Source organism: Panthera tigris, chromosome A2 (genome assembly GCF_018350195.1).
Source record: "Panthera tigris isolate Pti1 chromosome A2, P.tigris_Pti1_mat1.1, whole genome shotgun sequence".
NCBI lineage: Eukaryota > Metazoa > Chordata > Mammalia > Carnivora > Felidae > Panthera > Panthera tigris.
The window spans coordinates 120,952,318-121,238,290 of record NC_056661.1 but is presented as its reverse complement, the minus strand read 5'-3'; the positions used below and the strand labels follow the sequence as shown (position 1 = coordinate 121,238,290).

The 285,973-nt window shown below is 52.0% G+C and overlaps 3 protein-coding genes and 1 pseudogene across 3 annotated transcripts; all 4 read right to left on the bottom strand.

Annotated features, from left to right (window-relative positions):
* Nucleotides 1-72,994: 72,994 nt before the first annotated feature.
* Nucleotides 72,995-84,843, bottom strand: GHRHR (growth hormone releasing hormone receptor). Its single transcript, XM_007090538.3, has 13 exons — nucleotides 84,703-84,843; nucleotides 82,477-82,579; nucleotides 82,252-82,359; nucleotides 81,590-81,687; nucleotides 80,440-80,537; nucleotides 79,606-79,738; nucleotides 78,216-78,369; nucleotides 77,878-77,938; nucleotides 77,275-77,344; nucleotides 76,483-76,574; nucleotides 75,787-75,916; nucleotides 75,050-75,091; nucleotides 72,995-73,277 (listed from the first exon to the last, which is right to left on the bottom strand). Exons 1-13 carry the CDS (start codon nucleotides 84,757-84,759, stop codon nucleotides 73,152-73,154), a joined length of 1,272 nt encoding a protein of 423 aa, XP_007090600.2. The 5' UTR covers nucleotides 84,760-84,843; the 3' UTR covers nucleotides 72,995-73,151.
* Nucleotides 84,844-107,422: 22,579 nt separating this feature from the next.
* On the bottom strand, nucleotides 107,423-120,605 carry AQP1 (aquaporin 1 (Colton blood group)). The gene is made up of 4 exons (XM_015541265.2): nucleotides 120,053-120,605; nucleotides 110,634-110,798; nucleotides 110,247-110,327; nucleotides 107,423-109,516 (listed from the first exon to the last, which is right to left on the bottom strand). The coding sequence occupies exons 1-4, from the start codon at nucleotides 120,440-120,442 to the stop codon at nucleotides 109,337-109,339; spliced, it is 816 nt and encodes a 271-aa protein (XP_015396751.2). The 5' UTR covers nucleotides 120,443-120,605; the 3' UTR covers nucleotides 107,423-109,336.
* Nucleotides 120,606-139,261: 18,656 nt separating this feature from the next.
* Nucleotides 139,262-248,467, bottom strand: MINDY4 (MINDY lysine 48 deubiquitinase 4). Its single transcript, XM_042969335.1, has 18 exons — nucleotides 248,092-248,467; nucleotides 240,344-240,463; nucleotides 236,191-236,426; nucleotides 233,006-233,252; nucleotides 227,086-227,516; nucleotides 198,520-198,578; nucleotides 193,401-193,507; nucleotides 190,796-190,912; nucleotides 189,486-189,574; nucleotides 180,274-180,375; nucleotides 178,392-178,455; nucleotides 177,257-177,322; nucleotides 171,718-171,785; nucleotides 159,204-159,267; nucleotides 155,956-156,117; nucleotides 149,706-149,886; nucleotides 149,101-149,173; nucleotides 139,262-139,694 (listed from the first exon to the last, which is right to left on the bottom strand). The coding sequence occupies exons 1-18, from the start codon at nucleotides 248,152-248,154 to the stop codon at nucleotides 139,646-139,648; spliced, it is 2,298 nt and encodes a 765-aa protein (XP_042825269.1). The 5' UTR covers nucleotides 248,155-248,467; the 3' UTR covers nucleotides 139,262-139,645.
* Nucleotides 140,942-141,888, bottom strand: LOC122234125 (annotated as a pseudogene).
* Nucleotides 248,468-285,973: the final 37,506 nt, after the last annotated feature.

Here is a 285,973-nt window from a genome sequence, read left to right as displayed (position 1 = left end):
CTCAGGTGCAGGCATGCGGTCAAGCTCCCACCTACGGAATACAGCTGGCAGGGCCACGTGTCACCTCTGTACCACCTGTCCATAATGCAGCACGAGCTCTCCGCTTCTGCGCCTTCGCCCTTTCCCAGTGCTGGACCCTACAAGCCTGGAAGGCCTACCTAGCGCCGGACTGCTACGTGAGAAAGAACCTCTCGCCACAGAGGGTCACTGTGTTCCAGCTGCCGAGCCTGGCCTGCTAGCAAACAGAACCTCCTTTCACCCTGCCTCAGCCCACCTGACCTCCAGGATAAAGCCTCTGCCACCGCGACATACAAAACCAAGTGAGTGCTGAAAAGCATGCTCCAAGGGGGTAGGCTCTAGAGGACTGGGGCTGCTGGTGGGCACCAGACAGGGTACAGGGAGTCGAGTACGGAGGGCATGGGAGCCCTGGCACATTCCCAGGGGAAGAGCCTGGTCTGCTTCTCAAATCAATCGTAAACGCATATTCCTTTCAACCTTGCAATTCCGCATCTGGGTATCTGTTGAGAAATATTTACACTTGCCCAAAAAAAAAAAAAAAAAAAAAAAAAAAAAAAAAAAAAAAAGCATATGCAACAGTATTCACTGCAGCATGACTTAAAATAGCATCAACAGCAAAAAACGAAGCAACAAAGCATTCATCAAGCAGGCACTGTTAATAGGTCCCAGTAGCCATGCAATGGAATACTACACAGTAATTTAAACATTGTTATTTTTATTACTATTAAATTATTAATAAAACAATTCCATAGGCCTGTGTCAGGGCCACCACTAACCCATAGGTGCCTGGTTCAGAGACCCGTGGGGGCTGCGTCCTTAGTCACTGCATACACCCCCCACCCCCACAGTGGCCAGAGCTGCCGTTACCCCGGTTCCTTTGTGCCCCTGGCCCTCTGCGCACCCACGCATCCTCCTTCTCTGCTGGCCTCTCCAAGCACAATCTGGTGACAAGCAAGTACCCAAAAAGGAGAAAGAAAATGAGCCACAGGAATGTGCAACAAAAGGCGGCCCTGTCTTGCCCGCCTCTTGCTCGACCTACTCAGGGCCCACTCAGAGATGTTGAGGGAGGCCTTGGGTATCCCCAAGATATGCTCTGAGAGGCCCCGGGGGCCCTGAAGGTGCTGGCACAGGCTCTCCCTCGCGGGCCAGGAAGGACTGGGCAGGCTGGGGAAGCGCTGATCCCATCATCCCCAGGCGTCCCGGGGCACCAGCTGTGCTGGACTCGCAGGCTTTAATTTCTGCACCCACTCCCAGGGCCCTCCACACCTCTGGTGATCACAGGCTGCTTCTGGCAATGACCTGGCACTGGTGGTCCCCAGAGGGCTCAGGCACCTGCACCATCCGTGGGAGCCTACAGCCTTGTCCGCTGAAACAGGAGCCGACACTCCTGCCTGCCTGGCTGGAACAGAGGGATGTCTGGCCCCCTGCCCCTCAGCACATGCTGCAGGCTGTCCCTCTCTCGGCCAGCGGAGGGCTCAGAGAAGCCACCGTAAGGCAGAAAGCCTCTGAGATCTGAGCTGCCTCTTCCGCACCGACAACAGTGTCAGACAGGCTGGAAGGCTGGTGAGATGTGAAGGCAGGTGGGCCTCCACCCCAGGCAATGCCAGGTAGCCCCAGCACCTGCATCAGCCCTTCTGGCGGGGGGCCAGCAGCCTCAGCCTCCAGCAGCCAGCCATCATCTAGACCACGTGCTTCTGTGGGTCTCAACTTTCTTAGCCAAGAGGAAGGTGACTCCTCACCTCAGCTCCCTCGTGGCCAGCAGGGCCCACACAAGAGCCAGAGAAGGGAAGTGAATATACAGCCCGTGTCGCCAAGTGGATGTAGTGCTCCTTCCTCAGGGGCCACCTCTCCTATACTCCCAGCAAGGCGCCACCACAAACATGAGCTAGCTGCTGCTTCAGCCCTCTTGGGGGAGGCCTCTGCCCTGGAGCACAGAGCGACGTTCCTGGAGGAAGACAGCGGGCAAGAGCACTCAGAAGTGAAAGCAGAGAGCTCCCTGCTGTCAGTGACACCCTGAGACGGCAAAGGCACCACCAGCTTCCTTCAGGATGGGGCTCCCACAGGCGGACACTTGCTTCCTGCTCCCCGATCCCCGACCCTGGTCCGCAGGTATGCTCACACTCAACTGGGATGCCCACAGAACCACTGAGGAGCATTTAAAACTACCCCTGGCCTGGGGCACCTAGGTGGCTCAGTCGGTTGAGCATCTGAGTTTTGGTTTTGGCTCAGGTCATGATCTCACAGTTCATGGGATCGAGCCCTGCGTCAGGCTCTGTGCTGGCAGTGCGGAGCCTGCTTGGGGTCCTCTCCCTCTCTCTCTGCCCCTCCCCTGCCCGTGCTGTCTCTGTCTCCTTCAAAATAAATAAACAAACTTAAAAAAAAAAATACCCCCGGCCCAGCTGAGTCAGTCTCTCCGGGGCCGGGGCTCCGACATCAATGTTGTTTACAGCTGTCCAGGTAACTCTCACGTAGAGTAGGATTTTAAAGGCCCTGTTTTGACCTTTATTAGAACGAAGAGAGCTGGTCCGGAAGAGCAGGCAGCTTTCACGGCTCTGCTTGCTCTAGGGGCAAGTGGGTGGTAGCAGGCAAGCAGAGAATGAGTTCATGTTTGAGAGCAGGCTGATTTCTGATTATCTCTGCTCTCTCTCTCTCTCCCTCTCTCTCTCATACACACACACACACACACACACACACAGACACAGGTTCACGGAGAAGAGCATAAACACCTGTCAACCCCACAGAGACAAAGAGAGATGTTTGTCCCCAGGGTACCCACTGGAGGCATCAGTACACCGCCACGTGTGGAATACACAAAGGTGGAAGCTCCTTCAGGGACTGCCAGACAACTCCACGCGCATTCACACACTCCTTCACAGAAATGCAGAGGCACATTCAGAATGCAGAACAAAGGTACGCACAGATGCGACCACACAGCATCGCAGAGATTCACGCGTGTTTATCAGATTCTTGATCTGTGCCCCAATACACACACTGATTCTGCAAAGGCATCCGGATGTACAGAGGCAGTCAGAAATGTCTGGATTCAGGCACGGGCACACACGCACAAACATGCGCACGCTCACGCGCTCGCCCGGAGACGCCAGACTTGCAGGATGCTCACGCCTGCTCTCCGCAGGCCAGCTCCTTCCTCGGCCACAGCTGCGCTGAATTAAAAACAAGCTGGAGCAGAGGCCCCAGCCCAACCATCCCCCAGCTCTGCTTTGTCACCAGGCTGCTTAGGCGATGATGTGAAGCAGCCCAGTGATGCAGGGTGGAGGGGCTGGGGTCTTCTCAAACATAAGGCCTCATCTGGGACTCGACCAGTCTTCCCAATTCCCACTGTTGCCCTCTTTTTTTATTGAGATACATAACTGGCATATAACATTATAGTAATTCCAGGTGCACAACGTAACAATTCGAGATTTGCACGTATTATGAAATGATCACCACAATAAGTCTAGTTATCATCGTCACCACACAGTTACAACATTTATTTTTCTTGTGACGAGAACTCCTAAGATCCACTCTCTTATTCACTCTCCCTCCCCCTCCGACCCACTACAGTCCGCCCCCTGCCCAACTGGACTCACCAGTGAGAGAGAGGGTGGGAGCTCCCAGGCCTTGATCTTCCCATTCCCTCACCTCAGCTGGAGACCTCAGGGATCACCTCCTCCAGCCTTTGCAAGACGAAGGTCTCCTCAGCCCCTCCTGGCACTCCTGCCCTCCCCCCATCCATACCCTGACACCCACCTGCACCACCCTCGCTGGACGGCGCTCAGAGTCTCCAGCTGTTGGCCACCTGCCCCAAACCTGCTCCTCTTGTGGGCCACATGCACGGTTCCCCTGCCCTCTGACATGCGTCCCTTGGGTCTGCCACCTGCAGCCCTGTCAGCTGCTCCTCTTCCCCCCCCGTCCCGGCTGCCTCCCTCCTCTGCACTCCTCCAACCTGCCAGTGACCTTCACACAGGACAAGGTCAGGCCTGGCCACTGTGGTCTGGGGTTGGACTCTCCCCTCCCTGAGCACGGACACTGGGCTCTTTTGGCCCAGCCACATGGCAGACTCAGGATGACCTGGTCACTGATATTCCCAGGTTCGCTTTCCTGGGTCCGGGCTCTGCTGGGGCCACTGGCTTTTACAACTGATCTGAGAACAATTCAACTCTGCTCCCTGGCATTTATTGAGGTGGACTTGGGGACCGTTTTGCTAGAGGTTTTAGCCTTAGGACTTCAAGCGAGCCAGTTTTGCTGTGCCTCAGTTTGACTGTAAAATAGAAATAATCATAATACCTACCTCAGAGCTATTACTCTGTGATACCACCAGATTCATGTAAGTAAACTACAGAGTGTATAGCATAGCCTGGTTCCAGTGAGGGCTATACCTGCGTTAACCATTATTAAATTTCTTACTACCTGTGTCCAAGTTTTTGCACCTCTTGGTATCACCTCTATCCCCATAGCCCTGTGTGACATTCCAAACGGGAATGGCCAGACTGCTGTACCTTTATTTGCTGATGATTAACATTTATTAAACACTCAGTATGTGCCAGGCACTCTTCCAAGTGATACATTTGCATTAACTCCTTTCACCTGCTCAAACCTCTGAGGTAGTCACTAGCATTATCCTCATTCTATAGCTGAGATGACTAAGGCACAGAGAGGCTAAGTAACTTCTCCAAGGTCACACAGCAAATAGGTGGTAGAGCTGGGAAGGGAACCCAAGCAACCTGGCCCCATAGCTTGTGCACGCCTTCCCTACACTCCTGCTATTTTTTGCCTTTGGCAAGAGAAAGATCAGCTCAGAACTCATCTGTATGTTACTAGTGATCCCTCTCACACCTTTGGGGACTTATCAGAACTTCTGCTACCCCTTGCCCATATTTCTATATCTGAAACACCTTGCTTAGGAAGAGTGAATTATAGACACAGCATTTCACACCTGATATGGGCTTTAAAGGCCACCTTCCATTATTACTACTGAGTTACCTATGGGGAGACTGAGGCCAGAGAGGGGGAGATACTTCCCAAGTTCGCACAGCAGAGACTACTGGAGTCCTGTCTGACAAGAATGGGTGTGTGACAGATACCTGGTCTAGTGGGGAGTCCGCTCCCCCTTCCATACTGGGGAGGCCCTCCTCAGGCCCCATCAGCCCAGTGACTGATGGCAGTGGGAACAGACAAGAGCAGCCGTGTCCTCCGGTGAGCCACTGCGCCAAGCACACAGGAAGACAGCGTCATCAGTCAGCACACCGGAGCCAGCGGTGACTCACCAGGCTCCCAACTTTCTGCATGGAATGGGAGGGGACTCAGAGACCCTCTAGCCATCCCTCCCTGCCCCACACCTACAGGATGCTTTCTGCTGCCCTCCGGCTGAGGACGGCCCAGCCCCCGGGATGGGGTGCTCACCTCTCTCCAGCGGCTGGTCCAGGGCCTTCAGGGGAAAGCCCTGATGCCTTTCCACCCTGTTCTTCTGGGCCAGCTTTGCCTTACGGATGCTCCCACAGTGGGAGGGCAGCACCTCACCTTCCATTAGGCCACACAGATCTAGGTCCTCCTGCCCTCATGGGGCTGGGGCCATCTGGGCTATCCCCGATTGAACTCCTCTGGCCACTCAGCATCCCTCCCTGTCACCCTGCAGTGCCAAGCCTGACCTAAGACAGATGATCCACGAGAGCCTTGCTCGCCACATACTCCCTTTATTAATGAACCTGCCCCCCCCCCCCAGTTCCTTCTCTCCCTCCCAGTGCAGGAAACCAGGGAGGGAAGACTGAAAGATAAACATTACCCCCCCAACCCCTGCCAAGCTCATCCCTCAAAGGGAGGGAACTACACTTGCTTCTGGGAAGGAACAGGGAAACTCTAGAACCTCTTCCTCCTCGGTAGGGGCAGAGCCGATGAAGAACAGAACCCAATGCCTGGGTAAGGGGCAGCCTGGCAATCGCAGGATAAATCGTTAATGCTGATGCTCCTCTGGGTATTCAAACCTTCCCCTTTCAGAACCTGGCCACTGGGGTCCTGTGCACAGGTGACAGAACGCAGGTCCCTAGAAGGGCCCCCATGGTGCCACCCACACCCTTCATTTTACATGTGAGAAACCTGGGCTCAGGGCAGGGAAGGGCTAGGCTGGAACACATGTGCACCTTGGTAATGTTATCGCATTTCACTTGTGAGGGTTTGAGGCCCTAAGAAACCAGGAGACTCTCCCAAGGTCATGTTGCAAAGCCTTTCCACACTGACTAGTCCAGGCACATCTCGTGTCCTGGAGGGGGGTCCTGGGAGTTCTCTGCCAGGGAGAGCCCCGCCCCCCTCCACCAAACAACAGCAAGACAGGAAGAGAGGGGGAGGAGGAAGCAGAAGATAGAAGAAGGGGAAAGAGTGTGTACAGCAGGAAGGGCATCCTGGAAGGCGGTAGGAGGTATGGCGGGAGAGGCTGGAAAGGGAGGGGAAGGGAAGCCAGGAGTAGAGTCCTGTTTGTTGACAGTCTAGTGAGCCCCTCCCAGGCACAGAGGGACTGAGAGCGTCTCACCATCTGTCTGACGCTTGTCAACCAGCAGTCCCTTCTGAGTGGGTATGAGCCCCTGGAAGGGAGGGCCGGCTCTGATCGGCACGTGCCCCCATACAGGGTGGGGACCCAGAGAACTCTGACTAGTGCCTGGTGAGTGGGCTTGGGAAGGGGACCTGGGGGTGCCGAGGGGCTCAGCAAGGTGTCAGGAGGCGGGGGTGGACAAGAGGGTGGGAGGTTGGTGCCAGTCTGCAGGTGCTGGAGACCCTGCCGCCTTGGTCCCTGGGATAGGGTGGGAGCACAAAAGAACCGTAAGCAGGGGAGTGCAGTGAGAAGCTTCCTGGTGAAGCAATACTCCCCAGAAAGCTGGCAAGCTGAGCAGAAGGGGAAAAACCCACACTGAGGCCATTTTCTGGATTTAGGGTAGAGGTGATGGGGGCCTGGGCAGGATCCAGAGACACGGGAAAAACAGGAGATGAAAGCCTCCCTGGCCCACTTCAGGGGAAAATGGCAGGCAGGAAATGTCAGAAGGGAACAAGAGGGAGGAGAAGAAACCAAAGGCAAGACCTGGGTCACTACACAGCCTTAAATCAGAAGCTGGGAAATCTGAAGGAGCCTACAAAGGAGCGATTTATTTTTTTTTCTCGGTCAAGCCTCAGCAGTGCCCATTTGTCAGGGGGGGAATGTTGAGGACAGGTAAGGCACCACAGCACTGAAATGAGAGCACCCAGCTACTCCTCAAGGTCAAACCCACCTCCCACCACCACCCTGGTTGTATCTGCCTGGGCTGATCTCACCCTTGTCTGAGAACCACCGGCCCTCGATAAGGAGACCCTCCCTCCCGCCTGGGCCGTTTCAAGTCTCATTCTGCTCCCTGTGAGTTTCAAGTCCCGTTGGAAACATGAGGCATGTCCAGGCGCTCTCACATCTCCCTCCTGGTGGAGGTGGCATGGACCTGGACATGCAGGGTGAATGGGTAAGGGGGTTCAGGACCTGTCTGGTGAGCTGAAGTGACATGATGTCATTTCATTTTCATGAATGTTGTCTCCAGGTGTCCTCAGCATAGGAGATTTATCACATGGACACAGTGGAGGCCTGTCTGGAGCAGGGGTGCTGAGGTTAGGCAGGGAGCCTCTCCTGGCACTCACCCATTAAGCAGATGGGCACTCAGAGCTCCAGCCAGAGTGGAGGGAAGCATCCAAGGCCACCTAGGGCAGCTTGGGCTCCCAGGACTAAGCCTTTCCTTCTTCAATCTTTTAAACCACTTTTCTCCTCTAACCTTACAGCCAAGAGGTTGGCAAACACTTCCAGGAGGTCAGAGCCAGCCTGTCACCTATTTTTGTACAGCCAGTGAGCCAAGAATGGTTTTTCCATTTTTTTAAATGGTCAGAAAAAAATTACAAGACTCATATTTCATGACACATAAAAATTGTATGAAATTCAAAAATTTCAGCATTTGTAAACGGAGTTTATAAGAACACAGCCATGCCCGTTTGTTTTGTTTACACATCATCTCTAGTTGCCTTTATGCTACAACAGACGAATTAAGCAGCTACAACAGGGTGTATGGCCAGCGAAGCCTAAAATATTTACTATCTAGCCCTTCACATAAAAAGCTTGCCAACCCTCAATGTAGTCTCATTCAACACACGCACTTTTCTCCACTCCATTCCACATGCATCTGGACTTTCATTAAGGAAGGTTTTTGTGATCTCCCTCGAGCAAATGTCTGAGTCCCCAGGTATCTGTGTGCCCAGATCTGTGTGAGACGGTGTGTCCCAATGTCCATATGTCTTTCTGCTGTTGCATGTTCTGCCCCACCTCTCTGGCAGGTGTCTTTGGAAACCTACATGCCTCCCAGGCAGTGTGTCACTCCCTCTATGTGTGTCACTGTGGGGGTGGCTGTCACCATGTGCCTCTTGACGGCATCCAGGGCTCAGTACAAATGTCGCAGCTGAGGAGTTTCCAAGCCTGTATGTTGCCAGGCAGCTGGACCACTAGACAGGCACGTTCGGTCTCTGCACTCAGATTGCTCTGTTCAGGAGTGGCCAAGGTTTCCAGGGCCTCTAGCCCTATCAGTGTGGAGAGCCCCCCAGGCGGCCCTGTTTGGGGCATCAGACCTCTGCTCACATACCTCCCCAGACAGGAAACCCACTGTCACCCCAGGTGTTGGCTCCATGCTGGGTGGCTCTCAGGGAAGCGAGGCCTTCCTGGCACTGAGCTGAGCCCCCGCTCTGTGCCTGGCACACCTTGGTTCTGCCCTCTGGCAGCCAGCACAAAGTGTCTTCCACTTAATCGGGGCCAGCCAGCCCTTGGTCAATGAAGTCTTCGTCCCTGCGAGGCTAGAGACCTGGGACATTAAATCTGAGGCCACATCCCCAGGAAGAAAGCCACCTTGTGGCCTTAGCTCTTATCTTTCTTAGCCTCTTAGTTGCATATACTGATCTGTAAATACCTATTTTATGTGTTTGTTTATTTTACACAAATTGAGGGAGCGTCCCAAAGTAGGAGCCTGGCAGGGAGGGGTGGTCACATGAAAAAAAAAAAAAAAAGTGTCCCAAAGTATTTCTCCAATCAATCCCCTGACGGCCTGAACTTTACACAAAAGAGAACTTTAATGGACGCTCTAGCCTGATTAGTCCTCAGAATGTAGGGAAGGGTCCCTTGAGAGGCTCCCCACAGATTCCTGTCCTCATTGCACACAGGGACAAACAGACTAGAGGTAGCTTGGCCCAGATACAGACCCACCAATGAACCATCTGGAGAAGAAGGGGCCAGGTCTGCATCCTCTGTCAGCCCGCACACCTGTTGATGGATTGGTTAGAAGCTTTGACCAAGGGCCCACCCCCATGTGTTCTGTCTCTAATCATATGTTCCAATTCCAGCTTGTGTCCAGACTGGCACCTCTCATTGCCCTCCCCAAGGTCAGTCAGTGGGGAGCAGGAGCCCCAGATTCAGCTGGGAACTGGGGGCTCTGCCAACCCCGCCTGCAGCCAGCACCAAACTGAGACTGGGACCTCCTGAGAAAAATCTGGGTGCTGCTGTTGCCCAGCCCCCAAACTCACAATTTTTCATCCCCTCCATTAGCTCACATCCATTCCAAAGCCTCTAGCCTGACCTGATGCTTGTCTGCCTCCACCCAACAGCAGTCCCAAGGCAAGTGACCCTCCATAGACTAGTGTAGCCCCATCCCATTCCCTAGCCACCATCTGCCCCCCGCCCCCAGGGCTGTTCACTAGAAAAGCTAAATGCTGTGTCTTTTTTTTTTTTTTTTTTTTTTTTTGGAGGGGGGTGTTTTGTGGGACTCCGTATGGCCTGGGTAAAGTCAGGGAGACTAACTGTGCTAAAAGTATAGAAATGGTCTGGAGAATTCCAAGGGGTCCACCACCCCTCTCCTCCCCCTGCAGTTTCCGGAAGGGGGCCTGAACTCCTTCCAGTGGTGAGGCTCCACTCCCCAGCTCCGTGTGAAATGCAATCAGCTTCTGGCCCGGGTTCCCTCCAGAGTGGCTAGCTTCATCCACTGCCCGTTCTGGCCCCCTCAAACCGCCAATGTCCCACCCAGGATGTGGCCCCCCGCCTCCTGCAGCTGCAGCGGGAGCCTGTGCCTTTAAGGCAGTCGGCAGGGGTCTTGGACTGGCCCGCGGCAGCCCGGGAAGGCCGGTGCTTTTCTCCCAACAGCCCCCTTAGGACGTTTTCTGCGAGACCAATGAAGCCCAAGCATCAAGACCCCAGCCCCTCTGCGCCGCGGGAAACCGAGAGAGGATGCTCTTATGAGCAATCCCAAATGTGTCACTATAGGGGGACATTCCAGGCGGGCCCTGTCCCCCACGCATTCAGCACATCGCCAGCCCACCCCTAAAGCCCCGTGAGGACTGCGGTAGCCAGCTCCCAGAGACCCTCCAGCGTCACCTTCCCGATCCGCGTAGGCGCGTCCGTCTGCCTTGGAAGTAGGGAGACAGGTCCCCTCTGGGTCCCTCCGGCCGCAGTGCCTTCCCAGCCCCTGGTCCTCCCTCTGGCACGGGGAGGGGAGGGAGGTGGCCCCCTGGGGGATGCAGGGATCGCTCGCCCCGAGTACTATCCCAGATATTGGGGGGAGGGGGAGTGGGGAGAGGCTGTCAGATTGTCGCGCACGAAAGGAGCAGCAGTAGGAGGGGGCTTCGTTTTGGAATCGGGAGGCTGGCCGGCGTTGGCCCTGGCCCGCTCTCCGTCGGTGGAGGACGCGGCTTGGGGGGGAATCACGGAGCTGGAAGAAGGAGTCCGCGGTCCCCGGGGGGCAAAGGTTCCCGATCAGGGGAGGGCGAGCGCGCTGTGGAGGGGCAGGGGCGCCTGGGCGGCCCTTACCTGCTCACAGCCTGGCCTCGCTGCGGGGCTGCGGGCGGCGGGCCGGCCCGGGGCAGACTCCACGGGGAAGGCGCACAGCGGCGAGTCCGCGCCCCGCGCCGCCTGGGGATGGGGAGCGTGTGCGCCGAGAAGCGCGCGCCGAGCCCAGGTCTCCGCGTCCGTGTGTCGGCCGGCGGCGGGTGTCCGTGGTCCCTGCGCGGCGGCGTGTGCGTACGCGCACGCGGGGACCGCGCTCGCCTAGAGCCGCCGCCGCCGCCGCCGCCGTCAGTCACCGCCCGGGACCGGAGCGCGGCGCCCCCCGTCTGCACCCGCTCGGCTAGAGCCGCGCGCCGCCCAGCCGGCTGTGCCTGCGGGAGAGGCGCCGCCTCCGCCGCGAAGCCAGGCCCCGGGCCGGAGGGAGGCGACCGACCACCCCCTCCGCCGCGCACTTCGCAGGCTTGGGGAGGGGCGTGCAGACCAATGGGCGACCGGGGGAGGGGTTAGGCCGGGGTTGTGCTGGAGAGCGGGACCCCGCCCGCCGGGTTTGCGGGGCCTCGCGACAGACACCAGCAAGAGCTGCGGCTGGAGACCCCGGAGCGAGCGAATGTGCGGAGGCGATGACCTCCCCTCCCCCTCTGTCACCGGCCTTCCACAGCTCAGGGTTGGGCTTCGCTGGGGCTCACTGCCCTCCCTTCTACCTTCCTTCCCCAAGATACCTAGAGGGAGAAAGCCCTTTTCAAACTTCTCCCTTCCAGGTCCTCACGAGTCCCTGTCCATCTGGCTGAGCCTGTACTTCCTCCTCCTCCGGGAAGCCTTCCTTACCAGGCAAATCCCAGACTCTGTTCTGGTTACTCTTTGCCCCCCACAGCCTGGGCCTAGTAAGGTCAGCTAGCTTTGGCCAGCCTGGATGTCCTCAAATGTGACCCCCTGGAGAGCAGCTCTAAGGCTAGAGACAGGTTGGGGGAGGGGGGGCGGGGGGATTACAGCAACTTAAAATGACACTGCTCTGGGGTCAGGCTGCTTGCTCCAGTCCTCACTGTGCCAGGGCTAGCTCTGTGAGCTTGGGCTGCTGACTTGATGTCTCTGAGCCTCAGCTTCTTCACCTGTACATGGGAATCATAATACCTATTCCTGCCCCTGCCCCAGGCCCATCTTGACAACAGCATTAAGTAAGAATGGTACATGTACCCCATAGTAGGTTCTCACTGGTTTTATTTACTCACTAGTGAATAAATTACTATTGCTACTGTTATTGTAGTCCTGCACAACCTCCTGCTAGTACAGTTTAAGGTTTAATGAAGGGAACCAAACTGGTCAAGGTCATATAGCCAGTCAGGAGTGGAGCTGCAGCCTAACTGAAAAGAGTTGCCCACCCCACTCCCACCCCCTTGCTCCTGCCTGTCCCTGCTCTTGGGTTTCTGGTCACACCCCAGGCTTGAGCATCCCAAGACCTCCCTCCATACCCCCATCCACAGTTCCGCAACCAGCCTGTCCTTCCCCAGTCAAGTAAGTTATTGTCCAGCCTCCCTTGGGCCAAACTTTGGGTGTGGCCACCTCATTAAGGAAGCCTCAAGAAGGAGGAGGGAGGAGAAGGACATGAGGCTTTCCTTGGGGGTTTGGTTCCAAATGAGAAGAGGAATCCATGACGGAGACTTAAAGGAGGTATGTGAGGCCCCAGAAAGATGCAAGGAGTTCCTAGGTTCACACAGCGACTTGGTGGTTTCTCTTCACTGCACACTGAACACTAGCCCCTGCTGGTACTCCACACTGTGGGTCTGCATGAAACACATTCCTCTCAGTCCAGGAAAACTTCCTGGAGGAAAAGAAGGTCAGTCCTTCTCTGTGTCAATAAAGAGTGACATCTCTCTGGAGAGAAGAGAGCCAGGTGCTGCACTATAGTCAGACACAGAGAGGACCTCCCTCTGGACCTGGCTACACCCCTTCCTAGCTTGTTGCCCTAACCCCTGGGAGCCTGCTTCCTTCCTCTGCTATGAATATCAAATGAGATGCTGTGTATGAAGGTGCTCTGTAAACTATGAAGTGTCTTGAAAGAGAAGAAAGCCTGCCAGGAGTCTCAGAGTCTGGAGGAAAACAGGGAATTCGGGATAGCAGGGGGCGTGGGAGTGTGAGAAAGGGTGGAAATCAAGAGTCACCTATGGCAGGCCAGCTCAAGCTGGAAATGCCAATAACCAGGGCCCCAGAAGAGGTCCCCTTGGTTCTGCATTCTGTTCCAGGTTTATTCCCTCTTTTTATACTTAGTGTTCCAGTTCCCACTCAGGGTTCTGGATCCCCTGCTGTCTGTTCTGTGTCCCCACATGTATGTCTTGGTGTGGGCAGTGAGCGCTTTTTTTAATTGGTCCTGGAGGGGGCACCTCTCTAATTCTCTCCAAAGTGCTGTCTGGGCCAGCCGACCTTGTAGATGGACTGCCTGGTAACATCAGCCTGGGGGAGGCATGGAGGTGAACATCAGAGCTGGGGTCCAGGAGGCTTGTCTACCCGCCTTTCCTATGAATGAAGTGCCTGAGCCCAGAGGGACCATAGGACTAGACCTGAGGACACACAGGCAACTTAGTCATCAGAATGGGGGCTAAAGCCTGTGTCCTCGTGCTCAACTTTGTGGCGTTCTACCTGCGGGCTGCCCCCATTATGCCGGAGGCCCAGGCTGGGCTTTTTACACCCTGCACTCTTCTCTGCTCATCCAGGCAGAGGCTCTGGTCTCTCCAAATAAGCTTGGTTCTCCTTGAGCAGCAGCTACACCAATTCTGTTTCCCAGGCTGGGCTTCCCCAAGGACAGGGCCAGAGTCTCCCGCTTCTTCTGAGCCAGCCAGCCCATTCTCACCCTACCTGCCTGGCTTTGGGAAGACTGGAGGCTGAGGGCCCCACCCTTGGGAATGGTGCCCTCCCAGAGGGCCCCTTGAGTCGCCTTCTCTCTCCTAGGGAGGGAGGCTGGGGGTCTTTTCAACAGCTATTCCCTACCCTGAGGTGCTCCCTGCCTCAGCTCCTTTCCACAAGCCAGCCAGCCAGGCGGGCAGCAGCTGAAAAATATGGGTTTTAATTCAATTTACTGAGACATGGCTGAGGGAGATGGATGTCGGGCTGCCCTACCCAGCATTCATCTCTCCTGCGCAGCAGTGCCCTCCATGACTCCTGGCCCCCTATCCCAGCCCTTACACTGCTCAGTCAAGGAGACCACACATTGGGAGGACACGGAGGCATTTTCACTGTAGATAGCTGACATTTGCTGAACAGTCACCTTGCCTTGGGGCCAGTGCTTCTCAACAATCGTGGTGCTACAAAGTCCCTGGGGAGTTTTGAAACTATACCTATGCCCGGGCCTCATCCAAAATCATTAGACAGTTGGTCTGTGGTGAGGCCTGGGCAAAAGTATTTAAAGCTCATTCCAATGTGCAGCTGAGGTTCAGAACCACTGTCATAGGCCCTCTGCTAAATGCTTCACATGTGGGCATCCCAAGGTGGCATCCTTGCATGTCCAGAACTGGTTATATGTGTGCTGGGATACTGTCCCTCAGCCTGCTAGGCAGGGAAAGTTTGATTCCGAAGGCCTTCTGATCACCTCCTGCATCCGTGCTGGACTCAGACTGCACAGGGAGGCTCTGAGAAGCCCCAGGTACACCAGGGAATGCCTACTGGAAGGCCTGGAAGCACAATAGGACAAGTAGCAGGGAGGCTTTGGAATGCTCAGCCCCCCTGCACGTGGGTAAATGATGCCCATTGCCACCATCAAGGTCCCCTCCCCCACAGAGACACAGGCCACAGGGACATTGCAGGTGTCAGGGCCTGGGCTCCCCTGGGATGGTTTCCATTCCAGAAACAAGCCCACCAGGTCAGGTACTGTCTTATCCCCTGCCCTCTCATCTGAGGTCAGCATCCTTATCCCATGAACCAATGCCATCATCAAGCACCTTTTCAGTTCCCCTGTGGACACTGGTCCTCAGACCCTCGGGATTCTCTGAGAAACCAAGGCAGAGAACATTAGGCTGCCTATATCCATGGTTTTTAAACAGTGCTCCAGGAGCCCTGGAAATCCTTGAAGCTGCCTCACCGGAAGGCCTCGAGTACAGGAGGAAAGGAGACTCATCTTCACAGCTGAGGAGTCCTGAGTCTCACTGTCCTGCCCCCCCCCGCAGGGCATGGCAGGGGATAAGGATGAACCTGTCTGGTGTCGAGAGAGGTAGGACCAGGGGACCAGGGACTTGGAACCCTAAATTCCAAGTGCAGATGTGACTGGTTAGCACCCCATTTCACAGACGAAGCAAATGAGGCTCAGAGAACAGAAACGACTGGCTCAAAGTTACAAGGCTAACTGGTGACAGAGCTGGGCCACATACCACATCTCTGGACTTTTCCCTGTTCCATGATAACTCAGAGAGTTGGGAAACGTGGGTGTATTGGGAGTCTGGTGGCCAAAGAAGTAATCCCTTAAAGCCCAGAGTAAAAGCGAGAGATGCGGTCTTCCTCCCCATGTTCACAAGTACTCAAATGCAGCCTCAGGCTCAAATATGCATACTCCTGAATATACATACTTGTGGCACATGAATGTACTCCACACACATACACGTGTGTATTTCCATCCAATATCTATGCCCAGGGGCACATTCACAGAGGGTCCAAGCATGCGCACACGCACACGCACCCACAAGGGCACCATCCACAGATCTGCGGTATGAAAGTACATATTGTCTACCAAGATGGAGAGATGTTCTCTCTCCTGCAGAATTGCATGCAGGCTGTGGGTCTGTCTGCGGAGGCCTAGCTTCTTCACTGTCAGCCAGTGACATTTCTCGCTCATCTTCCTTAGTCCCCTCCCGGGGAACTCAGCTGTCTACCCGTGGGAGCTGACTACCCTGCAGGGGACCCTGGTTGAAGGAGCAGGCGCTGTCTATTCTCCTCTCCAACTCCTCTCTATCCACAGGACTTCCTTTGCTCATCCCTGCCCCCGTCCCCTCCTCCATCTTTGGCACACTGGAGTTGGTATAGAGTATTCGTCTTCTGCAGAAAGAACCCCTCCTGGGCATCCTACAAATGGGCCATATTGTGTGTGCTTGAGAGCCATATTGCGCACGCCCTGCCCTCTGATTGCTAGGGGCTTGGTCGCTGCCCTGGGTCTGGCTCCAACTCCTACTGGGATGCATACCCGCTCCCCTCTGCCTGCCCTCCCCGCCCCCTTGCAGATCCCACACTCAAAGCCAAGTCCCACTTGCTCTCGCTCCAGTTTCTTCAGAGCCTGACTTGGCTGCCTTGAAAATAACAGTGCACCCAGCCCACCACCAGTCCTGGCTTTAACACAGGGCCTCGGCAAGCACGGAGGTGTGGAAATTACAGATAATTTGTGTGGGAGGCAGCAGCAAGCATGAGGCACGGATACAGCCGTTCCCAGAAAAGCAGCTCAGGATAATAGGGGCCTGAAACAGGCTGAGCCCTGACTCGGTGTCGTGCAAACGATGCTGATAATTATATTAAAAGTAGGGCAAATAGAACGTTCTTTGACGACCAACTTTGGGAGCAGGTTGGCAGCTGATGAAACAACTCTTTGCCATGGCAGATGGGAGCACTGTCTGCAAGGAATTCACTGGGGCACTGGGGGCTCTAGCCCTGAGCAGGGGCCGGGAAACTAGTTGCAGCCGGCAGGATGGGGTTGACCCAAGGCCTTGCATACATTCAAGGGCAGGGTTTGTATATCAGGTTTCCGTTGCTGTGTAACAAGTTACCACAAACTTAGGGGCTTAAAACAAATCACACTGATCATCTCGGTTTCTTTGGGGCAGGACTGCAGCCGGGACCCCTGCTTAGGGCATCACAAGACTGCAATCAATCAGAGTGTCGGCCAGGCCTGGGGTCTCAAAGGAAGCTGGGCTCTTCTCTCAAGGTTGTTGGCTGTCTGTTGCTCATGGTTGTGGGGCTACAGCCCTCGCCTTCTAGAGGGCCCCTGCCATCCCTGCCATCTGGTCCTCTCTACAACATGGCAGTTTGCTTCTTCAAGGCCAACAGGAAAGAGCCTACTGCCTCTCTGCCCTTGATTTCTAGACCCTCTTTTAAAAGGTTAGTTCAGACCCTCTCAGAGTAATCTCCCTTTTGGCAAATTTAAAGTCCACTTATTAGGGACTTTAACAACATCAACAAAATCCCTTCCCCTTTGCCACATTACTAGCCTAAGCAAGAAAGTAAAATCCCATTATATTTATAGTTCCTATTCATATTCAAGAGGAAGGGCTTGTATGGGCTTGTACACTGGCAGCAGCAATCTTGAGGACCTCACAACTCTTGTCTACCACAGTCCCCATCACCTGGAGCCTGGTGGGATGGGGGCAACCCATTGACCAAAGATCCCTGAGGCCAGAGTCTGTGTCAGTTCTGTTCCATCTCCAGTGCTTGGCATGGAGTCAATGCTCAGGAAATATTTTCTTGGTTGAATAAGTGAGTCACCAACTCCTAACTCCATTGTACAGGTGTGACAGCCAAGGCCCAGAGAAAACAAAGAACTGTTTCAAGTCACCCAAGGCAACAGATGACAATGGTGAACCAATGATGAGCACAACCATGTGTTGAGTATTTACTATATGCCAAGCACCATGTTCAGCTTTTTTATTAGCTCCTTGAGTCATCATGAAGCTGTAGGATTTGGGATTATGATTACCCCAGGATTACAGACAAAGAGAACAAGCCTCAGGGAAGTAAGATAACTCGTCCAAAGATACTATTAGCACAATCATAAAGCCAGAACTCAAGCTCACTTGGCTTGATCCGAGTGTCCCTGATGTCCCCCCTTTTCTACGCTGCACTGCCTGTGTCTACGGGCAGGATGGACAGACAGCATCATCAAAAGGCCAGGTGTACGGGATGGTCAAGGATGCTCAGCCACCTCCCCCCCACTCCCTGCTTCTCACCACCATCACCACCCTCCTTCTTCCCAGGGGGATTTAGTCCTCACGTTATCACTCCATTTCACACTGGGCCACAGTGTGTGGGGGGGGTTCTAATTATTCATAATTAGCCAGCCTGATTAGTCCTGTCATGACAGGATTGTCTCTTTCAGTTCTTTCTTTTGTGTTCTGAAGGCACTTCTCTGGAAAGGAGGGGACTCATCTGCGTGAGCAGGGAGAACACAAGGGAATCTGACTGGGTTAGCAAAGGGACCTTTTATGGCCACAGAGACAAGCACCTCTTGGAGCCTGCCCCTCCCACCAGATCCCCATGGGAAGTTTTTTTTCCAGCCCCAGAATGCAGAGAACAAGGGTCCTCCACATTGGAGGACTGGACCTGGCTTACTCCCCATACATGCACCTACATCACCCCCTCACCTTCTGGGAAGTCTCTGGTCAGATGTCCCTGCCCTCCCTGTGTGACAGCACCCTCTCTCCATCACACTCTACCCTCTTACCCTGCATTATAACACCGTGGGTAAGCATAGATTTTGGAGCCAGACTCCTGGGTTCAAATCATGGTTCTGCTAGTTGGACAAATTATGTAACTTTCTGTACCTTGATTCTCTCATCTCTAAAGTGGGACTAAACAATAGCATCTATTTTTTCACATTATTATAAAACTTAAATAAGTTATGTAAGGCATTAGAACAGTGCCTAGCACAGCGCAAGTGCAATAAAATATTAATTATTCCTTTGTTTGCTCTTTTTATTTACAGCACTTAGTGCTACCTGCACTTAGTTGCATATTATTTATCTATTTGTTCAATATTTGTCTCCCCTAAGAGAGTGGAAGCCCCTCAACGGCAGGGTCTCTCTTTGCTCATTGCTCTATTTCAGCACCTAGAGGGCTTGGACAGTGTTTGTTGAATCAGTGAGTGAGTCCCGCCTTCCATCTTCCCAGGCAACAGTTTTATTATTCTCTGAAAGTTGCTCCTTAAAGAGAATAAAAATGCAGCTCTCTTGCCCTCATCACCTTCTGACCTCTGTCACCCTGGTTCATGACTTCACTCTGGAACCACAGACCCCTCTGTAATACGAAAGCCAAATTCTAGAATACACTCAAATGCGCTGAGACCCGTGTCATATAATTTGGGGATCGTAGAATTCATGGATTCCTAGAATGGGCTCCAGGATTTGGAGAATTCCAGGACAGAACTCTGGAATCTCAGCTTGTCATCTGAGAATTACTGATAGGACCTAGGAATCTTGGAAAGGAGGCCCAGAGTTTCAGAAGAGATTGTTGGAATCGGGTCATTGGGAGAATCTGGTGCGACCAGCTGGCTCCGCTTTGCTGGCTTCTTTGCAGTGGTGAAAACACAAGTGATGCCGGTGCTCAAAGCAGAGGGGCAGGGACAGGGGCCAGGACGGCGGTGGGAAAGGGCTCCCCTGTGAGGGTTGCTAGGCGCTGGCACTGGCCGAGACAATGCGGCTGGCGGGGAAGGTAGAGCCCAGGGCTGCATCCTAATCAGGATGCAGGGGGAGGATGGGAGGGAAAGGTTTGGGGCGGCATACAGTGGGGCGGGCATGGCCAACCCTAATCCCATTACAACTGGTCATCCAGCTGTCAGGGCTGGCTAGGCACCAGGCCCGGCTGTGCCCTTTTCTCCAATTGCAGTCTCAGGCTGCTGAGGACTTTGGATTCAGAATGTTCTCTGTCTTACTTTGAAGTCCATACCCCAGAACAGGAGTATGGCTGCATCCTGAGCCCCAGGGGACTAAGAGCTAAAAGGGAGGTGGTGGCAAGGGGACTAGAGAGTGGAGGAATCCCTCAAGGAAATGGACTGACCCGGAGTAAAATGGTAGTACTTTGTAAGAAATTTTGGATATAAAACAGAGGTTCATAATGGACCCGACGTGTCCAATAAATGGACACCTGACATTACTTCTACCCTGAGAACTATCTCAGCCCCAGGCAACGCTTTAACCCATCTAGACACTGAACCCTGACCTTGTCTCAAATTGGCCTCTAATCCTAGTCTCAGAGGAAGTCCCTGCCCTGGCCACAGACTGACTTATAACCCTTTGCCCTCACCCAGGACCAATCCCTGATCCCAGCTATGGATTCCTCCTTAGTGAGCATACAGATCTCTGAAAATAGACTTCACTTCAAAGAACCCCAAAGACCAGCAGCGTTCTTTAAAACAGTGAAATAAAGCCCCCTGGCTTTTGGAAACTCACAACTACAAAGACCACTCGAGCTGAACTCCCACTCAGAGCCCAGAGCGAGCTGACTCACCCTCACTGTGTGGAGGGGTCTTCTGCCCAGAGGTAGCTCTGCTCCACCCCGGGCATCTTCCAACGTGAGTGAGAGAGTCTGGAAGGAGGTTGATGGACCAGGGGTTAACCTGACTCAGAGGTTGGAGGCAGAGACGCTGACCGTGGTGAGAAGGTTGGGTGAAGTGACCAAAGAGGTGGCCCTGGGGGTGGTGGAGGTGGAGTGGCCCTGGGGACGCTGATCTTGATGATTTCTGACAGTAGAGATGACAATACACGTGAGTATCTGTAAGCTTGGCAGTAGCCACCTACGCACACGGGTCTCCTAACTTCCCTTCCTCAGTCGCACTGTCCTCCTTTCTGCCACCTCGGCTTCAGCGTGGCTGGTTTCAGCATCTTGCAGTAGGTCACTGTTTTGCTCAGTGAGCCTGGCGCTTTTCGAGGAGGAACTCTGTACCAATTCAAGCAACAAATACACTTGAGTCTCTGTATGCTTCCTGCTCTGCTTTCTGCATCTCCAAGGTGGGGGGACAAACTGGCCTCTTCCATCAATATGGCTGCTTCCCCCCTTGGGCCCTTAACACGGCCGACCCACACGCCACTCGCTCCCAGGAAGATCAAAGGAGTCCTGGCGGGAAGAGATGGATGGACCCGCAGCTGCAGTCATCGGGACAGAGGAGTGAGAAACCGTAGACCCCAGAGCCGGGGCTGTGCCAGCCACACAACACAGGCACAGCGTGGCCAGGATGTGAAGGCTGCAGGGCAAGGCCCTCTACCCCCTCGACAACTTTCCTCCTTTAGTGCCTTGCCCGAATCTCCCCACTGGGACTCATTCTTCTTCAGTGACGAGTGGGAATGTGCAGTGCAGAGCGCCGTTGTCTGGTGGTAAGAGGCCTGCCTGCTAATCCGGGTCACAGCGCTGCTTCTGACCGATGCTTCTGCCACCCACCCCTGCGTTCAGTTCGCAAGTACTGCATTCAGTACGGGGGGGGGGGGGCGTCTGGGTTAGGACACGTCTTTATTGCCAGGCTGTTTTTTGCAATGCACACCCTTCGGCGTCCTGAATCCTGTTCCAAGTGCTAGTGGCGTTGCCTGGCCACTGTGGCATTGAAAACGCGCCTCTGCATTTTCAGCGCTGCCCACTCTCTGCTCCCTTGAGAACCATTTGGGCAGGTTGTCTCTGCAGGGCTTGCAAGGGGAACAGCCTCGAAACTGTTTCACCAACATCAGCCCACCACCCACCTCCAGGTTTTATGAGAGAAGGCGAGAAGTTTAAACGAAAACCCCTGGGGATACACGGAGGGTAGAGTGAATTAGTGCTGATCACACGTGTTATATTCACGAGGTCCCTTTATGGACCTATCCGTCCAGTGGGAGCGACAATAGCCATCCTCGCCACCACGAGGAGATAATCCCGCACCCCTAAGCTTGTTTAAGCAAGGGGGTCTTTCTCCTTTTTGCCAATCAGTGGCCGTGGTCGTATTTCTAATTTTGTGTTACCTCAGTTTTCCCAGAGGTAAAATGTGAAGGATAATGGCATGTCGTTATGCTACGGGGTTGTCGTGAAGATTAAATATGTTTAAACAGACGGCGCCTAGATGGTGTCTGGTATCACTGAGTCCTCTGTAAACAGTAGCTATTACTACCTCTACTTTCCTGCCCCTCCCACTGCTGTCATCACTGCTCTCCCCCCCCCACCTCCCCCCCGACCCAGGACCTGGCATTCCATAGACACTCCATCTGTGTTTGCTGAGCTAGAGTGCCCGCAGCCGTGGCGTGTGGTGGCGGGGGGGGGGGGGGGGGGCGGTGGTGTGCACTGTCACCAGGTGGGCGAATGCACACCCCAGCCCTTCCCATGCTCACTGTGCATGCCACTCAGCGCCTCAACCTCCCTGACAGGCTCAAGGGAGCCGAGCAAGCCCTTCTGAGACTAGAACTCAGAAGAAAGTAGAACTCGGAAGTAAGGAGAACTGGAGCAGGGAGTTCTTCTCGTGCTTTCTTCCCATTTCTTCCCCTCTAAGGTTGAACACGTTGCCAGGATTCCCTCCCACCCCCACCCCAAATGGCTGCCTTTCTGGTCGCTTGACTTATGATAACCTTGGTTGGGTAGAGAGTCCCAGGTCAACTGACTCAAGTAGGACATCTCCCCAGAGGTCCGTATCCGTATGTCCAACGGCCCAGCTGACATCCCAGCCCAGTGCTTCCAACACTAAATGCAAGATCCTGCTCCAGTCTGTACCCCTTCCCACTGCCCCATCTCCACAGATGGCACCACATTCAACTCCTTGATGAGCCCAAAACCAGAGAATCACTCTTGGTACTTCTCCATCCTTCACGATTCACCTAGGGAGCCACCATTTAGTAAAGGATGCTCTGTGGGCGAGGCCCCATGCCAGGCACCGAGGGTGCAGTGGCCCTGCCCTCCTGGAGCCTACACTCAAATGAGTACCCAGAACTTAAGCAATGATCATACAAATAATATAATACAACTTGTTATGCTGAAATTAAAGAATAGGAGGCCATAAGCCTAGGGGTTAAGGGAATTTTCTAGAGTAACTGTCAGTTTATCTCAGATCTGAAGGACAAGTGCAGGGAGGTGGGAGGGGGTAGAAGAAGGTGGGAAGGGGAGAATGCTGCAGCAGCAAAGGCATCAAGAGCAAAGGCCACGAATAGAGGTGGCCTCACTCAACACATGGGACTCAGACCAGTGTGGCTGGAGGACAGACAGCAAGGAAGAGAGGCTTGACTTGAGGCCAGAGGCCCGATCAGATTGTGAGGGTCTTGGGGGCTGATCAAAGGGCAACAAAAGCCCTCAGACTTTACCCTAAGAGCAGTGGAGAGAAGCTGCTGAGGAGATGATCAGGTCTCCTTTGCATTTAAATGATATCACCCAGGGGCGCCTGGGTGGCTCAGTCGGTTGAGCTGCTGACCTCGGCTCAGGTCATGATCTCGCGGTCCGTGAGTTCGAGCCCCGCGTCGGGCTCTGTGCTGACAGCTCAGAGCCTGGAGCCTGTTTCAGATTCTGTGTCTCCCTCTCTCTGACCCTCCCCCGTTCATGCTCTGTCTCTCTGTGTCTCAAATATAAATAAACATTAAAAAAATTTTAAATGATATCACCCAGGATGCAAAGGAAAAACCAGGCTGGAGGATGTGGGGAGACCAATGAGGAAGCTGTTGCAGTGGATGAGGAAGGAGATTATGGTTTGGGCTCAGGGAATGGTGGGAGAGGTAGAGAGAAGTGGGGTGCTGGAGACCATCTGAGGAGATGAAATCAGCAGGACTACATTTCTCAGCTTCTCTTGCAGCTGAGTGTGAGCCTGTGACAAAATCCTTCTCAATGGGACATGAGCAGAAATAATGTGAACAACGTCCAATTTGTGCCCCCAAAAAGGGGCATGACCTCTTTGTCGTCCTTTCCCACTGGCTGCCATGGGGATGTGATGGTTGGAACGAGAGCACCATCTTGGACAAGGAGAAGAAGGCTGCTTATGAAGAGGAGCAAAAGCACCCATTTGAGGAGGAGCCTGGGTGCCCAGTGGTTATGGAGCAGCCACAGCAGCCCAAATTGTCCACCCAGACTTTTATGTGAAAAAGAGGGAAACTTCGATTCTGTCTGGGCACCGCATATTTAGGTCTCTCTGTCCTAGGTGCTGAATCGGACCTCCATCAAGTGGCAATTAGACACTAAGAACATGGACAAGAAAGGCAGGGCTTCCCTCAGGTCTTGGACTTATGCCACTGGATGCAGGTGATTGAGGTTCCTAACACAGAGAGCCCTGAGGGAGAAACAGGCTGCACGGTGCAGTGAGATGGGGTGTACAGATTATGAACTTGATGGGCAAGCTGAGCTGGAGGCATCCTAACAGGAGACAGGAACAGACGTGAAGGGAGCAGGTAGGGAGCTTCAAGGACAGGAGGCAGTTGGAAGAAAGTGCAACCAGGCAGTTCCTGGAGGACTCAGCAGTTCCCAACCCTGACTGTGCAAGAGTAGACAACAAATTCTGATTCTTGGGCCCATTCCCGAGATTTTGATTTATTAGGTCTGGGACAGGGCCTGGCATCCATGTTTATTAAAACGGGTGGGGTGCCTGGGTGGCTCAGGCGGTTAAGTGTCAGACTCTTGGTTTCAGCTCAGATAATGGTCTTGTGGTTTGTGAGTTCAAGCCCTGCATCAGGCTCTGCACGTATATGTGGAGCCTGCTTGGGATTCTCTCTCTCTCTCTCTCTCTCTCTCTCTCTCTCAAAATAAATAAACTTAACAAAAAAAAAAGCTCCCCACGGTGCAGGGGGTGGGCAGAGGAAGCAGGGGTGTGGCCACAACCAAAACCACAGGAATGGATGAGATGCCTCAGGAAGGATGGTGGAGTGAGAAGGGAATCCACCTGCCCTCCCTCCCATGCCTCCCAGGACAGCGGAGGGGAGAGAATGAATGATCCCGAGCAGCCACCCAGCTATCCCCATCCTAGTCCTCGCATGGACTGCAGTAAGGAGAACCAAATAGGAAGCACAATGGTCCTCTCAGGAGTGACAAGGCTTTAAAGCAACAAAAACTGGTACTTTCCCCCCCTCTCTCCTTCCTTTCCTCCTTCCTGGGGCTCCCTGCATGTCACTTGTCACTTATTACTCACTCAGGAAGCTGCTCTAGCCTTCACTGGACCTGGAAGCTGACCTGGCCAGAGCCTCCTAGCAAGGGGCTCCGCCTTCCCTCCAGGGAAGGACCCCCTGCCCAGGGCAATTCCATGAGGCTGTCACTGCAGCCACGTGCTCTGTCTGCAATGTCAGGGCGGCCTGCGCAGTGAGCACGCGCACACACACACACACATACACACACACACACACACACACACACACACACGAGTGAGTCATCGGGACATCTACCGCCTCCGCTCTTTCTAGCCATCTTGTTTTCCTGGACCTCAAATTGCTCATCTGTAAATATCCCTCCACTGGGTCCCCACAGCACATGGCCAATGTATGTTCTGGGAGGTGAAAGTGGAAGGTGGCAAGGGTCAGCCAGATCTGGTGTGAACATCCGTGCTGCCGTGCCCATTGTGTGACACTGGGTGAGTTATGCAGCATTTATCCCCTCTGAGCCTGTGTCTTCATCTACAAATTACTTAGCTTAAAACCTAGAACATAGCAGTAGTCAATAATATATATTAGCTACTTTTGCTCTTAACAGGATTTTACCAAATTCAGAGAGGGTTGTGAGCTAATATGTCAGGAAAATGCCTGACCTGGAGTATGTATTCAGTGCTTACTGGTTCCCTTTCTTCCTTCAAGTTTAATCAAGTAAACCTTCAGCGCGGTGCAAGCGTAAAGTCTGCAGACTGCCAGTTCTCTGTAAGGGTGAGGTTTCTGCCAGTGTCATGGGCTGGTGGGGGAAAGGGCGTTGAGAACCAGCGCCTGTCATGACCATCTACAAAGCGGGAAGTCAATCACTCTGCTTGGGGTTACTCCTGCAGGAGCAGATGTGAAAGGTCAGACACAGGGCCAGGGAATAAAATGCGCAGCCTGCGGGGTGAGGAGGAGCTCTGGGGCAAGAGGTCAGTGGTGGCATGGGGTCGGGGAGGGGGCAAAGGAAGGCCTACCAGACAATGTCTCTTGGATGGGTGGGTACATGAAAGGATGGAATCCTAGAGCCCCCGCTGGGACCAGAGGACCTGGCAGACTTTGAATAATCAGATTCTGAGCACCTGCCCTGAGGCTAACAGATCCTCCTGCCCCTATCTCTGGCTGCTGTTGCTCCCCTGGGCCAGGATGGTGCAGTGGGCCGTGGTGGGAGTTGCTCTCCCAATGCCCGGCCCGGAGTCACCCCTCAGAGCCCTGAGTTGGAGGGTTTTCCCAGGGCTGGCTGCGACCTCAGCCCACAGTCCCCCCACTGGGACATGTCAGCAGGGCCTGAATAACTTGAAGGCGTTTTTCATGTATCCGGCCCCAAAGTCCTGCTCTTCCCACCTTCCCCTTTTATTCCTTCTCTTTCTGCTCCCCCAAATGAGAAGTTAGGGTCTAAACTGAGGCCACGTCTCCTTGCACTCTGCTGCTTCCCTCCGGGGCACTCCCTGCCTTCCTTCCCCCAGCACCTGGCCTACCTTTTCAGGCAGGCCACCAGTCACTACCTCTGTCTGCAGAGCCCAGCCACGGTATTAGAGTGCCCTTGGTGGAGTCTTGAGGTTCTCAGAGAGGGAGAACGTGCCTGCTGGAGTCCAGCATTCCTGAGGCCCTCAGTGGCAGAATGGCTTCCAAAGATCCAGGCCAGTGATCTCACATGCTGGGCTGCAGGCTGAGCCTGGTCTCAGCGGTGGCCAGTCAAGGGACGTAAGGGGAGTAGCTGCTGCCTGGAGTTGGGGCTCTGGGAGCTCTTAGTGGAGGCTCCTGAAAGTTCTGGCACATGGATGGAGTTCTACTAACGTTTGTTGCATACATTATTCCCATAAGGGAGTTTAAACACCGTCCCTCCAACTCCCCTCATTTTGAGACTGAGCGATGTAGTCATGGAGAGTAGATGGCGGTTCCCCCCTGTCCCTGCAGAGGGCCACTCTCTTCCTACTTTACACCCAGAGTCAGAGAGCTCAGCTGGCCTTGCCAGCTTCTCCTCTGGCAGGATACGCTCTTCTCAGCTGGCCGTCAACAAATCCACTCCAGGTGTTAGCCTCCGACAATGCCCTGAAAGCTCCCTCCTGCCAGGGACACCCCAGCAACTGAGTGGTCAGCCCCGCGGCCCCAAAGGTATGAACAGAATTGGCAGGAGTTCAGACAGAGGCCCTCCCTATTAACGTCACGCGCCCCCAGCCAGCCCCTGTGGGTGTGAGCAACACCAGAATATCCCAGGCACTCGGCAGAAGCTAACACAATCGGGCTGCAGAAATCCATGAAAAAGAATGGGTTTTCTTACTGCGCTCCGAGGCTTTAATTTCCTGTGTTTGCCCCCAAAGGGCTTTTTCATCGACAAAGCACTTGGTCCTGTGGGCAGTGCGGTTGAAGAGAAGTTGCTGATGGAGAGATTAGCGATGGGGGACATACAGGGGCTGGTGCGCTGAGATGCCGGCCCTGAGGTAGTGGGAAGAGAGCCAAGACCAGGCCTGGACTAGGGACGGCGGTGCCCCAAATGGCCAAGAGTGAACAGACCCAGGACAGAAGCCAGGTTGGGCTGCAGTCAGGAGCCAGGTGGCAGAGAGCAAGTTGCCAAACCAGAAACAAGTGCTCTTGAGAACAGATTCCTGGAGACAGAGACCTTTTTAATCGGCTGAAAGAGATGGTGAAGTTAGGGATGCGGGCCAGCTGGAAGCGTCTGAGAGGCAGGACACAAGAAGCTCAGATCAGAGTTTCTACCTATTGCTCCTCATGGGTCCTGAGCTGCAAACTGTCCGAGCCCAGAGCTGAATTTGTGAGCTGTTGCAAGGAAGAGAAACTTCTCTAGGTGAAGAAAGGAGAATCCTGGGGAAGACAGGGCTGGCAGGTTTGTGGTGGGGAGGGAGGGAGAAGCATTTTCTGTCTTCAACCCTGGAAGGATGCGTATGGGTGGTCTGCTCGGCTTAGCTACAAAGAACTGTAGACTCACTTGGAAGCAGTTAGGATTACAGTCAGACATAAGGAAGGACTTCCTGACAAATGAAACAAGCTGCCTGGGTGGCTCTTCCCACATCCCTGGGCCTTCCTTTTACCTTAGCTGGGGCCACTTGACATGGCCCTTCCCTGATGTTTCAGAAACCAGGGATGCCTCGTTCTAGGGACTCGGCATGAATCTGGCCAGCCTGCAAGGCTCCAGCCCAGACATCCTACCTTGGGCCAGTGAGTTCTCCTCCCCACTTGCTCTAACCAGCCAGAGGCTCACAGGCTGTCCATTGAGCCTGAAAACTGACCCCACCCTCCTTGCCCAGACATCTTCCTTTCCTGCCTAGTTTTCCTCTTAAGCCACTGGCTTCTCTCTCAGTCTCCCATTCAGCTTCTTTCTCTGTGGCTCACCCTCCAAATGTTGGTGTGCTCCCAGGCTCCATCCAGAGCAACCTTCTCTTCAACATCTATACTCCCTCTGGGTGATAAAATCATCCCCCGTGTCCTTAAATTTGACCTGCTGATGACTCCCAAATGTCCGTGTCCGTCCCAAATGCCTCCCTCCCTGCAAACCCCACTGCCTTCTTGACGTCTCTAGTTGGATGTCTATAGTCATCTTGAACTTAGCAGGACCAGCACGGAACACTCGGGCTTCCTTCTCCAGATACCTCATTTCCGTGAATGGCATCACCCCCTGTCTTCTGTTCAAAGCAAACCTAGTGGGCATTCCTGATTCCTTCCCTTCCCTGCCCCCTTCCCTACATCCACCCATCAGTGAGTCCTGTGGAGCCCAAGTAGATCTTGAATTATCCCACTTCTGTCTGACTCCATCTTTTCCATGATAAGCTAGCCATCATCTTCACGGGACCTGGTTAAGCACAGAGTCTGGAGCCAGCTCTACCCTCACTCCCCGTGTGGCCTTGGGCAACTTACTTAACCTCTCTGGGCCACAGCTTCCTCACTTCAAAGTGGGGATAATAACAATATCTCCCTTACAAAGTTGTCAGATTAAGTTTAAAATTAAGTCAAGTGATGTATGTAAAAAAAGAACAGTGCTCAGCACATAGGAAGCCATTTCATCAACATTATCACTGTCTAACTCAGCACCATCCAACAGAAACATAATATGAGCTACAAACGGAAGCCATATGTGTAGTTTAAATTTTTCTAGTAGCCACATTTGAAGAAATAAAAAGAAGCAAGCGGAGTTAATTTTAATAAAACACTTTATCTAACCCAATATATCTAAAATAGTATGATTTTCGGGCACCTGGGTGGCTCGGTCGGTTAAGCTTCCAACTTTGGCTTAGGTCATGATCTCACGGTCTGTGAGTTCGAGCCCCACGTTGGGCTCTGTGCTGACAGCTCAGAGCCTGGAGCCTGTTCCAGATTCTGTATTTCCCTCTCTCTCTGTCCCTCCCATGCTCATGCTCTGTCTCTCTCTGTCTCAAAAATAAATAAACATTAAAATTTTTTTAAAATAGTATGATTTTCACATGCAATCAACATAAAATGTGAATATTTTATGCCATTTGTATTGTATCAAGTCTGAGATGCAGTGCATGGTTTATACCCACAGCCCATCTCAGCTGAGGCTAATCACATGTGAATGTGCAAAAGCCTCCTGTGGCCAGTGGCCACCGCATTGGGCAATGCAGGTCTAAGCAGTGTCCGTGTTTCCATTCTTCTTCTGCAGTGGAGTTTCTTAACCTGTGCACCACTGACATTTTGCACAAGTGGTGGAAACAGAATTTGAACCCAGAGTATATATAGAAAGAGCTAGATGTGAGTACAGTGTGACCCTGGGTTATTTAAAAAGAAGAGCAGCCCTGGGAACACCAGCATTTAGATGATTTCACAACCCCACCACTGCTGACATTTTGGACCAGATGATTCTTCACTGTGGGGCTGTCCTGCATGTTAGATGTTTAACAGTATCCCTGGCCTCTACCCACTGAGTGCCAAGAGCACCTACTCCTACCCCGAGTCAGAACTGCCAAATATCCTGGGGTGGAGGGTCACTCCTGGGTGAGAATCACTGCTCTTGGGTCTCCTCTGTTTAGACTCCTCTACTGGCTTCTCACCACACTGAGGACAAAGTCCAAACTCCTCACCACGGTTGGCAGAGTCCCCAGATCTGGCCTCTGTCTGCTAAGTGCTTCTCCTCCTCTCTCCTCAGCGCCCACCACACTCCAGTCTTCCCAGCCTCCTTGCAGCATCTGAATAGGCCAAATTTCTTCTCTCTGTGGGGCCTTTGCCAAGCTGTTCCCTTGATTTGGCCATGCTTTTCTCCTTGACCTTTACTCTGCTGATTCCTTATCACTCAATTCTCAGCTTAGGCTCAGTGGGGCCTGCCAGACTTACCCACCCATCCCCAATCCATCATGGCACTTTGCTCACCATCCATCTGCATGGTGTATGCCTCTGCATGCCACCTGATTGATATTTTTAGATTATTATTGACTGTTTCTCCTCTACAAGCTCCAGGACCACAGGAACCTTGTCTATCTTGAGCATCACCAGGCTCCCAACATCCAGAACAGAGCCAGGCAAAGAGTAGGTGCTCTCAATTAGTACTTGTTGAAGGAATCAATTCCCTCTCTGCTCTGGCATCTGTCCTCAGCTTAGAGACGCCAAAACCTCCCCCACCCACCATGCCAGCAATGTCCCTTGATTCTCCAGTGGGTTGATTAGAGCTGCTGCCTCTCCAATTTCTCCTTGGCAGGCCCCTATGGATGGCAATTCAGGTCTGCCTCCTGCAGCAGCAGTCTGCGGAGGTGTTGAGGGACTGAAAGCCATGCACTGCACAGCCATGTCTGCCCAGAGAGCGTGCCTTTTTCCAGTTCACAGGAAGGGGCCATGGGAGCTGACAGCATCCTTGCTTACGTGGCTACCCGATGCTTCCTGCAGCCCAGTCTCAGTGGAACACCCCATCATAGCAGGGGTCCCTTCTGGTGCCCCAGGCCAGGTGAGCATCCAAGGACCCAGCCTGGATGTGGAATGCCTGGATCTTTCCTCCAGACCTGGGAAAACCGTGGAGGTGGGACACTAGCCCTTTCCCCAGTCCTTGTCTTGGGAGCCCTCCCTACACCTCAGCTGTTTACATGCAGAAGCCACAGTGCCCAGGACCCTCTCCTCTCTGCACGCCCCCTCAGCCTCCCCTCCCAGAGCCAGCTCTGCCTTCCACATCTCTCAAGACAAGGGTGGAATGGTGCCTTCATGCACGAGTGACTATAATTTAGGAAAGAACTGCCCAGCCACCAGAGCCTGCAAATCCTGGGAGTGGCAGATGGAGAGGCTAACAGAGCAAAGTTCCCCCTGGAAAAGGGTTCTCAGCAGGGGCATGGAATTAAGAGTAGAGGGTGGTTTCAGGATCTTGGAGCAAATGGTCCCGGAGACTTTGCCTAATAAATGCCCTTGAGAGACACACCCTCCTAAAGACTGTTCAGGGCCCATTCCACTGGCCCCTGACATCTTGGCTGGGCTCTTGTCTCAGGCCATTAGAGTCTGGAGGGCTGGAGATCACCCCCCCCCCCCCGTTCCTTTGATATATGGGGAAACTGAGGTCCAGGGCTGTGAGATTCCAATGGAATGTTCTGGAAAGCAGGGGTCACTGAGAAGGCAGTGTTAAGAGGATGAGGCTAGGGGAGGGCAGCCAGGGCCTCTGAGCTTCTTTGCCACGCCCCCCCTGGCTCCAGCACTCCCTCCTCCCAATCCTACTCAGCTCTCGTCTGATTTGCTCCCTGTGACAGCTGGGGAGGCTGGGCCTTGCCCTGGCCCCTGCCATCAGCCATCTCCGTGTGGCACTAAAGATGTGCGCAGGAGCCAGGCCTCGGCAGCGAGCTTGGCAGGCACTCGGCGTTGCCTGGGAGACCACGAAGGAGGAAAGCTGCTCCACATGGCTACTGAGGGCCAGATGGCTGGTGGTCCCCGAGGTGCCTCTCCCGGGGGCCACCGCCTCTTCTGCATCTAGCTGGGGTCTTCTAGACACCCACAAGGCAGATGGGAACACTGAGGTCCCGAGGAGGGGGGAGAGCCTGACTCATTGACACACTGAGGGTCAGTCGCAAGGAACCAAGGACAGGGCCAGGGCCCAGGAGCTGCAGCCCAGGAACACAGAGCCAGGGGCACATAGTCTGCATGGCCAAGTCTCCCACCATGCCCCTCTGCAAAGAGTCGCTGTTAAAGGGCACTGGTATACCTTGCTCTCCAGAGCAACTGGAATGAGCAGCCTCGGAGTTGGGGGAAGCCTCCCTGCCCTGGATGCACCGGAAGTGAAACACGGAAGGACCAGAGCTGGGCTCTCTGCTGGGCCGTCGCTGAGCCAGAAAAGGGGTGCCGAGGTGGGGGCAGTGGGGCTTTGGAGCTGCGGAGGTGTCCACCCTGCTGAGGCAGTCCACCCCTTCCTTCCACACAGGAGGAAATCAGAGTGTGTTGGGTGGGGAAAGAGTTCAAGTCATCCAGAAAGGCTGTCCAGCTGGTTCCCCTCCTTGAAACTGGGTGAAGCAGGTCTGTGGCCTCCCTCAGACCTCCAGGGACCCATGGCGTGGGGGCCCGTCATCCTCAAGGTGGATGTGGCTGTTTCGCTGAAGGCGATTCTAAAACAGCCATTCATCAGCCCTGCTGTGCTCAGGTCACAAGCCACCCAGCCAAGCGCTTGGAGATGCTGGGCTGGGCAAGGCCCTGGGTACTGACCCTGGAGAAGAAGAACTCATCCATGGCCTGCCCACGGAGACCCCAAGACTTGCGGGTACCTCTCCCCGACCCCCCAGCTCATGAGTGGGTGAAGCACACATGCCTGGCTCGGGCTGGAGTCCGAGGCTGGGCCTGTTCAGGGCTTTGGGATAGGGAAGCCGTGGCCGTCTTCCCAGGGAAGGGGAGGGAGCTCCCAGCGCAGATCCTGACTGGTCTCCTCTCATGGAGCAAGGGGATGGCTGGCTGCTTTTCAGCACTGACATCAGGCATGAATTAAGTAGGGAGACAGCCAGGTGGGCTCTCGGGGTTCATGTAACCGAGCTATTTGCCCCACAGCCCTCTCCTCCGAAGCACAAACGGAAATCCCCACCTGCCCGGGGCTGTCGCCCAGGCAGCCAGGCAGCCTCTGCTCCCCCCCACACACCCCCCCCCCCACCGGGCCTCCCACCCCCAGCCCCCGCCTGCTGCCTGAGCTGTCAGCCCGACTACCAAACAGGCTGATTATCCCCATCTGGGGAAAACAAAACATGTCAGCAGTCGTGCCTGAGAAGAGGCCTGTCTTATTAGTGAGAAGTAATCTTAGGAAAACTCCCAGCTCTGATTGCAATAGGAAGTGAATGAACGCATGCAGCTTTCTCAGCCTGGCTTTCTCCTGACGCCCGAACAGACTTCCGCCAACATCACGTCCTCAGAGAAGCCTTCCGGGCCTAGGCTGACCCTGCCCAGGCTGCCTTCAGGCTTCACTGGACCCTCCCAGGGCCTGCGGTGAGTTTTCAGTCAATATTCCCCTGCATAATCCTAGAGCTTTGGTCTGTATTTCAAAAGTGGGCCATCAGTTGTACTGCTGGTCACTTTGTAGGAATTCTGGAGATAATTCTGGGCTAGAAGACTTGCTGACTCCTCCAGGAGGAGTTCTGTTCCTCCTTGAATGGGGTGACCCAGGTAGGAGGTAGGGATGCAGCAGGGTTTCAGATCAGCTTGCCTATGATTTCCTGTCCCAGCACTTGCCTATGGGTCCCCTCCTCCTGGGATGCTCTTCAACCTCACTGGCACGCCTGAATTTCTTCTGTCATAGCTGCCCTTCAAACCCCAGCCAAACAAAACCAAACCACATCCAGTCCTCCCCAGCTTAAAGGATCCTCAGCCTGCAGGCCAACCTTTGTACTTCCACCTGGCCTAGTGTTCATCTGAGCGCACATCTTCACCCCACTGCCCCTCGCTTGGGAGCTCCTGTGAGCAGGGGTTATGTCAGCCACGTCTGTCTGCCCAGGACCCAGCCCAGGGCCCAGACACAGTTAATGTCTGAGAAATGTGCTCAGTGGATGAAAATGCACGTTTCCTCTGTCCCAGCCTGGTTCCTCTCCCTGCTTCCATCTACCTTAGCTGCCAGCTGCTGCTCCCACCTTCTTCCCAAATTCTAGGGAATTTGGTGGGATACGTTCCCATCTTCTTCCCAAATTCCCTAGACCCTGGGGAACGTATCCCTTATGTGATACATTACCCAGGGCCTCCTGCGATCCTCTTGGGGGGGTGGGGGGGGGAGGTAACTTTCTCTGAATGCCTCCAGTCTGGCAGGTCAAGTGGTAACTATTTCACACATTCATCTGATCTAACACTGAGCACCACGGTGTGTTTGGTAGAATGTTCCCCACTTTACAGATGCAAAAACTGAGGCTCAGAGAAGACACAGCCTTGCCACAGGTCCTTGGCAGCAGAGTAAGGATCTGGGTTCCAAGCCTCTTGCTCCCAGGCCAGGGGCTATGTCCTCTGCAACAGGCTGCTCCATTCAGTGTAGTCTGATGACCAAGCCTCAGGCGAGAAGTCCTGCCCCTGGGAGAGCTCAGACCACTGCTCCCCTCCCAGGGTGAACACTCCACCTGAGACCATTTCAACCCAATCATACATCATCATTATCATCAGCTAACTGCACAGGGGCATTTACCATACGCCGGGTGCAGCGCTAAGTGTTTTGCAAATTGATAACACGCTAAAATTTCCCAACAACTCTTTGAGGCCTGTAATTCATAATTTCCACCTTGCGGATGAGGAAACTTGAGGCACAGAGAAGCGAGCAAAGTTGCCTACAGTCACAGCTATTAAGTGATAGAGTCCATGTTCTTAATGACATTCAGGCTAGAGACAGGAAATATGGGTCACGTGCCTCTGCCATGCAGCTCCCAGAATGATGCCCGGGGAGGGAGGAGGGGTCTACCATGCTGCTTAGCCCACCCCCCCCCCCCATGTGGCACACTATACGGTTCCAGCTCTGATCCCCCACCTGCCTGCTGTTCCTGAGAGCGGGCCACCCTCTCCCCCATCCCCCATCCCCCATCCTGACTGTGAGCTCATCAAGGGCAGGGGGGCCAGATTCACCCTCTTTGATTTCCCCCCACAGGGGAGCAGAGACCGGAGTTGAACAAAAGGAAGCATAATGGTTTTACATATGCATCTATGATGCTTACTCTGCCTGCTTCCAAAGCAGATGTGGCTTAGAATATCGGGATGCATAATTAGGACAATACAATTATTCTTCAAAACAGAGCTGTTGGAATCCAATCAGTAGGCAAGATGGAGTTCTATCAGGCAGCTGGGAGGCCCCAGGCTGGGATGCAGGAAACTAGGTTCCTGTCCCCATGTCTGTCTCTGCCACAAACAACCTATAGAAGTTGCTCCTCCTGCTGAAGCCTCAGTGTACCTATCTACAAAACAGGTAGACCAAGTATATCACTCAGAGATTGAAGTTGGTCACTAGTTTTTCAAACTGTGCTACCCAGAGCCCCAGGGGTTAATCAAGGACATGCCAGAGGCTGCTGGGGTGGGCTTCAAGGATAGGAGTCTATAGGTAGGCCCCAGCCCACCATCCCCACTGCAATCAGAGTGACTACCATCATGTATTTTAGTCATTGGGCTTCTGCTAAAAATGTCTGAAACCCCACACCAGACAAGACATTCTGTAAAAATCCTTCCATGTTTCAAGTCCTCCCTCCCTGCCCCTGCCCCATGTTGCTGGCCCACCTACCAAAACCAAGCTTCCATTTTGGGCATAGCTGGGCATTCCTGATCTCAGGGGACATTTGAGCCCAGTAGGTGAGATCCAGGTGCCCCTTATCAGGGACTACAATTCAGGGGCTCACACCTGGCAGGGGCTAGGGTCCCTTCTCTCTCTAGACAGGAGCTTATCTTGTGCTTCTGAGTCCAAGACTTATGTGTTGGTGCAGGGACCACGGACTTCAGGGCCCTCCTTGACCCCCCATCAGCCCAGCTCTGCAGGGCTCTGTGCTGTCGGCAAGTGCTGAGAACACTATCTCCTAGCAGAGATCACATCAGACGGGCGGGCGAGTGGCCCAGATAAGCTCCTGTCCACCAGCAGGGACTGGATGTTCCAGCCACAGCAGCTTTGAGGATGACTCAGCCGCTCCTAGACTGGTTGGTGCCCCCTGTGTGGACCTCAGAGCCCGTGCTATCAGCTCCCTAATACCCGGGCACTGACTGCCTCCTCAGTTATGGGCATGGCTGTGGGCACTGATCTTTAATCACTGCAGCAGGGTGAGAGGCACAGAGACATCCACGTTCCCTGCAGTGTCCCTACGGCCACTTTGGTATACTGGTATACTTTGTCACCTCAAAGTCTGGTCCTAGTCTGAGCCTCCCCCAAGTCCTGCCATGGGGTATTCACGTAATAGGAGATCTGAGTGGTAACATACGATTCAGGTTTAGTCTGCATGGTACTCCTGCACCCCTGGAAAGGGAGTCCTGGGTCCCAAGACCGGGGTGCAGAAATTGGTAACAGAGTCAGGCCTGTAATGGTCTAGGCCTCTGGCTCTGAAGTGAGGGGAAGACATAAAGGGGGTAGGAGGGCCAAGAGGACAGATGGCCAAGACATAGGACACATGGGCTGGGAAAGGGAGGAGAGGCCAAATGGTTAGCAACTCCAACCCATGAGCACAAGATGGGGGGCCTCCCTGGGGCCTTGGGGGCCCAGGGCAGTCTGCCCCCACATCGCTTCCAAGACAGTTTGCAGACCCCAGCCTACCCAAGGGGCACTAGCAACAGCAGGTGGCATGCGGGCTCTGGGCTCTTCCACCAGCTAACCCCATGCTGTGACTCTGGAGGCCTCGTGACCTCCGCTAGCCCCTGGCCTCGCCACATTCCCTTCTTCAACACCAGACACCCATGACCTTGCCCCTTGGCTTCCTCGAATCCACCCATTGCCATTCCTCCTCTGCCTCCCCTTGAATGACGGTGGTCTCCAGACTTGGGCTCTGACTTTCTTCTCACTCGTAGCAGAAATTCTCAGGCAGCACTTAGACTGGGGTCACAGCACAGTGTCTGTGGGAGGGGGTAGAGATGTTCCCCATAGCCTCTGCTATGCACGGCCACCCAACTGAGCACCACGTGCTACTCCACATCTATTTGCCAGTGGGCCCACATCCCTCATTTGTGCCCCGCCCCATCTGTCCCACCATCCAGTGGACTGTCTCCACACTGATGCTTCACAGATGCTTGGTAGTCAGCCAGTCCAAAGCCAAGCTCATCGTTATCGTGTTCTCAGTCTTTGCAAATGGCATCCATCCCCCTAACTGTCAAAACCAGAACCATAGGTAGAAATTCACCTTTTCTGCATCGATGACTCCCATCCTCATCTAATCCACCCCAGCCTATCCCTCGTCTACATCACAAAGGTATCTGGTCTCTCCTTTCCAACCACCAGGAATTGCCCAAACCAGGGCACCATTGCCCTTCACCGGTTACGTTGTTCTCCCAACTGGTCACCAAGCCTCTACTCTCACCCACTATCCAGCCAGAGGTAGAGTAAGTTTTGCCACCTGCTAATTTGACCAAGCCATTCCCTTGCTCTAGAATCCTCAACGGCTCTCTATTTCCCATTGTATCATGTCTAACACCCCCGGCCCAACTATCTCTGCAACTAGTTTCCAAGTCTATGTTTTTTTTTTCTTTCCTGATTTACTGGCCACTCCACCCTTCCCTGATCTAACTAGGTGGAGTTTTCCTTCATCTCCCCCATTGTATCATCTTTCATTGCTAACTCTGCCCCAGCTAGGGCAAGACAATGCCTCCACCTGAGGGCTCTTCCTCAATCCCCATGTCCAAGTCCTGAAGAACCGGCTCTATCCACCCCCTTACAGGAGCCTCCCCAATTGCCTCAACCCCCACTGACCTCCCTTTTCAGCACTTCCCTGCCCCAGTCAACTGAGCCTACCCTCCCACCAGAGCTCTCATCTGAGCCTGGGCTCTTCTCTGGCTGACCTGGGCTGAGGCTGGTCCCTCCACCAGCCAGGGGCTTCCTGGGGGTAGGACCCAGGTCTCCTACCCCAGTCTTTCCAGCAGGTCAAGCAAATGAAGGCCAGGATGCGGGGGAGGGAGTGTGAAGCAGGGCCTCCTTCAGTATCTGAAAGGACCACTCATGCCCTCCAGACTTTTTTTTAAAATGTTTTATTTATTTTTGAGAAAGGGAGACAGAGTGCAAGATGGGAAGGGTTGGGGAGAGAGGGAGACACAGAATCTGAAGCAGGCTCCAGGCTCTGAGCTGTCAGCACAGCATAGGATGTAGGGCTTAAACTCATGAACTGTGAGATCATGACCTGAACCAAAGTCCAATGCTTAACCGAATGAGCCACCCAGGTGGCCCATGCCCTCCACTCTTTTATTTTTATTTTGCTCAGAGAAAAACTTTGGGACCCAGTGGTCCTGCATGAGTTCTGCACCATGTCTTTTTGAGGGAGGAGGGGTTTAAGAGCCTACATCTCACAGCAGGGAGGCCAGGGTCTAGGACCCTGACACCTGACATCTACCCCCTCCCTGGGCACCCACCAGGCCTGGGGTGGCCACTTCCGGAGGCACTGTCAGTGAGAACACTCTCACATTCAGGAGCCACTCTCTTCCTCCCTGCCCATTGTGCAGCCCAGTGCCCTCCCTTCTCCTGAACTGGAGGCTGAAAGCTTCAGGCCATTTTAGTCCAATTTTCTTCTTAAATAGCTAGGTGATTGAGGCATTAAGATTTGGAGTATGCTGTTCAGAATCAGCAAGGAGCAGTACGTGGGACAAACAGTGACTGAGACAAGGCAGGAGCACTTCCTCCTCCTGTCCCTCACTTCAACACCCCCAACCCCCTCCCCAGAACCCAAATCAGGGGGAGCCCTTCCTGACACAGGGGGTCCCAGCTTCCTTTGCTGGGCACGTGACCCTGGGCAAAACACCTATCCTTCCCCATTTCCATCCTTTCACCTGTACAATGGGCTTTAATGTTCTCTTCGAAGAATTAAACAGAGATTAGAAATGTTTTTAAAAGTCAAGGAGGAGACCAGTGATTATGAACTGTTGATGTTCTTGTCTAATATCAGCTTGGATCCTCTCTCCATCCTTGGCAGGTTGTCTAAACCAGGATCATTCTCCCCCTTTCAGTGGAAAAAAACACAAGTGTGCAGAAGTTCGATGTTCGCCTGTTACCCCACCCATTCACAGAACCCCAAGGAATAATAGCACATATTTATGGAGACCTGATGATGTCCCAGGCTAGGGCCTCTTCTTGGATTATCTCATTCAAAGCTCATAACACCTCCATGAAATGGTCCCATTATGATCCCCAGTTTACAGATGGGCAAACTGAGGCAGACAGCATTTAAGCAACAGGTCCATAGAGACACTTAGCGAGCAGCTGACACAGTGCCACATTCCTTCACTACCAAGTCTCCCTGACTCTAAGGGCTGAAGGGAAGAGCCTGGTTGGCTCTGGTCAGCCATGCCCCAAGTGCTTGGATTGGAGCCCCCTGGGAGAGACACCCACTTTCACAGGAGGTGGGCCAGATTCAGAAACCTGGACACAAACTGGTAGATTCCTCTTTGTCAGGCCAAGCACCCTCTGGGATTCTCCATCCTTGCTTCTATCCTTTGATCTCTCCCCTTCTGCTTGTCTCCACCCCCACTTCCCCCCCCCCCGCCCTCTTCCACCTGCTCCTACCTCTGACTCCAAATCTCTGCAGCCACCTGTCCCTACCATCCCCAAAGCAGCTCCCCTTCCCCAAGATAGGAGGGGTGTAGGGTTAGGCTGCTCACTGCTTGCCCTGGCTGCAGAGCTGGTGGGCTAGGGGCGTGCGACCTCCCACCCCACGTAAGTAAGCAGACAGAAGGTCTGGAGGGCCCTCCAGCGTGCCCCCGTGCTTCCTGCTGAGAGGCAGAAATGAACCAGCAGGCCAGAACTGGCACCCACACCTAGACTTTCCTCTAACACTCCCACCCCTTCAATCTCATCTCCCCTCTTCCCATCCCTGCTTCTTCCTGGATGCAATTCGGTCATTCACTAAGCAAACACTGGTCACATGCCTATTCCATGCCAGGTATGGGGCTCGGTGCTGAGGTTCAGAGGCGAACAGGACACAAGCCAGGCCCTGGGCCTCAAAGAAGGGGATGGGCACAGTGGTCATTTCCCTACAGCGTGTGAAGGGTTATACCAGGGGAATTAGCAGGGAGGCCTGTGGGAGTCCGGGTAATGGGGCTATTCCCTGGGAGTTAGGACAAAGATGTTAGGCGCCAATTCCTAGATATTTCTTGGTTAACCTGACCTGCCCCATCTCATCTGAAAATAAAAGTTAACTCCCAACCTGCAGGACATAGGTGCTGAGGCCTGAAGGAGGTGCAAGGACTCCTGGTAATGAACCCATCCCCCTACCCAGTCTCTGCCCTGCCCCCACAGCCCTGTCCCAGCCCACAAGAGGTCAGGGCATGCCTCCCCAGCATTTTGATTAGAGAGGAAAGGAAGCACTGGATCCCCAGAACTTGAGCCCCTTACCAGGTGGGAAACCTACACCCACTCCCCTTGCCTCATAGCAAATTCTCCCTCTACCCAAGACCAGCATCATGCTCCAGCTGGGCACCCACCCTCCTCCTCTGCACCCCACATCCAAGCACTGACTTGGCCCTCTGGGGTCCTCACCCTCCTCCATGGCCAATTCCCCACCAGCAGGGCCTTGTGCTGGCTAAGAGTGAGGTTAGGACAAGGAGGAGGAGAAAGCCTGGAAACAAACCAGGTGTCAAATGCTCCCCCTTCCTCACCCTCACACGGTGCTCAGGAAGAAGGAGGATAAGGGCAGGGGCAGGGACATCCTGACCTCTCTCCCGCTGCACAGAGGGGCAGGGGAGACTTCAGAGACCGGAGGGTGTCCCCAGCAAGCAGCAGGAGCTCGGAAGGCTCTGATGGAGACATGAACTCAGAATCCTCGAGCAGCTGGGGAGTGGCTTTGCTTTACTGCTTGGGGCCCAGGTGGGAGCCAGGAGAACAGAGAACCTGCCTGCTCCCGGTCAGCAGAAAGATGGCCTTACGCAAAGTATGTAACCTCTTTATTCTATAGAGGAGGACAACTAAGACCAAGAGAGCCTTTAACAAGGTCTTTAACAAGGTCACACAGCAGGCAAGTGACCCAAGTATAAGGCATCCTACATAGATCAAGTTCCTTTGGGATGGTTGATCCAGTTGATGAAAGGCCCCTGTGGCTGGGTGGTGGGCTGTGGGATAGGCACTGCTACCTGTGATGAGGGCCATCTCCTTCCCTGGACTACCAGAAGAAAGATGGCCCCCACCCAGATGCTGCAGAGGAAGAGCCACTTACCCACCTGCCAGGCTCAGGATACGAAGCCAGCTCATGATGCTGCCAGCTCGCCCTTCCCACCTCCCTCCTGCCTCTCCCGTACCCGGGAAGGGTCAGAAACTGGCTGGCAAGCTGGACACGGGCTGGAAGAGGGAAGAAGCACAAAGAAGCCAGCTACATGCCCCCTTCCCACTGTAGACCTGAGCCAGGCAAGGGAAAAGGGCTGTTAAATCTATTTCAGATCTATAATTAACGTCTTCTCTGCAGCCTAAGAGTGAGCAGAAAAGACAGGGGATGTGCCCAAGTTCTCATCTTATAAAACAGGAGACAAGTTCCCCAATAATGCATTTTTAAGGGGCTCTAGGACACAAAAATAAAATTGTTTCCAAAAGACACAAGCTCTGCTTGTTGGACACATACAGGTAAAGCACCAAGACTGGTAACCATCCGAGTAAATGTTAGCTAAAATGATTATAATTCCTGGGTCCTCTTGGTCCCATATAACCTTTTTTATTTTTAAGTGTATTTACTTATCTTGGGGTGGGGGGTGGAGAGGGGCAGAGAGAGAGGGAGAGAGAGAATCCCAAGCAGGCTCCGCACTGTAAGGGCACAGCCCGACACAGGGCTCGAACCTACTAACCATGAGATCAAGACCTGAGCCAAAGTCAGATGCTTAACCGACTGAGCTACCCAGGCGCCCCTCTAGTCGGACCTTGATGGGGCAAGGTGTTCGCCATGGGTCCCAGCAGCACATGCAGTCTGGGTTGTCTTTCTGTTGATCTGCACCAGGCACCTACAGCTGCAGCCCTACCACCAAGGTATTCCGTGCCCTTGGCCAGGCAGGTCCCAGCCCTATCTGGGTCCCAGTACCCTTATCTGGCACAGGATGAGGCAAATGAGATTGTTTCTAAAGGCTTAGTCCCTTTTAACTGTTTAGGTGCTAGCAAGGGGCCCCTTGTCTTGATCTTGAGAAGTCCTACGTCTAGGTGGGCATAGGACTCTGGTGAGGAAAAAGGTAAAATTCAGGAAATTTCGCAGAATCAGGACTCCTGGCTTCTCCTGAACAACTGAGCCGGCACGTCCACATGGCAACAGTCAACTGGAGTGAGTAGGCACAGTGCCCGTCACCCAGAAAAAAAAAAAAAAAAAGCTCTCCATCTGGCTATGGTCCCTACCACTCCCCATCGCCCCCATTCTTAACACCAGCTGCCAGTTAGCACTGGCCGTGTGCTGTTGTTTTAGTGGAAAACTATTTCTTTGTCACTGTCAAAAGTGGAAAATTGAATTGGAGGGACATATGTTATAAGAAACAAATAGCAAGGGGAGACTGTTGCCTTGGAAGAGTGTTTAACCATCAGATGCTGGATACTGTGCCCTTATGTGATGACCCAGCCCAAGGCTTACGGTAGTTAAGTTTGTGTCTCAGGCCACCCAGAGGACCCCTTGGCCCTGCATCACCCCTGGCTGCTGCCCCCATAGGACCAGGGGGTCAGCACTGGCCCCAGCCACCAGAGATTTCTCCGGGGGGGGGGGTTCTCCCTCACCTGTCTTCACTCCCACTAACACATCCTTCTCCAGACCCAGAACTTCACGTGGTAGCAGCGGCGAGGCCCATGTTTCCCTCAAAAGAAGGAAAGCTTACATGGTACAGAAGCCAGATGAGACACGGTCGAGCGGGGAGACATGAGGGCCCACAGGACCTCCTTAGGCCAGCGCCTTTGTCTGGGTCGTCAGCCTTCGTGCTCTGCAGATCCCCACTAAGAGAACCAGCTGACAGTGGGATAAATTCACCCCACTCAGGCCCTCTCCCTCCTTCCCTCTGCTGGAGTTGCCATGACAACCAGAGTTCACCTTCTATGCCAAAACACCGCAAAAGCACAAACAACAACAGAATATCCACCTTCCACTAGAAGGAGAGGAGGCAATGGCCAGGTGTAGGCAAAATGGGAAGGAAGGCACATGGTGCGATGTCCTGCCCTTTTCCCACAGCCCCCCAGAGGAAGTGCGTGGCTGGGAACTGGGGAATCTTCAGCTGGCAGAGTCAGAGTGGGGTGGGGTAAGGGTCTGAAGGGAGGTTTCATTTTCCTCCATTTTCCACATACTCACTCACTGCTTACATCTGGCCCAGCAGCTCCTCCACAGTAGCTACCTGGTCTGCCTCCATTCTGAGGCGGCAGGCAGAGGACAGAGGGGACGGTGCAGGTGCCCAGAGGACCAGCTATGGCCCTGGGATGTATGTTTATAAATATTTTTTTCAGGTTTATTTTTGAGAGGGAGAGACACAGGAGGTGAGCAGGAGAGGGTCAGAGAGAGAGAGGGAGACGCAGAATGCGAAGTAGGCTCCAGGCTCTGAGCTGTCAGCACAGGGCCCGACGCGGGCTTGAATCCGAACGGTGAGATCAGACCTGAGCCAAAGTCAGACACTTAACCGACTGAGCCACCCAGGCACCCCTGTCCTGAAATGTATGTTTAGGACAAGCCCAGGCTCCCGATCTCTACCTGGCCCACGCTATGTGACCTCAGCCAAAGGCATTTCCCTGTCTGGTGCCCTGAATCCATCCTTAAATCCCATTATTAAAAGCCAGCCTGAGAAGGAGTTAGGATCTCATTCACCCTGAGGTATAAGGCTGATAAGGCTATAATCCCAGGCTGGGCATTGGGGAACATTTTCTAGAAGCCATGTTAACCCAACAGCGCTCTCCCACAGCATATAGGGCCACAGGAATGGTCACCATTGGAGCTTAAGGACATCTTGCCCCTTGGTGCCATCCCTTTAAGATGGACCAGATTAGGAAGCAGTGTTTGGCTATAGAAGGGGCCCTGAAGACCTGTGGGAGGGAGGAAGGGCAGGAACGATGAGGAACAGGAGGAGGGCAGAAGCCAGCCTTACAGACTTGGTATTTGTATATAAGAGCACAAGAGAGGCACAGTCTGCTTTGAGCCCCACCCTCAGCAAGCAATGTGTCCTTTAGCAAACTGTTCCCCTCCCTCGGCCTTGGCCTCCTGGTTCTGAGGGGGGTTGGACGGGACTGTTGTGGAGACAACAGTGTTGTGATGTTCCACAAGGCTGGGGGCTTGAGGGGGCAGGGACATCCCCCCTTCACCTCTCTGACCTCTAGGTGCTCAGTCTGGGGGTGTGGAAGGAAGAAAGGGCTAGGACAACAGTGGGTATGGAGGTGGTGAGCAGAGGCAGGCATGGTCCTGACCCCTGTCCCCAAAGATGGCCAGGACCCCAGCCCACCTGGGGCAGGCTAAAGAGCTGCTTCTGCCTGTAGGATCCTGCAGCCCCCGCTGCCTGTGCCGGAACAGGGAAGAAGTCACCGTACCCTGGGGGTTCACACCCACCCCTAATGCCAGAGGAGACCCGCAGGCAAGTAATTGCAATTCCCTGCAGCATCTGCGAGGATGGAGTCTGCCTTAGGAAGCTTCTGGCAGGAGGAACAAGGCAGGCGAGTGTAAGGTGGGCACATTTATACCTGAACTTGAGGTAGCTAAGCGGAAAAGGCTTCCCAGAGAAGGGGATTAACAGCCCATGGCCACGTGAGGATGTCATGTGGGGGGGGGGAGGGGCAGCAGGATCAGCGGCCTGCAGGCAGAGAGAGCCTTATGAGCCAAAGCCTAGAGAGTGGGACCAGCCAGGTGCATAGGGAACCCCAAGGACGGGTGTGTGTGTGAGCGTGCACATGTGTGTAGCTGGCAGAGAAGAGGGCAGAGCCCAGCCCTGGCTATCCCACAGTGCAAGGACAGAGGGGAAGGGGTCAGCCGGGAGGCAGGGAGATCAGCGAGGAGACTATGGTTGTCCAGAGAGGAGAAGACAGCCCTCTCTCCAGCACCCCTGGCACAGTTCTACACCACAAACTTCCCTGAGCACCTACTTAGCTATAATGAGCCACACTTTTGTAAGGCTTATGTGCACCAGGCCCTGTTCCAAGAACTTTACACATATCTCCTGGTTTAATCTTACAACAATGAATGGGGAAGAGGCAGGGAGAAGAGAGAAGACAGAAGAGACAGGGAAGGAACAAGGTGAACAGATAGGCCTACCTCCAAGGCTAGGAGGAAGAAAACACATCATGCAGTGTTTGGAGTCTAGAGTATTCAGGGTTAGAAGCAGGGGATGGGGCTGCAGAGGTTGGCTGGAGCCAGACAGCAAGACTCATAGGCCACGTGACAGGGTCAGGTTATCTCAAGGGCAATGGGCAACCACTGGGCATGATCAGATTGAGAGAGGTCTCTCTGAGCCCCACCAGTGAAAAGGAGAGCAGTCGGGCTGTTGCCGTCCAGGTGAGACATGATGCGTGGCCTACACTGGTCAGGGTGGTGGTAGAGACATGTGGGTGGGCTCACAAGGTGCTGAGGAAGTAGAACTGACAGTGCATGATGGTTGACTATCTCGTTGGCAAGTGGAAGGACCCGGGCCCCGGACCACAGGTGAACGGTAGGGGCATACATTACTGTAGGACTCAGCAGGGAGGGCAGGTGTGGAGGGCGCCATGATGAATTCAGCTGGAGGTATGCTGAGTTTGAGGGGGCTGGGGACCCACATGAGGACAGCTCCAGGACACTGCTGGGTGCACGGGTCTGGGCTCAGGGGGGAAGGCTGGGCAGGAGAGTAGAAGCAGGGATCACCAGCATGGAGATATGCCAAGAGGTCCATGCAGCTGTGTCACGACACCTGTACAAGTAAGCCCTGCGGGTTGCCCCCACTCCCACAAAGTCCGACTAAAATGACAGAAGAGGACAGACAACCAGGGAAGAGACAATAAGAGACAAGGAAATTTTGGAAAAGCGGAAGTGCCTTGGCAGAATTGAGAAAGCAGACACCTAAGTGCCCGTGGAGGGGAGGCAGCAAGGAGCAAGCCAGATCTGCCTTGATGCCTGGAAAGCCTCTAGAAGGAGAACTGCCAGATTCCTCTGAGAGCAGGAGTGAGGCTGGAAACAGAAGAGGCAGCATGAAAGCAGTCAGAGCCGCCCTCCCCATCCCCCCTGCAAGTTCCCTCCCACGTAGCTGAGGAGAGAAAGCCTCCTCTCCAGAGAGACTAAACAAACCTTGGTGACACAGGGACTGTGAAGTGGAGGGTGGGAACAAGGCACCATACTGAAGCGGGGACTGAATACAGAATTGTGGACCTCCGGCCCCCATCTGCTACTCCACCTGCAGAAGGCTAAAAACCCCCAACAGAAATTAGAGATCTCCTCTTGGAGTGGGCAAGAGGGGGGTACTACTCAGCTCAAGAGCAAAGACCTAGAGATAGTGGCATTTAGGCTCAACACCCAGTCACCTCTTGGGAAGCCTATCCGAGGACAAGCCCTGTCTATGCACACAGAGCTTCCTGTCAGATTGTTGGTGCCTCTGTCTTAAGTAAGAAGGGTCTTATCTGTCTGCCCAGGGTCTCCAGACATTTCAGAAAGGCCTCCAACATGAAAGACATGAGAGAGGGAAGGGGAAGCAAGAAAGGGATGTGGCAGGTAGGAAAAGAAACTTAGAGGAAACAGAGACAAGTAGAGAGGGAAAAACTAAAAATAGCTAATATTCTCAGAAAATCAAAAAAATGTATTACATACCTGGCAGGGGGGAGAGATGAACAGAATGCTACTTTTTAAAGAAATATTCAAAGAATGTCATGAATGGATGTTGTACTTTGTCAAATGCTTTTTCTGCATCTATTGAGAGGATCATATGGTTCTTATCCTTTCTTTTATTAATGTGGTCTATCACATTGATTGATTTATGAATATTAAACCACCCTTGCAACCCAGGAATAAATCCCACTTGATCAGGGTGAATGATTGTTTTAAGATACTACTGGATTGGATTTACTAGTTTTTTGTTGAAAATTTTTGCATCCATGTTCATTAGGGATATTGGCCTGTAACTGTCTTTTTCAATGGAGTCTGTCTGGTTTTGGAATCCGGGTAACGCTGGTCTCATAGAATGAGTTTGGAAGTTTTCCTTCCATTTCTTTTTCTTTTTCTTTTTTGGAATAGTTTGAGAAGAATAGGTATTAACTCTTCTTTAAATGTTTGTTAGAATTCCCTGGTGAAGCCATCTGGCGCTAGACTTTTGTTTGCTGGGACTCTTTTTGCTTTATCATGAATATCCATTCATGACGAAAACCCTCAACAAAGTAGGTTTTAGAGGGAACATACCTCAACATATAAAGGCCACATATGAAAAATGCACAGCTAATATCACCCTCAATGGGGAAACACTGAGACCTTTCCCTCTACGGTCAGGAAAAAGACAGGAATGTCTACTCTTACCACTGTTATTTAACACAGTACTGGAAGTCCTAGCCTCAGCAATCAGATAACAAAAAAGAAATAACAGGCTTCCAAATCAGCAAGGAAGAAGTCAAACTTTCACTATTTTCATATGACATGATACTCTAGACAGAAAACCTAAAAGCTCCACCAAAAAATTGCTAGAACTGATACGCAAATTCAGTAAAGTGTATACCAAACCAATGTACAGAAATCTGTTGTATTTCTATACACCAATAATGTAGCAGCAAAAAGAGAAATCAAGGAATTGATCCCATTTAAAAGTGCACCAAAACCCGTAAGATACCTAGGAATAAATGTAACCAAAGAGGTAAAATATCTGTACTCTGAAAACTACAGAACACTTACGAAAGAAATTGAAGAAGACACAAAGAAATGGACAAGCAGTCCATGCTCATGGATGGGAAGTATAAATATCATCAAAATATCTATACTACCCAAAGCAATCTACACATTTAATTCAATCCCTATCAAAATACCACCAGCATTTTTCACAGAGCTAGAACAAACAATCGTCAAGTTTGTATGGAACCAAATAGCCAAAGCAATCTTGAAAGAGAAAAGCAAAGTTGGAGGTGTCACAATTCCAGATTTCAAGTTATATTACAAAGCCATAGTGATCAAGATAGTATGGTAGTGGCACAAAAATAGACACATAGATCAGTGGAACAGGATAGAAAATCCAGAAATAGACCCACAACTATATGGTCAACTAATTTTTGACAAAGCAGGAAAAATTATCCAATGGAAAAAAGTCTCTTCAACAAATGGCGTTGGGAAAACTGGACATCGACATGCAAAAGAATGAAACTGGATCATTTTTTTATACCATATATGAAAATGCATTCAAAATGGATGAAAGACCAAAATGTAAAACAGGAAACCATCAAAATCCTAGAAGAGAACACAGGCAGTAACCTCTTTGACACTGGCCATAGCAACTTCTTACTAGATAGATCTTCTGAGGCACAGGAAACAAAAACAAAAATCAACCATTGGGACTTCATCAAAATAAAAACTTCTGCACAGCAAAGGAAACAATCAACAAAGCTAAAAGACAACCTTCAGGATGGAAGAAGATATTTGCAAATGACATATCTGATAAAGGGTTAGTATCCAAAATCTATAAAGAACTTCTAAAATCCAACACCCCAAAATCAAATAATCCAGTTAAAAAATGGACAGAAGACATGAAGAGACATTTTTCCAAAGAGAACATACAGATGGCTAACCGACACATGAAGAGATGCTCAACATCACTCATCCTCAGGAAAACACAAATCAAAACTACAATGTGATATCATCTCACACCTGTCAAAATGGCTAAAATTAACAACACAGGAAACAACAGGTGTTGGCAAGGATGCAGAGAAAGGGGGAATCTTCTTACACTGTTGAAGGGAATGCAAACTGGTGTGGCTACCATGGAAAGCAGTATAGAGGTTCCTTAAAAAGCTAAAAATAGAATTACCCTATGATCTAACAATTGAACTATAAGGTATTTACCCAAAAGATACACAAATACTGATTCAATGGGATATATGCACCCCGATGTTTATAGCAACATTGTCTATAATAGCCAGATTATAATAACCAAATTATATATATTATAATTAAATTAATATAATTAAATTATAATATAATTAATATAATATAATATAATCATATTAATATAATCAAATATATACAAATAATATATATATAATGGAATATTATAAAGAAGATGTGAGATAGATAAATATAGACAGCTAGATAGATAGATGATGGAATATTACTCAGTCATAAAAAAGAATGAAATCTTTTGGGCATTTGCAATGAAGTGGATGGAGCCAGAGAATATTATGCTAATACTATGCTCAGTGGAATAAGTCAGCCAGAGAAAGACAAATACCATATGATTTCACTCATATGTGGAATTTAAGAAACAAAATGGGTGAAGATGGGGGGGAAAAGAGAGAAGCAAACCAGAAAACAGACTCTTAACTATAGAGAACAAACTGAGGATTCCTGGAGGGAGATTGACGGAAGTGCAGGTTGAATGAGTGATGGGTATTAAGGAGGGCACTTATTGTGATGAGCACTGGGTGTTGTATGTAAGTGAAAACAAATATTCAAAGAATGGGCAAAAGAACGTGGAAAATAAAAAGAAAACTATACAGCTGAAATTAAAAAAATCAATTGAAGGCCAAAAGATTAAGCTGAAAACATCTTTTGGAAAATAGAACAAAATGGCAAGTTAGGAAATAAGAGAGAAAAGATAAGAAATTGGAGGTTCGAATCATAAGGTCTCATGTCTCGCTAATAGGACTTCTGGATAAGCGCAAACAGAGAGAACAGAGGGGAGAATGAAACAAGATTTTCTAGAACTGAAGGATGTCTCTACTTGGAAAGCACCCATTCAGCAGCAATGAATCATTGACGATCCATACCAAGGCATAGTATCATGAAATTCAGAGGGTCAGAGACAAAGAAAAAAACCTGAAAAGGAGAAAATGGGAGGACAGATCATATAAGGGGTAAAAACTTAGACTAGCATCAGACTCCTCAACAACAAAACTGGAAAATAGAAAACAACTGAACAATCAAAAATCTTTTGAGATTTCAAAATCTTTGAAATTTATTTGCAAGCTACAATTCCATGCTTTGCCAAACTATCACGTAAGTAAAATAGGGGTTTTGTGTGTGTGTGTATGTGTGTGTGTGCGTGTGTGTGTGTTTTAAGATAGAATAAACACATATTTATTCTGTATGGACATGCAAGGATTCACAAAATTTATGTCTTTTGTGTATTTCTTAAGAAATTGCTGGAGAATATGCTACACCAAAGGCAGTTAGCCAAGAAATAGGAAGGCACTGGGTCCAGGACACCATGGGGTCAACTAACGAGGAAGAGAGGGAACTCTTCAGGCAGATGGGGAAGGACAGTTCTAGAATGACAGCCAGAGAAGAGACATGGTTTGTATGTGTAGATTATCTGAGGAGGCGGGTAGAATTGAGAGCAGTTTTAGGTTTTGCTGGAGAGTTTGGGAAGAACCATGGTAGGTATAGGAAAACTAAGTAAGCAACAAACAAGAAATAACTTCAGGGAAAAAATTAGTCCTATGGATTCCACTTCTGAAACATCTCTCAGCTGTTTCCCCTCCACTTCTCCTGGATTCCAAAATATTTTAAAATATTAAAAGTAATTTCAACTAAGCTTGTTGTAATCGTTTCACAATGTCTCCTTATATCAAACCATTATGTTGCACATCTGAAACGTATACAATGTCATGTGTCATGGCCCAATAAATTTTTAACTTTAAAAAAAAAAGGCTTGATGATGAACAAAACATGACACTTTTCAATTCCACGGGATCTGCCCCTGGCCCTGCAGGACACTGAGAGTGACACAAGAGAGCCTTACTTACCTCACCCTAGTCCCCGCTCAGCACTGAAGCCAGGCTCCCTGCCCAACACAGGAGGGGAGGGTCAGACTCTCCGGGAGGCAGAGGTCCTATCTGGGGAAATTCTGCATGTATTTCTGCTGTGCAGAGGTTGAGTATTCCTGCTGTGGAAGAAGTGACAAATGTAGGTCTGAGAGTTGCAGAGGGGAAGGGAGGGACTGCCATGTGCTCCTTGAAACGGGACTGCAGCTGTTTAAGAGATATATGCCCTATCTACCAGGGGCGCTGACACTCTTCCTTTCCTCCTCCATTCCTTTGGGGCTTTCTCCATGGGCTTGTCTTTAAAATGCAGACACTCTCAGGGGCACCTGGGTGGTTCAATCCGTTGAGGGTCTGACTTTTCTGTTCAGGTCATGATCTCATGGTTTGTGAGGTCGAGCCCTGCATTGGGCTCTGTGCTGACATTGCAGAGCTTGCTTGGGATTCTCTCCCTCTCTCTCTCTTTCTCTCTCTGCCTCTCCCCTGCTTGCTTGCTCTCTCTCTCTCTCTCAAAATAAATAAAAATAAGCTTTAAAAAATAAAATAAAATTCAGAAACTCTTAGAATGATTAACCAATAAATTAATTAGCTGAGTCTTTGAGGACCCTGTGCCCCACCTGTCCACTCCAGGTGATAAGGGTCCTTCTCTCTCTGCTTATCCAAATCCTCTGTGGACTCCAGTCCCAGTTCACCCCTTCTTCCCCTTCCAGGAAGCCCCTGAAACCCCTTCCTGGACAGCAACATGCAAAAGAACGAAACTGGACCAGTTTCTTACACCATACACAAAAATACATTCAAAATGGATGAAAGACCTAAATGTTAAGACAGCAAACCATCAAAATCCTCAAGGAGAACACAGGCAGCAACCTCTCTGACATTGGCTGTAGCAACTGGGATCTCTCCTTCTATGTATTCCATAAGCACACACTTGAGAACCACCTACTATATGACAGGCTGGGTTGCAGAGACACAAGGATTGATTTTTTTTTTTTTATTCTACTTGAGGAACTCAGAAATAATACCAGCACATAATTAAAGTAAAACTGTACTTGAAGGTTAGAAAGAAGTCAGCAAGCTCTGCTCCACCTTCTCCAAGCTCAGCATCACCTCTGGGTTTCAATCACTCTTAATCCTTTTGGGTAGTTCATCCAGTATTTAGCTCCATTTAAAAAAAAATACAGGCATACGTGGTATTTTTTGATATTTCAGTTTGGGGCATTAGCTCCTGACTTCCTGCCATGGTAAATAAAGACGTAAATCTCCTATCTCTCCCCTGTTTCCTTTCCTTCCATCCTCCCAATAATGTCATTTTCCAATTTTTCATTGAATTAAAGTACCACTGAGCCCAGGTGTGCATTATAACTGCATTCTTTTTGATTGACCCTTTTTTTTTCTGGAGTTCACAACTGCCTTCTTTTATTTGCCTGATGTCTAGTATCTATTGTTAATTGTTAATTCTAAGTGTTCAATACCTCTGCCACTCACCTGTCAATAGTAGTTTCCGGTCAAACACCTCAGGTCCATTTTCCCTCCATTTTCTTTGTAGAACCTGGATGTGTTGTTTGCAGGGCCTGATACTCAACTGTCCTGGAGGGCATTCCTCATTTTCTTGCTGACACATGCCTTCACTGGACTTCCTATGTTCAAGGCCTCATTTCTGGAATCTTCTTTCTTTCTCTTCCCGGGCTTGCTCCCTTGTTTCGGTGGTGTGCATCCTCCAATAATTTCCTGACAGTGGGGGCATAGGAGGTAAGAAATTAAATCACTAATCTTGATTTACTGAGTTTGGGGCACCTCTTAGATCGTGCACCCCAGGCGAGCACTTCACTCTCCTTGCCCTAGTTCTGGCCCTGGTGAGCATCAGCATTGTTTCTTCCACCCTGCCAGGGCCTGAACTGTGGGGCATAATCACTGCACAAAGGCATAGCATGAGAAACACTGCTCAGATGAAGGTGGGCTATATCCCAGGGCAGTCCTGCACACCCAGAGTGCTTCCAGAAAAGACCGGGCAGGATCCTGACTTTGCTGGCTCCCTCTGCTTCCCGGGAGCAGCCTCAGGAAGAGTGGAATGGCTCTGTTGCCCTTGCCGTGCGCCGGGAAACTTCCACGAAGGGCAAAATGTCATCTGTGAAACCTTCTCTTTCGGAAAACCGATCCAAACAGTCCCTTGACACAGAACCCTTCAATTTTCTGAGGGAGTAAATCGAATGCCTGTTCATTGCTTGAATAGCTAATGCTCGTTATGGTTCACACTAGTTTTAAGGATGTTTGCGATGCAGTAGGGCTGAATGTTGCATAATAGCTGATAATCACTTATCATGTGCCAGATGTGATGCTGGGGCTTTGGAAGCACTTTCACGCCACCTCATGAGATAGATGTCCTTGTCACCCGCATTGTGCAGATAAGGAAACTGATACCCAAAGAGGTCAGGTGACTGGCTGGAGTTCCCACAGCTGGAAGAGGAGGGAGCTGGAACTGGCGCCCCGTCACCCTGCCCCCCATGCTTGGAAACACCCTGTAATTCTGACTCTACCAGCAGAAATGTCCAGAGGCCAGTCCGGAGCCAGGAAGCCAGGGTCTCAGGATGGAGTCACTACATGAGTCTGGGCAAACACACCCACCCACCTGCTGTCTCTGGGCCTCCATTTCCTCCTCTGAGCAGAGGGGTTCAGCAGCTGTGCTGGCTCTTCTGGCCCTGATACGCAGGGATCCTGTGACTGGACTACCATGTTCCCAGAAGACACATGTCCTATCGGTATTTGCTCTGAGAATGCCATGGAGGAGAGTGACCTGCAGGCCAGTAGGTCAGGGGTTCGGCTCCAAATTCTGAAGGGAAAGACTATGACAGGGTTCGGGGCTGGGGTCTTGTTAGCCACCCTGTCATCTTCTTCAGGACCTCCTGGTCAAGGAGCTATCCTAAGTCCCAGGCATTGCTTTCCCCTTGTCCATGGATCGCCTAGCTCAGTAAGGGTAGAGGCAGTGGGTGTGAGGGCGAGCAGATCTTGGGTGGGTGGGGGGGGGGGTGGCTGAGGTGGGCTCAGACAGAGCAGGCTCAACCAGTGGCCCCTGGGGTGGCCGGACCAGGAGAGGATGGCGCTCCAAGAGTCTCCCAGGTGTTCAGGAGAAAGGAGCCCTTGGGAAATGCTAGAGGTGTGCCTTGATCTAAGGCAGGAAGGAAAGGAGAGGAGAAGAGAGACCACCGAGGTCCCCACCAGCCAGTGGTAAGGGGTGATGGAGAGGAGTGGTTCAGGGAGCTATAAGGCCCAGCAAAGCCTCTTACAGGGAAGCAGGGCCCATCTGCAGAGCTCAGACCCACCAATGGTCAGGCACAGCAGCTCTGAGGTGCTAGGAGCCAAGCAGGTAACCGAGAGGAAGAATTAGCCCTCCCTGCCCACCCCCCACCCCAGGAAATGGAGTGGGGACCATGTCTTCCGGAGCCCAAGGGAACCTCGGAAGCTGTGGGAAGCCACAGTTGGGGCTGAGCTGCCAGAGACATCAGGGTCTGGTGACTGGTGCTTCTTCCTAGGATGCTTCCTACCTCCCTGTGGCCAGGTGCAAGGTCAGTAACAGGCTGGAGGGAGCCCTGCCCTTGACCCACTGTCTGGGCCATGTGGTTTCTACATCCATCCTGCTTTCCTGGGTGCGTTGGGGGTGAGGGCACGATGCAGATGGGCAGCGCTGACTCTAAGTGGCCTCTGCTGGGTGGATGGAAGAGAACGTTGAGCCTAACTGTTCTAATGAGCCATTAGAACATCTCACTCTCCACATCTCACTGTGATGCCACTACCCTTTCCCACCATGGAAACACACAGTGGCCACCAGGTCCCACACTACACTGGAAATCAAGAGGCCTGCACTCTATCACCAGCTCTTCATTGCCTGGCTGGGAGACCAGGCGTGGACAGCAAATAGGGGGCTGCAGACAATCATCTCAGTGGGTCTTGGTGCATCAAAAGCCATGACTCTGTGGGGCTCCTTGGTGAGTCTGTATAGAGACTGGAGTAGCCCTCTGCCATGAGCAAGGTCAAGGGGGCTTATCAGGATCACTTCTCCATGCCCCCAGCTCTGGGGGATCCTGTGACCTCCCATACTCGTTACAGTGGGACAGCACCCTTCCCCCTCGGTTGCCCTTGGTTCAGAAACACTTGCTCCTCACACAACATCTCAGGACACCAGTCACCAGGCAATGTGACAGATCCAGAGAAGTGACTGGCCCTGTAGAAATGGACCAGGTCAGGAACACACCTTATACTAGCTCCCTTAGATCTATAAACTCCTGAGCACGGCAAGGTCCCAGCTCCTCCGCCTGTCTCCCTTTTCCCTCCTTCCTGGCCCCCTCCTTCCAGAACGTCTTGGTCCCCAATTACTCAGAGCTGCGGGAGGCCTGCCAGGGAAGAAATGAAGAGCTACACATCAGCTATTCTATATTTACCACCTGACGGCTGAGGAGGATCTATCTTCTGCACAATTAAATGAAAAGAGTTTTAATATCGGCAGGCAAAGGACTCAAGCATCAATGGAGAATTAGGTTAGAGCCAGCAATTGGATTAGCGCCCAGCTGCAAGTGAAATGAGGTCTCGGACACGGGAGGGTTATCCTTCTCCTGGTGACAAGCCCTTCCTTGGGGGGGCGGGGAAAGAAGGCTGGGTTCCTGGGACTGGTCCCGACCCCCAACCCACAGGACCAAAGATCAGGAGGGGCAGCCTTTCCCAGAATGCTCTGTGAAGAGGAAGCCCCCAGCCAGGTGTGGTAGATGAGGGGCAGCTAGGGTCCCCACAGCCAGTCAGCCACCACGCCCCCTCCTGAGGATTAGCCCTAGTTCATCCACTCCCTCTCCTGCCATCAGGCACTCCTTGCCTAGTTCAAGTCCACATTTCCCTTCCCTGGAGCTGCTGCAGCCACCGAACTATCTCTTCTCTCTCCTTCCAGTCCAGCCAGTAAACACACACAAATCACTCTGCCCTGAGCCAGCTTCCTTCCCTCATGTCCCCAGGTGGTGGTTGTTAAGGGCACAGCAAAGACGCCAGTCAAATCATTGTCCCCTCCCCTTTTTACTTTCCCAGCTTCACACTGAGTCACTTTCCTTATACTTATCAAATGTGAAATGCATGACTGCACCCTAGTTTTGCCAGGTGTTTATTTGGGGGCAAATTCCAGCACAGCCTAGGGATATCACGTTGTTTCTGGCCACTGCCTACCTTGGCGTGTCCACCACTGCAACCCTGACAAAGCAGCCCAAGTCTTGGCTGGAAATTAAGGCCAGCCCTTCCCATTGGCTCCCTGGAGGTGGGCATCATGGCTCCAGCTCCAAACAGGACCCCAGAGACATGCCGTCCAGCCCAGTCCCGTTTGTGCAGGTCTCCAGAAGGAAAGACTCCGCGGCCAGCTGGGTCTCTTCCGGCCGCCTTGCCCCTTTCTCACTAACAGCAAGTTCTTCCTTCCTCTTTCCTAAAGTCTCTCTGGGAAGAGTCCAAGTGTGTGCTGGCATTATTTCAAGGGAAGACAGAAATCGGCCGGTGATTACCAGAGAATACCAGTCATTCTCCCCCAAGCTCCTCAGTCTCAACAGCCCTGAGCATGAACAGGGGGCGGGGGGGAGGGGTCTCAGCTTGTTATCCCCACCACAGGATATAAAACTGAGTCCTCAGGAAGTAAAGTGGCCAGGGGAGAATTAGATATGGCATAAGACTGTCCCGAGAGTCCCTGACCTCCAAGTGCGTGAAAAGTACGCAAGCTTGCTGCCCACCGGGCGGCTCCACGCCCAGGTCTGTGCAGAACTGGGGGCTAGGGGGTCAAGAACAGCACCTGGTTTTCTCCTACATTCTTAAGGCAATTACAACTCACCGCTGTGAACTGGTTTCCTGTCTAGTCCCTACGAACAACACCAGCTTCTCCAGCTGCCCCAGCTTTGACCCCGATCCGTGGGGACATAATCCAGGAGTATGACCCGAAGGTGTATGTGCCTCTTACGTGGCACATGGGAACAGAAAGTACCCTTGCTTAAGACAAAGGTAGCGCCATATTCAAATAGCTTCCCACCCGCATTGGGTTGCTGGGGCTGTCGTGACAAGTACCACAGACCAGGTAGCTTAAGTAGCAGAAATAATTTCCCCACAGCTCTGGAAGCTGGAAGTCGAAGATCCAGGTGTGACCAGGGCTGGTTTCCTCTCAGGCCTCTCACCTCGGCCTGCAGCGGGCCGCCTCCCTTCTGTGTCTTCACGTGCTCTGCCCTCAACTGGATCCAGTCACCTGGATTAGGGTCACCCTAATGACCTCATTCTAACATAACCACCTCTCTAAAGGCCCTGTCTCCAGATACAGTCACATTCTGAGACACTGGGGCTAGGACTTCAACGTGTGGATTTGGGAGGGGACACAAGTCAGCCCATAACACATCCTCCAGTTTCAGCCCCAAGAGCAGGGCTGGGGGATGTCTCGATCCATCTCAGTCTGTGGTTGGAGTTGCCCGTTGTGTTTTCACCACCTCAGCCCTCAGCCGTCAGGACTCCCTGAGTGCTCTCCTAGGAGGCCTCCTCCCAGCTGCATCCACCCTCACCTTCTGGGCTCTGATCTCCCACAACCCTTTCCCCGACTGCCCAGAGAGACTGAGCTCCCCTGGGCCCAGCCGGCAGCCCTTCCCCTCTGCCGGGGGCTCCCGCAGGAGAGTGGGCATCCCCCCAGACCCTGCACAGGCCGTGTGCTGGGAAGAACTTGGCCCACTCTGAGAGGCCGGAGGCGGCAGGCGGGATGAGAAGGGTCTCATGATGAGGCTGGGGAAGCGCCAGGCCGCCCCGGCTCTGACGTGCTGTTTGGGATCTGGAAGCAGAAAGAGGCCTTCGGGGCCTCTCGCTGGACCTACTTGTGCTCCCCAACCCCTCCCCTGGCCCGGGCTCCCTCAGTGGGAGAGGACAGCTAACAGATGTTCCAGATGTTCCAGATGTTCCCAAGGGCTCTCCAGCCTCCAAGTCCAGAAGAAGGCCAAAGGGCAGCCTTGCAATTTCCTGGCAGAGGAGCCAGAGCTAACCACGGGGGCCGGCGGTTCTGTCCCGTTTCCGTGTGCCTCATCACACTTCCATTCTGAGCACTTTTTCTGTCCATCTGTCTCTTTATTGCCCTACTGGTCTGCCCCTCTGTCCACTGGTCTCACAGCTGCACAAGGCTCTGTAATGGGGAGGAAGTATCTAAGTCAGGGACTGTTCAGGTATTTGTGCTTTTTTGACTGACATTTTTGTTTGTTTTCATTAGTATATCCTCAGTGCCTGGAACAGTACTTGGTACGTATTAGAACATACGTTCAACAGAGATTTTTGAATAAAGGAGTGACAAGGATGAGCAAACCTGGTCTCAGACACCTGGTTTGCTGTGTGGAGCAGACAAGTGGTGGCCAGAGGAAGTCCCTTCTATAAACACGGTTACACAAGAAGCATGTGTGGGGCCTTAGGAGCACTGGCCACGAAGACAGGGAGGGTCAGAAGCAGGAAACTTGACATCTAAAGCCTGGGTCCAGAGGTCAGAAAAACAGAAATGGAGAAAGACCAAGGGAAAGCACACAGTGGTAGTGAGTCCCCCGTCATTTGAAGCATGCTGCCCAGAAGTAACCAGAAGTCCAGGATGCTGCCCGGATGAACACATCTAAGGCCCTAAGAGAGCAGGTATTCTCAGACCGGGACCCAGGCAGGCCTCTTGCCTTCTCTGGACCTCAGCGTCCTTCTCTACAGTATGGCAAGAAGAGGTGCAATCTTGAACGTCATGACAGCTCTTCCAGCCTTGAAGATCAGTATTCTTGAGCCTTGGGAGAGTCTGCCCCAAAAGAGTGCTCACCAGAGGGAGGAGGGGAGGAGAGAGGGCAGTGCAGAGCCCTGGTGGAGGCATGCAAAGGCCTCAGTGAGAAATGGCTTTGCCCTGACTCCCGCACCTCTAGCCAGCCCTAACAGGCCCTCAACCCTGAGTGTGGTGGCCCCAGGAGCGCTGGAGGAATCAATAAAGGCCCATCAGGGTCAGGGGTCATGGCATCCTCCGGGGAAACCCAGACTAGAGGCAGCACGTCCAAAAAACACATGTCTGCCAGTGGGAGGGCCTTGGACTGGGCCCCAGTCCCTGCCCAGACTCTGATTCTCTGTGTAACCACGAGCAAGTCACTCTCCCTGAGTCCCAATGTCCTAACATGCAAAGGACAAGTCTGGGCTTTGCCCAGATGGGGGCAGGAAGGAGGGAAGATGAAGCAGACAGGGTCCCAGCCTGCAGGAGCTCCCCGTGTGACTGAAAAGCAGGACGTGACGCACAGATAAACATGGCAAAATCTGTCAAATGGGCCTACTAATCTCTGCCCTGCCTTTCTGCCTCTATGTGAAGAGCAAAAAATAAAAACCTGTATCTGCAGGTCACTTTTCAGTCCTGGAGTGCCCCCTAGTTTGTCATGTCATTTAATCTCCAAGTTGACCCACCCACCTTGAGAAAGCAGGCTGTAAGGACTTAAGTGATCCCCCCCCCCGCACCCCCCTTCCCACCAGCCCTCACTCTGGGAGCAGTTCTCTGCAGGCTCTTCTCTCCCTCCGCACCACTCTCCTTTCCTGTGGGTGCCCGCAGCCTCTGGTGCTTCCCTCTCACACTCCTGTCATCGGTGCCTATTCCCTTGTCACCCTCTCCCACCCCTCCCCTCAACAGGCTGCAAGCTCCAGCAGGGCAGGGGGGCATCTCTGTTCACATCTGTATGTACCGTGCCTAGCACAAGGCCTGGCACCCAGGAGGCCGTGCTGGAGCCAGGCCCCAAATCAGATCTGGATCCTGCCTCAGGAGAGGCCTAGAGCAAAGTGGGAACATCACAGAATGAGTTCTTTAATGACTTTGGCTTCAAAGAATCAGATATGGGAGCTTGAGGGAAGTCATGGGAGAAATCAGAATTCTGGACCTCTTTACGCCTATTTTAATTCTATTTCAGTTCATTTCTACAAACATTTTTCTAAGGCCTACTCTGTGTTAGGCACTGTTGAACAAACTAAACAAAACACCCCACCCTCGTGGAGCTTACATTCTAATGGAGAGAGAATAGTGATACACAAGAGAGATAAATCAGACTGTATTTTGGTAGTAGGTGCCATAGAGAAGACAGTAAAGTGAGGAAGTGGCAGAAGACATGCTGGGCATGTTGGCTGGAATTGCAGAGTGCCATTTGGGCTGAGGGAAAGGAGTGGCCCTGAGGGTATCTGAGGAGAAACTGCTCCAGGCAGAGGGAATGAGAAGTGCAAAGGCCCTGGGGCAGGAACAGCAAGGAGGCCGGCATAGTAAGAGCCAAGTGAATGAAGGAAAGAAAAAAAGGAGAGGAGTCCAAAGAGGCAGAACACGGAAGGAAGGCTTCGTAGCCCTGTGTGGGCCGTCATAAGGGTGTTGGCATTTGACTTTGAAGAAATGGAGAGCTACTGGAGGGGTTGGCAAATAATAGGGCTTATTTTGAACCACAGGGTTTTGGGGGTGTGGAGGTATGAATAGCCATCCTATTCTCTGAATCCAGCCCTAGCTAGGTCTGACTAACTCCAGACTCATGCTCATTCTGGAACCCTAGAGGGACCTGTTAGCTCTGACAGCAGAGGCCTGGGGCCAGAGCTTGGGTCAGGGCAGAAGAAGGGAAGCCAGAAGCCCAAGGGACAGCCTCAGTGGGGCTCCAAGCAGCTCTGCGAAGGAGTGTGGCTCCCACAGGAGAATTCACCCTCCAGGGCATGAAGAATGTGGCATCTGCCTGCTGTGGACTGTGTGAGCAAAGGAGAAAGGAGAAATGAAAGCTTGGGCTGGGCTGTGGTGCAAGACCCAGGATTGCTCCACTGGCTCAGTAGAAGTCATGTCCAGCCTCTCCTCAGTCTGTCTCCTCCCCAAGCCCCCAGCAAGCCTCCCAGGAGCGACCCTGTCACAGGAGTGATAAACTGCTTCCAGTTAAACGCACAGAATCCCTTAGGCCCTAGGGGAAGCAGCCTCAGAGGAACTCGGCTGGAGCCACCACTTGGGATACAGGAGGGAGGAGGAGGTGACCACCACGGAGGTGGAGTGCAAGGCTCAGGGTGCATTCTGATCACTGCCTACCCGAGTCCCAGAGGAAGTGCTGCAATCCTGAGTGGAGAGGGTCATTCAGACGTGGATTTGAACCTGCTTAGCATGAACTGCATGACTTTGAGCAGCAGATGAAGCTATCTGAGCCTCAGTTTTCTTATCTGTGGAATGGAGAAGATATGCTACTTACTTCACAAGGCTTAAAAGATACTGCACGAAAAGTGCCTTCCAGAGAGCCTGGCACATTGTGAGCCTGTATTACCCAGCGGTCTGTTTTATCTCTGACCAATCAGAAAATAAGGTGGCTTCTCTCCCTGCAAGCCCCACCCCCAGCCAGGCTGGCTCAGCGGTAGGGGGAGCAGGGGGACTCTGGGCTCAGCCAGAGGGGAGATCCGGGGCTGGCTGCAGCTGATGCAGAAACCTGAATAGGACACAAAACCTACAGGACTGTTTCTCAAACTTGTTTTTACCTCACCCCCAGTGAGAAATGCATTTTTCATTGTGATTCAGCATAAACATGCCTATATATGGAAAATAAGTTTCACGAAACGTATTTACCCCCACTAGGTGTGATGTACTGTATTTTTTATTCTCTTGCATTTCATTAAAAATATTAAACGGTGGGGGGGGGGGTGCCCGAGTGGCTCAGTCAGTTAAGCGTCTGACTCTTGATTTCAGCTCGGGTAACGATCTCATGGTTCATGAGTTTGAGCCCCACAGCAGCCCCTCCTGTCAAGGAGGGCTCTTGCGCCCAGCAGAGCTGCCTGCAAGGGACCGGGGCGGGGAGGGGGGGGGGGGGGGGAGGCGGGTCAGAGGGCTTCTTCCGGGTGTTCCTTACACCAAATACAAATGCTAAACACCAGACGATCAAACCTCCTACGGGCCCTGTTCCTACTTGGCCCACAGGGCGCCCCTCTCCCTGCCTCGTAGTCCCGGCCCTGGAGTCCAACATCTCTGCTAGTTAGGACCTTCAAGGCCCGAAGCTCCTTACCCCACCTTTGGGAGGCCAGGCGGGTCTAGCGCCAGTTCGACCCGGACGGTACCTACCTGGCGGGCTGCTGTGGGGATGAAGCAAACTGAAGCACAGAATGAACGGCACCGTGCCCGACACTTCGTAGGTGCATGACGAATACCAAATACGCAAGGCTGCCTTCCTCTCTCTGCGGCCTCTCTGCCCAGCCTCCGCCCCGCGCCCCGCCACCCTCCCCCGAAGTCCCAGCTCCTTGCAGAGCCTCCTCCAGAGGCGCTTCCGGGCGCTTGGCTTTGTGAACAGGTCTTGCGGCAGCGGCAGCAGCCTTAATTTTAGCTCTGGGCTGGGTAATTTCCCGTGATTACGGGCCCTGTCAGCGAGGCAAACTCTGCAGCTGCTGAAAAGCCAGCAGGCCTCGCCGGGGCAGGGCTGGAGCACATGCCCGCACGCGCGCCTACGCACCAGGGGGCCTGGTGCTCGCGTGCGCGCGCACGCACGCACGCGCGCGCACACCCACTGTTCTTCCAGGACCGGGACCCAGGGGACCTCAGCCAGGCCACACGCGAACTGTGTGCCCACCCCCCACCTCCGTGGATTCCTACAGGAGGCGGTTTACATAGCACACGTGCACACACGCCACCTCTCCTGCAATGGATGACAGGCGTGGCATTAAGGACAGGAAGACAGCGATAGGGAAAGTTGTAGGGCACGGACTCTCACCTACCCCATTCTTCCAGAATCTTACTTGTGTTCCTTGCCTGTGGTGCCCAAGGGAGGAGCACCTGAAAAGATGTCCCATCTTTTCTACTTTGTGACCTCCTATGGACTCTGTGTGTATGTTCTTGTGTGTGTGAGTGTAAATGAGTGTGTGAGTGTAAGTGTGTGGGTGGGTGTGTATGAGGCGGGCCAGTCATCTTTATTGGATGTCTGCTATGAATCTCGACCTTGACTCTGGTGCTGGGAATGCAGCAGTGAATGAGACAAAATGCAAATAACATACAATCGATCTCGATTACTTGCAGATTCAGTATGTGTGAGTTTGCCTGCCAGGTAACCTTATTTGTAGCCCAAAGTCAATACCCACCTGTTGTCAGTCATTCTCGGATGTACACAGAACAGTGAAGAACTTGAGTGGCCCGGTGCACCTGTTCCCAGGTGAGGTCCAACAGGGTGACACTCTGCCTTCTCTTTTCAGCTCACACAAGATAAACAAGTGTCTTTTTCATGTTCTGTCTAGTGGCATGTTTTTCACATGTTTGCACTTTTGGTTGGTGACCTTGCTATTTGAAATGACCCTCAAGCGTCGTGCAAAAGTGCTGTCTAGTGTCCCTCGGTGCAAGAGGGCAGTGGCATGCCTTACGGAGAAAATATGTGTGCTAAACAAGCTTCTTCCAGTCCTGGGTTCTAGTGCTGCTGGCCATGAGTTCAATGTTAATGAGTCAATGATGTATGTTAAATAAGGTGCCTACAAACAGAAACACACAGAAAGCAAGGCTACATAGTGATCAGTTGACAAAAATGTTATGAACAGAGGCTTGCAGGAGCCCCACCCTGCATATCTCCTGGGAGCAGTGTTCTGTATTTGCTAATTCGGTGTTCCCGGTGACTTTACAGAACATAACTACTGCAAATAATGAGAACCAATTGCAATTACTGCTAAGTGCCATGAAGAAAATAAAACAAGGACATGCAATATGACAGTGAATGATGTCACTAGATGGTCAGGACAGGCCTCTCTGAGGAAGTGACATTGACGCTGAATAGGGACCAAGTGGAGGGCAGCAACCATGGGAGACGCAGGGGCAAGTGTCCCAAATGACAGTTGTGCGGAGAGAAGCACAGTCCCAGGGGTTCTGGGGACCGTGAGAAGGCGGGCGTGGCCAGAACGAGGGGGGAGCACAGCTGGGGAGCAGTGCTGGTCCAGGCCAGGCTGTGGAAAGGAACTTCCTTATCACTTTGGGAAGCAGGGGGATGCCAGGATGCGCTTCATCCCTACCATGGGAGCCCTGTCCTGTAAGGACCGACAGAGTAACAGCGAGGGGCCGTGGCAAGGAAAGTGGTTCTGAGGCTTCAGAAGCTTCCAGTGGAGATTCGGGCATTACTCCTGGGATCCGGGTGAGAATGGGCAGAGGCAGACGCGGTTGACACTCACAGGACTGGGAGAGCAGCAGCGGGAGCCGTCTGCCACCCTGCCGGGTGGGGGATGCCTGCACACCCTCGTGGGGCTGTCGGGGAGGCAGCCGGGCCAGGGGTCTGCGCTTGGGTGGGAGCCCAGGCATGTGCAGCTCCTGTGTGCCCTGTAGGAAGTTCTTCCCACAGAGGCTGTGCCAGGGCCTCGGCGAGGCTCCCTTTAAAGGGATTGCACTGGACCCTGCTAACCATCCCTCACCCCTTCCTCCGGGACACTTCCCGTGCTCCAGCAACGCAGAACTAAACCCAGAGAGACCTCTACATACGCAGCACTATTGTCCTTTTGAAAGATCTTATTTTGATCAAGCAAGTCGCGTGCCCTGGGTCTCCCCACCTTCATGTCAGCGGCTCCTCCTCCCAGGATCTTCCCCCTCCTCAAGTCCTTCTCATCCTGTGGGGGTCCAACATCCCACCGCTTCTCCCAGGAGGACTTCTCTGATTGCTCTGACCCCCAACCGACCTCTGACATTTGAACCCCCACAGCCCTGCTGGCCTGAGTCCCACAGGCCTGTTCGCAGCACACACTCACGCCCCTGAAAGCAGAGCTTAGGTCTCCAGACCCTCCCCTCCGTTCCGCTCTATCCCCAGGGCACAGCCCTGGTGGGAGAGTGTGCAGAAGATCAGAATACTAAGGCTGGGGTCAGGATCAAGATCAAGACTTCTGCAGGGCCCAGGTGGAAGGCTGAGGCTGTGTTTGGTTAGGACTCCAGGTGGGCCCAGTTTGGAGTGAGGAAGGGGCTGCAGAAAGGATCTGGGCTGTGGACAGTCAGGGCTTGGCCTGGGGGACGAGGCCAGGACTCCCAGTCAGGTCTGCTTGTTCTAAGCCAGATGGTGAGCCAGACCTGTGCTCCCATGGCCATCCACCCCCCACCCCCACCCCCCAGAGTCTTGGCCTCTGAGTTGAGAGGCTGAGCAGGCCTTCCGCCTTCCCAGAGGCTGCCCAGGGGCTGTTTGCTTCCACCTGACTCCCCAGGCCACGGGAGGCCCGAGGGGCCCTGCCTGGAGGAGATCTGCCGGGTGGGAGCCCAGAGCTGCTCCGTGTCAGCACCACGCCCAGCCACAGCGATGCCACCGCAGCCAGCCTTTCCCAGCCCCGTCACCATGGGAATGTGCACAGGCCTGCACTGCTTATGCAATCCTTATAAGGCGGGGAAACGGCTGCCCGTCAGTCCCACCAGCCTGACCTGCTCCAGGGGACGCCCGCAGGGAAGGTTCGTGATCTTGGGGTGCATCATCACACCTGTCACCCCCCCCCCCCAGTCTGCCACACGCGCACACACACACAGCACGCTGACTCTAGAAGGGAGGGAGGACAGGGAGGAAAGAGAAAAGCGGCCGTGGGGGCTGGGCAGAGGGGACTAGAGAAGAATTCTGACAGATGCAGGCAGCTGGCCATCCGGACACAAGTGAAAGTTCCACCACCTCGGCTCCGGGACCCAGATGTCCAGTGTCATAGAGACAGGCCAGCTACCCGATGCATCATCCCACCACTTCCCACAGCTGGAGCCCCGAAGAGAGAAGGAAAGGCAGAGAGAGATGGAAACAGAGAGAAACAGACCGATAAGGACAGAGAGAGAGATATAGGGAGAGGGAGAGCCAGAGAGATAGAGAGAGAGAGGAGGTGGGAAGAGGGGAGAAGGCACAGAGACACAGAGCGGGAGAGCTCAGGAAGAGAAGTAGCCACACAAGAGATTCACACAGAAGGCAGAGACAGAGCAGACTCTCAAAAAAAAAAAAAAAAAAAAAAAGGTCCAAACATGACCTGCAGTTTGTGATTTCTTGGTTTCCAGAGTCTGACTCTACCTCTGCAGGCAGTTTTGTTCCTAATGGTTCCAGGACCTGGGCACCCTGCTGTCCCAGAGTTGGGAGGGTGAGATCCACCACAGGACCACCCGGCTGGACACACTAGGCTTCCAGAGGGTGGGAGCAAGTGCCTGGATCTTTCGGTGTCCCCCTGCCACCTGCCCGGGGGCCTCTGCACCTGCAACCTCGTCTTGGATCTCTGTCCAATTGGTCCCCTGCTCCCCACTCAGCGTCACCCTACCCCTACCTGGGCCCCCTCTGTAATTACAGGAGCAGTGACGCCATGGAGGGGTGGGGGCCGGGGGTGGCTCTGGGCTTAGCTGGGGGACCCCAATGCCAGAGCTACAGAGCCCTTCCTGTCGTTCCCTCCAGGGTCCTTCTCCGGACTCCCAGCAGCGTGGCCCTTCCGTTCCCGTGGGACCCATTCCACGGTGAGAAACCACACCAGCAGCCACACTCATCCCCTCCAGTGCACCCACCTGGCCTGCCAGATCTCTTCTTCAACACCCCCTGCACACTGCCGCCTCTCCCGCTGGCCCCCTGGTCACCAGCACAGGCCCTTGTCTGCAAATACGGTGACGTCTGAGCAAAGCCCCACCTGAATAAGCTCAACTTTGCCTTCTCTCTGCCTGGTAGTGCCCCCCAGGGAAGGTGGTGTCACTCCAAACTCTCAATCTCGGGCTGGAGCTGGGCCATCAACACCGCCTGACAAGTTCATGTATTTCTTACCAAACGGCTGTCCCCACTCCTGCCACTGCTATTTCCAACCTTCTTTGTTCTCCTCAAGACCCCCACCCCCTTCCTCTCCCATCCCCCAGCAGACCTGGTGAATGTCACAGCCAGCAGACACCCCTTCCCCTGGCCAAGCCGCCCCTGCCCGGGTTCTGGACCCAGAACCTTCTCATTCCTTCTCAGTGACGAGGCTCCGTGACCTGCTGACATTCCCCACCTCACTCCTCCCTGACTGCCGAGCCATCCAGGACCTGCTTTCAACAAAACAAAACACATGACTTGAACCCCACACTATGCTCCCACTCCCAGACCAGCCTCAGGAAAGGATATGTCTACACAGCCTGCCCCTACTTTCTCAGGCCTCAATTGCTTTCTGGCAGTGGAGAGTCCCTCTCCTGCCACATCTGCTCTGGGAGCCGCACTGCAGATCCAGACCTGCTTCTCCTCATACCGCCTGCCACCCTCTCTTCCTCGCACCCCTCTCTGTCTGGCCTCAGGACCCCCCACTCAGCCACTTTGCTTTCCACCCACCTCTCCACCACTCCTCCACCCCTTGGGGCTCCATCTGTTCCGAGCCCCTGCCTGTCCCACCCCCGGCCCCCACCCCTCCATGGCGTCACTGCTCCTCCAACAGTCTCGAACCCAACGTCCAGCCCAGCTCCCTTCTCAGCCCCAGCCTGCTCCTTGGCACCCAAGCGCATGTCTCATAGGCACCCCAAACCTAGCCCATACTGAGCCCCTACTCTTCCCGCTGAAATGTGCTCCTCTCCGCCACTGCCCATTCCAGAGTCTTCCCAGAAACCTCCCTTCTCCTCATGGCACACGTTCATCCATCACTCAGTGAAACAGCTTTTGAATCTGCCCTAATTTTTCCTACCGTCGCCCCATCCCGCCTCCATTTTCACTCTCCCCGCTTCCAGCTGAAGAATCTACCTGAAATTCAGTCTTCACAGACAAGCCAGAGGGATCATTTTTAAAAAGTCTTGCCCTATATCACATACTTCCAACAGCTCTTGGGATAAAACCTCCTTAACATGGCTTTCCTGACTCTGAGTGATCTGGGCACTGCCCACCTCCTCCTCATCTCAAGCCCTTTCATCACTATAATCCTGCCGCAGTATACTTTCTGCTTCACCCCCTAAATGTGACACTCCTTCCTACCTCAGGGCCTTTGCACAGGCTGTTTCATTTACCTTGGATTGTTATCCACTTCTTCTTCTGGCCAACTCCTACCCATGGTTTTAATCTCAGCTTAAGTGTCACTTCCCCAGGAAGGCCCCCCCTTTTTTTTTAACATCCCCAGACTAGATTTGGTCCTCCAGGTATTTGTTCTTCTGGTCCTCTCTTTCTCCCGGTATACCTGCCACCATTATTATGCAATTGTTTGAGTGACATGATTGCCTCCCAGCACTGGACATCTGTGATGTTTGTGGCCAGCCGGCATATTCTGAATGCCCTTCCTATGTCTGAGGAGCCGGCCACGATCTGCGGGCCCTCCCCAAAGGCAGAAGTCAGAACTGGCTCTCCCAGCCTCCCCACCATGCAGGTAGTGGGCAGGGTCAGGACCAAGGCTGCGGCCTCAGGTTCAGAAGAGAGCAACCAGAGGAAACCAGTGCCGGGTTGAATGGAGTTTTTAGCAAGCGTGGTCCTGGAGGCGTTTGGCTTTTCAGGACAGCCACATAGCGTGTCTGGCATTCCGTCCCCAGTAGCACTGGTATGAGCATCTGTGTCTGCTACCAAAAGAGGTGCAGTGGGGAACTCGTCACAGTGATCCCCCGGTGTGGGCTGGGCACCGCCACTAGCTGCCGTCCGGGGCACAGGTGGCTCCCCAATGTCCCTGACTACATTGTGTTTCTGTTTCACTCAGCCTGAGGGGTCCTGCTGTTTGCGGTAGGGAGTCCTGAGTCGTATCCTCTCTAACCAGCCCCGAAACCTCCTGAGGAGGAACATTCTGGAGTTATTTGCCCCTGTTTTCTAGGCTCTAGCAAGGTGCCTGCTGCCTAAGCGAGTACTTCAGAAACACCTACCAAGTGAATGAATGGGCAGCCAAGAGCCCCAACAGAAACGCGCAGGAACATTCCTGGGGAAAACATACCCTGAATCTGATGCCCACCCTCCTGTCCTGTCAGACCCTTCCTTCAAGCATTGCTCCCCAAGCTGAAATCAGCCACATTCTTGCTTCCTGCTCAGCAGATAGTGGTACTTAGTCTAAGGTCTATACAACCAACCCGAGTCCCCTCCCCCAAGAAGCCTTCCCTGACTGCCCCTGCCCTCATCCACACTCTGTCCTCTGAGCTCATACATCCCCGAGAGTCTGAGTCTCACATGCCTGTTCTTACATCCAGGTTAGAGTTCACCCCTGGAGATCACCCCCAACATTCATGAGGGCTTTCTGGTGACAAGGAACGGGTCCCTCATTTTTGTCCTTGCCTCTGCCTCACAGTGTAAGCAAACACAGGCTGACCACAACAGGAGAAAAGTCAAAGTTCCCCCTTCCCTTTAGGAAATTCCTTTCAGGGCCTCAGGAGCAGCTCACTGGAATGAAGACCAGTGTGGGTGAGGGCAGTGTTTGATGGCAATCCCTGCCTTCCCACCCTGCACAAAACCAGGGCCCCGGGGCAACCTCCTTCTGGTCTGAACCCTGCAGAGAGACTCCGATGAGCACCGTCTCTCCTGTCTGTCTAGCACTCCCTCTTCTTATCAGCTTCGTCCTCCTCAAAACTGGAGCCCTCCCTATGCTGGCCAGACCAGAAGCACCTTCTTCCACCAGCCCCATAGGCTCACTGTGCCCCAGACCAGGCCCTGGCAGTCCTGCGCCCTGTTCCAGAGTGAGGTCCTCAGACAGGCAGCCGGGTCAGCCCAGCCAGGGTTCTCGGCTGCAGTTTTTCTGCCACCTGGTGGCCAAGTTAAGCATTGTTCTTCTCAGCTCCCCTCATTCAATGTCCCTTCTGAGCCCTCAAAAATCACCTAATGACCCTCTCCTTCCTGCTGCAGATGCGGATCCTGAGCCCTGAGAAGGGAAGGGTGTGCCAGTCAAGGAACCAGACCCAGGAACCATCACCGTAGTCCCAGTCCAGGGATCCCCTTGGTGGCAGAGACGAGAAAAGTGGCAGGAATTTGAGGTTCCGGTTTCAACTGGAGGGAACAAGGACTAGATTTCCAGCCACGCATGAAGCCTCTAGAAAAGGGATGGAAATTCAGAGAACCGGCTTCTGCTTCCGCCACTGCTACCACCATGAAGTCACTTCTAACACCAACTGCTAACTAGCCACTAACACTACTAGCCCATAATTAACTGCTAACACTACTAAACTAATGACCAACACCACTAACTAACCACAAACTAACTACTACCACTGCTGACACCAGTGAAACTCCGAGAGACCACCATTTGACTATCAGGCCGACAAAGCTGTTGACGATAATAACGGGGCAGAGAAACTGTATTCACACTGCTTGTGCAAGAATGCACGGGGCCAGCCGTTCCAGGAGACAATCTGCCAATAGGAATTAAAAGACTTGGGGCACCTGGGTGGCTCAGCTGGTTGAGCATCTGACTCTGGATTTCGGCTCAGGTCATGATCTCGCGGTTCGTGGGTTCGAGCCCTGCGTCAGGCTGCTCGCGGACAGTCTGGAGCCTGGTTGGGATTCTCTCTCTCCTTCTCTCTCTGCCCCTCCCACCCTGTCTCTCTCTTTCTCTCTCTCTCTATCTCAAAATAAATAATAAAACAAACTTAAAAAAAATAAAAAAGGACTTATCACGTGCATTGCGCCGGATCAAACATTCTAGGTCTAGTTTACTCTGAAGCTTTTCTCTTTTTGAGATGCAAGGAAGTTTGTCATCACAACTATTTATTTTTAAAACTTGGGAGCCACTTGCACCAACAGAAGGTTTGCCAAATAATTATTGGTTAAACAAAGAATAATCAGATAGGCTTTACAAATTGTGTGGCCGAAACGTGTGACAAATACTCTGTAGCAACTATCCATCGGCTCATTTGTAAGTAACCTTATTAAGAGGTATTCATTCACATGTCATAAATTTCACCCTTTTCAAGTGTCCAGTTCAGTGGCTTCAGTCACAGAGGGTGAGACTGTCACCACTAGCGAATTCTACACATGTCATCACCCGTGAAAAAACCCCTGGGCCACCAGCAAGCAGTCAGTATCCACATTCCCCTCCCCCAGCCCCCGGAAACCTCTAACCTCCTCTCTGTCTCTACAGATTAGTCTATTCTGGGCATCTCGCATAAATGAATCCTACAACATGGGGCCTTTTATGATTGGCTTCTTTCACTTAGTACAATGTTTTAGGGTTCATCCATGTAGCGTGTGTCGGTTCTTCATTCCTTTTTATCATAGAATACGCCATTTCGTTTACACATTCAACCAAGCGATGGCCATTTGGGATTCCATCTCTTGGCGATTAGGCATAATGGGGTTCTGAGTATTTGCATACAAGTTTTTGTATAAATGTAGGCTTTCAATTTTCTTGCCTACGTACCTTGGAGTGAATTCGCTGGGTCGTATGGCAACTGGACATTGGACTTCTTTTTAAGCTTCTTTATTTTGAGAGAGAAAGGGAGAGCGTGAGGGGCAGAGAGAGAGAGAATCCCAAGCCGGCACCCACTGTCAATGCAGAGCCCGACACAGGGCTCAGTCTCACAAACCAAGAGATCACAACCTCAGCCGAGATCAAGTCTGACACTTAACTGACTGAACCACCCAGGCGCTCCTCAACATTGGACTCTTTGAGGCACTATCAGACTTTCCACCAAAGCAATTACTCCCACCGGCAATGTATAAGAATTCCAATCCCTCCATGTCCTGTGGGAAATAGTATCTCAGTGTGGTCTTGATTTACAGTTTCCCCGTGAGTAGTGACATTCGGCATCTTTTTATGTGCTCACTGGCCATTTTTATATAGTATATGTTCATTTTAAGCATACAAAATACAAATTGATAAATATGGCATGATCTCAAGATGGTTCAGAAGTGCAGAGGGGGAAAAAAATCTTTCGGGAAACATACCAAAACGTCAATGGTGACTATCTTTGAGTAATGAGATTATGGCTGATTTTTATTTTCTTTTTTAATCCCGTCTACATCTCTCAATGTCCTGCAATGAGTATGAACCACTTTTATGATCTGAGACTAAAGGAAGGAAGGCATGACAGGGCTCTTAGATTGGGATTCCATCTTGACATTCGTCTGACCACAAAGGCACTGGGTAGTTGTGTATCATGGCCAACAGCGTGACCTTGGATGTCACCTGGCTGAGTCTCCTTTCAGCGGAACCCTCGTGACTTGAGGGAAGAAGGCATGCATCAGAGGAAGAATGGCAGGGGATATTGATGTAGCTAGGGAATGCTTCTTGCTGGAGGCCAGGGAATAGGGCTGCTGCATTTCGCATGATAGATCTGCTGTGGGCCAACCAGGAATGGGAGAGATTTCATCCTGACCTGCAGATCCATTTCTGCCTACTCTCTGTACTCAAATCTCCCATCAGTCAACAAACATTTCCCAAGACAGCACCGGGTTCTCATTCTCCTCCCTCCCGCCAAGGAAGAGGGTGGGGGAAGGACTGACCACGAGGATGTGTTACATCAGGAGCCCTCACTTGAGTGGGGTGCAGCAGGCTATGGGCTCAGGAAGGCACTCAACAGAGAACATATGGGAAACGCCTAGAATAGAGAACTCTCCACCCCAGGGAAAAATAAAGAAAGGGACCCAAACAATTTCCAGAAGAACAATCCCAAAAGGCTAACAGGCACTAGAAGAGATGCTCACACTCATTAGTTATCAGAGAAATGCAAATTAAAACAACAATGCAATGTCACTTTACACCCATTTGACTTGCAAACATTAAAAAGCTGGGTAACGCCAAGTGTTGGCGGAGCTGCTGGTGGGGGTGCAGATTTTGCAAGCATTCTGGAACGCAATCTGGCTCTGCTTCGTCACATAAGCAAAGGCATAAGTGATGACCCCACACTTTTGCTCCTGGGTGTGTATCCCGGAGACAGGCTCACTTGTGCAAGTGTATGAGCGGACATGCATGTGAATAGTCACCTGCAGGGTGGGAGCAGGGGAAACAGGACAGGTCACATGTGGGCGATGACACCGTGTGGCACCATATGGCAGTCAGAACAAGAGACCAGATGAACACACAACAACACGAGTGGATGTCTTAAAGCATAGTGCTGAGGGGAAAATGTTAGAAGCAGGATGAAGCATATAACTGACAAAATTTATGTAAATTAAAAGTATAGACACACACACAAAATACTACATATTTTGCAAGAACACACAGAAACACAAATATTCACATTAAACACATTGGAATGTGTGCCTGTGGGAGGAGAGGGGTGGGAGTGGAGATAGAGACAAGGGAGAATAAATTTTAAGAATAAATTACACAAGAAGATGCTTGCACAGGCGAATAATGGAGACGTAACAGGAAAGAGGAATGATGAAGGTCCTTCTGCACCAGAGGCCAAACAAAGGCTGTAGACCCCTGCCCTGTGGAGGCGCATATATTCACTCCAACGAAGTCTTGTATCTGTCCATTTACAAGTTTATTGGCTCCTCTGGCCTTGGGTTATGGCCCAGACTCTAGCAGAAGGAATTGGAGGAGAATGGAGACGGAGGAACCAAGGAGGTCAGAGGTATAAACACAGGGACCTAGGGTCCAGTGTAGGACAAGGTAAGAGGGTTACCCCTGCCCACGGCTGGGTAGCAGCTGGGGTGGGGACATGGCCCAAGGGCTCTCGGGGGCACTGGTCTCTCTTGCTTCTACAGGGGGGGGGGGGCTATTGTAGCTGCCTGAGTTCAGGTGTGGACTCCAGTCACGTGATGTGGCCAGCCTAGCATACAGATGTCAACACCTTCACCCCAGAGCGGGAAGGCATCGTCCACTTGGTGAAGGCCCTCCGGGCTGGCAGCAGCTCAGGATCATGGCCATGCCACCTCCGTGAGATCTCAGTCCTCACCTCCAGGGACAAGGGAGAGGATGTTAGGAAGGCCCCACTGCTACTTCTGTGCTCCACCCCAATGGGACTGAGGGTACAGGGAGAGACCATGCAGGAGAAACAGACTTGGATTCCTGGGAGAGGAGAAGCCATGGTTGACTCAGTAGCCACTGCTAAGTATTGTCTCTGAAAGACACTACTTCCTCCTTCCTGTGGATATTTCTGGCCATTCCCTTTAGCTCCTTACTCTAACTTTTAGCACTGCCTTTGGGTGGGTCCATTTAAATACATTTTCTATGGATGCTTTCTTCAGTTTCTGGTCAAATAACCACACTGTCCTCCAAGAGTGGCTTAGACCATCCCCTGCTCTGGGATTCACTCCTGCCCTTGCCCACTGAACTGAACTATGGCCCCTGGGAACCTGTCCAGAGGATATAACCTTAAAGGAGAAAAGACTCAGAGCCCCGTCTAAGGAGCTACAGGTGAGGGGACTGAGATTCCTGAAAGAAAAGCAACTGGGTGGGGGTGGGGGGCGTGGGAATCCGTATTGTCACATCTCCAAGGGGCTTTTGGAAGGCAGAGGGGGCTGAGAGGCTGTGACCCTCCTGACAGAGCTAAACTTAGGCTGTAGTGAAAGACAAAAGGGAGACAGGTTTCTGTTCAACATAAAGGTGGGTTTCCCCACAGGTGCCTAACAACAGAAGAGCTATTGTTAAGTAGTAAGCTCCCCATCACTAGAGGCATGTAACTATCTGGTCTCCAACATGACTTCTTGGGACGGATCCCTTCACAGCTCTCCATGGAAGCTGCTTTCCCAGGTCCCACCAGCCTCAGCTAGGGCTGTGCCTCACCCTTTCAATGTCTGCGGGATCCATGAGCCACCACACAAAGATACTGCAGTCCTGTGTCCGCACCCAGACACCAGATAAGACTGTGTGAGACTCAGAGAGGCTGGGGTAGAAGTAAAGAGTCACAGGGGAGGGAGCCAGTCTGGGACAGAGGTGGCAGGTGGGGGGCGAGCGCTGTTCCACAGCTGCACCCAGGTCTCTGGCAGAACAGAGCCCACAGCAAATCCATGCCACCAGAGGGAGCCCATGACTCTGCCTGAGCACATAGCGGGGCCTGGCTATCCAGGGCACTCAGCTAAATTCTCCCACCTCTCCCACAAAGCAAGTCTGTCCTAAGGGACAGATGCAAGGTGCCTTCTGGGTGGGATGTTTTAATTCTCCTCTCTCTGCCATCTTTCCATATTTCTACATGTGTATCAGCACCATCTATCTATTCATGGGTATGTCTATCTCTGCTTGGTCTGTTCTTTCCATCCGTCTGTCTCTTCCAGGTGTTTCTCTCAGTATCCCCAGCTCTGCTCTCGATCATCCTCCCTGTTGCTACACCTGACTCTCTTTTCCTTGTTCCCTTTATGTCTGCCTCTGACTTTCTCTGTTTCTCGATCTCTGCTTTCTCTGTCCCTCCCAGAGCTGACTTATTCCCTCCTCCACTCTCCTTTTTGTTGTTTTAGAAACACAGAATTGGGGGATCCTTTTAGACTATCCCTGGTCCAAATGGACAGTATACTTGGTCCAGCCCAGAGAAGGGATGGATAAAGGATGTTTATAGGAAGCAATCAGGTTCAGCTTGATCTAGAAGCTCAGGACAGACTAAGCTTCACAGAGGATCACAGGAGTCAGAGTTTGGCTTGAGCTGGGATTTATAGGGCCTGGGAAGAAGAGAGTGGCCTCAGGTCTGCTGGAAGGGAAAACTCAGTGACTAATGATAGCTGGAGAGTTATATACCTCTTGGTTGAGGAAGCAATACAGGATGGCAACGATGAAGCCCTGTGGAGCCAAAGAGAAAGGGCCACATCAGAACTTGGTCTGACCACAAGGTGCCCAGAGTCTTTCTACTACCTTTTCCTGTGTCCACCCCCAGACTGTGGCCTGGGCCAGGGCTTTAGAAAAAGGGAAGGCATATGCATTCATCTCTATGTGCCGGGCACATTGTCTCATGTAATCATCAAGCAAGCCTGCCAAGACTATATTATTGATCCTGTTTCTCTGATTTCCTTCATTTATCTATCACCCAGTATTGAGCACAGATCCTGGCACATAATAGGTGCTCAATAAGTGTTAGATGCATGGATAGATGGACAGATAAGAGGATAACAGATGCATAGGTGGAGGATGGATGGATGGATGGGTGGATGGGTGGATGGATGGATGGATGGGTGGATGGATGGATAAGTGGATGGATGGATGAGTAGATGGGTAGGTGAATGGATAGATGGATGGACAATAGGTAGTTAGATGGATAAGTGGGTGAGTATAGATGGGTTCAGGGGTAGTTGAATGAATAGAGATGGATGGATGAAAGATGGACAGACAGATAGTTAAATAGATAGAGGAGTGGCTGGAAGAAAGAATAACCAGCCTAGTAGCCTTCAACCTACCATGAAGTCAATCAAACCTGTGGGCAGCACCACCTCCCTCCTGCCCAAGGACTTAGGGGGAAGAGTGCCTGTGGGGGCCCTCACCTGGAAAGAGCCCAGTCCTAATTCCAGGGGGAGGCGGATGCCCAGGCCGGCACTGTCGGGCAGAAAGTTGAAGATGACATAGTGAATTCCAAACAGCGGGATGAGGAGAAGCGTTGACTTAGAGAGACGCCTGCAGGAGAAGACGAGCCCTAGGCACCCAAGGCTGGAATAAGAAACTCCCATGTGCCCCCTGCTCACTCCCACTTCCCATCAGTTCCCCATATGGACTCTATGCACCAGGCACCCCGGATGCCTCGTCCCCAAATACACAGTGCGGTACAATGCAGGGCTTCCTTACTTCAGGACCATGGATCTTGCTGTCCTTGCTGCCAAATGCTCTCGTTTCGATTGACTCCAGTCAACATCTATGCATCTTTCAAAGTCTAGTTCAATGACCACTTCCTCCAGGAAGTCTTCCCTAACCATACCTTACCCCCATCCCCTCATCTAGAAAGGTTCTCCTTCTGCAGACTCCCATAGAAATGGATCCCAGGACTCATCAGCCCATTTGGCCTGATAACTGGACGTTTGCTTCTCTCCTCCCTACATTGTGATCTCCTAGAAGACGGGGGCCAGATCTGATCTTTTTCTGGAAGCATGGCGAGGAGCACGGACCAGGCCAGTGAATGAAACAGAACCACACCAGCTCTCACTCCGGTTATGTCCCCGGCATCCCCTCATGCACACACACGTTACCGGTACTGAGACTGGGGGTGGAGGCTGCCCTGAGCTGGCTCCAGTTTCCTCAGCAGGATGCGGATAATATTGAGGAAAAGCCCAAAGTTCACCTAGAAATAGAGGGGCAAGAAGGCAAAAGGCAAGAGTCAGGGGTGCCCCTGCTGGGATGGGGCCTCTTTGGGAATCGGAAACCCCAAATCCTTGAGACACAGGGATGTGCAGGTGGGTGGGTGTACGGGTCACTGCTCTAGAGCTTGTATCCTGGAGCCTGGGAGGTCCCACGTGGAGCTCAGGGGCTGAGGAGCTCTGGGTCCCCCTCGCTCTCCAGCCCAGGGATAAAGGGTGGGAGGTTTGGCCCGGTCATTCTGCCTCCAGCATTTCCCAGGGTCTACTCTGGCACAAAGCAGGTGTCCCTCACTTTTGATAAAATTGGGGGAAATGCGCACATTCACCAAGGCCACGCAAACCGGCCCCCGATGCCCTGTTTTCAGCACAGGAGCAGGCGGTGGGTTCAGCTACAGCCCTCTTTCCACACCCCACACCAACCTCACTGCAATAGTAGATATCTACAATAGGGCCCCAAATTCACCACAACTCTGAGCTGGAAGGAGCCCAAGCACTGGTGGGGACCACCCCCCTAGTTTTACCAATGGGATATGAGGGCCCGAGAGGGCCTCACAGAGAATCTGGCAGAGCCAGGCCGAAGAACCCAGGTATCCAGATTCCCAGCCTGGAGTCATGTTTTCTGCTGTACAGCAACCCCTCGGTGGACCCAGGGAGAATGAAGCAGAGGACGCTGGCTGAACTGACCCCAACAGAGAGGACGATGGGCCCCTTGATGATCCACCAGTAAGGGGAGCTGTCATCCAGGTCCCAGCACCTAGGAAGAGGACAGGCTAAGATTGATTGCGGGGGGGTGGGGGTGGGGGGTGTGTGCCAAAAATGCAGTCGCTGAAAAGCCCTTTTCTGTAGTAATCTGGCACCTTCCTCCTCTCCATGCCCTTCCAGTCTTATCTCCTCCCTCAGCCAGTTAGGCCTCCTTCCAAAGGGGTGCACCAATCCGTGCTGGGCTTACCCTATCTCTCTCCACCTAGCTGCTTCTTGCTGGCCCCAAAACTTCTCCTGTTCTAGGAGGCCCCTATTTACTGTGCTTCCCAACCCCCCCACCCCCGCCCCACTGCCTGAGCCCAACACCCTGAGAATCTGAGGCCCCCTTCCACCCCAGGACATGTCCCTTCCACGCTATCTACAACAGCCTACCCATCTCACACCCAAGCCTGGGAGTTCCCTGAAGGCAGGGCTGGGGTCTCCTCCTCCTCTCCCCGGCTTGGAGAACAGCCACACTGCCTGACTGTCCAGCCCACACCCCAGGGGGACCTGGTGCCGTGTGCTGAGGTCGCCACCCACACTCACGCAACATCCTCAAAGGCCACCTTGCAACACACCCACATGCCAGTGAAGAGCAGGGGGAGCCCTGTTGGGGGGCACAGGGGAGACACAAGTAAGGAGTCTGCATCCTCGGCTTAGAGACCTGCTCCCACCTGCCACCACCACCACCAGCGACCCAGGGCACCGGGAAAGTGGGACCAGAGGAGAGCCCAGGGGCTGGGGAGCTGGCCCCTACTTGCTGGAGGATTACAGGCTGTCCCTTCCCCTCTCTGGGCCTTGGGTCATCATCAGTAAGCTGAAGGGACCTTTGGATGAACTTCCTGGACATTCCCAGCCCTCCACTAGCCAGCCCTGGTGCTCACCCCAGCCAGCAAGAACCAGCCACCAGAAGGCCTTCCTTGTGCCGGGCGACTTGGAGGCTAGGAGGCAGGTCAGGTACACAGCTTCCACCAACAGCCAGCTGAAGTTGGTCATGGTGGCAAAATGGGCGGTGGCCACGGAGACCTTGCACAGAACCTGTGGGCGGGGGGCCTGGGTTCTTCAGAGCTGGGTGCCCATTGGAGCCCCTACCCCACTCAGGTCCCTCAACCGTAGGCTGCCCCAGAGGAGACGTGGTAGTATAATGTGGTGATTAAGAGCACAGATTTGGGATCTGGGTTCAAATTTACCACGTATTAGCTGGGAAACCTCCCCATAGCTCAGCTCTTCATCTGCAAGCGAGGTCAACTTCTAGAGCTGCGGCTATGGAGCACCATTCATTCCTGCAAACATACAGGCACTCACCCATGCGTGCATTCATTCATTCAGTGCATGATTCGCTCTCTCAGCGCTGAGGAACACCGCCTCTGAGCTCAGATGGCCCCAGTTTGGCCCCAGTCCCGCTTGCGTACAAATGGGACTAAAATGAAAATGTAAGTAGGAAATAAAAGGTGGTAATATATGTAAAGCGTTTAGTGCAATGCCTCTACCTCAGTGCTCCATACGCATCTATTACGTCTGTTCTAAGTTCATTAAGGTCATTGTTGGTTTGTCCGTTTGTGCATCTGTTCATTTCTGGCAGTTTTAGTGCGCCTGGTGTGTGCTGGGCCTCCACACTGGCCCCCAGCTTCCTTTTATTTTCATTCTCCACTGCTTCTTCCACCTCCCCGCCCCCATCTGACTTCCCTGGTTCTTGGACATGCTCCTGTCTGTGAGAGTCTGTTCACCCTGGTCCCTCCATTTAACATGTCTTCCCCCTTCCCCCCAGCAGCTCCAAAGCCTTCTTCTTCCTGAAGCCCAGCTTTCAACCTCCCCTCCCCCCACTGGGTGGTCCCATAATCTGGTGCATTCTGCCCCCCCAGGCACCATGGGTGCTTCTTGAGGGAGGGACCCAGTTCCATCCAGCCCCGGGGCAGAGACACACCCAGCCACAGACAGGCACCCTAGGGGGAGGTACAAAATGAAAGGACTGGTGGGGTGACAGATGGGCTAGGTTGGAGTACAGAATAAGGCATGAAAGGGGAACCTGAAATATGGGAAATGACACGGATTGGCCCCAGGGTCCAAGAAATGGGATGGGGGTTTAGAACCTGACTCTGGGGAGGGGCAGGAAGGGAGAGGGTGTTTCCTGTTCTGTGATTGGCCACGGCAGAGCCCCAGAGTCAGCCCACAGGACCAGGTGGGCTGGAGGGGCCCTCCACCCCTGCATCTAGGTCTCTAACACAGCCTTCCCTCCCCCCACCCACCCCAGCACCCTCCAGCCCCAGCTACTACAGTGGAGAAGCTGCAGTGATCCGTGTTCTCGCTGTGGAACAGGGTGGCGTCCTTCAGGAACACGGCTCCCGCCTTGAGGATAAAAGTAGCAAACAGCTGGGTGTGAATGTAGTTCCGGGGACAGTGGAGCCTCCTGGAGGGGCAAGGAGGGAGGAGGGTGAGCATGGTGGCAGGCAAATTGAACTGACTTGGGTCAGATCGGGCTGGACTTGAGACTTCAGGGTTAGCCATGCAGGACAGCTGGCCAACCACGGCCCTAGGCTCAGCGTAGGTGAGAGGACAGAGTACCGGTCTCTGCCTTCAGGGAGCTCATAGTCTGGGGGACAGAGGCAGAAATGGCAGGAGACTGCCCAGGGGAGTCCCCTGGGTGCTCAGAGAGATGAGGTACATCCCCATGAGACGGAGAACAGCACAAGCCATGCTATGGGGCTCAGGCTCTGAAGTTGGGGCTTGGGAGGGGGGCTTAAGAGGGGCAATGGTCAAAGGGTTGGAATAGTCAAGAAGGGCTCCACAGGGGAGGCCACGAGGATTCTTAAAGCAGATGGGACCTGGGCTTTGAATTTTGACGGATATAAATACATCAAGAAGAAAGCAGGTGGGCATGCCAAGCAAACAGAACAAGTTCCACAAGAGCAAAGTTGTAGCCACTGCAGTGAGCCCTCAAGTGTGAGGAGTGGATAAGAAACACTCTGGCAAAAGAAAAGGAAAAGCGGGGAATGGCCATGGTGCCTAGATCTGGGAACCTCTTGAACATGAAGGCAAGGAATGCGGTTTGGCAATGTGGACAATAGGGAGGCAGCAAAGGCTCTTGAGCAGGTGAAGACGACCGCGAACCTGAGAGCCAGCAGGATGGCGATGGCCACGAAGAGGGTCACGGCCGAGATGCTATGGCCCAGGGTATAGATGATCTTCACTGCGGAGAAGTAGGATTTCTGGGAGAGTCAAGACAGAGAAAGTCTCAGCAGCTGCACTTTCTGGGAAAGGGAGGCTTGGCAACCAAGCAGGTGAAGGCTGTCCATTCTACCCCGGAACTCCCCATCGGGGGGCAGGGGTGCCCATGAGAACCCTGGCAAGCTCTCTCCTGAAGGGAAGTGTTGGTTAAGCCCGTCTTGCACCTGACCTTCTGGTGAGACGGGGTGGGGACAGGGGTGAGATGACCAACTCTCAGTATTTCTGGGGGTGGGGAGTGGTGGGAGGGGGACAGGCAGCAGAGAAACTACATTTTCCCAAGGAATGACAAAAGCCCAAGGGGAAATGGGGCTTGTTTATCCTGCTGCCTCACCATCTTGGGCATACAACATTCCCCAAAGAAAACCACAGGGACAGCCACAGGGAAAAGTTATTTCTATGACCAAGTATTTAGATTGACCAAAGTCCAGCCTGGACACCACCACCCCCACCCCAACATGGAGATGGAGGGTGCGGGCCAAGGGAGGGGATTAGTGACCCCTGAGGGATGCAAGCAATCAACATCCACATCTATCTTTTCATCTGAAAAATGGTCAGACTCATGCCTTCCCTTGGCTGAGGGGAAAGATATAGCGGATTGTGGGTGTGGAAGCACCTTGCAAAGGCCCCACTCAATTCAGGCACGTGGGACGTGCACAGTACTCCACAGACTGGGCACTAGAGAAGGGAAGGAGCTTTTGCAGGACTACTAGGAGCCTTTGTTTCCCTGGAACCACTCAGAGCTCCTGTCCCGGAGGACTGGGCATGGAGAGGGCATGCCAAAGAGAAGGCAGCCAGCCTATCTCCCACTCTGCCCTCTGCCTCCCTCTCCCCTAGCACAGGTGTCACCCTTGAGCAGATTAGCAACAGACCAGGGCTCTCTCTCTTCCAGACACTGCCATCTTCTGGAAACTGCTGTAATTAATATGCCAACCTGCTGGCTACCATGGAAATGGCGGCTTCTACAGTTGTGCAGTCCACCATCCATACAGACCTCCATGGTGACCCTTCCTCTAAGATGCCGGGAGCCTCTTACCTCCTCAGTCAGCAGCTCTAGGGGCACAGGGCAGGCCACAGGGTAAGGTGGGAAGGGCTCAGACCAGCCAGTGATAGTGCAATCCCGCTTCACAGCCCCTGCAAGGCATGCCGAGGTGAAAACAGAAATTGGGTTAAAACTCCTACTCTCTCTCCAGGACAGGTGGAGGAGTCATGGATCATCCGGTGACCCTGGCGCGGTCTGCAAACAGCTCCTCCGGATGGCAGAGAGAGGGTAGCCTTCCCTCCAGGGGCCTGGATTCCAGGTCCAGCCCTTCCAGACTCCCCCCACTGGGCAGCTGGTAGCATCTTAGCAGTCAGACAGGCTCCGCTGCTCCCCTCCACCCCCATGGCCAGCCCTCCTGCTAACATCCAGAGAACGTTTACTCGGGGTCCGGCTCTGGGTCCAGCACTTCCATGCCGTGCTCACCAATCCTTACCCCTCATGAGGTTAATGTTCTTGTTTTCCGCAGGTTACAGGTCAGAAGCTGAGGGTCAGGAGGTTGAATGACTTGCCCAAGGTCACACGGGAAGAAGGGAAATGGTGTTCAAATCCAGATTTATTACCCCCAAAGCCAGGGATGAGCCTGCCATATTCTGGCACCACCAGATGAAACCACCTCGAATCCCCCCCCGCCTCACCACCATGCCCAGAGCCCTCACCTGGCTCTGAGCTGAAGTGAGAGAAGAAATCTGGGCAGGGGAGAGTCACCCACTCGCCAGAGCCTACCATTGGCCAGCACAGCAGTCCATCCCAGGTCCTAGGGCAGCCTAGATAGATGGGAGCAGAGCAGACTCAGGGGACAGACCCATCCAGCATTCAGAATGATGAGGCTGGAGGAGATAAAGGAGTCTAAGAAGCCACCCCCTCCCTCCCAAGCACCCTACCCAGAGTGGTGTTGGGCACCCCTTCTGCTGCTTGTAGACACAACCTCTCATCCTTTCTCAACTGGGTGATGAAGTCACACTCTGGGTGCACGTGGCCCAATACCTGTAGGAAGGAGTTAATGGGGTAGGCCAAGCCAATTAGGCGTTCCTTTTGGTTCTCTGGCGCAAATGACCTTAGGACGGAGACAAAGCCTGATTCATTTCTGTGCCCCTGCTCCTAAGCCAGGGCCTGGCTCATGGCACTTATAAGCGTACTTGGTGGAGGAGGGACAGGAAGAAGAAAGGAGGGAAGTGGGGAAGGTAGTAGGGGGGACAGGGATGAGAGGAGGGAGAGAGGAAGAAAGAAAGATGGAGGTTTAGACAGATGCTTCCCAATGTCATGTCATGGAAGTAAGTTCTGAGACACACTAAACACAAGTCTTCCGAGGATCTCACGGAGCTGGCTGAGTCAGTGCATGTATTAAGGCCTTTCCTCTTTCCCTGCACTCCTTCTCCCTGACACAGTCCTGCATAAAGTACCTTGGTAGGCTGAACGATGCCTTCCATACACACAAAAATGTCTATATCTAATCCCTGAAACCTGTGAATATGCCACCTTGCACGGCCAAAGAGATTTTGCAGCTGTGATTTAGTTAAAGATCTCAAGATGGGGAGATTATGCTGGATTATCTGGGTGGACATGAGGTCCTCATAAGAGGAGGCAGGAATGTCAGAGCCAGATAAAGAGATGTGATAATGGAAGCAGAGGGGCAGGGGTAGGGAGATGAGAGAGAGTGTGTACTTTTACCATGGGGTGCACACAGATGAGAGGAAGGAGGCTCCCTCACTGCAGAAGGGAGGGCAGTAGAAGTTACCTGCATGACAAAAAAAAAAGGAGGGGGATGGGCAAAATAGGTAAAGGTTAGTGGGAAATTCAGGCTTCCAGTTATGGAATGAATATCACACAGGAAGGAAAGGTATAGCACAGGGAATAAAGTCAATGGGTTATAATAGTGTTATGTGGTGACAGATGGTGAGTGCAGCATAACATAAACTTGTGAAATCACTATGTGGTGCCCCTGAAACTAAGCTAAAAACTAAGGTATCATGTGTCAACTATACTTCAATTAAAAAAAAAAGTTACCTATATTGCACCCTATACTCAGCCCTCGACAGATCAGATCCCAGTCAATGCGCAACAGCCCTAGAGGGAAGATATCGTCTTCTTTGTCACAGAAGAGACAAGTGAGGCTCAGGAAGGGTGAAGAACTTGCTTGGACCACACAGTTCCTTTCACCATGCCAGGATTCAAGCCCAAAGGCTGTGCACTTGGGAGCAGGTGCCACACTGTGCTTGGAAGGTGTGGGAGCCCCTGCACACACATGCTGTCACACGTGCACACATGTGCACACACACACACACACACACACACACAAGCCAGTGGAGGAAAAAGGAGACCTCAGCCCACGTGGGCTGAGCTTCCCACCCAGTACCTTGTATGTCCTGTCCTGGTCCCTGTGTCGCTTGCAGTAACTCCTAGAAAACATGCTGGGAAATCCCGGCACATTCAGGGAGGGCCCCTGTCCCCCACCCAATTCTGTAGCATATCAGTCTGCCAAACGCTTCTCCAGCCCCAGGGCGTATCAAGAGAAGAATAGTCCCCCAGAATGTAGGAGGGGAGCAGCTGTTCTCCACATACTGTTCAGGCCCACACCCTCTTAAGAGGCAGCAGCCAAACGGGAGCATGGCCCCTGGGATGCTGGGGAGAGGGAGAGGTCTGGAGATTCTGTGGAGGACTTCAGGATGGGTAGCTCAGAGAAGAGAGAACGTGGGGGAGAAGGAGAGGCCCTAACTGCCTCCCTGATTGGGAGTCATGTCTTGGGCAGACAGAGTCTCTGTGGCCCCCAGAGAGCACAGACGGGCCTGGGGGGAACCAACAGGAAGCTAATTCAGCTCAGCCAGGTTTTCATAGTCAGAGCTCCCCAGAGACAAGCAGCTGCCTGGGGAGGGAAAAGCAGGGGACGGGAGGGAGGAGCACCCATCTCAGGAGTTCTCCCAGCCACGGCCTCCGCAGCCTGCTTAGTAGGAAGAAACTTGTGTGGTGGGGAAGCCAGTGGGGAGCCCCACCAGGCTCCAGCTGGACCCCCGGCCCCACCACCCCCCTCCCCCCGTATGGCCCTGTGGCTCTCAGGTCTGGAGCCCAGCAGGAGAGGTGGGGGGGGGGGGGGGGGGGGACTCGCTACTCACAATTGGTAATGGACTCAGCAAGCAGAGGATGTAGGCAGTCCACACCCTGCTGCCCATGGCGGGGCTAACAGGTGGCTCCCTCAGTCAGGTCGTCCTCGCTGTAAGCCTCAGGCCTCTTCCCTCCCCCCTGTCCCCTGCTGCTGCTGCTGCCACAGCTTCTGCCTCCCCTACCCTGGTGGCTGTTTACACAAGCAGAAGCCAGCAAAGGGGACAGAACCAGCTAAATATTCACAGGATTGTAGGACACCGTGCATAACTCAGCCCCGGCCCTGGAGGGGGCCCCCATGTCCCCAACAGGGAGGGGCTGGGCACCCCACTCCCTTCTGCTCCATCTTTAAGTCTGCCTGTGTGCCTGTCCTAATAGCAAAGGTCCAGAGAGGTGACGGCCACAGGCACTTCTTGCCCCGGCAGGTCAATATTCTTTACCTTTTCCTCCTCTGAGCCCACAGTGGAGCGAGCACCCTTAAATGAAAGAGGCTCAGAGGAGAAGAAGACCCGGGGCCCGACGTCAGGGAGCCCTTGGTTTAGTCGGTGAGCCCAGCTTCATCCACAGGGCTGAAGGGTGGGCTCGGGGCTGTGGCGATGCAGCAGGGGTTGAGGGTAGGAATGAGCTTAGAAAAGGAAATGTGGTCATGAAGCCCCTGCACGGGCTGGCCAAGAAGGTGTCCCATCAGCAGGACCCGGCTTGTTTCCCCAGAAAGGATGCCAGCCTGGAAGGCGGGGTGGAATCTACAGACATCGAGGTTCTAGACTTTACCCGGGGGCTCGTCAGAGTCTCCAGAAGTCTTTATGGCAGCAGGGGGAAATGAGCCCTAGGGGGAGGTGTGCAAGGGGATTCAAGGAGCTAGACCACCCTGAGTAGAGCAAGACAACTGTTATCAATAGCAAAAACTAGAGGACTTACCATAGCTGCTCAAATGATTTTGAACGTTTGTTACCTGGTCGTTTTTATTATTGTTTTAGACTTTAAAACATGGAATCCCAATTGGCCGAGCTAAAGACAGTGTTCTAGGTGACACCGGATCTCGTACAGCAGCTGGGGATTTGGAAGCACGCTGTATCTCCCAGGGCCCTGAATGCCACTGTCCCTGGTGGCTCCTGACATCTGTGTGCAGGTCTGCATTCCCAGAGCTTGCTGGTGACGGCAGGCCTGTTTACAGCCCGGAGGAGAATCATGAATGATGAAGCCTCCCCCACCCCCGCCACGTCTAGGGTGAGGTATCATTTTACATCAGCGGGGCTTAATTTTTCCATTTGCATTCATCGCCGACACAGCGTCGAAGAAAAATATTTTGAAAAGAAAACATGACCCACCCCATGCCCCAGACCCACCTGCCCTTTCCCAGAGGAGTTTCTGTGCTTCCCTGTGAAAACGGTGCGGGCAGGAGGCATACACACGGCTCTCTCGGCTGGTCTTCCGGATGAAGCAGAGGTTGGGGGGTGGGGGGGAGGTGAGGGTGGGGGCGGGGAAGGCCAAGTGAGGACTCACAGGTGCGAGAGCAGCGCTCTGAGGAGGTGTGATTGATTTTAAAGGGAAAGCTGAAACCTACCGTCCATCAGCTACAAATAAGCAACAGCGGGAGCACGCATGTTGCCACCAATCACGGTGGGTAATTAGTGTCAATGTCATTAGCATTAATCACGGTTCATAATTGATATGACACTTAATAATTATCATGTTCTAAATGGGAGCAATTTCATCCCCCAGGGAATATTTGACAGTGCCTAAAGGCAGTCTACGTGATCACAGCCAGGGGTGAAGGGTGGGGAGGAAGAGTGGCAAGGTGCAACTGGTTTATAATGGATTGAAACCCGAGAGGCCGGTGAACGTCCTAGTCCTACAAGGCCCAGGGGTGACCCCCACAACCATACAACAAATTATCTGGTTTTAAAGGCCAACGGGGCCAGCAGGGCAGCTCAGTCGGTTAAGTGTCCGACTTCAGCTCAGGTCGTGACCTTGCGGTTTGTGAAATCGAGCCCCATATAGAGCTCTCTGTCAGCGCACGGCCCGCTTCAGATCCTGTGTCCCCCTCTATCTCTGCCCCTCCCCAGCTCATGCTCACCCTCGTTTTCTCTCTCTCTCTCTCATAAATAAGTAAACATTTTAAAAAATTAGAAAAAAAAAAAAAGTCAATGGAACTGAGGTTGAGAAACCCTGATCCAAGGATCTCCCGAGCCCATTGTCCTTCTGAATAGACCAAGGTCACTGAACTCCCATCTTTAACTATCTCTGTATCTACTCAGGCTCAAATTCTGCCTCTACCACTTGCCAGCTGTGTGACCGTGGGCAAGTTATGTAACCTTTTTGAGCCTCAGTTTCCCCACCTGGAAAAGGGGCATGATACCCTCTTTAGGGTCAAGCTAGGCTTGACAAGAAAAGAAACAAGAAAAGGCATATAAATTACCTTACACAGAGCCTAGCTCACAGGGGGACAGTCACTAATAGCAGCATGTAGTAGCAAATAAGGTTAGAACAATCAATTCTTTCTTTCTTTGTATGGAAAAAATAAGATTAACTCTCTAGCTCACATTTACGAAATATAGATTCTACAATGTTTAAAGCCCTAACTATAAAAAAAATAGTAAGATTTTTTTCCCCAAGAATGGAAATCTATTTTATTTTATTTCAGAAGAAAGACAACTTTCTTATATAAAAAATAAAAACCACAAAGAAAGGATTAGTAAGTTTGACGACATCTACATTTTTAAAAAATGTATGCTCCAGAAAGGACACCACAAATAAAACTGCAAGCAAGCTGCATACCTAAAGAAATATTTGTGACCAATAACGACAAATGTCAAAAACATTTAAAAAATCTACAAATCAACAGTAAGGAGAAAAACAACCCAATCGAAAAGTGAGCCAAAGATATAAGCAGGCAATTCAGAAAATAAGTAAATTACAGGACCAATAAACAGATGTGGGGATGCTCAACATCACTAATACTCAAGAAAATGAAAATTAAAACAATAATGAGCTGCCCTTTTCCACCAATCACATTGCCTAAAATGTTAATGGCTAATGTGATATTTGCAAAATAATGTGGGCAACTGGTACTCATACTTTGCAGATCGAGTGAACATTGGTGCACCCATTTTGAAAAGAATTTGATATGATCTTTTGGTTTTTTAAGTTTATTTATTTATTTTTGAGAGAAAGAGAGAGCATGTGTTTGAGTTGGAGAGGGGCAGAGAGAGAGAGAGAGAGAGAGAGGGAGAGAGAGAGATTCTTAAGCAGGTTCCACCCCAGCAAAGAGTTCACCTGGGATTCCGTCTCACCACAGTGAAATCATGACCTGAGCTGAAATCAAGAGTTGGACACATAACCAACTGAGCCACCCAGATGTCCTGATCTTTTAAATCTGTACATATACTCAAAAACCAGAAGCTCCATTTCTGAATATTTGCCCCAGAGAAAAGTATTACATAGTAAAAACCAGATAACAACAAAAATGTCCAATGATAATGGAATAGCAAGAGAAAATGTGATCTGTTCACACAGCAGAAGACTATAGAACATATTATTAAATACTATTAAAATACTATTAAAAGGACGAAATAATCTATTTGTATTCACATGGAGAGATTTTTTTTTAATGTATTTGAAAACTTCTGCTTGCAGCCAAATCAGAGTAGCAGAGACCAGTTTACCCTCCTTCTGCCCTAACAATAGGACATCCAGGAGCTCCTGGGTGGCTCAGTCGGTTGAGCGTCTGACTTTGGCTCAGGTCATGATCTCGTAGTTCTTGAGTTGGAACCCCACATTCAGGCTTGCCACTGTCCGGGCAGAGCCCACTTCAGATCCTCTGTCTCTCTCTCTCTCTCTCTCTCTCTCTGCCCTTCCCCCACTTGTGCTCTCTCACTCTCTCAAAGATGAATGAACATTTAAAGAAAAAACAATCTTTAAAAAAAATAGGAAATCCAAACAAAATATACAAAATTTTGGGTTTCAATAGGTGAAGAAAAAAGCACACGTGATAATCTCAATTGATGCTGAAAACGCATGTGACGAGCTTGAACACCCTTTCAAGACAAAAACGCTCGATATGCTAAGACTAGAACGGCACTTTCTTAACATGATAAAGGCCACAAATGAAAAACCCACAGTGAACATCGTGCTCAGTGGTGAAGACTGGAAGTTTTTCCCCTAAGATGAGGAACAAGACAGATGTCTGCTTTCGCCCCTTCTATTCAATGTGGTACTAGAAGTTCTAGCCAGAATCATGAGGCAGGAAAAGAAATAAAAAGCACCCAGTTTGGAAAGGAAAAAGTAAAATTATCTGTTGGTAGATGACATGATCTTATTTGCAGAAAACCCTAAAGAATACACACACACACACACACACACACACACACACTACTAAGGTTAATAAACACTTAAACAAAATTGCAGGATAAAAATTGACATGCAAAAATATGTTGCGTTTTTTGTACATTAAAAATTAAACAATCTGCAAAGAAATTAAGGGGTGCCTGGGTGGCTCAGTCAGTTGAGTGACCCACTCTTGATTTCAGCTCAGTTTGTGTTCTCACGGTCATGAGATCAAGCCCTGAGTTGGGCGCTGTGCTGAGCATGGCGCCTGCTTGGGATTCTCTCTCTTCCTCTCTCTCTGCCCCTCCCCTACTCATGTTCTCCATCTCTCTAAATAAATAAATGAACATTGAAAAAAATAAAATTAAGAAAACCATTTCATCCACTTACAATAGTAAATAAGACGTTTTGAAAAAATCTAAACAAGGAGGTGAAAGACTTTTACAAAAAAAAAACACAAAACAAAACTGCAAAACATTACTGAAAGAAATTAACGATCTAAAGAAAGGAAAATATGTCTTGTGTTCATGGATTAGAAGACTTAATTTGTTAAAATGACAATACTGCCCAAAGTAATACATAAATTCAATGAAATCCTTATAAAAATCCCAATGGCATTTTTTTTCAAAAATAGAAAAATCCATATTAAAATTCATATGGAATTTCAGGGGAACCTTGAAGAACCAAAATAATATCGGGGGAAAAGAGTTAGAGACCTCACACTTCCTAAGTTGAAAACTTACTACAAAGCCACAATAATCAAAACAATGTGGGACTGGCATAAATATACACATCTGGACCAATGAAATAGAATAGAGAGCCCAGAAACAAACCCATGCATGTATGGTCTATTGATTTTTGACAACTCTGGCAAGACCATTCAATGGGTAAAAGACAGTCTTTTCTACGAACGCTGCGGGGAAAACTAGACTTCCACATGCAAAATACGAAGTTGGACCCTTACTCACACCATACACAAAAATTAACTCAAATAGATAGAGACCTAAATTTAAGAGCTAAGACTATAAAACTCTTAGTGGAAAACTTAAGGGAAAATCTTCATTACCTTGGATTTCACAATGAGGTCTTAAATACAACACTAAATGCAGAGGGAACAAAAATAAATACATTGGATATTACTAAAATTAAAAAATTTTGTCCGGCAAAGGGCACAATCAAGGGAATGAAAAAATCCCACAGAATGGGTGAAAATATCTGCAAGTCATGTATCTGGTAAATATTCAAAATATATTCAAAAATATTCAAAAAATATAAAAAACCCTTATAACTCAACAACAAGAAAATAAACAACCCAATTCAAAAATGGACAAGAGACTTGAATAGACATTCTTCAAAGATGATATACACATAAAAAGAAGCTCAGCATCATTAATCGTTTGGGAAATCCGAATCTAGACCACAATGAGATATAACTTCACACACATTTTTTATTTTCAAAAATGACAAATAACGAATGTTGATGAGGATGTGGAGAAATTGGAGTCTTCATGCCCCACTGGTGGGGATGTAAAATGGTACAGCTGCTGTGGAAGACAGTTTGGCAGTTTCTCAAAAAGTTAAACACTTCTATCCCTAGACATATATACAAAAGAATCGAAAGCAGGACTCCCAATAGGATTTGTAGATCGAAGTTCATAGTGGAATTATTCACAATAGGCAAAAGGTGGAAACAACCCAAGCGTCCATCAATAGATGAATGGAGGGGCGCCTGGTTGGCTCAGTCGGTTGGGCGTCCGACTTCAGCTCAGGTCATGATCTCGCGGTTCGTGAGTTCGAGCCCCGCATCGGGCTCTGTGCTGACAGCTCGGAGCCTGCAGCCTGTTTCGGATTCCGTGTCTCCCTCTCTCTCTGCCCTTCCCCTGTCCATGCTCTGTCTCTCTCTGTCTCAAAAATATATAAAACGTTAAAAAAAATTAAAAAAAATAGATGAATGGATAAACACAATGTAGTACATACACACAATGGAATATTACTCAGCCATACAAAGGAATGAAGTAGTGATATACACTTCAACATGGACGACCCTTGAACACATTATGCTAAGTGAAAGAAGCCAGTCATGAAAAGACAAATACCGTATGATTCCACTTACATAAGATAGCTAGAGTAGTCAAATTCATAGACACAGAAAGTGGAATACAGGTTACCAGGGTCTGGGGAAATGGGGAGTTGTTACCTAATGGATGCAGAGTTTCTGTTGAGGATGATGAAAACTTCTAGAAATAGACAGTGATGCTGGTTTTACAACATTGTGAATACCTAATACTTCAGTACTTATGCCATTAAACTGTACATTTAAAATGATTAAAAGGGTAAGTTTTATGTTACGTACATTCTACCACAATTTTTAAAATGAAAAAAATAATTGATTCTTTTTTTTTCATTTCAACATTTATTTATTTTTGAGACAGAGAGAGACAAAGCATGAACGGGGGAGGGGCAGAGAGAGAGGGAGACACAGAATCCGAAACAAGCTCCAGGCTCTGAGCTGTCAGCACAGAGCCTAACGCGGGTCTCGAACTCACGGACCGTGAGATCGTGACCTGAGCCAAAGTTGGACGCTCAACCGACTGAGCCACCCAGGCGCCCCAATAATTGATTATTTATAGCAAAAGTAATAAAAATGTATTGTGGGATTTATGGCACATATAGAAGTAAGAAGTATGAAGACAATAGTCAAAAATGAAAATGGAAGAAAATGGAAGTGTATGTTTGCAGTTTGTATATACTCTGTGAAGCAGTGTAATATAGTAGAGGGTATACTCTAATAAGTTAAAGATATACACTGGAAATCCTTGAGCTGATACACAGACACACGCAAACACACACACACACACACACACACACAAAACAAAGAGAAACAGTTAAGCAGCCAATACCAGAGATACAATCAATCATATAAAAACTGGTTAATCAAAAAGAAGAAGGAGGAGGAGGAGGAGAAGGTGGGGGGAGGGAAAAGGAAAGGAAGAAAAATGAAACAAAGCATACAGTACAAATAAAGAAAAAATAACAAAACTGTAGAGGTAAATCCAACAATATCAATAAATACATTAAATGTAAATGGACTAATCACCCCAATTAATGAGATTGGTAGATTGAGAGAAAAATCAAGAAACAGCTAGAGACAAATCAAGAAACAGCTATCTGCTACCTGCAAGAAATTCTTTTTAAATAAAGGCCCAGGTAGGTTAAAATGTAAATAATGGAAACCACAAACTACACATGTATTAGTGTAGTGTAGTAGGCTAAAATTTAAAAACTGACAAAACCAAGTGCAGACAAAGACACAGAACAACTAGAACTTCTGCATGTTGCTGGAGAGAATGTAAAATAGTACCACTTTGAAAAACAGCTTAGCAGTTTGTTTTAAAGTTAAGTATACACTTGCCATCAATCCTACTCTCAGTTACCTATCCAAGTGAACACTTGCATACAATTGTGTATAGCAGCTTTATTCATAATCACCCAGAACTGGAAATGACCAAGATGTCCTTCAACAGATGATGGTAAACAAACTATGGAGCATTCACACAATAGGTAATAACTCAACAATAAAATGAGACAGGCTATTGATTCATGCAACAATATGGATGGATCTTAAATCTACTTTAATAGGTAAAAGAAGAAAGCCAAACCCAAAAGGCTACACACTCTGTTATTCTTTGCATGACATACTAGGGGAGAGAAATGACTGGGCCAAAAAGATCAGTAATTACTAAGTATGGGGGGTAAGAAAGGAGTCTGATTATATTGAAGCAGTATGAGGGAGGGGCGCCTGGGTGGCTCAGTCAGTTAAGCATCCGACTTTGGCTCAGGTCATGATCTCGCGGTCTGTGAGTTTGAGCCCCGCGTCGGGCTCTGGGCTGACAGCTCAGAGCCTGGAGCCTGTTTCAGATTCTGTGTCTCCCTGTCTCTCTGACCCTCCCCCGTTCATGCTCTGTCTCTCCCTGTCTCAAAAATAAATAAACATTAAAAAAAAAAAAAGAAATGAAGCAGTATGAGGGAATCTGGTAAGTCAAAGAAGTGTCTGGTATTATAATGTGGTGTTGGGATATATGATTCCATGCATGTCAAAATGCATTGAACTGTACATCTCAGGGAGTGAAAATCAACCAGAATGGCAGAGGTGTTCAGGATGCCATCCAGTCTATGGCAAATGAATCTGCCTGTATTACGAATATACGACATAACCACACTCTAGGGAGTAGGAGAGAAAGGGGTTGGCCTAAGTGTTTGCCTGGACACTGTGGGGGTAAAGGTGAAAAGTACAACACATGAATTCTGCACTCTATTTGGTAAATTTGTTTTTCACAAAGGTATAGGTTAGCAATCCTGAAAATACATTGCATATGTATAGTGGGGTGGAGAAAATAGGTAAATATATTGTAGATGATAAGATCCAAATGAAGATACTGTGGTTAATGAGAGCCAAAGAAGTTACAACTAAGTAAAGAAAAAAAAAGCCAGAATGAATACACAGTGCTGGATTGGGGTCAAAGGTATTAGTATAAAATCATGTTTCCCTTTAAGGATAGATATAGAGAGACAGGAAGAAAGGTAGGTATGTTAATAGGTAGGTACATACATACATGGGTGTGAACATATATGGATGAGTATATGTTTATATATTTTCTAGCTCTGTCCAATGAGAGGGCCCAGTGTCATCCTATATTGGATCCTGGAACAGAAAAAGGACATTAGTGGAATCTGAATAAAATGTGTAGTTTAGTTATTGTATTGTATTAATGTTAACTTATTTTTGATAATTGTACCATGGTTATATAAGTTGTTAAATTTAGAGAAACTGTCTGCACTACCTTTGCAATTGTCCTGTATGTCTAAAATTACTTTTAAAAATGTTTTTATTCTTTTAATGTTTATTTATTATTGAGAGACAGAGAGAGTACAAGCAGGGGAGGGGCAGAGAGAGAGAGAGTACAAGCAGGGGAGGGTCAGAGAGAGAGGGAGACACAGAATCCGAAGCAGGCTCCAGGCTCCGAGCTGTCAGCACAGAGCCTGACGCGGGGCTTGAACCCACGAGCCAAAGTCGGACATCCAACCGACTGAGCCACCCAGGTGCTCTTAAAAAGTATTCTAAAATACAGCGTTAACCAGTGACATAGTTAAATTAAGAAGATGAAAAGGCAAGCCATTAAACGAGAGGAAATATTTCTAAAATACATATCTTATAAAGAAATCATACCTACTATGCACAAAGAATTCCCACCGCTTAATAGAACACAACTGGATTTTAAAAGAATGGTTAAGATGTGGATAGTTGCTTCACCAAAGACAAGATGAATGACAAGTAAGCACATTTAAAGATTCTCAACAACATTAGCCGTCATAGAAATATAAATTTCACCACGGGCTCCACTGTGCACACACTAGAATAACTACAGGGAAAGAGACGGACGGTTTCTTTCTTCTCCCCATTGCTGTGGGGATGTCAAATGGTACAGCCTCTCTAGGGAAGAATTTGGTAGTTGCATATAAAGTTAAACATACACTTATCTGACCCAATAATCTTACTTCCAAGTATCTATCCAAGAGAAACAAAAACATATGTTCACACAAGGACTTGAACCCAAATTTTCACAGGTTCATAGGGGTGGAATGTGAGGAATGGTCGAATGGAACATTTGCATTAACTCCGATATTGCAGTGTTTAAGAAAAAAATTTTGTGCACCCCACGTATACAATTAAAACTAAATTTAAAAGATAGCTCGTGTTTAGTTTTTTCTCTCACCTGATGGGTCTGTCTGTCCCACAAGCAGGTGGGCTCCTTGAGGGCAGGGACAGGTGGGTTCTTCCCAGAGACCCTCGGGCTCCCAGCCCAGGGCCCAGATCCAGAGCCACCGAGGCTTTGCCGTCGCTCCTGTCTGGTGCCCCCTGGTGGTGATGCTGAGCAACTGCTGCCTCTTCTGATGCCAGCTGGCCTGAGCAGGCTGCAAAGTGGTGTCTCCCGGCATGCCCATAACTGGGGCTGGGGTCTTGTAGCTGGTGGATGGGCCTCAGGGACCGGCTCCTGTTGGATATTTGACCCTGATACCCCTTCTGGGGTGGCCTATAGGCACAGGGTACTTGAGCAGGCCCTATTCCTGCCCGAGTGTTAGCCCCTTTTCTTATTCCCTGACTCAGCCCTTCCTTCCCCCAGAGACAGGAGCAGTTGAGCACAGGAGTAGGGTCGGGGCCTCAGAATGGATCCCTATAGACAGAAATCCCTGTCTTCGGCCCTCTGAGAGGGCACCTCACCTAACTGGGGCTCTGCAGGGGCTGTGGCTGCTGGAACCATTGGCCGCTCTCACGCGGGCTCGTGATTCAGCTCTGCATGGGGCCAGGGTCAGAGCTCAGTCTCTGCCCAGAGTCAGAGCTCAGCCTGCGATCTATTTGGGGTCTGGGTTAGACCAGGGTTGAGACTCAGATGGGGGGGGCGGGGGAGGGAGTCAAGGTCAGAGCTGAGTTTGGGGGCTGGGCCAGAGCTCAATCTCTGGTTGGGGTCAAGAAGAAAACCAAGGCTGAGAATTCTGGGGGCACCCCTAATAACGCTGCTTAGATTCTTTGGGGTCTGAATGGTAAATCATTTTCTGTTACGAGGCTTTTAGGTCAATCTCACAATCCCAAAGTGATTTTTCTGCCCAACAGAGATTATGGCCCTGCAGGAGCACCTACTAAATGGGGGGCAGTGTGGGGTGGGGCAGGGTGAGGTGTGGACAGGCAGGGATGCAGGTAGAACTCTGGCCTTCAGCCAGGCAACATGAGAACAATGTGACACTTTGTTTTCCTCCCACCAAAGAAGGTGCTTTGATTTGTGCATGGATAACTTATTTCTTTATAAACTTTAAACTTCACCACAGACTTTGCCCTTCTTCTCCTCAGGCAGGCTTTCTCTAGCCAGGCCTGACGAGAGGGGCTGTCTGTGAGGGAGACAGACCCAGCTGTCCCTGGCACACACCCAGCATGGATAATTGTCCTTATTTTGTAGAAGGGGAAACTGAGGGGCTCGAAGTTGCATGGGAAATTGTCCTCTGAGTTGGGACTGGGATTCAAGTCTCCGGGTTCCCAGCCCCAGGTGCTGCCTGTGCCCCAAGGCGCACACTGTAATTCACCGTATGATTCTGATTCAAATGTCTGGTGGCTTTTTTTTAAGTTTATTCATTTGCTATTTCTGAGGGAGAGAGCACAAGCGGAAAAGGGGCAGAGAGAGAGGGAGACACAGAATCCGAGGCAGGCTCCAGGCTCCAAGCTATCAGCACAGAGCCCAATGCGGGGCTCGAACCCATGGACTGTGAGATCATGATCTGAGCCGAAATCGAACCCTTAACCGACTGGGCCACACAAGTGCCCCTTCGGTTGCTTATTTAGGTGTTGAAGAGGTCATGACACCCATGAAGTTGCTGGAAGCAACTTCCCACCTGTTCTCCCCCTCCCCAGATAAAATCCCTCCCTTCCCTGCCTTCTCCCCTCCCCTCTCCGCGCCCCCCCCCCCCACTCTACCTACTCAGCCATCCAGCTCTTGTCTCTGGGCACCTAGCACTGATGATCCTGTGCTTTCATTTGCACACCAGGGTGGCCTGGTGCAGTCAAGACAGCAGGGCCGGGCCTGGGAGGCACACAGAGAAAGCAGCTCTTGTCCCCTGCTCCTCAGGCCTCCTTCAGAGGTGCTGAGCCATGGGTGGGTACAGGAGGTGCTGGTGCTCGGTTATGATCCGAGAGGGGCCTGCCCTGCGGTAGGAGGGGGTGGTGAGTTCAAGGAAGACCCAGACGGCCCCCCACCCAGGGCCTTCTTCTGGCCTCTCCCTGCAGCTTGATCCGCACCCTCCCCACCCAAATCAGCTTGGCCCCACCCAGACCCCTTATTTATAAACCATATGTCCCTGTGTCCCTGCCTGCCTCTACTGTTTGTCCAAGGCTTCAGCTGCTTCCCCTGATAACCCGAGGTCCTGGGGAACTGGGAGGAGCCCAGGGCAAGCAGAGTTCAGGGATGCTCAGTGGGGGCCCTCCCTCTGCTCAGGAAACTTCAGGGGCCCCCATGGACGTTTCAGGGCTTGATGCATAGAACTTGCTCAAAAATCAGTAGCTGTCCCCATTTAAAAATCTAACTTCCGGGACTCCTGGGTGGCTCAGTCAGTTAAGTGTCTACCTTCGGCTCAGGTCGTGATCTCACAGTTCATGAGATCGAGCCCCACGTTGGGCTCTGTGCTGACAGCTCAGAGTCTGGAGCCTGCTTCCAATTCTGTGTCTCCCTCTCTCTTTGCCCCACTCCCGCTCACACTCTCTCTCTCCTTCAAAAATAAATGAACATTAAAAAAATTTTTTTTAAATCTAATTTCCACTGTTGCCCCCAGGAGCAATTCCAGGCTGCTTGGCCAAACACTTCAAAGTCAACTGAGGAAATTTAGACCCAGAATGGGGTGGGGGGGAGGGGTCACTGGCCCTCACTCACACAGCAAGGCAGTTTGAAGTTCTCTCTACCTCACCACACTGCCTTTCCACCCGGACAGTATGGAGAAAGGGAAAGAACTTGGGCCCAGACCATGGGTCTGAGTCCTGACTCTGTCCTCTCTAGCTGTGCAATTTTGAATCGGCTGCCTAACCTCTCTGATTTATAGTTTCTTCATCTATAAAATGTAAGCATTGTCTGTTTTGTTCAATAGTCAGTACCCAGAATAGTGCTTGACAAACAGTAGGAGCTCAGTAAATACTTCTCAGGTGAATCAACAAGTGAATCCCTAACCTCTCAGCTCATTTATGAGTACCAAGCAAAGCAATATGTGTGAGGTTCCTGTTCAGTGTCAAACACATAGCAGGACATTCCAAATGGGTTTCCCTTTGCCTCTTGACTGATCACTCTGAGGGCTCCTGCTGCCCTTCTGACCCTAGCCCAGGATCCCAATCTCCAAAGCCTAGATCTATCTTGAATTACTCAGGCACCAAGAGCCTCAGCCTAAGGAGTTTTCTCGGCACGCCAGGTTGGCCTCCTCTCCAACAGCCCCTCCAGCACATTCCCCCCAATCCCCTGCCTGCCCCAAGGTCCCTCTGCTCGCTGCCTGGGGAAACAGCATCTCTGGCTGCCCCTCGGGGTCCAGCCTGCAAGCCCTCATCCCCTGGACACCCCTTCCCTCCCTTCCCCTTTGTTCAGGGAATGTTTTCCTCCCCCCTGTAACTGTGGAGGGACATGGGTGGGCAAGCTGAAGGGGCTAGTATCCGAGCCAGGAGCCAGGGGAGTGTGACCGCCGTGCCTTTGGCACCTGCTACACTCAGGGCATCTCTAGGGGCTGTAAAGGCCTTTGCAGAGATGGGTTAGGACCATGTCACAGGGCCACAGAAAGGCTGAAATAACAAATGGCCTCAGTAAAAGGCAAGCAGAGAGAGGTGAGGGTCAGGGAGCCATAGAAGAGCTCCAGCCCAGCCAAGAAGGCGCCCCCGACTCCCCACCAGGTGACTTTCAGAAGGCACCTTCTCTCTGGTCTCAGTTATCCCAGCTCTTTCATGAGGATGGCAGTATGGGTGTGGGGGTTTGAGTCAATTCCCTACCGCCCCTGACGGCTCTCTGGCTTCCTAGCATCATCACACCTGGGTGCCCCACCCCCACACGTAGAAGTGGCTGTCCCGGGACTCCCAGCCTGGCCAGCTAAGGAGTCCCTTCCCAACCCCTCGTCACTCCATCGGGCCCCAGAATCTGCCCCGTAGGGCCCACAAGAGATTAGCAGACTGCAGGAGGAAAGGGGGGTGATGTAGCTGGGCTTTGAAAATAGTCCCCCCAGGAGTGCTAAGCCTTGGGAAGGGGTCTCTCTGGCTTCCCCCAGAGTTGGGTTGAGGCGCCCAGATGGTGTTTCCACCTGGATAAGCCCCAGGGCGTGTGGAAGGAGGGCCAGGCCCGTGAGGGCTCCTGCAGACCTCCTCCTCCCTCGGGCGGGGACTGGGACTGGGACTCAGGTGGCACCACCAGGGCTGAGTGGCGCAGGAATGGGGGTGCCTCACTGACCCACCACAGGCTTTCCTCCCAGGGCTGTGCTGTGGAAATGCAGTGGGGGGGCGGGGGTGCCTGGGATCCCACAGCACGGCAGAGACACAGGAAAATGGGGAGGACAGGCAACAGGTGCGGGACAGCCCCCACATTCAGCACCTTCCAGAGGCGGGCTCCTGGCTGGCCGCGGGGGGATGTGGAGACTTCCCCAAGCATGCTGGAGCTTCTGATGACAGGCCGATGGCCTCCGTCCCTGTGTGTGTCTCCACAATAGAGCTAAGCAAGCACAGAGCCCAGGCGTCGTTAGGACAAGGCTCAGAGATATGAGCTGGGGTATGAATCAGACCCCAAAGCCAACGTGCAGGGAGAGATTCCAGCTACAAGGTTTTAAAGGCTTCTGAGCCAAATCCTAGACCTGGGAGGGCTTTTCAGGACTCTCAACACAATCGTCACGGTGTGGATGGGAAAACTGAGGTGCAAAGAGGGGAAGGGAGTCATCCGAGGTGCTGCTGCTTTGCTGTAGCCGGGAAGGAGCCCTGGTGTCCCGAGCCCATCCTGACATCCCTAGATTGGCCTGTTTCTGGAGGCTCTGGATGAGCTTGGGCTCACCCCCAGCCTCTGCCACCTTTGCCCATGGCTCCAGGAGCTTGGCATGGAAACCAGCACAAGCTGGTTCCAGCACAAAGGAAGGCCAGTCAATGATTCATGGAGGCTCCTTTCCTGGAGACCTTCTCTGGCTATACCCAGGCACTGCCGCTGGCTCCTGTACAAGTGCCCCAGGGTGGCAGGACAAGGCAGATGGGGATTAATCAGTGATGGGCCAGAGGAAGTCGCTCTGGGGATGGGAAGTCACAGCCCATCCCCAGTCGCCAGTCCTCTCCCTCTCTCTTTTTTTGTGACTCTCAACCTTTGTAATCTTTCTGCCTCTCTTGATAAGCGACCACCTCCATCTCTCACCTACCCCCCTCCCTCTCTGCCTGTCTCTCACGCACACAGGTACAAGCACACTCTTATCTGCCTCTTCTTTCCCTCCATGTCCCCAGCACCCTGACTCTGAACTCAGAACATCTCTCTCCTCCTTCGTCCCTCACACCTGCCCTCATGAGAGGTCTTGATAAACTCAGCCATCCTGAGGGTTTAAATAGCAGAATCCGAAAGCTGCAGGGCCCTCAGAAATAATGCCCAGGCTCACATTTACTATATGTTCTATAGAAAACCCATTCTTCAAAACAGTAATACAAGTTACTTCCAAAAGAAAGGTCTGTGGACAAATAAGTTTGGTGAACACTAGCCTAAATAAGTGTATTTTTAATTGCAGGCCTTGGGGCGCCTGGGTGGCTCAGTCGGTTAGGCGGCCGACTTCGGCTCAGGTCACGATCTCGCGGTCCGTGAGTTCGAGCCCCGCGTCGGGCTCTGGACTGATGGCTCAGAGCCTGGAGCCTGCTTCCGATTCTGTGTCTCCCTCTCTCTCTGACCCTCCCCTGTTCATGCTCTGTCTCTCTCTGTCTCAAAAATAAATAAACGTTAAAAAAAAAAATTAATTGCAGGCCTTGTCAGAGCCTCTACTATAATTTCTGTGATGAGTGATACGGTCTCCAAACTTAGCCTAATCACTGTGAAAACCAGTCAACAGCTCCAGGAACTGGGGTTCCCATTCTGCAAGGACCAGAGGGAGCAGGTGATCCATCTAAGCTCAGGTGACCTACCTAAGCCATTCACTCAGGCCTTGGTCAAGCATGTGGATAGCACCGGCTGGTAAAAATCCCCACGGCCACTAAATTCGGTTTCAAATCTAACTCTCTAGGATTTCTCATTTTCCATTTCCAGAAAATCTCAAGGGCAGCCTGCGGTGACTTCACATTTAGGGAGAAGGAGGGAAATGGGCGGGGGAGCTAGGAGCCCTCGGAATTTTCTAGAACTAAAGCTTCGGGCCCCACGGAGGCCTTCCTAGGTTTGGTGTCTCTAGGTCCCACATTCCTGGAGGCAGATGCAGCTGATCCTCCCAGTCCGGGAGGTCACTGCCAGCAGCGGAAATTCTTGGAGTTCGTCTCGGATGGAAGGTGCCACTGGCCCATCAGTCACGATCCAGGCGCATCAGTGACTCCTGGAACTTCACGAATAGTTTAACAGAGCCATCCTCTCCCTAGAGCCCAGGAATCTTCTCACAGGGTATGGAACAGAGACACCTCTTCAGGTCTGCAGGAGAGAGGAGTGAAGTGAGGCAGGAGACAAAAAGATCGGGGTGTCCAGAGGCCTGGGAAATGCCTGCGCTGCCCTGTCTTTGCAAGACCCAGAAATGAGGGTGAATGTAGGAAATCATGAGTGCTTATTCCAGAGTCGCAGGCGCCTGCTTGACAGCCAGCAATGCCAGGTGGCCAGCTGAGGTTAAGGGGCCGTGTGCCCTATGACCACAGGAGAGGCTGCCTCTCCAAAGCCAGCCTTGGTCAACGTCCTGAGCCAGCAAGACACACACCCGGCTCGACCCTCACCACATCTTCTTCAGCATGGAACTCACCTCCCAGTGTCTGGCTTCCCAAGGAATGTCTGCTGAGGAAACATGTTATGTGAAAATAGAGGTTGCCAGTATTCTTATCAAATATATAATTTATTATACATTTCTCACTGGAAAAAAAATTCTCACCGGCACACGAGAGAAAAAGAAAGAAAGAAAGAAAGAAAGAAAGAAAGAAAGAAGAAAAAGAAAACCCCCACCACAGTACCTGCTGTTTAACTATCCAAGCAAGCAGCCCTGATTTGGGGAGGGAAAAGGGGGTGGGGGCTGGTCTCTACCACCCTCCCAGGAACTTGCTTTTTTCCCAGAAGGCAGTTCAACATCCACTGCCGGGAATCCAACAGATACCCGTCTACTCTGCGGGCCTGGGTACAGTGCCCTCATATTGTTCAAAATCTCAAGCTCCATTTAAGGGAGGTTTCCTAGGAGTTCAAACAAATAACAAAAGTTGTTGAGTTGGTCACGTCATCACCTGGCATTGTAGCCTGCACAATCCAGAGGACCCTGCAGCAGGTTCCTCCGGCAGCTGAGGCCTTCCTGGTTCCTGCTTTAGGGGCTTGACATCACTGTCCCTCACACACACACACCGAAGTGATATTCAGAATACGTGAACACCCTCAACAGGCAACTTTAAACAGGTGATTACAAGTAAGTTTCTTGGTATTGTAAGTTTCATTTGTTTGGCTTTTCCATTTGAGTTCCTTAAAGGCATAAGTTATTTCTATCTATTTATGTTGCATTATATGAAAAATATGTTAAAAAAAAAAACCAAAACCTTGTGTTAAATAAGATGCCAGGGGCACATTGGCCACATCTAGAATGTTCCAGACTGCTATAGATGCTAGGCTGCCATCCTTGAGAACTTTTGCATTTTTATGAATTTTGGGGGTTTGCTTTTGGGAGGGGTCTGGACTCATTTATTGAATTCTTTGAGAGTCTCTTTCTCTTTCTCTCTCCTCCCTTCCTCCCTCCTTCCCTTTCATTTTTCTCCCCAAAGACAATACCTTTCTCCCTCCAACTTATAGATCTATTTGCTTACTCAGTAGCTTGTAGAAAAATATATGCCAGTTTCCCCTTAACGGACACAAGCCAGGCCAGCCTTTTCGAGCTAATATTCTACATGGGGTCAGGCTGGCTTTAGGCAAACCAAGTATAGCACCTAGTGGACATGACTGTGGGCTGAGGACATTCCTCCAGCCTTTGACTATGTTGTAGGGACTGGTCGTGGGCTAGGCTGCAAAAGCTGGCAGAGTGCCGGGTCTCTGCACTTACCCAAAGCTGCGCCATGGTTCTCCCATGAGTGAGAGTTGCTGCGAAGGTTCTCAGGACAGATCAGAGGATGACTCCAAATATAGTAGTATTACAGGAGTGAATTCTCTCTCTCTCTCTCTCTCTGTCTCTACTTCTCTCTCTCTCTCTCTGTCTCTCTCTCACACACACACACACACACACACACGCACACACCCACACTTTCTAACTTAGACCTTGGACCTCTGTATATATGAATTGCATATTTCTCTCTTTACTAGAGACGATATGCAAAGTATATAACAGCCACACGTGGTAATCCAGCAGAACTACCCCACAACTTCAGTGCTAAATAAGGTCCCTGAGGCCCCCGACTGATGGGTTAACCTTTTAAGCGCTGGGTTATGGAGAGGTCCACAGGAGACGAGGGATGAGAGAAGGCACAGGGTAGTCAGAGAGGCCAGATGTGAGGAGGGGTACATGAAGAGCTCCCAACAGATGAAAGCATTTTGATATTTAAGAAGTGGTGAGACCCTACTGACCCATATGGCTGGAGATCAGTTTGTCCTCATCTCGTTCCCCATCAATACACTGGAAAGAACAGAAAAATAAGCAAAATCCTATATGCGGAGAATGTGATTTTATCGGAATGAATTAGAATCACCTGAGCAGAACGAGCTCATTAAAATTTAGGGGTACACATCACCAGTGGCCTTTCTGCACACCCAGAGCCCAAAGTGTTGGTGGGAACCAACGGTCACTTAAGGTCTGGGGATGATGGCCCCATAGGCAAAAACCTCACCGGCCTTTCCCACCTCCAGAATTACCCCCTTTTCAGCACTAAGGGAAGGACAGTAAACATCACCACCTGTGGGTCCTCAGCCCCTAAGAATTGCCCCACCCTGGCCCCCAGCTCACAGCAAATTCCATTCATCGTCTTCATTGTATTCTAAACCTAAAGAAAACAAGGCATCATGCCCAGCAGCTCTTCCATAAAACATTAATCACTATCCCCCTCCTTGAGAGGCTCCTGACCAGTGAAGGTGTGACCTCCAGGAGTGATGGAAAAATCCTAATGGGTCAGCACGAGGCTGGGCCACGCCAAGGGAAGGGACCCCTGGCACCGGTTCCTCCAGTGCTTTTCCAGACCAGCCCCTGGCTTTGGTTCCAAGGATGCTGAGGACCATCCTGAGAACCCCCAAAGGGAGAGAACCATCCCCGAAAGGGACCATGGTCCTTGGGGCCAAGTGGCAAACGGCTGCCTTGAGCCACCCACACCCTTTCATTTGGGCCCTCTTCGAGCCCATGTGGGCTTTTGATGTGGATAATGACACTGGGATCAGGGCCTGAGTCACAGGCCACCAACTCCATCGAGGCTTCATGGCATCTATGTCTGACCAGTTGCTACTGACCTCAGTCCAGAGCAATTCTTCTCCTATAGACCATTCAGCACCCCTCCAGGGTCTGGAAAGAGGAATCCCTCTGATTCCTGGAGGAGAAAGGGAAATATCAAAAGGGAACTATGGGTCTACAAAGATCCCAAATTCCTGGATATTTAGAAACCCAGAATGGATCGACCCAGTGCTTGAGGTCATACATATATGTAGCATAAAGACACCTTCAGGTTGATCTGAACATCTATCACAGGCCTCTGGCTGATGTTCCCTCAGAAGGGCTTTGGAAAATTATGCAATCCAGACCCGGGTTCCTTGGCCTCAGAACTGGTGGGGCAATTGTGGAACCACAACGTTTTGCTCTTGTGAGTTTAATGAAGGGACAAATATTCTAGGACTCAATGGCTGCCAAATTACATCCTGCTTCCCTCTGGGCCAAGTGCAGAGGGCACAACCTTCCAGGCCCACTGAGCCACCTCCACATGCAAGTCTCCATTGGATCATGGGGGAGTCCAGTGGAGGAAGCCATCTGTTGTCTAGTCTCAGCAGGGACGCAGCTGAAGGGGTGTGATAGATGCTCTCCACCAAAGCACTTCACGTGTGTAGTCACCTGAATGCTCGGCAGCTGGGGACAAAGGCTGAGTCATGGAATCTTCCAGGAAAGTTACTCTCTCCATTAAAGTTTGATGAAGAAAACAGACAAGGGCTCTGGTTGCCTCACTCCAGTTCCAGTTTTTCACCATTTTTCTTTGCTGGGTTGGGCAGAACATGAGCAGAGCAGAGTGGGGATGACCCTTGGGGGTTGAGGTACCTGGAGCCCTGAACCAATGGACTGGAAGATGAGAGGAAGTCCGGGACAGGCAAGTCCCAAAGGTTTTGCCCCAGGCCTGAAAGGGCATCTGAGGCTCCTTCAGAGTGCATCATTTTCCCTCAGGGTACAGCATTGCCCTTCCCCTTCTCATATACTATGGTGACAGAGGGTAACCTCTGAACAAGCAAGTTTATCAGATATTTTCCTCCAGATAGAGGGGCAGTCAGGCCTAGGGGCTTCTGAGGAGGCTGGGATAGGGCCATTGCCAGTGGAGCTGCCTGGGACCAGGTGGTGCCTGTGTGTTTCAAGCAGACACCATGTCCAGCTGGCTCCAAAATGAAATGCACTCTTCCTGGTGCTGGAGTCCCTTCAGCTGGCCGTTCTCCTTCCTGCTTCTCACTCTCAACATCCTGCAGGTAGAGGAAGACCGGCTGCCTAGTTGGACCAGAGCCAAACTTCATGGAAGTCATGACAAAACAGGCCAGCACCACATAGTGGAGGAATCTTTGAAACCAGAAGCCAATCTTTGGAACCAGGCAGAGCATATTCAAGTCCAAATTCTGCCACCAACTTGCTCTATGGCCTTGGGTGAATCATTTTATCTTCAGGGGCCTCAGGGGCCTCTGTAAACGGGGGCAGGCAGTCATCTCTACCTTCCAAGGGTGTTACAAACATTAGAAAGACTGTATGTGAAGACCCAGGGAAGTTTCTCACACAAAGTAAGTGCTCAAGAAATACCAGTTCCCTGATCTCTTCTTTAGGTCCTGTCTCTTGGCAGTAGGGTTATAAACATTATAACTAAACAATCCCTAAGCAAAGCCCTGTCCTAGATGGCTGGGGGTGGTGAAGGAAGACCAGGGATTGAGGTAGGGTTCCCAGGGCCCCTGGTGGGGACTGAGAGGGCTTCTCACCTGGGGAGATGGGTCAAGATAAGGAGACAAACCAAGAAGGGCTGTGAGAGATAGCCTTGGCACACCCTCACAGGTGGGCCTGGCTTGCAGTGGGCTAGCCCATATCCTGTTTTCATGGTATAACCATCACCCTCCACTCACACCAGCCTGTCCTCAGCCTGGGAGGTACAGGGGCACTTTACATGGGCTGACACAGCACAGATGCCCTTCACAGGGGCCCAGAAAACACTGGAAGAAGAAAGCCTGTTCCAACAGTACTGACTCAGCCATCACTGGGGTGACCTAGCCCCTGGCCCTGTCTAGACACCCTTGCATTACCATCAGCCAGGCCTCCACCAGAGGGAGGCAGCAACCACGTGTCTCCCGGGAGCAGTGTTGGGATGCCAGGATCTTTGCAGACACCCCTCCCCCAATCAGCCCACACCTCTGGCCTGATGAGATTTCTAGAAGGTTGATGGTCCTCAGAGACTTCCAGATTCTAGGCCTCTGTGGGATCTACAAGCCCGCTAATTGGAATAGGGCCTGTTACCTATTATGGGGCCCTCAGTTTCCCAATATAGTCCCTGCTTTGAGATACCAGCCCTAAGTGTGTATGCAGGGGGCAGAGAGGTGGATATCAGGAGTCTGTGTCCAAGTCTCAGCCTGACACAGACTTGTCTCACTGAGTTTGGGGCACGTCTCACCGAGCATCCACCTCCCTTTCTGCCTAATAAGGACAACCACACCTGCTGTGCCTCCAACACTGAGAGAGGCCCCGAATGGGGGAAAGGGTTTTGTGAGTTCCAGAGGGCCCAGAGTGGCCTTCAAGCTACATGAGGACAGGTGAAAGAAGTATAGACAGAGGGGGCTTTTCACGGTTCCCTGTCACCCTCAAGGCAGAGGCCAGCCTGCTCTGACCTTGCTTCTCTTCCGCCTTGGGCAGATACCTTAGGATCTGACTAAAGCTACAGACTTCTCCACAGGAAAAGGCACATCCTCACTGAGTGTGGTACATGCTTTATGGGGGCTTGAAAAGCCCACAAGGCCTCAAGGGACTGGGCTGCTCCCCCCTCTTAGCTACCACAGGTCACCACCCTTCACCGGCCACCTGAGCATCACCTGTGCTGGGCACAGCTTCACTTGGTCCTGATGGCCAAGCTCCCGGCAAAACCTTGGGTCCCATTACCCAACACAGGTGTGGGTGGGGTCAGAAATGTGAGTGGAGGGACAGAGGGAGGGACAGCTGATCAGCCCCTGGTGCTCCCTGGGCCGTGCTCCCAGGAGGGCAGAGGGACTGATGGGGCTGTCACGCTTTAGTCCTTTCAGGCTCCAGAAGCAAAAGTCGTCCCTATTAGGTGCAGGACCCTGTGTTGCTCAGATGGAGTCCTGTGAGGCTGTGTCCACCCACTGAGAGCAGAGATCCTGAGGGCAAGAGGGCAAGCAGTGGCTCCCCCCACCCAGACTGAGTCCCTAGAGTGGGCATCGATCTCCTCTGGGAGCCAGAGATCCTTTGTTGGGAACGCGGTACCAAAAGAAGAAAAACTACAGGAAGCCTCGATGACCTTACAAGTCATTTTCCTTTATTGTGTTAACATATAATGAAATTCCAATTCCAAAGAGACGTATATGCAGAGCAGACAGATGCAGAGTCTCGTATGCAGCAGTGAGAACCAGGCAGGAAGTGGGTCTGCCCCCTCTCCCCTCCAGCACAGCCCTCACCCCTCCTGGCTTCTAACCACCGCCCAGGCAGAAACCGAGCAGCTGGGAATAAGAGGGGTCAGTCTCACGGTCCAAGGAGTAGCCAGAGACATGGCCTTGGTTGCCAGGCCTGGCCAAATCATTAACTAGCTGTGGGACCTCGGGCCTCAGTTTCCTTATCTGTTAAAAGGGCAAGAAGTCCCTGCTAGGGAATGGAGTGTGTAGATGTTGTGACGGGTTGGTGACCATTAAGGGTCACCTGGTTGTCCTGCTGCTTTGGGATAAACTGCAGATTGAATCACTTGGGTTTTGTCACCATCGTGGCTCCAGGCATGCCAGGGGACCTGCTCTGGCCCTGTGGGATTGAAGAGACCAGGTAGATGGCTGCCCCTGAAGCAGACCCTGCACTCTGAACTGTCCCTGGGCTGCACTGGTAAGCCACCTCATCAGGCCAGGGCTGACTGTCCCCTCCAGGTAAATGACAAGGGAAGGCTGTGCCTGGGGTGACACAGGGAGCCTGTGCAGATCTCCCGGCTGCCCAAATGCCTCCAACCAGGAGTTTAGCAATAAGGGGGGCAGGGATCTGCTCCTCCTCTCCCCTCGTCATTAGCTGAGGGCTTGGAAACCCCGCTAAGAGTCCAGCAAAGCCCATTCGCCTCTGTGTGCTGATCCGCACCACGGTCACCTGTCCTCAGGCTTAGGGCTTCAGACGACCAACTGCCCTTTAAGAAACACACACCTGCATAAGCGTGAGCTGTGTCTACACCGGCAGGAGGAAGTGGAGAACCGAACGGTGATCGAGATGATGCAATGATAGGTGAGAAAGGTCAACTAAAGCTCAGTGAAGAACATGGGTATTCCTCCTTTGCGCGCCCGCCGGCCTCATTCCGCGATAGCAGACCCTGTCCCCGCTGCGTGGGGGGTCAGCCCTGCTCCCCCGGGAGCCCTTCTCACAGCCTGGACTGCCTCTGCTTTGAAACATGTATGCATGTGTCCCTGTGTTCACACAGGTGTCTACGATAGCTACACATTTGGGAAAGAACCAGGGCAAGTGGAAGAAGGGCTGCCCCATACTACATCTTCTAGAACCCACGGAGTATCTACACTTATAGAACAGAGAGGCCTCAGGCTCGCATGGCTCTCCCTGACCCTGCCACTTTACAGATGGGGTCACTGAGGCCCCGAGACATGGACGATCCCAAGGTCGTACAGCGAGTTTGGGGGGTGGGGGGTGCAGGCGGAGCCAGAAGCAAGCCAAACTGCAAGAATGAAGCCTGTGTGCCACTTGCCCCCTACCCCTGCACCTCCTGGAATCTCTTCCCCTCAAAGCACCCTTGGGGACAAAGTGCATGTTTGGGAAGAAGGAGGGCCACGCCCAAAGGCACAAAGCAATAACGGTGGCACCCCAGACACCTGCAGCAGGTGAGCTGTTGAGCAACTCTGGGATGAGAGGGATTTTCTGGCATACCTTCCATCACACTCTGAGGGGACACCTTAGCAGAGTGGGTCCCTCTCTTTCACTTCCTCCGTGACTTCAAGGGAGTGAGTGGTTGGTAAATCTTGGTCCTCAGGAAGCCCAGAGGCCAGGAAACAGAGAAAGAGAAAGAAAGTGACAGAAACAGCCCCAAATCAGGCTTGACCACGCAGTTCTGGAGGCTCTTTGGGAAGTGACGGTGGCCAGCCTGTCAGAGTGTCTACGACATGGATTTCACCCCTCCCCTCCCTCTGCCCGCCCCTGCCCCGCCCCCGCGTGGGTGCCCGGGCCAGGGCCTCTCTATTTCGGCTTCATCTCCACCCTGGAGTTGATGTCGTCGCCATCCAGGTCATACTCCTCCACCTGGCCGCTGGTCCACACCTTCACGCGGTCTGTGAGGTCACTGCTGCGCGGGGCCAGGATGAAGTCGTAGATGAGCACAGCCAGGGCTCCCCCGATGAATGGCCCCACCCAGAAAATCTAGGAACAGAGCGGGCATGCTCAGAGGGAGTCCACTGAAAGCCTCCTCTCCTGGGACGCCTTTCCTGAGTCCGCCCCCACCCCCCGCGCCGACCCCATTGCAAGGGTTCTCTCCCACCGGTGCCTGGGTTTAGAGGCAGGCGGTGTTGAACCCCTACATCCCGATTCCAGAGCTGGCCCAAGCCAGGACTGTGGTAGCGGGCATCTCCTTGCCTTTATGTGCCCCAACTCAGGGTGCCTGGTGTGACCAGACCAGCCCCTTCTTCAGGGTGGCCACGGCCCCACCCTCCCCAGCTTCGGAAGGGCCACAGGAACATCTAGTTTGATCAAAGGTTGGTCTGAGACAGAAACATCCACAGTAAGAACAGCTATGTCCATGGAGTGCTGACTCTGTGCTAAGCTCAACCTATAGGCGGTGAGGCCACTTGTCCCAGTGCTACCCCCAGTGGGGGGGTGCTACGATGCCCCACTTCACTGCTCAGGAAATGCAGGCACCACGAGGGCCAGGAGCCTGCCCCAGGTCACCCTGAATGGGGTGCCGCTGGGATGCTGGCAGGCAGCAGCCCAGCCTGAAGTCTGATCCCACCACCCCCATGTCAGGCCTTGGTTTTCCAATCTCCTTGGCCCTGTCTGTCTCCCACAGCCTCTGTGATGAGGGAGGATGCTGCAGGGTGGAGTTGGAACTTCCATTCGGCACCTCCACCTCCCAGGAGATGGTGAGACCCCTTACCCAGTGGTCCTTGAAGTTATGAGTAATCACTGACGAGCCAAAGGACCGGGCGGGGTTAATGCCGCAGCCTGTGTAGTCGATCTGCAAGGGGAAGGGCAGGGAGGCAGAAGGGGGAGAGCCAGAGAAACACAGACAGAGGGAGAGGAGGCGAGGCAATGACACACAGAGAGAAAACAGGGGGGTAACAATCAGGCTCAGAAAGAGGGGCTCGCTGACCCAGAAAGATGGTCAGGGGGTCCCTGTGCTGCCCTCTCTTGAGCAGGACCCTATCCCCAGCCCCAAAGAGCTGATCATCCCACCCCCCTACCCGTAAGAGGGTACCCCGACCACCTCTGCCTGGCCCTGTTCTCCCCACCCTACCCCCAGCCAGGAAGACCCCACACTCACCGCGAGCAGATGTCCCAGGGCCACAGAGAGGCCGATGGCGAGGGGGCCCGAGCCCCCGAGATCACGGCGCCTCCTGTCAGTGGTGGCCAGCACACAAAGCACCAGCTGCAGGGTGCCGATGATTTCGATGCCCAGGCCCTGGCCAGAGTTCACACCGGGGGCCAGCTGTAGGAGAGAGGGACAGGGAGGTTGGGTGAGTGGGCAGAGTAGGGACTCTGTCTGAGACCCGCCCCCCCCCCCCGGGCCCAGGCAACTTGGTGTCCTCAAAGCCCATGACATCAGCCCCTGGCTAGGCCCAGAAGGGCCCAGGCCCCTCCCAAGAACACACCTCTGGTAGTGGACACCAGGCTCTGTCCCTTCCACGACTTTGAGGAGGTGCCAGCTCAGCCCCTGGTACCTGCCTCCTCCCTGCAGCACTCCGCCTAGAGGCCAGAGAAGCCTGGGGTGAGGCAGGGCATCTGCCCACCTCCAGCCAGCCAGAGTGCCCTGCAGGTACCAAAGCCATAGGCAAGGGGCAAGCCCTACACATGGGAGGAGACGGTCAAGGATTCTCAACCCTGCAGGGAGCAGAGAAGCAAATGGCCGGAGACATTGCTTCACACCCCAAAAGTCCAGAACATTCCACCCCATCTCCTGCTGCATCTACAACTCCCAGAGTTGAGAAGGGTCTTCCTCAGTTAGCTGGCCCCAGCTCCCTTAGTCTCTCTCCCTGTTCTGGTCTCCCACGCTGCCCTGCCCTGTCTCCTACCCACCCTCTGTCTGTCTCTCCCGGTTCTGTGTCTCTCCCATTTCTTCTCAGCCCTCCCTACATTCCCCTCCCTCTCCCTCCTGGAACGCCCCCCCCCCCCACCAACTCCCTGGCCACATAGGCCCCGCCACCACCGTCTGGCTACCACTTGCTTTTGGGCCACTTTTAGAAACATGAGTCATGGAAAAAGAAGGGAATGGGAGCCGTCATGAGGTCACCGGAGCCCTCCCTCTGCAGCTGCACCAGGGAGACCCCTCCCCAGGGACCCCTGCACCCGCCCCTTTGTGGGGGTCCCAGGGGCCAGGGGCACCCGTACGGGAGAGCTGGGCCACGTGAGCAAAGGCTCACTGGCAAAGATGCCTGGATGTGGCCATGTGGGCTGTCTTCCCCCAGGGCAGGGCTGGTGTGCCCAAATATGCCTGAACTTGAAGCCTCATCCTGGGGGCATGAGGGGGGCATCCTCCAAAGCCAGAGGGCATTTTTACAAAACTCTAGGTGGGGGGCCCTCCTCCACTCCCACGCCCAGTTTTCTCAGCCCCACCCTGAGGCCATCTTACAAGAACAATTCTCTTCCCGCCTTTGTCTGCAACCCTGGGTCACAGGGAAAGTGACTCACATCCCCTCCCCTGTGTTGCAGCCCCAGATCTAGGCCTTTCCTGGCCGACCCCAGAGCTTTGACCCCTCAGCTCAGCCAGCCCGGGGGGCAATGCCCAGTTTTGTTCCCATCCCTGTGTTCAGGTCCTGACTCTCCTACTTGTGCTGCCATGGCCATGGCCTTTCCCCAGTCTGACCCTCAGTTTCCCCATCTGTAAAACAGCTTTTCCTGCCCACCTTCCAGAGTGGCCGGAGTTTCAAAGGCAATGGTGGGGGGTGTCTCGGGGCATCTGGAAAGGGCTGCTGAGGCAGGAGGGATCAGGACAGTTGTGGCTTTGTTCTGGTTCTTTCTCACCTTATCCCCAGACTGGGGGACAGCCAGAAGGGGCGGGGCCCTGCACAGGGTTGTGGAGGCCGGAGCGAGGCCTGCCTGGAGCCAGGACAGGCTCCGTGGAGGTGAGGTTGGTGTGACCGGGCCAACTTGTACAGATGCCCGTCACACTCACACCTGCTGCTGCCCTCCTGCTCTTCCCGCTCTCTCCTCTGCTCCCCAGCGCCAGCCTAATTGCTAGCTGGCCGGAGTCCTGAAACCAGGCCTGGCATGCTGATTAATGGAGCCATCGTTCTAAGTGGTTCCTGCCTCCTATACTCCCCATTCCCCACCCTCTCACAGACTGGGCCTGGGCGAGCTCATCTCCTCCCGCAGTTCTTAACCAGGTCTGAGTACCCCAGGCCCTGCTCTGCCCAAAGGCATGCCTTCTCATGCAAAGTGAGCAGAGCACAGGAGCCGGGTGCCATGCCCAGCACTCTTGAGTCCACAGGAAGCAGGAGAGGTGGCCACCCGCCCTGGGAACTCTGGGTTATACCCCCTTCCTGACCACCCAGGGCGTTTAGCTCAGAACCACGCAGGTTGACGATCTTCCTCTCCCGATACCCATCACCACCACCACTAGGAAGCCTCCCCTGATTGCTTCAGTATCTACTGGCTACTTCTGCTTTAACCACCAACGCACTTGTGTGACTTACATCTGGAAAAACTTGATAATTCAGAACTGAAAAGGATAGTTAAAGGTCTGTTGAAACTTGATGTCCAGGAAAAGTAGGTAAACATTCAAAACGTGTTACTGTTTACAACCCATTAAATTGGAAACAATTGCTTAAATAAGGCTAATCCCAGTTGTGGTCACTTGGTGTTGGGAAAAAAAAAATATGTCTGCACATCCCCAGGTAGTTTTGCCCAGCCGAGGCTTTATATTTCACTGATTAAGCCCCCTTCCAAACAACAACAACAACAACAACAACACAGTTTTATGAATATAAGGATAAACAACAGAATAATCCACACATTTAATGTGAAGTATCAGAAAGACACCAGCTCTGCATTTTCACATCAAATCCATTTACGCCCACTGTCAAGGCCCAGTTCAGATCCCACCAGCTCCAAGAAGCTTCCTCCTATCCCTGGCTGAAATTAATTTCTGCTGCTACCCACTCACACTGTTAACCCTCCTTCCTCCTCTGTAGGTCGTCCAACCCCTGGCCTGGGAGCTTGGTGAGGACAGAGTAGGGAGACCTTCCCATCTTGCTGCCCAGGCCTCATAGGGGACACTTGCTGCATAGCAACAGAAGTAGCAGATGATGCTAATTTTCCAGAACTTCTATCCTCTCTAGAAGCAGCCTGGAAGGGAAGCTCTCTGGATCCAGTGCTAGGTTATTTGCTTTGTAGCTTGGAGACCACAGGCCAGTCATTAGTTTTTGTGGGTCTTACAGGGCAGCCATGCAAGCCTCTGTAAGAGAATGGATGAGAAGGCTGAGTCCCAGGGACAAGATAGCAAAGCCAGGATCCTTGTCCCAGCCAAGTGTCCTGATGTCTACACGCCCAGCCAAGGGACCTGGCTATTCCCAGCTTGAACTGAGGAGCAGGCAGAAGATGGCTGTCTAGCTGCCAGTGTGCCCCAGCACCCAGGAGAGGGTGGGGGACAGGGTTGACCTTTTTAGACAATGGGTCCCTAGAACCATCCCTGCTGCCCATGGACAGACTGACCAAGGTAGCTTCCTAGGCCCAGGGCCCCAACTTGACCTGGGCACCCTGGTGTCCCACCCTTGGGGAACAGCAGGCACCAGGCCTGGCTGCACGCTGAGCATACACTCTCAAAGAACAGGGGAGGGGAGACATCGAGGCCTGCCCTGCTCACCCACTGCCTCCAGGACTCAGCACTCACGTGAGGGGGACCTCAGTGGGTCCCTTGTGTCACTCCTTCATGGATATTCCTGTGTGCATGTTCCTGTGGGTATCCACGGCTGTGTATGCCTCCGTGTATGTTCGTATATTGGTACCTGCAGGATCTGTAGGTGACCAGATGTGTCCGGGTGTAACTCTCTCCTTTTCCTTTTCGTGAGATGTTAAGAGGCTTATTACAAAATAATTGAATGAAAAAGTCTATCAGAGAGCTACATAAATTCGAAACCTGTATGCGCCAAACAACATAGCCTAAAAATAAGCGACAGTTGACAGAATATAAGGAGAATTTGATCAATCCACCACCAGAGTGAAAGAGTTTAACAACCCTCTCGTAGAAACTGATGGACTGAAGCAGTCAGACAATATAAATAGCACAAACAGGAAGGATTTGAGCCACATAATTAACAAGTTTGATTTAAGGAAACTCTGTAAAGCCATCCACCCCAAATTTGAGAATATCCACTCTTTTTTAGCCCGTGTGGACATTCAGACGAACTAGTCAGGTATTGGCCAGTGTATCTCAACGTTCTCTGAGAATCCCTATCACACAGGGTGCCGCCTCTTACCAAGGTGGGCCCTGTGCACCTGGGGGTCTCTGTGACATGTGGCCCTGTATGGCCGTGCTGTGTGTCTGATGGCATTTCTGAGTGTGCAGCCCTGTCTCTTTGTATCACACAGCTACACTCAGGGTCCACTACTTGGCTGGGGAAAGGGAAGGAGGAGGAAAGGAAGCCCCCTTGAGGGACAAAGAGTCACAGATCTCAAAGGGCCCTTATTTGCCCCCAGAAGCCATTTCATCTTCCTGACAAGAAACAATACACAAAGTAATGGCTTCCTCCTTCCCTCCCTCCTTCTTTTCCTTACTCCAGGGCAGTCCCCATCCTCCTGCCAGGGAAAGGAAGAGGCTCCATTGAGGAGCACTTACCCCACCTTCCTAGGATCCCAGGGGCCGAGTGGAACCACCCAGGCTTGAGAAGATGCTCTCTACACCCACGTGTGTATGCCCCTATGTGCCATGTACGTGTGTGTGTTGAGGGGGAGGGGACGTTAGTGAAGTGTGTACACGTGCACTTTAGAGAAGCAGAAATAATCAAGGGCTGGGAGGCAGGCTGGGGGCATGGTCCTGCCCTGCCGTGATCTGCTATACAACCTCACAATCTCAATGCCTCTGTGGCCTCAGTTTCCTTATCAGTAAAGTGGAAGCCTCGGCCCAGATTTTAGCCCTGGACAGTCTCCAGGATTCCTCCCTGCCTGACATGGGACCCCTAGCCCCAGGACCTACAGTCACCCTCCCGGCCAGGATCCTGAGTGCAGGATTCCCACAGAGCCATCTGACCTAGGGTCTCAATACGGCACACTGCTGTACCCCCAGAGCTGGCTGCGGGCAGATTCGACTTGCACACCTAACGATAGGGAGCTTACTGGCTTGGTGGCAGCCCCTTCCTGATTAAAAATAAAAATTGCTTCTTTGCACTGAGCAGACATCTGCCTCTCTAGTTGTCCTGGCGGTGGAATTTCAGGCACCGAAAGGAGCTACTAATGGGAACAGGGCATTTTCCAGGCTTTTCTACCATTTTTGAGTTGGGGTTCTTAACCCCACAGAACTGCAGCTCCTTGGTTACATAAAGAGAGCCCCTCACTTATCCCCCTAAGCATCACTGTGGGCAAGGAGCCCCCCCCCCCCCCCACACACACACACATCCCTGGGGAGAGGCCCTGGCTGAGGGGACAATGGCCATGACAACATTTTCCTGCCGACACCTGTGAGTGTGTTGGCTCAGTCCCAGCTATTCAGGAGACCCCAGACCCACTGGCGCTTCCAGAGGGCAGGGACCATGGCCCCCAGGGAGGCTCTACCAACAAGAACAGAGGAAGCCCTGAGCCAGTCCCTGAGGGGTGGACATACGGCACGTTTAAGCCACCTGGGGAAAGCCCTGGCGGCTAATGCTGAAGGAACCCTTGCTGAGTGGGGCCCTAGAGAAAGTGGGGAGCAGTCTCTGGGACTGAGCTCAGGTTAGAGGGCCCTACATGCAATTGGCCTGCAATGAACTAATGGCTCAAGGTGTGAGAGGAAGGCTGTGACCCAGGGGCGTGAGGGTGAGGCGAGTCCCCTCAGACTGAGGCACTCCAGCGGGCCAGGTCCCCTCTCGTGGCACTGTCCCTTCAGACGAGGATTCACAGAGCGAGCCCTGGTTAAGGCCAGGTATTGGGGTGGGCAGCCTGGGGCTGGCAGGGCTGCTCCGAGGGCCCCCACTGGGGAAACAGCCTCAGAATTTTCTGTGGCGAGGGAAGTCTCCACCACAAAACTCCTGCCTCTCGATGCCCTCCCCCTCATCTGGTTCTGGCTGGAAACAGTAATTATATGTCCCAGCTGTGGCACCACCACCCAGCCCCCAGCCCCCCTCTCTGGGCACATCCGTCTGAAAACTGGCTTCCCTCTCCCCAGCCCACCCCCAGCTCTGGAGGAGGCAGAGGGGCCCTCAACCCTGGAAGAACCGGTGGCCCAGCGCGGGGGTGGGGGGGAAGGGGGCCAACAGGGAAGGGACAACCCTCTGGCTCTGTGGTTGGGGAAACTGGGGAAGGGGAGAGTTTAGGGCTGAGGCCAGGCCCAGGCCGTGACCTCCCACCGCCGCCTTGCCTGTGCTCACAGCCTGTGCCGCCCTTTCTCTGCCTGCAACCCCCTTTTCCTGCCTCCACATTCAGGTTCCCCATGGAGCTTCCTCCCCGAAAGCCTTCCAGGCCCTTCCCACCACTCAAAGGCAGAGAGGTTCCTTTGCCGCTCTGACAGTCCCAACACCTCTTATCATACCTGCCTCCTGCCCCATATCGTGGGCAGCTGTGCGCGGGGCTTATCTTGCTCGCCAGGGTCTGCCAAGGGTAGGGAGCTGGTGACTCAGCCCCCAGCTCAGCCCCCAGCAGTCCCATTTTGGTTTGCAGGGAGCATGGGTGAGTGAGCCAGAGAGGGGAGGAATAAAAAGAGCCAGCTAACAGTCAGGACTCCCAGGTCCAGGAGCATCTTGCATTTTCCAGAGCCCAGCCACGCCCCGCTGTGTCCCTATTTCACAGACGGACACTGGGGCCACACAGGCGAGCTTGTTGGCCTGAAGTGTTTCAGTGTCTGACAAGGACAGAGGGAGACGGGGACACCAACCCCTGCCTCTGAGACTGTCACTTTGGGCCTAAATTGGGGGTTGGCTCTTAGAACCAGCCAGGATCCTATAGGCTGGACAGAGGCCCGTGGTCTCTCCAGGGTGCATCCCAAGTCCTGACTCAGTGAGAAGAGAGTTGTCCCACCATGCCCCCAGGGGCACCCCCTGACTCACTCCAACCACTTCCTGCCTCCTTTCCCTATTTTCCTTTGAAATCTCCATGCCAACAAAGGGCCCCACCTAGGTTTGGGACAGGGTGGGGTCCGGGGCCCAAGGGGCTATGGGAGCCTCCAGCAAAGCCTGGGGGAAAGAATGTGTCACTTGCTGCGTAGACTGGTCTCTGCCCCTCTCGAGGCATTGAGGCCACCTGCCGGGTCCCTTCAGATCCCTTCAGATCCCAAGTCCGGTGTCCCAGAGGAGGCCTTGAGAGAGATGCTTTCTCTGTTTCTAGGCCTAGAACTTGTGCTTCTGGACCCCAAACTTCCATTGTGTGGACAGGAGAGTGCCTGCACCCCACCTCAACACTCAGTACCCTTGTGTTCAGCACGGCCCCTCTTAGGTTCCTCTCAGCCAGACCCTCCGGGGAAGGCTGATAAACTCAAGTCTGCAAAGTGAGCTTGCTGGCAGTATGGGCAGGGCCGAGAGAGATCTAGAGACCTGGGTTCCTTCTTGGAGTCTCAGGGTCCTCAGCTCCAGTGAAACTCAACAGGTGAGCAGGAGCAGGCCTTGAACACGGTGTGCTTGCCTCTGAGACCAGGGCTGGCCCCTGCATGAGCTTATCCCTTTTCCCCCCCTATCTGCAACCTGCCCAGCCCAGGCATCTGGGTAACTCTACAAAATGGAGGTCAGAGAAGGGAAGGGACACTGGATCAGGGTGTGGCCAGATCAAAATGACACTGTGGGTGCCCACCCTCCCCCACATCTTCCCGTGATGCCTGAGTTAGAGCGCAAGGTCTGACAACAGATGCCTGTCCTGCCTGTCCCTTGAGAAGGAGCGTCAAGAGGGGGCAGAAGTCCTGAAGAGATTCAACCCCTCCCCTGCGAGGCCCTTTTCCCCACCCCCCATCGCGCCCAGCCCAGCCCTAGCGTGAACCTGACCCTACCCAGGGGGCACTCTCCGAAGTCACCTGGCTCTGCCCCTCTGGAGAGGCTGAGGCTTGGAGGAACGTGGCCTGCCAGAGTTCTGTCCCTTCTACCCACCTTGGCCACGTCTTCCCTGACTAAAGTCTAAACTCCAGCCTGTAGGCTAATCTTCAATCTTGGGCTGAGCCACAGTTAGCTCCTCGGAGGGGGCTGGGTAAGGTGTCACTGTGACAGAAGAAGTGCTAATTCCCCTGTGGCAAGGCCATGCCCTCACCAAGCCTCCCCCAGCTGAAGCACCTGGGTCTGAACTTCGGCTGGGAAGCGAGAGAACGATTGCTATATAATCACCCGCCGAGGAGCCCTTGGCCGGCTCCCTCACCGTCCCTACACCCGCCTGCCCTGCCCGGGCCTGGCCAGCCTCCTTTCTGTAGATCTGATTCCTCCTCTGTGCTCCTTCACTCTCCCCTTCCCTGGGACGGCACCCTCCAAGCCTTCCTCAGCCTCTCTCAGGCCAGATTCCCTCCTGCTGTGGCCCAAGCCAGGTCTGAGTTTGCACTTGGCTGAGGGTCTGGAAAAGCCCAGGTCCGCGACAGCAGGCAACTGCCGCCAACGGCCAATTAGCTGTGCTAAGCGGCCCGGGAGGAATGCTTCTCAGCAGCTGCCACCCAGTCGCCAACCTCTGCTTACCACCAGCGCCCCCAGCCCAGACCCCACTCAAGCCAGGAGCAGTGGGCACACACAGGTACACACACACACCCCCACCCACTCACGCAGTGGCCCTAACTCTCCCAGGCACACTTCTAGACACAGACGCACGCGGGGGCACACAAGCTTACACAAGCTCAGATACCCATGCCAGCATCCACGTGCACACACCGCTCACACACACACACACACACACACACGCACGTGCCATGCCTCACAGTGCCTGGCGACAGAGAATGGAGCCCAGACAGGAGGCAAGATGTCCCCACGCTGGCCGCCACCCCATACTGCAATCCAGGAAAACCACCTGCAAACAGCCGAGAGAGTGTTTTCACCCCCGATCTTTGTCCACTCCCTGGGGACCAAGGAGCAGGAGGGGCTTTTTCCTTGAAGGCAGTTCGTTCGGGGCCCTGTGTGACCGTGGGGCCGCCCACCTGGGTCCTGCTCACGCACTGGCAGACCTGACACGGACATGCCCGGCATCTAGGTCAGGGCAGCAAAGGGACAGCGGACAGCGGCTCCTGGGGGCCGGGCTGTGGGAAGAGGGAGCTGGCTGCACAGGCAGAGTGGAGGGAGGGCCGAGAAACTACAGCCGAAAGGTGCAGCACCGTTGGCCCGAAGGTTAGCTGCCTCCAGAGCTTATTCCCCACAGTAGGTGCCCACAGGGGACATTGGCAAGACTATTGTTCTCTGGGTCTCGGCTTCCCACAGTGCCTGGCAGAAAGCAGGCTCTGGGCTGCAGGTGTAGCTGAGCGCCAGCCCCAGCTCCGCATGACCCCCAGAAGCCTCTTGTCCCCTCGGCTCCTCAGTGTCCCCATCTGCACAATGGGTGGAGGGGGAGACCTATGCCATCTCTGCCCCATTCCAGAGCCCTGGTGCCTGGGACGACCTCACATACCTCGTTTCGGCCGAGCGAGTTGTCCGGCAGGGAGGAGGTGACGCCCGAGAGGATGGCAGTGGCCACGATGGCCCCCACGCACTGGGCGATGATGTACATGATAGCCCTGAGGATGCTGATCTGGCAGCTGAGCAACAGCCCCAGCGTGACGGCCGGGTTGAGGTGGGCGCCACTGATGTGGCCCACGCTCTGGGCCAGGGTGGCGATGCTCAGCCCGAAGGCCAGTGACACCTTCACGTTGTCCTGGGAGGCACCTGCTGTCTGGTTGTTCTTCACCGGGTAATTGAAGCCCAGGGCGGAACCGATGCTGATGAAGACGAAGAGCGTCATGGCCAGGAACTCGGCCACCACGGCCCTCCAGAAGATCTTCTTCTTGAACTCGCTGGCCATGCTGGCAGGGGGCTTGGCTTGAGACCGCTGCCTGGTGCTCGACTCCCTCTGAGAGCTGAGCCACAGCCCGGGCTGGGACTATTTATAGGGCCCCGGGGGCAGGAGAGGAGGGGGGAGCACAAAGGGAGGAAGGCCTCTCCTCGCTCCTGGCCCGCCCCACACTGCACGGGCCTCCTCTCAGCGATGGATGCAGACACAGCGCTGCTGTCGGCCTGCCAACTTTTTTCCCTCCCTCCTCTCCCTCCTCCCTCCCTCTCTCCCTCCGCCCTCAGCCCTGCCCAGCCCAAGGAGGCAGGCAGGAGGCAGCCACTGCTCTAATAGGCTTTGGGAAATTCCTCCAAGTTGGCCCCGCTCAGGGGGCCACAGAAGTCCAGGTGTCCCTGCCCTACGTGCAAAGCTCAGGGGGTGCCCGCAGGCAGAGCCAGGAGCACTGGATGGGGCAGGCTGGACTCAGCAGGTGGACAGTGCCTTCCCTGGAGGCGGGGCACCATGATACTGCTTGCCTGGCATCCCCATCCCATCCCAGGGTGGCGTTAGTCTGGAGTCCCCGGGTCCAGGGGTCCCTGGGGGCATTCTGGGCCTCCTGCATCCCAGACTAGGCCTGGCCACTGGAAGTCCCTTTAGGGATGTCCCGGACCCCAGACCCACTGGCCAGGTCCAGTAGATGGGGGCTCAGAGGCATTAAGAGGCACAGAGAGCTTGTCTGTGGCCCACCCTCCACTCTGGGGTCAAGGGCAGGCTTTGGGGGCCTTCACGCTTCGGGAGAAATTTGAACCAATGATTTCAGGGCAGGTGGGGAAAATGGGAGCAGTCTAGGACTTTTACTCTCAAAGGCTGCAAGCCGGCAGACCACTGGGGAGAGAGAAGGGACGGCAACCTAGCCTGGAGACAGGAAGGAAAGAGGAGAAAAGACACAAGATAAGGGGAGAGGCAGAGACACAGACTGAGAAGGGAAGACAGACAGACAGACAGGGGAAAACAGAGGGAATGAAAAAGAAAAAGGGGAAGTAGAATCCCAGCAAAAGTGGAAGTGAAAGAGAGACATCTCCAGGCCAGGCCGAAAAGGAGAGACAGGGAACACAGAGGGTGAAGAGATAAACTATAAAGAGAGGAGACAGGACTGAACCCAGAGGCAAGATACAAAGGGGGAAAGATGGGGGAGGGGACGAGGCTGCTCTGCAGACCCCTGTGGTCCACCTTGTGCCCTCCCTGCACAGCCTCAAACCAGAGGCCCAAAGGCAGCTGATAAACTGTGCAAGCAACTAGACTCCCACGGGCAGGCAGCTGCTGCCCGTCCGCCAGCCTGGGGCAGTCAGGGTGTGCAGTTAGGGACAGAGCAGCCAGGTGGGGCCCTGGGAGGCAGGCAAGGCCCGGCCCAGGAGGGAGGGGCCCACTCTGGCCCTCTCCTCCCACCTCCTGCCTACCCGTCCTCGGTCCTGCTCCTGAGTATTGACTTCTCCCCAGTTTACAGGTGGCAAACTGAGGCCCAGCAAGGGAAAGGACATCTCTAAGTTCTGCATGTGCCAAGGGCAGGGCATGAATGGGCATGCGGGTCCTTGCCTCGTGTCCAGGGGCCATCTGCCGAAGATGACACCATTCCCTGTTGGCCACCCTTTTGCCTGGCTGCAGCACGTGCCGCAGCCACCCTGGAACGGTGACGAACCACCCAGGGATCAGCCCGGGATTTGCCGGGAGCAGGAGGCCCCCTGGGGGTGGAGGTGGGGGGAGCCGTGGCCACCTAACTGCCTGTAAGTACAGGATGGAGTGGATGCAAGGCATGGAGTTGGCACGGTGGCCAAAGGGCCCTGCACGCTCAGCAAGGCCCGGCAGCCGGAGGTCATCGGTGCCTTATTAACCACCCAAGAGAGGGAGCCAGCCAGACTGGGCCACTTCCCGGAACCTCCTCCACATCCTTTCCTCTGGGCAGCACTTGCTCAGCTCTCCACACCCCAGAAGGCTGCTGCCTTGTGCCTGGCCCTGGCCATTTCCCACGACCCCTCCGGCCCCCTGAGTGTCCTGGCCCACATCTGTCCCTGCCCTTGGTGCAGGGAGGAGTTCAGATGCTGGCAGGTACCAGGACTCAGCCTGGAGGCTTGAGGCAGGCAGCAGGGGGAGAGCTGGCACCAGGCCCACAAGGACCACTGGACTCAGGCTTGTGCGGGGGTGCGGGACTTCCTGCTCCGGTTTCCATGACAGGCTCCACAGGCCGGGTCAGGATCCGTGAGGAAGCACCGTGTGCTGCTATGCACCTGAGAGTCACCTGGGACATTCTCATTTATCCACCAAATATTTACTTAGCGTGCGTCATGTGCCAAACTGTTCTGAGCACTGGGGTGACGGCTGCAAAGCAGACCGCCCAGCTCCCTGTCCTCCTGAAGCCTGTGTTCTAGCATGGGCAGGCTCCATGTGGGCACTCCAGATGGTGGAGTTTGCAGCTGTGCAGGGCACACGCGCATGAGTGTGTACTTGCCGGGGACCTGCGTCCTTCTGGAGCAGGGCACGACATGGGGGGGTCCGGAGTAGCAAAGCACTTTTGCCTAGGCAAATTAGGCACCCACCCATCTCAGGATGATATGAGGGTCCTCGAGACAACACCCTGGACATCCACTGCATCTCCTGCCCCCTCCCCCATGCCCACCTGGCCTCTGCCTTAAAGGCCACCCACCATTATACTCCATTCCTTTGGGCAAAGGCATTGCCACCACCAAGAGAGGCCGTCAGAGTGCAGACATCTCTAGAAGAATGCCCACCTCCTTCACCCACCATCTCCCATAATGCAGAAGGGCCTGTGTAGTCATGACCTGACCATTTCAGTGCAAGAGGGAGAAATGCCACTGCAGCCCAAGACCCAGGAAGGCTGCAAACCCCATGGCCTTCTTCTTCCTGGTCTGCCACAAATCCTGGCTAACCGGGGAACAGAGGAAGGGAGGAAGGGAAGGAGGGAACAGTCTCGGGCTGAGGGCTCATCTTCACCACCGCCCTGGGATGCTCAGATGTTAAGTGATTGGGCAAAGAATGGCAGAGCTAGGATTAGAACTCAGGACCCGCCCCACCCCGGCCCAATTCCCAGAACCCCAGTCTGGTTCTCTGTTCGCCTGTCAGGAACGGCCCCTGATGGCCCTGATTACCAGACGGAAAGCCAAGTTCTGATGGCCCAGTAACAAGGACAGGACCGAGAGATCCAGGCCCCAGGATGGGCAGGGAACATGGGGGCGGAAAGGAAAAGGGCCATCTCCAACCTCTCCGCACAATTGGGACAAGGTGAGGGGTGGATGGAGAAGGACGCACTGAGCTAAGAGCAGACACTCAGAGTGCTGGGAGAGACCAGAGCCACCCCTGAGCCCTACAACCCCGGGGAGCTTGGGCTCTGAGGCAGGGTGTTACCCACACCTCAGCTCCTCCCCACCGCGTGGCCTGCCTCCGTGAGCTCCGTCCGTGTCCCTCCCACGGACAGTGGCACAGGCCCAGCCTCCAGATCCCACAGGCCCGAGCCAGGCTACATAAGCGGAGACTGCTCCCCTCCCCAACTCCTGAGCCCCGGGCGGGGCTTGAAGCCACTCAAGGCCGGGCACTGTCTGGCCCTTCAGGAGCAACAGTCTGAAATCGTTTTACCAGATGTGCCTTATTTCTGACGTGCCCGGCGAGACCCACTTTCCAGTCAGAGCTGGCTGTTTCCAGGACAATCTGGGCCGTAGCTCCACCAAGATCCAGCGGGAGAACCTCAGGCTTTGTCCAGAGATGGGTGCACAGCTTCTCAGATGCATGGAAGATGGGGGGAGGGGGGTCCCAGGCTGCATGGGGAGAAGACACCCATGGGTGTGGTCGCAGCCGTCACTCTTTCAACCAGAAGCTTCTGTGGAGCCCCTCGCAGAGGGGCTGAGGGGAGTGGACCCTCCCTACTGGGCGGGGCAGGGGTTTCACAGGCCTCGGTGTGGGAAACAATGACTTCATTCCCTCCGGGAGGCCCACCAGGAAGATGGAGCTGGAGGCGGAAGGGAATTCTGACAGCAGACTGGCTTTGACCATGCGGTCACCATCAGCTCACCAGCATGTTGGATGAATCTTCCAGAATCGGTCAGGCTTTCCTGAATTGAGGCAGGGTGCGCTAACAGAGGGTGGGAAGACAGGACAAAGTCCTGGGGAGGGGGTGAAACATAAAAGAATGCCTTCTCCCACAGAATCCCTCTGCCTCCTCGTGGCTCTGCCCCTCCCTCAACAGGGTGCTCGGTGCATCCCTCCCCTGAACTTGATCTAGGACCTGCCAGCCCTGGCTCTTGGCTGCACAGACGGGGCCCGTCTCCCACCCCTGCCCCCCACACCACTGCCTGGAAGACATGGGCCAGGGAGGCATGGGCCAAAGTGGGGACTCTACATTAGTGTGGAGTCATCCTTCCAGGGGGGCTCAGCCAGACCCCCACCCCTGAGCCTGGGGGAGCAGAAAAGGGACCAAGGCCCAGAGACCAAAAAGAAGACAGAATGTCCCCCACACTGCTCAGCCCAGTCCTTAAGGCTCTCCACTCTCCACCCCTTCCCAACTCCAGACAAGGGCCCTGGCTCCTGTGCCACCAGGCTCCCTGTCCCCGGATATTTGCATGTCGGCTCTTCCTCATGCTAGGCACCCTCCTTCCTTCCCCTTCCCAGCGGCACCTCCTCTCCTGACCCCCTCTTCCATGGCAGCACCCTCAGTTAAGGCGATGCACCTTGGCCTCCAGACCTGGTTCTCACCCCCCCACACCCCTGCCCCCACCCCATCCGCTGATGGCCCTGCTGGTGAAGCTGGGCTGCAGGACAGGGCTGGGGTCTTCTCTCCCCCGGCCCACCATGCCCCCAGCAGAGCTGAGCTCGGGGGATGATCCAGGAGATATCTGCACCCTGACCATCCAATTTCCCTGAGAGATAAGCACCCACCTCTCAAAGCCTAGAATTCCTCCCTGACAGATAACTCCTGGCCATTTAGCCGTCACACGATCCCCCTTAAATCAAAACCGGATTTAGCGGGCCACCAGTGATTCACCAGGGGCAGAACAATTTAGTAATTTTAATTTTCCAAGCTACTTCTCTTCTCGCCGTCTTCCCCCACCCCTGCCTTCCCTGAGCAATACTGTGTGTGTTGGGGCTGGGGGCTGGGGGGGAGGGCGATGTCAAGCCTATTTCTGGAAAGTGGAATCTTCTGTTTGGATGTTCACTCAGCTCTCCAGCAATATCCCCGCTTGATGCTGCAGAGGAGGAGACAGAGAGACAAGATGGGGACATTCGCCCCCAGCCCTGCTAGCATCCATGAGAGTTCGACACGCCACATTCAAAGATGGGAGCAGGGTTTCGAGGATGGGCTGGGCTCCCAGGACTGAATGAGGGTGCCTTGAGGACACAGGGCCACCCCCTGTCCCACCCCCAACTCTGCTTGGACTGGAGGAGAAAAGAGGGAATGAAGTCACGGTTTCCCCAGCCCTGCCCTGCGGGTGAGGAGGCTGTGCCGGGCCAGGAGGGCGGCATCCCTCACTTCCAGAAAATGCTGGTGGTGGCATACTTGCCAGGCGGCCGGCAACACCCTTGGGGGCCAGGTAGGGCAGAGGGCTCTGCCTGGAGCCAGCCTCTGCAGTGTGGGTCCCTGGAAGGGGAGTCCTCGTCCTGTGTATAAGCGACTTCGGAGCATTTCCTTGCCCTGGGCACACACACACTTCCCCTCTCCACTGACCTCACTGCTACTGCAGCTTCCGCTCTATTTTCCAGGCCCTTAACCCCTCCTGCCTGGGCCCTCAAAATCTCCTCTCTGTGCCTTATTACATCCTAACACATCAAGATTGGGAAAAGAGGCTCCGCTGGCCGTGGATCTGATGCCCTCGTTTTACACATGGGGAAACTGAGGCTCGGAGAGGCAAGGTGGCATGCCCAGCATCCTTTTGTGAGTCAGGGGGGAGTTAGGACTAGAGTCCGGGTCTCCTGGTGCCTGCCGAGGCCTGGCCTGCTAGCCACACCCAGCCTCTTCCTCCCCTCTTCTCTACTTGGTGAGAGGCTATCTCCTCCTTGGACTCCAGCAAGGACTCAGAAAAGCGCCTTCCCTGAGTAAGAGGAAAGAGACCTGGGCAGCAAGAACATATTCATGAGGGAGCCTGCCATCTACTCCCCCAGCCCGCAGGACCTAATGTTTCCATCTCCCAGCAGGGCCTGAGCCAGTGTAGAGGTAGGTCAACCCCCCACCAATGCCGTTGTCCCCCAAATGTCTAACCCCCGTGGCTCTTTCGAGTTCTGCTCAGTTTTCAAGGTTTCCCAGACACCCTGCCCCCCTCTCATTCTGCCCCCTTGCCTATAGCCAGTGTCCCCAGAAGGGGTGTCCACATGCCCTCAGCAAGTTCTGCAGGCAGGAACGATGCTCCCTCTCCTCCTCCAGCCCCTCTCCTGGATGCCCCATGCCACGTGGCCACCTGGCCTCACTGCTCTGCTGTGGATCCCACGGCCACTGCTGCTCTCTACTATATCTTCCTTGGCCGTGTCTCTTCCTGAGAACCGCCACGGCTGCTGGCTCCTGCCCCAGCTGTCCCTTGGTCCCATCACCTGTGCCGGGTTCCCTTTGCCTCCTCTGGGTCCCGCTGCTGGGACCGGCTTGGCGCTTCACAGGGCCAAAGCCTCACTGGATTCTTTGGCTTCTCCCCCAAGCAAGTCCCGGCTGGGTTCCCGCCATAGGAGCAGACTCGGGCCCAGGCGCAGCCTCCTGCTCCTTCCTGGGCCCGACAGCAGGGCCACTTAGGTGCCAGCGGGTAGCGGGGCTTTCGGGAAATTCCTGTTTCTCCGCGCTAGTGGCTGTTCTCACAACTCACCACCAGGATTCACCTGTTCATCTTTACACCAACACAGTTCTAAAATTTAGCTTTTCATATTTGTTTATGGAGGCAGAGGCCCATGAACGCAAAAGAGCCCAGGGTCCATGAAAGTGAAAACATGGCCTTGCCCCCCACCACGGCCGCCCCCCACCACTACGGCTAGACAGCAGTGCGCAGGGCAGGGACAGAGATGAGCACACTCCCGCCAGGCTCAGACTGACCCTTCTAACGAGTAAAGCATATTCCCAGGCTGAGCTGTGTCCCCAGCCCTCTCCTTCACAATGAGTCCTCAATCCCTCTCACTTGCCCTTGCCAAGCCACACCTGGCTGGGGTGCCACTACACAGGCTTAGCTGTCCCTTCCCCCTCCCCTGACAGTGCATGGGCTTGCATCCTCAAATGTGGGTGCACGTGCGTGCGCGCACACACACACACACACACACACACACACACACACAGCATGTGCTTGCACACACGTGTACATACGCACGGGCAATGCACACGTACACACCAGCATATACATCGGTTGCACGCACATGTGTATACACATATGCAAACACGTGTGCATATCAAACCCACGCAAGTGCATGCACGACCTCACATGTGCACAGGCTTGTAAATACACAGAGCAGAAATACACATGGTGGCCATGAACCTTGCACCTCCTAAACCCTCTGCTGTGTATCCTGCGGCCTCTGCTGCCTGTACCCTGAACCCTGGAGACTGCATGGTCTCTCTGGCACCTTTGAGCGCTCATAGCTGTTACCACCTGTGCTGTTCATAATCCAGGGGCCTCTCTCAACTCATCTCCTTATCGGGGAGCTGACTTTAGATGGTGGAGAGGAGGAGGCGTGAGCAAGAGGAATGCAGTGGTAGGCATTTCTGTAACTGCATGGCTCCAAGGTTCCTCTCTTGGGAATACACTATGTGTGTCCTAGTCTCTTCATTTCCAGCCAGGACCCCCTACCCTGGAGGGGGGGGGGACGGGGACTGGATCTGACCCAGCTCTCTGCTCATAGCCAGATGGGGAGCAGGCTCGGTGTACAGAGAAGCTCACGAAAGTTTTCAACGGTGAAGAGAGCCAGCCATCTGCCAGCCCACCAGCCAGTGTCAGGAGGGGTGTGCTGGGCCCCCGTGGAGTGGGGATGGGCAGGTGCAATTCCGGGACCACCCTTTTCACTCTTTGGCTTCCTAGGATGTCATGATGCTGTGGGCTGGGGCCGGTAGGGGTGAGTCTAGGAAGGTGGGAGGTGCCCACCCTTGTCCCTCTCCATTGCAGACCCCTCCCTCTGTGGTCCGCTCTGGGGATTCTATTCATGTGAAGCCAACATTCCTGGAGCCCACAGGGCCAGCAAGATCATCTCACACAGGCAGATCGCTGTCTTGCCTAATGAGAAAATGATCACATGGCCCCCTGCCCCGGGCCCCTGCGCCCAGCCAGGCTCTGGCTCCCCAGCCCTCAGTGTCAGCAGCCTCACCCCAACACATGCACACCTCCCGCTTGTGCTGTTGTTCTACAGGTGTGTCCATTGGGCAACTCACAGGGTCCCTGTGCCTCCCCATCCAGAGCCCCCCTGTCACCAAGGGTTGGGCACCTCTGAACGCCCAGGGTATTCGACCATTAGGATAGGAGGGCCTTCAGGTCATTAAGACCCTATTGCACAAAAGTGAACTGAGGCCATGAGCTAAAGTGGCTTCCCCAGTGTCACACGCAGTGACCCCCCCGCCCCGTCCCACCAGCAGAGCAACAGCCACCAGGGCACACAGTGGACCAGGAAGGACTTGCAGCATGAGGGAGGCAGGACTCCCCACGACACACACCCTGTTTCATCACTGCACACCTCCTCCAGGCCAACCTCACTCACTGGCAACTTTAAAGAACCAGGGCCTCAGGGGTTGGGGATACAGTGTCTGGAATTCAGGAAGTCCAGTCCCCTTACAGTGATCCTGCCTCTGCCCAGGCCAGGCCCAGGCCTAACAAAGGCTAAATACACAGTGTTGGCAGCATCCAAGGGGTGGGTGAGAGGCCTTCTCCCAAGCACTCCATGTTCAAGAGCGAGAAGCCCTCGGAAGAGGCCATTTTTAGAGCCAGAGGCTAGGAAAGAGGCCTGGGTCAGCTGCCTGCCTGTATCTCCCACTCACCAGTCTAAGGGCAGGTGGACAGAGGAGGAGACCCAGGCCATAAGTTCTCTGGCGGTTGGGGGCCCAGACTCACAAATACAAGGCAAAGAAGAACCCAGGTGAGCTTATGAGCTGGGGGTGGGGAGTGATCAGTAAGGGTGGAAGAAATCATAGAAGCCTTCCTGGAGGAGGCATGGAATTTCAGGATCCGGAGGGATCTGAAAAGCTGCCTAAACCTGCACATCACCGACCCAGGATGCTCTTCGATATCATTTGATATCCAGAGGGTCACGATGTCCTGTGTGGGTACTTCTCCCACTCGACAGCTCATGGGAATGGTTAGAGAATTGCTCACCAGAGGGCAGAACCGAAGGTCAGAATCAAAGAGGGCTGGTGTGAAGTGGGGTCAGGCTTGTGCAGAGGTAAATTTCTTTGGTAGAGAAGTCAGGGTAGGAAGGGGAAGAATCAATGCAGGTCTTATCTCATCTACCTTTTATATCTGTTCTAAAAGCACTTGGGGATTCCATCAGTGCTTCTCAGACTATACTGCAAACGTGAGTCCCCTGGAGGGCTTATTAAAACACTGCTCCTGATTCAGTAGGTCCGGGTGGGGCCCCAAGGTTTTGCAGCTCTAACAATCTCCCAGTCGACACTAATGCTCTCTGGTCTCAGGACTTTGAGCAGCAAGTGTCTGAATTACAAAACAAGACAAAACTCCGGATCACAGTCTAGTTAAAATAAAAACACAGAGAGGCAGGAAGCTTCTTGTGACACCAGAGAGAGATTACAATGGAGCATCACTTTCCCTCTGAGCTTCCCGGAAGCCATCGCAAGAAAGGAAGACATGTTTACCAATGCTTCCTCTATGGTAATAGAGACGGCTGCCTGTGCTAGGGAGGAAGTTTCTCCCCAGATTCTGGCTGCTCAAGGAACTGATCGAGGAGACCTTATTATCAGGAGATTTGAGGAGCAGGCAGAGGCTGTGCTTTAGGGGCATTGTGGGCCTTTCTGTGACAAGGGCTGAGCCTGGGCACCTCAGTGGGGTGCAGCATCCTGATGGAGAGTCACAGTGCGGATAACATGATGCCCCTTGGTGCCCGGCCTGGGCCAGCGCCACGGTCAATGCCCATAGGTGACCATCCTTCCACCACTCAGCGGCACAGCCCCGAGCTGGCTCAAGTGGAGAGAAACTCACAACTCTGATGCTCCACCATGCAGCCCTGGGTGTGCGAGGCAGGGTAGCCGAGGCCCAGGCCTGAGGCTCAGGAAGGGGTGAGGTGGATTTGTGGGCAGCGGGAGATCCCCACCTCTTCCCAATAATCAGGAAAGGCTTCCTAGAAGAGGGGACATGGCAGACAGATTTGTTTATGCAAAGGAAGGGAGGTGGTTTGGGAAGAGGAAAGGCCCAAGCAGGAAGATGGATGGATGAGTGGGCTTCTAGCCATGGCAGGGGTGGGGTGGTTCCCTCGCTGCCCCTCTCTCCAGGGCTGACTGAGACCCTCAGAGAGGGGCTGCTGGAAGAGGGATGGTGTGCTCTGTGAGTCTGTCTGGGCTTCAGAGCCTGAATCTCTGCTTTCCCTCCAGGTCAGCACAGGGAAGGAGGCCTGAGCCCCGCCTGCCTCAGGTGCACCTGGCTGGGGGTGCAGGGGCTCTGCCTTTGGAGAGCTCCTGGCCCAGACCGGTGTGGTGGGGGGGGGGGGGGAGCTGGGGCTGAATGAGGAGCTTGAACAATTAGGCCTCTGAACCTGACTGTGGGCACAGCCATGGATGGGACACAGGAGATGACAGACTTTGTCAGCCTTGTGCCACATGGCCTTGGGAGGTGACCGCCCCAGCCAGAGGTTCTTAAGCAGCTGTGTTCCTATGAAAGGCCAACCTGAACAGTCATCTCAGCCTAAGGGGGTGTCAAGGAGAGCACAGCTGAGTCACAAGGTGCTAGGTTCTCAGCTTTCCTTGGTGGTGACCAAGCTAGGTTCTCAGCTTTCCTTCCCGGGGTGACCAAGGATATACCTCTCTCTTCCCAGACTCCTTTGTGATGAAGGGGACGTGCATAATCCTGATGACTTTCCAGAAAAGGAAATGGAAAATCTTTAGACAAATAAACCCAAGGTGTGTCTGTGTTAGTGGGGAAGAAGGAAAAAAAGTGCTTGGCATTTTCTATGGTTGCCAAAGCCATCGGGGCTGGGGGACGACAGGAAGTGGGGTTTGAAGGAGACTCTGAAGCTGGATGCCTGCTCCCACCTTGGCTGGCCGGGCTTCCTCTGAGCAGGGCCAGGCAGGGGGCCTGGCCCATCCTTTTCTCTGGGCCACTGACAGGGAGCCATCTGAATCAAAGGGAACACTGGGCTCCCATAATGGCTTGCAGGTATAGAAACTAGGGTGCTCACAGACATTTCCAGAGGCCCTGAAGTCTCAGGCCTGGGCTGCTGACTGGGGAAAATAATCAAGGAAGACAGGGGATGAGGGATTCCAGGAAGTGTCTCGCTCCTCCCCCACCCCTCTGCTTGGTGGCCTTCCAGGAGGCAGGGGAGCAAGTAAGAACGTGACATCTGCCATCTATTAGCCTGGAGGCCCTGAGCGAGTACCTTGGCTCTCTGAGACTCAGTTTCCCCACCTGAAAGTGAGAGGTTTGAGAGAGGGGCCCTGCAGGTGCTGCACACAGTGCCTGCCACTGGTGCCCTCATCTCAGTCTCAGGAGTGGTCACTGCTTTGCAGAGCCACCTCGTCTGATGACCTCATTTTACAAAAGTGGAGAGGGAGGGCCATATGGGGTGACTGGAGAGGGGAGCACATATTCAGTTAGCCCAGAAGCTGCTATGGGGCCATAAGACCTGGAGAAAGGAGAGGAAGGATTGACATTTGGGGGAGGGGGTCAGGGAAGAGGGGCTGACCTCCAGGGATGGAGTGGCCTCACCGTGTCACCCCATCCCACATGGTCACACTTCTTGTCTCTCCGTGAGCTAGATCCACCCGGATTCCTGCATCCTCCCATCCAGCTCCCAGTCAAAGAGCCAACATCTGCTGGGTGCAGACTGGGAACCAAGGCCAGTTGCAAGCACTGTGCCCTTACTCCCATCCCAACCTTAAGAGGTACAGGATGTTATTATTCTCATTTCACAGGGAGGGAAACTGAGGCCCAGAGAGGTTTTTGGTTTGTTGGTTTGTTTCGTCTTTTTATTCTGTTTTGCAACTCAGGTGACACAACTGAGAAGTTAGAGCTAAGATCTAAACCCGGGTCATCAAAGTCCAGGTCCCAGTTTATAACGCTCCCCACCCCCCGGCAGGCTGCGCAGTCCCGTCTTGGTACACAGCCCCCTGTGGGTGCAGCAAGGACCCCCTCCCCCAACCCAGAGGGAACACGGCAGACAAGAGCTTGGCCTTCTGACCCATAGGTTCCAGAGAGCCAGGGCCCAAACGACAGTGCATGTGAAGGAAGCAGGAGCCTCAGACCAGAGACTGGGACTGTGCTTTCCTGCCTGAGAGCTTCCTGGTCCTCAGGAGAGGAGCAGTTTCCATAATGCCCACTAACACCCCAAATGGCCAAGCTGGGGGTTCCAGGCTCTGAGAACACAGTTGGGGCAGCCCACGTGGCAGATGCCCTCCCCACGGAGGGACTGGGAGCCATCCTGCCAGCCTGGCTGTCGTCCATGTGTACTTGGAGGTGGCCAGGCCCAAGGGAGCCAGCCGGTCCCGTCCAGCTGGCCCAAGGTCACCAACAGCTTCGAAAACAATGGGCAGTGGGTCCAGCCGTAGCCGGGTCCAGAACAAAGGCCTGGGCACTTCCTCACATTGAGGCCCCCTCCTTCATGGTTTGCCAAGACAGGAGACGGAGGAAGCCTTCATCGGGAGGTAGGGATGTTTTGCAAAGACCATTCCCAGGAGAGCTACGGCCACCAGTGCCAACAGGGGAGCACACAGAAGCAACGGCTGCTCAAGGCCAAAGTCTGCCTGCCAGGAAGCAGGGGAGAGAGGGGCCTTGACTCCAAGCCCATGGGCCCCCTCCCCCCACCTCACCCCCCTAGGCTGAAACATTAAAATGCAAGGTGTCTCCCACTGCTGCTCCTCTCTGGGGCCCTAGCTCAGAGGCTGGCGTCTGCCCTCTGGCCCACCCCGCACGCTGCTGCAGCATGGTCTTCTAAAGCAGCGTGGAGCCACCGCTGCCCTGCTCCGAGACCCCCCACGGCTTCCCAGGGCTCAGGAGGCAGCGCCACCCCCTTTGCCGGACACACAAGCCCTTCAGCTCTAACATTCCTTATCTTCCCGCAGCCCCAGATGCCCCAGCCCCTCCCTTCCTCCTGGCAGCCCTGACCCTGCCCATCCGGGCTGGGGTACCTCTGCCCCTCCTCCTCCCCTACTTTCCTTCAGGCCCGCCTTCAATTCTCCCCCTCCAAGAAGCCTCACTGACTGCTCCGGCCTGTACAAGTTTCCCTCTTCTAAGCCCTATGCCCCCAATAAAACCCAAGAAGGATCTGAGCCTGGGACTTGGGAATCAAGTCAGGAAATCAATCGGTAACAAAACAATCCTTCCTGAGAGTAAGGTTCCCATACACAGCACAGTCTGTTTACACAACTGTCCTGGCGTGATTATTAATAACACTCCCTCAGGCCCGGTCCCCGTGCCGGGGCAGAGCCCAGAGACGGTGCTGACAACCGGTGTCTATAGTGCCCTGAGAGTATTCACGCTGGGCACCCAGGCAGGACACAAGGAGGTGGGTGCTATCATGGAGGTGAGCCCCATTCCACAGGGAGGCAGGGCTTTTCCTGAACCTCCCAGATGCCGAGAGGCCTTAAAACAGAAAATGCCAGATAAGCACCCAGGATTGCCCTTATCAAGGGCCACAGGAAAGGCGCAGGGCTTAATCTCAAAACCACACCCGGAATCAACGGTTTAAAGACCTCAGGCAGTAAGTACCTCTCCACCCCAACACCCAGTGACTGGGGCTTTATGCCTGGAGGCGGGATGGGGGAGGGGCGCAGGGGTGGGTGATGGAGGGGCTTCTCCAAAGATGGGGAATGATCTTTGGGCTTCATCCCCCAGGATGAGACAGGTACACGAGGAGCGGGAAAGAAGGAAGACCAGGAGCCTCAGGCCCAAGGGCGAGGAAACAGGGTGGTGTAGAGGGTGTGTGTGTGTGTGTGCATGCGTGCATGCATATACACTTGTCGGGTAACGAGAGAAACCTGTAGTTGGGATCTGGGCTGTGAGAGAGGTGCTGATTGAGGGCCCTCGGAGGGTGGGTCCTGCACTTTCAGTTAGGTAATCCCAAAGGGCTTCCTAGAAGAGGGGCCTTGGAGACAGGCTTTGAGGGTCAGGTCAGATTTGGCAGATGGTCATGGGGAGCCAGAGGGCAGGGACCCAGGTGCAGTAAAGAGCACTGGCAAACGCTGCAGGCGGCAAGGGGCTTCAAGCAGCTGCTATGGTTGGGGATGCAAGGAGTGTGGAGCTGGGAGCAAGGTGAGGAGGCAGACAGGCAGGTTGGAATCATCCCCTTAGACTTCCCATCACATGTATTCCCTTGAGCCCAAAGGCCGTCTGGTGTTCTGGTCTCCAAGAGACCCTTCCATGAAGGAGAAATGTCCCAGCAGGGGTCTTCACGAACAATTCCTATCTGGCCTCAGTTTCCCCATCCGTGAACAGAAGGCCTTCGATGATTTCCCAGACAACAGGATATAGCATAGGTATCTCCCGGGAATGTGGACAGAACAGTAGATGAAGCACTTTGACGCCAAGACAGCAGGAAAGGCCAAGGGCGGGCGGCTGTGAGCACCGAGCCCCTGACCAGCGTGGGGCTCTGATTCCTCTCTTGCGCAGAGGTCTGCTGTGAAGCACATCCCCGAGCAACATGCCGAAACTGGCAGTGCGCCACACTGACCCATGGGCAGCCTGCCCGCCCACTCTCCCACCCACCTGCCAACCACCCCTCGTCCTGCGTTAAGCAATCTCTATTATCGCAAATGCCTGACATTTTTGCCTGGTAATTACAGCTCCCACAGCCCCAGGAGGATTAGGGCACGATTAGGGAGTAGGGAGGACTCTGGCAGATGGGGAGAAATACCTGTAAATAGACTTGGCAGCCTGATTGCCTCCTGCAAGTTTAGGCTCCCGGAAGGGCTCAGTGGCCAGTGAGGTCCCACAGAGACCTCATGGACTTTCAGGGTCTCTCACCAGCCTTTCACCTTGAATGATCTGCCATCCAACTCTCCACTTGTCAAAACCGTGCCCATCCATCAAGACTTAGGTAAAATGCTGCCACCGCCGAGGAGCCCTCCAGTCCCCTCTGGAAATATTAAGAGCAAACACTTTGCAGGTCCTTGTGACGTGCCAGGCCCTACTCACTGTGCATTGACACACTGAATCCTCAGTACAGCCCTGGCCGGGTGCTAATTTTACAGACGAGGAAACTGAGGCCCAAAGAGCTTAGGTCAGGGGCTCACAGTTGCACAGGCAGGAAGCAGAGGGGACCCCTGGTCCTGATGCTGCTTGTCCTTGTACAACACTTCTCCCGCACGTCCCTTCAGTACAGCCTCGTTATGGGGCCAACTTTTGCGTCATCACACCCTCAGCCCCACAAAATCACAAGTTCTAGAGTACAGCTCTCTCTAACTGTAACCCGAGTCATCTGGTGGTTTTATTAGAATGCAGATTCCGATTCAGGAGGTGGTGGGTGGAGCCTGAGAGTCTGCCTGTCTAGGAAGTGCTCCAGTGTTGTTGGTGCTCCTAGTCTAAGGACCACACGTTGAGTAGCAAGACTAGAGCCTACACTAGGGCAGACAAGTCTTCCCCTTGCCATTGTTGGCTTAGTAGAGCCACGGGACTGTGGGAGCCTAAGACTGGTCCTTCACCATCCGTGGCCCTCCCAGGAGGGTGGGCCCCCTGTCGGTGCTCGCGACGGGCTGGGCCCCCACCGCTAACTTCCTTCTGCTCAGAAAAAAGCAGTGGGCTGGGGTCTGGATGCACCCCTGCCTTAGGATATCCCCCAGCACCCCTCCAAGCCTTGGCCCAGCTCTGAGCCCCCAAGGAATGCTTGCAGTTCTTCTGGAAACTACTCTTCTTACCTGTGCTGCTGCCACAAAGCACCTACAGAGACAGCAGGTCTCTGCTCGGCCAACACATCCTGTCCTCTGGCCACGGAAGAAGGTGAAGAAAGCACTTGGCAGTGGAAGAGGCCAGTAACTACTGATGACTTCTTTGGAGAGAGGCGTCAGTGTGCCAGGATCCCTTCCCCCAGCCATGGGGCACGGAGGCGTGCATCTCCTCTCCTAAAGCCAAGTGGGGGAGGCTTCCAGAAAGCTGCTTGAAAGCTTGCTGTGTGTGCCCACAGTGTGGGATGGTCCCCGACTCCCACCTAAGGATGGGAGACATTGTTGTTCCCTATGGGAGGCTGAGCAGAGAGACAGGCTGAGGTGGGAAAGGTCTGACCTCCAGAGCTGGGTAGGCCTTGCATGGTTCAGACGTGGATCCTGCAGAAGGAAGACTCCGGTCTTCTTAAGAGAGGAAGGAGGAGGTTGACTTCACCAGAAGCTGGGTGGGACCAGGTACCAAGAGCTGTCGTAAGCAGCAGCTGGAGCGTGAATCACCTGACTCAGGAGAGGTCGCTAGTGACCGGAGCCCCAAAGAAGCAGGGGGCAGAGGAGTTTCCACTGATGGGGGAGTATGGACTTGAGCGGTCGTGAGATGGCCCTTACTGCTCACACAACTGGGAGGGCAGTACAACTGGCCGGCTCTTTCCCCCAGAGACCAAGAATTCACACCTCACTGAGGTCAGCTTGCTCACTGACCTGGCGGGGCCCGGCCCCCCCTGCCCCATGCACCTGGGGCACAGATGGGGCAGCCACGCCCAGCACTGCCCTTGAGTGGGGTGGGAAGCCACCCAACTCTAGAACTCTCAACATTTTCTGCAGAATTCAGGAGGGTGTTAGTCCAAGTTCAAGGGTATAAGAAAGGCTAAAGATGCTCTTCCCAGAAAGTTACACATACATACGTGAACACAAAGATTTTAATAGAATTTGGGAAGGAGACTGTGGACCCGCTGAAGCCTGCCCACAGTCTCCGTAGAAAACCATGCACCTTGGGTGAAGAACACCCGCCTGCAAGGAGGCACGGGCCTCTATTTCATTCTTGCAGGCTTGGTGGCAGTGCTGTGGCTCTACTCCAGGAGAGGGTGGCGCTGGGCTTTGCCCCTCTTCCATTCCAGGAAACCCCAGGCCCAGGGTGTCGCCCTGCGCATGTACCTGCATCTTGGCTTCTAGAAGAGTGTTTTCATAATTTGTTGGGACTGGGTTTTTCAAGCAACGCTGGGAATATTTTGATTTGTCCAGCCCTGCCAATGGGACCCCGGTCAGGAGGTTAAGTGAGTTTCATTGCAAAGACACACTTTTCCTTCCCGGGTTGATAAACAAGCCTGCTGCAGGGAAACCGACTTCCTCCACTGGCGCTCAGCTGGAGCAGCCTGTCCCTGGCCAAGGAAAACAAATGCATAAACATTTCGGGGACATATAGGAAGCATTTCTGCTGGACGCCTGCTGCGAATGGCCGCTGGAGTTTACACAGCAAACCCCAGTGGGGCCTCCGCACAGCCTGGACAAGGCACTCCCTGCCTCGCACTTCCCTCCCGGCTCCTCCCAGCTTCTCCTCAAAGACCCACAATACGATAATACAATACGACAATCCGGCCACGGCTCGTGCCCAGCCCACAAGAGTGCAAAACAGGCTCTTGAGCTGTCACCTCCATACGCCTGGCACTTAAAGAGAAAGGGGTCTCCTTTCAGCCGGCACTGCAGAGAGAACACAGTCCCTGAGCTGCTGTGTCCCGAGCCCAAGAGGGGGCACACAAGAGGCTGGGGACCAGCTGCCGTCCAGTGTCCAGGACTCTCCCAGGCCTCTCCCTGGGCCAGGGCGACACAGGAGGAGCTCACACCCTGATCCTTCTGTGCAAACACCCACCTCTGCAGGGCCCATTGACAGCAATGGCCCACGCCCCTGCTGTGCACAGCAGGGGCGGGCACTGTTGCAGGCTCTGCCCTTATGCTGCTCATGGCTTCTCACGTGGACGGACCTCGTGACAGAGGCTCCTGGAGCCCAGTGCTCTGCCTCTGCGTGCCCTTGCTCAGTCCCACTGTTAGGAGCCGTCGCGAGGGGTTCCTTGACTTTGGTTTTGGACACATCTCTCTCTCTCTCTCTCTCTCTTTCTCTCTCTCTCTCTCTGGTCTTCTCTCCCACCTGCCACTGCCTCTCTATACTTCTTCACATTCCCTTCTAAAGCCAGGAGGATGTAAATCAATGGAATCGAGGAGGCTGCAACTGTACAATTTTCCCTTTATGAATGTGTTTTTCCCATTCCCACCTGTCTTACCCTTGCTCTGGGGGGGGAGGGTCTCCACAGGCTCTGCCCACCCACATTTCCGGCAGTTCTCTTCATAAGGGGCTCTGTGGCAGCCACATGGGGGAGACTCCCCCCGCTCCCTCTGCTCATCCCCATCTTATTGCCCTCTGTGGCCAAGAGGTCCCTCCCTAGAAGGTTCTTCCCCCCATATCCACTTGGCCAGGTCCAGCCTACCCGCCAGGTCCACAGGACCATCCTCCCGGGATCTCCCAGGGATCTGGGTCTGCCCTGAGACAGGTTCCAGGGGACCTGAGTTGTTTCTGGTCAGCAGGGCTTACAGTGGTGCCTTAGACCTGAGGCTGATCAGTAGAAGACAGGCTAGACCAGAAGCCCAGCCAGGGACCCTACTGGACCACCTGCCTGCACAGACCCTTTAGGTGACATCTCCAGGGCTCTGGGGCCCCTCCGCCATCACTGTTCCCACCCTAGCCATGAACCACGCAGACCTCATGCTTCCTTCGCCATCACAGAACGAATGAGTCTCTCTCTGTCCTTAGCAAGGGTTTGACTTCTGCTTTATAAAAAGCCAACTACCAGAAATAATGAACCCGGGGTCCCCGGGCTGACCATATCACAGGCTTGATGAGGGGACAGGCGGCCCAACGGGGTGCAAGGGAGGGATGCAGACAAAAAGTGGCAGAGGCAGTCCAATCCTTGGCAGTCACGGCTCAGCTGAGAGGAAGCCACATAGCAGCACGCTAGGCCCTCATCACCGTCCTGGGGGCCCTTCATGGAAGGGGCAGGGAGGTTCTGGACACTTCTGGAGCATTGCTGGTCCAGACAGGAGGGACGCTCTTCTGAAGGACTTGTCCCTGAGGCCTGGGGCTCAGCTGTCACCCCCAGTGATGAGTGGTGGAGCCATAGGCTTACCCACAGGAAAGGTCACAGGATGGGGTCGGAGCCGTTCCAGTTCACCGATGCCCCCTTCCACCTATGCACAGAGTGACAGATACAGAGTTAGAGCTGCAGGGGCCCACAGAGGAGCTGCCTCTTGTCCTCACTCACCTGAAGTTCCTGTCTCAGGGGCTTTGAGGATCTCTGGTTCCACCCTCCCTACCTCGCCTCTCCACATTCACACACGAACCTACACACTAGGCCCTTGTGAAACACAAATACACCTCGGACCCCAGAGAGCCATGGAGAAGACAGAAGGGACAGGTCATTTGTTCATTCATTCATTCATTCATTCATCCCACAAGGGTCTACTGAGAACCTCATCCGTGCCTGGCACTGGAGGGCCCTCAGCTGATGCAAGTAGGTGATTCACATGCGCGGATCCGGCCACCTTCCAGGGGTACTGATGGTGACACTTTAAAGCACATGGGAAGACAGAGATATGGGAGAAGGCTGGAGTGTTGTCCCAGAGAAGGAGGGAGAGAGGTGGGGGCAGAGGGTGGGAAGCAGGCAAGGTGGCACACAGCACAGGACCTGAAAGCCTCGAAGGAATCTGGGCTTTGCTCTAAGAGCCACCGGAAGCCAGTAGAAGGCTGTGGGCAGCTCGGTAAAACACAGACTTGCATTTTTAAAAATTACTTCATGAAGCCTTAAGAAGCAGTGAGTACTGGGATGCATGGGTGGCTCAGTCAGTTAAGCATCCGACTCTTGATTTTGACTCAGGTCATGATCTCCCGGTTCAGGGGTTCAAGCCCCACATCAGGCTCTGTGCTGATGATGCGGAGCCTGCTAGGGATTCTCCCTCTCCCCTTCTCTTTAACCCCTCCTCCGATCATGCATGCTTTCTCTCTCTCAAAATAAATAACCAACATTAAAAAAAAAAAAGCAGTGAGTATAATTTTACTGTAGCCCAGGGCTGGATACAATTTAATACTAGTTCAATTCCAAAATCAGAATTATTGGAGGTGAGACCACAAAACATCCCAACACTTGATTTTAATACATGGCACCCTAGTGTTCTAAAACAGTGGATGGGATATTTCTGCAAGTTCTGGCACTGGCTGTATTACACATATACACGCATCCTAAGGTTATATGAACTAAGAAGCAGGTGTTGCACACCTCAACAGCAGTCCTAGGGTGCAGACTTTGGGAACTGGGGTCTAGAAATGCTTTTCACAGTGTGGGGCTTGAGGAGAGAGCAGACATTTTCAAAACCTGAAGTTTGTCTTCCAACTGAAGTCAAAATCTTAACTGCCAACAGAGGAGGGTTAAAAAAAAAAAAAAAAAGGAAGCTTTTCTCGCTTTAATTGTACACCTGCATTGCAAAGTCCAGTATCGCTGAGATGGGAACTACAACCAGGGAGCGAACGGGTTCTCCAGAAGGAAGCCTGTTAGACTTCCCGATCGAATGCTTAGACGCACCAAGAGGTTTCGGTAGCCGTTGGCTGTAAACCCAACCTTCTCCGCCTTCATGAATAACCCAGACTCCCTCTGAATTTCTTTCTCCTCCCTTCCTCAGGCTTCCTCTCTTTGTCCTTCTTCATGTGTGTGCCTTGCTTCAGTTGCCACATCAACGGCTCTGGTTTTTAGGTGGGGAGGGACGGCCCTCCCCAGGGAGTGGGATTACTTTCCTCTTGACTACGGGCAGCTTCTTGGTATCTGTAAGACTGGATTTTCCTCTGTTGAATATTTTGCACACTTTATACCAGCCCATTCCTCTTCAAATGGGCAAAAAGATTTGTCATGTGAAGAGAAAAAAAATCTTAGTGGTAATTCTGTGTGTCTTGTTCCCGTGGAAAGGTTTAGTGTGGGAGATATTTGCACGTCATCTGTTTTGGAATGATTACTATCCCGTTGTTCTCCCAGCTTCACCCAGCACACTGTGAGGACAGACGGAATCTGAGAATGTAGTGCTCGTCACAGTCTAGACACGAGACACAGCCCTGCCTTGTGTGGCACATGCCGGTCGATGTCCCCAGAACTTCTTATCCAGTCTATACAGGAATGCCGAATTGCATCTTTTCGTTACAATGCTTGGCATAGAAGGCTGAAATGGTGGATAATGGCAGAAAACATGCCAAGCCATGACTGTTACACTGCTTTAGCAAACTCGTCCTTCAAATCTAGCTCTGCGTGCTCTTCATTATTGTTGATAATGCCCTTGATGCTGAGAGAGCCCACCCAAAATGGGGTTGGCTGGCTTTTTCACAGCCAACCCTGTCCCTCCTGTATGAAAAGCAGGGAGGTGCCTCTCACCAGCCAAACTGTTTCAATCCCTGGGATCCATCTGGTCACAAATGCTCAGAAGTGGGTCTGGATGTGCAAAAAAGTTTGCACACATTTCTAGAAGAGGTCTTTTCTCAAGACTAATTATTGGAAGACCTACCTCAACAAGACACATTCCAAACATCACCTGTGATGACACACACAACCCTCTTGTGCTCGTCCACCGACCCTACCTCTTGCTCATCGTCAATCACGTCACGTGAATCGAAACGGTCGGTACCACTCGTTCCTTTGGCTGTGGGGGCATTCAGTGATTCTGTGGTGTCTGGGTGCTTTAGATTTTTTGAGCTGCTCTGTGTCAGCACTGGGGAAGATCCAGAGGAATCTATTAGGTGGTCTGGGGTTGAGCCACTCTGATGGACTCCATCAGCATCATAGCATCCAATCACTGCTTGAAGAAGCACTGGGACTGCATCTGGAGACTCTTCAACATGACTGGGAGAGGTCAGGCCACTCCTAGGTAGTCAGCACCCAATGCCTGTGCTGTTTGGGACTGGAGTCGATGATGCCCCAGGGTAGCCCCTATAGGTCCAGTCAGTAGCAATGATGGATGCAGCTCTCACCTGCACAACCGAGCAGGCTGCAGGGGTAAGACAGGCTGGGAAAGCTCTGTGCTGATCACAGGCTCCAAGGGACTAGGCTGACCTATTGCGCCAAGTGGGTTACGAGTACTTCAACCATCCGCAGCAACACGACTCGGGGCTTAATTGATTCTACCATGCAACTTGAGATTTCCAGTTTTCTTTCTCTGTTCATCATATTTGCAGTTTTGAAGCATGTCAGGAAAAAGCTTTTATTGTTCCATTAAGATTTATAGGTAAGCATCAGCCTCTGTAAGTTTCTTATCAAAGTCTTGGACACTAGGGACACATCCTGAATCCAGAACCCCCCATGAGGCGGCAGAAACGAGGTGTGGAGGAGAGCAATGCTCCACCCACAGTCTCACTCCAGGCAGGCATCACAGACCCAGATTGTGAAGGTAAAACTATTGCCCAGACCACAATGGTTCCTTGCCCTAGTCGTGGCAAGAATGGGCATGGAGGTGGGGGAGTCAAAAGTACACCAGACTTCTTGTATCCCTAGAAGACCTACCCTCAGCCTGGCCCCAGCAGCCCTTCTCCACAACCCTCGCCATCCCTCCCAGTCTTCACCCCTGACTCTGGTGAGCAGAGAGAGGTCCCTCCTAGGAGCTCCCAATCTGCAAATATCTCCGATCCTGGCAACATGGGGTTTGGCCTCAATGCAGGGTCACATTTGTCTGCTACTGGGCACGCCACGACAATGGTCACTGAGTCTTACAGTTCGGGGGGGGGGGCGAGGGGGGGTTATGTTTAGTTTTGAGGCTTTTTACAGAGGTTAACTAACTCACTGCAGCCCAGCCAACAGGGGCCAATAGTGGGGAGAGCATTAGAAGCGCCAGAGAAAAGCAGTTCAGAATTGCTAGAAAATCAGAAATGTTTTTCAACGGCAAGGGCTGAAGACACAGGATACTGTGTTTGTGTGGGGATGAATGGTTCTCCAGCAGGAAAGTCCACGGTCAATTACAAGGACCGTAAACAGAGCTCTGCATATGCAATTAGGGACTAGCAGAGAAAGGGGAGGGATGAAACGGAACCACACACAGCGCAGCGGGCAGAATCCCAGCTCACTCATCCAGTGTTAATTCAGGACGTAAGAGTGAGAGTTCACAGCAGGCTTGCTCAGCCTTGGACCACTGACATTGTGGGCTAGGTGATTTTGTTGTGGGGGCTGTCCTGTGCATTCTGGGATGTTTAGCACCCTCCTCCCCAGCCGTGATACCCAAAAATGTCTCCAGACATTGCCAAATAGTCCCTGGGGCATGCAATCACCTGGCGAGGACCACTGGCTTAGGGGTTGAGCTCAGTGAAGATGCTGTGGTCCCTGGAGCTCAGGGAGGCTCAGCATCACAGAGAGGGCCCACCTCATGGCCACAAATGAGGCCCTCGCCTCCCATGGGCCATCCCTATAGAAGAGCAGCAGGTACCTGCCTCCCCACCCCGATTTTCAGCATTGATGACACTAGTGTATTTCAGCAGGGGGTTCTAGGGAGGACACCTAATAAAGCCTGTAGCAGCAAGAAGAAGAGGACAGACCTGGCTTTAAAGCCCCCAGAGCTGACCAGTAGAAATATACCACGGAATTCCTCTTACTCACTGTGGATTTCCAGACAAGCATCCTGTGGGCAAGTTCCCCTGCCTGTGCCCCAGCCACTGGGAGCCAGAGCACCGTGAAATGAGCCCCATAGGCTGGCTCTCACCTGTGCGCCTTGGCCTGTGCTGTGCCCTCCACCTGGAATAACCATCCCTCATCCCCGCCCCCCATTCTTCAGGATCAGATCCAGGACTCCTCCTTCCAGAAGTGTTTTCTGACCCCAAGCAGCCTGAGGGTCCTTTCTCAGCACCATGTTATCATGGGGTCTCCCTCCACCACTAGACTGGAAGCCCCTCAAGGGCAGAGCTGGTATCACTCGCCTCTGTGCCCTCCAAGGCCTCTCAGTGCCAAAGCACAGGCTGCTGGGGTGCCGTTAAATGAACACACTCCTCCATGGCAGCTGCTTTTTCTGAAGCCCTAGGCGCCTGGTGGGGAAACCTTAGTCTTCGTGCACACTGCACTCTCCCTTGCCTTTGACCCAGGCAGTCACAAAGCCCTGTCCACGGACCTCGTCCTCTCTTGTCCCTCCCCCTCTGTTTCTTCCTGATTGTTCCTCCTCCCCACGCCCCCACACACACATGAGGCCCTATGGTCTCCAAAGGAAAGGGATCCTTATACCCAATCAAGAGATGGGGAAACTGAGGTCTGGAGCAGAACCAACCCTCCTGGAGGTCATACAAGGTGACAGCAGCACAGCCAGGACTCAACTGAGGTCTCCAGAGTCCCATTATGCACTCCTCCCTTGCATCATGATGTTGAGTATTCTGTGAACCCAACCACAAGGACACAATGGGCAGCGGTGTGTGCAGGTTGCATGACAGGGAATCAGAAGGGGCAGCTGGGGCCGTGGGAGCACCCAGGGAACCCTCCTTTGATGAGTGAGAGCCACTATGAAGAGGGCACCTGAGCAAGAAGGGCGTCCGCGGAGGCGTGAAGACTGGCACAGGCCCCCAGGCAGGTGGGGACACAGCTGAGGGAGTTGGGCACTCAGCTCCAGCCCCTGGAAGGCACTGTTCCCAACTGAAATTATATTTTCAATTTCTTGTCTGAGCCTCCAAATAGAAACATCTGTGGCCCAGCCCCAGGCCCTGGTTATGAGTTCTTTCCTCTTTCCTCTGGACTATTGACAACTGTTTCATTTTCTCCCGCTCTAGCTAGGCTGGAAGCTTGAGAGGTCACTCTGTGCAACTTGTTTGGAAATGACCATAAATGAGTCTGGTTTTGCTGAGATGGTTAAGAACAGCAGGAATGGGAGCGTGGAGGACAGACCCTACATTCCTGACACGAGTGGCGGCAATGGGAGACCTCCTGAGGCCAGGATGCGAGTCACACTTGAGAGCAGAGGTGGCGCAGGACCTGGGATAGTTCGACTTAGGATCCTCTTCCCTGAAGGCAAAGCTGACAGTCTGGTCTTGTGCAATGTCACTGTGGCAACAAAGCCAGGTGGCGGGAAATCACACTGCCCGCTCTGTGACCTTTCCCAGGGCTGGGACAGCACGGGCCTAAGCTCCAGGACTTGGGTTGTCTGTGACTCGAGGTGCGACCTGGGGCACAGACCTCCACTCTGGAGATCCCCATCTGTGAAAGGAAGGCCCACATCAGGTGGTGTTCAAGGGCCTTTCTGTGGATCTCGGCAAGTTGCCAGATGGGCCAGATGTGTGGTATCCTCGGTGCTGGCCCGGGTGAGCATCAGAGGTCCTTATGGGGCAACAGAGCTGGGTAGCCAGCACATCTCTCCCTGGATTAGGACAGGGTCGATCATGAACTTCTATTCAATGGTGAACTCTCTGAGAGCAAGAATCCAGTCTTATCCGGCTGTTTCTTCCATGGAGTCCAGCCCAGAAGTTCCACGAAGTTGAAGTGATGGGCCCACAGGTCTGGTCCCTCCTGTGGTAATGACCTGAGACGTGGCCTGACTTCAGGCCATGGCGCCACAGATACCCCCTTCCTGTCAGGGTGGGGACCTCCTGTGGGAAGCAGGGCTCATCCCCCAAGAGACAGGGCCCTTTCTCCCCAGGGTCTTCACTGACCTTGAAGGCCACTTTCCCAAGTTTCTCCCTTTGAGCTGTTTGAGAATCTGGGATGAAAACAAGATGCAAAGCCTTTGTAATCCAACCCCTCAGAACAGGATTCCAGGAGGCTAGGCCTGCTGTTTCCCATTATAGTGGTATGTTATCTGATGGGTACTTTGGGGGGGGGCGGTGGGAGGAAGCCAGCATTCCCACCATTCACTCACCCACTCAGCTTCTCTGAGAATAGTACTGGGAAAAACCTCACCGCATTAACTGCCCAGGTGGACCCGCCACGGTGGGACAAGTGACAGGGGAAGCAGTAGGCACAGGATGGATGCTCACACCTGGGGGAGGGGGAGAGGGAGGGGGAGGGGGCAGCCCACAGTCAGGAAGAAAGGACCCCTGGACCAGCGTGTTACAGCAGGCCAGATGCTAGAGGGTCAGCACTTGACTTGACATCTGACTCACAAGGCAACCAGGAAGGGCGACGGAGGGATAGGCGCTACCCTCACCGGGCACCAGAAGTTCTCAAAGTGTAGTCCGGGGCAAGCAGTGCCAGCAATTCCTGGGAACTCCCCATAAATGCACATTCCCAGGCCCTACCTAGATCTCCTGAACCAGAACCCCTGGGGGTAGGACCCGCTGATCACACCCTCCAGGGATGCCTGCTAAAGCCTGAGGATCACACCCTAGAGCAAATCTTCCCAATGGGTGAACCAGAGATGGGTACGGGTGTGTCAGAGCATTGATCCACACATCCATCAAGGGGCTGGGTAGGGTCTGGGCCAACCAGAGTCCCCAGGCCAGTGCTGTGTGCTACACAGTGTGTGCTACACAAATGTGATTTTTGACTGAGACAAGGACTAGGAAACACGGCTAGATGCCTTGCCCAACCCCCATGCCCTGACAGTGAACAGGGACAGAAAAGGGAAGGGCAGGGACTCAGCCTGGACCTTACACCCCAGACCAAGGGCTCACTCCTGGCTGCAGGCAGTGTTCCCAGTTTCCTCATCATTTCACCGTTTCGTTCCATGGCACACCACTAGAGCTGGGGTGGGTGGGGTCCTGGGAGAAGGGGACAGCTGACCGAAGAGGAAGAGGCACTCTGGGCCCGCGCTCACACTCAGATGGCTCTGGCCTGAGCTCCCTGATGGACCAGAGCTCCGAGTTATTGTTGAGCACTGGACAACTAGGGCTGAGCCCAGAAAAGTCCAACCGCTGGGCCCATGGGAGGTACTGGGTGAGTCCTGAAGTGGAACCATTCTTGGGGGAAGAGGAGTTTTTCCAGATGGGGTAGCTGGAGAGGTCCCGGTGATGCTCCCCAAGCCCGGACCCCAGGAAGGATAGAGAGACAGATGGAGGTCCTCAGGGCGGGGGAGGTGGGCGGAGCCTGTGCCTAGGGTGCGGTCCACAGCCCTGCTTGGCAGGCTCACCTGCAGGAAGGATGCCCCGTGGCCTCCCACCCGGTCCTGCAGAGGGTGCCAAGGCCAGTGTCACCTCCTTTTTCCACTGCCGCTCTTCTCTCATCACCTGGAATGAGTGGCCCTTTGTACATGAAAGGAAAGCGACCTGCATGGGCCTTTAATCCTCCCGACGAAAGAAAAGCCAGCACATGACCCCACAAGAATGCTTTGTGCCTGGCTTGGTGGGCAGGCAGGTGGACGGATGAACAGACAGACGAATGGATGGGGCGTCATGAGGGTTCCCAACATCTCCCGCATCCCCTCTCTGGGGTCTCCACTGGGAATGGGGCTCCAGTCAAGGCTCACTTGCGGGCAGGTGGGCAGCACCCCTAGGCTGCAGGCGAGCCCCCTGGATCTCAGGCGGTCAGAGCCACGGGGCCTCAGTATCGTCCACATCGTCCTCCATCCCAACCCAATCATTTCATAGTCAGGGACATGAGGTTCTGCCTGAGGTCACACCGGTCACACCGGGCCGCTAAGGCAATAATAATAATAGTAAGAGCTGTTTACGGAAAACCTGGTAAAGTGCTAGGTGTTCTTCACAACAAGCCTGCGCTTGGCTCGCCCGTTTTCCCTGTCTTACAGCTGACAGTGTGAGGCACAGACAGAAAGACCAACAGCTCATGGCCGGAAAGCAGAAAGACCAGGGTTCGAAATCCAGAACCCAACTCTCACCACTTGCAAGTTCTACCTCTTCCCCGGAAAGCACTGGAATCCAGGCCTCCTCTTCCCCTCCCTGTCCCCCCCACCCCCGCCCACTGCTCCCCGAAGGCCTCCAAGTCATTGAGTCATTGCCCGAAGGCTTTGTGGAGGGCCTGCCTGAGGCTGGGGGTGGCCCTCCAGAGTGCCATTCCCAGTCCTGGGGCCTGGCCAGTGGGCTCATGAGTGAAGTGAGCCTCGACTCACCCCGAGTCTGAGCTGGACTGGAGGAGTCAAGGACCCCCACCCTGTGTCTGAGACTATAGGGCCCCTGGCCCGGGGTTCAGAGCGCCCAACCCGCACCAATAGAATGACTGGGGCTGCTCCTCTCTAATGCCGAGGGTGCTGCTGCTACAGGAAGCCATCTGTGAGCTACACCCTAGGGGCCACTGAGGAGTTGGGCCCTCTCGCCATCCTACCCGGCGCCTTCCTATCCCCGCCCCTCCCCCTACCCGTCCCTCCTCTTGGTTGGACCTAACGGCACTTGCCACATGTGGTGGCTACCTCAAGAAGCACCTACTCATACCATCACCCCTGCCACGGGGGCATCCTCAGAAGCTGTCTGGAGACCGGTCACCTCACAGGTCACACACATCTCCACATGGGCCACGGAGCCCACAAGATGCTCCATACAAACAAGCCCCAGGCACTGTGTCCTTCCATTCTGCAGGGGCCCCGTCTCACCACACACTCCTGGCTGGGGAGACCCAGAAACCCACCCTCCTTCCCACAGGTCCAACCACCCCCAACCACCACACCTCCCAGCCACTCAGGTGAGGTTCCACAGCCAGAGACAGACCGGACTCACCTGGTTCTGATGCAGAGCTCGAGGGGCGGGACGAGGTCATTGTCTCTGTCCTCAGGGATGGTCTGGGTGGTGTCTGGGGGGCAGGAGAGAGAGGCGCCCACTCATCAGCCCAGGACCCGAGCTCGGCCTACGGTCGGCACCGACAGCCCAACTCTCCGGCACCTGCCCCACTTCTCATCTCTATGGGACCCACCCTTGTTCCCACCCATCAGTGCTCTTCTGAACCACAGCACTCTTCTCATGGCCTCCTACCTCCAGTCTTCACCCCCACCCTCCCGCCCCCTTCAGCTACCAGAAAAAGTCTTTCTCAAAACACATCTGATCTCACCACTCTCCTGCTCCAAAACCTTCCATGGCTCCTCGTTGCCTGGAGAATAGAACCCAAACTTGTCGGCATGGTATTCCAGGTCCTCTACTACGTGGTCTCAACTCCACCTTAGACCCCCCACTGCCATCAGTGTCTCAAGGCCCAGCTCTGGCCCCTCCTGTAGGAGGACCCGCCAACACACGATCTCTGATCCCCCAGTCCAGACCCGGGTCTGCATGGTTCTCTGCCCCAGGGACGTGCAAAGCCCGAGAGTGCAGGCCAGCGGGGGGCAGCGCACCGACGGTCAGCCGGATCTGCTCCTGCTGGTTGGCCAGGCCGTCGTAGTAGTACAGGTCGAAGAGCCTCTCAGCCCTCCAGTTCCTCAGGAGCTCCGGATGCAGGCTGAAGAGGACGCTGAAGTGGCTCTCACTGCACACCACCCAGATGGGGAACCTCGGAGTCTTCAGGAAGCAGCCCACCTGGAAGAGGCGGAGGGAGCAGACAGAGATGTCTGTGCCAGCACCAGGGAAAGGGCCTGAGCATCATCCATCCAACTCCGGGGTTGGGCTGGCCTCAGAGAGACCCTGCTGGGGATCGCGGCCTGCGTGCCACGCTGGGGGCCCCAGGCACCACTCCCAGACACCAGCTGGACTCCCGGAGCCGACCCCAGCACTCTCTGGGCCTTTCCCTCACACACAGTCCTGCGAGATACCCCGGCCGGAAACCCAGGCACCCCTGCCACTTCGTCTCCCACACCTCGCTGGTTCACAGTGCGCCCATCCTGCCTCCAAAACTCCCTCACAGCCAGCCTCTCCTCCCCAGACGATGGCCTCCGAAGCGGTTCTTCCACACCCCTGGCCCACAGCTGCACCAGCCTCTCACCAGCACCCCCCACGCGCCAGCATGGCGAGCCTCTGTGCCTCTGCACCCACCATCCACCACCTAGAGCACTGCTACACGGGTCCTCCCCTGCCGGGTCCTGCGTCGCCCACGTTACCCAAGCAGGGAGCACGAATCACCTCCTTGTAGCTCCCGGGCGGGGGGGGTTACCAGGTACTAGGTCTCAGGTACCCGCCTTCTCTCCTACAGTGCGTCACTGCCTCACAGCGATGCGCCGGCCTGCCCTGCACACTGGACTATATACCCCTAGCAGCAAGGGCGGAGGTTCGAGGTCAACATCAGCAAATGTTTGACAAATGAAGGTCCTCATGCGTGAAGTGGATCTTCAACTAGGTAGGACTTTACCTTGAAGGCAGGTGGGCTTAGAGCCCCAGGGGGAAGGGAGAGAGGGCCTCTGGGCGAGGAGTAGGGAGGGGATGCCAGGAAAGATGTCCGGAAACACCCGGGGGCTAGCAGGGCATTTGGGAAAGAACACAGGGGAAAGGGAGGATGAGGGCTGGCACTTTCTGATGAGAGACTCCTCTGGAAAGCTCCCCACAGAGACTTCCATGGCAGAGGGGTGTTCGGGAAAGGCAGATACGATGGAACTTACACCCTCAGTGCTGCTGCTGTTCTACCAGCAAAGGGCAGAGAAGTGGCAAGAGCTCCCCGCAAAGTCCTGCTCAGGTGCCCGGCTGGCTCTGCCCCTCGGACCAGCCATCCCTAAGTGTGCTCTCTCCCGGTCACCTGTGACTCTCTTGAGCGGCACCTCTCCCCCACCCCGGGCCCAGGTTTATTCAGCTCTGCACACACCACGGGCCAGGCTGATTCTGGCCTAATCCCCACCAGCCCCAGGGAGATGTTTGCATGCTCAGGTATTTACAGCCACAGCCTGCGGATTAAGGAAAGAATGGGAATTATTTTTCCAGTGGGGAGAAGGGCATACTTTCTCTGGCCTGTCACAGAAGAGTGGCCGAGCGGTCTTCCTGGGGCCTCTTGGAGCCCTCCTGGGAGCTGGCTTTGGGCTGGGGTGTCTCGGACAGGGGGGCTGTGCTCACAAGGCCCTGAACCAGGTCCCTGGTGAAAGGCTTGCCCATAAACAGCCGCCTCCTCCAAAGGGTAGGAAGGCGATCTTTACAATGCACTCGATTTCCCATTTTCCAAGCATCCCGCCCCACCCCCACCTGGCCAGTAGGGCTCTCACCCTGACCCCTTGTGACATTAAAATGTGACTACAGAGCTCGCTCGTTGGTGGATGCGGGGGAATTAGATGCCTTAGAGGACGTGGCCGGACGTGCCTAAACCCCACTGCAAACTTGGCTCCTGTTCCAGGCTCAAAAGAGGCTTTTCTGGCAAGGGCATCACCTCGAACAGGGAGCCTTCTTGGGGACTCACGGCTCATTCACTGCAGGAAAAAGAACCATGCAACCTGCCAGGGGGCAGGCGTCTACATAATCAGCCACCCTGAATTTTCCAGCAGAGGGACAAAAGGGCAGCGTGCCATTTATTTATTCAACGGTCAAAAGATTACAGGCAAAAAAGCTGCCCAGAGACTTTATAAATGAGTTTTCTCATTCAGGAGCCCCTTCCAAGTGGGTGACATTTTCCAAAGATGAAATTCACTTCCTGTGGGTTTGGAGGTAGCTGACCCAAGGCTTGGGGTGAGGAGTGAGGCTGGGGGGCACATTTCCCTCAGTACAGTCTGAGGCTTTCTCCTGGTGGGTAGACGTAGTTACAGCGAACATTCAGCACAGTTAGGAATCACTTTTAAAGGGGGATTCTTCAATCTTTTGCAAGGGTGAGGTGAGCGAATGCCCCACCCCCATCCGGGGACTGCCAGCTTAAAAGCCCTGATTCAAAAGAACCAACATTTGATTAATGGCAGGGTTGCTGTCTGTCATCTCTAAGGGTAACTGTCATTCAACCTGACACACTCTGGTCCTAGGCACCACATTCGACAATGGGGTTACAGTAACGAAGGAAACAGCAACCCCCTTGTCCTTACGGGGCTCACCAGGTTAACGGGGAAGACAGACAGTAACCAAATAATCATCCAGACACATCTACACTGCATTTCACTGAATCTAAGATGCCATCGAAGTTGCCATTATATTTTGTTTCACTAAGAAAGAAAGCAAGCTGGCACTTGAAGTCTGACACACCATCGACTGCATTAATGCATCAAGATCTCGGAAATGTTCAAATGTGCACGAAGTTTGCATCTCAAGGGGCACCTGGGTGGCTCAGTTGGTTAAGCGTCTGACTTTGGCTCAGGTCATGATCTCACAGTTCGTGGGTTCGAGCCCCGCATCTGGCTCTGGGCTGACAGCTCAGAGCCTGGAGCCTGTTTCAGATTCCGTGTCTCCCTCTCTGCCCCTCCCCTGCTCATGCATGCGTGCTCTCTCTCTCTCTCTCTCTAAGATAAACAAACATTAAAAATAATTTAAAAAAAATTTTTTTTAAAGTTTCATCGCAAAAGCAATGAAATGTGACACTTTGAACCAAGAAGAGGCCTCTCCGGGAAAGAATTGAGATTCTACGGTGGAGAATGACAAGGTAGCAGGGGACTGTGAGAGCAGACCCCTATTTAGATGGAGTGGTTAGGTCAGGAAAGCCTTCCCTTAGGAAGTGACAGTTAAGTCAAAATGTGAAGGGAAGAAAAAGCAGGGGCAAGTCTCATAGGGTCTTGTAAGTTGTGGGAAGTTTGGGATTTCAGTCTGCATTAGTTTGCTCGGGCCGCCATAACAAAGTGCCACAGACTGGGTGCTTCAACAGCAGAAAGTTACTCACGGTCCTGCAGGCTGGAGGTACCAGAGCGGGGTGTCGCAGGGCTGGTTTCCTCGGAGGCCTCTCGCCTGGGCCTGCAGCGGGCCGCCTCCTCCCTACGTCTTCACGTGCTCTGCCCTCGTGTGTGTCTATGTCCTAAACCCCTCTTCTTACGAGGATACTAGTCAACTGGATTAGGGGCCACCCTAATGACCTCATCTTAACATAATCACTTCTCAAAAGCCCTCTTTCCAAATCCAGTCACATTCTGAGGCTCTGAAGGTTAGGACTGCAACGTGCCAACTTGTGAGGGGACACAAGTCAGCCCTGAACAGTTTCAGAGGATTGGAAAACCACTGACAGGTGGAAAGCAAAAGAATGATGTCATTCAATCTGCTCTTCTAAAGATCACACTGGCTTCAATGAAGGGACAGAACTCGGGGGGGGGGGGGGTGGCGGTGGGGCCAGGGGCCAGAGGTGTCACTGGTGTCTAGATCAGCGATACTGGTGGCTTGGACCGTAGTAGAAATGGACGGACTGGAAAAACAACTTAGGGCAGGAGCCACATGACCTGTGATGGGTCAGCCATGCTCCAGGGGTTGAATAAGTGAGTGGATGGTACTATTTGCGGAGCTGGGGAAAATGGGAGGAGGCTGCAGCTGGCAGAGCCTTCCCCGCCAAGCTCAGTCTTTGCTCAGATCCCTTCGTGAAGGCAGCAAGGCACATGCCCTACAGGGCATGGGAGAAGCACTAAAGTTAAACTTCTGGTCCCATGCTGTCCTTTCCTGGACTGCCAGTCCCCCATTGCCACAATCACCACGAGCCAGGAGGGGCTGGCCTTCCAACTACAGCTCGACAATGTGGTGCAGCCCACATTTGTGAGCTCGAGGGCAGGGAGAATGAGGTGCAAGTCAGATAGGCACAACCAGCCCACTGGGGTCATGGAGAGCCAATGGGGGTCCAGAACACAGCCGGGCTGTGGCAAGAGGCTGGCTAGTTCAGCAGGGGGTGCTTGGCCCAGAGCTTACTCTGCTTTCCCCCAGACACACCGGAGTGTGGGCATCTAATAAGCTCACCAATAGGCAGGACCTCCCTACCCTCCAGCCCCCACATACTCAGTAAGGGTCCTAGAACCTCCCAGCCAGAGGCTGCACTGAGAAGCCCAGGACAGGCTGAATGACAGTCAGGCCCAGTTCTGCCATCTGGGACAGAAAGCCCTCCTTAAAGAGCTTGCAGCCTCAAGGCAAAGGAGCAAATCCCCCTTGCTGCAGGGAGGTACAAGCCCCAGGCTTCAGCCAAGCATATAACAGCAGAGGGGCATCCGGATTCAAAAATCCGGATCCTTGTAGGGCCTGAATTTCTTCAATCAGCAATTTATTCCAAGGGAAAGACGACCCCCAATTGATGTTCCCATCAATTATCCTCCACAGACCGAAGGAAAATAGTTTACTTTTTGACCAACGCCCTCAACACAAGAATGAAACCAGGGCTCATGGTAAGCCTGGGGATTCCACGAGCCTGGCCAAGGTTACCTTTCTCAGCTCATGGAATTTCGGGCTAAATGCTTTCAGAGCCCACCCAGGGATGGTCAGGGGCCCTGGTGCTTCTCATGGGCCACGTGGCCACATTCCTGGGCTCCCTCCTGACACCAGCAAATCAGGGAGGGAGCCCTATCATTCTTTTCTCCCTAAGTCTTTGGAAGCCACAGGTTGGCCTCCTGTCCGTGGGAGAAGGGGTGTCACCCAGAGAGGGAATCTGGATGTGAAGCCATGCCAAATGGCCCATTAGCAATGGGACAGGATACCTGACCCTGTGGTCATGCAGGAAGGGCACCACGAAATCAACCAGAGAACAATGTCTTCTCTGAAGACACGAAAACCGATGTTCAGACAAGGTCCAGCGGTAGGCTAGATAGGAACCCAGGGCCCGGTGGCCCTGCCCACCCTATAGACATATGGTCACCCTACCCTGCCCAGCTTTGCCTTGGGCCCAGCCCTTTCCAGGACCCTGGCTGCAGGGAGAGAGGAGGGAAAGGGACTAGTACACTAGCAAATACATGGGTGGCCTGTTAGGGGTTGAATTATGCCCTCCACAAAAATATGTTGAGATCCTAGCCCCCAGTACTTCAGAGTGTGACCTTATTTGGAAATAGGGTTGTTGTAGATGTAACCAGTTAAGCGGAGGTTAGTGGAGTAGAGTGGGCCCTTAGCCCAACATGACCGACATCCTTCCTTCTAAGAAAAGGAGGAGGCCCGCGGGGAGAAGATGGCCACATGACGACAGGCAGAGATTGGCATGATGAATCCACAAGCCAAAGAATGCCAAGAGTTGTCAGAAAACGGCAAAAGCCAGAAGAGAGGAGGATGGATTCTCTCAGTAGCTTTCAGCAGGGACATGGCCCTGCCAACACCTTGATTTTGGACTTCTTCAGGGAGAACTTCTGCTCCCGGACAATCTACTGTTTTAAGCACCCACTTTGTGGTGCTTTGTTGTGGCAGCCCTGGGAAACTACGACATGGCCGAAGAGCTCAAATCCCCTGTCCCCGGAGAAGACCCCATCCCAACACCTGCCCCCCCCACATGTACACACACATGTGCGTGTGCATGACAACTGCACCCACTCTGGTCCACGATCACACTATAAATCCCCAGGAGTCCCTTTGAAACAACCTTTCCCAGAAGATGGTATCCGCTGGCTTTGGGGGTGAATTACGTGCCTATACTCGATAGCGGTGAAGCTATACTGCTTTCCAAACCTGCTGTGATTGAGCCTGGACCAAACTCTGACCAGCTCTGGGACCTGGAGTGGAACTTCTCCCCCCCCCACCCCAGCTGCCGTTTTCCTTCTCACCCATCCCAGGGAGCCGGGCCCTTCCGTCTCCAGAGACCTGAGCCACCCGTACCTGGCACACGTTGTAGTGCTCAAACAGAGATAGGAATCCGATGTCGCTGCGCGCAGCAATGCCTTTCAGCAGTGTGATGTTCCCGTTCCCAGAATCTAGCTCAACCACATCGTTGAAAACATTGGACACCGCTTTCCCGGTCAGGAGCAGATTGACAAGTTCCTGCAGATTAAAGAAAGAGGGAGGGTTTGTCCAGGGGAGGTCAGGAACAAGAGAAAAGGGGTGGAAGAGGAAGGCAAGCAAGGAGGGAGAGAGACCAAAATTACAGGGGGCTGGGACTGAGTTCCTCGAGCCCTCGGGAAAGCTGCCAGCGGCCCCAGCCGAGGGATTCTAGGAGCGCATTGATCTTAACTCCATAGACTTTCATTGAGTGCTAGCTGTGCACAGGACCCTGTCCTCAGCTCTGGGTGGCAGCAGGGGAGTGGGGGTGTCCTGTCAGGAGGGAAAGAATGGCTCATGACCTCAGGTGTCCGGTCTAAGCGGGGATCAGGTGTGTCTCTGCACGGCTGAAGCACAATTTAGGATGTGACCGGGGCTATGAAAACGTGTGCATGGCACACTCCAGGGCCAGGCACACATGGGACCACATGGCTGAGTCACAGCCACTTTGTGGAGAAGCCACATTTGGGTGGGGTCGTGAAGGATGGTATTTTTTTTTCCTAAACTTCTTTTATTTTGAAGTAACTTTAGATTCAGAAGGATTTGTAAAAACAGCACAGAGAGTTCCTGTGCACCCTTCACCCAGCTTCCCCCAATGATAACATCTTACACGACCAGAGCCCATTATCAGCAGCAAGAAGTGGACAATGGTGTGAGGCACTAGTAACTCGGCTCCAGGCCTGATCTGGATCTCACCAGTGACGGTGGGGTCTTCGAGCAGGGAGGGAGAGTGGAGGGCGGCAGAAGCAGAGAGGTGGAGGCGAGGAGCCCCAGTCTGGGTTCTGGCTCTGTCTCCGCCATCATCGCCAGGGTGGCATCACATGTTCAGCAGCCATGCGACTTGTGCCGCAAAGCCAACAGGTCGACATTCCCGCTGGCCCCAGAACTGGGAAACGGGGACATGCGGAGCCCTGTTCCTCCGGCAGTCTCCTTCAGCCAGTGTCTCCTGCATCAAGGTGGCAGGAAGCGCTCTTCCTTAAGCAAGGCAGCTAGGGGTCCAACCCCCTGTGAGGAATGGGGACACTGGGGCTCGTAGATGGGAAAGGATTTACCCAGGCCCCACGGCTAGTTAGTGACAGCGCTGGACTTCTGTCCACATTTTCCAGCTCCCTGCCTGGTGTCCTTCCCTCGCCCCTCACTTGTTACCCTCAGGGTACCAGCTGGCTGCTAAAGATCCCAGAAGGGCGGCCGCTGAGTGTCTGCTGCACCCCTGGAGAAAGAGCTGAGTGAGCCCAGCCTTAGCACCTGGGCAGGCTGGACCCTCTGCGTCACCCACCCTATCTGCTCTGGAGTGCCTATAAGGCCAGCAGGCGGCCACCGTCCCCATGCTACTTGGGAACGGCCAGAATAGCCCTTTCCCAGCATAAACTTTGGAGGTAAGAGTTCACAGGAGTGTTTTCCCCTGAATTGTAAAAGCCACGCTCCCGTTAGTAAATCCCTCCGTCAATACCAAGACCCCTGCCCTGGTGGCAGTAAAAGACGTCCCCTCTGATGGCCAGAGAGCGAACCCCATTGGAGGCAGATAGCAAAGGGGCCCCATTGTGTCCTTGCAGAGGAAACGAGAAAAAATTTGGAGGAAATGTCTGCTCTGAGATACTGTACCTCAGGGGCAGTGGCCGCTAGGAAAGGCACGGCCTTTTTCAGATGGGTTCGAGTATTCCCATCTGGTTTTCAAGGAGAAGTAAAAGGCCCCTGCACCCCATCTGTGTCCAACCTTCCTCAGAGCAGAAGGCCCTCTTGAAATGAGGGAAAAGGGGTGACACACGGCTCCCTGCCCCAAGTCTCAAAATCATGCAGTGGCAAAGGTCAGTGGTCATGTAGTCCCTTGCTACTCAAAGTGTGGTCCGTGGACCAGCAGCATCATCTGCTCTGGGAAGCCTGTTAGAAATTCAGAACCTCAGACCCCGGGCTGGACCCATCGAATCTGAGCCCGCTCTTCAACAAGCCTCCCGGGGTGGGGCTCATATACACATCAGAGTTTAAGAAGCACTCATCTAATCCAAACTCCTCATACTACAAATGAGGAAACTGAGGCTCGGGGAGGGGGAGAAAATCAGCCCAGCTCATTTGTGTGTGAAACCGTGAACACAGCTCAGAACTAGCCAGAGATTCTGGTCTGGCATCCTCTGCTCTCTGCTTGAGTGCCCACCCTTGATCACATCTCTCTTTCCCTGCTGAGGGGGAAGCTCCCACAGAGAAGGCAGGCACCCAGAGGGGGCACTGGACCATCCCGGACGGCCACTTACCCTGAGGCCTTTCTCTAGGAAGGTGGGCATCAGTCAACCCCATAGTCCCTCGGGTTGCCGACACAAACTGCAGCTCTGGAGCTGACCCCTGCACAGTACCCAGGTGTTTGCAGAGATGGCACAAGTGAGCCAGGACCGTCGGGACAAGGTCCTCGTTTGGGCCTGAGCAATTCTGCCCAGCCTGTCTGTGCTACACATGCTATTCCCGTGTGCGTCGAGGAGCAGATATAACGATGGCCCGGGGGCCACTCTCGGAGGCCTGGCCATGCCAAGAAAGGCACAGACGGAAGCCAGGAATAACATCTAGCTCCCAGTCCTGATGCTCACTGAAAGGATCACGAACAGATCTCTTCTCTGGTATCACCGCACATCTGGGAGGATCGATGATAAGCAACTGTGCTAAGGGACCCCCTGCTCCATCAGGCCCCCCGAGGGTCCCTTTGTGAGGCTGCAGAGGGGAGGGTTATTGCCAGGACGATGTCCTGTGCAAACATAAAGGGTGCCATGGCCCTCATCTCCCCCAGCTGGCCCAGAGCCCCCGTTGTGCCCCCGGGGCTCTGGCTGGGGCTCTGGGCTATGCAGCGCCTGGCTGTGTCCTCAGCCCCTCTTGTACCCCCTGCAGTGCCAAGCACACAGGTCTGGTGCAGCAAGCTCTCCAGAAGTGGAAGCTGAACTGAGTGGCCTTTCTAGGTCTCCATGACAGTGAAGCCCAAAAGAGGCTGGCACATGAGAGACGCTTGGGGGGGGGGGGGGGGGAGGAGGGGAGCTGGCACGGGCAAAGAAAGAAGGGAGGAGGAAGGAAAAGAAGCACCCAGCTGCCCGGCGCCCCACTGCACCCCCTACCTGGGTGCAGTATCCATGTGCTCCAATCAGGTGGCTGGTGGGGACGTCGAAGTCCTGGCGAACCCTGGAAAACACAGAAGTGATGGTATTAGGATGCCTCTGCCTGGCGCTCCTGGGCAAGCCTCACCGGGTGAGCTCCGGGTCTGGGGGGAAGCCAGGACTCCTCAGTTCACACTCACTCTGCTCTGGGCAGCGGCCTCCACACTGGCTTCACCAGGGCCACCGCCGACACGGAGAATGGCGACAGAGGAATGACATGGCAGAAAGGCCCCCGCAATTGGAATCCAGCGTCTGCTTTCACATCCCAACTTTTGCTTACTAACAGTGGGGGCAGGGACATCCCGGTCCATCTCTGGGCATCTGTCTGCGAGTCTGTTTAGTGGCAGCAACAGTCTCTAATGCCTGCTTGAGTCCTGAGACAGTAACTGCCACCACCTGGGCACAGACCCTGTACCCCATACTACCATTATTCCTCCAACCCCAAGAGCAAACCAAGGCTTTGAGAATACTGACTTGCCCGGGGCACTTGGCTATGGGCTATGGAGCTGGTGGAGGACCCAGAAGCCAGTCTTGGAGGCCTGTGCTCCCCTGACCCCAGGTTACCACAGTGGCTCTACCCTTAGCAGGGGGCTCCTAAAAGGCAGGAGGTGAAAAGCCCCTTGGCCGAAACACATCCCTCAAACTGGAAGAAACTGACTTCTAGGGCTGTATGGAGCTGGAAACCAGGTGTCATTGTCAGCAGTGGCTCTGTCATACGCGGGGCCAGCACCAGGAGGCAACCCCACCCCTCCATGAATCTCAAAGCTCTCCTACCATCTAGAAAGCCCACCACTAGGACACAATTCCTTTCACCTACCCCCACCTAAGTCCTCCAGGAGACTGTCATTGTCCACCAGAACCGCGGATGAGCAAAGAGGAAAGGAGCCGTCATCTATGGAACGTGTCCGGGGATGCTAATTTCAGCCTCGTCCCCGGTGAAGCAAGGATGACTATATTTTACAGGCATGGAAAGTCCCAGTACGGCATCACTGGGGGTGACACGAGGCTGCTGCACAGGCCCCGGGGCTTGCTGCCAGCCCAGCACCGTGCCCGAGGCCCGGCCTGCCTCCTCCGGCCCCACCCCAAAGAGACCACAGACAGACCGCCCAGAGGAAAGGGCTCAGCAATCGCGATGTTTGTTTTCCCTTTCAGTGCAAGAGAAGAGAAACCTGGTCTCAATTTTATGCTTTAAATCTAAGATCTGCCGAAAGTCCACAAACCTAAACCACTCTGGCCCCTGTATCTTTCCCAAACGAGTCTAGAAACTCAAGCTCCATGACCTTTGTAGGAGAAAACGCTTTCTTGTGGTTTTTAATAACCGTGGCCAAATGGGGATGCTTTGCGGTCCACATGGGCAGATGGGCTGGGGTTGGCCCTGTAGGGGCCCAGCGGAGAAGCACGGAGGCCTGGGGGTCCTGGGAACGGCCAGGGAGGCTCACCCACCAGAGACAGCCCAGCAGGCCCGGGAAGGAGCAGACTGGGGTGCCAAATGGCCGCGGGCAGCACTCGACTGGCGCTAGCTCAGGAAGAAGAATTGATGGAAATGCTCTCTGCAGCATATACGGGCATCTTCTGAAGAGAAGAAAATAACCTCAAAGGAGCCCTGGGTGGACCGATAAGCATCGCTGGCCCCAAGCCAGCCTGAAGCTTTCAGAAGCGGTCTGATCTTCATAATCTCACAGCCTCGTGCTCACCCAGCGGGTCTGAGAGCCTGCGTCAGCTGAGCACAGGGGTACAGGCGGAAAGGACAATGGGAGGAAATGGTAATTGCATCCTTAGGTGCAAACACGATGGGAAATTCAGGAGTGAGCACGGAGCTTGAAAGGGAGGAACGTCTGCATTTCACATTAGGGCGTTCAGGAGACGCCAGGGAGCAGCTTAGGGCTTAAGAGATTTACAACTTTGGCAAATCTAGATGCCCAGACCTCCCTCTAGGGGAAATCCCTGGAGAGCTGAGTGTCAGGAGTCCTTGAGCAAAGGAAAAACGGCTTCTGCTTTGCCCAGAGACAGGGCAATTCAAAGGGCAGGGCCATCACCAGGCCCGAGTTCCAGCCCCGGCCTGCGGTGTGGTGGCAAACCTCTCCTCTCCAGCCTCAGTCTCCCCTTCTGTGACATAAGGGACTTGCATGCACCAGATGCATGCCCCCCTCCCCCCAATTCATATGTTGAAGCCCTGACCCCAGTACCTGAGAATGTGGCTGTATTTGGAGACAGGGCCTTTAAAGGAGTGATTTAAGTTCACTGAGCCCATTATCGTAGGCCCTGACCCAATCTGACTGGTGTCCTTTCAAGAAGAGGAAACTTCTTGACACAGAGGGACACCAGGGATGCATCCTGGCAGGGAAAACACCATGTGAGGACACAGAAGGTGGCAGCCACCTACAGGCCCAGGTGAGAGGCCTCAGAGGAAACCATCCCTGCTCACGCTTTGATCTTGAACTTCCAGATTCCAGAGCTGTGAGTTCCTACTATTTAAGCCACCCAGGCTGTGGCATTTTGTTACAGCAGCTCTAGCAAACTAACACAGTGGCCCCCAACATCTGTTTAGACTCAGAGCTCTCTCTTCCAGTGACATCTTCTAGGCAGAAGCCAAATACTTGAGCTACTCCGAAAGCATCCCATCCTTCTCCTTCTCCTCGCCTCTGGGGCCCCTCTGGGGTACCCCCAGGTGTCCAAGGCATGCAGTGTCCTGGGAGCAGGGGCTGAATCAAAGGAGGGGCTGCCTGAACTCTGAGGTTCCCACACTTTCTGGGCTTCTGAGCCACAAGCAACGATGAGCCCTTCTGTGGGATTGATAACCATTCCTAACAGGCAGGCTGTCCCTTCCATAGGCTACCTGAGGACTGGACAAATGCTGGGCCCTAAAGTAATCCTGCACAGCCTGGGGACACAGGTGCCAGGAGCAGGGAGGAGCCAGGGCTTGATGAAGTCTGCCCCCTGAGGCTGTTGCCCACTGGGGACCCCTTCAGGGAGGAGCCTACCTGGGTTCTGGATTCCAAAAAGCACCGTGTAAGAGAAGCCTGAATGGACTTGCCCAGGGCAGGGAACCTTAGGAGGAGGGGCTCGGCCCTAGCTGCCCTACCACTGACCTCTTCAGCATTCTGGGAGCAGAGGGCAAGACCCTGGACCCGCGGTCGGAGTGACGGCCCCCCTCAGAGGTATCCGGAGGAAGGGGAAGAGAGAGCTCTTCCTGGGAATGCCAGCAAGGACCACTTCGCCCATCTGTGCCCCCACTGAGAGGTCCCAGAGACAATGCACTGTACCCAGAAACAGAACGAAGAGGACACCAGGGCTGGCAGGGCCCTCCGGGCTCAGCACTGCGCAGATGGAAAAATAGATGCCTAGCAAAAGAACACAAGTGGACCAGAGCTAGTAACAGAGGCCAGCCCAGATTCAGCCCCCAAAGCTGGGCTGGGGCTCTGCTGCCTCCTCCCAGTCATTCCTTGTCACACATCTCAAAGGGACAGAGGTTCTGCCACTGAGCAGCTTACAATGCTTGAGCCTTGAGCCTGCAGAATCTGTCATCTCCCTCAAAGACACCATCCTCTCTGAAGCCTCATGAGGCCAGAAGAACAAAGGCCCCCATCTCCATCTTTCTAAGGGGGAAACTAGAGAACCAGAAAGGAGAAGGGACTTGCGGTCTTGTGGTCACACAGGCAGTCAGCAGGCCAGGACTGTGTCCCCAGTGCCAATGTCACACAGTGTCCCCTGTGGCCTGGAACACGGGATGGTCAGCCTGGCGGGCCAGCTCCAGGCAGATCCGGGAGCCTTCAAGCCCCACTCCTGGTCCCACCCTCCCTGACTGGGGCATGGCTTGTCCCTTCACCCTACAACCTCCCCAACACGCATCTGAACATGTGAACCTGAGGATCTTGTACAGAAGTTTCCGAATAAGCAGAAATATGTCTAAGTGGCCTAGAGACACGGTTCCAGTCTATAGTCAAAGCCACTCACCTAAAATCAATGTCTGCGAGGTGGAGTCGTGGCCAGCTCGGCCTCAGACTGGCTGAGTGACCTCAGGCAAGTCCCTGCCTCTCTCTCAGCCTGTGTCTTCACTTATAAAACCAGAGGACTGGAACAAGGGGTCTCTAGGGACCTTCTGGGATGTGAAATTGTCTGGTTCATGACTCTGATGTTTAAAACATCAAGCCTAAAATGGGTGGTAATTAACTCAGGAGGGTCAGGCCAGACACCTCCCCTCCACCTGACCCCAAGGTGGCGCCAGGCCCCAGGGCCACCACCACACCCCACTCCGCCCCCTCCCCTGAGAATTCTGTTGACTTTTGAGGACAAATCAGTAGGGAGAAGGGCAGCTGTGGAACAACTAAGAGAACCTGGGCTCTGAGGTCAGGGCCCTGGATTCAAATCCAGTCACTGCCACTTCTTGGCTGTCCCCTCTCCGAGGCTGGTTCCCCCAGCAGGAGGGGTGGGATGGTGCCTCCCTCTACCACAGATTGCTGTGAGAACTGAAGGACATGAACTATATAAAGCATCTGGCATTTGGTAAATGTCACTTCCTTTTTCCTACGATAACAACAATAATAACAACAACTAAAAACACAATGACCGAGAGGTCACGATTCCAGTAACCTCAACTACTCGTATCGCGGCCAAGAACCCAGAATACATGGAGGCTTGTGAGCGGTCGAAATTTAGCTACGAATATCTAACAAGGATTTGGGTAGAGTGGATGTTGACTATTTTCCCAGGAAGGCCTGCAGGGAGTGGGCGATGAGGCAGGACACCTGGCTGTCAGGTGCACTGTGTGACCTTCAGCAAATGGCTTTCTGTGTCATCCCCTGCCGGGGACAACAATACGCACATCAAAGAGTTGTTTCCATAAGGGTCAAGGCCATAAAAGGGCCTTGCACACTGCAGAGAGCCCCACAAGTTGGAGGGGGTGGCTGTTATTTCCCCTCTCCAGGCAGGGCCCTGCAGAGGAAGGGCCAAGGTGCATGGGTGGAGAGAAAGGAGCCGGAAGGAAGGGAAAGCAGAGGTGTCCAGGCCCTTCCCAAGCTGCCTTCCGCCTCACCACCCACTAGACCTCTCCCCACGTGCTGGCACCATCCTTTCCAACCAGACCTTATGCAATTGTTTTCTGCAAACCCCACCACTGGCCTTTGCCTGCTTTGTTCTCATTGCCTGCCAAAACCCTTCCCACATATCCCTCAGAGCCCTGCTAAATGTCACCTCCTCCATAAAGATAGCTCCCTCGTCCCAGGACAGATGTGCCCCATCTCTCCTCAGCTGGCCCTTTCCTAAGAGCACTCGCCAATGCTTTTCCTGCGCCTGGTTTGTCCCTCCAGGCAGCAAGGACTTTGAGGGCCAGGATTATGTTGTGTCCATCTGGCCCCCCCTCCAACCTGGCACCCAGAATTGAGCTCTAACTCTGCAGATGCACAGCAAATGGGCCCTAAATTATATGAGCCTGGCCCACACCCGTCCCAGGAGAAGCTCTAAGGAAGGCCCTGACGGAATAGGCTCCAGAAGCTGAATCCCAGGAGATGTGCAGAGGCAGGCGGAAGGAAGCTTCCCACCCAAGCAGCCAAGGTTGGCCTGGAACAGAAGATTCTTCCAAAAAGTTAATTGCTTCTCCCTCCTCCTGAGGCCCATGCTCTTTATCTGGACACCCAAGCCCTTTGAGGAACATGGAGGTATAGCTCTTAGGTGAATGGGTAGGAGTGCTAGATGCACAGAATGTCAGGACATTCTCTCAGCTCTGCCACTAAGTCCAGTGGGGTCTGGGCTTAGTCACCCTCCTCTGCCATGGGAGACTCAGTGCCCATGGGCAGACCTCCTGCCCTCAGCCACACCCCACTGGCACTCACCAGCCGTGACTTGCCACCCTAGCAGCCTGGAACCAGGCTTGCTTTGCCCAGACTATGCCCGTTGAAATTAAATGGAGAATGAAGCTGTTGGACCACTTCTGGTTTGGTATGGGCCTACTTGGGGGTCTTGGTTCCCACTTCTCCTTCTGAGTCGGCAGACACACTGGGGCAGTGTCTGTCACTCCTCCCCCAGGCCAGATGGGGATGCGGGCACAGGGTCTTAGCCTGGAAGCCAGGACACTCAAGGATGGTGTCAGCTTGCCACCGACCTGCCCTAAAATCTTAGATCTTTGGTTCCCACATCTGTAAAATGGGATAATGGCCTCAGGCCTCTGGGCCTGCCCCCTTGGGTTACTGCAAGCCCCAAAAGCCCAAGGTGACAATGAGGACCTCTTTCTCCTCCACCTCCAGTGAGGCTGGGTCTCTAGCCCCTGCCTTCTATGTGGCGAGAGGGCTTCACAGGGCCCCCAGAGGGAGCCAGTGAGATCTACAGGACACGGCTCTGGTCCACTATGGAGGGGACACAGGAGCAGGTGGCCAGAGAGAGGAAGGAGGGTCAGTGTAAGGAAGTGGGATCTGAGTGGAGGGTCTCCTATTTCCAACGACAAATGTACCCACAGCCCTTTGGGTCTATCTGCCGCGCATCACCTTGGCCTCTTCAGACACATGTGCTGAAAGAGCTCACTAGCATGGCCTCTGCCCTAATCTGAATCAAGGTTAAGCTGACTTGGAGTTCGATGAGGAAGTCCCTCTCCTCCTGTTCCCTAGCTTATATGCAAAAGATGTTGGCATGTCGGGTAGGCAGGGCCCTTAGCCACCATGTCAGGTCTCTCATGCTGCATGTGGGAGACCCAGGTGAGGGAGGCCAAGGGCTTTGTTCAAGGTGCACAGAGCAGTTGCTAACTGTGTGAGGTCGGGACGCCTGGTCTGGGTGGTTCTGTGTGCAGTACATTATTCTGGGCTGGAGGAGTCCAGGAGTCCAGAAGTATCCCATCTACCCCCTCCCATCACAATAGCACATCTGGGACCACCAAGCCTGGGATTCTCAACAAGAATAGCCCACTGCTCAAATCCTTATGCCACAAGCCCACCCACTGCGAAGGTGGTCTCTGACTCAGTGAGTTCCACTGGATCTGGAAACGTTGTCCTTTCTTTTCTTCATTTCTGAGAGGAACCAGTGGGGGCCTCCATTAAAGCCCAGGTCTGACCCGCCCCCAAACTCACATCTTCCCTCCTGTCCCTTGACACTTCCCCAAATCCAGTGCATCCCTTTCCCAGCCAGCGTGGTACACCTCTGTGGGTTCTGCCTGCCTTCTGGGCCCCCATGACGGATAGAGCCCAGGCCCAGCCACCATAGGTGTCAGGAATGGGGTCATGGCTGCCGGCAGGGCTGAGGAGTGCTGGGGAGAGGGCCTCCTCTCCGCTGGGCCCACCAGAGCCCACCACACAGCAGGGCCCTCCTGAGGACACAGACAAGACAGAGGGAAGAAGTGTGACAGGACAGAAGGAGGGACGCGATGTCCCAAAGACACCGTCTGGTTCCTGGATCCAGCTACTCTTAAAGCCCTGGGCTTTTGATATGAATCAATTAGCAGCGCTGTTTTCTGCTTACACTGGCTAAGAATCAAGTTTCCATCACTCGCCTTTGCATTACCAACACTCACGGTTGGCTTTCATTTCAGGGCTATTTCCACAAAGAAAGAAAAGGTGCTGTTATTTTTCCTCTCCTGGAGAAAGTTACAAAGAGCAACAAAGCCACCATGGTGTGGCTGCTACCCCTCACCGTGATGCCCGGCTGGCGCTGTTAAAAATTACTTTAGCACATGACAAACTACTGCCTATTTTGGACTTCCAAGACTGCCTTTGGACGGCCCAAGTTGCCCCTGTAGCGAATGCCAAGGGTCTGAGGCATGAAAAGGGTCTCTTCACAGTTGTTCCCCCCACCACCATCCAAGCCTAAGCCACCCAGTGGGTATCTCCGGGGCCCTCCCCTATGCCAGGCCCTGGCTCACTGCTGGCTCCCTGGGGGCCGGAGCACCCTCACACCGCACTGTGCAGGTCTGGCTCTGAGCCAGCCAGGACCCCAGGGCCCTGAGCATCTTTGGGACTCGTGAGAGCATGCTGGGGAAAGTTCTAGGCTGTGTGGTTTGGAAAGCAGTGGAGCTAGGTAAGCATGAAAGCCTGTACAAATTTACTGTAAGCAACTCAAGATCTTAGGAAGGAAAACAGATGGCTTGAAATCAAGTGGAAAAAAATAAAACCTTCACAGAGTTTTGCAGTGAGCCCTGGTAAACAAAACTCAAAGGCCAGCTTCGCTACTATTCTTTCAGCCTCTGACGGAGAAGTGACCAGGCTGTGCCAGGCTGCGTGTACATCTGCCCTTGGTGCCCTCACCCTGGCCCCACCCAGAGCTGGCAACAGCCCATGGACAGAAGGCACTGACTTGGGTGCAAGGCCTGTCCCTGGACATCAGGCATGAGTCTGAGACCCTTGCTAGGAGGGAGGGGCGGCCGTGTGACCTTCATAGCCACCAGCACCCACATCACCTCACACCCAGCCCCACAACCTCACAGAGCCCTCATGCACACACACAGGACCACGAATGCACACTGTGTTTGTAAAGAGTGGGTGATTCCCAGCCCCACACTCCACTCCTCCTCAGCTGCACAGCATGTGATCTGAGAGACTGCCCTGTCTGGGCTACCAGGACAGGTTTTCAACTACCCAAAGTGATAACAGATCACCCTGAAATGGCATCAAAGGGTTTGGCAATGCTGAATCTGAACCCCAGAGCAGGAAGGCCCTCGGGGATGGTCTGGTCCTACGGCTGTTAAGCTTTGTATGCAGAGCTGGGGCTTCTCCAAACAGGGGTCTCCTGGGGCCAGGCTGGAGACTGGGAGGGGCAGGCAGGGGTCTCCGCCTCCCCACCCCCTTCACCCTACCTCCCCCGGGCTCTACTCAAAACAGTCCTGGCTACATCTGCTTTTCATAGTGAGCCTGGGGATACGGTGTATTTGGAAAACAGTCAGATGTCAGGCTCACAATAGAAAGAATTTAAGCGGCTCTAGTTGCCCCCCGAGGCCTAAGGCACAGGCTGGGTCAGCCATAAACATGCTGGCAACAGAGCAGAGGTGGGGTCTCAGGTGTTCCGAAGCTACATCAGCAACCAATGAGTGGGATGCTGTCATGGGAGCCGTCACCCACTGGGCCACCCGGGACAAGCCTGTCAGCTCAGCCTGATAAATGGAGCCCGTGCTGGATGACATCCGCCCCCGTGTGCCCAAGGGTCCACAGAGAAAGGCCTTTGCAAGTTGCTAGCCCCTGCGGCAGGCCAGGATGGGGTGGCCTTTCACAATCCCAGGACCGTTATCAGTGCTAAGTGAATCCCAGCAAACCTCCAGCCAGGTGTGGCAACCCTCCTGAGAACGGGGATCAGAGGCTTGGGGAGCCGCAGAAGCACCGCTGGAGCGTGTGACTGAGACGTAAGGGGCCTAGACCAATGCAGGAGCTCCCCCTTCTAACAGCTTCTTCAGAGGAGCCCAGAAAATGCCAGCAATGCTAACGTGCTATTTCAAATAATGTCAGCGTGACTCTCTCACAGGATCTGGGCACCATTTCGAGGGGCTCTTCTCCTCCTCACCATCAGTCCTGTCTTTCCTCCATACACTTGCCACCCCTTTTAGGAAGTCCCAGACGGCGGGAAGGAATGGCCAGCTCCACTCCATGATGTCGCCAGCAGCCCTGTACCCAAAGCCTGCCCCACTCCCCCCCCGAAGCCCTCAGACAGTCTCTCTAAAAGCGGTTTTAAGCTTGAACAGATAAGAGACAGCCGAGTGTCTTCTTGAGCACATCTTTGGCTGGCACCCTCCCAGGCAGGGACTGGTTCTCCCGCCTCCACTTCTCTTGCCCGCTCTGAGCAACAGCACACAGCACCCAGGGAGGCCCCGGGCAGCTCAGGAAGTGCCTGCCAGGGTGGGCACCACCGCAGGTGGACCCATCACCACTCGCAGGGCCTCCCTGCGGCCATGTCTGCACCACCAGGCACGGGGCCAAGACTGAGGGCAAGACGGACAGGATGGGGCACGAGATGCCTCTGAGCACAGCTGTGACAGGACCACGCCAGCAGCGGCCGTCATCGGAGCGGGCTACCCACCGGGAGCCGAGCCAAGCGCTCAACATATAAATCTTTATTTAATCTCGTGAAGCAGGAATTAGCATCCCCCTTTCAGAGAGTGAGAAACTCAGGTGCAAAGGAGTATAGAGTCAGGCCTGAAATCAAGTCTGTTTGACTCCCAAGTTCCTTAAACAGAAAACCCAAAGAGTCCTGTCCGGGCCCAGGCTGTCTGGGCTAAGCTGTGTGAGCTTGGGGCAGGTCTCGTTTCTTCACCCGAAAGACAGCGATGCTGACGGGAATCATTAGTGCCACCGAACAGGGCTGCCAGGGGCGGGAAACAAGTGTGCTGTGTAACATGTTGCAGCAAAGGATTGGGCACACAGGAAGCTTACTAGGTGTCGGTCACCATCGTTCCTGCTGCTGCTGCTGCTGCTGAGAATATCTTCCACGCCGTCTTCTTGGAAGGGAAGGGGAGGCCCAGGATAAGACGAGCCCCCCCCCAGTGCCTGCCGGGTCCAACGCTAAAGCAGATCTCTACCAGGGAAGGTCCTCAGGAGCCCTGAGTGGGAGGGAGATGGTCTCAACATACTTTTACTCCTTCCTCTGCCCTGAGAGCAAGGGGAAGGAGGGGACTCCAGACGGATCTTATGGGTCTCTGTGCCTGTGTGTGTCTGTGTGCATATGTATGTATATCTGTGTGTATGTGTCTGTGTATCTCTGTGCATCTCTGTGTGTGTATATGTATATATATCTGTGTGTGTATATGTCTGTGTATATCTATATGTGTGCATGTGTCTGTGTGCATCCGTGTGTCTCTGTGTCTGTATCTCTGTGTATCTATGTGTGTGTGCATCTGCATGTGTACATGTGTGCAGTGGACAGGAGGGACGTGGCAGAGCTGAGATGTCAGGCCTGGTAGCATGAGGCCATGCAGGTCCAGCAGGGCAGCCATGCCTCACACAGATGCCCCCAAGGAGCCAGAGCCTGGGCGGGGAGGGGACAGACACAGCCCAAGTCCTCCCGCTCTGGACAACATGAAGAGTAGCCTGGCTATGGGGGGTGAAGGCCCGTGCACATGGAGAAGGCCTCCAGAGCCACTCCCTGCAGGAGCACACCCAGGCTGGTGAGCAAGACCGTTAGCAGCTGCCCCAGTGACCAGAGCAGAGACACTCTGATCACAGAGTCCTAGACCTTCAGAGCCGGATGGTTCCCTGTACAGGTGGAGAGACTGAGACCCAGGAGATCACACAGCCAGATGTCACCAGGCATGGGCCTCCTGAGAGCCCAGCTTCCCCTCAGGTAGCTCAGGGGTCTCAACCACATACCCAGAGACCCCCACCCAACGTGGTCAGGCAGGGATTAGCAAACTTGCGCCTGGGGAGAAGACAGTGTGGCTTATGGTCTCTGGTGCACGTGAGCCCGGGCCAAGAATGAATCGTATCATTATGGCAGGATTAGAAGAAAAATGCCATTAGAAAATCTGTGTGTGCACCACATTTAATAAGGTCAGTAGCAGCAAGCAGCAGGCAGGCCGGCAGCATGAGGCCACAGAGCCCCCGCGTCCTCCTCCTACCCAAGCCAGAGCCTACAGGGCATGGGACAGGCCCTGGCCCGGCCCGGGCACCAGGAGCAAGTGTCTCCTTCTGCCAGGGCCTCCCCAGCCTGGGCACCACATGGCTACTCTTTCTACCTCTCCACTCCCCAAGGCCCACCTGCATGGGGTTGTTCCCAAATCATGCCCCACAGCAAGCACCCCACAAAATGAAAATTCATTCCCTGGGTCTTCATGGCCTCTGGAGTCTGCTCGCTACTTGGAAAAGGAAGGAGTAATCGATTGTACTTTACAAAACTGTTAATGTGCTGTTAATCTGCTCCCCTCCCTGGTGACATAATGCACAGATGACAAATACGGATTAGAGGTCTAGAAAGCTCATGGAGAATGGACATGATGGAGAAACTCCAGCTCTCGGGCAGCCGGGCGGCCACATTTGATAAGGGTACACAGAACTGAAGTCCTCCACTTCCAGGGCCCCCGGGTACCCACCTACCTGTATCCTCAGGGCTGGCCCTGGACCCAGACCTTGCAGCTTTCAGACTGCCACGGCCTACGGTGAGCCCCGTCCTGAGTTCATGGAGGCCCTCGGTCCTTTCCCAGACCTCCGTCTCAACTGCCCATCCCCATCCACGTCCCAGGGGAGTCCACATGTGCTGAAGTATGTGCCCACCGCAGTCCTATGGGGGACCCAGCAGCACTGTTAGCTGTTTGGGTGGGAGTCCCTCCAGGCAGCCCCAGCACACGTGGGGAGACCTAGAAGGTAGCTCTGAACACACATGTACGTAGCATATAACTGCTCTCTCTCCTCCACCAGCCGACCATCCCCTGTTCTACTATTTCCTTCATCCTCTTGACTATGCTCACGACATGCCTGCTATGCACCAAGCATGGTCCTGGGCTTCTCGGGGGTGGGGGTGAGGCAGCAGCGAACAAGACAGACAAGCCCTGCCTGGGGGTTTGAGGGAGGAAGACACTCACAGCTCCGTGGACCTGGACAGGATGGCAGACAGGGCGAGCAGGATGCATCCGTAGGGACCCGCTTCAAACTGGGAAGAGGAGAAAGGAATGAACACCCACCAAGTCTGCACCCTCTTCTCACCTCCTCAGGGGCCACACCTAGGGAGCAGCCTGACCCTGAGCCAGCTGCCCCAGCCGGGTCCCAGAGGTCACCAGGTGGCTCCATGGCAGGCCCCCTAAACGATGGGGAGCACACCAGCCTGAGTGACAATGGGGGCAGACACAGTGGCCGCCAAGGTGCATACCAATGACGACCGAGTCCCGGAAGTTCACAATACAGCAGCCGGGGCAGCCTCCCTTACCATGCAAGTGTTTGTCACAGGCCTGTGCTTTACGGTAGTGTTAATACTGCCCTCTGCCACACAAGGAAATGGGTCAGATACCGAGCAATTGGCCCGAGCTCACACAGCTGCTACACAGCCCAGGGGGATTCCAGCAGGCTCTATTTGATTCTGAATCCCTTACTCCAAAGACCTGCACTGTGTTAAGAGCGGCAGGGGGCAGGTGTGGGGCAGAGTCAGGGTCAGGATGGCTGAGTGACCCAAGCCGTTCAAGTACAAGGACAGGTCCTGTCTTGCAAAAATTTTTGGTATTTTGTTCATCATGGTTTTGTTTTGTTTTTTGTGGATTAATTTTGATATTTAAAAAATATTATTGATACTGATTATTGAGGATTTTGGTACCTCCTTGAATTTTTTACCCAAGGGGAGCACCTCATTTATCTCCCCCCGGTCCCAATCCTGGGTTAGAGCCCACAGCCTAGAGCCTGGCTGCCTGGGTTTAAATCCTGGCTGTGCCACTCCTAGCTCTGTGATCATGGGGACAGTTCTTAACTTCCTTGTCCCCAGTCTTCTCACCTGTGAAACAAGGATAATTATACCAGGACCTACTCTCATCAGGGTGTTGTGACGATTAAGTGAGATCATCCTTATAAAGCCCGTAGGACGGGGCCTGCCACCCATGTGGGCTGTTAGTATGGTGCTGGCTCTGCACTGCCCACCTGTCCAGTAGCCTCCTGCGAAGGGCTACGTCACGCTGACGCCCTAGAGAAACGCCATCCCCCAGCTGCAACTGTGTGAAGACCTTACATATCCCCCCTCTCGGGATGACACCACTTCTAGTGCGTTGTGGATGAAGACACTGCCTTATGATGGTCAGTGTTCCTTATGTGTGGTCAGTTTCTTTTTGGACTTGAAACGAGACCCTCAAACACATTTGTGTTGCTGAAACAATAAGAATGATATCGTCAATCCCCTTTCCATTGTTCCCTGGTTGCCAGGAAGCTCAGAGCCAAGTAGGGTATTCAGCTGCGGTAATTATTTCAGCTCAAGCTTCTGATAAAATTATCTTTTCTTTCCTTCAAAATACAGTCTTCATTTCCATACTGCAACTCAATTTGTCATCTAAAAAATTATTGTGTGGGGCACCTGGGTGGCTCAGTCAGTTAAGCAGCCGACCTCGGCTCAGGTCACGATCTCACAGTTCGTGGGTTCGAGCCCCCCATCAGGCTCTGTGCTGACAGCTCGGAGCCTGGAGCCTGCTTCAGACTCTGTGTCTCCCTCTCTCTCTGCCCCTCCCCTACTCGTGCTCTGTCTCTCTCTGTCTCTCAAAAATAAATAAATGTTAAAAAAATTTTTAATAAAAAATAAAAATAAATAAAAAATTGCTGTGTGAACTTTCGTGCCACGAGGAGGCTCCCTGATAAGGCTATGCTTGTGAACAAGGTGGACGCGGATCTGCCTTTGCGGGAAGTAACTCAGGGAAGAAAGAACAAGAAGCAACTTGAAAAGGAGGGGGGAAATACAAGGTGCTCTGCAAACACACAGAAAGGGCCTTCAAGCAGACTAAGGATTTAGGGAAGGAAGGAATGCAAAGGAAAGCTTTCAGGAGGAAGTGATATCCAAACCCAAAGGACAAGAAACAAGCAGAAGAGAGGGAATGCTGTTCCAGGCAAGATGAACAGCAAGTGCAAAGGCTCAAAGGCAAGAGAGGGCAGATTTACTATGGTTGGAGCATAGAAAAGCCCCAAGAACATCATCTTTTTATAATTAACTTTTTTTCTAGAAATTCATAAGTAACAAAATATTTTGGTGGGGGGGGGGATATAGAAATGGAACAAATAAATCAACAACAATCTTATATCAACCTCATTGTAATTCTCTGATCTCAAACCAGTCACTTAACTTCTGCTCTCCTCAGTTTCTCCATTTGCAAAACGAGGATGATGAATCCCTACTTTGCGTATTTCCTTGGGCTCTGGTGCACATTCTAGGAGACCACAGCTGTGGACATGCTCTGATGACTGCAAAGGGTAATGCTGATGCCCTTGTACAGCAGGACATGGGCTCAGGAGGGCCGGCGCTCTGGTCACAGCTCTGCTACTGACCTGCATGTTGCCTCGGGGAGTGACAAAGCTCTCTGTCTCTGCTTCCCCAACCAACTGCTGCCATGGACCCACCCATGGTGTTGGGGGAGCCATGGCACCCTCTCTGTCTGCTTCCCCCTCAGCCACACCTGCAGCTGCAGGGCTGCAATGAACCAGGGGACACAGAAGCCTGCTGTGCACCCCAAGTCTGCATAAACATGGAGAACGGTCAGTACTATGTGGGCCAGCATTTTCCACAGTCCTTGGAACAGCCTCAAGGGGAGCTTCCCATGAGCTCTGGATGTGCCCCTCTGTGCAGACTGGCTAGCAGGGAGAAAAGATGCCTGCCTGGGGCTTCTGGCCCCAACCAGAACATGACTGAATGGCACCAATATTCCATTTTGTTAAAAAATAAAAAAAACATTAAAAAAAAATTTACTAAAATTATCTCATCAAATCCAAGCTGCCAAGACATGGGAGGCCACAGGGCAAGGTGCCTGCATTGAAAGGAGAGCTCTCCGGATGGGCAATTGGGCCCGAAACTGCCGTTAGGGTCCGGAAAAATGTATGGTGCCATTTGGGAAGAAGGGGCCATCCTCCAGCGCTGCTCTGGCCCTGGGGAGATCGAAGCCCACCAAAGAACCCCAAAAGGAGGCAGGGGCGGAGGCTCGCCCAGCTCGCAGGGGGCGGCCAGACATCTCACCCGAGGGTGAGCGGTAATGAAAACACAGCAAGGAGGCTATTTATTTTGGGCAGCGATGGTTCAGTGTTCGTTTCCAGGCCTGGCACGAGGAACCCCTCTTAGGCCCAGGCCATGAAAAATGAATTTGGTGAGGGTAGTGCTGAGGCAGCTCAACGGCTTCCAGAAAAAACATAATTACACTGTGGGGGAAGGCACCACCTTCCAGGGTGAGGAGGGCCAAATACTGACCACTGGTACACAGGGACCAAAGCCAAGTGAGGAGGGGGAGCCACTCTGGATCCAGAAGAATGACAGAAAGAAGGCAGCCCCTCCTCAGCACAGGCCCACCCTCTGAACCTCTTCCAAAGTCACTGTCTTGCTTGGGCTTCACAGAAACCCCAGGGTACAGACAGAGGGAGGAGAAAGGCCTCATTTCATAGACGAAGATGCAGAAAACCTTGGTGCTGAGGCATCACCCCAGGGCCATCAGTGGGCGGTGACAGGCCCCAGGAGCATCTGAGCTATTTCCCAAGGGCTCTCCTTTGCCCCCTCGAAGCCTCCAGGGCACCTCCCTCTCCTGGCACCGGTGGCTCCACGCTCCGCTTCACCCGATGGTGTGAACACAGGAGCCCGGGGGCCTGCCTCCCTGGTCAAATCACATGCACGGAGGCGATTAGGCTTTGCTCATCTTTTGGACGCACTGCTGTATCCTCACAGCACTCTGAGTACATTTAAGAGTAGAATCCTTGGGGCGCCTGGGTGGCTCAGTCGGTTAAGCGGCCAACTAAGGCTCAGGTCATGATCTCGCGGTCTGTGAGTTTGAGTCCCGCGTCAGGCTCTGTGTTGACCGCTCAGAGCCTGGAGCCTGTTTCAGATTCTGTGTCTCCCTCTCTCTGACCCTCCCCTATTCATGCTCTGTCTCTGTCTCAAAAATAAATAAACGTTAAAAAAAAATTTTTTTTTAATAAAAAATAAAAAAAAAGAGTAGAATCCTTTCTGCTTATTTAGATTGCCTGATGCTTAATTTAGAAGGCATTCTTGTCCATGCATTTAAGTTTCTTCTTTAAAAACCACCACTGGACAGTAACGAGCTGGAAGTTACCTGCTAACTGCTCCATCTTCCATTTTCTAGATGAGGCAACTAAGGCCCAGTGACTTTCCCAAGGGCCCCATGTGGCTGAGGAATAAGCTAGCAGGGGCCCTCAGGTCCCTGCTCCAGGATCCCTACAGCTGTGTGCACCAGCTGGGAAGTGCACTGCATCGGCAGACAGCCCCCTGGGTTATGTCCGTGAAGAACCAGAGAGAGCCAGAAACAGGGAGCAGGTGGCAGCCAGTCTAGGCCAGGACCCCTCCCGTGCCAGAGCCCCTCTCTTGCACCTCCCAGAAAGGCCAGGCGGAACGGTCAGTGCAGAAAGACAGCGTCCTAAGCTGAGGACACGGGCCAGGCTCCTTGGAATGAATCATCTCTGGGCAACAGCTCTCAGGCAGAAAGTTTCTGAAGAGTCAGCACCTTGGTGACTGCACACCTGCCTCGCAGTGGTCTCAGGACAGGCCCCATTTTCCTACCCAAGCAGCGTCTGTGACCACTCTTCCCTGGCTCCGCCCAGATACACAGCGCCTTCAGGGAACAGGAGATATAGTAAGACAGCAGAATGTCCAGTCCCACCACCCGGGCTCGCCAGCAAATCTCTAGGCAAAGTCGCCTTCTTGGGAGCCTAAAAGAGCTCATCCCACAGCCCAGAAGGCTGAAAGAAAGGCGAAGAGGCATAGACCATTTGCTTGCACACCAGGAGAGAAGGGCTCAGCGCTGTTTCTTTCCTTCCACCCTGACACACAGACGTCAGAAGATGAGACCTTGCAGTTGGGAATCTCAGAGGTCATCTTTTGGCCTTGGCTCATGCTGCACCCTGCCTCTGTAATGCTTCCCCCTCATTTCTACGTGTCTACAACTTACCAGTCTCAAGGTTACCTTAAATAATCGTGATAGCGGTGACCATTATATCAACAACAAAAGCTAAAATCACTGACCACACTGAGCCAGGCACGCTAGTTCTGAGCACCGTTTTTATCAGCCCCATTTTACAGATGAGGAAACTGAGGCACAGGGAGGCTAAATAAGTTGCCCAAGGCTACAGAGCTACTAAGCAAGGGGTGTTACCTGGATTGGAACCCAGGCAGAAGGCTCCAGTAATCATGTCCTTTACCAGGGAGGCTTGGGCTCCTTCCTCCACAAAACCAGTGAGGCTACAGCCCTGAATTCCCACGGTACTTTGTGCTGTTCAGGCCCTGGATGTGTTCCGCCCCATCTCACAGCAAGGGGTGGGGGCACAGATCTCCACCAGCAGACAGGGTGCTGGAGGCCCCACCCAGCCGGGATATATTGAGCAGGGTCTCCATAAAGAAAGCAGACAGCTCTACCATGCACATCCCCCCAAATAAACCACTATTCATACCTGATGGATGCTTTGTTGAAGAAAAGTCACCAGCTCCTCATAGCAGGTCAAACTGTGCAGTGTGAGCTGAGGAGACACAGACCCCCAGGGTGAGCCGCCCAAGCCCCCACCGATGGTTCCACGTCCTGGATTATCTCCCACCACCCCAGCTTCAGCAGCTACAAAACCCACTAGGAAATGTCCCTGTAGTCAGACGGGTGACCTTGAGAGCTGGGGCGGGAAGGCACACAGGCCCAGACCCGTGTGCAACTTAAAAGGCTGACAGGGCCCAGCTGGGGTCTCAGGGGTGAATTCCGCCCTGCCAGCCACACCAGGCCTACAGAGCCCTGGAATGGAGGTGTTGCGGAGCCAAAGCAAAGGAGCCCACATTGTGCCTGCCCCCCACTGACAAGTGGGATCTGAGAAGCACCTGGGGGTGCAGGGGAGCCGGGGCGAGAGACCCACCCAGCTCTAAGCCCAGCAGGCAGTGTCCTGAGTTTGGCGGGAAGCTGCGGGTATGAGTCTCCTTTGCTTTCTCAGGCAGGATAGGAAAAAGCCATTTGTAGAGAAAACACCCACCAGGTGAGGCCCCCAGTTAGGATCCCGGGGCCACATGTGCCCAGACTCAGGTCAAATGAAGCAAACTAGGTAAAACAAAAAGTCCTCAGTGCAGAGGAGGTCCACTCGTGGAAAACGTCACTTTGTATTCTCACGTCTCTCATTTCTTTCCCTTACTAGGTCACACCAGGTCTGGCTTTATGGCCAGTGCTCTGTCCCGCACAAGCTCTTCCCCACCCTCGAACCCTCCTCCCTCTCCATACCACCCCACTGCCCTCTCGCAACAACCCCAGAGAGGATGCTGAAGAGACACAGAGGGACAGAGAGGGCTGCGGTCCGGCCAGAAGGCGTTACGTATGGCCTGCTCTTCTCTGTGACAGGGCGCCTGTTGGCCTCTTGGCCATAAAGCCAGTCCTGGCGAGAGCCCACCCCCGAGCCCCTACCTCTGCCCCCACCCCAATCCCAAGTGGAGGATCTGCTAGCCTGGGCTGCAGGAAGGGCTGGCCCATCCCCAGCTGAGGGAGGATTTACTTATATGAAAGGAGACCGTCCCCACACAAAGCCAAAGGTTGCGTGATAATTTTCCAGAAAGCCGTACTGTTTCTAAGACTCCATCTGCTTTGTATTTCCCTGCTGGACTGAAATGCTGTGTTCCTGAAGCCCTAAAAAGGAAAGGGAGATGCATGAGTCCTCTGCATGGGGAGAAGACATGCCCTTGAGCCAGGGTGAAACCACATGTGCCATTAAATGAGGACAAATAAAAAGGTGGCTCCAGAGGAAAGAACGGGACCAAGGGTTTCTCGTTTCTCCCCCACTTTGTACTCACCCACTAGGCTGGGTCCAAAGAACTCCACTAGTGGGGGTGGGAAAAGGAATGGAAAAAAGACGGCAGGAGGAGAGCTTAGGGTAACCAAACCCAAGTCCTGGCAGGAGGAAGCCTGCCTCTCACCCACAACTGACAAATAGATTTCCAGACTGAGGAATGCTGACTTGTCCTTCATTTTCAGGGCTGGGAGGAATTTCAGCCTCTGGCCTGAGGCTTCCCACCCTAACCCCACGTCCATTTACACAACGCCCTGCGTGTGCAGCCCAGGAAGGCGTGCACTAAAAGTGGGGTTTGGGGCCCACTGGGTCATTAGCCTGCTGCCTGGGCTGGGACTAGCCACTGCCCCTCTCTGGGCTCCTGTTTTCTAATCCATAAAACAGGGAGAAATTGAATTTTTGTCCCATCTGCTTTCAGCACTGCCATGCAGATCCTAAGGGCCAGGGCTAATCCGTTAACTGGGACATGAGTACCAAGGACAAGCACTCGACAGGAACAACAATAATACCCAACACTGAGATGGTACTTAGTATGTGCCAGACATTGTCCTAAGTACTTCACATTTATTATGCACTATGTATTCATGTGGGTAAATGATTAAACTGGTAATATAGTCACTTATTACATACAACTTATTTAATTCTCACAGTCACTCTACCAAATAATCATTACTATCATCCCCATTTGCCAGATGAGTAAACAGATGAAGTGCAGAGAGGTTGAGTCAATTGTCCAAAGCCACACAGCCAATAAGCAACAGGAGTTAGCTTCTGGAGCCCCTTCTCTTTAATTTTTTTTCAATTTTTTTTTTTTTTTGAGAGAGAGAGAGAGAGAGAGAGAGCGAGCATGAGAGGGAGAGGGGTAGAAGGAGAGAGGGAGACACAGAATCTGAAGCAGGCTCCAAGCTCCAAGCTATCAGCAGGGCTTGAACTCACGAACCACAAGATCTAGACTTGAGCCAAAGCCCACCACTTAACCAACTGACCCACCCAGGTGCCCGGGAGTACTCTCTCTTTAGCAGTGTGCTCTACAGACAATTCTACCCCACCAGAGTGTAATCTTTGGCCCCCAAAGGCATCCTTTTTACTAAAGCTTAGCCACAGGCCTGGGATGGAGTGATGCTCCCGCTGTGAAGGGCCAGACTGAAGAGCAGCCCATGTGGACTACATGGATGGCGTCCTCCACCTGCGGGAGGATGGAGGCAGTGGGGGTAAGTCTCTTCCTCAGTGGAACAGGGGTCCAGGTGACAAAGTGGACAGGAGCATGCTTTGGGACTAGGAGAGCGGTATGAATCAGAGGGTGACTGGTTACCGAGAGGCTGTTTGCCAAGGACACGGGGTCAGAAACACAGAGGGGAGTAGGCTGCCTAGGCCAGAGGGTTGTGTCCCCCAAAGCTCCCCAGGGAGGAAGGCGAGACAGATGCGACCCCCGGCAGAGAGGAGAATGGAGCTGCATGGAGACCCCTCCAGACCTCTCCCAAGTGTGGGGCTGCCTCTCTGGGCTCACACTGGCATGGGGCACATGACAGGCACCCAGGAGGACGCACAGACAGCCTGTTGGAAAGACAATTTCCCCAAGGACAGGAAAGCACACAGCCAGCTTGCCTGCAGCCGTGCCCCATGTGAGTGGTAGTGACAAGGCCCTGAGAAGCACTTACAGTGTGACCACGGCTCTCTGATGGCCCCCGGCCCGCCACACAATGTCCGCAATGGCCAGGGCGAGGCAGTGGGTCCTGTGAGCATTGGAAGGCTGCAGCGGCCTGAGGAGGAAAAAAGAGAACGTGTTTATGCCAGTAGGGACACAAGCCAGGGACCGCGTAGCCCTGTAGCAGATAGCCTATTCCTTCCTCTGCCACACAGAGGGCCCCAGAGCTCAGGGACTCCCAGCAGGGCCTCCTCAGATGAGGGCCAAGGGAAGAGCCCTGGGGGACGGGCCCCGGGTGGGGCTGGAGGAGGAGCAGGCTGAGGAAACAGCCCAGGGAGCAAAGGGGACCCTGGAGGCTTGGCAGGGCCCGAGGTATGTGTATGCCAGTGCGGTGTGTTCTGACAGAGCCCAGGAGGCTGAGCTGAAGGCATTCTGGAACTACCGCCACTCCGAGGAAAGGTAGCCATCCCTGGCAAAGGTCTGGTACTGCCCTGACCCAGCCTTGACCAGTCCCAATATCCAGGCCCGTGGAGACAATGGTTTGTGCAAGCAGGTGCCCTTCACTCCCACGAGCCACAGGAAAGGAGGTCATGGGTACAGAGGGGAGAGCAGCCTGCCTTGCTGGTTAGCTCTAGGGCGTGGGATGTGGGAGAGGAAGGATTCAGGGTAATCTCTGGGGCTTTCGTGAGTGCACAGTGGTGCTGTTCACTGAAATGAGGAATACAGGCAGAGAGGAGAACTGGGGGAGCAGCTGGAGGTGCCCATGGGACCCCCAGGTGAAGCTATCTGACCCATCTAAAGCCCAGGACAGCAGCTGGCACTGAGTATAAGTTTATGAACCACCAGTATGTAAGGAGTCCTCAGCACTTTGAGTGGCTAAGATTCCCCAAAGAGATGATGGGGAAGGGCAGAGGTGGTGGCTAAGGATGAAACGCCCCAGAACTCTGGCGTACCAGGGAGGCAGAGGAAGGCAGGAAGTGGCAAGGCAGTAGGGGCTCGGCTGGGAGACGGTGCTGTTACATAGTTTTAGAAGCAAATGGGCTTTGAGCAGAACAGGCAGCCAGCAATGTCAAAAATGGCAGAGAGATGTCTTATGATAAAAGGGTAACAGAGAAACCCTGTTGTGTGACACGAGCAAGAGGGAAGAACAGGCAACAGCCTGATACAGACACTTCCTTCAGTTTCACCTTCCCAGGGCTCCTGAGAGCTGTACTTCTTGCCCACCCCTGGAGTCCATGGATTTCTTCTAAACTCTTAGAAAAATTACATTCTTACAAAAGCAGCCTGTTAGGCTCTTCCTAACAAAGGTGCCTTGATGAAGACCCTGCTGGGGCTCAAAGGAAGACACAGGGCGGAGTGGGGGTGGTTTTCTATGTTTTCAGTAGCCAACTAACATCTGAGCTCCGTGCTGAGCTGCGGAGGTGGGGGGAGGAAGAAGAAACTGGAGAAATGGGAACGAGGAGACCCGGACACAGGTCACCACGGTGGGCAGCACGTGGTCACTCCCCAGTGCCTGAGACACAGAACCAGTTGTCTGCATCCAGGCTGTCAAACGACTAAAATGGGAGGTGACGTGACATAGCCCTCCCTCAGTTTCCCCTTCCATAAACTGGAGATGACAAGAGGACCTCGTTCATAGCATTGGGAACTTTAAGCAAGACGATGTGTGTAAGGTCCATAGCCCAGCACCTGGCACGTGGTCAATATTCAATAACCAATACCTATTACTGCTGTCTTTATGGAAACATCAAGTCCCCACTTTGGCCATGGTGACACGAAGGTGAACTCCTGACATCTGGTGTGAAAGTAACAAGCCACCCTCAACCCACTTGAAAAATGAAATGGCAGACTGCCTGGTACTTCTGCAGCCTCTGGAGACCCGCCAAGCTCCTCAAGGAAATGGTTACCACACCATCACCAAGCCAGGCAGCCCGAGCTGTGCAGGGAGCACTGGCCCGGGTCACCATCAGCTATGAAAACAAAGGTGAGGAAATGTTGTTCTGGGTTTCCGGAGAGGTGATGCCAAGGACTAAGGGGGGGGTCAGGAAGGCAGGGCTTGTCAGACAAAGGAGAAAGGATTGGACATTTATCTCTTTGGATTCAGAATCTATGAAAGTGGGCTTCGTCATCCCCATGGATCCTGTTTCCTGCCCTGCCCCCACCCGGGTGACCGTCATGCCCTGTCAATCACACCTCCCGAGTACCCTTGCCAATCCCCTTCCTGCCCCCGTCCAGGACCGGGACGCCCTGCTCCCCAGAGGGGTTGTTACAGCTAGTGCCCGACCAGCATTCCGCCCCATCTCACCCTTGTGGGCTCTTCCCACATCACAGGTGCGACGAGGGTACTCCCCGGTTAGAACCCTTGCCGTGGGTACGAGTTGTGCAAAATCGTCTCTGCACTGTAGACTCTGCCTAGAACATCTATGCTGGAAAACCTGCAGACAGGGAACTAAGAGGTCACCTTTCAACATTCACTGTGTTCTACACGAACTTGCTGAAGCAAGTCATGTGCTTGACCGAAAGCTTCTCAGTGTAGCCACAAATGAGATTCAACAGTCGACACATATTGAGTGCTTATCACATGCCAAGCGCGGTTAGAAACACTTCACGTGTATTATTCCATTAGTCATTAAAGCCGCCCTGTAACGGCAGTAGCATCCTTGCCCCTTTCAAATGCGAAAACTGAGGCACAGCGACTAAATGATTCATCCAAGTGAACCACACAGTCCGTAAAGTTGGAAAAATCAAAGCAGCATTGAGGGAGGAAGGAGAACTTGGGGAAGTGGAACCAACTGTCTGGAGCTCTTGCCTTAGGAATCAGCATCCCTCTGCCTTAGAGCTCAGCTCTTCAGCACCGGACAAACACTGGCTCTTCGGTCCGGCCCGTGTCTTCCTGATCTCTCTCGCAGACTGATTACAAGCCCCTCGGAACCTCTGCATCTCTACACAAAAATCCTCATTCTTTTCACTGGCTTCCTTCTGGAAACGCTTCTAGTCTCTGCATCCTTCCCTGAGTCTTCTCTAGCTTGCTCTCTTGAGACACATCTTTCTAGAGAACGAAGTGGAAGAGTGCAGTGGTCGGGCCCAGGTGTGGTTCCAGGTTTGGTTCACAGGCCTCGGGGAAGCCCCTCGCCCTCGCTGACCTTCGCCTTCCCGCATAGAGGCAGACCCCGAGCCAGACGCCCCCAAGCATCATCCCAGCATTGCCATCTCTGCCATTTAACCAGCCACAGGGTAGACGGGGCTGTCCGTGCCGAGGACGAGAGGAAGGAGGCGCTGTGGTGAGTTGCCCCGACTCCAGCTTCACCCAGTTAACTCCCGGCTTTCACCTGCAAAACCTCAATGACAGGGGTGGCCCTGTGTTGTCTTCATCAGTCAGATACACGTTCATCAAACTCCTACCATGAATGTAGCATCCAGCCAGGCTCCTCAAGCAAGAACAGTTTCTTTAAGCACCTACTTCCTCACAGAAGTACAGACTGAAGATACGTGTCGATGGATGGTGGAGGGCGTAGCAGAGTAATACATCCTACATAGTTGCTTAAACTACTTAAGTCCTTCAGATTAAAGAGATGTTTTGATCCTAATTATCTCGAGATAGCCTACAGCATCTACAGATAATCCAGAGGAAGGCCTGGGAACGACTGCAGGCTTTCCCTCTGAGGGTCAAAAGCTGCTGCAGGGGAGGGGAACAAGGCTGGTCTGGGGACCAGCTGACCTGGGGTCCAGGCCTGGCTCTCCCCCTAGTGTCCAGCCAGACTGGCCCTGGGCAAGTGCCCCTCCTTCTCTGGGCCTTGAATTTCACAATTCCAAAGGGGAGGAGGTGTGGGGCCGTCAATCTTGTCTGTGGCTCTCTCTAGGCCTGCAGGGGAGTGGGGCTCATGGTCTTCCCACGGCCAGCCACAGGCACAGCCCTCCTCAAGTGGAAAAACACGGAGTCCTGTCACCGGGCGCTGTCCTTCCCGATTGAGGAGAGGCCAGCTGCCGGCCTGATGGAATAGGTCCTAATGAAGCCAGACAGTCCTGCAGAAAAAAACACCATCCCTGCCAAGAGGCCTTTATTTCAGCATGACTTCCCTGGAGGGCGCAGTCACATCCTCCACGCTGCTTTCACAGAACCATTACCCCCATCAGCTGTGAGTGTGGGCGGAGGGTGCGAGGAGGGCCCCGAGTGGGGCAGCTGCAGACACCGCCTCGCCTCGCTGTGGCGAGCCAGGCCACCGTGCTGCTCCTGAAGAGAACAGAGCAGGTCGCCTGCATTGTTTTTGTTTTTTTTCAGTTGGGTCATTTCTGAAATCCTGGAATTTCAGAGTCAAAAGGAAGTATTGAAGCCTCAAACCCAACTCAGCACACACGGCCCATGCAGCAACACCAGTGACCCAACCCATCCATATTAAAATTGTATGAATTGGGGCGCCTGGGTGGCTCAGTCGGTTGGGCGTCCGACTTCGGCTCAGGTCATGATCTCTCAGTCTGTGAGTTCGAGCCCCGCGTCGGGCTCTGTGCTGGCAGCTCAGAGCCTGGAGCCTGTTTCAGATTCTGTGTCTCCCTCTCTCTGACCCTCCCCCGTTCATGCTCTGTCTCTCTCTGTCTCAAAAATAAATAAACGTTAAAAAAAAAAATAAAATTGTATGAATAAATCAATGAGACTGGAGGAGCCGGGGACTAAGGTTGCTGCAGGGACTTCACCCGTTGCTCACGTGAGGCAGTGAGTCCCCTAGGTGTTTCTGTATTACTCTTTGTACTCTTCTGTACTGAGTTTTTCCAAATTAGGGGAAAAGGGGAGGGTCTTCCCAGAAGCCCTTTGTAAAACACAGAGCTGCACCTTGGTCACTGAGAATCTGTCTGGGAGTCCAGCATTCAAGTGTTTCAAACTCATGACATCAGCCTCCTGGTGCCAGCCACTCCTGACCTCTCTGGCTCTCCCACTGCTCCGCGTCTCTTCTGGGGCACAGCAGCATGGGATGGCAGACAGGGCTCGGCCACAGATACCAGGGGTGACCCTGGGCCAGCATCTTCCCTCTCTGAGCCTCAGTTTCCCCATATGGTCCCACCTTCTTGCACAGCCTTTGATGATTTACAAAGGACTTCATTTGTGTTTCCTTGTTGAGTCAAAGTTAGGCAAGACAGAGATTCACCAATGAGAAGGTGAGGCCCTGCAGTCCACGTCTCTGGACCCAGCCTAGCATGCCCCACCCTGGAAGGGGCTAAGGAGCACAGAGCCAGGCACCCCTTCCAGCCTCAGCACGGGCACCTACAGGATGCACCGAGACCCAGGCGGCAAGGACAACTCTGGGTGGCCTCTGACCTGCAGGGCCTCACCATCACAAAGCAGCAACCCCAACTCTGCTCTCACTTCTCTCCTCTGCTGCCGGCCCTGGGCACCAGCCCCTTGCTCCTCCGGCCTTTGCTTGACCCAAGTCCTAGCTTGAACCAGAAGAACTCTCCCCTTCCACCCCCAATCACCTTCCAGGCCCTGAGGCAGTCTCTCACCTCAAAACCCCATAGCAGGGGAAGGGGGAGAAGAAAGCACAGGACTGTGTGTGTGTGTGTGTGTGTGTGTGTGTGTGTGTGTGTGTAGACATCTGGTGCCCCTCGCCAATAGCCCGACACCACTGGACCTCCCCCATCTTGTCCCCCTCTGAACTACTTCTGCCTGAGCCCCTGAAAGAGCTCTGATAGATGGACACAGATAGCCAGCCCACTGCACTCCACCTGTGTGGAGATCAGCCCTAGTTGCAGTGCCCGGGGAAGCAGGGATTGGGAGTGGGGAGGGGAGGGACTTACCAGGAGCACCCATAGCTGGGAGGCTCCAAAGAAAACTGAGGTCACTCTTCCGCAGCATGAATCCTTCCATGCTTCTTGGAGGAGGGGGCCCTGGCCAGCAGGCTGAGCTCTGTGGATACTCAACACAGGCCTCTTCTGGTCCATCCAGGCAGACAGAGTGGGGCTCCTTCCCACCTGGAATCCCCCCACACACACACCCCAGCCACTCCTCCTTTCCCCTTCTCCCTCTGCCTACCCACCACTGCCCCCAGGACCCAGCTCAGCCCCACTAGCCTGGCTGCCAAGGGCCTTCAATCTAGGCTGGCCCCAACTCCTCTTGCAGGGTCCCAGCCAACAGGGAGCCCATGGAAGCCAAGGCTGCACTCCCTCCCCTGCCTCCCAGCAAGGCCTTGGTGGAACTCTCCATCTAGTCGGTGCTTAAACAGAGGTCTGTCAGTATAAACTTGGGCCTGAGTCCCCGTTTGGCTGGTGTCTGACTGGCAGATGGCGGGACATGGAAGAAAACCTCGCTTATACAGCTGGCCCGGTTTTCTTTCCACCCAGAGCCCAACTTGCACCCACAACCAGGTTGGCTTTTTGCTTTCCAAGCCCTGGCTGCACTCCCTGGTGTGGAGAGCAAAGCGTTCCCTGGAGAATGCACCTGTGGATCCAGAGGCTCGCGTACTCCCTTAGTGGTGGGTGGGGTGGGTGACAAGGAACGAAGCCTGCCTTGTGCCCTGGGCAGGAACAGCCCTGCCTGGAACCAATTTAAACATCCCATCCTGATCACTGGGAAGCAATCCCCAATGTCCCCCAAGTACAAAGTCCAAGTTCAAAAGCAGCTCTGAATGAGAAGGGGGCCAAAATGAGTTATGAGACATCTCCCATGAGGGCCAAGGCCAACACTGGGCCCAAGCGGATGGTAAGCCTCCAAGGCCCCTCTGGCAGCATGTCCCTGACCACCATCCCCGGTCTCACCCTACCCCTCCGAACTCTGCCCCGGCCACCCCAGGCAAGTCTTGGCTCCTGGCCCTGCTCTCCCTGCCCTCAGGCCTCTGCACATGTTGTTCTCCTTACCGGAACACCATTCCCCTCCCCTCCCTGTTAGTCTGGATAACTCATGCATTTGTCCATGTGTTCATTCAACAAAAATTCTGAGGGCCTCTTCTGTGGACTAGGCCCTGGGCTGGATGCCAGAGACAGGCTGTGAACCAGGCAGCCCAGGAAGGCCCCTGTTCTCATGGGGTTTGTGTTCCCAGGGGCTGGGGGATGGGGGGGAGCAGACAATGGACAGGTAATGATGTCCATGAACAAGGGTGCCATTTGGTGGGGAAGCCTTGGAGCAGGCCTGGGTTTATCTCAACCAGGGAGATCTGGGAAGGCCTCCCTGAAGTCATGGCCTCTGTGTGGTGAGGAGCCCAGAACCAAGTACGAGGGGTTTGCTGGGAAGGGGGAAACTGAGGGAGAATAAGCATGTGCGAGGATGTGTGTCAAGCCAACTGGGAGTCCTGATTACCTCCAGACCTTGGTGAGACTCAAATGTCACTCCTCCAACAAGCCTGCCCCACCCTCTTCATGTCTGGGTGAACCCCAAGCTTCCTGCACATCCCCTGTAGGCCTCCTATCTGCCTGGCTCTCATGGTCAGTCAAAGGTGCCATGAAGGCAAGGCCACAGCTGTCCTGTTGAGCCGTGTATTCCCTCCAAGCACCTGCCAAGTCCTCCCTGCATGCTTCTTCTGAATGCAAGGAAGGAAGGTAGGTAGGCAGGTGGGGACATGTACACTCAGGGACAGTCCCCGCACCCTTTGAGGGCAGCTCCCTCATTTAGCAAATTCCACTTAGTCGGGAACATTCCAGAATATCAAGCACTGTGCTGCCTCTCTGGGAGAGTCAGCAGCAGGGTCTCTGTCCACACTGTGGGCAGCACTTTGCTGGCTGGCCTTCCAGAGCACACAATGGGGAATGGCCGTGCACAGACAGGAGCAGCTATGTGTGGACTGGTCGGGGTATGGAGAATAAGGTGAGATCCTGCTGTGGAAATGTTATATCACTCTGCTTCTGGTTACAGTTCTGCTATGCTGAGAATTAACATCTTTTAGCTTAAGATAAAACACCTTGATGATTACTTGGTAATCAGACAAATTATATTACTGGACACATTCTAAAATGCCAAGCATGCAAAGCTGCCTTCCCTTGGACCCTGTCTAAGGCAAAATCCTCTAAGCTGGTAAAAGATGTTTCATTTGTCCCGAGCTTGGCAGGATGTCTGGGGAGCCAGCGTATCTCCCAGGAAGCTGAACATGGGTGAATGGGGAATGAGTTGCTGTCTTTATAACACCTAAGCTTTAAAAAAAAAAAAAAAAAAAGACACTGAAATACGTACATCAAAGAACAAGCCCCTTTAATTAAAATTCGGGAACTGGCAAAACTAAGCTGTGATTTTAGAATTTGTTTAATCTCAACTTTTGGGAAGAGAATGGGGGTATCTACTAGGCAGGACTCTTCTGGGGTGCTGGAAGTAATTTTCTTTTGTGATCTGCATGAGAGGTTCATGAGTGTGGGATTTTGCAATAATTCATTGAGCAGAACACGTCTGAGCTGTGCACGTTTTTGACATGTGCACTTTACTGCATGCATGTTATATTTCAACTAAAAGAAGAAAGAGACGCACCAGTTCTGTAGGTCTGAGAGGAACTCAGAACAAGCTAGTAACTGGGCACACAGAGAGACCAAAGTAAGACGACGGTCTCCTCGAATCGGCCATCTAGCCCCAGCCCTGGCCAGCACCTTGCCAATCCCTCCATCTTAGCCCTGACCACGCTATAGAATGAGGGTTTTCTATCCATCCATCCCTCACAGAGCATTCTGGAGCATAGAGAGTGCATCTATTCCTGTCTGTATCACTTGTGCCTGCACAGAGATGTTCCAGAAAAGTCTGTTGAGTGAGAGAGAAAATGAGAATGAGGGGGGGTCCATGTGCAAACACTTAAAAGCGTGAGGTGGAAAACAAATGGCCAGAGGGAGTGGAAGCAATGTGCCGCGGGGCTGGCTGGAATGTGTGGTAATGGCTGTTGGCAGAGGTGAGGTAACATGGGGTAACATGAGGTAACTGAGACCTGGGCTCAGTCAAGGAAGGGGTCAGCGGGTCGATGTGGGTGTGGATGGGAGCTGGGCAGCTACCGCGCTCAACTGCTGAGGAGGGGGGTGGCCTTAGTTTCGATGCCATTCCAGCAGCTGCTTCCCACGTGGAATGGGACTTAACGACCCTCCCTTCTTTTAGAGGCAAATGCACACAGGTCATTTCAACTGGTCAGCACTGGACCTGCTAGCCGGTCGCCATTTCCCTTTTCAGAAGACGGGAAATATCAGGGAACACACATGCTTCCTTGCTTGTTTTTTCTGGACACTGAGGAGAGGCCTTGGGAAAAGAAGATATTGCTATTATGAGCACTGACTTACCGAACGCAGTCAGCTTTGCTATCTCCTTCAAACAGGAGTTTTTGTAGGACACAGCCTTGGACAGCTGCCAGAACCCCACAGGGACCCCCCTGCAAAGAAGGACACACATTAGTACCAGTGAGGACTGACCAGGGCAAACCTGGCTGTTCCTCCAGAACCAGCCTGCTCCCACCAGTTCCTGCCTCTCCAACACGGGCCTTTGATGTGCTGAGTACTTCTGCAAAGCACTGAGCCTAGTCACAGAGAGGGGGTGACAAAGGCCACGGTGCCCAGCACTGGAAGAAGAGCAAGTCTGCAATGTCTCATGGGAAGAAAACAGGCCTTCACTACCAGTCAGGTGTAAAACCAGGTTCATCACCATAGGTTCCCAGTCATCCAGAGAAATGCTTCCATGTCCACAGGCTGAGGGTGTCAACAGTTTACTCAGCTTCGAGGCCTATCCTAAAGGCCTCCCCCTCCAGGAAGTCTCCCCTGATCACCTCAGTACCCCCTGCAGCAGCCTCTGCTTATGTGAGCAATCTTTTGCCCAGGTGTGGCCTGCCTCAGCACCCATTATGTGTGTCTCTATTGCCCCCCCACCCCACGTTAGAGGAAGAAGGCTCCCTGAGGGGTTCATTTCTATAGGCATCAACAAGGACAAGGAATATCAGAGTAGCAGATGTGGGTGCCCTTGAGCTGGGGGTGCAAAATGAGCTGAGCTTGGCCACACTAGGGACAAAGGCTAATGGTCTTGGGGTTCTTCCTCGGGCAGTGTGGGGCAGGGGAGCTTCCTGGGATTTGAGAAATGGAACCTCATTGGGCTGCTGGATTTAGAGTATCTTCTGGCCCTTAAAGTGTGTAACTTGGGAAATGTGTACACACCGTGTCCAAATCCTGCTCCCGTCTACCTACACTTCCCTGTCTTGAAAACACCTCCTCACACACTTCTTCTCGAAGCCTCTCCTTTATTCAGGCTGCCTCCTGCCTCAAGTGTCCTCTCTCCAGCCCTGCTTGCAAAACCATTTCCCAATACTCTGCCTGTGGACCCATTCTGATGCCCCCAACAAACACAGAGCCTCCTTCTGCTCCTCTCAGAGAAGATTCTGGACACTGAGGAGAAGTCTTCATAGAGTAAGGGTCACACTCCCCAGCTCTTGTTCTGCCAGCCACACATGAAATTCCAGCACTGGGTGACAACCTGGCAAACACAGGGCTAGTTGGCACTGAAGAGCTCAGGAAATGCTCGCAGGACTTACCAAACTGGGGGACATCCTGCCCCTGTCTGTGATGGGCCCACAGAAATGTCCCTAGGAAACTTAAAAGCAACCTGCCTTGTTCTGCACGATGCCGTATTTTAACGAGGCTTTGTCATTAAAGGAAAAACTCTGAAGTTTCCATTCCTCATTGAAACAGCAAAAACTGGAACCAAACAGAAGGGCCTTTATGTCCTGTCAAAAGAAGAGAGAGTTTCGTCAGTTGTCTTAAAAGCAAACAATAACACACTGCGCGGTCTACGGATTCCCACAGGAGCTGGTCTTGCATTCTAGCAGGGCATCCCGTTTTCCAGCAGGGTTATTTATTTTCTTTTTCTTTTGCAAACTCATTATTATCTGAGAAAAGAGAAAAGTCGATCCTGAGGGTCTCATCTCTGGAAAGTCCATAAACCAAACCAGCCTGTGCTGACCTGGGCCCAAGTCTTGGTAGGTTCTTTAGGGGAAACTGAAACAGAAACTTTTAGTTTTAGAAGGGATCTTGGAGGTTCTTGGCTGTACATGGTAACCACCTGTGGAGTGTTTAACCATCCTGATGCTCAGGCCACAGGCCAGGCCAACTAAATCAGAACGCTTGGGTGTCAGACTCCAGTATCTATGATTTTAAATGCTCTCCAGACAATTCCAATGTGCAGCTACATTTGAGAACTGGTGCTGACAGACAGGCTTAGCAAACTACGTCCCACAGGCCAAACTTGGCCCCACACATGTTCTGTGGATAAAGTTTTATTGAAATACAGTAACACCCATTTGCTTACATATGTTGGCATTTGCTTCTATGCTGGCTTTTACGTTACGATGGCAGAGTTGAGTGGTTGTGACAGAGAGCCAAAAATAAACGATCTGGCCCTTTTTGGAAACAGTTTGCCAGCCCCTGCTCTTATACTCTTACTACAGGGAAGAATCTCCTCTACAACATCACCCACAAGTGGTCCCCCATGAACTCAGCATGAATTCCAACAACCCAGGGAGGGGTTCCCACCCCCTCCCAAGGCAGCCCCTCCATTTTTCCACAGCTCTGTCTTCCCCAACTTCTAGATGACACTGATCTCACAGTTCATCTCCCATAAACCAAAGCCCCACCCTCCAGAGCCCCCGAAAGTGCCAACCCCTCCACCTGACCAGCCCTGGAAGGCAGAGCCTCTCCCTGGATACCCCCTCCTTATGCCAGCTCCCTCCTCTCTCTCCACCATGGTTTTACACCCAAGGTCTCTGAAGGGCCAACTCATGGGTTCTGTTGCCACCTCTCCAGGTCAGATCTTTCTTATAGATTCAGATTATTTCCTTCTAGAATCGGTTCTCTTTTGCTTTTCATTAAGAAAATCTCAGCGACAGAAGCATTTGTCAACATGTCGGCCCATCAACATGGGCTGGCGGCACACAGGAGAGAAGCCTGGGCAAATTCATCTATCAGGGTTTGCTTTTCCTTCTTGTGCCAACAACAATCATCCGTGTATTTGAACTGAGTTTTTTGAGAGCCTAGAAACTATAGGGACTTGAGTTTTCTGACTGAAGCCCATGTCTGTTCTCTTAATCACAGAACGACAGCCCCCAGCTAGGCACAGCATGGTCACCAGGTCACAGAGTTAACAGCCTGGAAACCTGGGTGCTATGGATGCCATGTGTCCTGAGCCCTCCTTTTCTCTGGGTGGGCCTTAGTTTTTCCAGCTGCTTTTGGAGATGCTACTGCTGGGTGGTCTGAAGTTAGGGGCCTCTAGGGCCCTTCCCAAAATAGGAGTGTTGTGTTCACAGCAAACAATCACAGCCTCATGGCTACAGATAGCCAGAGCACTTTTCCCAGGCTTGGGGCCATGTAAAAGTGTCCGACCCCCCAACACACACACCCATGCCCTCCATGGTTTGAAAGAAGGAAAGAAAAGGGAAGAGAGGAAGGGGAAGGGGAAAAAAAAAAAACCTCTAGAAAAATCTTTGACTTTTTTATCTGTGTGCTGAGTAAATAGGGGGTCAGCTGTGTCCCCAGACATTTTAGCTTTTCCTCCTGGATCCTGGCTGAAAAGCCAGTGGGATAGTGTAAGAGCAGCATTCCATCCCACAGGAACCACTGGCCAAGGGGAGGGGTAAGGCCACCTGGCAGCTGAGATGGTGAGGAATCCAGGGCATCCCTGCAGAGGAGGCCGATAAGGCCAGGAACCTGCCCCTTAAGTCCTCTCAAGTCCCTCCAGGAGGCCACTGGTGTGAACCCAGTGGTGCTGAGGAATTGTTAAAACCCTCCTGTCCTTCCCTCACTGCAAGCCCAGCCTAAGCCCAGCATGGGGGACGAGCGCTAAAACAGAGCCGCTCTAATGAGGACAATTCTCCCAGTGCCGTCACAAGTCTGGAGTGGCCCACTGCAGATGTGCAGAAGCGGCTCCGGGCCAAAAGAAGCACGAGACCCTGGAATGTTTGAGTGGGAGGAGGCTGTACCCACACTTCTTCCTGGAGAAGACCACACCCCCATTTTCCTGACTCTCAGTTCAGGTTCTTCTATACCACGCCCGAATTTCCACTTGAACAACGACTGAGACATAAGATGGTTGGGGTCAGGGGGATCATAACCACCTCACCCACACCAGTTCACATCAAAACAGCTTCAATTCACACCACACCAATTCACACCAATTCAAATCAAGACGTATGAACGCGCACTTTCAAGTTGACAACGCACCTTGGCCACTGAGAGGTCGATTGGCTTTGATACTATCTGCAGCTTGAGCATGGATGGGACTGGAGACAGGATGACTTCTTCCCTTACCAATTCATCCTCCACATCCTCTGAAAGAAAACCAGGGCATGTGAGCTCCTTGTTATGACCCACGGGGAACAGAATCAGAAATAACACCGCATGGATGAGTTTGAAGGAAGGGAGGGCTTCCCCACCCTCCACCTGCCTCTCCCCCTTGGGGTTCCCAGGCCTTCACAAGAAGGAAAAAAGACAGAGTAAGGGCCCTGGTTCCTTGTCGCAGTCCCATGCTGGTCCATGGCACAAGGATGCCGGCGGGCACAAGGTGGTTACCGGTCCACTAGAAAGCTCTGCCTGTGGACACGCAGTGAGACAGGAGCCTGGGGCCGAAGCCATGGAGTCAGGCCCAGAAGAGCCTCACTCAGACACATTTCTTACAAAAGGTAGGCATGGCAAACAAACCTGTGCCTGAGGACAACATGAAGAGGGCAGAATTAGGGGGGAAAAACGCCATTGTTCCTGATAAAATAACAACAGATTATCACTGTCGCAGCTTTCACTTACCAGCCACTTGTGTTTTAACGCCTAGGTCCCATAACAGCCCAGGACAAGGTAATTATTGTCACCCCTACTTGCAGATGCAAAACTGAGGCTTAAAGAAGTGAAATGACTGGCCTGACATCACACAGATGGAAAAGAGACACGATAAAACCCAGGCCAGCTCCTGATCGTTCTGTCTTCCTGCCAACCAGACCTCCCTGGACCTCCAGCTGGAAGGGCCACTAAGTCACCTGCCACTCACAGTCATCTTACAGCTGAGGTGACGGAGGCCCAGAGAGGGTCCCAGCATGGGTCTCCCAGCCGGGCCTCGCTCTCAAGATTGTACCCACAGCCGTAGCATTTACCAGAACACTCAGAGGAAGGACCCAAGTGTAAACAATCCAAGGTAATTATGCTGGCAAAACTGAGCAGACCAGTCTCCAGAGAGCCTGTTGAACCATCCCTGCCTCCCATTTTCCTGAGACTAAATGATTATTTAAAAAGTACACCACACTACATAGAAATCAACATTATCTCCTATAATTCTGTATATCTAGGACTATAGAAATGTCATTGTCCCTGCCCCACTTCTTCTGGAGAGGCTATCCAAAGGCCAACACCCCCAGGACACATGTTTTATATCCCATTCTACAGGCTCCTTTTCTTCCCTTGGGGAGGAACAGGCACAGCAGCACAAGACCAGCTCCCAGAGTCCCAGTCCACTGAAAAGGAGACCCTTCCACCTTTAGGCTGAAAACAAAAATTAAAAATAAGCTGGAATTTAAATGAGAATCTGAATTTAAATGCAAACTCTTCTTAGTTAGGGTCTCTGAAAAAGCCACCCTGTGACCATGGTCTTATAAAAGCACCCTGAAATAATGACGAGATGTTCACTTAGCAACATGCATGGGTCTTAAAAACAGGGTGCTGGGTAGAGAAGGCAAGAACACAAATAAGATAGATATATATATATATATATACACACACACACACACACACACACACATATATACACACACATATATATAACACAATATGATTTACATCCATTACAAATATATGCACACAAACACTATGCATTTTGCAAGAATATACACACGAAAACAGATACCAACTAAATACACGAGAATGACTGCTTGAGGAGAGGAGGGTCATGGGAGGGTGGGGGTGGGGCTAAAAAATGAAGGAAAGGCAGGAAAGAGAGAAGGAGAGAAAGCGAGGGAGGGAAGGAAAGAAGGATGAAGGGAGGAAAGGGAGGGAGGCCAAGGGGAAGGCTTTGCAAAGATCAATACTGAGAATGTTCCCTAAAGGAATAGAGATGTGTGATTAATTCAACCCTGGGCAGCTGAGGCCCAAAACAGAGTAGGGGAGAGTAACCTGAGTGATTCCACCAAGCCCTGAAGGGCTCCTTGCAATCACTCAGGCCAGATTGTTTCCTGGAGGCATAGAAGGGGCAGTATTTAAGCCTATTTGGAGGCTTCTGTTTAGTCTGAAGTTGTCCGGAAGGGAGCCCGAGCCGAAACGTGCCTGCTCAGGGCTCCATGAAGTAAATCTGAGGATGAAAGTTGGGGGCCCAGATTGGGTGGAGCCCCTAAAAGGAGGCAGCCTCCCTTGGCTTCTGCCAGGAGGAAGTTGGCCCCTGTGCAGGGATTTGGTTCAGGACCACATAGCAGGCCTCAGGCCCAGATGTGGTGGGACCGCCATGCAAAGGAAAAACAAAGCAGTCCAGAATGACATGTTGGCCAAGCAGACAAAACCATCTGCAAATGCCGGTGGTTTAAAAATGCTATTTTTAAGGCCCTGGTATAAGTGTCTGGTTGAAAGAAGCAAGGGAGCTTGCTTCCCATACCACTTTATTTACCCTTTGGAGGAAAACGTATATATGTGGTAATATATAATAAAGGTCCATATACCTCTTTTTCCAGGTACCCTAATCAGTATTTCCCGCTGACTACAGATATCTTCTCCTGGAAGTGCCCCACCACCCCAGACTCCAGAATCTCAGCACGGCACCCCTCCAGGCTTCAGTTTTGATAACAGACTCCATCTCCTCAGTCCTCCTCCAGGGACTCAGTCTGAGACCTTAGCCCTCTCTCCCACATCATGATGATCTAGCCTCCCGATCATTCTGCCTCCAGGATGTCTCATACCTCACCCCCGCCTTTTTCCCCTCCGCTGTTACAGGAATATGTCATTCTTTTTCTATCTGTTCATTAAGCACTTCATTGAGCATCCATGAGGTGCCAGGAATTATGTGGGAGAGTGGAGGTCCAGGATGAGTAAAGCATAACCCCTGCCTTCAAGGAGCACACTGCCTGGGGGCGGGGGGCGGGAGAGGCGAGAAGCCCAAACAAATAATGGAACATGAGTTTCACTTAAAATAGGGACAGTGCGAGGGTTTTAAGAGCAGAAGAGAAGAGGTAAATAGCTCTTCCTTAAAGAGTCAGAGAAGCTTTCCATAAGAGCTAAATATTTGAGCAGGGTCTTGAAATACCCAGAGGATTTCACCAGATAGAACAGGGGCCCAATCACATCTTTTCTCGACTATTCCAAGAACCCCCTCCCTGGTCTTCCAATATCCAGGCTCTTACTCCTAAAATCTATCCTACGCACGTATCCAGAGATAGCCCCAAAACCACAGCCCTGCATACATTACTGCCCCCACACAGAATTTTCAAGTGCTCTTTACTGGCTAATGATTTATGGTCAAGCTCATTAGCACAGCACTCAAATCATCCCCACTCTTCCACAACTTTGTTCCCAGCCTCATCTCCCCCTGACCCTACAACTTCCCCTCCAGGCCACTCACCTCAAGCCAATCACTCCCTCACCCTGCAGGCCTTGCATGTAAGGTCTGTTGCACATCTCTACTTGGCGAGACCTTGCTCAACATCCAAAGCCCCGTCTAAATACCACCTCATTATGCAAACCTCTGGAACCCACCACAGAACTCAGCTTATACGTGTCTAGAAGCAGTGATGAACTGCTGATCATCTGCTTTATATGTTGCTGTCAGAGGACACCTCTCTTCCTTTGTCCCACCCAACCTGGCCCTCCAAGAAAGCAAGCCCACTTTTTATTCACCTCAATCTGCTCAGCCTCATCTATGCCCTGACATATAACTGCTAACAAGTCTGTGGAACTGCAGCAAAGGAAAATGAATCAGGGTGGAGAAGAAAATGCCATTCCTCTAACCAAATTTTGTTCCTTTCTCCTCTTCACCCCAAAACTTCTGTCCCTTTCCCTTGGTGACTGCGTTCCATGATCTCTTACCTTCTATTTCTTTCTCCTTTTCTAAATCATTAGCTGAGCCACTAGCAAAGAGGGGTCTGCCTCCCTCTGGAAAACACACACACACACACACACACACACACACACACACACACTTCAAACAACTGAGTTCTGAGAGAATTGCTAAAAGCCTTCCTTCCAGTAGAAGCCCTTTGGGTTCTGAAGGCCAGGAAGTGCTTCGTTTTATGTCCAAACAGGAGTGGCTTTCACTGGAAAATCTTCAAGTGCAGTGCTTTACAGAAACGCTTCAGATGCCAGCATTTGCTGGCTCCGGACCTCATTCTGCATCGCCGTGGGCAGAACTGCCCCTTCCCGGGCTGGCCAAGTGATCCCCACCAGCCATTTCTGATGATTAAAACTCGAAGGAATTGTTACCTCTGACGCGAGCTGAGCAGAATAAATAAACCCCTGCCTCATCATTCCGAGAGGCCCCTGCCTTTCAACTTCATCAAAGCAAACTGTCAGACTGCACGTCGCACACAAGTAACTCCTAAAGAGAGCACTGCTTTCTTCCTTCGCTTTAAAAGGAGTGCTTAAAAGGAGAGGAAAGAGGAAAAGTCACTGAACGGCTGTCGTCTGCCAAGATGGCCAAACAGGTAAATCGCTGGCTTTCGGGAGAAGAGCAAATGTCAACAGCACTCAAGCCTCATCCTTTCGTGCCTGGTCACTGGTTCGCCATCATCCATTCTACTGCTGCTTTGCCAAGCCCTGCAAACACATCGGTCTTCGGGCAGTGGAGAATTACACAAAGGCGAACAAAAGATTGCTTCCAAACTAAAGAGTGGGTGGACACGTTCTCTACCTTGATCTGAGACAGCAGTTACATGGGTGTACACATATGTGCAAATGCACTTAAGATGTATGTACTATGCACTTCACTGTATTTTATGCCTCAATAACACATTGATAAAAGTTTTTAAAGGATGGTCTCCCCCAGGCAAAGCTGTCGTCTAGAGACCTTTGTAGGTTCTGAATAGTCCTAAAAGAACCTCCAAATGCAAAAAAGGCTCCTCTGCATCCCACCCACCCCCCCAGCCCCATGTGGGTCCAGAAATGCCCAGACTTCTTATAAGGATTTCTCCAGGACAGAAAGACAGAAAGCAGAAGAAGACAGCAACCCAAAAGAGAGAAGCCCGCTCTACTCACTGGGCCAGCCTCTCCTTCCTGAGATCAGGTGGGAGGAAAGGAGTCCCCACCCACTGCCTCCCAGACGGAGCAAATGAAGACCACTGGACCCTGATGGGCACAGCATACAGGCATCAGCTGCACTTACCAAGCTGCAAAACGCTCAGCTCCCCATCAGCCTTGTTGGACACTGGCAATTGATTTTTCCTAGAAAAAAAGAAAATGTCAATGTACCAGAGGAAAATATAAACAGCAGAGAAGAATGCAGGGAGCACTGGCTGGGGGTTCAGGAGATGGGTTCTCTCTAGCCCTGGCCCTGCCCCTCATATGTGCCTTGCCCCAGTCACTCTCCCTTCTCTGAGCCACAGGTTCCATATTGGATGGGACCAAATTGCCTCCAAAAGTGCCTTTCAATTCTGTAGTCTCACACACACACACCAGCCAATACAGGATGATAAACCCTGTAGTTTGACACTTGCCAAGAACCAAAATGCAAGCGTATCTTGCTGATGTCATTATGATACTGCTAGAAAACACACACACCAACCCACCCACACACACACACACACACACACGCACACGCACACGCACACACACACAAGTTCTTGTAATCACTGCCCAGATTTTTTTCATCTCATTCTATTTTCTTTTTTGTTTATTTCCTTTCTCCCAGCTTTTTTGTAAAGCTATCAGCTACCATTTATAAGAAACCTCTAAAGTGCACCAAAAACCTATTCTGTGATTCTGATTTGTAAGTTCAGGTATGTACATGTGGAGCTTTCTAAAAATGGCCCACCTGTATTTTAGCTCTCTTTAGATATTTTTTCCCCTCCAGCATGCATCGATTTATACTAGAGTAAAATCTTTTCTTTTAAAGAATGTATTAAAAATAACAATATTACATCACTCTCTGAAAACCCATTCACTACGTTAAAATGACAGCTCTTTTGAACGTGGAATTGAAATATATTTTCCTCCAACATCCTTGCAGGGTAAGATATGATTGAAGTAACAATCATAATCTTGCCATGGTTCGTTCTATTGAATTGGCTTCCTCCTGAAGATGTATTGAAGGGGTGTGAGTGGAAGACCACGGAGGACTCACGGTACCAAATCTGTGAGCACGTACTGCTTTGGACTCTGGGTTTCTTTTTCTGGTTCCAGAACACAGAGCTCCTTTCCCCACCCTCCCAGGCAGCCCTAATCCTCCCCCCACTGGCTCAAGCCTATTTTCCTCCATTCAAAATGGCAAAATTCCTATGTCCCTACACGACCAGGATTCTGCGAGCATTCTCCTGGGGACTGGTAAAAGAACAAGCTGGAAAGAGCATTTAAGGCCTGAAGGGGCAGTAGAAGGAGGTGACGGAGGAAGCAGTGCAGATGCTGTGTCAGAGCCCCTCTTCCCCAGCCTGCAGCAATGAGAAACAGCATGCTCATCAGAAGCTTCTGGAAGTGTACCTCTCACACCGCAACTGGCTATGCCACTGAAGGCTGAGGACCGGAGTCCCATCTTTATCTGTCCCTTCCATCACTCTTCCCTCCGGGGACTAAGGCAGAATGCCTCCCCCCTGCACCTCACTATCCGTTTCTGCAAAGTGACGACTGAGGCATGGTACTAAATGGCCCCTAACACCTGCCTTGAATCATTTCAAGCAGGGAACAGCAGGCACAAAGCCATCTCTGGACTACCCCGGAGAAAGTAACATCTCCCTTGTACCCCATCTCTGTTCTCTGCCTCTTCATCTGTCACCTGAATCATTGGAATGGCCTCCTCACGGGTTTCCTGACCCCCAGTGTGATGCCCCACCCCAGACCATCTTCACATGGGTGTCAAAGGCATCTTTCTAGAAAGCAAACCTGACCGTGCCACAGCCTGGCTGAAGTTCTTCCAGGGTTCCCCATCGTCACCACCAACAACAATATTTATAAAAATGACAGCAATCATAGCAGCAAACACTCTCCGACTCCTTTGACTGTTCTAGGCACTGTGCTGAGTGCTGTGCAAGCAACAAAAGCCATCTGCTCCTCAGGACGGCCTTATGAAGTAGCCATTGTGCTGAGCCTCAGAGAAGTCCAGTAATTTTCCCAGTTACACAGCAAGCAAGTGGCAGCACAGGAATTTGAACCCAGGCAATGACCCCAAAGACAAAGGCAGCAACCACCACACATACTGCTTCCTTAAAAAATAAAATCCAGGATGGAGTGTCTGGCTGGCTTAGTCAGCGGAGCCCACGACCCTTGATCTTGGGGTTGTGAGCTCGAGCTCCACGCTGCGGGTAGAGGTTACTTAAAAATAAAAATAAATAAACAACATAAAACAAAACCCAGGCCCATTAGGGTGCCCTATGGGCTATCATGACCTGGACACCTACCACTCCACCCTCTGCACCCTCACACTCCACGTGCATCTCCTGAATGCTGAGCTTCTCAGCCTCTGCCTCTATACCTTTTCATAAAGCCCTTCCCTTCTGCTAGAATATACTTTGGCAAACTCATGCTAATCCCCTACAGCCCAAGTGGGATGCCACGTCTTTCTCAACTCCAAACGTGCATTCCTTCATTTCTTCACCCTCTCATTCAGCAAACGTGGCAGTTATCTGGCAGGCCAATCTCCCTGCCCAAAGGAGACCCGGGCATGCAAAAGGATGAGACATAAATTGCAATTTGACGTGGTGTAGTGGGCTGGACAACAGGCCCCAAAGATATCCTGTGAATAGTGCCTTATATGGCAGAAAAGACTTTGCAGAGAGCATTTACATTGAGGATCTTGGGATGGGAGAGGGTATCCTGGATTACCCAAGTGGGAACGATGTAGAGGGAAGGAAGCAGAAAGAAATACGACCCGGAAGAGGAGGGGTGGTATCACACCAGAGGCAGAGGTTGGAGGGACGCGCTCTGAAGACGGAGGAAGGGTCACAAGTCAAGGACGTGGGTGGCCATGAGAAACTACAAAAGCAAAGAAACAGATTCTCCCCTGGTGTCTCCAGAAAGAACCAGCCCTGCCAACACCTTGACTTTAGCCCCAGTGGAACTGATGTCAGACCTTGATCCTCCAGAACTTAGTGCCATAATAATAAACTCATGTTGTTTTAAGCCACTAAGTTTGTGGGAATTCGTGACAGCAGCCACAGGAAATGAATACATACGGTAAGAGAAATAAACAAGGAGGGACGAAGGACCATGGATTTTCTGGGTCAGGTCTGTACCCCTCATGCCCAGCACCTGGTCAGGGCTCCATAAATGGGTGCTAAGTACCAGAGTGACCCTCACAGAAGTGAGGTGACTCACACAAGGTCACGCAACTTAGGAGTGCCCAAGCCAGCACTCAAACCCAGGTCGCTGGCTCCAAATGCTTTATTTTGTTCTTTCTTCTATCTCATGCTTCCTTCCCCTGTCCAGAACCCTCCATGGCTTCCCATGGCCCACAGGACAAAATTCAAACCTCCCAAGTGGTCCCCTTGGCTCCTGGGGGCAAAGCCTTGGAGGATGTGGGTGGCCAAGAGCCACGATGAGAGGGTGGTGATGATTTTCCTGCCGCATAGGGTACAGCCAGGCCTCTCCTGGGTCATGGGACTTCCACCCGGAGCGCCATCCATCAGCCGCAAAAGCCCAACTCAGATGCTTTGTGCCCATTTCCCATAGATCTCATCACCAGAGGAGACTTCAATTATGCTCACACTCAGGGAATGTGTTTATTGTTCCTTTCATGTGTCCCTTTGTGGCATAAGCATTGCAAAGTTTAAAAGGTCAGTTTAAAAGCATGTTCTTGCCTTTGAGTGAAAAGCTATTATGCAAAACAATGACAAAAAGATAAATCAAAATGTGATTGTGCAGATAACCCAGAGACATGTGTCAGAGTGTGCATCTAATAAATCCGCAGGAGCCGGGCTGTAGACACCCAGCTTGTCCGCTGTGTCTGAGGTCACCACTTCCTACCCAAGCTCCCTTTTGTGGCCCCGAGGGAGAAGCAAGGACCAGGGCACTGCAGGTGTTCAGGGCTACACGGGGCCAGGACTCAATCCCACATAAGTGAATCTTGGCTGGGTAGGAAGAGCTACTTGGAGACCTGAGTTCTCATCCCTTCTCTCCCAAACTCTGCATGCCCGCAGGCAAGTCATTTACCCTCTGTGGGCATCAAGTGCCTCATCTGTCCCTCAGGGGAAGCCTGAGCATGCTGGTCATTGCAGGACATGACCAGGTGCAGGGGCTCCAAGAAGCCTGAGGTGCCGGGTCACACTAGTTTTGAAGACGCTCTACTGCCTCCTCAGTCCCACATTCTCAATATTTCACTAGCTCTTAACATAAAAAGAGACGAGGAGATGCTCCTTCCTGAATGTTTGGTACTGGACACATGGCTAAATAAGTTACGGAGTACAAAAGAAAGGTGTCCCATGAGAATAAAGATATTGACCACTTACTATATATTCTATTTGATGAAAACTCAGAACCCAGTGTGAACGGAGTCCAAATTGACCCCACTCACGCGGCACAGGAATCCAGAATAAATAACATAAAATTTTCCTGAGCCAGTGATATCCTAGCACACCTAACTAAAGCAATGTAAAATTATCTGGTGGGGCACTTCTACAAAGCAGGTCATACAAGATTCCCCAGGGGAGACAGATTTTTTTTTAAGCCCCACTGAAAATATGCTCAACACTAAAAACTGGTAAATATATGAGAAAATCATGCATCATAAGTGAAAGCCAGATGACACAGCCAATAGGACTCCCAAGAACTTGAGATGATAGAACAACAATCTAAAAGAGACTGTAATTAGAATAGGAAGACTTTTTAAAAAGGAATGGAAATCAGAGGCACCTAGCTGGCTCAGTCAACAGAGCATGTGACTCTTGATGTCGGGGTTGTGAATTTGAGCCCCACACTGGGTATGGAGATTACTTAAAAATAAAATCTTTAAAAAAAAAAAGAAAGAAAAAGGAATGGAAATTATAAGGAAAGACATAGACACTATACCAAAAGAATGAGCCATTTTGAAAAGTAAATACAATCATAGAAATAAAAAACTTATGGACATATAAGGATGGTAACAGATAACAACATAGGAAATTTACATAGAAAATGCCGTGAATCTGTGCTAGAGGAGGGAGTGAGGGAGGAAGACAGGGACAGGTCATGGACAGCTCTTCTCTGTATGACACCATCACCTAATAAATGTAAAAGGAATGAGAATATGATAAAAATTAGACAATCACCATTTTATAAACTCCTAATATGGGAAAAGATTATCAATGGATGGTAAAACCACTGGTTAAAAAGTTTTTGAGGAACAGGATAATCATCTAGTCTGAAAGTTACCGATTCCTCATTAATTGCAAAAGGGAAAATTTCCTTTATAATGATGGAGAGATTGGCAGGAACCACCTTAATGGAGTGATCCAATTTAGCATCAGCAGAAATCAAACAAGCTGACATTATGTGCTCCTGATGTGATGTAATGGGAAATACACAACATCACATATGTATTATCCTTGCCCAAAACGTGTTTAACATAAACCTAATAATGAAACAGACATTATCTAGAATGTGGTCATTCCGTAAGACAACAAGACTATACGTGTGAAAAACTAAGAATAGAAAGGAAATTGTTTGAGATTAAAAGAGACTAGAGAGACATGACAGCCAAATGCAGGTAAACCTTGAATGGATCCTGGATTGAAACAACTAAAGCCTAAGAGAACGCTTTGGAGCCATGTGGGGGAAATCTGATTATGGGCTTTATGTTAGCTGATGTTACGGAAATTTCTTGGGTGCCTTAATGGTACTGTGGTTAGGCAGTAGAACATTCTTGTCCTTAGGAAATGCAAGCTGTGATATTTAGGGATGAAGTGCCACAATGTCTGAGTTTTACTTTCAAGGAAATCATCAAAAATGTATGGGTTAGAAATATGCGGAGAGGGGAGAAGGGAGAGGGAGAAAAAACAAATGCGACAAAGTCCTAGAATCACTTAATGTAGGTGAAGGTCGTATAAATGTTCATTTTTCCATTCTTTCAACTTTTCTATAGGTTAGATCTTCTTTAACATTGGGGGGAAACTTGGGGTAAGCTTAAACAGGAGATCAGATACAATGAAGAGATAAGAAATTACTAGGGGCCATCAGATGACATGATCTGGAATGCAACTCAATCCAAAGAGATCAAATATATGGAAGAGCAAAGAAGAGACATGGAGGGAAAAAAACTTTAATTCCAATGCCCATGTAAAAGGAGTTCCAGAAGGAAAAATAGAGGGAGTGTGAGAAAGGATAACTGCTAAGAACTTAGCAGACATAAACCTCACAGAAACCTAAGAAGCCTCAAATGGCCCATGTGGAAATAAATATACTCCTAGAAATGTCATAGTGAAATGACCAGAATATTGACGACAATGAGAAAAATCTTAGCGGAAAGGCAGGCTATCTATAAACAAAAACTACTTTAATAAAAGACATCTTTAATATTCAAAATGTTAAAGGTAAGGACAAAATGAAGACATTTTCAGAAAATCACTGAAAAAGTTTACCATCACAGACCTTCACTGAACAAACCACTCGTGGACTTACTTTAGCAAGAAGGAAAGTGAACCCAGAAGAAAAGAGCAGGAAGAAAGCAGTGGCGAGAAAAGAAATCCATAAACATGTAGATAAACCTAAATGAGAGCCGATGATAAAAAATTAATAACAATAGCACTAGTTAGGGGGTGGTTAAAAACAAAGGGATAACGTTAGACAACAATACACAGGAAACATGGGAACGGGAAATGAGCAACTGAAGCTTTCTAAAATCCTTGTATTTTTTGAGGGGGTAAAGAGATTGATTCAACTGAAACTTTAAGTCAATATGATAAAAAATATTTTAAGAGTTACTGCTAAAATAGTAAAAACATATTTATATAACTTCCAAATCAGAAAGCCCAAGAAGAAAAAATAACCACCACTCGATTCACAAGAAAGTGCCACTGTGGAAAACAGGTTGGCAGTTCCTCCAAAAAACTGAACATAGAATTACCACATGATAGACTTCTACTCCCAGGTATATACCCCAAAGAAGTGAACACAGGGACACATGTTCATAGCAGCACTATTCTCTATGGCCAAAAGGTAAAAACAACTCAAATGTCCACCAGTGGAAAAAAAAAATGTCCACCAATGGATGAGTGGAGAAACAAATTGTTGTGTACCCACGCAATGGAATATTATTTCACCCTAAAAAGGCATGAAGTACTGACCCAGGCTACAACGTGGAGGAACCTCGAAAACATGATGCTAAGCAAAAGAAACCAGAGACAAAAGGTCACATGCTGTATGATTCCATTTATGTGAAATATCGTAGATTGGGAGTTGCCAGGGGTGAGGGAATGGGGGCAGAAATGGGAAGAAACTGCTGAATAGGAAGAGATTTACTCTGAAGAGAAGAAAATGTTTTGGAACTAGACAGAGGTGATGATTACCCAACATTCTGAATGTACTAAATGCCACTGAATTGTTCGCTCAAAAATGGTTACTTTAAAAAAAAAGGAAAAGAAGAGGAAGAAAAAAGATTAAAAAAAAAAAGCATGGCAGCATGAAAGTACAGAATACAAATGAATTCAAGTGTATCAGTAATTACAATAAAAGCAAACAAATTCAACGGGCCAGTTCAAAGAGACACTCAGACTTTTTTTTAAAATAGCAATATGCTGTTTTGTGTCACAAGGTACGTGACACAAAAGGTGAACCATAAAGCCTGGGGAAAAAAATAGATCACTTGTGGGCCAACCATTTAAAAGCTAACATAACTGATGCTGTACCATCAGATTAAAAATAGACTTTGGAATAAAAAGCATTATTAGCGATAAACCTACAGAATAACAAAAGGAAATTCAACAGGAAATTCAATAACAAAAGGAATTCAACAGGAAAATTTAACCATTTTCAACCTCTATAAAATGGGTTAATTACAGTCCTACCTCAAGCGACTGTGGTGGCAATGAAACAGGCTAATCCATCAAGTACTGAGAAAAGTGCCCAACACAGAACTGCCACATGCTCGCAAACACAATGAAACCTCGATTCCAAACACCTAAACGTATAAATACAAGTGCAAAACTATGAAATAAAATAACAAACAACTGCATCAGCCATGAGTCTGAGGCAGATCTTGGCTGAGAAAGGATTGAAGTATATTTTAACATTAGACAGTCCAGGAGCACCTGGGTGGCTCAGTTGGTTAAGCGTCCGACTTCGGCTCAGGTCATGATCTCATGGGTCTGTGTGTTCGAGCCCCGCATCAGCTCTGTGCTGACAGCTCAAAGCCTGGAGTCTGCTTCGGACTCTGTCTCCATCTCTCTCTCTCTACCCCTCCCACCCCTCTCTCTCTCAAAAATAAGTAAACATTAAAAAAAAAAAGAAAGAAAACCCAATAATGTAATTCACACCAACAGAGGGAAAAAATGGAAAACGATCTCAATAGATGCAGCAAAAACATTTGATTAAAAAAACTCATACATATTTTTAAAATAAAACCTAGCAAAGAGGCGCCTGGGTGGCTCAGTCAGTTGAGTGTCCAACTCTTGATTTCGGCTCAAGTCATGATCTCACGGTTCGTGGGATCGAGCCCCACATCGGGCTCCGTGTTGAGTATAGAGCCTGCTAAAGATTCTCTCTCCCTCTCCCTCTTCCCCGCCCCCACTCAAAAAATAAATAAAGATAAACCTAGCGAGCCCAAAGGACAAGAAGGGTTTCGCTCTACTTGACATATATGTACTTCAACCCGACCAGACATCCTAACACTGAAGCCCTGGAAGCAGTAGCCAGCTGAGGATGTCACACCCCACGGGACTCGAAGTCTCCCAGAGGTGCACCAGAGGCAGTGCAGCAAGACAAGCGAGACCGACGAGCCGGCGGGGGCTGCAGAGCCCAGGTTTGCCGACACAGGTTTAGCACCCTTGCTACTGCCCGACTCCCAGCAGCACCTCCTTTCAGGACTAGACGGTAATGAAGCAGAGAGCTATTCCACGGTCAGTGGACACAGAGGCACTGGACGGACAAGCCACAGGACCAGCTCGTGCCAGAGAAGATGCATCGCTTCAAGTTGTGATCGCCTCCGAGTCTCAGCTTCCCTTTTGCCAGAATCGTCTTTGGGAAGCTACGAGGGCCCTAACACCTAGTGATTCCGGACTTAGGCTCTCGGGACCCACCCCTTCCCCACCTGCAGACACTCCTTGGACACAGGAGGGGGTGGGGGTGGGAGGAGAGCAAGTCCTTAGGGGGCGCCCTCAGAGGAACAGCTGTGTTAGGTTCTTTTCCTCACAGTGACCTTCCACAGCCTGTGCTGAAATAAAGCCTCTCCTTAAGGACTGAACTTCGGAGGAGTAAGCCTTAATGAGGCAGATCCCTGAGGGCCAGCTGATTTAAAAAGAATTAAAAAAAAAAAATCAAAGCTCTCTATAGAAAAAAAGACTCTTCACTTTCCTGCTCTCCAGTTCTCTTTGGCTTCCTACAGAGGCTCAGCCAAGCTCCCCCAGGTAAAGGTACAGAATCATGGTGACCCAGATTGGGAAGAAGCTTGGGGGTCACTCGGCAAAACCTTGGTTTGATGGATGAGGAATCTGAACTCTGGGGAGAGGAAGGGAGCTCATCCAACGTCCCCACCGCCCAGATGCCCCCCGGGGGATCTATGTCCCAATCTTGAGAAGCCCTCTATCTCCCTGGGCAACCCAATGCACAGACACTTTTTAAATTAAGCCCTAAAGAACAGGAGGCCTCATGAAAGGTGGGGCTGTTGAGAAGTCATCCTGCGCAGGATCACAATGTTTAACCGATCTCAGTTTCATACCCTGCAGTTGCCAGTTCCCAAACTGTTGACCTTCACTATATAAAAGGAATCTTTTTTTTTTTTTCTTTCCCCCTCTCTCTTTTCTTTTTTCTTAAGGATGTGGAAAACTTGACTAGAATTGCCTGGTCTGACATTTCCTGTGAGAAAGCACTCTGCTTGGAATACTGTGAAAGCAATCTGCCTTAACAATTCAATCCAAATAAATTATCTTCCTGAAACTAGTGAAAAAAGTTAATTGGGAATTGGGCTGCATACCCAAGTCTCTCTCATCCGGGTCCATGATGACGAAGGTTGGACAAAGATAGGGATCGCCCGGTGAGGACAGATCTGGGGAAGGGGGGTGGGCACGATGGCCCCGCATCCTCCTGGAAAAGCCATCTGCTCAGCCCGTCTAGCTGGAGAGAACACACGTACTCCAGCCTCCTGGACCATTGTTCTTTCGGGGTGACGATTTCTCAGCTTAACTATCTTTCCGTATGTGCCCTTCCCCACAGGCTTTGGCACACACCCTTGATGAGAAGTGTGCAGAGCCAGAGCAAGATCTGAAACCAAGTCCAACATTTATTTCTCTTTCCTTGAGTCAGGCCGGATTCTGGCACATTCCAGAAACAGAGAAGAAATTTACCCAGTTACCAAGACATCAGACTGGGAGGGTTCCTTCAAGGGCACACAATTCACAAAACAAAACTGTACTAGGTGTGACCTTCCCTCGTATTATTCTCCCCTTCTCCCAATTGGCACAAGGCCTTAGCATACAACTGGTGTTTAATGAATGCCCCCTCTGAAAGCTGACAAGTTCTCAGAGTTCACCTAGATACGGCTCTTCCATCTGGAAGGGCTGGAAGGGCCAATCCAGACCATCTAACATAATCCCGCAGCCCTGTCAGGGATAGGAGTAAGGTGGTGCAGAGCTTTTGCTAAGGACCCTGGCTAGTGGGCAAAGCCAGAAACAGGACTCTCATCTCAGTTCATTTTCATCTATCCCACGCTGGATATCGGAAGCACTGATTACACTTCCTTAAGACCCGAACGCATTAGGACAGGTTGACTGCTCTTCCCTTAAAGCCGCTCGCAGGGGCTTTGCAGCTCTCCCAATTGCTATCTCTTGCCCTTCTCACAGGCTACACTCTCCTGGGTGTGGCTGAGCTCAGTTCCACAAGGAGACTGGTGCCCAGAGGCAGACGTTGCCCAACAGGAAGCGAAAAAGTGGGTAGAGCTGGTGTTACACCAGGGAAAGAAAAATATCCTCTTGGAGGAAAGTGGTCTCTGTGGAGTGGATCTCTGGAGCATGGCCAAATTCACTGAACTATTCATTCACCTGAGCTATGCAGTTCACCAAGCAGAATGCTGCTAGCCCACGGTCTCCCTTGGTCTTGTCTCCTCCCCTCTGCCCACCAGCACATGGCTGCACAGCTCAGCCAAACCTAGCCACCATGAGATGTTGGGTGAGGCCAATGACCACGGCCAGAGCTAGAGATGTGACATGGTGCCTGGCTCACGCCACAAGGGCCCCGAGGTGTGAGCCCCAGACTGCACACCCAGCAACTGGGATCACAAGCCTGCCTCTGATTAGGTCTCCCGGCCTCAGAGTGAGGACCCAATGGCAAGGCTCTACCAGAGACAGAGACTAGCCCTGGCCCTGCCCTCCCCAAGGCTGGTATAAGAGCCCAGGATGGAAAGGATTGCCTCTACAACCTTGGCTCTGTCCCAGGGAGTCTATAAAGTCACACTTGGCATTATAAAGGGGAAGGTTCTGACATGCCGCCTGAAAGACATTACATAAGAGTTGCCGCTGGTTTCTACCGTGGATTGGAAAGCTGCGTGGAGATGTTTACTTAGCTGCTAGGGGCAGCTGCTTTGGGGCACTGTCCCTGCCCTGTTACTGTCCTAGTAAAAGCCAACACATCCAGGGAAGGAGCTGCCCCAATGACAGAGGTCGACTTTCTCCAAGTCTCATTAAACAGTGATTCCACTTGGGTTCCGTGTGGCTAAATATGTCAAAGAGTGGCCTAAAACAACTTCTGCGATGAAGTATTTCCATTTTGAACACACAAAACTCTCCCCTGCATAAGCAGTAATAAAAGAGCCATGAGTCACAAATCTGAAACAATGCTGTCTGGGTGCGTTAACTTCTTCTCAATTTTAAAATGGAGAAATTTGAAAAAATAAAATAAATTTTAAGACACATAAAAATAAAAGAGAGAAATTTGGGTTCATTTCCTTTTAGAAAACCTTTAGAGTAGGTTTACACTTAAATAATTCTTCTTGTTGGAGCTCATGTCTTCCCCCCAAGTGGTCCTAGATGGATATCACCTTCCCTAGGCTTCTATTTTCCTTCCTGTTACATTCTAAAGCTTCTAAATGTTCCATAGTTTTGTCCTTACAATAAACATGATTTATCTGGGCGTTCAGATCGACTTCACCAAGCCCTTTCAAAGCATAGTTTTTCATTTAATTCCCCCCAGAGGCCTATGTGGGAAGCGGCATTTTCACAAACGAGGACACTGAGGCCGAGAAAGTTGGAAGTTGTCTGGCACAAACCAGTTCCTGACACACAGGTCCATGGTCAAGTGAGGAAAACAAGCGCCGATAGAGTGCATCTTTCACACAGCGTTCGTGTTAAACGCCAGAATTTTATTTCAAGATTATATCTACATTTAAATTTTACGAAATTGTTTTTAACATTCCCACTTGGCCAGAAAACAAAATAACAACAACACCACACTGAACAGCATGTGACTGGCGGTGACGTTAACGGGGCTTAAGCTCCACGGGCCCTCACCTACGTAGACCCCTTCCCAGAGGCCCAAGCAATGTGCTGGCGTGGCCTTCTATTTTTATCAAATTTGCAAAAATGAGATACTTTTATATTCTTCGTCTTAAAGAGGCTGCCAAAACAGTTTACGTTTCAGGCTCTCCACGCTTGGACCTGAACCAAGTTGGTCCCCCAGGGTTCTGTTTTCTGTTTCCAACTTTGTTTTTATGTTGCTAACCTATGAACTCCCGGTGACCCACTGTACCAGATGTCTGACACCACAAGGACTCCTCCGACCCAGAGACCCTGTCATTGTCTTGGCCTCGTTCATACTGAGGAAGGCCCAGCCAAGACTGGCTCTCAGAACATCTCTTTCTCCCAGCTCACAGTGCCCCATTACAAAAGAAGAATCTTCAGGAAATTCTGACCTACTCTAAAAGCACAGAGAACAGGTTGTTTTCTGGAAATTTCTTAGAAAAAAAAAACGAGAAAGAAACATGCTGCTTTAAAACCAAGTTAGCTTTGCTAACTTTGAGCATTACGCCACTCACACACATAAAACCAGAGAGCTGTGGAATTTCCATGGGTGGACCAGCCCCAACTCAGGACGAGCACACCCTAAGCTAAAATTAGATGTGTCCCTGAGCCAGTTCGGCTGCTTCCCTGTGCCTCTTCTGGCAGCCATTTTCACTCGAAATGGGGTGTGAGGGTCCCTGGGTACCAACCAGAGTGTGGGTCCCCTCCCTCCCCACCTGCCGGAGTTACAGCCTCTGCCTCTAATGAAGAGTTCCCAGCTATTGAGCACGGGTGGTTTCTGTGCAGGAAGCCCAGCGGATGGGGGTATTCAGTGGGGAGCTGGGACACTGCCCAAAGGTAGGGAATCCACGCTGCAACTTGACGAGCGAGCACTAAAGCTGAGGAGCCCAGAGAACACCTCACACAGAAGTCAGGAAATGGGGACTTAGAATTTTAGCACAGGACAAGTATTCCTTCCCAATTCCTTAAGAGGTAACACATTAGTGTGAGTTTGTAAAAAGGTGGGGGGGGGGGGAAGAAATGCAAGGAGCACAGTCTTTTCTACTTAACAGAGAAACTTCTGCTGAAGCAGAATGAAGCGCTTTGGCAAGGCTCTGGCTTCCCTGGTTTCTAAGGATCTGAATCCAAATAACACAAGAATGAGACTGAAGGCACACGCCCTCCAAAACCACACCTAGACTCCTTGCTTCCCCAGGCTGCACCCTTCTGCCACCCATCACCTGTCCCCAGGGGGGCAAACGTGAGGGGCCAGAGATGGCAGCCCCTTCTGGACCGTGTGGGCGAGAAATGGCCCCGGCAGCGCAGCCGACAGGAAGAGCTTTGACCAAAGGTATCTGGAGCTTTTTCCAGAACAAATATAAAAACCATGTGAAGCAGCTGGACTCACGTCAGGCAGTCTCCTGTTGGAAATGTCACGTTGAGCCTCACGATGTGGGTGTAATAAAAAAAGAAAAAAAAAATCGGAGGTTGCAAGAAAACATCCGGAGGGTCTGCAGAGGGAAGACCCAGGCAGCTTGTACTGCCAGCTTGTGGGTGTATGGACTCCGGTCCTGGCAGTGTGGGTAGGGGAGGCCGGAGCTGGGGGATAGGCAGGCGTCAGCTTCGAGTGCCCACCAGGATGACACTGAAGGAAGCTGCTTTCTGTGTATCTGGACCAGGTGTATGGACTATTGTTTCTGCAACAGCCACTGGTTCCTTGGAGACCAAAGGGCTTGAGGATGCCCACATAGGACAGAGAAGGGGCTGTCATACCACTTGCCGGGCATGTTGGGGCATTCCCTCGGTGCTTCTTGGGCTGGCCCTGGGCTCTGTATCATCACCTCGCCCAGATCCCAACCTTTAGCGGCACACCCCGACCCTGTTACACTTCTTTAGGATCTTTTCTGAGAGATAAAAGATAGATTCTATTGACTAGTCATTTTTCCTATGTGCTCCATGCGCGTTTTCCCTTTTTAATTGGAAAACTATTGAACCTATAGGAAAAATGAAAGAATAATACAATGAACACCAGTATACCCTTCACTCATAGGGACAAATTATTAACATTTTACCACATTTGCTTTTCTCCCTCTTTCCTCTCTCCCTCCCTCCCTCCAAACACATGCAGACACACAGAAACACACACACTTCTTTTTTGTTTTTTGCTGAACCATCTGAAAGTGAGTTATAACGTCATCCCTAAATAACTCCATCCAGCCTGTATCTCCTAAGAACAAGGACAGTCTCCTACAAAACGCATGTGGGGTTTATTTGCATAACACCACTTTTTAAAGCCACGATCCTCATTGAGGCTCTCCCACATCCCGACATCTGGTAAATACACCTTTCAGAGTTATTTTCTTTAAAAAGATGGAGAGAACAATCATAATGTCTTTATTTAATGGGCCAGCTCCCCTTTTGGTTTTTATCTAAAATGGATACTTTCAACTTCTCTTTTCTTCTTTTAAAACACTCCTAGGAGTGTATTGGGTTTTAAGGATGCCTGACTGTCCACATCTAGGCTACAAAGCGGCCTAAGATTTGTCAAGAAGCTGAGGGGGGGCTGGGGGGGTGTGGAGAGGCTCTGGGTTGTAGCACCCAGATGGATTTCCTTGACTTCCGCCGGCCTTGGTTCCTAGACACTTGTCAAAATGCCCATATAAGTTCATCTGCCCTCTATAGAGTGGCTTGTGGAACGTGGATGTTCAGTGCGCCATTGCTCCGTGAGGAGGGGAATATGAAATTATGAAGGTGATTGTAAGGCCTGCAAAAGAGCCTCCAGTCTCAGATGATGGCAGAGAACTTGGTCATGGTGTCTATTCAGAAAGTTTTTTGGTTGGTTAATTTTTTTTTTTTTCTCATACAAAAGAAATTTTATTCGAAGGCAGAAAAGCTGAACCAAGTAGATTATAGGAATGCCACCCTCCTCTCATGGAATTCCCATTTCTCTTTACACCTTCACAGAACTAACGAAGCCCTGAGGCCCAGTGCAGTAGCCCTGAGATGGAAGACCACAGCCACGGGGGCCCAAGCAAGGGCAGCCAACTGTGCCAGCCTAGGGGGAACTTCTAGAAAAGGGACAGGCAGGAGCACACATCTGTGTCAACCTCAAGAGCTTTCAAATGAGGGCCCAGCCTCACCTTGGCCTTGAGTGTGAAAGGGAGGAAATGCCTCATGGAAGGCAAATTTAATCTACAAATGCTCCCTGAAGACCTACTAAGTGCCTGGCCCCAGGGAGGAGACCCGTCCTGAGGCACAGGAACCCAGGTCATGCTCCTCTTCACCGCCTTTGGCCATGGCCCACATGGCCCACACAACAGATCGAAACATTTCTCTTTGACCATCATAATCTCCCATAATCTCTAATCTTACTTCCCACCTCTTCCTTACAAAATTTCCATTTATTCAGGAATATATCCATCCACTTAAGAAACAGTGTGTTTTGGACAACCAAAGAGTAGGAAAGATAGCCAGTATTTATTAACTATTGTGGGCCAAATATTCTGTATACATTATTTCCCTTATTCTTCATGACAATCCCGTAAAAACAGGTATAATATCCCATTTCTTAGATGAAGAAACTCAGTCACAAAGAGATAAACAAAAACATCATGCCCGAGGTCACCCTGTTAGTAAGTGGCAAATCTGTCCAATTCTAAATCCCAGGTTCTTTCAACCTCACCAGGCTGAGAGTCACTAAATCTGTTAAAGATGGAGAGCCCTGGTTCAAAGTCTCAAAACTCGATAAAACGCAACGTTTTCCAAACAGCAGTCCTCAATAACTTAACAAAGCGTTGCTTCATTGGACTAAGTTTCAAATAACTCAAAAACCCTTCTGAGCAGAACTGGCTCTTTCACTGGGGCTTTCAAAGCTACTCTGAGAACTTGTAATGCCCCAGGCCCGGCATCACGACCTCAACTACCGTTGTGGAGAGTGCCAGAAAATGAATCTGGATACTGTCAGTGCAGCCCCTCCCAGACCCAACCCAAGGACACACTTCCTGCCTCTTGGGAGTCTCTGTGAATGGCTGGTTTCTCCTGTGTGGCTGGCACCCGGCCTTGGGCTTACAAACATCCTCACATCTCTCCGGTCCTGGAAAAAAAGACCCTGTTCCCTGACCCTCCCCGGTCTGGAGCAGCCATCCTGTCCCCGTGCTTCCCTTCACCTCTAAGCTTTTCAAAAGCTCCACGCTCTGTGTAGATGACCTCACCCACACCATTCCTCGACCTGCAGCAGTTGGCCTCCTACCCCCGGTACCCTCCTGAAAGAGCTCTCTCCAACACTTCTTCTGTCAGCACACCTGGTGTATCCTCCCCCAAGGAAGCACAGAAGCGTGGGATTAGTGATTCTGCGGACAGAAAAAGTCACCTGAAAGTAGCAGGCAGCATCTGTTCCAGGCCAGGTGCCGCAAGGCTCCCAGCCTCTCCTGAGGGTCCAAAACTGTCACCTTCCTGCTTCCTAGAGACCCTCTCTTCCCTCGCCTCCGCAGTCCTCCTGCTCTGACCACTGTTTTTCCTTATCACACCGAACACATGGCTCTCCCACTCAGGATTTGGACCCAGGTGCCTTTACCACGTACCCTTGGCAGTGCCCATCGCTCCAAGGACTTCAGCTTTTGGCCCCATGCCAGTACCTCTCATGCTTCCATTAAGCGTTTCCCGGGATCTACACTTCTGCCCCACACCTGACTGTGGACACAAAGGCTCAGCTGGACATGCCCGGGATCCGACTCGCCTCCCCTTCAGGGCCCCATCTCTGCTACCTGCGCACCCAGCCTCCCGGCCCTCCTTGGCCCACAGCCACTACACCAGTGTGCCCACCTCTTGGCCCCTGCTTACACTGTCCCCTCAGCAGGGGACGCCTCTGCCTCCTAAACTGCCGGATCAACTCTCCAAGTCCTCACAAATGGCAGCTCCCCCACAGCCCTTCTTCCCAAGACAGGGGCCTATGGACAGTGGTTGAGACTGAGGCCCCAAGAGCCAGACCGTCTGCATGAACTCAGACCGGTTGGTCATTCTGTGTCGCAATTTCCCCACCTATAAAATGAAGACGATAACTCTCCCCATGTGGCTATCAGGATTAAATAAAGTAATGTATCTAAAGCTCTTGCCACAGGACTTGTCAAATGTGAGTGCTCAAGAGCTTAATTATCCCTGAAATAATCCAGACCTTAGTTCCATGGCTCTCTGCCCTTGTCCCCTTGTCACTTGCCTTTTTTTAATCCTGTATGACAGTCATTTGCATGGATGTCTCAGCCTCTTTGGGACAGGAACCTATCCATCATCTCTCCTTCCAACACTAGTCGAACAAGCAAGACGTACTCCATAAATGCTTTGTTGAATTGAATAAAATTAAATAACATGTATTTAGATTGAGATCAAAAACTGTTTACTCTATTGGGAAAAGGCTCCACTTCTGAGGGACCCATGGCTGCAAAAGTGGCCTCAACAGGAAATGGAAGGAATCCCATGGCTTTAGTAACTTCTTGTGGAATGAGCAGAGAAAACAAAGTAGAATTTTCTGGAACGAGGCACACACATGGAATCCAGCTATACAGGAAACTGCCCTGGCAGGCCATCTTTGCGATCTGAAGAACTCTACCCAAAATGCCCTTGACAGAACTCAGGATCAAAGCCCATCTTTCTACAGTAGAGGCACCAGCCTGAGTGAGTCACAGCAGTATTCCATCCCACGGCCGCTGTTTGGGAAAATGAGCTGGGGAGTCACAAGGGAAGGTCTGCTCCATCAGAAGAGAAAGGGATTTAGCAGGGGAAAGACATCATCAGCTCTCTCTGCCCCAGTCCCCGAGGCAGTTAGCCTAACAATGTTACACTCAGGGTGCTAGCAAGAATGCCCATCTTTTCCCTAAACCAAAGCCCCTTCCCAATCTTTAGGAAAAGCTATGAGCTTAGGCTCTTTCTATATGAGCCCCCATAGATGCACATCATCCATAAATGTCTACAAATGCAGCAGAACGCAATACAGCCTCCAGAAAAAAAAGGGTTCAGGAGGCTCCAGAAAAAAAAGGTTCAGCTGAACCACCAACTGGGTGGTTCAGTTGGTTAAACATCCAACTTTTGGTTTCGGCTCAGATCGTGATCTCATGGTTTGTGAGTTTGAGCCCCGCATCAGGCTCTGTGCTGGCAGCACCAGCACAAAGGCTGCTTGGGATCCTCTCTCTCTCTCTCTCTCTGCCCCTCCCCTACTCATACTCTCTCTCAAATAAATAAATAAACTCTAAGAAGGAGGGGGGTGCTGTCCCTGGCCTGGGACAGATGCTGCCTGCTACTTTTAGGTGACTTTTTCTGTCCAAAAAATCACGAATCCCACTCTTCCGCGTGTTCCTTGAGTGAAGGGAAGACCTCACACCTCACTTCCCCCTCCCCAAGGCAAAGCCGATATAATCCAGTTGCATCCAATAAGTGTGGAACAGTTCTGAGCAAAGTTGAGGGAGGATGGGTCATAGACAACTCACCCCCACACTCAGGCAGCTGACAGTCCAGCAGGACGAACAAGGTAGCCTGTGAGCTCTCTTCAGTGTGACATGTGCTGTGAGAACTATGAGAAGGGGGTCATGTCCAGGTGTTGGAGCAGAAAAGAGATCAGGGAAAGCTTCCTAGAGAAGGCAACATTCAAGATGACTTAAATATAGGACATCACAGTTGTGATGGTTTGGGTTGGTGGGCTGGCAGGTTGGTTGGTTGGTTGGATGGATGGATGGTTGGTTGGTTAAATGAATGTATGAATAAAAAAATGAATGAGTGAATGAATGAATACCACGTGACCCTGAGGATAAATCTGTGATTGTTTCAATTCTACTGAAAATTATCAGTTTAAAGTTTTATGACACTGTCCCAAGCAGATCAGCATAATTTTTGCTTCCTTTCTCCTTGCTATGTACAGTCTCTCTCTTTTGCCCAATACTTATTGCCAGGTCCAGGGATATGGCTAGACAAAAAGGAAGGGAAGGAGAGAGGGAGGGAGGGAGGCAGGCAGGCAGGCCCACTCCAGTCCTTAAGGACTTCATGGAAGTAAAGGTGAGTTATGAAGTCACCACGCTATAGTGAGGGTTATCCATGATACCCAGGAGCAGAAGAGAAGCGCACAGACTATGTCAATCAGGCCACCATTAGAGTGACATATGCAAGGCACCTAAGGTGAAAATTTTAAGGAGGCACTCACTCCCAGCTTCATGCAGATGAGCCACCCTGAGAACGAGTGCTCCTTAAACCCTGCACCCTAGATGCCCCATTTGCTTCACTCTCATCCTGGTCCTGTTGCTGACCTCTAGATGGACCTCTTTGCAGTTCTGGTAGCCAGGGTCTAGTGAGCTAACTGGCAGACCAGCAAAAAAGCATCATGGGGGGGGGGGGGGAAGAAAATTAAAAAGCACCCAGGAGAGAAGAATCTCCATATACTACCCCTGCTGGCAGCCATCTCCCAAAAATTATCCCTGAGCCTTAAGAGCCTCCTTCTATCCAGCAGTAGTGGCTTCCCCGCAGGGAACATCTTCCCGGCCTGCGTGCCTGAACTTGGGCCTTGGGCAGAGCCAGCAAGGCCCAGATGTGGTCAGAGGAGGATCATGGAGCTGCCACTCTGATGTCCAGAGATGCACAAAATGACACCACTCACCTTTCCAAGGAGAGGTGTGGATGTGCTCTCGCTTCCTTAGCCGTACTTTCTGGATCTCAAAGGGAGTCTGGGTCATGGGAAGTCTCTTCGCCCTAGGCGATGCCCTGGACAGAAGACCCAGGTGCCCTGGAGCTGAAGGTGGCCAGCAGCGAGAATTACCCCACAGGGTAGGGATATCTGCCCCTGTCCTACAGGACTCCAAGTGGCCTGAAATGTGCACTGGGGCAGTTTCTCCTATTTAATCTCCTGCACGTGTGAGGAAACGAGAACTCGTATTCCCCCGCGGGTGGGCGGTTTGGGGGGAGCACACATGTAGGGTAAATGTGGGTGAGAGGTGGGAGGGAGGCCAGCTGAGCACAAAGCAGCCGTACCCACCATAGAAGAGAGGTCCTTGGAGTCAGTTAGGAAGGTGAAGCCGGACCAGCACAGGAGCCGCAGGCCGGTACCTGTTCACACGGGGCCTCTGGGACACAGGAAAGCAAATGTGTATGTGTCAAGAGTTAGCTAATTTCGAATCTTTACAGACTGACTCCAAATAATGTGCAGAGATAAATCAAACTGGAAGTCCCACCCATTACTCATCCCATGCAGTGCAGATGGCGTCAGACCCGGGATGCTCGGGTATGGGGAACAGCCCGTAAACCACAAATACCACATCCTCAGCTAAGCCTCTGCCAAGCCCCAGATGGCATTGTCCACTCCCTCTCAGGGCGCAGCCAGGCATCTGTGTGCCTGCCGGCCTCTGCTCACGATCAGGAGCCTGGGAGGGGATGGGGATCCGGAAGGGACCGGGATTCGCTCCTAGCTCCTCAGGGTGCACTGTCCTTAAGAGGGGCCTGCTGAGGGCCTGCTGAATGAAATCGCCAGCAAGGGTCTCTGGAGTCCTGATGACTGATGACGATCTGCCGCCACCTACTGTCCATTCTACAAAACCCGAAAAATCTGCTGGGGCCCCCTAATGGCACTCACTGAACCCCTGGAATCGACTACTGGCTTCCACATAGAGGCAGGGACACTGATACTCGAGGCTAAAGCGGAGTCCAGGCTGCACAACAAGGCAGTTTAATTACATTCCTCACCCGATGTCACTGCTTCACCGTGAAGTCTTTGCGTTAACCATGGCCTCTCCAAGCCCAAGGCCCTCTTCCCTGTCCGCAGCACTCCCTAACCGCTCCAATCTTCCACTCCTCTGAGGGCCACAATCGAGCACCCAAGTACGGACAGCTTCATGAAAGGCCCTGGGCTTCAGAGGCAAGGAGCCATCTCACCCTTCTGTAGCCCTAGTGGTGGCCTGGGCACCAAAAGGGCTCAAGAGGCACTTCCCGTCTGATCGACACAGCAGGACGTTAGCAGCCACGAAGCCAGTGACAGTTCATCTGGCATTCTTGCAGCAGGGGCTGAGGTTTCATGATGGGAGGGGCTGCCTGTGGGCCTGAATTAAGCTTCATTCCAGTGTCCCCTCTAGAGTCTGTCTCCCAGCCTATAAACGAGCCTGCCTGGCCTGCCTCACCAGGGCACCCTATGCACCAGAGGTGATGGCCACGAACAGGCTTTGCAGCTTGTCTGTCATAACCCGGGTTTGGGGCACCTGGGCGGCTCAGTCGGTTAAGCATCCGACTTCTGCTTAGGTCATGATCTCACAGTTTATGGGTTCGAGCCCCATGTCGGGCTCTGTGCTGCCAGCTCAGAGCCTGGAGTCTGCTTTGGATTCTGTGTGCCTCTCTCTGTCTCTGTCCTTCCCCTGCTTGTGCACTCTCTCTCTCTCTCACACCCACACATAAATAAAAACATTACAAACAAACAAACAAATAAATAAATATTTTTTAAAATAACACCAAGTTCTGGGCGAGTGTACAAGGAGCCACAAGAATGACACAGACAACACTGGTGTCCCGCCCAGGTGCCCTTGCCTCAGCGTGCCCATCCCAGCTGCTGTCCATGTTGGCTAACAGCTCACAGCTGCGTCCTTCTCCACAGAATCACCCTTTGCCAGACTCACCCAGGAGGTGGCACACTGCCCATCGCAACCCTCCCCCGCCCCACCCCCCAGGACGGGTGACCCTTAGCCAGTGACTGACTTGGGAAAAAAGCCCTCTCCTAGCTTAAAGGTGGGGCCAGCTCTGGGTCAATTCACACTCTCATCTCCCTGGGAGATCAGACTAAGCCCCACATCCTGGCTGAGACTTTCCCCCACCCTATCCGCCCCCCCCCCACTGACTTTCTCCTGAGAGCACCCCAGTAATTACATGCAGTCACCCCTCCATCTCAGGCTTCTAGGGCACTGGTTCTTCAGCTTCACCTGAAGCACATCACCTGGAGGGCTTGTTAAAACACACTGCTGGGAGGCACCTGGGTGGCTCAGTCGGTCAAGCGTCCAACTTCGGCTCAGGTCATGATCTTGCGGTTTGTGAGTTCAAGCCCCACATGGGGCTCTGTGCTGACAGCTCAGAGCCTGGAGCCTGCTTGGGATTCTGTGTCTCCCTCTCTCTGCCCCCTCCACGCTCATGCTCTGCCTCTCTCTGTCTCTCGATAATAAATAAATGTTAAAAAAAATTTTTTTAACAATACAAAAAAAAAAAAAAACACACTGCTGGGCTTCACCCCCAAAGTTCCAGGGCCCCATTGCTCAAACTGCATGAGGGGAGGCTCATTTGCTCAGGGGCTCTGGTGCCTAAAGACTGCTGCTGTGGCCCCTGCCATGGGTTGAACTCCCAAGGGAGGCCAACAACTTTCAATTTCATGCCCATGTCTACACACCGTGTTTCCAAAGGAGATTTGGGCAAACAGTGAGTGGCTGGAGCTTGTGTGGCCCATGCACACCCGGAAAATAAAAGCTGAAGCCAGTTCCTATTGCCAGATGCCCAGAGTGACAGGTTTTGAGCAGATGTGCAGAAAAACAACCACAGCACAGTCCATGTGGCCATCAGAAGGCCCAGAAATTCACTCTGAGGGATTCTTACACAAATGACAGGCCAGCACGCCCTCAGAGAGGTCTGTAAGCACTGCAAGGGCTGGTCACCCCCAACCAGACCATCAACTTTCACAAAGTGCCACTTGGGGAGCCACCAGGCTTAGAACACCCAGCTCTGGGGACTTGTAAATAACGAATTCCTCTCCCGTGCTCTTGGTCCTTCACCTAAGGTTTCCTGAGGACCTACTTTGGCCAAGACATGTGGGTGATAGCAACATATGTAAAGGTACAGAGGAATGTCCTGCCCACAACATAGTGCAATGGCGGGAAGCAGAATGAGGCAAGGGTTACAGGACTACCCGGGTCACGGCCAGAGTCCCAGCAGATCCAACTGATGAGCACAGAAACCTAACAAGGGCAGCCCTGACAAACCAGTGACAAATGACAGATTGTCTCAACCACAACCCCCACAGTGGAAGCCCAGACAACATATTTTCTGAGTATCTTCTTAGATCGAAGGACACGGGAAAGGAATAAAAATCAAAGCAGAAAGTGGTCCCTTCAGCCACTGAGTTAGATCCAAGGGGTTAGAAGGGCCTGATTGCATAGATATTCACGTCCCCTAACATCTCAGCAGGTCATATCATCCGCCACCCCCCCACACACACACACACTCTCTCCCAGGACACATGCTCCCTGCTCCTGCCCCTGCCTCTGCCCCTAGGTGTGACTTCCATGGCCATCCCTGGGCCCGACGTTGCAAGGCCCACAGAAGGCTCCAAGTAGCCACCTTTCCTCAGCTTCATTAGGGCAGGGTGATGGGGCAGCGCTGCACACACAAGCCGGCCCTGCTGTCATCTCACTGTCTTTGCCATGCTTTAAAATAACTGCATACGCAGGGTGCCCAGGTGGCTCAGTCGGTTAAGTGTCCAACTCTTGATTTCGGCTCAGGTCATGATCTCACAGTTCGTGGGATGGAGCCCCGTGTTGAGCAGTGTGGAACCTGCTTGGGATTCTCTCTTTCCCTCTCTCTCTGCCCCTCCCCAGCTCATGCACTCTCTCTCTCTATCAAAATAAATAAATAAACCTTAAAAAAAATAAAATGAAATAATTACATACCCACACATCTCTCTCATCTTGAAGAGCTCACAGGTCTGATACACACTATGACTCCGATCCACATTTACTGAATCGAATGAAATGAATGGGGAAGGGGGTATAGGTGGGCAGGACTGATAGAGGGGGGTTGGGAAGGACAGGGAGCTTACTATGGCTTTTAAGTCAAAGGTGCTGCATATGGTTATGTAGTATGTGCACTGTACAAACATGCCTAGCTGAGGGGACAAGAGGCAGCTGAAATCCAACCCATATTCCATCCACCAAACTGAGCCCTGGGGCCTGCTTCCACCCAGAACCTTGAGAGGTTCCTTAAATTCTCTGGCCTCCGTTTCCTCATCTGTAACATAGGGATAATAACTGCTGGGTGGGAGGATGCCCACTCTGAACCTGCAGTGTCTTCTGGGAGTTTGCAGGGAGCTCTACTAGTCTACCCTCCTGCAGACCTTTACTCTCCTCCCTCGATGCACTCCAGCCTAAGGAAGGAAGTGTGACATAGCTGACCAGTTAATTTGGGAAAGAAAGAAAAGGGGGACATTAAGCTCAGCTGTAGCCTTTCTCCTCTTGAGAGTGAGTTGCTCTCCCGGGAGCAGCCGCTCCCACCTCGTGGCCACAAGAGCTGACCTGCCCATGGCCTGAGATGAGGTGGGGAAGTCCATCTAGTTCTGGGCCCACGAGGCCTCGGGGTCTGTTGTGTCTTCTATCTTCCCCTTATCAATCACAGAAATGGTATGTATGTTACTCCAATCTAACTGATACCCTTTGTTTTGTTTGTCAATTTGTTCAGAGCTCAGGAGAAGAATACTGTTTAATAAGCACACAAAAGAAAAAAAACCAACAATAAATAATATTCACCTCAACCGATGAGTATAAAGAGCAAATGGGATAATACATATAAGCACTTAGCACAGTGTCCAACAAATAGAGAGTAAGTGGTAGGTAAAAAACAAAGCCCCCCAAAATGTTTGTTGATTGATCAATATAAGGGTCAACACTACTAAACATGTGTGAAACACCCCTGATTATACTTCTGGTATTGGGGATGGGGGATGTGAATGCACTTTTACCTGCTTACTGTAAGACAAAGTTCACAGCATCTTTCAAGGGTTTACTAACTGGGGTAAGGCCACAGGGGTTATAAGGGGCAGAACTGCCAGTCCATGGAATCTGAGTCCAGCCCATTGGATTCCAGAGCCCATGTGCCATACCTCCTAAGAGCACTGTAAACAGTAGGTGCTCAATAAAAACCTGATGACTGAAGCAGAGGGCCCAGAATAACTCTGAAAGTAAGAGCCACAGGCCAGCAAAATGCACAGGCTGGAAAGAAACCTGGACCTCATCTACCCAGTGGCCACATTTTACTGTCAGAGACAGTTAAGTCTAGAAACAAATGACTGGCGCAGGTCAGCCAGGGCAGAGCGAGGACTAGAACCCAGGCCACCTGCTATCCAGCCACTCCTCTTTCCCCTCAACCCACCATCTCCCCCCGCCGATCACCGCAGCCTGAGAATGCTCCCATCCATTAGGTTGAAGGCACTGTTCCCTTTCAGGTGCGCTCAGGTTGTGGCATGGGAGGGCAAAACAAGGCCCTCTGAGTCAAACCACAGCAAGCAGATTTTAACTCAGTGTGAAGAAGAATTGTCTCGCAGTCAGAATCACGCAAAAGTGCTGTGGGAACTGGGGAGTTCCCCATGGCAGGAGGGGTTCAAATGGAAGCCAGTCACCACCCTAAAGGCTGTGGAAAGGATTTCTATTCAGGGAGAGAGGTGACGCCATTTGTTCACGTATTCCCCAGACTCTGGAGCTCGCCGCCCGGGTTCCAACCCGTTCTGCCTCTTACCAGGTGTATAAGCATGCACAAGTACAGCCACTTCTCTGGGTGAGCTTCCTCGCCTGTAAAATGGGAATTATAATAGTATATCCCTCCTAGAACCATATGAGGATTAAAAGAGTGAATTTACTCAAAACACTTAGAACAGTGTCTTACACAAAACAGGTCAATATCAAAAGTTTATTGATCTTGTTACTGCTGCTGGTGGTGGTAGAAATAGTATTAAGCACATGCTCATCGAATGCCCTCTGTGTACCAAGCACTATTCTAGGAGCAGGGATATAAAGTCTCTGATCTCATGAAATTTATTTTCTATTGTGAGGGAGACACATAATGGGTAAGTAAATAAAATAACTTCAGGTAATGATAGGTGCTGAGAGGCCAAAAAAATAGGCTGGAAATGCGGGGGTAGAGGTGCAGTTAGTCAGAGAAAACCAGTCTGAGTCCAGAACATTTAACTGACAAGAAAGAGCCAGTCACGAAATGATTCGGAAGTCGGGCCTTTATAGCAAGAGGACAAGTCAGTTCTACCTATGTTGGGTAACGGGAAAAAAGGCCTGTAGAAAGAATAAAGATCTAGAAGTAGCTACAAGAGGGCGCCTGGGTGGCTCGGTGGTTTGGTGGCCACTCTGGATTTCAGCTCAGGTCATGGTCTCGGGGTTTGTGGGTCTGAGCCCCATGTCAGGCTCTGCAGTGTGTCAGCACAGAGCCTGCTTGCAGTCCTCTCTCTCTCTCTCTCTCTCTCTCTCTCTGCCCCTACCCCACTTGTGCTCTCTCCCTCTCTCTCTGTTTCTCAAAATAAATAAATAAACCTTTAAAAAAACCTTTCAAGTAAAAAAACAGAAGTAGCTACATCAATGCTGAAACAAAGGAAGAGAAGTGGGGACTGGCCCCACCAAGATACTAAGCTATAACTACGAAGTCATAGTAATAAAAGCTATGGTCATGTGGTTTTAGATTTTTAAAAAAGGACGGAAGACCAATAACCCCAATAGAGAGCTCAAAGACAGACCCACATCGAAATGGGAACTTTGTAAAGAATAAAGGTGGCTTCATGAATCAGTGGGGTGAGGAACAGGTTGTAGATGGTGCTGGAAAACTGTCTTACTCTGTGGAGAAAAATAGAAGCGGATCTTTTCATCCTACCAAACGCAACAGGCAAATGTAAAGGCAATAATTATCCCAACTAAAATAAAAATTATCTGAGAGGATTAAAAATTCCCAATATTCACTGCTGAGAAGAGATAAGCTTTAAATCTATACCGGGCCATAAAGAAATCCCAACAAATATCAAAAGACTGAACTCATACAGAGTGTATGTGACTGAAGTGAAAACAAGCCAGAAATCAAAAACAGAAACCAGAAAAATACCCCAGATGTTTGCTTCGGTCAATATGTGTCTAAATAACCTATGGGTCAAAAGAAGAAATCACAACGGGAATTAGAAAATATTTAAACTAAGTCATATGAATAGACAACATATGAACTCACGGAATACAACAAAGCATTGCTTAGAGGAAAATCTGTCGCCGTAAAAGGTATCACAAAAGAAGGCTGAGGGGAGCAGAGGGTGGAGGAATGGGTGAACTGGGTTTTTGTGTGGGGTTTTTTTTTTTTAGCTTAAATGAATTATAATCTTTTAAAAAAGAGGGAAGGATCCTGGCAAACCCCATAGGGTTTTGGTCGGAACCCTTAAGTAAAAGGCTATAGAATGGATGAAAGTAAAAAGATAGAAAAAGATAGTCCATCGCTATACTATAATCAAAGGAAGGCTGGGGTAGCTCTCCCTAAATAGACATTAAGGCAATAAGCATTACCAGAGATAGAGATTTCATAATGATAGAAAAGTCTATCCGACAGGAAGATACAAAACTTCTACATGTACACGCATCGAATAACATAGCCACAAAATGTGTTAAGCAGAGTAGGCCCAGCTTACTAGGGTCATAAAGGGAGTTTATGGACTATAATCTATTTAGTTTGCCTGTACCACCAGCACCCAAGTGCCTAACTCTTCAAGAGAACAGAAAAAAGGGGCACCCCTTCAAGCATATCCTAGATAATGGAATCTCATGGTGTTGTTGCAAGGAAGGAAATTTGCTAGGCAATCTCCTTCACGAATTTATATATAAAACCCTACATACAAATATTAATAAATTTAATCAAATAATATATAAAAAGATAATACATCCAAGTAAGATTTATTCCAGGAATGTAAGGTTGGTTGACATTCAAAGATGAATCAATATAGGAATCATCAAGGTCTATTGTGAAAGAATAAAAGAAGAGTAACACACACAAAAAAGTTTGCCCCCAAGAGCCTTGTGGGAGCCGATACATCACCATGTCTGGGGCCTCCCACAAGAAACATCTCTTACGCCACATCAACCTGGCCATGTTGCTGCAGGTAAGTCTGGGAATCACGTGCCAAAGTCTCAAGACTGTGAGAAGAAAAAAGGACCAAGGAACCCTCCCTCCTCTGAAGCTTCCCATATGTACGCACTCTGGGCTGTTCTCTCCCTCGTGGGAGGACCATACCCACTTTCTGGACTTCACAGGCTTGCTCTGAGCCCAAAGAGCCACGGGGGACTGGGCAGATCTCTGGGAAAGTCATCACCTCAGCACAGCCCGCTCACCTGAGGGGCAGGGGCTGGGTCCCCTGCCGTGTGAACGCTCTCTCCAGCCTCTCCTGGGTCGTCCTGGCACTCCCACCTGGCAACGAGAACTTCGAGGGCATCCTGTTGCCCTCCGGGCCACTGTCCACAGCTGGGCTGTCCTCTGCAAGATCTCGCCACCTGCCACTCCCCCTCTGCAGGAGCCCTTTGCTGGGCAAGTGAGGGGGGCTGCTGGGTGTGGTTTTCTGTTTTTCTGAGGTCAGCTCACTGAGTGGGCCCAGGGGACTTCTGGAAGTGGAGCCAGTGCTGGACGCCAGGCCCTCCTGGGCTGCAGGATGGGCCGGGGCACCGGCGGAGAGCTCAGGCACTTTCTGGCCCTCTTCCTCGGGGGCCTGGGGGGCGCCGCTGCTCAAGGACAGGGACCGCCTCAGGGAGCGCTTGCGAAGGGAATCCTGAAAGGGGCAAGGACAAGGGCAGTGAGGATCCCCTTCAAGGGAGGTGGGAAAACACTCCATCCCACACGACAAGCATTTGCCCATGGCGTTTCCTCCCCCTGGAACATCTTTCCCCATTCCCAACTCCTCTTAAAATCCCACCTATCCTTTGAGGAGGTACTCACAGGCTGCCACATCCGTAATGCTGTCACCGTGCTCCACGTGCATAAGCCCCAAGAGCGTGCCTCGGCCCTTCTCCCACAGTCTTACAGAGAACAGCGTCCAGGAGCAGGTGCAGCTGTAGCTCCAGGGTCGGATCTGTTTCCCAATTCCTGCATCACCACCTACCTACCAGCCATGCTCCCTGTGGCAAGTTATTAATTTCTCTGTCCCCCACTGCCCTCACCTGTAATATAACCTGTCCACAATCCACGATCTGGAATTTCTCTCTTTTTTCTTAATGTTTGTTTATTTTTGAGAAAGAGACAGACAAACAGAGCATGAGTGGAGGAGGGGCAGAGAGAGAGAGGAGACACATAATCCAAAACAAGCTCCAGCCTCTGAGCTATCAGCACAGAGCCTGACACGGGGCTCAAACCCACGAAGATCATGCGAGATCATGACCTGAGCCCAAGTCAGACACTTAACTGACTGAGCCAACCAGGCGCCCCTAATTTCTCTTTTTTTTAATGTTTATTTTGAGGGGCAGAGAGAGAAGGGGAGAGTCCCAAGCAGGCTTCAAGCTGTCAGTGCAGAGCCTGATGCAGGGTCTCGGTCCCAAGCCAAAATCAAGAGTCAGAGGCTTAACCAACTGAGCCCTCCGGGCACCCCACACTATCTGTAATTTCTAAAACCTCTCAAAACAAGTTTCTTCTGGAATCCTGTGGCAAATTCTTCTGAACTGTTACGAGGTTGTTTATAGTCTTTTTCTAGTGTGAATATTCATATCTTTAGTTGTAGAAATGTCAATATTTTTGCTTAGGGGGTGCTACCCCAAACCCTACTGCAAAGCATTAGGTGATATATGGTTTGTGCATGGTGTTTCTTCCCTGAAAATAATGAAATTCTGAATTCCAAAACACATCTGGCCCAAAGGTCAAATGAGGGATTGGGGACCTATAGCATCTATTTTCCACAAGATCATAGTATGAAGGGAGACACCCATGGAAGGCACTGGCACAGAGCCAGACCCATGAGGGCAATCAACAAACATCGGCCACTGCTCTCTAGCTTTTCCCCAGTCCCCAGTCACACAGGGCCTTAGCCTCTCCTGCTGATAGACCAGGAACAGCAGAGGCCAATCTTCATTCATCTCTGGTGTCCAGAGTTCCCAGCTCAGTGACCTATACCTAATAAGCGCTCAAGGCTTGCTTAGTTTTTGAAATGAAGGAATTCGAAAGGAGTCAACAGAAATGTCCTATTTTACTGTCAATGATCAACTGATGAAATGGGAACTCAATTTACCAATCTAGGATAGGGGAGTGGAGGTAGAGGGAACAAAAACAGACCTGCAAGGCTTTTCCTGGGTTTAAAATTTGGGATCTCTCAGAATTTCCAGAAATAATCCTGAACCCAGTGGTAAAGCCCGAGCTGGAATAAAAATAGCTAATTCTGTAGTATTCTTGCCTAGTGGAAATTACTAGGCACTACAACCCTCAGAAAGCCACCAGGGCATCCCTGCCACACAGTGCAGAAAATATTAGTCACCATTCCCAAGGAGACCCAAGCTCTGGCCAAAGGCAGGGAACCCAGCCTCTTACTCATCCTTCGTAAGTACAGAGCTGACCTAGTAAGTAAAAAAAAAAAAAAAAAAAAAAAAAAAATGATGAAATACCTAGCAAATCTTGCTCTTTTCTCTCGAGCAACCAATTAAGTATGGCCAAGGTACTCACAGGTCCACAGAACACTTTCTAGAAAGCCTGGGGAAATTCTACAACAACGTGTCCCATCTTTCAATGCCCTTCATAGGATTCAGGTACCCCAAGGGAAAAACACACCTCCCGAGGCAATCATCCCCCCCTTCAGAAGTTTGGGTCAATCTCCTAGTGGTAAAGCAGATCTATGCAATCTGCCTCGAATCTCAGTTGTGAAGGGGGTCTCAAGTGCACGGATGTGACGGGATGTCGCTGTAGGACAAGACCCCAGCATTCATCTGGTCCACCAGTTCTCAAAGTGTGATCTGCCAGCCTTAAAGGTCCCCAAATCCTTCTAGGGAGCTCAAACCTCTTTTCATAATAATGATATGACATGAGTTGCCTTTTTCACTGTGTTGACATTTGCCGTAATAATGCAAATGCCCTGGTGGGAAAAACTGCTGGCCAGTAGCACGAATCCAGGGGGTGGCACCGAACTTTACTAGCACTGGAGGTATTTGCCACCACTTGCAATAACAGTACACAAGTAAAATGCTAATTTTGCTTAAGAACGTCCATGATGAGGGGCGCCGGGGTGGCTCAGTCAATGGTTAAGCATCCAACCTTGGCTCGGGTCATGATCTCACGGCTTGTGAGTTCGAGCCCCGCATCAGGCTCTGTGCTGACAGCTTGGAGCCTGGAGCCTGCTTTGGAGTCTGTGTCCCTCTCTTGCTCTGCTCCTCCCCCGCTTATGTTCTGTCTCTCTCTCTCTCAAGAATAAATAAATTTTTTTTTTTAAATTGGAAAAAAAGAAAAGAGAAAGAACGTCCATGCTGAAGCATAACACTTACTAACTGTATTCAATCTCAACCCTATGGTCTACATCTCTTTAATATTCCATGGGACAAAATGGGAGGTATATATACGCACTCCTCTGGGTGCAGAGGACCCGGCTGTCTCAAGGAAAAGCACTTGTGCAACCATCTGAGCTGTGAAACGAACTTGCTAATGTTTTTCGCGGAACAACTGACAGACAAACTATGGTTACTCAGACTTGGGTATCTGGCAGGCGTTTTCTTGAAAATAAACTGAGCCTGTCACTTCAAGTGAAACAACTGATGAATGGTCAGTGATAAAATACAAATCATCAGGTAAAAATGAAAATTTGGGGAAACTTGAATCAGCCACGGTGAGCTTGAGGGCTTCTCAGCACTTAAAAATTTCTTCTGATGAATTGGGTGGCAACATCAAGCAATGTGATTTTTTTGATGTGGGTTGTTGGGTTGTTTTGTTGTTGTTTCTTTTTTTTTTTTTTTTTTTTTAATGAAATGTGTTCACATTCAGAAGATCTCAGGAACCCAGATAACTCAGTAAGCCAATATTTTCCAAATGAGCAAATGCATCGTGTTACTAAACTAGGCAGTGGCAAAAGATTCATTCAAAGTGCAAGGCAGACCGATAGATATTGGTAAGGTACAAAAAGTTCCTGGCTATGCTTTCAGACTCCGCAATAAGAAACCACAACTTGTCTAGTTTGGTGCAGTATCAAAGAATACCCCTGGTTTCCAGAAGAGACTAATTACACGCTTTTCCCTGTTCCAACTACATATCTGTGTGAGGCCATATTTTCTTCATGGACTTCAACTAAACTATCATAATGGGACAGACTGGATGGAGAAGCAAATATGAGACTTGAACTATCCTCTACTAAGCCAGACATAAAGAGATTTGCAAAAATGTGAAACAGTCCTCCTCATCTCACTACTGTTTTGTTTTGGAAAATATGGGGGGGGGGCCGGGTTTGATTTCACAACATGTTATTTGTATTAAGTGTAATGGGTTTACTATTGTTGATGGTTTAGTAAGTAAATATTTTTTTTAATTTCTCAGTTTCAATTTCTAACGTGGCAAATGTCAACAGCTATAACCCACATAACAAAAGCTCTTCAGGTCCCTCAGTAATTTTATGAGTATGGAGAGACCCTGAGACTACAGTGGTTTGAGAACCACTGATAGGGTGTAAAACAATGTCTCCAGCAGAGAGTGTCCCTGGTTTCCCCTTGACCCAACTAGTCTAGTTGCTTCCGACATGGCCTGCTCTCCTCCTGAAGCATCTCTGACTGAAGTTCCTCATACGGGCCTCCACCTGCTGGTCCCAGGTGTGCTCTCAGGAGACATCAGGCCAGGCTACACCACTCACCCCAACAAAAGCCCACACTGCGCTCTGCACACAAGTATGGCAGAGTCCCTGCTCTCAGGAGGCCCACAGCCTAAGCTCAAGAGGCCTGATAGGGATCATCTCACTCGCCACTCCAGTCCACCCATTTGGAGCACTGGCCGAAGATGCCCAGGAGATTGTGACGTCACATCCGGGCTTGACAGGAAAAGAACACTGAGCTCACTAGCAATGTCTGCTGCAGGCACAGCATCGGGCACTTGCAGGCATTTGCCATCCTGGGACCGGGTTATTCCTACATCCGTGGTGGAAGAAATCTCTTCTGTTCTGCCCCTCCTCCCACCTTCTGTCTTCTCTTCCCGAGACTAAACATTCCCAAATCTTGCCACTTCCGCCAAACTCTTCACCTTCCTGGCGGCTTTCCTCTAGGCATGGTCCAGTCCCTCTCCAAATACACAAGACAGGAGGATGGGACATGATGTGAACGTGCACTGTGAGCCACACACTGGTTCGCCTCCTTGATCTGGACACCAAGACTGTAGGACCATCTCCAAGCTGTGAAATCCCAGTGCTCGGCAGAGCCTTAGCCACCTGATCTAACAAACAAGACCACGGCCAAGAGGAATAAAGACCTTGACCAAAACCCCACGAGACGCAGGCAGAGGCAGGGAGAGGGTCAGCTTCTTTATGTCTTGATTCCAAGTGAAATGGGAGAATAACACCAGCCTCTAGAGCCACAGCCCACATCTAGCCATGCAGCACAGGACAGGACGTGACCAGCCATGGACACCGATGACCTACGTGGGTTTGCTCAGGCTCCCTCGTTTGACTAATACTACACTGTGACTTGGTGTTTGGTTTTCCTTTGGTTTTCTGTTTCTTTGTTGTTTCACAAACTCCTTTTATATTCATTCTCTCATTTGGTTTAGTCCCCCCACCTAATGCGACCCTACCAGAGCCCCTCCTTAAGGAAGACTATGAAAGAATGATGTGAAATTATTAGAATTTCTTTTTAAAGCAAAGCAAATGAAACTATTAGGGTTGGGACTTCTTTTACCCTTTTAACTATGATGTCTTAAAAAAATAAAAAAGATTTTCTCTAGACTCAGATGGGTCACCCACCACTCCTGAATGGCAAAGGTAAAACTAGAAGATACATGTGTTCTCACTCAGCAAAGGAAGACAAAGCCATGGCATCCACCTCATTGACATGGTGGGTAAACTGAGGGCAGGGAAGGAAACGAGGCCTGGCCTTGATCCCATAAGGATCGTACACTGTCTGGCTGACAGTCATGTACTGTCTTTTTGACAGTACAACCAGAGAAGACACAGGCAGGTGTTCCTCCCATCCCAGCTCACAGCTCCCCGCTTCTTGGACTACGTCGTGGGGAAGCCTCCAATGATCCCAGGCAGCTCCTTAAGCCCTGCCTGCCTCTCACTTTCCACTCTCACACGAGCAGTGAGATCGGCAACCCTACCTGCGGGGAACTGGCGATGGGCCCGGTCATCATGCCTCGGACAATCAGGCCAGACTTTGGCCTGATCTTCTCTCCCATCCTTTTCGTGTCCAAGGAAGGTTCTGACAACTGAAGCCTGTCCATCTTCTCCCATGCAGGGGCCACAGGGGGACTTTCACCTGGGACAGCCTGCGTGGGCTTACGTTTGTGTGGGGGCCTTTTGGATGATACAAAATTACCAAGTAAATCCCCATCAAGATTGTCATGTCTGCAAAAAAAGATATATCTCCATTAAAACAGATTCCCCAAAAGGAACAGCTAACATTGATAACAAATTCCACATTCAACAGGCACACAGAGCAAGCCCATTCATAACTAGGCGAGGGTTCTAACCAGCCAGGGTTCTAACCACCCAGTGCCTATCATTAAGGTAAAGAACAGAAAATACTTTCATATCAGGGCAAATCGGACCTATAAAATAAGACCAGGAAACAAGAAACAAAATCAGAATTGATGACCCATGACAGGATTCTTCAAATATCCTTAGATATTGTGTATCCTCAAATATAAAGAGCATCCTTATTCCAGACCCAAGTTATAGAAAACCATAGCCCTTCAATACAGTCATGAGTTACATGGAACCCAGTCTTACTGTACCTCATTGAGATTGGTGGATAGAGACCTGTGGTAAATTTTCCCACAACTATTCAGTTAATGTCCAGTTAAGTTGGGCATGCTAATGCCTTCTTTCCTGGGTTGCTCGGCATTGAAAGAGAGTAAGAAAGATAGATTGTGTGTGTGTGTGTGTGTGTGTGTGGTGTATGTTAAAGAGAGAGAGCAAGAGAACAAAAGAAGGTGAAACACAGGGAGGTAAGCAAGGAGGAATAACAAAAATGAGAAAGAACAGAGCCAGAGACCCAGATAAAGAGGATGTTCGCCTATGATCTGTGATGGATCACCCAGAGCCCTTCTGACACAGGCTGGGATGCTTTCTACCACTAGACTCTGGCCTAAAGGGGCACTGACTGCTGCTCTGTGCCAAGCTGCTTATCACCAAGCACTGGGTCACATGTGAGAGAAGCGGTCATATGTGCCATGACTGGGGCATGTCCGGCAGAGGAAGGGCTCAGAACCAGCCTGGAGAAGCTGAGAACGACTTGCAGAGAGGACAGCACAGAGTCTGTAGGAATGAGTAGGCAGGAGATAATCAGAGGCCCTGGGCACTAACACAGAGGCCTGTAAAAGCAGGACAGGCCCAAGTGAGCCACGCAGGCTGACTGTGGAAAGAGTTTTGCAAGTTACCCTTAGGAGTTTGGATTTTTCCTGGAAGCCATGGGAAACTTCTGAAGGCCTTTCCGTGGGGAAGCCAGCAGAGCCAGACTCGTTTGTAGGAAGCTCATGCTCTCTTAGGTGGAGGGTGCACTCGAGCAGATCACTAGAGGCCTAGAGACCAGGGAAGAGCCGGTGGGAGTCAGTGCAGGCAAGAGGGGAGGGTATGAACTGAAGCACTGCTGTCGGGGCAGAGAAAGTAGGAAAGAGTCTAGTGTCATTAAGGACTCATGGAGGCAAAAATGATAGACTAGGAGAAGTCAAGGATAACACCCAAATATGTAGCTTGGGCAACCGGGTGGAACTCGGGAGCCTCGACTACTTTCTTTTGCCGGCTCTTCATCGTCTCAAATATTTATTTTCCCAGCCAGGCGGTGAGGATCTCTGAAGAAGAACCATCTTCTTCCGCACCACCCTGATTCACTTTTACATCCAAAGCCTTGTGTTAATGTTTTTAACGGTGCTCATCCTTTGGCAGCTCGATGCCCAGACCCTATACTTTGGCTACCCTCAGGAAAGAAAATGCTTCTCAACAAAGCCGGAAGGAAACACCCAGTCCCGGGGAGTTAGACTCACTGGTGGTGACTACGGCAGCTATTAAGTTTGTAATGTAACATAACTGCTTTCCAAATAATGGAGGTTCAATCCAGAATCCCAATTCATTTTCTCCCTAAGAGGTCCAAAAGGCCTTATTTTTCAGATGTGTCTAATTCTACAGTGTTAACTTGCTTAGGGAATCCTGTACCTGTTTTGTTTCATTTTTAAGAAAATGCAAATGAAGCAAGCCCCTGAACCTGACAAATGTTAAACATCTGAACCATGAGCATCCCCCCTCGCATCCTCCTCTACTCCCAAGGCCTCCAGAGAAAGGTAACAATGCCCCACAACAGGGAATTGGAAAGCACACAATGTGGAAGCTGAATAATGGCCCCCCAAAGATGCCCTGAGCCCAGAACCCATGAATGCTATCTTACGTGGAAAAGGGACTTTGCACATGTGTTAAAGTTTGAGATTATCCTCTATTATCTGGGAGGGCCCACTGGAGTCACAAGGGCCCTTGCTAGACGGAGGCAGGAGGTCAGTGTCTGGAGTAGGATACAATGACAGAAGCAGAGGCTGGAGTGATGTGCCCTCAAGACAGAGGGAGCAGCCACAAGCCAGGGAATGTAGGCAGCCTCTAGAAGCCAAAAAAGGAAAGGAAACAGATTTGCCCCAAAAACTTCCAGAAGGAACAAGCCCTACTGACACCTTGTCATTAACCCAGACCAGTTTTGAACTTCTGACCTCAGAATTGTAAGGTAATATATTTGTGTTGCTTTAAGACACGGTGATGGTTAAATTTTATGTCAGCTTTGCTAGGCCATGTTGCCTAGTTGTTTGGATAAATAATAGCCTTGATGCTTCCATGAAGGTGTTTTTAAGATAGGACTAACATCTATGATTAGTTGACTTTAAGTAAAGAAGATTACCCTAGATAATATGGGTGGGCCTCATTCAATCAGTTGAAGGCCTTAAGAGCAAAACTTGAGGTTTCCCAGAGAATTCTGCCTCAGGACTATAACACAGAATACTGCCTAAGTTTCTAGTGTGCCAGTCTGCCCTACAGATATCAGACTTGCCAGCTCCCACAATCATGTGAGCCAACTCCTTAAAATAATATATATATATGTATATATAATACGGATACACATATATATGTGCGTATATATTTGCATGTATACACACACACACACACACACACACACACACACACATCCTGTTGGTTCCTATTGGTTCTGTTTTTCTGGAAAACCCTGACTGTCATAGCCACGGCATTTATAGCCATTTGTTATAGCAGTGATAGGAAACTAACTCACAGTGTAAATAAGAAGAGATACCTGGCTTTGCTTGTTTCTGAAAACGATGTTCTCCATCCTGCATCTTCCTCTGCAAGGTCATATATATTCACCAGCGTGGTCTCTGAGCCTCTCGGTGGTGATTTGATATTTTTCTTTGGAATTGAGAGTGCAGGAATTGGTGTTTCTTGAGTGACATTGTTAGCAGTATTCCCAAAGTGATCCAGAAAGTATCTGGTAATGAGTTCGAGGTTTGTTTTTAGAGGATTTTCCTTTGCCTATCATTGGAAGAAAAAATATCATTAACCACAGGTACAACTTCAGGGGAAAAAGGTGGAAAAGATGACTAGCCCAGTTCTTTGACATAGTTTATCAGCTTCTTATTCATTCATACACTCTTTCTTTCAGCAAGTTTTCAGTGACTGCCTACCATGTGTGAGGTGCCATGGTATAACAGAGATGAAGACAAAAATCTCTATCCTAAAAGAACTATCATCCGATGCATGAGTCAGGCGATCCGATGAACAACTGTAATAAAATATGATATGAATAGAAGAATACCCAAGAAAATTTCCTCTTGGTTTTTCTCCTAGGAGTAATTTTAGAAAATAGATATCTTTTCATTTAAAAAAACTAAACCTTTTTTCGGGATCATTAACTCTACAAGTTTATAAATACTTGGGACCCGAATGTGCTCTAAGGTTGTGTGCTCTGCATTTAACACTGGGGACCACAGGGACTCTTCTGCAGCAGTCTATTGCAAAAAACATGAGAGGCCATCAGGATTGACTCAATCTACACCAGAATCTTGAAAGGAAGGAAGGAAGGAAGGAAGGAAGGAAGGAAGGAAGGAAGGAAGGAAGGAAGAAAGGAAGGAAGGAAGGAAATTCTATAGTGGTCGGTTTTAGAAAGAAATGATATCAGTATTTCCCAATCCTGACAATACCAAATATCATCTTTGGAGGTTTTAAAAATACATATTCCCAGGTCCTGCTGTGTCTTACTAAGCCAGAATTGCAAAGATTGGAGTCCTGGCTTCTCTTAAAATTCCCCCAAGTAAGCTGGACATAGTTATCCAAGCAGCAATCCACTGGCTGACCTCGGGCCATGGAACTGTGTCAGTCCCCACCCCACTTGCCCAGGAACACCAAGCTGTTGGGAAGTGTGGTCAGACATGGGACATTTGGTGAGTCTGCAATCAGAGCAATATAGCGCCTGACAAAGAACCTGACACAGAGAGGACCCTCAGGCACATCCAGTCCTTCCCTCTTCCTATTCCCCTGCTCTGCACAGCAAAATCCTGGGACCCACACCCACAGCCAAATGGGTTATGACCAACAGCAACAGATTTATCAGGCAGTCAAAATAAGGGGACAGCTTTATTTTTTTAGAATGGGGCCCAAAAGAACTATTTTGTCTAAGTCTAAATGAAACTCACAAGGAAGAGAGTCAGGGGAAAGGCGCTGCATAATTAATTTAGACCGTCCTATTTTTCTTTCAATACGAGAGATTTATAGCCCTGCGTTACATGAATTATACTTTGTGGCTCTTCACAGCCTTTATATGAATCTAGACACCATTTTTCAAAAACTTAATTTTACACTGGCATTTTTATATATTGTATCTTTAATAGGGAAAAACAAGTTCCTGGAATTAAGATTAAATTGCAGGGCTTTCCTAGAAGCAGGCTAGCTTTGTGCAAATGTCAAAATCATTATGCGATAGATAGGTTAATAAATATGTCTTTCTGTAAAATATAAGCTCATTTCATTGTATAATAACTACTGTATAAATCAAATAATCAGGGCACTTACCAAGATCTAATGAAAATATCTTAAGTATCTTCAGATAATTATTACCTTAGGGAGACTATATTATAGTGCAGAAATAAAAATAACTTGAATGGCAAAGATGATTCCAGGAAATTAAGTAAAGTTGCATTTACATAAAAAATCCCAGTGTATCAGCAGGGTTATTTGATTTTCTGGTTACCCGTCTCACTTTCTATGGAAAAGCCTTTCTAAAATATACAGTCTACTCTGCTGCCTTGAAATGCAGCCAATGGAGATCTGCTGAGTGTCTGGTGCTGGGGTCTACAGGACCCCAGCTGACCACACAGAAGCGGTGGAGGGGCAGCGGTATCACACCGGGACCAAGGATGAAGGGCATCGATCTGATGTCTTTACTGAACCTATGCCAGGACTTCACCTGGCTGCCACTGCCCTTTTCTCATCAAAGTCAGGCACAGGAACTTGTGGCAACCTAAGTGTTCCTGTAGGTTGATACCATTGTTCGTTTGAGGGAAACTTGGCCTGGGTTCCTCCCTGGGCTATGTGACACGTGCAAGGGCAGGTTTTGAGCTGCTCTGAGGTTTTTCCAGATGTCTCAGAAATAGCCTTGGAGGGCTGGGGGGGGGCGGGCATCCCACCCCCCACTCTAACCTCATCTGCTAAGATATCGTTTGAGTAAAGGGTTACAATTACAGGAAGCTTGACTGCCATTACTATAGTAGGACTGAGAATCAGATCTGGTTCTAGCTTCACCCCTACCCCGTAAGTCACTGTGAGATCTTGACAAGCCACTTTCCTCTGGCTCACAGCTCCTCCAGATGGGTGGCCCATTCTATCAGTAATTTCAAAGCTTTGGGGCACATGGGTGACTCAGTTCAGCGTCCAACTCTTGATTTCCGTTCAGGTCATGGTCTCATGAGTTTGAGCCCTGCATTGGGCCCTGTGCTGACAGCGTGGAACCTGCTTCAGATTCTCTCCCTCTCTCTCATCCCCTCCCCCACTCACACACTCTCTCTCTCTTTCTCTCAAAATAAATAAACTTAAAAAATAAAATAAAATAAAAAATAGAAGCTGCTTAGTCCAGCCCTGAGGGGCTGCCCTAAAAGGCCAAGAAGGCAAGTCCTCTTTATCCCCAATCTAACTAGGGGGTTTCCCTTCTTTGTTTTGCATATCTGGACTTCTGCAGGAAATATCATTTTATTGCCTTTTCAAAAAATTATGATAAATGCTTAACTGCATGATCATTAGATTCTTTCCAACTCTGACACTATTCCCTACCACAAGGCAATACCTACTGGAGAGCCCATTCTTCAAGCAAATTAGAAGATACCGTGTTCAGGGCGCCTGGGTGGCTCAGTCGATTAAGCGTCCAACTTCAGCTCAAGTCATGATCTCGCAGTCTGTGGGTTCGAGCCCTGCATCAGGCTCTGGGCTGATGGCTCAGAGCCTGGCGCCTGCTTCCGATTCTGTGTCTCCCTCTCTCTCTGACCCTCCCCCATTCATGCTCTGTCTCTCTCTGTCTCAAAAATAAATAAACATTAAAAAAAGAAGAAGAAGATACCGTGTTCGTACCAGAAAAAGCAATTAAGCCAGAATGGTAGCTTCATTCATTCAGTCAGTCATAGAATCCACAAATACACATGGACCATTTGCCGTGGCCTCAGGCAACATGTTAAGTAGGGGATACGATAGTGAACAACAGAGATGCCCTCTCTGGCCTCCTGCTGCATCCAAGGTGGTCGGGAAGCAGACACTAATTAAACTACCACACAAACAGTCTATTATAAGTGTGCTGAGCACAACAAAGGAAAAAGTACACGGCGCCGTGCCGTGGAAGCTTGTAACAGCCGGTAGGGGGAGGGAGGGAAAAGGCCGAGGGGTCAGGGGAGCTCCCCCAGCCCCCCAACCAAAGAAGTGCTGTTCCATTTGCTACCTCAACTCCAGTGCACCAGGGTTAGCTGAGCCCAAGCCCCAGGTCTGCCTCATTAAATGTCACAGTGGACTCAAAAATAAGCTATTACTCAGAACTGAAGAAGGAAAATCTTACACAGGCAGGGAATGGAAAATTTTAGTATAACCCAACACTATATTCTTTAGTCTGACTAAACACAGCCTCATGAGGGAGGAGGGAGCACAGGGAATAACTGTCATAGGCCCAGGTTCAAAGTGAGCTTCATAGCCACACATGCGCAATAAGCCCACAGGGGCGGCCCGGGGCCTCCCTGAGGCTGGAAGCCCAACTCACACTTGGGATTTGTCGGCACTTGGCTGGGTCTGTTTCTCCCCGGCCACAGGCACGGCAAGCCTCCCGCCACCCATCTCCGACAGCTTGGCCGGGCCCACGAGTGCTCTGACATTGCCAATCTCAGTTCCAGAACATTACACCACACCTTAAAAGCATGTACCTTGTTCTCCTTGTAGAGAAATTCAAGATGCAAAACCTTGCGGAGATCATTTCTGCTGTTTATGCTGAGGTCAGAGCGTGGGCGTTCCTGGTCCATGGTCACACACGTCTTCTTTAAGCCCTGTAGGAAGAAATCTGAATCATTCTTTTCATTTTAAACCAAAGCCTTTCATTCCCTGATGCAGGTTATAAACAAAAGACTGTTGATGTTCATTATGATCATTCCTGTCCTGCCTTCCTTGCAAGGATACTGCAAAGCACCAGAAGCTGACTTGAGAATTTATTTTTATATAACCTTTACACTCGACATCTTCATAATTATTATTCTGAATCTTACAGTGACCCCATGGGCTGAGCTAAGGTTGGACTTGTTGGCCCATTTTAAAGGAAAGGAAAGTGAGATTCAGGTTACTGACTCGCCCAAGGCTGGCTCAGGAGCCCTGGGTTTGACAGTAGATTTGGAGCCACAGAATATGAAGCTTTAAAAATAGACAAAAGGAGGAGTGCCTGGGTGGCTCAGTCGGCAGAGCGTCCGACTTCGGCTCTGGTCATGACCTCATGGTTCATGAGTTGGAGCCCCGCATCGGGCTCGATGCTGTCAGTGTGGAGCCTGCTTCAGATCCTCTGTTGCCCTCTCTCTCTGCTCCTCCCCTGCTCGTGCTCACTCGCTCTCTCCCTCAAAAATAAACATTAAAAGAAAAGATTCTCTCTCTCTAAAGTATAAATAAATAAATAGATAAATAAATAAATAAATAAATAAATAAATAAATAACAAATAAAAATAAGCCAAAGGAAAAAAGAAATAAGCAAAAGGCCAATAATGATTCCTTTCTCAGGAGGGAGCAAGGGTTGATTTGCCCGGGTAACACAGTAGGATCACATGACAGGGGGTTCCGCCATCCCAGCCTGTGAGTCAGCAAGGTCAGGCCTGGGGCCCGCTGGAAGCACATGGTAAACGTTTGCTGAGTTCCCAGGAAAGCCACTTGCCATCATCCAGCCCTGACCTCCCAGAAGGCCCAGCTAAAACATAGTCTGGCAATGACAGGCGCTATGCTTCCCAGGAACCTGGCTTCTTCATTTGGAAAAGAACCGACTACCTGCCCACCTCCCCAGGCTCCGGTGATCACAGAGCAGTAGAGAAGGAAGAGATGCCTCACAAACAGTTCAGCCTGGCACCAAGGGGCCCCTCTGCTCTTCACGATCCAGACCCTGGTGCTAGCCAGGCCTCAATTTCTCTCCCAGCCTCTGTGTTCAGAATCTCACAGAGGCTCCCGCTGATGGGCAAACAAGACAAGACCTGCTGCCTGTCATGAAACGAGGGAAGAAGAATTTGTGAAAACAAAAAGAGGTACCAACACAACCTTGAACCACAGAGAATAAAAAGGAAGTTGAGGAGGGAGAACAGAAAGAAATGGGTGTACATGTTGGGGAAAAGGTAGGGGCATGTGTGGGCACTCCAGGGAGAGGGATCTAGAAGGAGAGGTGGGGCTCACAGCAAGCACCTTCCCCACGGCTTTCCTTCCAGTCGGAGTGAGGCAGAAACCATAACGAGAGTCCCTCTCTGCTAGATAACTCTTCACGTTTGTCAACGGTTCAGATCGGCAAGTCTTGGCACACTTAACAAACTCGCTGGGACCGTGGTACACACTGACGTCTGAAAACCACCAGAGCAGTGGGCAAGGATGCCCTCGGGAATTAGCCAGTCCTTGGTCTCATTGGTTCGTTTAATCGTCATGACTCAACAAACATTTCCCACGCACCTACTAGGTGGCGGGCTCTTCTAGATGCAGGAGATACATAAGGAATAAGACAAACCCCACCCCTTCACAGGGTGCGGAAATTCTGTTGGCGAAGCGGACCACAAACAAAGGGGTACACGTACAGTGCAGCAGCTGCTGACGTGCACTACTATGCACAGATAAAACAGGGAGAGCAGAGACACAGAAGAGGGACACTGTTTTCCATAGTCGGCTACTTATGCTCACTCCTATCTTCCGGTTTTCCCATCTGTGAAATGAAGGGAACGAATCACTGGTCCACTAGTTCGGCTGCTGGAGGCAGAGGAGGAAACGGATCAAAGTCCTAGCCCTCATGGAGCTTATATTCAGTGGGGAAAAGGGAACAAACATAATACGCTGGCGGGGGGGAAGAAAGTTTAGCAGAGCAAGAGACAGAAAGGACCAGGAGGGGGTGCAGGAAAGGTGTGATACTTTAATAAAAGGGTAGTCAGGAAAGGCTTCATGATTAAGTGCCATTAGAACAGAGACTTGAGGGAAGTAAGGGAGCAGGCCATGCAGACACTTGGGAGAAGTGTGTTCTCAGCAAGGAACAGCATGTGCAAAGGCCCCGTGGCAGTCACAGGAGGCCAGTACAGCTAGAGTCGCATAACCAGGGGAAAGTCGCAGGAAATGAGGTCAGAGAGGTTGCCCAGAGCCTGATAAGGAAAGGCCTTGTTGACTTTTGTGAAATGGTGTGGTGGGGGTGGGTGAAAAGAACAGCATGGACTGATTGTATTTTTTTTAATTTTTTTCTAACGTTTATATTTATTTTTGAGACAGAGAAAGACAGAGCATGAGAGGGGGAAGAGCAGAGAGAGGGAGACACAGAATCCGAAGCAGGCTCCAGGATCTGAGCTGTTAGCACAGAGCCCGACGCGGTGCTCAAACTTTGTCACCTGCAAGATCATGACCTGAGCCGAAGTCAGACGCTCAACGAACTGAGCCACTCAGATGCCCCTGACTTGTATTTTTAAAGGATCACTGGCTGCTAGGTTGAGAACAGATTTTTTGGAGACAAGGTATTAAGCAGAAACTAGTTAGGATGCTATCTAGGTGGCTTGGACCAGGGTGGTTGCAAGAGAGGTGGAAAGAAGTGGCTATGCTCTCTATGTGCTCTGATGCTAAAGCCAACAGATGGGCTGATGGACTGGATGCGGGGTATATGAAAGGGAAAAAAGCCAGGAAAGATTGCAAAGGTTTGGGCCCAAGCAACCAGAAAGACAGCGATACTGCCTACTGAAATGGGGAAAATTGCAAGACACAGAGGGAATCAGGAATTAGGTTTTGGATGTGCTGAGATATTTATTGCATATCTATGTGGAAATATAAAATCGGCAGTGGGAAAGAATGTAAGAGTTCTGAGAGAGACCTTGGCCAGAGACAGGCATTTGGGAATGATCAGCATATTGACAGCACTGGGATCCAGTAGACCGGCAGAGGCATCTGGAAAATGAGAGAAGCCGAGAAGATTGAGTCTTTGAGTCCCCAGCACATACAGCTCCAGAAAACAAGAGAGACCAGCAAAGAATCATAGCAGAGGCCAGGAAGTGGGAGAAGGTGGTCTCCAGAAGCCAAGCAGAATGAGTTTCCAGGAGGGAGCCTGCTTCGGATTCTGTGTCTCCCTCTCTCTGCCCCTCTCCCTCTCATGTTCTGTCTCTCTCTGTCTCAAAAATAAATATAAACATTAGAAAAAATTAAAAAAAAATACAATCAGTCCATGCTGTTCTTTTCACCCGCCCCCACCGCACCATTTCACAAAAGTCAACAATCAACTGTCCAAACACAATGTTAGATCAAGAAGTGTGAGGACTGAAAATTAAAGATCATTGGCAAATTTGACAAGAGTTGTTTCCAAGGATTGGTGGGGACAGAAGCCGGATTAGAGTGGGTTAGAGCAAGCCCGAAGCAGGATTAGAATCGGAGCACACACAGCTCTTCCATGGGGTTTGGTTATAGAAGAGAGAAGAAAAATGGGCCAATAGCTGGAGGGACTTGAGGGTCAGGATGGGATTCTGTAGGAGCGACAGTAGAAAAGGCAAAATATATATGCAATAAAGAGGTGACGACAGCAGTGTTCTTGAGCAGGCTAGCAGGGACAGGCATGCGGGGAGAGGGTGGCCTTCCCCAGGGGTATGGAGAATTCCCTCGTAGGCGCCGGACAGAGGCTGGAGTGATGAATCAGGCCCAGGAAGGCTAGCAACTGTGGTGGTACAGGCTGCTAGGAGTTTTCTCAAGACCGCTTCTGCTTCCCCGGTGACCTGAGAATGGGGAAGAAGCTTTGGGATTGGAGGAGAGAGAAGGTGTGAAACCGTCATCCAAGAGCGGAGAGAGGGAATGGGCTGGAGAGGGCTAACCAGGTACGCAGGCATGCCTGGGGCGGGGGGATGGTGAAGGGCCGTGAAAACGTGGACACGGTGCTGTGTTTTCCTCCAGCCCCGCTCAGCTTGCAGGGCAGGCATGGAGGAGGCCCGGCTGAATTTGAAAACTTGGGGCGGGGTGGGGGTGGGGGGCTATGGTGCAAGAAGAGGAGGGCAAAGGAGGTGAGCACGTTGTTGAGGGTGTGACTATAATGAAGGGTGGGTAAGAAGTGGGGAGAGGTCACGACAGGGCTGGGGGGCAGGGGTTCGGGCCGGGGAAAGCTGGCAGGAACTGTGGAATGCAGACGTGAGTGAGACTGAAGAACAGTTTATGCCGGGCTGTTGAGGGAGGTGAGCCGCAAGTGAGGAATGACAGAATGCCCAGACAGATGACAGAAAGGGTGCCCTGCTGGGAACAACAGGCCTAGGACATGACCACTTGGAAAAGGGTGGCGGAGGTGGGAGAGGAGGGAGAGGGAGGCTGGGGCACCAGAAGAGTCACCTTGGAAGGCCCTGACATTGCGGGAGACTTATCATGGCTCTCCCTCAGGGCCGGCCATGCTTGGAGGGGCCAGTGTAGCTGGATTCGATGTAGGGTAGGGGGCTCATGAGGCAGCAGTGGAAGGTGAGGTCGGAGGCACGGCCTGCAGCAGGGTCATAGAGAACCTTGTAGGCCCTGGTGAGGCTTTCCCTCGGATTTTCTTCTGCTTGAAGTAAGAAGCCCATGGAGGGTGTTTTGAATAGAGGAATGTGACAAGATCTAACTTGCGCACCAGGGGCACGTTTCCTCATGATCGTCTTACGTGAAAGGGAACAGGTATTCCTGTCTAAGGACGGTTATGAGGATCTGAGAAAACGAACAGACGACTAGCAGGTACCTCACACCACAATGGGACCTCTCTAGGTTCTACCTGCCTGGGGCCAAGTCCAGAGGGGAGTACGTGGTCTCTGCTCTGGAGCAGAAGGTGAGGAGGAAAGCAGTCGCTCTGGACTGCAATCCCAGCTCTATACAAACTTATCTTTTTTTAAAGTTTATTTATTAATTTTGAGACAGAGAGAAAGCACGAGTGGGGCAGGAGCAGAGAGAGAGGACAGAGCGAGAATCCCAAGCAGGCCCCACACTGCCAGCGCAGAGCCTGATGTGGGGCTCGAACTCAGGAGCCGTGAGATCACAACCTGAGCTGAAGTCAGACACTTAACTGACTGAGCCACCCAGGCGTCCCCACAACTTTCTGAGTGACTGTGAGCAACTCCTTTCTCATGTCAGAGATTTAGTGTGCCCAGATTTAAAAAAAAAAAAAAAAAGAGTGAGAGAGAGAGAGAGAGAAAGGAGCACCTGGGGGGCTCAGTTGCTTAAGCATCCAACTCTTGGCTCTCAGCTCAGTTCTTGATATCAGGATCATGAGTTCAGGCCCCATGCTGGACTCCAAGCTGTGTGTGAAGCCCACTTAAAAAAAAAAAATGACAGGGAGAGGAGGCCCAGTGAACCAGACGACTGCCAAGGTTCAACCCAGATCAGGCGTCAGTTCTGTGGACTGGTCTAGTGGGTGAGATGTAGAAACAGACGTATAAACCACAGATGTATAAACTATAACGTGACTGCCAATGAGCAAGCCACAGACAAGGTTAAGTCAGTTATTCCAACGGGACTTATCCAAGAAGACCTCCTGCAGGAAACAGACTTGGGGGGGGCCACAAGTGGAACAGGGGAAAGCAAGTGGGAGAGGCTGGAACCAACGCTGGGGTGCTAAGCTGGGGTCAGACTACAGGGGAGAGCCTCAGGTATCCACGGAGGACTTTAGATTTCATTTGTACTCAAGAAAGGAAAGCCAGGAGGAAAACTCTCTGAGAGTTTTGCTTGGTGGCCCAGACTTAAAAGAAACGATGGGCGATGCCTGCGTGGCTCAGCCAGTTAAGCATCCGACTCTAGGCTTGGGCTCAGGTCATGATCTCGCGATTTGGTTTGTGAGATCGAGCCCCGCATCGGGCTCTGCGCTGGTAGCCTGCTTGGGATGCTCTCTCTCCGTCTCTCTCTGCCCCTCTCCCTGGCTGGTGCTCTCTCTCTCTCAAAATAAATAAATAAAACTTTTTTTAAAAAATTAAAAAAGAAATGATGATGGTGGGCAGCCTCACAAGGCTGTGTCACTGATATCCAATGTGCGCCCAGGACTTGGTGACGGAAGGTCAAGTAACCATAAAAACAGAGCAAATACAATGAAGACACACTGCATTTTTGAAAAATTTTAATTTTTTTGATTAAAAAAAATTTTTTTTTAAGCGAAGAAAGATACTTTCAAAACAGATGCATAAAAGAGATGGGGGTGTAGACACTGCTGAACACAGGTACCTACTATGTACCAGATGCAATGCCTGGGGACTGCCCATATATTATTTATTTTTTAATGTCTTTATTTAGAGAGAGAGAGAGAGAGAGGCAGAATGCAAGTGGGGGAGGAGCAGAGAGAGGAGACACAGAATCTCTGAGTCTGAGCGGTCAGCACACAGCCCAATGGGGGGCTGGAACTCACAGACCGCAAGACCATGACCTGAGCCCAACTGGGTAGCTTAACCAACCAAGTCACCTAGGCACCCGCCCATATGTTATTATTAGTCCTCATCATAAATCTGCAGAGTGAGTCTTATTAGGCCTGTTTTACAGATAAGGAAATTGAGGCAGTGAGTAACGTACCCAAGCTCACACTGCTAACCAGTTGCTATTTTTGAACCCTCCACCTGATTCCAAAGCCCTTCCCCTTTTCCATTCAAAAAATTATTTTGTTGGGGCACCTGGTTGGCTCAGTTGGGAGAAGCATGTGACTCTTGATCTCCAGGTTGTGAGTTCCGGCCCCATTTTGGGTGTAGAGATTACTTAAAAACTAAAATAAAATCTCTAAAAAAAAAAAATGATTTTGTTTCTATGTATGTTTAATCCAAACAACTGCCCACGGCCCCTGCTCCACAGGACACCGTGAGTGACAAGCCGTGAGTCACTCTGTACAGTTATAATGAGGAATACGGGCTGTTCCTACACTGGCATCCGCAGTAACCTCTTTCCCACGGTGTCCCCACCTGCATTGCAGATGACTGCTAAGGACCTCCCCAACTTTTGAGTACTCCGCAAAGTCTTCCGGTGCAACACAATGCAAGTTCAAAACAACTAGGCTGCAACCTCGGAGCGCGACTGAAGGGTTCACCCATCGGGAACGCTTTTCAGTCCCTTGGGTTCCCCCGGCGGGGGGACGTTCTTTCCCGGTGCGATGGAAGTGCCGGGACGGGCCACGGGGCCCCGACCAGGCGGCTGTGCTTTAGCAGGCCGCCGCCAGCCGGCCCCGACCCCGGGGTCCCGCGCCACGTCCCCCGCCGGAGGGGCGAGATGCCTGCGCAGGGCGGAGGCCGCGGGCCGGCGTGGCGGGCGGGCACTGCGCGGGGCCAGATGGCTCCTGGGAAATGTAGTCTCGGCAGGCCGGGAAAGCGGCGCTCCCGTCGGGCATCCCCAGGGCAGGCGGCGGCAGGGGCGGCTCTCCCTCCGCGAAGTGCGGGGCTTGCAGAGCGCCCCCAGACTGCGCCCCAACCCTGGAGCGGCGGCCCCGAGCGGCGGAGGCGGCGCGACCCACCTTTCTGCTGAGGAACTCCCGCACCAGGGAGGCGGCCACCTCCTCCACGAAGAGGCTGTCCATGCCGCCGGCTCTGCCCACGAGGCCGCGGCCGCCGCAGCCCAGAACCCCCGGTCCGTTGGGGCCAGTATGGCCGCGTTGCCGTGGCGACGGTGTCACAGGAGCCGGGAGAGCTCCTCCCCTTTCCCGGAGCCCGCGGGCTGGGAGGGCGGGAGGAAGGGGAGGAGCGTCTTCGTTCTGGCTTCTGGAAGCGGGAGAGGGGCGAGGTTCCCGGTTTGGGCTCTGGGCTCGGGTCCTGGCTCTGGCCTGCCCATCTAGGGGGCCTAAAACAAGCCGCTGCTCCACGCTGAGTCTGTATTGCCCAAGATGGGAAATGGGGAGAATGCCTGCCTCCTTGTTCCTGGAGGAGTAAACCCACAGTGAGGCGGCCCAGAGAGGGCCACCCACAGCACCACAGCTGGCTCCTGGGCTCACCAAGGCCAAAGACCTCGGCTGGCCTGGACTGCGTGGGGCAAGGAGGCCCAGGACTCTGCGTACTCGGTGCTGAAATCAAAGGACAAGTCCCTCCCTCCCCCGCTTAGTGCCTTCTTCCCTTTAATGAGGCTGCCAGTAATTGAGCACCAAGCATTTTAACACAGCTGTCATCAAAATAAGGACTCGATCTTTACAAATATCTATAATCATTTACAAATAAAAATATGCTTTTCCAAGTTCCATAAAACGGAGCCGTTAAGTACACCAGAGCTACGGAGCATGACCCGGGTACCAGCAAATACAATTTCTCCAGGCCGCAGGCTGTCCTAAAACCAGCATTAGCCCCGACGAGCAGTGAACATTGGCCTCACTAGTGATCAGCTGTCATCTCTTCGCCTACTCAGATATTCAATGGAGCTTAGCAATGGAATTGTGAGTGGAAAAGTTAACCCCTAAAAGCCTAAACACAGCATATCTTTGTGTAAACATAAAACAACTTAAACCAGAAAATCATAATTTGTAGGGATGCAATGCTTCCGTAAAGCTTTTTTGTAAAAAGAGGAAGGGAGTGAAGACCACATGATTCAAAACAGCCATTGCTTCTGGAGGGGAGGAAGGGGCACAGGGTAGGGGAGAACCACATGGGTGAATATAAGTAATTGTCAATGTTCTGGGTGTTTTTAGGGCATTTGTTTCATAAGCGTTTGTTCCAGTATTTCTACTGATTTATTAGTTTAATAACAGATGGCCTTGCAGGGACCAATGATGAGAGGATGTTGTGCACCAAGATGTATTATTAATTCTGTGCCCCTGAGGTCCAGAAGGAAGGGAGGAAGGAAAGGGGAGTAGAGGAGAATTTAGCAGACATTACATTAGAGGGACAATTTAGATGGCCTTACCTCATAACACAGGATTCTGTGACATGCGTGTGCATACGTACATATATGCATGTGTAAAATCACACACATCACTGCACAGCAGTGGCTGTAAGCATCGGAGTCTGTGAGCTCCTGCATTTGTGTCAGTCTGACCACAGGAGTTTCTGGGGTCCCCGGATTCTGCCTAGTGCCCTGTTGGGTTCTGACAGCAGAGTCCGGCAGGTGTGGTATGGGCCTTAGAATAGGCCTGCTGCATTGTGCTGTGAGAGTTGAGGTTCGTTGCTGTCTCCTCCAAGATGCTCCAGGGAGGGGACTGACTGTATGAATCCCCCTCCAACCTTGGGCTCCTTGAGAGCAGGGCAGGACTGGGCATTTACCTGGGTCGGCGGCTCCAGAGAACAGAGGTGGGGCATGAATCCGACCAGGCGCAACATGTCTGGCCCAGCTGGTTTGGAAGGACATTGTGAAAGTCCTTTTTATTTTTAAATGTGTATTTATTTTGAGAGCACACACACGTGAGAGCGGGGGAGCAGGGGGGAGGCAGGGCAGAGAAAAGGAGAGAGAAGGAAAGAGAATCCCAAGCAGGCTCCACTCTGTGAGTAAGGAGTCCGATGCAGGGCTCGATCCCACAAACCACAAGATCGTGACCTGAGCCAATACCAAGAGTCATATGCTTAACTGACTGAGCCACCCAGGCACCCCAAAGTCCTTCTAATGACGTGATCCTCAGTCCTTCTCAGCTGTCTGGCCACCATTCCCAGAGATCAGGACAAGGAGTCCAGCACAGGTGATTGTCCTTGACAACATGAAGGAGGAGTACATCTATACACTCTCCACACACCCCCACCTCATTGGCTAACCTCCCAATTTCTACTTCACATGGCCACCAACATGAGACTGGAGATGGAGGGAAGACCCAGCCCCAACCAGGCCCCAGCAAGATGAAGTGGGACAGCCACAACCCTGGTGAGATTTGGCCTTTCACTCAGCCCCAAATGTGCCAGGCCTCCTCACTGCCAGGGATGAAGGGTCTTGTCTTCTGTCCAGGTCCATGCAGCAGGGCCATCCAGGCAGAAGACAAAAGGCAGGGAGGGAAGGAGGAAGGAAGGAAGGAAGGAAGGAAGGAAGGAAGGAAGGAAGGAAGGAAGGAAGGGGGAAGGAAGAAAGAAATATCTTCCTCACATTTGAATGTCAACTAATAAGTGTAGAAAGAATGATGGAATTAGCAAAGCAATATTTGACAACTAGCATAATCATTCAGGCAAGAATCATCATGAATGCTAAAACTACTGGGTAAAAGTTTGATAATCTCAAAGTGACTCTCCATAAGATATTAGTGAATCAGAAAGGGGAAAATTGTCACTTTACAGTAAAGAAAGTTGGCTGACACAACACTATCCTAGTGATCAGAGTCGCCATCACCAGCAATGGGACAAAATGGGACATCATGTACCCCTTTATGCACTGAAAGAGATACAACACCACTTCTGTGGTATTCCTGCCAAAATAATAACAATAAGAAGAACAACAACAACATCAGAGACTTAAACAAAATCAAATGCTATTTGTCTCTCACAGAAGTCCAGGGCTCATGTGGTGCCGCATATTATTAGGTTCCCAGTTTCTTTCTGTCTTCTTCAGCATGTATGGCCTTGACCTCATAGCCCAAGATGGCAGCTTCCACGTTCCAGGTAAAGGATGTAAGAATAAAAAGCAAAGAGTCCACGTGTACCACATCTTAGGGAAGGTTTCCAGAAGCTGGCGCAGAATACTCAACTTACATCCCTAGGGCGATAATTCACTTGCTTGATCACGTCTGGCTGCAACGGAAGTTGGGAAATGTAGTCTTTGATGTGGCAGCCATGTGCCCGGCCAAAAACCACTATTATACAAAAGGAATGGTGGGTACAGTGGACCCGGGAGGACCACTAACAATCTTCAGCACACTAGTGTTGTTCTGTTTCAAAATAGCGTATTTCTGCCCCCTGGTTCTTTTTCTTAGGATCTCAAATCATGACACTCTCTCCACCTCACTTACCCTACACACAACACATCCATCCATGTGCCCAGATGTGCACACTGCTCGGAGCCCATACTCTGCAGACCTTGACCCCCAAGTACCCCCCCCCCCGGCCAATTCCGCCTCTGTGCCTGTGGACAACTTTAAGTCTCAATATCATTTCCCATAAGGAAAGTCTGTAGCCTGTGGAAACTCCCCCATGGCCACAGTGTTGACATTGACTGATTTAAGCCAAGATGATCAGAATGTCCAACCTTTGCTCCTTCCTGCATCAATCAGCAAATTAAAATATGTGTGGTAAACAACTGTTTCTCTTGACTTGGGCTTCTTCAGACCTCTGGGGAGAAAAAAGGAGACTTGGGGTTTTTGAAATTAGCATGGAATGGCAAGATGGCTGTACTGGTCAGTGTTTCTGATGGAGCCTAACGATCACCACTTGCCCGGAAAGCACTAGGGCAAGATAGGTCTGCATTTAAGGGCAAAAAGGGCAACAGCCACAGCTCTCTCATCACTGTGCTTTTTTCTTCCTTGTCCCCATTCCACCCATCACCTCCAGCTCCACCCCTACAAGGATGTGGGGTGTTACAGTCTTGGGGTGGGAGAGATTGGAAAGTTGACATGCTTTTTAGAGCCTATAGAGTCTTTATGGAAGCTTCTGTCCAAGTCTGGCTTGCCCTAGGATGGTGCTTTATTCCCATAATATGGTAGGGTGGAGGCGTGGGGGGAGGGGAATCTCCTGAGATTCTGTAACCACCAGCCAGAGTCTTCTGTTTTCTTATCTGCGCCACCGCAGGACCCCAGGGGCCATGCCTGTGAAGTGGGCCTGGGTCCTTGTATTAATAGTCACATCACACAAGGTTTATCCTCTGCCAGAAGTGGCTAGCCTTTCTCCTCTCTGTCAGACATTAGTGAACGACTCACTCTTAAAACCCAGCTCAAAGGTCACCTCCACGGAGAAGCCTTCCCGGAATTCCCCCAGGCCCAGCTCCATGCTCCCCTGACACTCTGTGAGATAACAGTGTGGGCTACAGGTGAAGCTCTTAAGCTCCTGAGCTGCACTGCCTGGATTCACAAGCCTGGTCCAGCTTCTTTGCAGCTGTGTAATTTGAGCAAGTCTTTGCACCTCTATGCCTCAGTTTCCCCACCCATAAAATGAGAATTAAAAGCAATACCTTCCACATGGGGCTGTTGTGAGAAATAGATGAGTGTTTTACATGTTTTTTTAAAGTGGCCGGCCTCACAGCAGTGTTATTCACAATAGCCCAAAGGCAAAAATGATCTATGTGCCCACTGATGGAGGCGTGAATAAACAAAACGTGGTACACACATACAATAGAGTATTATTCAGCCTGAAAAAGGAGGCAATTCTGAGACATGCTACAACATAGATGAACTTTGAAAGACAGGCTTGGTGAAATAAACATGTCACAAGAAGACAAATACTGCATACTCCACTTACATATGGTACCTAGAGTAGTCAAATTCATACACATTGAAAGGAGAATGGTGGTTGCCAGGGGCAAGAGGGAGGGAGAAATGGGGAGTTGTTTTTTAATGGGTATGGAGTTTCAGTTTGGGAAGTTGAAAGTGTTCTGGAGACGGATGGTGGTGGTGGTTGCACAACTATGTGAAGGTACTTAAGGCCATTCAGCAATGCCCTTAAAATGGTTCAGATGGCAAATTCTATGTTATGTGTATTTTACCATAATTTTTTAAATGAATATTTTTAAAAAAATTTTTAATGTTTATTCATTTATTTTTGAAAGACAGAGAGAGAGAGAGCACAAGCAGGGGTGGGGCAGAGAGAGAGGGGGACACAGAATCTGAAGCATGCTCCAGGCTCTAAGCCGTCAGCACAGAGCCCTCTGCGGGGCTCGAACTCACAACCCGCGACATAATGACCTGAGCCGAAGTCGGACGCTCGACCGACTGAGCCACCCAGGCGCCCCGAAAAATGAGTATTTTTAAAGGGGGCTAGCACTTAATAAATGCTATGAAGGGGCCAGCTATTAATATTAGCACATGATCTAGGTGTTTGTTGCCTATCCCTCTCCTCCTGGGTGAGCACTGAAGCAGTTCAGCCCCAATATAATGAGGACTCCAGAAAGGGCAGGAGGAGGGCTGAATCTCATGCAGAATATCTCATAGGGATAGGTCGAATCGTTGGGGGAAGAAGGGTATAGGACAAGGCAGGGAAAATCCCAAACAGACACTTCCCCTGAAGGAGGAGTGGCGGGGAATAAAACTCGCCCAGGATAAGCCTGGTGAGCAGGACATGAGATAGACTGTTCACAGCACCAGGAGGGCGCAAGAGAGCTGGGAGCCCTTCCTCCTCTGGCCTCGGGATCGGTGCCTGCAATCATCATGCTGGGCACATCCTTTTCCAGTCTTGCCGCACTGGTGTCAGAAGCAGCTGTCATGTGGAGGACAGTGCATATTGGAAATGGGAGACTGAGGCACTGACCTCTAAGAACAGGGTCTCACCCTGCTCCCAGCAGAGCCCACAGAGGAACAGGTGAAAGAGGTCTAAGGTATGAGGATGGGTGCAGGGTGACCGCTCTTGTGTCCAATTGAATCCCAGCAGGACCCACTAGCACATGCACAGTTGGCCATGCATAGGCTTTGTCTAGAGATGAGGGTACTGCCTCCTACCCAGGGATCTCATATTGGAGGGGCGACTCATCCACTAGAAGGTGCATGTATTGACCCAGTAGTCTCTTGCTTTCCTCTCCCTGCCAAGCCCACAGCTGTCCTGTAGCTGCCATGGAGAATGGAATGGAGGAGGCAAAGAGCTCTGGACAACCAAGAAACAATGGCTGGGGCTGGCTATGCTTAACCCAAAAAGGATGTGTCAGAGGCTGGTTGCTGGCTAACCTATCCCCTGCCAACCTACTTCTCCCCCGCCTGCCTCCACCACAGAGACTAGAAAGTGACATACTTTCTCTCCTTGCCTACTTTGCAGCTAGGAGAGAGCTACATGAGACAACTGAAGTCTACTGGAAGGTTTCTGCAGTGGTTTGTGCTTCCCTAGTAAGAGGGCCAGAGACTGATGAAGTCTCCTTTTCCTCCATTTTCTTGCCTTGAACCTGGGATGCCTGGAGCTATAGCAGCCACCTTGTGACCATGAGGAAATAAGTTAGTCACAGATATACCAGCTGCATTACTACTGAGTCACTGAACCAATATCTCAAGCTGTTACACAAGAAGTTAAAAAAAAATTTATGAAGCCACCGCGATTGGGTTTTTTATTATTTGTACTCCTGATACAACAGGAGACTTAGCCCATCACCCTAGATCACAGTTTAGTGAGTTACTACACAAAAGGAGTCTTGGTCCATAAGTCCACCTTCCCTGTCCCCAAATAGAAGACTCCTTTCTCCAGCCACAACAGGGCTTTCTTCTTGAAATTCTTTTTAATGTTTATTTTATTTTTGAGAGAGAGAGAGAGAGAGACAGAGTGTGAGTGGGGTAGAGACAGAGAGAGAGGGAGACACAGAATCTGAAGCAGGCTCCAGGCTCTGAGCTGTCAGCACAGAGCCTGACGCAGGGTTCGAACTCATGAACCGCGAGATCATGACCTGAGCTGAAGTCAGGCACTTAACTGACTGAGCCACCCAGGGGCCCCTTTCTTCTTCAAAGACCCTTACCCACCAAACTGTTGACGATATATCACAAGTTCTGCCCGCTGGATAGAGGAGAACAAAATGTTTTATTGAAGTATGTAGAGAGTACAGACTATCTTCAGGTAGACAAATGGTGGGTCCATAGCATAGCCACTCAACCCGCATGGCCTCGTCTAAGGCGTTAGGCAGCTTTCACAAGCCCTTGTGGGTCCCCTCAAAACCTGCCCTGCCTCGTCCCCAAGGCAGCCAGCAGCTCTACATCCCGAAACGCCCAAGGAGTGAGGGCCCCAGTTTGGATGCTCTGTCCTTTAGGCTCTGTCTAGACCAGATTATACTCTCCTGGAGGTCCTGACATTGTAAGAAGGGACACATTTGATTAGCTTCCTTTCCTTAGCTATCTCCACTCCTGGGCATTGTCCGTCCTCGCCTTGGCAGAAACCATCCCCCTTTTAGCTGCCCCAGCAGCTCAAAACATCCTATTTGCCAAGCTCCGTTTTCTCTGCTAGACCTCATCTTAGCCCCTACCCCATCCCTGTTCCTGGACATGGGTTTGCAGGATCTCTAGGTCTGCTGGGCAACCCCCCCACCTCCTTCTGCCTGATGATCATCCTGCCACAAGCATTCCTCAAACCTTCCCATATATGATGACTCTCCAGACAAGTCCGGAGAGGGGTCTACTTGGATAGATACACACCAAGGGAAGGGCTGAAGCTGCTGTTGCTGACGAAGCCAGTGCTAGGAGAGGCCCAAGGAGAGGAAGGGTTTCTACACCCTTCCAAGCCTGTGGGGACACCTAGTGGAAGAGAGGGTACACTGGACTAGGAGTTCTCCAACTGTCATCAGCTTGCTGTGTGTCTCTGGGTAAGTCACGTACCCTCTCAGGACCTCAGCTTCCTGGACTGTAGAACAAAAGGATTGGACTAGGTAATTTCAGATCTCCTATGGGGAAATAATAGTGTCAACACTCATTTGTGCAAAATATCTTACTTGTCAAAGTTCTTTCACATCCATGATTTCCTGCTCCTAGAATTTTCTTGTAGATTATTAGATTGGATCCCATTTCCCCTACTTCACAGAAAGGAAATATAAAAAAGAAAAAGACTCACCCAAGGTCACCCAGCCAATGAGCGGCAGAGCCGAGACTAGAATCCAGGACTTCTGACTCTTACCAAGGATGCTGTGTCCAGGTCTGGTGAGTATACCCTGCACAAAGGGAGGGGGCCAAGTGAGCCTTAAGGAAAGGGCACCTTTCCCTAATCAGTCTGCCCCAAAGGGGCACCTTGTTCTTATCGTCCTTCCAGAGGGAAAGGGAATAGTCCAGAGGGCATCTTTCTATAATTTGTCCGTGCATCTTTTCCTAATTCACGCAAAGGCATCTTACATGCTCACAACAGCCCTGACTCCCAGCCTGTGCCTCTTCCCCTCCGGGCTGAATGACCAGATCTGAAACAGGGTTGCCAGATGAAATGAAGACCACTCAGTCAAATTTGAATTTCAGAAAAGCAATAAATAGTTGTTTAGGGTAAGTATGTCCCATGCAACTCGGGGACATACTTTGTTTAGATGTGCGTAAATATGTGATGAAATTTATTTTTAAAAAGCAAAAGAAGGGGGGCACCTGGGTGGCTCAGTCGGTTAAGCGTCCGACTTCCGGCTCAGGTCATGATCTCACGGTTCATGAGTTCAAGCCCCGCGTCAGGCTCTGTGCTGACAGCTCGTAGCCTGGAGCCTGCTTCACATTCTGTGTCTCCCTCTCTCTCTGCCCCTTCCCTGCTCATGCTGTGTCTCTCTCTGTCTCAAAAATAAATAAACATTAAAAAATTTAAAAAAAAAAAAAGAAAAAGAAAAAGAAAAAGAAGGATAAATATAAACTTCACATTAGTGATTATGTCAGGCGGGGGAAGGCAGGGAGCAAGGAGTAGGGGAGAAGCACATGTAAATGTCATATCTGTGTGTTCAGCATGGGTGTGGGTTCACACTCCTACAGGCAATATAGTCACAACAAATGTAGACAATAGAGGGAAGAAGGAAAGATGGATAGACGGAAGGATGGGCAAATGGATAGATGGATGGAAGGATGGATAGATAGATAATAGTTACAACAGATAAAGACAATAGAGGGAAGAAAGGAAAGATAGATGAGAGAGAGAGAGGAAGGAAGGATAGAATGGATGGATAGAGGAAGGATAGAGGATGGAAGGAAAGAGGGAGGGAAGAAGGAGGAAGGAAAGATCTCCTTCCATCTGGTCTTCAGTGATCATACCTGGCTATATCACATCTCAGTGCAGTGCTGTGATCAGAAACTTGCTCCCCAAAGTGCTATAATCCTGTAACTGGGGGTCCCATCCACTGTCCCACCCAAAGCACTGGTCCCATCCTGGAGGGACCTACTGTCCTGAGAATGTCAGGGACAACAGAGAGAGCAGAGAGTCCTCTGAGAAGGAGGATTGACATCCAGTCCCCTGGGGAACCCTCTCCCCAACCCCTGTGTCCTATGCATTCCCTTCCAGCTCACAGGTAAATCACACTGGCAGAGAAGTCAGAGGGAGCCATGTCTCTGAAGGACACACAGGCAGTGAGCACTTGATAGATGGTAGGACCTGGGCTGAGGTCAATGAGCATGTCCCCTGAGGGAGGGAGAGAGGTGACCAAGAGTGATAAGGGCAGGCAAAAGAAATAAGACATGAGATAAATGATAAATAAGATCAATTTCCCTCAATGGTAATATGTTTCAAAATAGTAGTAAAATATCACAATCAAGATATTGTTATTGATACAATCCCGATTTTATTCAGATTTCTCCAGTTTGCTGGTGTGTGTGTGTGTGTGTGTGTGTGTGTGTGTGTTAAGTTCTGTGCAATTTTATCACATGTTCTGTTTATACATGGCAATGCTTTTTAATGTTTATTTATTTTTGAGAGAGAAAGAGACAAAGTGCGAGCAGGGAAGGAGCAGAGAAAGAGGGAGACACAGAATCTGAAGCAGGCTCCAGGCTCTGAGCTGTCACCACAGAACCCGACGCGGGGCTCGAACTCACAGACCGCGAGATCATGACCTGAGCTGAAGTCAAATGCTTAACCAACTGAGCCACCCAGGCGCCCCTGGCAACGCTTTTTAATGGTTTATCCAAACATAGGATTCCTAGGATTTTCAGAGGTCCTGGCTGTTTACTTCTACCCTACACAAAAAAGAAAGGATTGACTAAGCAAGTAGAATAAACAGAACTGAAGTCAGGGAGAAATATGTAACCACATTCAGGACAAGCTGCTTTCAACAGTAAGCTCACTGTCATGGGCCAGTGAAATCTTAGCCATCTCTGATTCCTGTTCCCTCCCCCTTAGGGGTCTTTCCACTCCTGTTCTTGTTTTCCTTCCAAACCCAAAGAGGAAAGCATCCTTGGCCTATTGCAGACACCCAGTCTCTCTCTGTGCCTTTGTTTTTTGTGTGTTTAAGATTTTATTTTTAAGCAATCTCTGCACCCAACAGGCAACTCAAACTCACAACCCTGAGGTCAAGAATCACATGCTCCATGGACTGAGCCAGCCAGACACCCCCTCTTTCTGTGTCTTTGTCTCTATCTCTCCCTTTGCTGCCTGTCTCTCTCTGTCTCTCTGTCTCTGTCCCTCTGCTACATTGTCCCCCTCTCCCCTCCTCCCACAAGCTGCACCTATACTCAAAATATCGCCTCTCGGAAGCCAAGAACCAGAAAACATTTCCATGCTCTTGATAAATTCTAGATAAATTCCAACCGGAGAAGCTAACACTGTGGCCTGGCTCCCTGTGTGTGGACTCTGCTGCTCCCTGAGAGGAGGGCCCAGTCTGAGATCAGGAAGCTCTTCCTGGGAAGAGGCTGGGAGACCAAACATAGATGCAACAGAACTGCAGGAGCAAGGAGACGCGGAGGGAGCCGCAGCCAGAATGACCGGCAAGCTGTGCACCGGGACAGAGGACTATGAGAAAGAGGGCGACCCTCACACTACCTATGTAGTCCTGCTATGCCTTTTTTTCCCCTAAGTTTATTTACTTTGAGAGAGAGAGCGAGCAGGGGAGGGCAGAGACAGAGGGAGAGAGAGAGAATCCCAAGCAGGCTCCATGCTGCCAGCACAGAGCCCGATGCAGGGCTTGAACTCACAAGCCGCAAGATCATGACCTGAGCTGAAACCAAGAGTCAGACACTCAATCCACTGAGCCACCTAGGCGCCCCAACACCTATGCCGAAAACAAATCCTAAAATGTAATGTGGAAACCTCTTCCAGACCTTCCCTTCGGGTGAGTGGCTGGTATCCATCCACCTTGGGAGGTGGGGAGTACAAGACTGCACCTGGCAGAGAGCCGCTGGGTGGCAGGAGGGCACCGGTCCTCGGGGCCACTGCTCTCCAAGGATGCTGCAAAGTCATCCCGGCCTGTGAGTCCATGAGGGCCTCCACTTAGGTGGCAGCTTGGTAGGGCCAAAGCAGTGGCTGTGGAGGCCAAAGAGCTGGGCTCAGGTCTATGACAGGAAGCCTCTGTTTCTTTACTGTAAGGAGGGACGATTGTCCTGAAGGGGGGAGGCTCACAGGCTCACACTGGGTGAGGAATTGACAGAATACACACGAGCACACTACCTGCCTCTGACCATCTCCTCCCGCATCCCCTGCAGTGGCCTTAAAGCTGGGTTATGTAACCTCTCTAGGCTCACAAATCCCTCTGAAAATATAATGAAAGCTCTTGCAACATACACATGTATACACACACCCATAAGTTTTTACATAAAGTTGAGAGAGTTCATTGATATCCAAAGCCAAACTACAGGCTCAGTTTATAAACCCCTACTCTGGGGCATCAGAACTGGTTAAGCTGACAGAAATTGTTGTCCAGATTCCTCGGTGCATACGAGGGGAAACTGAGGTGGGAGAGAGAGGGGTGGGCAGCCCAGGTCAGACAGGCAGTCATTGGCAACAGCAAGAGTAAAGATCAGTTAATTTAGGTTTGCCATGCACGGCTGGGCAGGGAGTATACTGCTCAACTCTAGGCGTTAGTCAATCACTCAACAAACTTTCCCTAATCATGTAATCACTTCCAAGAAAGGTATATCAAGCAATGTCCACAGGAATACAGAGGAAATAAATCTTAATGCCCACAGAGAAATCTGAGCAGACTTCCTGGAGCAAGGACATTGGCACTAGGCCTTGAAAAATGGACAGGTGAGTTTTAATGGAAGAGGGAGAAAGCAGGGAGAAGAGGGCAGTGCACTGAGGGCCACTCTGAGGCAAATATCTCTTTCCTGCTAACTCGTCACCAAAGCTTCTCGCCTCCCCTGATTGGCTAAGCCAGATACAAACCCACTGGCTCAGGTCTCAGCCCTTATCAGAGCCTCTGTCCTCTGCAGCAGAGAGTATTTCACTGTCCCCCGTGTTTTAAATCTAGAGTCAGACCCTGCTGAAAATAAACCAGTTGCTACTGGGGAGCCTTTCTGAAGCCTGCCCAGAAGCGCAGAACTTTTCCCGCCCGGTCCCTGGTAGCAACTGTTGGGGCAGCAAGGGGGGTGTGATATGTGCAGGCTGCGCGCCCCCCCCCCCACCCGACTGGAGCCCCAGGTGTGTGAGTCTGGTATCCTCACACAGCCTCGCTCCCCCTACCAAAGGCAGAGTCCGATCTCCTGTATGGCACCCTTCCCCAACGACAAACAGCCTGTGGTTGGTTCTTTTCCAACTACTTAGCTGGGCATGGAGTTGGGATGTCCTCCCACCACAGACCTGGTGGGTGCCATGCAGTATGTAGGGAGACGGGTCCCCGCAGGCCACCATGCTTCTCAGATGAGGTCCTCCCCACCCCCCACCAGATAGCGTGTGAGCCCCCCACCTACTTCACACCCATCTCCCTGCCCTTTTGCCTTGACCCACTTGGGGTGCAGAGCCCCCTCCCTTTGAGTGAGTGCCACCTCTACACCCAGGCTTTGCGTGGCCCTCAGGCCGTGTGAGGCTCCTGAACTCACATACCTGGGGCTCACGTGGTCGACGGCTAGAGGGTGGGTCACAGCCTGGGACGCATCAAGTGCCCCTTGCTGCCGCAAGAGTTACTACGACCAGAGACGGGCTGGACACAGCACTGTTGCCACGCCCCCCAGGCCAACAGCACCGGCCCCTCCAGGCACCCTCCCCACCTGGTTCACAGAGAGTGAACACATCTACGGGAGCCTCGGGGGAATAGGCAAGATTCTGGCCCAGATTCCACAGCTGAGCAAACTGAAGCCCAGACCTGGAGAGTGACCTCAAAGCCACGTTAGAGCCAGGACAAAGACCAGAGTTTCAGATTCCTGCCCTAACCTTGGGCCACAGGCACCTGACCCAGTCACAGGTGGGCAGCCTGCAATGGGACAGGGTTGGAGGGTCTCTGAGCACAGGGGCCTCCATAGCAACCCAGCCTGGGCTTCATTCATTCCCGTTACCCTTTCTGCAGCGCCTTCTGAGGGTCAGGCCCTCTTCTAGGTACTGGGGATATGCAGGGAACAAGGCAAAGTCTCATCCCCACAGAGTTCATATTCTAGTAGGGAACACATCTACAACCAAACTAGATGGAGATTCAGATAACGGTAAATGGCCCAGAGGGGCGCGTGGGTGCCTCAGTCGTTTGAGCTTCAGACTTCAGGTCATAACCTCGCGGTTCACAAGTTCAAGCCCCTCATCAGGCTCTGTGCTGACAGCTCAGAGCCTGGAGCCTGCTTCGGATTCTGTGTCTCCCCTTCTCTCTGCCCCTCCCCTGCTCATGCTCTGTCTGTCTGTCTCTCTCTCAAAAATAAACATTAAAAAAATTTTTTTAAACAATAAGTGGTCCAGAGATAAAGCTTCAGCTGGGTAGGGGCCTAGAGAGAGACAGGGGTGCTGTGCCTGTGTCAGCTTGGGCTGCCAAAACAAAGTACCACCGGCCGGGGGACTTAAGCGACACACACTCACTTCTCACAGTTCTGGAAGCTGGAAGTCCAAAATCAGGGCGCCAGCATGGTCAGGGTCTGGGAAGGACCCTCTTCCTGGCTCGCAGGGGGCCACCTTCTGTCTGTGTCCTCACATGGAGGACAAAGACAGAGCGCAAGCTCTCTAGTGTCTCTTCTTTCAAAAGGCATGAATCCCGGGGGCACCTGGGTGGCTCAGTCCATTGAGCGTCTGACTGTTGATTTCAGTTCAGGTCATGATCCCAGGGTCATGGGATCAAGCCCCACATCAGGCTCTGTGCTGACAGTTCACAGGCTGGAGCCTGCTTCAGATTCTGTGTCTCCCTCTCTCTCTCTCTCTCTCTCTCTCTCTGCCCCCACTCCCACGCATACTCTCTCTCTTTCTCAAAAATAAACATTAAAAAATTAAAAAAGAAAGAAGAAAAGATTCTCTTCCTCCCTCTTCCTCTGCCCCACCCCCGCTGCATGCTCTCTCTCTCTCTCTCTCTCTCTCTCAAAATAAAAAATATAAAATTTTAAGAAGAGACAGAAACGAATCAATAAATTAATAAATTAATTTTAAAAAGGCACAAATCCCATCACGAGGGCCCCACTCCCTGAGACCTCATCTAACCCCGATCACCTCCCCCGAGCCCTCTCCAAATACCATCACACTGGGGTTAGGGCTTCAACATAGGAATCTGGGGAAACATATGTGGTCCATAGCGGAGTAAGAGAAGCCATCTCCAAAGAGATGCCCTCAGAGCAGCAGGAAGATGTAGGGAAGGAGAGTGTCGGGCAGAGGGGAGGGCGAGGACTGAGGCCTACGAGGGGAGAGAGCTGGCTGGTGTCTGAGGACCAGGAAGAAGGTGGGTACGCATGAAGCAGAGCGAACAGGACAGTGCAGCGTCGGGGAGGGTGGCCACGGCCACCCTCCAGGGGAAGCCACGATAAGCAGTAAGGACTGTATTGTGAGTCTCGCGGCCACCAGAGGAGGAAGTGACATGTTAACGCCTGCGTGTTGAACGAGACGGGGCTGCTGGAAGGGGAGCAGGGAGTTATTGCTTAACGGGTATAGTTATTGCTATGTGGGCTGATAAAAAAAATGTTGGAAGTGGACAGTGGTGAGGGTTGCACGACATTGTAAATGCAGTTAAGGCCACTGAATTGTACACTTAAAAATGATCTAAATGGCAAATTTTTTGTTATATATATTTGACAACTTAAAAATTAATAATATACCAAAAATTGGGTTATTTTGAATTACTAAAAAGAAGGAGGAGGCAGAGGAAGAAGAGGAGGAAGGAGGAATCAAACACCAAATCCAAAAAAAAAAAATCAAATCTGCTGTCCCCTACCAGCTGTGTAGCCTTGAGAAATCACACAACCTCTCTGGGCCTCAATTTCTTCATCTACACCACGAGGGAAATAATATCTCCCTCAACGCGTTGCTGAATGGGTTAAAACACAGGCCTTGCTGATAAGAAGCAACCTAGATGGCAGTGAGGGTGGGGGGCTGTTTTCATAATGTTCATCATCCCTCTGTGACCCCCCCCCGTCCCCCCCCAAAGGAGCGGGCGGCAGGAGAAGGAAGCGGGCTCTGAAGGACAGTCATATGGCTTAAGTGTGACGTGACCAAGTCACAGCCACAGGGGCAGGCCCAAGTGCCTCCGGCTGACTGCACATTGGCCTCGCTGGCCCTGGAGACCACCTGCGCTGTGGATGTAAACACCTACTGGGTGGCCACGCAGGGCCCGGCTGAGCTGCTGAAGCCAGGCTGGCCACCTGGTCACTGTCCTGGCCCTAGATGCCTGGCACTACATGACAGTCTCCAAGAAGTTCTTTGGGCTGTACCTGGAGAAGGAGACAGCAGAGAAGGCAGTGCAGGAGACAGACCACCAGGTGCTGAGGTGGGACTATGGCCTCATCAGCTACTCAGAGGCCTAAATGAGGGTATCTGCTTTGTGGTCACCCACGAGGTCCCCAGGGCCTGAGGTCTGCCTGGCAGAGGGGGGGGGCCTGCCCCAGAGGTGAAGTCAGGCCCAGCATCTCTAGAGACTCACTCCACAGCCCCCTAAGGCAGATCCAGCCTGAGATCTATCCCTTCACTCCTATACGTTGTCCCAAGGCCACAGGTGAACAGCAAGGGTGTCCTTCTCCACTCACTCCCACACCCAGCCTAGGGATCTGTCTCCTACTCCCCTTTCTTGTTCATCCTGAACCAAAGATCAGGCAAATAAAATGGCTCAGCTGGATATTGTCTTCATTTGGGTTCCCCCAGAAGCAGAGCTTGAGACAAATTTTGAGTGCAAATTTCAGGAAACACCAGCAGGAGCATGGAAAAGAAAATGAGGCGGGCAGGCGACAAGAGGTTGTGTCATCAAATCCACTACCGCTGTGGGTGACTGGAGCTCTCAGCTGTGCGGGGGCCTTGGGAGACAGGCATGTGCCTCGGAGTTACCCCACCCGAGGGAGCTGGTGCATTTGTCGAGCTTCACAGTCCTGGCTGAGGGTGCCCCAAGGACATTAACTGGCCAGCATTTTTGGCCTGCCTGTGAGTGGGCAGCAGGGGACGAAGTTCAAAGGCTCGCGGGTGCCAGCCGCTGGAAGGTGGGCCACTGGGCCAAGGGGACCGGGAAGAGGCTCCAAGAGCACTGCAGCAGACACAGCTGCCCCATTGTCTGGGGACGATTCTGGGAAGACTGGCCCTTCTGCTGGAGGAACACGACCTCAGGTTCTCAAAGCCCAAAGGCATCTGCAGGAACTAGATGATTTCTAGGCCAGATGCCTGCTCCTCCTCTGGTAATGAACCTGAGGTCTGGGAGGGGAGGTGAATGGCTCCTGATGGCTCAATGAGTCAGCTGCAGGGCCAGAATTAGAGCCTGGGTCCAGGTTATGATGGACCTGGGGGATTAGGAGCTGCCAAGAAGCAGGGTGCAGAGTGGGGCCTGGAAGGCGCCAGGGGGAGACAGGGCCTGCACACAGCCTATGGACTCCGTGCCCCTCATTCTTCCCTGCCAAGGTCACCCCAAAGGCCCAGCCTCCCCAGGCTCAGGAGGAGAACCAGAGGCTGCTACAGAGCTCCCCCAGAGCACCTGTGAGTCTAGGTGACCATGGACCTGGTAGCAACAGAGCCTCAGGGAGGGGTCAGCTGAACCAGGCCGGCCAGCACAGGGAGTCAGGCCGCTCCATCCATATGGCCAAGAACAGAGGCTCTCAAGCTTTTGGGAAGGCCTAGGGTCATGTCCCTAGAAAAATTTCGCAAGGCCCTGTGTCTCCCCAAACGCCCCTTGCCCACGCCGTCAGTCAGCTCACATTCCAGTGAGCTCCCAAAGCTGGCTGACATGTTCTGTCTGGGATGTGGGAGGGGTGTCGGCCTTTCTCCACCCACGCCTGGCTCACACGAAGCCACTAACATCCTCTGAACTGTGGCATGGGCCCCTTCCCGGACTGTCAGCTCCCAATGTCCCCACCCAGTCCATTCTCCACCGAGCAGCCTTCCAAAGAAAACTCAGCTTGACTGAGTCTCCCTGAACCAGTCCAGCGACTTCCTACCTGTGTGCATGCCCTCTTTACACAGGACTCTTCCCTCCAGCTTGTGTCCTAGCTCTGAACAGCCTCCAACAGGGTGTGAGGAGTGATGGGGAGAAGGGTTGAGCCAGGACCCCTCGCCAGGGAAAAGAGAAGCCTCCATTTGCTGTCCTGCTGCTAAAGCCCAGTGTTTTCCAAACTGCCTCCATGGTGTTCTTGGGGGTCTCTGAGCCTTATGTCAGAGATCAGCAACAGGCAGGTCTTCCTTTCACCTCGTCTCAGTCTTGGGATCCTGACCAGAGAGGAGGCAATGTGACATGGCAATGGCACTCCAGGGCCACCAGAGGGCAGTGCAGGACAGAAAGCTGCCGGCTAGGGTGCAGGGAGGAAGGATGTCACGATATTCCTTAGGAAAGAAGACCATACTGGGGCCACCTTTCGGTCCATTGAGGTTCTACCGGTCCTCACCCAGCAGAGAAGCCATGAGCCAGCCCATCCAGAGGAGCCTGAAAACCTCCAACATCCTGTCTCTGTGGCTACTGAAACCCGCATTTCAGCTAGGGCCCAGGAGACTAAGGCTTTCCAAACTGACATGCATGTGAGTCACCCTGGGAGCTGGTTAAACTATGAATTCTGACCCAGTAGGTCTGATCCAGTAGTGCCCAAGATTCTGCATTCCCAGTAAGCTTCCAAGTGATGTTGATGCTGTCCAAGGGCCATACTTGGAGTAGCAAGGCAGTGAGGAATGTTCGAATTCTGACTTTTCCCTAAGATGATGGGATTCCTGGGCAGATCTTGGAGTTGATACGTATAACTTCTCTGGCTCCTATTTCCAGGTGAGAGAAGGAGGAGGGCTCAACATTCCGCCAAGAAAACGCCCCCCACTCCCTTTCTCTTAGCCTGGATGTGGTGGGCTCTCCTCTCTCTGTCTCTGACAGTTCTCTACCTGACGGACCTCCTCCAAGGTGAGGAGCAGGTGAGGACTCCTCAGCTCAGCAGTTCCCTGTCTGGCCTGGCATAAAGTAGGTACCTGGGGAGGTGAGGGGCAGCTGAGCCTGGTGTATATTTCAAACAACTAGACACCTGCCCGCCAGCTCTTCGTGGCCTTGGAGCCCTCCCACAGCACCTGCCCAGCTGCTACCTGGCAGAGGGCACAGGGTGGCTTTTGTTGCAGACTTCCATCTTGAGACCCAAAGATGTAAAGTGGCCTTCAACATCCTGGCTCTAGTCCATCAGAGAGGGGCTAGGGCTGGGGTTTTCACCTAGGTATGCAGTAGAATCACCTCGTCAGTTGGGCCTCACCCCAGACCAACCGGATCAAAAGCTCTGGGGTGGGGATGGGGGGGAACCCCATCTCCAGGTAGCAGAGACTGAGAACTATGGGCCTGCACCATTGCTTCTGAAATGTTATTTTGCAGAAAAACCACTTGGAGTCTATTTAAATGCAGATTGTGCATCAGTAGGGCTGAGGTGGGCTGAGAATTTGCATTTCTAACATCTTTCCAGATGCTGCTGCCGCTACCGCTACCGTTCCAAGAACAAGTCTGGGTAACAAGAGGAGTGAGAGAGGGCTGCCTCCTCTCCACCTCCCCCTGCCCCTCCCCCGGCCTGGGTGCCACACTAGTTGGGGGAGGGGGCCTGGGGAACACAATAAAGGGGCCCATGTGTAGACTAATGGCCCTTGATGACCACATCCTTCAGGACCTGGGACCTTCTGAATCATCTGCACTGCCTCTATTAATATGTCTTTGGGATCATCCAAGAATCACTCATGTCTTCTAGAAGTTCATCTATAGAGCATCTGTCTGTTTTTCAGCCCCGCTTGCTCTCCTGCCCTCCCGACCACAGTGTCCGAACGCCTCCCTTTCCTGGCCCGTGGCCCCTCTAACTTAGCGGCTCCAAAAGCAAACTCCCCACACCTGCTCCTCCTCCCATGCTTCCATCCCAGTGAGGACACCTTCACCCCTGACTGCACCCATCCCAGCCTCCTTCCTCTCCCCTCCTCGGTCCCCTCCCTGGCTCACCCAGGCCTCTTCATGTTACCTCCTGAACAGTCTCAAGTCCACCGGCTGCTCACACTGCCCTGTCACTGCCCTGATTTGGCTCTGTTACCTTCGCATCAATGCCGCGGTGGTTTCCTGACCCGGTCCCCAGCATCCATGTCCACCATTTTGTGTCTGTCTCCATCTTCTCCACCTGCCGATGAACTCCTTGGAGCATAGTGGGTCTTCACCATGTGTGAGGGTACCACACAGTAGGTGTTTGATAAATGCCGTCTGCAGGGAGGAGCGAACCGGGAGTTACCAGTGTCCAGTGCAGGTTCTGTTCACTCGCTCACTGATCTTGGGTGAGCCCTTCCTCCTCCCTGGCCTCACTGTCCTCATCTGACACTGTATCCATACAGTGATCCTTAAACACCAGCTTTGAGATCCCTGTGAGGCGAGTGTGGCACTCTCCCCCTTTACCCCTCCCCCAGGGGCCAGGTGGGACGCCTGAGGGTCCCAGGAAAGAACTACCATGCCACTCTCCTGAGCACAGGGGTGACAGGTCAATTGAGATTAGACCCTTTTTTTAAAAATTTTTTAACGTTTATTCATTTTTGAGAGACAGAGACCGAGCACAAGCAGGGGAGGGGCAGAGAGAGAGGGAGACAAAGAATCTGAAGCAGGCTCCAGGCTCTGAGCTGTCAGCACAGAGTCCGATGCGGGGCTCGAACCCACAAACCATGAGATCATGACCTGAGCTGAAGTTGGACGCTCAACCAACTAAGCCACCCAGGCGCCCAGAGATCAGGCCCTATTATTCCCTCTTATCTCACCTCCAGTTCATGCCCTTCCCTGAACCCAGAATTCCTGGGCCTGAGAAGGATCAGCACTTACCCCACCTCGGTTGTTGCCTGTCCCTACTACGTTCAGACAGAGTCGATTCTCCCTCCTTACTCCCCTGTCGCTACCAGAGCACCCCTTCCTTTCCTTCATCTCCAGACATACTCCATTTTCTGCCTCCATCCGCACTCCCCTCACTGGAAGTGACATTCTCTCTACTTTGAGCTGCACCCCTAGTGCCTATAGGGCACACGGTAGGCCCTCGGCAAGTATTTGTTGAGTATGCAAGTCCAATACGTGCAACTTATCATAGTGGACTTCTTGCTGCTGCAAGCTTCACCCTTTCAGCTTCAAAGTCTCTGGAGCCATTTAATCCAATGGCTTTGTTTCATCTTTACATTTCAAATGTGCCTTGATCAATCAACTTGTGCTTCAGGCAGAGCATCAAGAATTGCAAAAAAGCATGTACCGAGTGCAATGGATTGAAGAAATGACCATAAATCCTTTCCGCTCCGGGAGACACGTGTCTTTGCTGCTCCTCCCGTGGATACGTAGAGTTTGGGCTTGGCCTTGTGACTTATTTGTCCCCATACAACATTGGCAAAAGCCATGCCGGCAGGAGCTTGAAGAGTGCTTGCACACTGGGCCTTGTTCCATCCCTCGCCCCTTGGTATTTACTCAAATAACTTGAAAACTTATTTGCACACAAAATTCTACACACAGACATCTATACCAGCTTTATTCATGATTGCCAAAACTTAGAAGCAATCCAATGTCCTTCAGCAGGTGAGTCGATAAACTGTGATACATCTCAACAATGGAATATTGTTCAACACTAAAAAACAATGATTGCTCAAGCCGTGACAGACACGGAGGCACTTTAAATGCACGTCACTAAGTGAAAGAAGACGATATGAAAAGGCTACGTAACGTAAGACTCCGACTATATGACACTCTAGAAAAGGCAAAACTGTGGAATCAGTGAAAGGATCAATGTTTGCAAGGGCTGGGGGACGGGAGGGATGAATACGGTGAGCACAGAGGATTTTTAGGGTCGTGAAACTAGTCTGTGATACAATCATATTGGATCCATGTCAAAATATACATTTGTCCAACCTAGAACGTACCACGAGTGAACCATAATGTAAACTGTGGACTTGGAGCGGTAATGATGTGTCAGTGTAACTTCATTGATGGCAACAAATGTAGCCCTCTGGTGGGGGATGCTAATAGTCAGGGAGCCTGTATGGGTGCTCCGGGTAAACCGGAACTCTCTGTACGTGACAGTTTCTCTGTGAACCTAACACTGCTCTTTAAACAGTTTATTTTTTTTTAAAGTGCTTGAACACTGGAGATTGTTCCTTTTCTTGATGCTCTTGGGAACCCTGTGACCCCTAGCATATGCAAAAGCCCAGGGGGTCTGTTGGATGCTGACAGCCACGTCATGCGTAGTGCCCCAGGTGACATCAAGCCAACTGCCGGACATGGGAGTGAGGGCATCCCAGACCATCAGTCCAGCCAAGATGCCAGCTGACTGCAGAGAGGAGTCAAACCAGCCCTGAGCAGCAGGACCGCCCAGCCAATTCACAGGATCATGAGAAGGAATTGACGCTTACTGTTTTGAGCCTCTAATTTGGGGATCCTTTGAAACATAGGCTCTTCAGTTAAAATTGGCAGATTGGACACATGTGGGAGATCTGTCTCTGCTGTAGCCCCACTCCAATGGCACTAAAGCCATAAGCCTCAACGGAGAAGAGACAGCAGCAACCAGATTTTGAGAGCTGGGAGCAGACTGATGAGTGTTCACTAACTCAGCAGATCCAAGAGAGCAGCGGCATAAGCCCACGGTGGTGGAACTTGATTTGCCTTAGGAAAGCTCCGAGACTGGACTGGCTGTTTTCTGGAAAGACTGGATTGGCTGCTTCCGGAAAGGGTGAGCGTGGCTGGTTATGGGTTCACAACAGGAGGCCTGCTGAACGCTGTGTGGCAGGAGGCCAGTTTGCCACGCCCTGCCCACCACCACAGCGTGGCTGAAGCTCCTTACCCCACCCAGCTGGGCCCAAGGATTTGTTCCTTAGAGAAGGCAAAACAGAGGGTGTCTGGACCAAGGACTGAGAGGCACAGTGGGTGCTGGAAGCTCTGTACTGAGAAATAAAAGGATCATAAACATTTATAGACTGAATATCAAGGCCATCCCCTTCCCCAGCCTTCCTGCCTCTCACTCGGCTCCCAGATCGCTGGCCACTAGGGGTTTCATCCTCTGGCAGGAGGCTTAGGCAAGTTTTCTCTAGAGAATCTGACCAGCCCAAGAAATTGACATCAAGTGTCCCCTAACAAATAGCTCAGCCAGAATGGCCCCCCTGTAAGTACAGAGCTTCCAATCTCTGTAGCTCCCCATTCCATGAGCAGACAGCTAAGGATCGCCATATATACGAGGAAAGCCCAGGTGGAAAACCAAAGAAACAGGGAAAAAAGCAACATGAAAGAATCAGATTGTGTAGAGAATACTGGGGGGTTTTTTTAATGTTTTTATTTTGTGGGGGTTAGGCGCACAGAATCTGAAACAGGCTCCAGGCTCCGAGCTGTCAGCACGGAGACCAACACGGGGCTCGAACTCACAGACTGTGAGATCATGACCTGAGCTGAAGTTGGACGCTTAACTGACTGAGCCACCCAGGCATCCTGAGAGAAGAATACATGTGTTTTTTTTTTTTTTTTAAAGCATCAATATCCCCTGCAGAGAGAGAAGATGTTGCGTGCATGTAACAGCATGCCCAGGCTGGAGCTGGCCCCCACATCACATCCCTCGCCACCTCAGCTACAGCAGGGGAAGCAGTCCCATGCCCACGGATAGCCCAGCTGTGTCCCACCTCAAGTCAGAGACTGCCCCTGTCGCTCCACTTTTCTGCCTCGAGGCATTTTCCAAAACTGCCACAGCCACCAAGCCACCCGCTGCAGGCTCAGCCCAGGAGTGGGAGGGGGGCATCAACACGCCAGGGTGATTCTCCAATGGCGGGAGAAGAGACCTGTGGATAAATGCCCGACCTCCGAGTGAACGAGGAGGAAACAGCATTGCAAACAGCATTGCAAAAGGAAACAGTTTGCAACAGCATTGCAAAAGGGGCCTCCACATGGCAGGAAAGCACCTCCACATGGCAGGAAAGCGCCTCCAGGCAGGCAGTGAGATCTGAGGAGAGGGGCTCCCACTGCACACCCAGGGCAGGTTCGCTCCGGGGAAACAGTTGGCCCCTGCTCCTGGAAGAGGTGCCTCTGAGACAGAGGCACACAGACAGGCCATCAAGAGGCACCATGCTGATCCTGAGTCCACCCGTGACCCCAGCATGACCTCAGGCAAGTCATTTCCCCTCGGAGCCTCATCCCACGTGTGTGTGAGACTTGTGCCCTCACTTAGTGTGGCTGCATGGATGGCACCCTTTCCTTCGCAGTCCCAAGCGTCTGCTGACTCTTTGCTGCCTCCAGCCCCAGGTCAAGGCTGCCTGCTTCTCTCTTCTCGAGACCGACACCCTCGTGTCCCAGAGCCTGTCAGAAGTTAACAGCTCTCAGCCCCAGGCAGCCTTCTCTCTCCCTGACTTGCGGGGACACCAGCTCCCACCCTGACACCCACACGTGCAGGCACACACACACACATTACGTACTACATCACACACATACACCATTTTACATGTGCATTATATACACACACATCACAAACACACACAAACACAGATCATACACATGCTGTCTGCGGAACACGTATACACCCACTCACATACACATAATCACACACTACCTACACACACCCACGCCTATGCATTCTACACACGTCCCCGTGTAAATATATCATAAACATCATACCTGCACACACACCATGTATATGCATACTATATATACATACTCCACACACACACATGCGACACCACATACACGTCTACACATATCATACATGCCCCCACGTAAACATACATCACACACACACACACACACACACACACACACACATCTCTGCTCTTGTCTGTCCCCTATGGGTCTCTCTGGGTCCTTACGTACTTTCAGTGTTTCCTCTGTCTGCCTCAATCTTTTCCAGCTCCCCATAAAGTGAGTTCACACGTGCAAAGCATTGAATGCCTAGCACACGCCAAGAGCTCACTACCCATTAGCTAGGTTAACTGGGGTCGTGTTTCTCCCTCACTCTGTTGCTTTGTATCTCTCTTGGGTTCCTGTGTGTCTCTCTTGCCTTCCATGTCTCTCTCTGTCTCTCTCTCTCTCTCTCCCTCCCATGACTGTCTCCGTCTCTCCATCTCTACCTTTTCCCTGTTGCCTCTTGCTCTCTGTCTCTTCACCTCTGTAGGTCTCTCTCTCCCCCCCCCACCCCTTCTCTCTCTCACCCAGTGACTCACCTGCTCCACCGTCAGTCTCTGCTCCCCACCCCAGGCCCCGTCCCCTCCAATCTAGGGACTCATCTCACCCTGAGCTGGAGCCAGAACTTCAAGGACAGCCCTTCCCGTGTATGCTTCTCCCAGACCAGGCTCAGCTGCCTGAGTGCTGCTCTGTTCCTCATGCTCCTGGCTCTGGAGGCATGCCCCATGTGCTGGGCCCTGAGCTGGTTCTCCAACAGAGAGATAGCCCATCTCTCCCAAGACCTCCTTTGGAGGCGGCTACCCCCCTCTTGGCCTTGGCATCCACAAGGAACAGATTCTGTCCTGCTGGAGGCAATCGGAGTTTAAAATGGCAGGAAATCAGGAGATTCAGGAAAGGAAAATGCAAGCTTTAGGTAAGGAGGCTGGAATTCAGGAAAGAAAGGGACCTCCACTTCTGCCCTGCACCACAGACAGGCAGATAACAGGGATTCCTCCAAACTTCCTCAGGGATCACCCCACACGTGTGCCCCAAACACTCCAGCCACGCTGATGTTACTGTTCCCCAAACCTCAGCCCTTCCTGCCACAGGATCTTTGCATTACTGCTTGCACTACGGTTCATGCCCTTGGCCTTGGCTGTGGCCACACTTGATAGATCCTCCCCTTCCTTCTAAACCCAGGTAGTCTATCAGCTCCACCTGGAGCCGTCTTCCCTTCCCCCTTTACCACCCACATGGCACTACATGGCTTGGAAAGGCCCTGCTGACATGTTGACTTGTTCGCCCACAAGCCCGTGAGCTTCACCGAGTCGGGGACAGGTCTTAAGTACTTCTGTACGTGGCAGTAACAACATGGGAATCCGCACAATGAGCGTGATCCTTAACTAGCCATTGTGTCATCAGCAAATTGTTCCCGGTCACAGGGCCCCTGCTCCAGGAAGCATCCCTGGAGACCCCAGACCTCAACAGTCCTTTCCATCGTTACAGCACAGGGGGCAGTAGAGAGTAGAGATCAAAGGCATCACTGGCTGGGTTTCCAGTTTGACCCTGACCCTCAGGTATACGAACCTAGGTGAGTTACTTCAGCTCTCTCTGCCTCAGTTTTGTTATATATAATGAGGATGGTGGTGGAGATTAAATGAGTTCATATATGGTAAATACTCAGCACTGCGCCTGGCCCACGGTGAGTGCTAGGAAGCATTGGCTATTGTTAGGACTCCTTGCTCTTTAATCCAGAACACATCCATTGAACACAGAGGAGGAGCCCCACCCTGCTGGGCATCCAGGGGTCGTGCAGTGGCTCCGTCAGAGGTAGGGCCGGAGCATGGGCTCCCACCCTCAGAGCTGTGAGGCCCCTGAGGAGGTCAGTGGGGACTTGGTGAGCCCCGAGGAGGTCAGTGGGGACGTGGTGAGCCCCGAGGAGGTCAGTGGGGATGGAGGGTGCCCCTCTGAAGGCCAGGGGAGAGCACAGATGCTTGACCCTGGCGGAGGTTTCCAGAATGACAGAGTGACAAAGAAGGAGGAAAGTATGGGGGTGGGGGTCCTGGTGAGACAATGGGAGAGAACACAGAGGCAGGACATCTGGTTGGACAGACAAGATGGGCCCGTCGGGGTACGGATGTGGTGGCCAGCACCATGCAGGCAGCTCCTGGCTCCTGCTTCAGCAGCGTCCCTGGTCACAGCCTCGCTGTGGCCATCACCATCTGTCAGGGAAACACACAGCGTATGGGAGGTGGAGCCCAGCACCCTGCCTCCACCCCACTTGCCAAACACCAAAGAACAATGGTTCTTTGCTCTGGGAATTATTGAACCTGGGAGTGTATTCATGGAATATGTGTTCATGGAATACTTGACTAGAGTCTTAGAATCCAACCAGCAGGTCTACAGAAGCTGAGGATTCTAGGAACTTCTAGGAGACAGGGGTACTTAAGGCTGACCCCAATTTGACCTTTGTGGTAAGAACCTGGTCGGACTTTCAGATTCTTCTGAGGAGAGCAGGAGCCTGGGTGCGGATGGGCTCTAAAGCCCTGCCCTCCCCATACACCTGGATGATGGTGGGCGGGCTCTTCAAGACATGCTGAGTGAGGGGCCCCTGGGTGGCTCAGTCAGTTAAGCCTCTGACTCTTGATCTCAGCTCAGGTCATGATCCCAGGGTCATGGGATCGGGCCCCATTTAGGGCTGCATGCTAAGCATGCCCCTCTCCCCTGCTCACACTCTTTCTCTCCCTAAAATATAAATAAATAAATAAATAAATAAATAAATAAATAAATAAAATTGTAAAAAGACATGCTGAGTGAATCTCTCCATCTGCTGGTGGGTCCTGAGCTCCACCTCAGAGGGCCAGCTCAGGGCAAGTTGGGGCAGCCCAGACCACATTGCACGACTGGAGCGAAGATCCACTCAGAACCCCCTGACATGGCTGTCATGTCATGCCCAGCTTGCTCTCCTGCAGGGGTCGGAACGCCTGAGAGAGCAGGAGGGACTTAGATGGCAGGAGTCTCCCCTGGGGGCGGGTGATGGAAGGATAGCAGTCATCCACGGGGCAGACTGGTGGGTGAGTGGGTGCATACTTGTGGAAGGGAGAGAGTGAGTTCTCCATCACTGTGGGGTGTGCAAGCAAGAGTCTGAGAGCTCCCACAGGGTGCCGAAGAGGGGGTCCTGCAGCCCAGCACACGGAGGGAAGCTGGTCTAGAGAAGTAACTTCCGGGCTTCCCTTTATTCTGACAGAGAGCAGCCACTCAGGCCAAGGGTCAGGGTGTGACACGGGTGTGGCTGGCCGCCTCAGGGCGGGGGTGGGGGGCACAGCCAGGGCAAAAAGCAGAAGAGAGGGTAAGGAGCGTGACCCGCTGGGACCCTCAGCAAAGGCTCCTGCAGCCGCTGTGGCCTTAGAGGGGCAGGGGGAGGGGCTGATAGTCCCTGCAGAGGGACCGGTGTGGTCGAAGGCAGTGGGAAGCGGGCTGTTGCCACGAGCCTGCACCAGGAAGGCTGGGCAGCTGATGCACACAGGCTCGGCAGATAGAGACTGGAGAAGCACGATGGGTCTGAACCACAGGGGCCCTCGTGTCAGGACTCTTGGCGCCTCTTCCTTGGGCAGGGGAGGGCCAGGAGCAAAGGAGGGTGAGATGCTTCTCTGTGGCTGTGGAGAAGCGAGGGACATGTTCTTGGGAACGTGGAGGACTTTCCGGTGGAGGTGGCAGCCATTAGCCTGAGCCTGGGTGGGGAGGCAAGACGCGTGCAGCGGGAAGCGGGGCGTGGGGCCTTCCAGGAGGACACGTGGCCTGGAAATACTAACCGTGGCTGCTCCTGCTGCTGGAGAGGCCAGCCCAGCTGAGCCCCTACAAGGCCCGTGGGACTGCAGGCAGAGCGAGTGCACATCTGTAATTAAGCGAGAAATCCATTTCCCACTGCTGTGAGACTACCCAACGCACTGGAAAGAAAGCAGGGTGTTTTTCTTTGTAATGATAACTTCTGGATCTGAGACAGGTGTCAGCTGTCATTTCTGCTGGCCGGCAAAATACCAGTCTGCCACTCCCCTCGAGTTATGGTGCCCATTTTAGACCCCAAAAGGCATAACTGCTTGTTTTTCCTTCAATACCGCAGAGAAAGGAAATCTTTTGTACTGCAGAAAACTTCTGGAAGTCCATTAAGAGAGCCAGCCGTCTGGCTTTCAGACAGCCGAATAAACCCCCTCGCTCTTGCATGGCCATGGTGGTGGGGAGTGGAAAGGTGTGTCAGCAACCCCAAAGTGGCTGAGAGAGGGGTACCATGGATGGAGCCCGCCCACTGTCTGCCCTTCCCCAGAGCTGGCAGGAAAGGGGAGCCCCAGCGTAGGGAGAACTCCTGAAGACCGTGGAGTCAACCACCCGATTGATGAATGGGAAAACTGGGGCTCCCAGAAAGGACTCGATGCTCGGCGCTAACTATGTGCCCTGGATCCCAGGCTGGCTGCACGGCGCATCAGCTTGGGCAGGTCATGCCTTCCCTGATATGCAGGGAATACGAGACTGGTGATGCACAGCGCACCTCTGAGAACCCCAGGCCTTCTGCCCATCTCAGCGCTTCTCCCACACGGAGGAAGTCTTCACTCTCTTCCAAGGCTCGGGGCAGGAGAGGGGGCAAGTGCAGAGGTGGGCAGGAGGGCCGGGTACCCTCATTAGGTCGTGGGTTCTTTCCTTGACTCAGTTTCCCCATTCACACCAAAGCATTAAGGCTATAGGCCCGAAGCCAGAAAACAAAGGCATCTGGACTTGGTCCAAAATGGGGCGTCAGAGGCAGGCTATCCAGTGTCCAGTTGGGCTGGAGCAGCTGTCCCCCTGGAGCTCTCCCCAGCCCCCTATTTGCTGCGTGGGGGTTCCTCGTTCTACAGCTGGCCCTCCGCTCCTTCTTTCATGCACCTCTTAGCTCCACTGTTTCAAGGGCAGATTTACGAGGGAGAAGGCGCCTAACTCACACTGAGGTCTGCATGCAGAGGTGGGCTCACCTCCCCCCTCAGCCGTGCCATTCACAAACAAGGCTGTGTGAGGAGCTCTGTTAAGCCCCAGTGATTATTTGGGTATCTAGAATTATTTGCTCCACATCAGCCTTCCCCATTAGTCCACACGCACCACAAACTGTGTCTATCCCCAACACCTGGCACGTACTAAGTGTTCGGTAAACAACCACCAAGTGATTCAAAGTAGCCCCATTTTATAGATGTGGGAGCTGAGGCTCAGAGAAGTTAAGTAACCCGCCTAGGGCCACACAGTAAGTGAGTGGCAGGCTGGGACTCTACCCTCACTGTGCCATCACACCTACAAAGCGGGATGGGGGGGGGGGGGTGGTGAGGCAGGTGACTCAGGTGCTCGGTGCCCAGAGGATGCTCTGTACACCAGGGCAGAGGGGCCAGGAAGGCAGTTTCCAGAGTCTGCATAACTCCACAGACAGACAGATCTGCATTTGAATCCCAGCTCTGCTCTACAGGTGCCATGAGTGAGCTTTTGGGTTCTGCATCTGTAAAATGTGGGTGATCATAAAATCTTCCCCTTGGGTTGTGTGAGGATGAAATGCTTGGAGGTGTGGAGCCAGGGAGACCTGGCTGAGGGGTGGCTCTCCTGCCTGGTATTGCCCTAGGTCTGAGGAAGGACTGGGAAGGGGTGGGGGAGACAGTAATGCCATTGGCAAAAGAGCTCATCCACTCCAGAAGCCATCCCTGGGCCCAGCCCTAGGCAGGAACACCTTCCTCTGACTGCCCACGGCACTCACAGATACAGTGGTACCTATTCCACGTGTTCATTCACTCAATAGCTGTTTATTGAGCACCTATTATTTGTAGGCAGTGAACAGAGAGAACAAAACCGATAAAATCCCTGCCTTCTAAGTAGGACTTTACCTTCTAAGTTTGTAGGAAAAAAAAAAGCAGAAAACAAGAGAAACAACTAAAATTCTATATTAGAAGGCTGCCAGTTAGGAACAATAAAGCAGAGAGTCCAGCAAAGAATGGAGAGGATGTAGGTGAGCGATGGGGATTGCGATTCTAAATAGCGTGTCTTCTGCCCAGTCCCCTGGAGCAGAGCCTGTCATGAGGATTTGGCACATGGTGTACAGAGGGAAGAGGAGCTGTGCAGGCAGAAGGGGGGTGGCAAGCCTGGGGCTTCAGCCTGGTCCCCCAGGGCAGGTGGAAGGGGAGAGGTGGAGGAATGTTCCAGGCCAGGCAGCTCTCCCGCCTGCAAGGGCAAACACCTGGGCCATGTGTACCAGCCTAAAGAAACTTGCCTGGCAAGTTCCAGGAACGGTGTGTATGTGCTTGTGTGTGTTTGTTGTTCATGCAGGCATGTGGTGGGGGGGGGCACGGGACGTGCAAGTCTTCAGGCACGTGTGTGTGTGGTTCACGCAAGGATCCGGGTGCATGTGCACAGGGGACACGTGTGCCGGCAGGTGTGTCTGTCAGTGGCACCTGTGTTGTCCGTGTGGGCCCGTGTGCGTGCATGTGCATGCACACGCATGCCTATGTGTGTGGAGGGCCTTGTGGGCCACTGTAAGGCCCAGGCTCTCACTCTGAGCAAGGTAGAAGTCATTGGAGGCACTTGAGCAGAGGAGGAACATGATCAGACTTAACCTTCAAGGCCCACGTAAGGAGGTGAGTGTGAAAGCAGCTCCCTGGGGACCTCATGCCTCTGCCTGGGCATCTGGTTCCAGCCCTAGCACCACCCGTGCCGGTGCTTAGGACTGGGCTCGGCAGTGCTTTCCAAAGCCCCGTGAGCAGAGGCGCCAAGCCAGGGGATGCAAAGAGATGGGGCTGGGGAAGCAGCAGAGAAAGAAGCCGTCGGGCTCCTCCTGCACCCTGGACAATTTCTTGGGTGTGTTATTGGAAGAACAGTCGGGAGGAGCCTCACTGGAGACCACAATCACACTCAAGCATGCCCTCAGCTCAGAGGGCTTTATAAATAATGCCCAGAATAATTAAAAAGAGACTGTTCACTCCCCCTCCTCCTGCCTCCGGGGAGGGATATTCATCTGCAAATAAATTAAAACCAAATCCAGCAATTTGCATGACTCCAGCCCCCCAGGCTGCCTGGAAGCTGCCAGGTCCTTGAAGATGCTGTGGATCAGAGGGTGGTTATGCTCCAGGTGCAGTCCTGGGAGTAGGGGGGCGGGTGTCTTCCCTTCCAGAGTCTAGGCTCTCTCCACCCTCTGCTGTCACACTGGGACCCAGAGCACTGTCCACACAGTTGAGGATCGGGGATAATGAAGCCTCTGTTCATCACTGAGTCATGTTTCTGTCAGAGGTGGGAGCTGTCAGCATGGGCTCTCAGCGGGTCTCGAGCTCCTGGGACCTGCTGGGTGGCCTCAGAAAGCCTCAGTTTGCTTTAGGGGAATGGGAAGAAGCCTTATGACTGATCTACACTGTGGCAAGAGGTACTGGCATTGAAGGGGTTGATGTGACAGCGCTTCGAAAAGAAAAAAAAAATTGGCAATGCAAATTCAAGGTAGAATTACATTATGCAACCTAAAAATATCAGCAGAAACCAGGCTGAGCCCTGCTTTTGTATAGCTGAGAAACCTTCTCAAGTCCCAAATGTATTGTCCTCCACAGCCATAGGACACGAACCCCATGACGGGGATCCCTTTCCAACCCCCCCCCACCTAATACCATCACATGAGTTAGAGCATTCACATATGAATTTGGGGGGAACACACTCAGTTCCTAACAGTGTGGGCATAATCCTTCGTTACCCTCTGGCTGTCTCATATAGGAGTTTCCATGAAGTTTAAATGTGAGCAGAGTTTTGAAGGGCAGGACAGGGCAGTGAGCCAGGCTGTGGGATCAGGCCATTCTCCACAAATCCATCATTCTGTCCCCAGTAGGTGGGACCCCCACTTTGGCTAAAGGAAGCCCCTTGTTGCTCCAGGGTCCCATCTCTGCCTAGGTGGGCAGCCTCCTGCAGCAGGAATGGGGACGGGGGAGGGGGTGGAAATGAGCCTGGTTTCTATGACCCTGGGATGGTGGTCCCACCCAGGGCTCACTCAAAGTGAAGGTGGCAGGGAACACGCTCATGGCACCCCACGCAAAGGGCAGAACACAAAGCTCTTTGTTGAGCACAACGAAAAGGCCACCCCCAACCTGGGCCTCCTGAACCAAATACGCAACACGTGTCCTCCCCACACCCATTTGCAGGCAGCAGAAGCAGCATGGGGACAGCTCACCTGCCACAGAAGAGCGCATACAACAGCCAGGAAAGCTCGGAGTGGGCTGCCAAGCACAGGCTAAGCCCCTCTGGAACCAGGCAGAGAAATCAAGCTCAGAGAGGTCACAGGGCTGGTTAGGATAGAGCTGGGTGAAATCTGAGGCTCCCTTCCAATTCCTGCTGCCTTTCTCCACTGAATAAGAAAGTGCAGGGGCACCTGGGGGGCTCAGTGGGTTAAGCACCCAACTTGGGCTCAAGTCATGATCTCGCGGTTCATGATCTCGCAGGGTTCATGAACCCTGCATCAGGCTCTGTGCAGACAGCTCAGAGTCTGGACCCTGCTTCAGATTCTGTGTGTGTGTGTCTCTCTCTGCCCCTACCCTGCTTACTCTCTCTCAAAATAAACATAGACATAAAATAAATATAGATAATAACATAAAATAAACATAAAAAAAAAGAAAATGTCAACAGGAAACAGCTGAGGACCCTGGTCTAGCATGGCCTAGACTCATAGGAAGCCTCAATGAATACTGAATGGGTGAATGAGTGGATGGGTAAATAGAAGGGAGGGAAGCAGAGAAGGGTGGATGGACAGATGGATGGCCAGATGGATGAATGGACGGATGGATGGATGGATGGACGGATGGATGAGTAGATGGGTGGGTGATGGGCATTCATCTAAAAGAGTAAGATCAGGGCATGACTATATCCTCTCATCTTGAAACTGACCAGAACCGCATGAGAGCTAGGAGGGATTCCGTGAATACGGAATTTAACGTAGTGTAAGAAGTAGTCCCAAGTATGGCCTCAGGAGTCAGCCTGGATTGATATATCTGTTCTATGACTTGCTAGCTGTGTGATGTTGGGAAATTTATTACAGCTTCCTGAGACTCAGTTTTCTCATTTGTAAAATGCAGATAATGAGAGTACCAACTCACGGGGTGATCAACAAGGATTAAATGGGGTCATTTATGTAAAGTACTAGCACAGTGCTTGGCACATAGGAAGAACTAAATAATAGCACTAGTTATTATATGCTGTTAATTTCATGGTCACTTGTCATGCACTTTTATTAATAATAGTAAGATAATAATGACACCCTTCAGTAGCCCCATCTCAGTGTGAAAGCCAATGGCCTTTTGATAGCCCGTAGGACTTCACCTGACCTTGCCTGGTTTCTTCACTGGCCCCATCTTCTACCTGTTTCCCCCCTGATCAAAATGCACTTGTTGCATTGTGTCTCAGACACGCCAGATACGCTCCTGCCCCAGGTCCTTGGCACCTGTTCTCTGCCAGGCTCTTTCCCCAAAAGCTCCATAGCTCGCTCCCTCACCTGCTTCACGTCTGCCCAAATGTCTCCTTCTCAGTGAGTCCTTCCCTCACCCCTTTTAAAATTGTACCATCCTACCCCATCCAGGGGCACTCCAATCTCCCTCCCCTGCTTCATTTCACCCCATAGCACCTACCTCCTCATGACTTACTATGTGCTTGAATGGATCAACTTGTTTATCACCTGCCCCCCACAAAGAATCTCAGACCCATGAGGGCAGTGATTTTCGCCCCTTCTGTTCCCCAGTGCTACCCTAGTGCCCTGGCACATAGTAGGCACTCAATGAACAGTTGTTGAATAAGAAAGTAATGTGTTATGAGCATATGTCAAGCCTTACATCCTGTGCCCCAAAGTCCAGTGATCCAAGTTGAAGGGAGACAGATGTCCAAATGGAGGTAGAAATGCTTCTCAGGGACCTAGAGGAGACATCGTGAAGGAGATGGCCTTTGCACCACACCTTGGAGGGTGGGGAGGATACACTCAGGTCGAGCAGAGGAGGGGGGCATTCCAAGCTGTGGGCTGATATCAGCCAAGGCCCTGCAGAGAAGAGGAAGAAGGCACAGAGGTCCCCTAACAGGCCAGCCCCTGGGCAGGGCCGGGAAAGTGGTGCAGTTGACCCTGGGGCCACAAATCAGGTTTTTGCCTAGACTATAGGAGAGGGTGTAGGTCAGAGGCAGCCCTGGGGAGTCCCATCCCAGTCAGGCAGCCAGACCCCAGGGAGATATAATGAGCCTTCTCATCAGAGCTGCCGGAAGGATGGATTGCCCTCACAAAGAAGGCTCAGAAGTGAACATTACTGCCCAGCCCGTTCTGCACCTTGCCTCAAAAACTATACATTCTCAGCCCACACTGGAGCTTAGGTGGGAAGGCAGAAAACCTACTGGGGTGATTGAAGCCCTTCACTCTAGGTGAATTACACCTCTAAGCAGCCCCCCTATCCACCCTGCATGGCACAATGCTACCCCCTCCAAGCAAGAACCAGAGGAGGCCGCTGATCAGGAAGAGGCTTGGCTCTTGGATCCAGCCTCACTCAGCTCCCACAGGTCGGAGCTTGGCAAGGGGCACCGGCACTGGGGGTGGACAAATGAACGTTCAAGGGCAGCTGGAATGAGCTTTGGCTCTCGAGTCAGATGCAGGTTCCAGGTTCAGGACCTGGCTCTGCCACTTACCAGTGTTGGGCCATACCTTCCAAGTCTCTGAGTCCCATTTTCCACATCTGGGGAAAACCTGCCTGAGGCTGGCCTGCCCTGACACTCTGGAGTTTGCAACTGGGATCCACAAAAACTGGGGGTAGTTGAAGTGGGAGGCTGAGGGTGCTTTCCTGGAACAGCCTCACGGAGTCTATGAACACGGACAAACAGAGAAAGTAGGTGTGCTGGGGAAACTATGGTGCCCTGGGGAGGTCAGAGGGATGCAGCCTAAGTTTTAGATGGTTCTCCCAATCCAGACCTTCCCTCTAATGCACGTCCTGGCCTTGGGCTCTCTGAGACAACCCTCTAAAATCTCTGCTTATAATCCATTCTCCTTTCCTCAATCTGGTTTGAGATGATTTCAATTGTGTGGCAGATTGTGTTTCGAGACACCACAACCATCTCTCCCAGCCCATTTACTCTTGCGGTGGGGCCTGGCCACGCCCCCATCCAAGGGGTGATGTCTATTTCTCCTCCTGGCCCCCTGACTGGCTTAGTCAATGGCATGAGGGGTCAATAAAACTCTGGGGCTTCCAGGCACCAGCATTAAGAAGATCTGACAGCTTCCACTTTTGCATTCTGGGGGCAGCCAGCTGCCAGGTAAAAACTGTCACTTCCCAGAAGCCACAGTGCTGTGAGGAAGCCTGAGCTAAGCCACTTGGAGAGGCCCCCAGAAAGATGCCCAGCCCAGCCCAGGCCAGCCTCCAGACATGTGAATGAAGAAGCCTTCTTGAACGTTCCAGCCCCAGCAGACAACTCATAGAGCTGGCCATTGACAACCGAGCTGTCCCCCATTGAGCCCTCCCCAAATTGCAGAAGCCTGGGAAAACAAATGTTGTTGTTGTTCTAACCATTACACTTCAATAATAGATCACTGAAACAAATTGCAGCTAAAAACTATAATCCTCACTACTCCCAACTATTGGGTTCCTGAGTTTGGATAGCAAGGATTCTGATAGTGAGAGACACACAGTTAGGGTGAGACCCCATGAGCTCAGGAGGCCCTGAGTTCACGTCCCAGCCTTGTCTCTGATTGGCTGTATGACTCTATTGTCCTAAGTGTCAGAACCGCCTTCCTCACCCTACACCCCACCCAGGTCCCATGAGTACTGCTCCTGGACGAGCCCAGCGATCTGGAACCTTACAGAAAAATCTTCCTTGAACCATGCCCATTACTCTTCTCCTCCTTTAGCAGTACCTTTACGAAGCACCTAATTCATTCAATGAGCATTTCCTCTACAAATGGTCCATAACCATATGAAAATATACTCAGCCTCATGAATAATCAGGGAAATGCAAATTAAAGCAAGAATGAGATTCACCCTCCTGTTTATCAGGTTGGCAAAATCAAGATTGATCATAGCTGCTGCAGACAGGAGTGGGGCATATCAGGGGTCTCGGGTGCTGACAAGCAAGCAATCTGCAAGGCAGTTTAGCGGCATATATTAAAATACAAAATGTCCAAATCTTCCGATTTAGTAATCCCACTTCTGAGTTTATACCCCAGGGAAATACTTGCACATGTTAGACAAACAAGCATGTGCAAAAGTGTTCCCTGCAGCATGGTCAGTAACTGTGGAATTCTGGAAATGTACCGCACCTCCATTGACAAGAGCAGTGTATCCTTGCTCTGGTACACGAGGCAGCCATTGCCGTAAGTGGTATTCCAGGCCACATTCATGCCATAACATAGATGATACACATAGACGACACACATGTGTGACACATAGCACAGAAGGGCTGGCGCTGAAAGGTCTCTAAGACATATTGTCAAGTGAAAGGGCATCTTTCCAGTAGGGCATCTGTGTAAACAAGCTCATGAAAAATAGGAATACAAAAACTTACTGGAAAAGCAAAAGCTTAAGGCATGGAAAGGAACTCTGCAAGCATAAAAAGTATTTGGGGAGACTGATGGTATCGGGAGCATCAGAGGAAATGTTTGTCTTATTTTTTTAACAATGATAATGTATTTGTGCATATTTCTTATGTTTTTAAACATAACTTTGTTTAAGTTTATTTATTTTGAGAGAGAGAGAGAGAGAGAGTGAGAGAGAATCTCAAGCAGACTCCTGGCTGTCAGCACAGAGCCAGATGTGGGGCTCAATCTCACAAACTGTGAGATCAGGATCTGAACTAAAATCAAGAGTCAGATGCTTAATCGGCTGAGCCACCCAGATGCCTCTGAACACAATTCTCAAAGTAAGCATTTATGAATACTTATGGGTGCTTCTAGGTTATTGGGGGCAGTTGCTGGGATCCAGGCTGAAGAAAGAACTGGAGTATGAGGGAGGAGGAGCCAAGATGGCGGAACAGCATGGAAGTTTTGTGTGTGTCTCGCACCCATGAAATACAGCCAGACCAACATTAAACCATCCTGCACACCTAGAAAACTGATCTCAGGATTGACACAACAATCTGCACAACCTGAAACACAGAATTCGGCAGGTACGCGGTGCATAGAGGTGAACTGGGGGAGAGAGAAGCCGCGGAGGACAGGGAGCTGGTTTTGCTTGCAGAAAGAGGACAGAGATGGGGGGGGATGTTTGGGAAAAGCACCCTCCCCACCCAAAAGCATCTGGAGAGAAAGTGGAAAAGTGGAAACAGCCGCAGGGACTGAACTAAAAAGGGAGAAAGGAGAAAGGAGAGGGTTTAACTTCCACTAAGACTGTAAACAGGGGAGGGCAGAGTCTGAAACGCCGCAGCTCCATACCTGGCGGTGCTCTGGTGGGAAGGGCGAATCCCCAGGAGCAGAGCGGGGTCCAGGCGGTCCTCGGGCCACACGGGACAGGCGGTTCCCTTGCTGGGAGGACATCTGGCGGAGACTGTGGCCACCCGGTCCCAGCAGACCCCAGAGAACAACCACATTCGCTGGTGCTGGAACAGGGTCGTTGTGGGTGAAGCCTGGTGCCAGACGTGCGTTGTGATTTTCCATAATCCCTGAAACGCCGCTGCTACACTGTCTCGCGAACTTTTTCTGGGGCGGGCTGGCACCCAGCCGCAGTCTCTGGACATCGGCAGAAGCACGGACCGCAAACGTTCCTGGGTGCGGCAGGCACATGGCCATTGCTCAGTGAGACCCTCTG

Bases quoted from the DNA above. Each gene is read 5' to 3' on its own strand.
- GHRHR (XM_007090538.3), bottom strand. From the start codon at position 84,759: ATGGGCAGCAGGGTGTGGACTGCCTACATCCTCTGCTTGCTGAGTCCA. The intron at 76,575-77,274 runs GTCAGTTCAGCC...CTCTATTTCTAG, and splicing joins CCATCGTCCTCTCTGTTGGG to GTGAACTTTGGGCTTTTCCT. The intron at 75,917-76,482 runs GTAACGTGTGTG...CTTCTCCTGCAG, and splicing joins CACCCCCAGTCTCAGTACCG to GCGTCTCTCTAAGTCAACGC.
- AQP1 (XM_015541265.2), bottom strand. From the start codon at position 120,442: ATGGCCAGCGAGTTCAAGAAGAAGATCTTCTGGAGGGCCGTGGTGGCC. The intron at 110,799-120,052 runs GTATGTGAGGTC...TCTCTCCTACAG, and splicing joins ACTCGCTCGGCCGAAACGAG to CTGGCCCCCGGTGTGAACTC. The intron at 110,328-110,633 runs GTGAGTGTGGGG...TTCCCCTTGCAG, and splicing joins CCCTGGGACATCTGCTCGCG to ATCGACTACACAGGCTGCGG.
- MINDY4 (XM_042969335.1), bottom strand. From the start codon at position 248,154: ATGGACAGCCTCTTCGTGGAGGAGGTGGCCGCCTCCCTGGTGCGGGAG. The intron at 190,913-193,400 runs GTGCGTTGTCAA...TTCTTTTGACAG, and splicing joins TCGACCTCTCAGTGGCCAAG to GACATAAAGGCCCTTCTGTT. The intron at 171,786-177,256 runs GTATGAATAGTG...TCCTCTTCCCAG, and splicing joins TTCAACAAAGCATCCATCAG to TTTGAAGCGGGTCCCTACGG.